At 41.1% G+C, this 288358-nt stretch overlaps 9 protein-coding genes, 2 long non-coding RNA genes and 1 pseudogene across 19 annotated transcripts; 5 read left to right on the top strand and 7 right to left on the bottom strand.

The window, feature by feature from the left end:
- Window positions 1-42753: 42753 nt before the first annotated feature.
- LOC144033248 (uncharacterized) lies at window positions 42754-44621 on the bottom strand. The gene is made up of 3 exons (XR_013287912.1): window positions 44155-44621; window positions 43208-43451; window positions 42754-43107 (listed from the first exon to the last, which is right to left on the bottom strand). It is a non-coding gene; the product is annotated as an uncharacterized LOC144033248 (long non-coding RNA).
- A 5490-nt stretch (window positions 44622-50111) lies between these two features.
- tob1a (transducer of ERBB2, 1a) lies at window positions 50112-53534 on the bottom strand. Its single transcript, XM_077541243.1, has 2 exons — window positions 53270-53534; window positions 50112-52295 (listed from the first exon to the last, which is right to left on the bottom strand). Exon 2 carries the CDS (start codon window positions 52096-52098, stop codon window positions 51085-51087), a length of 1014 nt encoding a protein of 337 aa, XP_077397369.1. The 5' UTR covers window positions 52099-52295; window positions 53270-53534; the 3' UTR covers window positions 50112-51084.
- Window positions 52173-124539, bottom strand: LOC144003094 (uncharacterized). The gene is made up of 5 exons (XM_077499355.1): window positions 124403-124539; window positions 71292-71399; window positions 71161-71217; window positions 70941-71027; window positions 52173-52295 (listed from the first exon to the last, which is right to left on the bottom strand). Exons 1-5 carry the CDS (start codon window positions 124409-124411, stop codon window positions 52173-52175), a joined length of 384 nt encoding a protein of 127 aa, XP_077355481.1. The 5' UTR covers window positions 124412-124539.
- LOC144001163 (uncharacterized) lies at window positions 114125-116461 on the bottom strand. The gene is made up of 5 exons (XM_077495278.1): window positions 115515-116461; window positions 115328-115374; window positions 115199-115240; window positions 115090-115123; window positions 114125-114458 (listed from the first exon to the last, which is right to left on the bottom strand). The coding sequence occupies exons 1-5, from the start codon at window positions 115639-115641 to the stop codon at window positions 114163-114165; spliced, it is 546 nt and encodes a 181-aa protein (XP_077351404.1). The 5' UTR covers window positions 115642-116461; the 3' UTR covers window positions 114125-114162.
- A 1995-nt stretch (window positions 124540-126534) lies between the features above and the next one.
- On the bottom strand, window positions 126535-157785 carry spag9a (sperm associated antigen 9a). 7 transcript variants are annotated; one of them, XM_077541256.1, is made up of 32 exons: window positions 157178-157785; window positions 152896-153016; window positions 150072-150142; window positions 149868-149956; window positions 149615-149765; window positions 147705-147794; window positions 145543-145678; window positions 145348-145441; window positions 145151-145272; window positions 142636-142647; window positions 142110-142124; window positions 141792-141849; window positions 141506-141658; window positions 141363-141414; window positions 141145-141275; window positions 140973-141029; window positions 139953-140117; window positions 138742-138871; window positions 138493-138582; window positions 138296-138412; window positions 138015-138192; window positions 137599-137814; window positions 137322-137526; window positions 136110-136205; window positions 135919-135999; window positions 135728-135795; window positions 135435-135583; window positions 135160-135331; window positions 133668-133781; window positions 132952-133128; window positions 131705-131842; window positions 126535-129637 (listed from the first exon to the last, which is right to left on the bottom strand). In XM_077541256.1, exons 1-32 carry the CDS (start codon window positions 157475-157477, stop codon window positions 129519-129521), a joined length of 3867 nt encoding a protein of 1288 aa, XP_077397382.1. In that variant the 5' UTR covers window positions 157478-157785; the 3' UTR covers window positions 126535-129518. The 7 variants fall into 7 exon arrangements, with proteins under 7 accessions (XP_077397382.1, XP_077397390.1, XP_077397399.1 ...); XM_077541264.1 differs by having other exon boundaries at window positions 147705-147791; window positions 157178-157784; XM_077541273.1 differs by lacking the exon at window positions 142636-142647 and having other exon boundaries at window positions 157178-157784.
- Window positions 157786-158508: 723 nt separating this feature from the next.
- LOC144033291 (LITAF domain-containing protein-like) lies at window positions 158509-163694 on the bottom strand. 2 transcript variants are annotated; one of them, XM_077541319.1, is made up of 5 exons: window positions 163478-163693; window positions 161890-162035; window positions 161133-161147; window positions 159008-159152; window positions 158509-158899 (listed from the first exon to the last, which is right to left on the bottom strand). In XM_077541319.1, the coding sequence occupies exons 2-5, from the start codon at window positions 162023-162025 to the stop codon at window positions 158794-158796; spliced, it is 402 nt and encodes a 133-aa protein (XP_077397445.1). In that variant the 5' UTR covers window positions 162026-162035; window positions 163478-163693; the 3' UTR covers window positions 158509-158793. The 2 variants fall into 2 exon arrangements, with proteins under 2 accessions (XP_077397445.1, XP_077397455.1); XM_077541329.1 differs by lacking the exon at window positions 161133-161147 and having other exon boundaries at window positions 163478-163694.
- A 33070-nt stretch (window positions 163695-196764) lies between these two features.
- Window positions 196765-221100, top strand: LOC144003687 (myeloid-associated differentiation marker-like; annotated as a pseudogene).
- Window positions 221101-224117: 3017 nt separating this feature from the next.
- Window positions 224118-228006, top strand: LOC144001227 (myeloid-associated differentiation marker-like). Its single transcript, XM_077495407.1, has 3 exons — window positions 224118-224259; window positions 224967-225250; window positions 226869-228006. The coding sequence occupies exons 1-3, from the start codon at window positions 224253-224255 to the stop codon at window positions 227460-227462; spliced, it is 885 nt and encodes a 294-aa protein (XP_077351533.1). The 5' UTR covers window positions 224118-224252; the 3' UTR covers window positions 227463-228006.
- Window positions 228007-232750: 4744 nt separating this feature from the next.
- On the top strand, window positions 232751-233602 carry LOC144001285 (myeloid-associated differentiation marker-like). The gene has a single exon (XM_077495526.1). It carries the CDS (start codon window positions 232751-232753, stop codon window positions 233600-233602), a length of 852 nt encoding a protein of 283 aa, XP_077351652.1.
- A 2990-nt stretch (window positions 233603-236592) lies between these two features.
- Window positions 236593-242336, bottom strand: LOC144033329 (uncharacterized). Its single transcript, XR_013287938.1, has 4 exons — window positions 242254-242336; window positions 239907-240029; window positions 239732-239780; window positions 236593-237283 (listed from the first exon to the last, which is right to left on the bottom strand). It is a non-coding gene; the product is annotated as an uncharacterized LOC144033329 (long non-coding RNA).
- LOC144033316 (somatostatin receptor type 5-like) lies at window positions 239752-247681 on the top strand. Of its 2 annotated transcripts, XM_077541371.1 has the most exons (5): window positions 239752-239997; window positions 242400-242899; window positions 242981-243121; window positions 243198-243611; window positions 246002-247681. In XM_077541371.1, exons 2-5 carry the CDS (start codon window positions 242441-242443, stop codon window positions 246074-246076), a joined length of 1089 nt encoding a protein of 362 aa, XP_077397497.1. In that variant the 5' UTR covers window positions 239752-239997; window positions 242400-242440; the 3' UTR covers window positions 246077-247681. The 2 variants fall into 2 exon arrangements, with proteins under 2 accessions (XP_077397497.1, XP_077397488.1); XM_077541362.1 differs by having other exon boundaries at window positions 242400-243121.
- Window positions 247682-248788: 1107 nt separating this feature from the next.
- LOC144033307 (Na(+)/H(+) exchange regulatory cofactor NHE-RF2) lies at window positions 248789-278958 on the top strand. The gene is made up of 6 exons (XM_077541352.1): window positions 248789-249956; window positions 251103-251417; window positions 269980-270207; window positions 275583-275736; window positions 276312-276430; window positions 276519-278958. The coding sequence occupies exons 1-6, from the start codon at window positions 249750-249752 to the stop codon at window positions 276675-276677; spliced, it is 1182 nt and encodes a 393-aa protein (XP_077397478.1). The 5' UTR covers window positions 248789-249749; the 3' UTR covers window positions 276678-278958.
- The last annotated feature ends 9400 nt before the right edge of the window (window positions 278959-288358 follow it).

Consider the following 288358-nt stretch of genomic DNA (forward strand, 5'->3'; position numbering starts at 1 on the left):
GTTTCATTCTTGTATATTACACAAACCTGCTCTCTGAACAGAGTGTGCAGACTTTTATTTTTTATTTTTTAAATCACTGTAGCTTACCTTTGTCTCCTTTGTTACCTGGGTCTAATGATTTCCACATTGAAAGCATGGCCTTGCCTTTGGGATGATAGAATTTTAACTAAGAGTGCAAATGTAACCCCTTGAAATATTTTTTTGCTTCTTCTTCTTAAATAGTTTTTCTTCTTCTACTTCAAGTGTGCTTATCCTCAATAGGGTCTTATAGAAACTGGCTTTTAGGCAAAAGGCACACCTTCGATTGGTTGCAGAGCAAATTTTAGGAACCACATCAGATGTGGCCATAAAAGTAGCCGCCATCACTAAGCTGGCAATATCGCGAGAATTCATCTTGCGAGACCATCACACTTCTGGTTTGCGTTCATGTAGGAAAAGAAATGTGAGGGGTGTCAAAGTGCTTTTGTCTACCTCTGCTGGTCATGTGCAGTAATGCATTACAATTATTCAACTCAACTCAACTTAACTAAAAAATTGGGCCAACATGCCCGCCAGAAACTCGAGTTTTATGAAAGTTCGATTAGATTCGCTCTGGCTCGGTGGTTATTTCCTAAACATTGCCGTCATTTCCTCAGTCCTGAACTGCATACGACCTGCTGGGTGCGACAGACAATTTGACTGTGTAGGTGAGCAATTTGGTTGATGGAACAAAACGAAGATTTCAATTAAATGCGTAGTATACGTAAAATAGTCCGTTTTAGCGATTAAATAATAATCCATTATCCTTTTTATTTAGAATTAACAACTGACAACTTTTTATTTAGAATGAACAACTAACCCTGTGTAAAATTAGAGGCGGCCTCATTAATCTGGGAAGTTAAAATTTGTTTCTAGAAAGAGAATATTCATTGATATTCTGGCTTCACTTGAGTATCAAAGCAGCATCTGGTCTCAACCAGGCTTTTCCTCATTGAACCAAAGCACGCAGTCCCTCTAAATAGAATTCTTTCTGCTCTGGCCACAATGACCTCACCGGTCCTGTTGCCGTGGCAGCAGCAGCAGGACAGATTGGACCTCCCTCTCTGTGAGGTGCTATTAAGTTGTACTGACACAAGAGGGAGTCCTAACTTAAATGTTGAGCGGAAGACTCCAGACAGGTCTGAAATCTCCAAGGTCAGTTTCTATGAAAAGACTAAAAAAGAACACAATTAACTATTCCATATTGGTATCATGTTGCTTTTAGTGTCCACTATATAAACTGGTATGGAGGTGTGGAAAAAGTTACACATTCTCTACATTGAAAAACAAACAAACATTTACTTTATGATTTTAAAAATTCAGCCCCAGGCCAGTTTAGTACCGGGCTCGGCAGCCATCCCTGGGCGTGATACTTTTGCACAGCACTACACAGTATAGATGTTTAAAATGTCAGTCATGGTTTAAATCCAAGAATTAATTCACCAACTTTTTCGCCCTGCTTCGGCTGGAGCTGCAGTTGTTATGGCAACAGATCAGACGTAGTGATGCCCTCGGGCTAACGTTCATTGTGATTCCCCATTGCAGCAGTCTATTCAAGCAGCCTACTTAATGGTCACCCGGTAGGTGCGGCCCGCTTCTGGACGTCGTTAAGATCCGTTGGCTCCCTCAGGTGTTCCGGAAATATACTTTTCTATTTCTTTTGAATAATATTCCAACCCATTCAGTGCTGTTTTCTTGGGGAGATAGATACATTTGGACAGGGGTTGCTCACTTGGAGCAGGAAACAGAAGAGGTCAGAGGTCAAGTGTCATGTGACGCTGCCTAAGCTGATCAGGATGAATTCACACACACGCGCAAGTCTTCATTAGGCGTGAGCTGCACGTGAGGATTTCAGCCAGTCAGCTTAAGAGGCATTTGCTTTACTGCCCGCTCACATATATGTAAAGTAAACACGTATGTGTGTGTGTGCGGGTCCTCGCAAAAAGCCACCTGTACACTTTGTGATTAATCTTCATTTTTACCTGTTGATCACTCATCACTCACTCACAAACCAAATTGTTACACAATCACCTTCATTTCTCTACATCTCCACAACATAATCCAAACATGAAGCCAACCTCTCTCTATAATGAAAACAAAAGAATAATTTTCATACTCTCTCATGACGCACAAACCTGACTGCAGTCTAAAAATAGGCCTGATTGACTTGTAATGTGGCTGAGAGGTGCAGGCATTCCCTTCCATTTCAAGCAATGAACACTTATGCAATACTCGTTCTGAAAAAGGGTCAGGCAACTAACAAACCTGTTTCCATATCGCTCAATATTCTATTTAGAATGTAAACAAAGAAGGCTGACATCCCCAGAGGACATCTGAGTCATGACATGTTAGACCCAAAGGTCTAACATTTCATGCATCAACAGCGCCCCCATGACAATTTAACGCTGCTGATAATAATGATTATGTTAATGAGGAAATGACATTGAAAATTCAACATGACCCCATGATGGGTGCCGATTAGATCAGTGTGTGCAACAGAGGAGCTTCACTTGTGCTAAACTGGTTTCACAAGACTACAGAGAAACTGCAATAGTTTTCTGCTTCCTCCAAACACAACATTGTGCTAGAGTTAAGTCTATTCTGAAACAGAATAACATGGGAAGTGTAACTGCATACCTCCTTTGACTCCTTCCTGTGCCATCGTCATATTATATAAAAACGTCCATAATGCCTTATAACCTTATAGTTTTTATACAGTTACGGGTTCAGTATTGAAGAAATGGTGGCAAATCTAGCCCGCCACCGAGTCACCGGCTTGTGAGCACACACTTTCACAGTGAAAGCTGACATGTTTTACATTGGGTTAACTTAGTAAAAGTTTGGTTATTGATGACACCGTCTTTTATTTTCATTATTTATTTTGCCAACGGCAGTACTTTTTGCCATCGCACGACGGCAAGAGTTTTGAATGGATGATAAAAATACCGCACAATTTATACACTTTTCTCATCGAGGCATTTACACGTTCTCCCATTTCTCTCTTGTTCAAACATTGATAATGTTCAAAACTTCATAAATTTTATAAAATGGGTATATTACTGTAAAAAAAATATGCAAAATTGCACTTAAAAAAAAATCCGCGATACAGCGAGACCGCGAAAAGTGAACCGTGTTATAGCGAGGGAAGACTGTATATGACTGGGTAGCCGATAGGCCAAGACTTTTGAGGTTGCCAGGCCGCCATATTGCTCCTCCCAAGAAACGTTTCTTGTCATACAATCCTATCCATTTACAGTCTCGAAATTTTAGAACATTTCACAGTACTTTGTAGTGACAGCATGATTTATGGTGTTTTAAATTTATTAAAGGTGGCACGGTGGTCTAGTGGTTAGCACGTCTGCCTCCCAGTTCTGAGGACTTTCTGATCAATTTGGAGCACTTCCTGTTGATTTTGTCGCTGAAAGTCACTGAAAAATTAGGAAAATTACTGTGAAATGGTCTGAGGACTCGGGTTCAAGTCCAGGCTCCGGCCTTCCTGGGTGGAGTTTGCATGTTCTCCCCGTGCCCGCGTGGGTCTTCTCCGGGTACTCCGGTCTCCTCCCACATTCCAAAGACATGCATGGCAGGTTAATTGGGTGCTCCGAATTGTCCCTAGGTGTGCTTGTGAGTGTGGATGGTTGTTCGTCTCTCTGTGCCCTGCGATTGGCTGGCAACCAGTCCAGGGTGTACCCCACCTATTGCCCGAAGCCAGCTGAGATAGGCTCCAGCACCCCCACGACCCCTATGAGGAATAAGCGGTCAAGAAAATGGATGGATGGGGTCTAGCCCTCCACCCCACCTCCGTCCTTATACTAACTGCATATGAGCTGTATATGTCTCATCTGTACATATACCATATATTTTATACAGTAGTCTGCTCGCGAGGTGGGAGGAGCAAGATGGCCGCCTTGCACGGTCGTGTATAGGCTATCGGCTATCCAGTCATATATACAGGTCAGTGAGTCTGCCGACATATAGTACAGCATTTTAATAACGTGACACACTGTAAGTTCAATATGCGAAATCTGTATTGTATCAATTCATGTGAGGAGTCCAAAGTGACAGGTGCATAGTGTTTTTCTGAGCTGATGACTCAGAAAGTTCATTACATATTTGAAGTCAGAAGAGTGGCTGACACGTATCAGTGCACTGAATACTTACACGTCTATCTATCTATCTATCTATCTATCTATCTATCTATCTATCTATCTATCTACCTGTCTGTCTGTCTGTCTGTCTGTCTGTCTGTCTGTCTGTCTGTCCGTCCGTCCGTCCATCCGTCCGTCCAACACACAATACATTACATCAGGGGTGTCCAAACTACGGCCCAGGGGCCATTTGCGGCCCGCCGTCCATTTTTTTAGTGGCCCGCGACACTGAAAATGCTAAAAATGCTAAAAATGGCATTTGACTCAGTTCAAATAAAATAAAAACAAAAAGGTTTGGAGATGGTCAAAGTAAGAAGGGAGGGTGTCGAAAAACACAGGTGCTATTAAAGGTTATTTTAGTTAACTATAACTAACGAAAAAACTAAAATTCAAAAAACAAATTCGTTAATGAAATAAAACAAAAACAAAGATGCTTTTAAAAAAAACATTGTATGTTTACAAAACTAACTAAAATAAAACTATAATTACAGCAAAATGTCCTTCGTTTTAGTCTTTGGTATTTAATTTAATGCATGAGCCTTTGGGGATGATTTTAAATGTGACTTTTAGTAGATTTATTTTGATATAAACTGGAATAATGACGTCGCAACCATGGTGTTTTTTAAATATTGCGCATGAGTAATACACATGAAAAAAAACAACTAAAAAACTAAAATTAATACTGAAATTAACTAAACTAAAACTAAGCATTTATTGAAGAACTAAAACTAACAGAACCACCCTGAAAAATAATTAAAACTAACTAAATTTAAAAAAACAAAACTCAAAACAAAATAAAAACTAAAATTAAAAATTCCAAAACTACATATAATAACCCTACTGCCATATTACAAATAAATTAGTTTATATACTGTAGCATTTTTCTAAATATGCAAAAGCACAAATAACTTATTTGTACAATTTTTAGGACTAAACGCAATTTCTCTTCATAACATTATGTTGCCCTTGCGTCCTTCTGATTTTCTGCATGTGGCCCTCAAATGAAAAAGTTTGGACACCCTTGCATTACATGTAACGTGATTCAGTTTTTGAAGCCCATATAGGGTCCTGTAGAGTAAATACGATCCTAATCGCTCCACTAATACACATTTGTATTGTATACACAGCTGAGTCTGCTGCCCCCTACGTTTTACCTGCACTGTGAACACATTGGGCAGGCATGGCTCAGGTGGTCCAGTGGTTGTCTGTCAATACAATTGTTGTGGCTTAAATCCTGAGCCCCAGTGGCCACGCCCAAGTGTTCTTGATTGAGCAAGTCAATGAACCACCAGTAAATTAAAAGCACTTGTGAGTGCCTTCAAGGTGCAAAAGTGCAATGCAAGTACAAGCCGCAGGCCCCCATAGCCACTCATGTTTTGTCCAAATAATGCATGATTAGTCTTTTGAATATAATACAGTGACAAAGAGTTATAATGGGAGCGTGCATGCAGGGTTAATTGAGTAAATTCCTGAATCCCCTATTAAGCTTTCTTGTTGACACGCACAACACAGGCGCTCACACTCTACTTGCTTTACATCCACTATATACAGTAACAAGAAACAAATGCTCATAGGTGACATAAGCTCCTGCTATAGAAACAAAAGCATGTTATGCAAGTAGCATGTGGTAATAGCAGAAAAGCAGGAGTCAAAGTAGACTTATTTTCATTATTTGTTGATTAGCTGACATACCACATCTGCCTTGTACTTTTCTTGTGATATTTTGTTTTTATTACATTTGTTTGTCTGCAATGTGATCCAATCATAACGGGGCATGATCAAATTGTGCAGTAGAGTCCGAAAGTAGTCTGCTCACACAGAGACACACATAGAAAAACATTATGCAATCCTTTTCCAAGTATTTTCTCTTATTGCCCTTTGAGTTCTAGGGAAAGTGTCCCCTTCCCTCATGCTGAAATCCATAATAGTACAGTCCAGGAAATGTCCCGCTAGCATACAGATGGATCAGCTCGTGGGGGCCTGTGCCCTACCCAGTGTATAGTGCCATTACTATTGTGGTTTTAGATTGCATGCACAACATCACTTCTTGTGTGTCTCAATAATGTAACTAAAAAAAAAAAAAAAACTCTCAGAAAGATGATGTGCAAGCCCAGTCGACTCAGTCATTTCAAGCCATGTTCCATTATGTCCCAAGCCCAGGGATGGCTGGTCTTTTCCTGTTTGCAACAGAAACTGTGGATGGGGTATTAGGTGCAACTCTTTTTGCTCCTAATCAATAGAGGTTGTTAGGGCCTCTCTCTGTCTCCATTCCATTGTAATGAGGCTGCAGCACAGAGCACTGCACACATGGCTTTGACAAAGCCTACTTGTACTCTTGCAAACCTTGAGCTGGAAAGCCTTTGCGGCAAAAGTCTGTGACCTCACTCATTCTGCTTTTATTTGGACCCACAAAACACACACACACATACAAGGGAAATGTCCATTGTAAACATAAAAAATGGACTGAGATATATTAAGGTCATATTTACAGATGTAAGCTCATGTTCTATGGCATAGTCAGTCACAAACCACGACACAGACGCTCCAATTCAGGTTCTCACAATGCTCATGGCCTTGGTATGACGAAAAGCAGCAAGCTATTAAAAGAATGCAAAACACACCACAGATATACTTTCATGCTTCATAGTCCAACAAATGAAAAATTCTCTTTGATCAAAATGGTAAATGGTAAAATGAGTGCGCAAATCGCCTTACAAAGCCTCAATCCTTGACTTATTTGAAGATGTATCAATGTATTGAACCGCTGTGTAAACCGGTTTGTTGAGCAGCCTTAATCAATGGGAACGTTTCATCTTTAGTTTAAAATAGCTTACTTCAACTTCCAGGATCCTTTGCTGTAGCCTAGTCAACGGTGGAATCTAGGTTGTTTTTCTTGCTTTGGCCCAGTAAATCCATTTGCATTGTGTTGTACCAGCTAGCTAGAGCAATGCTAACCAGCTCGTATGCCCCTGTGATGGCGTGAGAGGCCAGCAGTGAAGTTACAAAGACAAAGGCTGGCTGCTCTTTATTGACTAACTGCTTAACATTTGAATTTAATGCTCATTAGCCAGAAAATATGCTAATACACAAATGCAAACATGTGGACGATCGAAGGTGAGGGTAGATACCTGAAGTCCACTGATATATCTAAGTCGCCAGGGGCTAGTACCATTTCATACTGTATTATTATTATTATTATTATTATTATTATTATTATTATTATTATTATTATTATTATTATTATTATTATTATTATTAGGGATGTTCGATACCACTTTTTTTCAGACCGATACCGATACTGATACTCAGACCCTCAGTAGCTACTCACCGATACCAATACCAACTGCCGATACCAGTAGTACATTTTGACAAATAAAAAAAATCACTAAAATATATTTTTAAACAAAAATATTTCCTTTAATTTTGACAAAAAAAAAAAAACAGCACAGTCACTCTTCAATAGTCTTAACACTCAAAATAAAACACAAACATGCTCTTTTAGTTTAAGATTTACAATTTTGAAGTATTTCCAAACCGGTGAAGTTTTGGTGAAAAACTGCTGCAAGCTAGCGCCAGTTACAGGCAAGGAGGACTCACTTAACGTCTTCCCCCTCTGCCATCGGTCACTTGTACTCGTCTGCGTCACGAGTACTCGAGTACTTGAAAAAAGGCTGGTATCGGCCCGATACCGATACTTGGTATCGGTACTCGGCCATCCCTAATTATTATTATTATTATTATTATTATTATTATTATTATTAGGGATGTTCGATACCACTTTTTTTCAGACCGATACCGATACTGATACTCAGACCCTCAGTAGCTACTCACCGATACCAATACCAACTGCCGATACCAGTAGTACATTTTTGACAAATAAAAAAAATCACTAAAATATATTTTTAAACAAAAATATTTCCTTTAATTTTGACAAAAAAAAAAAAAACAGCACAGTCACTCTTCAATAGTCTTAACACTCAAAATAAAACACAAACATGCTCTTTTAGTTTAAGATTTACAATTTTGAAGTATTTCCAAACCGGTGAAGTTTTGGTGAAAAACTGCTGCAAGCTAGCGCCAGTTACAGGCAAGGAGGACTCACTTAACGTCTTCCCCCTCTGCCATCGGTCACTTGTACTCGTCTGCGTCACGAGTACTCGAGTACTTGAAAAAAGGCTGGTATCGGCCCGATACCGATACTTGGTATCGGTACTCGGCCATCCCTAATTATTATTATTATTATTATTATTGAGTGTACCTACTTAAGTTTTTTGTTGCCACACCGGTTAAGAGCAGTAACAATGCTCTTGTCACATGGATGATCGCATACTTTCTCGCTCAGAGATCTCCAAGCGAGATGGGAGTGAGAGCTTTGACTGGCGGCGGATTCAAGTTTCAGGCTATTTGTATGTCCTGTCGATGCAGGTGCATCAACCAAAATGAGCGTAATGGCAATCTGAAGAGACCGTTGGTCATCTGTCGAGTGTGTGCAACCCTTGCTTCAATGTGATGGGCTATTATCGCATATAGGTCTATAACACCAAAAATCACATCATTATAATACATGTTGTCAAGTGCAATTATACAATACAATCATAAAATCAACTTTTAGATTCTCGTTGAGTGCGAGATGGTCTTCATGTTTGTAAACTGTTGCAGACTTTGCTCGCCGTTGGAGGAATGGGCTTCCAAATGAGTGGACTGCATTTGGTGCTGTGCACTTGCCGCTGCAGAGACCAAAGCGAAGACCAGAACAGAACTGGGCTTTAGCAATAATGCCTCCGTATGCGTGTGCGTTCATATGAGTGTGTCTGCCTGTGTGTGTTTGTGTTTGTATGTATGAGCCTGCTGAGCCAGGCCTCTCATTATGTGCAATGTAATCTGAGCTTTTGGGGCCCGGGCAAGCCCACCGATTGAACTACACGGCGGCCGAGCACTGGTGCCATCCCCCCTGTGCCCCCACACTGTCTTTCCTGTGCTTTCACTCTGCTTAGCTCGGCAACTCTGATTATACAGCCAAGAGGGTGTGGCGGACGCTTGTTGTCGAAGGTGTGGTGGAGGTTTGTCTGGATCAGAGGTGATGTCGTCGAGAGTTTAGTAAGCTTTAGTGTTCTTACCGCCACATAACGATTAATATTATCAATCTCTGTTAAGTATCATTTAACAGATTTATGAGCTTTATATAACTTGTTCCTGTCTATTGACACTTGAATGTAATTCGATGTATTTCATAATGACCTTCTGAATTATAGTAAAATGCATTACACTACGTAGTTTTGACTGAAATTCAATTGTCAACTTTCATATATGAATGGCTTTTGATAAGACAACAATGGCAAAACATCCATCCATTCATTTTCTATAGTGCTTGTCCTCGTTAGCGTTGGTTGTCTTTGGCAAAAATGCCAAAACAACTTATTGCAAAAAAATATATATACTTTCCATTGACCTTCAACCGTTTTTTATAAAATCCACCTAATGGATTACTATAGCCATAGATCGTAAAATTAAAATGTCACAATTTCCTCATGTATGTTGTTAACCACTCATCCACCGTGCCGCCCCGTAACAAAGTTACATTAGAAGTAATTTTGGATGCAGCAGCTGCATCAAGCCTATTAGCCAGAATCCATACACGATATCAAGCTCAACTTAAGTTAAAGGTGGACACAGAAACGCAGTATGAGTGAGCACGACTGGCTGTGTCCTAATGTGCACATCATTTTCTATAGTGTGTGCTGTCTAGGGGTCACGCCGTTTAGTAGGGGTGTCCGAATGTCCAAAAAGAAAAAAGTGCAGTGCATTCAAAATTACCCACAATGCACTTGGAAAAAGAGTGAACATTCAACAGGTCAATATAGACTACAATGCATTGCGAGGAGGAAAACAAAATGGCACAAGTGAGCGACAGCACAAACACAAACCAGAAATATGATTAACTTTAAGTGAAACTATGAGCAAAAAAGGAAATAAAATACATTTTATACCCTTTTTTTTTTTTATTCACAATGTCATGACAGCTACAGTGGTCATGTGATATGCAACGAAGAGCAAATCAGCTTAGCTGGCTGTGTGAACTGCCAATGGTACTTCATTTATGGTGCGTTTCCACCTTTGAAGGCCCTCAAAGTGCTTTACACTTGACTACCCATTCACCTACTGATGACACGGCATCAGAAGCAACTGGGGATTCTGTATCTTGCTCAAGGATACTTCGATGTGGTCACTATGGCATGGGATCGGACCCACAACCTCTGGGTTGCATGATGACCACTCCACCACTGAGCCACGCCGCCACCAAACAGAATGAGGGAACTATATTATATAGGGTACCATAAAATGCGGGACGGGATAAATTCCGATCCAGCCATACATTTTAACCAAACAGCTCAGCTAACGTAGCACAGAACTTGGCATTACATGCTAGCATAACAGGTACTTTTGGCATGTGGATTAATAACATCACCTTCTGCGCATTAGAAATATGCAGCAGTATCATACAAGTTTTAATCTTTCAGAGCATCTGACGCCAATTTTCATATAATCTGAAGCTACAGCAAACGTGAAAGGTGACCTTGTTTCTCTTCAGCAGAACTGGGTCTGTCTTCCACAGAACTGAGCGTTTGCATGCATATTATTGTGCAACATGTCACGTGGATGTGTGTCTCCAAGAGGAGGGGGCCTGCTTGTTGTACCCCAGGGGAACTCTCCACCTCTTTTCACATGCTCCCGTGTTCACTTTCTTTGTACAGCGTGTAATTGCACGAGTGATTCAATGTGGCGCTCTCTGGGGAGCACATTATTAATTTGTTGCCACTTCTGCCCCACTGCAGTTTCACTTCAAAACAGGATGCATGAAAGACTTTAGCAAGTTTTGGTTGTTGTATATTTTCATAAATCCTTTGGCCGAGTTTATATGGAGCAATCGTTGAAGTAGAATCAGGACTTGTGGTGGTATTTCATATTGTCTTGCTTTCTTCCTCACCGCACCTTGGTACTGTCGTGTGTCTATGTGTTGGTGTGAGGGCGGCAGTTGGCAAAGCGCACTGTTTGTGAGTCAGCTGAATCTCTTCCACTTGGCACAGCATGACATTTGAGGGAGCGAGAGAGGCAGCAGCCAGACTCATGACAGGGGCTAAACAGACGATGCCCAGCGGTCAAAGTCGCAAGTCAAAGTCTTGAGGGCTGCTGAAGCCATCAGTGTTGAAGCATGCGTCGTATTGTGTCACAAACGAGACATCAATAATCAATATGTGGTGACACCTCGACTTGTGAGTGACCCAACTTATAGTTTGCTAGTTTGTTTTTTAAGTTATACCTTTGAGCCATTCACAACAGGAAGCAGTTTGGCAGATCAATTGAACAATTCTTCACTTAAAGCGAAAAGCCCCCCCCCCCCAAAAAATTAAGAAATAACAGGAAGCCAAGTGCTCTGTTGCCAGTCCCATTTGTAGGAGCACAAGTGACTTAAAAAACAACAACAACAACAACAACAACAAAAAACAATGACTAGAAAAACATAAAGGGGTTTATCTGTGGCGTTAATCTGTGGAACAATTATGAAACTGAATTGAAAAAATGTGAATCAGTTACTGTATTTAAAGAGTACCAAAAAGATAATGTCACAAAAATATGTAAATCAGGTAAATATATTTGTGTGGGCATGTATTTGTATGCTTGTATGTATATGTGTGTACTCATGTGCATGTATGGGCATGTGCATGTGTGCCCACATATGTTCAACAACTTATGTTTGGGAATTTATTATATTATATTTGTAGGGCATTATTTTGTCTTTCTTTTTTACGTATATGCAATGGATAAGGGGTTATAACCCATACCAAATATTAACTGTGCATTTATGATAAGCATGTTTTGTTTTATTTTCAATTGTTTAATTTTATCCTATGTTATATTATTAAAGAAAATCAGCTTATTAGTATATTAACATGATCGAAGTAACAGGGAGTAGGACTAGATAAATGTTGTTGTACTTCTTCCTACTCCTTTTGAACATGTATATTATGACACTAATGATGAATTATTTTCTTTCTCCCTTCAAACTTTTTCTCTATTTTTATTTCAACATGTATTTTATACTTGGAATGTGTTTTTGTTTATACTGTATGTGCAATTCACTTCGAAACACACCTGTTTTCTGAAGTGAGCCACGATTGGTCATTACCTGATTCCTGACCAACTGTGATGCCATTTTTGCCGACATAATGAGATGGATACAAAAATGGGTCTGATTTTGCTGCTTTACTCATAATCCACAAACACAATATTATTCAGAATGTCGTGCTTAGACTAGTGGGGCTGCATAAAACATATTATTATGAAGAACATTTTTGGGTTGATTTCCGTTTTAAGCACCATTAAATACACCTCAACCATAAAAATGTAAGTGTGCGTGTTTGGGTGGCTTCCATATGCTGGAAACACGCATGCAGATGAATCATGAGCTACCAATCGTCTCCCATCTCACTGTTTAGGTGCTTGCATCAGTCTGTCCATCTGTCCACCGCCCCACACTGAGCCTGAGAGAAAACCGAAGCTGTCTGCCTGCATTTATTCACCTACAATTGTAGATTTCTCCCAGGCACCAAACCGCAATACATCCCGACCACAAGAAAAGTGAACATGCACACACACGATGTGACTGAAACCTTCAAAATGCCATTTGTGTTTCCTTTCTTTGGCTGTTCATCACTCTGAGGAATCAAGCGAAAGCCAAACCACATGCACCACATTTTCATTCTCTGGGTTCTTTTCTCCATCCTCCCTGACAATAGGGTAGCTGATGATTTGCACGCTACTATTTTTAGTAGCACATACAGGCTCATCTAACCTTACTGCAGCTGGAAGGGAATTTGAGAGGAGCTGAGGAGAGGCGGGTGTGGTGGGGCTCCAGTGTGTGTCCTCAGGGTAGATCATGTCAGATGGGTTTGACCTGCTTCTTCATTTGGGGGTGTGTGTGTGTGTGTGTGTGTGTGTAAATGTTGTGCAATGTCTTGTGAAATGTTCCAGACGCAGAGGTTTGCTCTCTTAATATCAGCAGAAACCCCAAGTGAAGTTGTCAATATGGCCTTTTGTTTAGAGGATCTAGCATACTGTACTGAACTGTTTAGAATGACAAAGGCACTCTGAGTATAAGAATTAAAAATAATAAATACATAAATGAAAGAAACTAGCATTGTTTACTGTTGATCAACTAATAGTAAAGAATTAAATTGAGGAATTTGGTCATGTTTGCAGTGGATCTAAAAAGTTTACACCCCCTGTTTAAATTCCCCTTTTAAATTGAGACCAAGATAAATGTGCTAATACTGACTGTTATTTGGAACTCTCCATAATTCAAACTGGAAATTGAAACATGGAAAGGTCATTTGAACTGTAACACTTTTTTCTTCTTCTTTTTTTTCTATTATGGCTATTTTTTAAACACTCATCCCTAGTAAATTGGCATGCTGAGGAGCCCGTTACCCTAGAAAACTGTGCTCTTGACCTGTTGTCCCCATCCTTCCTTGACTGCTTTCAATGTCCTGTCACAGTGGTTGGCCTGAAGCTATATCAGTATTTCTCCAGGGACAAGTACTCTTAATGGAAGGTGGTTAAAAGGTGAGGGAGAGGGAGCTTCGATTGATTTTTGCCTTGCATGAAAAAAATAAAAAATGCAGGTCACTCACTAGGCTGAATGAAACAGGTCAACTGTCGTTTAAATCAGTGCATTACAATGAATCAGCAGAAGCCAAAGTTGGGATAAATCTTGCAACAAGATGGCAAAGAGATTTTCATAGCAGATATTGGAGAGGTTGGTTGATTGAAAATCTTTCAAAAAGAATTTCAGTACTGTTTTTTTTAACACTCATGTAACAATGATGGGATACAGTCCTTTTTAAACATGAAATCTGAATACAAATTGGACATATTGTCTGAATTGTGTAAAAAGACAGTTTGCCTTATCGTTTCTTTTGGCTCTTTTTGTGGGATCTCTCTCTCCAAATCCTGGATGCTGCCCTGTTGAATTATGGAGCACATAGTCAGCATACTTGAATTACTATCCATGACTGAAAGTCAGGCAGTCTGCCCCATGCTGCTTTCTATAAATTATTTTCTTCCCCCTCCACTCAGCTTTACAAGTTCATTCTTATAATAGACATTTTGTTAAATTAGGACCAATACTTGTTAATTATTAGGTTATAGATTGAAAAACGCAGCCATCCATTTTGTCTAATGACACCCAGGACACACATCAAAGAAGAAGAAAAAAGGCTATAATCATTGTGTGTGGTTTCCTATGCATCGAAGGGATGCCGCGAAATGATGATGGTTGTGCTCTGGTTCACTGAGAATCTTGTGGTCTCAAGGCGACTTTGCATGTGTTTCTATTTTTCAATGTGTCTGTGTCAGTCTCAACCCAACCATTAGCATGTCTCGTGTGTGGCTGTCGAGTGGATACGATTGCAGCATCAATTGCAGGGTGGGACGAAGCCAGCAGCTCCAGCATTATATTTTCATCAACTGGCGTTTACAAGCTCACGTCAAATCATTGTCATTTTATGTCGAGTCAATGCACGAAAAAGCAACATGGTTGTTCTCATAGGCAGCAGTGTCGATACTGGTGGTGCAATCATAAAACAATACATTTTGTAATCATTCTTTCCGTTCGATCATTTAATTTCCTCAACACTGTGATCATTGTTTGTTTGTTTGTGTTTTGCAACGTCACATTTACATAGGAACAGTGGTGGGAACATTACTTTAAAAAAAGTAATTAGTTATAGTTACTCATTACTTGCTTAAAAAAGTAACTGAGTTAGTAATCGAATTACTTCATAATAAAAGTAACTCGTTACCAGGCAAAGTAACTATTTTCACTACTTTAAAAATGTATTAGATCAAATAATTTGGATTTTTATTTTTTATATGATGATGATGATGATGATGATGATTATTATTATTATAATACACGGAATTTAAAATATGTACAGGGTGTTTTCATTTATTTTTGTAACTATTTATGTCACACAAATGCCGCTCTCCATAATGACATATATCATATAATAATAATAATAATAATAAGTCATTCAATTTGGAATTCAGTTTTTTCATGCTACTTGGTGCACAAGCTGGCTGTGGAGACCTCAGATATTAGCTACGGCAAGTCTTGGCTGCTTGATGACACACATATGGCCACCATCTTGGGTGTGTTTGGCAGCAAGGTCATTATAACGAAGTGAATTCTTTAGCAATTTTGACAAGGATTGTGTTGTGTTACAACTTGCAGCTATGATACAAGCCACGTGTCATTTTATAATCGAAGCTCTCATAATAGAGAATCGGATCATCAGTCCAGGACCAGTCCCATATATACTTATAAGCTTAACCTCTTGTTTGTAGTCTTTATGATCATCATCATCATTTTTTAGGTGAACCTATGGTCTTCTCTCATCAGCATTGCAAGCTAACCCCTTCACCATCATCATGCCAGCAGTCTATTTTTTATTTCTTATCCTCCTCCAACTTCTCATCGTTCTCTCTCTCCCGCCATCTGCTTTATTCACGCCGGCACTCGTCCTCCATCCCATCCTTCTTAGCGAGCTGCTGACGTCTGCAGTAGAGCTGGAGCATGGCCAAGAACCACACTAAATCAAACCCGTTTCTAATATGCTCACACACGCAGATTGATATGAGTGCACATGCATTATACATATGAAACTGACATGCTTACACATAATGCTGGATCAGATAATTATTACAGTGTCAGGTAAATGTTACTCATACACAGTCCTAAATGACTGCAAATAATACATTGATTTGTAGTTTTTAGTAAAGGTACATTTTCGTAGACAGCTCTTATCGATGATCCCATTCAAATGTGCAGATGAAGTGTACGTAATATTTTGGAAGGTGGTTGTATAAAGCATACCATGTCAAAATGATCAGGAAAAGGAACCCCGTCAAGTAGGAAATGATTGCAATCTGGTACATTTGATGTCATCTGAAACCTGTCCACTTGGCCTGCTCTTCTGTACTGTTTACATAAAAGACATCCATCTGCTCTTTTCATTATTTTTATCCACACATGTCCTGCTGTGTGGTGAGAATCTGATCCGCCCTTAAAAGCACAATCAGCAGCCTACCTGTAAACAAGTAAAACAAACGTCTTTAAATCTCCCGTTCGTAATAACACAAAACATTTTCCAGGTGTGCTTTATTAGGCCGCTTTTTCGAGCAGTGTAATGCTGGGTTCTCACCAAATCCAAAAAGGAGAATGGAACAATTCCTTCGCGAGCGTTTTGCCGCGTAGTTTTTTTTTTTTTTTTTTTTGAACGATTGCCACTCATTCGCGCCCCAGGGCGGAGGAGACGTGTCCCTTGGTGAACAAGGAAGTGGAGCACTTTAGCGAGTCAACCAAAAGTGGGCACCGCCAACTACTTCCACTTCTTTCCTGGGACTAAACAGCTAAACACACCTTCAAATTCAAACAGGAGTAATTTTTTACTCTGTCCGGCGTGTCCGCATCCATCTCACGGAAGTTTGCAACATACGCTGCGCGGCGGCATAAATAGCCTGTGTGAAACATGGACGGCGACGGTGCAAACATGGTTCCGGGCAGAGAGTCGACTTAAATTTTTCCAGTCGATTTTTAACGTTGACCTAGTCGACTTGGTCGACTTTTTTCCCAGCCCTAATAAACACAAATCCACTATGTATTTTTATGTACCTGTACTAGCAGCACAAACACCATAACAAGAGTAACAATTAACACTTTAATATGGTGAGGTCACTATGGTAATGCTTATGAATGATACAAGCAACACAAAAACGTGGGTATTTTGTAGATATAATAATGTGAAGCCCCATTTTTATGGGCAGAACTACATTAGCAGCGCTCTCCTTAAATGCACCAACTTAACAAGGCACCACAGAACAAATCTAAAGTCCACGAGTAACTCACCATAACGCTAGATTAAGCTGCTCGCCGCAGAGCGGACCATCATGCGTGGGAATCACCTGTAGCTGTGTAAGTCCATGTATGTTACTTTTTCTTCTTCGTCATAGTCTCCTGTGTTGTCTCATCACTGAACTTTTTCTCTGTTGTAAAGAAACTTTCCAAATATGTCTGTTTTTTTTTAACTAATTTTGCTAACTTGTCTATTAGCATCAGCGCTACGCAACTGAGATAATTAGCATCTTGATGTGCGTCAACAGTCCGTCGTAAACAGAGAATCCAGTCACTTTTCAGAATAAGATATTTTTAAACCTCAGCTAATCAGTTAACCAGAATTACAGTACGTTTTTTTAATTCTTTCAACTGTGACGCCCGCCACGGCCCGGTCCAAAGTGGCCCATGGCCCGCTGGTTGGGGACCACTGAGGTATGTGAATTCATCATTTTCCATTTTTGTGATGGCAGAACTTCTTCACTTACTCTTCCTCCGCCTTACTTGGCTACAAGTACCGCCAATATTTTTCTGACAGCTCAGTGGGTCCTCGATCACACCACAGGATGGCTATTTTATGCACCCACCGTGAACTGCAAGCGGCCCAGTGAAGGAAGAAGCGTGAACAAGTGGTGAAATAGAAATGAAATAGTACATGTGTCTGCTGCTGTGTCGCTCCATCGAGATGCATGGAGAAGAAGCTACCTGCAGTTTTTCTGCCTTACCCCACAATCCCTCTCCAGTGGTGTGGGTGTGCGTGAGAGGCATTCAGCACATTGAGCAACAGGATCATTTCTTCTTATCCGCAGATGGTCCACGTAAGTGCTCTGTGGAGGCTGCCAACATGTGCGCCGTCTCAATTTGACATGTGCCACTGCTGTGAAAGCCAAAGCTATGATTGAGGGGAAATCGGCTAATAAATGCATTTGCTTCTTTTAGGTTGTGACACTGTACCACCCTTGCATTATCCCCGAAGAGCTCTGTTTGTATCAGGAGTGCGTCACGGTGAACAGCATGACAATGCAACAATTTGATGACGCGAAGGAGTAGGCCGAAGCAAAAGCTTATAGTCGCCTACCCCATCATGATATAATAATACAAGAGCCCAAACTTTTCCCACTCATCATTAATACTCAACAGAAAAGAAAACATCAATTATATCAAATGAAAATGAGAAAGAATGCAGTACAAAATACTGTATAAAGCAAATACAAATGGAAATTACAATTATTTGTACCTATATTACAGTCACACCACACCTTATTCCAGATGCAATGCCACCCAACATTTAATTCCAAACATCTTCTCTCCATCTAGAGACACCTTGTATCTAATGTAATTCTTTAGCATATTTATTAAAAATAACGATCATGTATAATTTTTTAAATTGGTAGATATTAGTAGCACTCCTTAGGTTATTTCCTAGACCATTCCATAAATTAACCCCTCTTCGACTTATACAATGGCTCTTCAGGGTCGTACGAACACACTGTACCTTAAAATGATGTACTCTCCTAAAAGTATAATTACCCTCTCTATAAGAAAACAATTGTTGTTGTTTTTTTAGGAAGTTGACTGCTATTTGCTTTATATAATATGAATAAAGATCTAAGTTTTACTAGATCTTCAAGCTTTAATAATTTAGATTCCAGGAACAGTGCGTTCGTATGAGCCCTGAATCCGACATTGTGCACAATCCGAACAGCTTTCTTCTGCAGTCTAAATAAATATTCCAAGTTTGTTTTATAAGTGTTTCCCCAGACCTCGATGCAGTAGCTTAAGTATGGAAGAACAAGTGAACAATAAAGTATGTGGAGTGATTTTTTATCAAGTAAATACCTGCATTTACTCATTATTGCAATATTTTTTGCTAATTTGGAACAGATGCTATTTATTTGAGGTCTCCAGCTAATATTGTGACTTAATATCACACCGAGAAACTTGTATTCCTTTACCTTCTCAATTTCAACATTCTCAAATTTAATTTGAATTTGGGTGTCGTCTTTAAATTTACCAAAGAACATGACTTTTGTTTTAAGTATATTTAATGAAAGTTTATTTTTATCAAACCATTCTTTGAGATTATTAAGTTCTGTCGTTATCTCTATTGCAAGCTGTTGAAGGTTTTTGCTTGACGCTAGTATTGTAGTATCGTCAGCAAATAGTATATATTTTAATCTTGATGATGCATCGCAAAGATCATTCATATATAACAAAAATAATATAGGTCCTAGCACAGACCCCTGGGGGACTCCACAAATTATGCTCCCCTATTATTATTATTATTATTATTATTATTATTATTATTATTATTATTATTATTATTATTATTATTATGTCTAAAAATACCAAACACAGAAAATAATTTTAGCAATGTTATATGACAAAGATGGACTCTGTATGTGTGTGTCAGAAATAGGGTTGGAGCAAATGGGTGAGAGTGTAAAATATGAACCCAACTGTGTTTCATTGGTCACGTTCCTAAGCATCACCACCCATTGTGGACCCATCAGAATGTCCCACGCACACACAAAGTGTGCCAGCCTACACACACAGAGTAGCTAGAAGCATCTTTGTTCTGTGTGGGAGAGCAGTGACATCATTTAATCCACCAGCAATCTGTGTGCAAAACAAACATTCGCTGATATACTCTACAGCTTTATTCACTGATGATTCATCTCTGTGGTCCGGTCCAATCACAATCAAACAAACAGATATAAATTCAAAATGCAACTAAAGTGAGAGAAAAATACCTTGAAAGTAAAATTGACTAATTCCCAACATTTCCTGAATAATAAAAGTAATTGTTTCTCTATATTTTCAATACTGTATGTCAGCAAAAGTTTGCTTCATCGCAATTACTACCACAACCCCTCGTTGTGGTTCAGTCTCTTTCTTAAAGGGGAAGTCAGCCCCAGAAAAAAAACTTTTTAAAATATTGACAATAATATGTTCTGTGCACTCCCACTAGTCTAAATACGGTATTGTGGTTAATATTGTGACTATATGAGTTCAGCAGAAAAATCCATCCGTTTTTTTTATCCATCTCAGGGGGCAGCCATTTTGCCACTTGGGGTTGCCTGAAGATAACATCACCGTTGCTCAGGTCTCAGGTAACAACCAATCACAGCTCGGCTTAAAAAAAAAACAGGTGAGCTGTGATTGGTCGTTGCCCGAGCCCTGAGCAAAATTGATGTCACCTTAAGTCAACGGCAAGTGGCAAAATGGCCGTCACCTGAGATGGATAAAAACGGCTGGATTTTGCGTCATAATTCATATTCCACTAATGTAATATAAATTAGAATGTCATGTTCAGACTAGTGATGTCACATATAACATATTATTGTCAAGAAATGTTTAAGGTTGACTCCCCCTTTAAAATCCAAAATACCTCCAAATAATGCGCATGATTTATTTGTTGCCACCAAATCCGTCCACTTATGCTTTACATCAGTGGTGGCCAAGTTGGGTCCTCGAGAGCCCCTGTCCAGCCTGTTTTCCATGTTTCTCTCCACTAACACACCTGATTCATGATCAGGATCGTTATCAGGCTTCTGCAAAGCTTGCTGATTAGATGATCATTAGATTCAGCTGTGCTGAAGGAGGGAGAAATGGAAATCAGGCTGGCAAGGGGCTCTTGAGGACCAAACTTGGCCACCCCTGCTCTACACGTTCCTTAAATCTAGCCATGTAGACAAAAAATAAAAAAAACTAATGTTTTTTAGTTATTAGAGATTTTTTGGGTGGGGTGGGCACCCAACCCACCAAGTTGCTTGTGTACATACCCCCCCTCCTTCTCCCGTTTTTACCCACCTGTGGGGACATGTTTGGGTAAAAGTCTTAAAAGGCAGCACAATCACAAATCGTACTGCTTCTAAATATTATAATAAACTCTGTTGATCATGAGAGTGTATTTTCAGGCAAAATATAACAAATTATGACAACTATATGGCACATGTAGCATCTGTAGGGGTAAAACAGATTTCAAATTAACACTACTATATCATGTATGGACCTGTCATTTAATAGTACATGTTGTTAATCTATACTGAATTGAAACACAACTGTGTCTTTTTTGGGACCTAACATTAAATTTGAATTGACTAGTATCTTTCTTTTTGACCACAGTGTCTAACTTCATTTGAGCCTTGCTGCATCATCACACTGTTGGCTAGCAGGAGTGTGATACATTCCTTAAATCGTTGCACAAACTAGGCCATGATCTAGGGATGTTCAATACCACTTGTCATCAGACCGATACCAGTACGAGTACGAGTGCTCAACTCCTACTCCGGCGCCCTACATTTTCGGTTCACCCTGAAATTTCACATCCACACAAGTATTTACCTCGGTGTCAAAACTGATGAATGGGCTTCAGTGTAAGAGTGATGCCAGATATAGAGGCGTATGTAAACATAATATTGCTGGTATTCATACTATTTGTCATGTTCTCATAAAGTCATTGACGTTTGCTGCTTCAAGCAACTTTGGTAACTCTTTTTTTTTTTTTTTTTTTTGCACCATTACTATGAAGACACTAGCTACAGCTACAGGGCAGTAACTCAGTCAAAAATAGCTACAGTTTTTACAGCCAATGGAAAAAGACTTTGTATACTTGCATATGTAAATTGCCATCTAAACAGCTACTTTCGGTATTTCCTGATGTCCCCCCTCCAACTAACTAAAGTAACAGGCAATAGATAACGTGAATTTTGAACATGTTGTGAAGGTTTCGTCTCGTGTTAGAGAAAGGTCAGTGACTAAAAACTGTGCTCAGGCCTGCACACGAGCATCCTGGGAAACTTTTTTTGTGGAGATAGCTGAAATTCCAGAGCCTCGCATTTGCTGTTCCAGCTGCGGCGACATTCCCTGGACACTTTCACAAAAGAGGTCTAATCACAGGCTCTGCCCCAGGTTGTTGCTTGTGCTCTGATTGTATCGGGGTTTTTTTTCCAATTCAATAACTTTTTCTTCATAACACGTTCTCAAACACACAAAAGCTAACATCCCTGCACATCTTCACTTAGTATCCCGCTGAGCTAAATCAGCATTCTCGTCCAGATTAGAAACACAAGCACTGACACAATTTCATAAGAAGTTGGCCATTTCTCAGCCCAGCCAGTCATCACTTGGCTCTCTCTTCCATAAGATATGTGCAAATATTATTCATGGAGCGTTCAAAGCATTTTGAGCTATGTGTCAGGTAAATCCAACTTGACTCTAAGTAGACAGAGAAAAGGTGTTTCAGAAGCATCAACCAGAGAGAAAAGTTTGCAATGACATATGTGAAAGATCATGTGGATTAAAGAGCTGCAGAGAAAAACTTTCATCAGGCTTGTGTCTTTTTGCTGGGGTCTTGATCAGTGTTTTAAGTGGAAAAAAACAAGTGCCGCTAGTCTCATAATTCATATATATATATATATATATATATATATATATATATATATATATATATATATATATATATATATATATATATTAGGGGTGTTAAAAAAATCGATTCGGCGATATATCGCGATACTACATCGCGCGATTCTCGAATCGATTCAATAAAAAAAAAAAAATCGATTTTTTTTTTTTTTTTTTTTTAAGAGCTCAGAATTGTTCATTCGGTAGTCTTACCGATTCAACGTCTTATCATCATTGCCTTTTTTTTTGTTTTGTTTTTTTGTGTGAATCGATTTTTAAACTTCCATTTTTAATGGAAAAATATTCAACAAAACGTCTGACTTCGGGTTAGGATTCACACCTTGAGCATGGAAGAATGTTATATGAACGGAACATTAAGCCTTAATATTTTATTTTAATGCTGTTCAAACATGAAACAGATTACAACCTCTATAAGACTGAAATTTCAGATAAATAAATAATACATTTTCATATAAATCTTACACTCTACAAGCTTACTGATTAGTATTTTCTAAATTTGAATGAAAAAAAATCGCAACAATCGACTTATAAATTCGTATCGGGATTAATCGGTATCGAATCGAATCGTGACCTGTGAATCGTGATACGAATCAAATCGTCAGGTACTAGACAATTCACACCCCTAATATATATATATATATATATATATAAATATATATATGTATGTATATATATATATAAATATGATGTGAACGCCCGTAAGGGCGCGGCCAGAAAAATTGGGGGGTATTTTTATTGTAAATTTTAATATTAAATATTACTTAATACTACTGTGTAGGTATAAAATTAGAAGGGAGATATTCAGGACTGACATTAATTAATATAACCAGCACCGTGGTGAGTGAAATCACACAATCACATGCCCACAAATTTGCCAATAAGTTGGAATTTACAGTACAATATTATATTGTCCTGTGTTTTCATCAGTATCAGTCACGTGTAATATTCTGGCCACTGATGCTCAGTAATTAGGTTGCTACTAACAAATTCTGTTATTTTTTTCACTGAAGACACTTATCAGGATCCCTGTATGGGATAATGAGAGCCTAGCAACTTCATTGCTTGCATCAACCGTTCAGAGCATATCATCTCAGTATCGTGAATGGTGACTTGCAGAAGTTAGGTTTAGTTGGTGAAAAAGCCAAAGATACTCCCACAAGTGCACAAGTGCTAGCACTAGCTCAGGGCTAAATATCGGACGAGGAGAAAACACTGCGTGCTACATAGCGGACTAGGAGCCAAAATGGCGGACTGGGCCAAAATGGTGTGGACTGGGTGTAACTGTTGTATATGGAGGACCAAAACTGCCAAAATTGGAAATAAATAAATGACTAAATAAATAAATAAATAAATGACAAAAAGTTAAAATAAAACCGGATTAATTTCCATTTATATATATATATTTTTTTTAGATATAATTTTGGAATTATATTTTTTTATATTCATTTTTATTTTCACTTTTAGTCATTTATTTATTTATTTAATCATTTATTTATTTCCAATTTTGGCAGTTTTGGTCCTCCATAGTTGTAAAGTGAAACGCCTTAGGTCGAGTGCGCCTGTAGAAAAGACTATAATGTAATCTATTCCTTGGGTCTGATATGTTCAATGTTGTTAACCTCGTAATGGACACTAATACTAATTTGCATAATGTGTCGTCTCTATTCATTGGAGGGTAAGTTCACGTGACATAGCTTGTCTCTCGCTCGTGCGTGTGGACGTTTACCGCAGTCAGTCTTCGCCAGCAGCGATAGCAGGAAGTCTGGCGCTCGCGTGTGTGCCGTGTCGTGAGTTGGTCCAGTGGTGTGCGTCGATGACTGGTGGGTCTTGTTCTTGTTTCTTGTCCGTGAACTTCTTGTTAGAATTAACCATAGCTTGTTTTCTAAGATGTTTGATATGAGTGCGGGCGGCGTTTCCTCATCCGCGCGTTGCCACGTGGCGTTCGTGAGTTGATGTTACGCTGCTAAGCCCGAGACCGGAAGTGTTACCATTTGTTTCACAATAAGAGCGCATAGCGGAAGTCAGGGTCTAAATGTCGCTAGCTTAACTGCGCTAATTTAATTTGCTTTGTTTAGTGTGAATGCCTTAACCAACGTTTTATACATTTACTTATTGGATTATTTTCTGTCTTTCTTTAGGAAACCACACCCACACACATACTCTCTCACACACACACACACACACATACTCTCTCACACTGCGCACATACACCCATAGAGACAGAAACATATATATGAAGATGGAAGAAATATTGTACCCATTCAACTGAATCGAATCATTCAATTGGAAGTAAATCAAAGAAAGTCAACCCTTGTGTGGAGCCTTATTTGGAACCTTGCTCTGAGTTCCCTCAAGTGGTGTTTGGCCAACACCCCGGTGTGAAGACAGCTCGCTCACCTGAACCAGCAAACCATTAGCATTCCTCCCCTACATTGAAGGTCCTTTGAGCCGGATCAGCTGTGTTTACATCAAGATGGATCAAGACTCAGAGCATGAAGATTATGATGCACGTCCCCGACGACAGATTCGTCCCCCTGCCCGCTATGAGGATTATGAAGTGGATTTTCAGGACTGCAGCATATGGAGGTACAGAGAGGACGAAGAGGTTGACCCCCCTCACCTCAGCGTATGATTTTTTCCGACCAAGCCACATGCAGCGGCAGAACACTAATCTCCAAGAGACGGACAGGTGCTATGGCAAGGAGCAGCACCCCCAAGAGGATCTGCTTGTCTCCCTGCTGACACCAGAACGGAAGATGTCCCCTGTTCACTCTACTCCACTTCATGCGATGCAGCCCCGTCACCCACAAGAGGACATAAGATCTGAATTGGAGGACATCCGTCATGAGAGACACCTCCTACAAGAGACACAGCGGCACTTGGCGTCAGAACTCATAGACATGAGAGCTCTGCGGGCCGATATGAAGCAACTAGTAGATGCTTTTCAGAACTTTACAAGCCGATCTTCTCCTGTCTGCAGACCAGAGATTGTACAGTCCCCACCATTGGCTGCGGCTGACGGCCCCGAAGAAGATGACTGGCCTACTCCACCTGTGTGGTCGAGTTCAGCGATGGACGAGATGGCACTGGCTGACCTTCCACCACCACCACCACCAAGTAACAGTGTTCAGAGAGCAGCTGCACATCCACATGTTAAAGAAGAGGATATCTCAACCCGTCTTTCACCGCCTGTTGGAAGCCGTACATATAAGCAGCCAACCGCATATAGTGCCGCTCCTCTTACAAGACAGTGTTCCACTGCTCATGACCACCATCACTGGTCGCCCCCGCCTGAGTCCAAATATCCGGTAATTTCCGGTTACAAGAGTGAGCCAGGAGATGGTCCCCAGCCGCCTCCTGCCAGGCCAAGGATGCAGCTGCCACCTTCTGGACTGATCCCAGGCAGCATGGTAGCGTCTAATTACTATGGACCACGCCCGACCATAGGCAACTTCACCCGCCGTGATCCAAGGGAGTTTGCACGTCTGAAGCTGTCATTGGAGAACCTCTTACCACCAGACGCCACTGAACGTTTTAAGTATCAAGTGTTGGTCGATCACCTGCAACTAGAAGAGGCTCAGTTGATTGCAGATGCGTACCTCAGCTCACCAACGCCTTTCTCCGATACAATGGCAGCCCTGAATGACAAGTTTGGTCAGCCCCATCAGATAGCATTGAGGCGGATTTCTACTGTGATGGATGCTCCTGATGTCAAGAGAGGAGATATTGCTGCATTTGAGAAGTTTGCACTCGTAGTACAGTCGTTGGTGGGAATGTTAAGAACACTGGGCCCTGAAGGAGAGGCCGAGCTACAGTGTGGTTCTCACGTCGCCCGCCTGTTAAGCAAGTTACCACCAGAGCAAAGAGCTGAATTTTTGACGCTGCATGTTCTACCGAGGCATCCAACTACACACCTTACCCGACTTGGCAGAGTGGCTGAAACACGAGGCATGGTGTCAGGACACTGAAGGACAGTTGGCATTGAGAGAAGCTAAGGGGAAGTCAGCCCCTAAACAAGATGGTCGACAGAGCAGTCGCCCCGTTACCGTCCTCCATGGACAGAACATAACAGAAGTGGAAAGTCTGGGAGGAAGAATTACAAATCCTGCCACAAGTTACCCTGCCTCGACCATACTTGCCCAAGGATGTGGATCCCTGTGGTCTTAACCAAGAAATGCATGTTTTCTGCGACTCCTCTGAAGAAGCTTACGGTTCGGTGGCGTACCTCCGGTCCACTGATAAGTATGGCCAGGTGCATTTGTCATTCCTGATGGCTTGCTCCAGAGTGGCGCCCAAGCGATCTCATTCAATGCCACGTCTGGAACTTTGTGCAGCCCTCACTGGGGCCCAGCTAGTACAGATGATAAAGAGAGAATGTAGCGAGCAGTGACGGGAGTCGGAGGCAGAGTGTTGAAGTCCGGAGCCAAAGACCGGCGGTTTATTGATATCAGCTTCTCATCGTTTAACAGCAACAACAACAACTTACTCTGTGCGAGGCTCACAGACCTACCAACATTTTGTTCTTTTATCCTTTCATCCTTTCATCCTTTCATCCCAACAAACTCCCCCTTCGTCCCAACGTTCCGTGGGTGAATTATGTTCTAATCACTACACAAGCCCCCCCAGAATTCACCCACAATCAAACTCCGGATGACGGGGCGGCAAAACTGCCCGACCCCTGCGGGTACAGGACCCAGGGAGCGAGGGCGGGAGGGACATAGCAGAAACACCAGAACAGTCCCGCGCACCACTTGCGGGGATGCAGGAACAACTGGAAGGGACCCCACACGGTCCACAAGGCGCAGCCCAGGGGGGCGGCCGCGGCGGGGGCGCGGGGCACGTCCAAGGGTCCGGCCAGGTCAACATGAGCCGGTTTAACTTGCAACCCGGTGTCGGAGCCCCGAAGTGACTGGGTGTCACGGTCGGAAGCCTGGTCGGCCGCCATCCGGGAAAAGTCGAGGCCCAGCTGTACCGTGTTGACGGCTGCCCTGGACAGACAAACCGCGATCACGTCGTCCTTGCCAGCGATATGTCGGATGTCCGTGGTGTATCCAGATAGGAATGACAACTGTCGCTGTTGCCGCGCGGACCACGGCTCGGACAACTTCGACATGGAGAAGGCGAGCGGCATGTGATCGACGAAGACCGTGAACTCACGGCCCTCCAGGATGAAGCGGAAGAGGCGGAAGAACCTGTGGTAAAAAGTCACCATCCCGAGGAACTCCCGAAGACCCTGGGCCGTCCGGGGTCGAGGAAAAGCGGCAACAGCTTCCACTTTTGCCGGGAGCGGGGTGGCGCCGTCCTCGTTGATGAGGTGGCCGAGGTATTGGATGGAGGGCACACCAAAGACACATTCTGTCTTAGTGCCGTAGGTCCGGATCGGTGCATCGTTGGCCGCTGACAGGTGCGGGCCGTGAGTGCCCCCGGCAGCATCTTCAGCCGAGGCAGGCAACACGCTTCTGCGGGCGCCGGAGTCACAGAGGAACTTGAGTCTGGAGAGGGTGTCCATGATAAACAGCAGCCGGCACTCTGCGGCCCCACTCACAGCTGCAACTGAGTGGAGGTGTCGCCGTTTCCCGACGCAACAAAGGAGCAAGGGGCGCGGCACCTCTTCGCCTTGGTACCAAAACGTGCGTGAAAATAGCATAAGCCAGGGGCCGATCGGCCATCCACGGCAGCGCGTACCTTATGAGGTGCCGTTGCGGCCGCCGGGACCGGGAAGGCGCGTGCAGAGGCCAAGACCTCGTGGTTGTGACGCTGGGTGGCCAGGAAAAAGCGGTCAGCTTCCTCCGCCAGAGCACGTGGCTCGGAGATGGTAGTGTTCGCTAGCGGCGTAGCTCTGGCCGCCGTGGAGCTCCCGAGCGTGGCCCCGACGTGGTAGTAGCGCGTGGAATCGTCCGTAATTCCCCGGATGGCAAACTGAGCTTCAGCTTGTACAAACCACGTCGCCGCGGCCGACTCCCAAAACTCCGGTAACTTGAGACCAGCGGAGTTCGCCATGTCGCTCAATTCGATCAAATTCTCAGCCTTGGAAACGTCAACGAGGCGGATGTCGGGGTCACCAATGTAGCGAGCAGTGACGGGAGTCGGAGGCAGAGTGTTGAAGTCCGGAGCCAAAGACCGGCGGTTTATTGATATCAGCTTCTCATCGTTTAACAGCAACAACAACAACTCACTCTGTGCGAGGCTCACAGACCTACCAACATTTTGTTCTTTTATCCTTTCATCCTTTCATCCTTTCATCCCAACAAACTCCACCTTCGTCCCAACGTTCCGTGGGTGAATTATGTTCTAATCACTACAAGAACTTACTATTGACATCAAACAGATAATTCTGTGGTCCGATTCCACAACTGTCCTGACCTGGCTGAAGTCCGAAACATGCCGATTCAAAGTCTTCGTCGGCACCCGCGTGGCAGAAATTCAGGAGCTGACCAGTGGGCATGTCTGGAGATATGTCGATTCAGCAAGGAACCCCGCGGATGATGTGACCCGAGGCAAATATTTGAGAGAGCTGGTGGAGCCCAATCGCTGGAGTCAAGGCCCCTCCTTTCTCCTCCAGAGTCCCGATACCTGGCCAGAAGATCCTTCTCTTGACCAAGTGCCAGACATCTCCGAGCTACGTAAGTCGGTCTTCTGTGGAGTCACCACAGTGACCTCATGTCAGCACACCTTGGATTTAGAGCAGTTCAGCTCTTGGAAGGATCTGTTGGAGGCAACAACGCAGGAACTGCACGGGGCGGCCGGCTCCGATGGTCCTCCTGCTGCAGAAGAATACCGCCAGGCTGAGAAGGTGCTTCTCCGGAGAGCTCAAATGGAGAGTTTCCCCCAAGAGTACAGCTTACTGAAAGGGGGCAGGGTGGTCCCGAGAAACAGTCGACTTATCACTATCGCCTGAGCTCGATGATGATGGAGATCTCATCCGAGTCGGAGGAAGACTCCGTCGAGCAGAGGATTTGGAACCTGGAACCCTTCACCCAGTTGTCCTCGACCCGCACCATAGAGTGACCAAACTACTGATCCAGGACTTCGACAACCGACTTCACCACCCAGGCCCTGAACGGGTGTTTGCTGAGCTGCGACGCTCTTTCTGGGTTCTTCGTGGGCGTGAAGCGGTCTGGCGCCACCAGCAGAGTTGCTTTGATTGCCGATGATTGAGCGCTAGGCCAGTTGTCCCACGAATGGCATACCTCCCAGTAGCTCGGCTTCGTTTATTCAAACCTGTTTTCTATTCGACAGGGATGGATTGCTTTGGACCTTTTGAAGTCAAGGTGGGCCGCCGTCGAGAAAAAAGATGGGGAATCAGCTTCAAATGCCTCACCACCCGAGCAGTCCACTTGGACCTGCTGACTGCCATGGACACAGACTCCTTTCTGATGGCCCTTCGTAGGTTCAGTGCTCGCCGGGGGACACCCGCAGAACTGTTGTCTGACCAAGGGACGAATTTCAAGGGAGTAGAAAAGGAACTACAGAAGGCTTTCGCTGAAATCTCACCTGCATTACAAGAGCACCTTGCACCTCAAAAAATTGCCTTCCGATTCAACCCCCCAGCTTCGCCCCACTTTGGAGGAGTGTGGGAGCGCGAGATACGCTCAGTCAAAGTTGCCCTCTCTGCCACAGTTGGTGCACAACCTGTTGCCGAAGAAGTTCTCCACACAGTGCTGACTGATCGAGGTGGAGAATATTCTTAACAGTAAGCCTCTTGGCTATGTTTCTTCTGATGCCTGCGACCCAGATCCAGTGACGCCCGCCCAATGTTCTCCTGATGGGGCGGCCTGATGGCTCACTACCTCAGGTCATCTATCCAGAAACCGAGCTTCTCAGCCGCCGCCGCTGGAAGCATACACAAGTCCTAGCTGATCACTTCTGGGCTTGTTTCATCAAGCTCTACGTGCCAAGTCTTCAGACTCGTCAGAAGTGGCAGACCACATCAACGGACCTCACTCAGGATTGTGTGGTGATGATTGCCGATCCTCAACTTCCCCGAGCCTTGTGGCCCATTGGGACTGTAACTACGACTCATCCAAGTCCTGACGGACGTATCCGGGCCGCCGACGTGAAAGTGAAAGGAAGGGTTTATACCCGGCCTGTTGCTAGGCTGGTGGTCCTCCCTATGCTTCCTGCAGAGAATGAAGAAGACAACGCTACTGCTGCTGTTCCACCATAGACCTTGAGCCTTTTATTGATGTGCAAATGTATTACATACATTTGGGGGCGGCTGTAGAAAATGCTATAATGTAATCTATGCCTTGGGTCTGATATGTTCAATGTTGTTAACCTCGTAATGGACACTCATACTAATTTGCATAATGTGTCGTCTCTATTCATTGGAGGGTAAGTTCACGTGACATAGCTTGTCCTCTCGCTCGTGCGTGTGGACGTTTACCGCAGTCAGTCTTCGCCAGCAGCGATAGCAGGAAGTCTGGCGCTCGCGTGTGTGCCGTGTCGTGAGTTGGTCCAGTGGTGTGCGTCGATGACTGGTGGGTCTTGTTCTTGTTTCTTGTCCGTGAACTTCTTGTTAGAATTAACCATAGCTTGTTTTCAAAGATGTTTGTTATGAGTGCGGGCGGCGTTTCCTCATCCGCGCGTTGCCACGTGGCGTTCGTGAGTTGATGTTACGCTGCTAAGCCCGAGACCGGAAGTGTTACCATTTGTTTCACACTAAGAGCGCATACCGGAAGTCAGGGTCTAAATGTCGCTAGCTTAACTGCGCTAATTTAATTTGCTTTGTTTAGTGTGAATGCCTTAACCAACGTTTTATACATTTACTTATTGGATTATTTTCTGTCTTTCTTTAGGAAACCACACCCACACACATACTCTCTCACGCACACACACACACACACACACACATACTCTCTCACACTGCGCACATACACCCATAGAGACAGAAACATATATATGAAGATGGAAGAAATATTGTACCCATTCAACTGAATCGAATCATTTAATTGGAAGTAAATCAAAGAAAGTCAACCCTTGTGTGGAGCCTTATTTGGAACCTTGCTCTGAGTTCCCTCAAGTGGTGTTTGGCCAACACCCCTGTGTGAAGACGGCTCGCTCACCTGAACCAGCAAACCATTAGCATTCCTCCCCTACAGCGCCCATATCGAGGTCTCCCTGTATTTATTTTACCCTATGGGAAATAATGAAAGTAGAATTCATCTGATGGGGTCAAGATGTCAAAGTAATTATTGTACTCCTCTAATTTTCACTACAGAAAATGAGAATGAAAAATGACACATTGTAAAAGTGTCATGTTGCTGGGCTCTCAGTGTGTTTTCCTTGTCTCACAGTGCCTGATTAATGAGAGGGGCGTGTCCCCTGCAACACACCTGCAGTGCATCACCTATTAGGCTTTCATAAGGACTGGGACTCCTTGCAGCCACTGTCGGGTCGTTGCTCCGTCTGCTCACAGCCATCGTCTAGTGTTTCTACTGTTTTTCGCCTTCGCTAATTATTATAGTTCCAAGATTCTCGATTTTCATCTACGTAAGTTTTGCTGCGTCTCTTTTTGTTCCCACTTTTATGTGCCGTGTTTCATAGCTATAGTAAGTTGTTGCTTTCTTGTGTTTGCGGTTTGTAGCCTTCGGGTCTTTTTGTGTTGTGTTAATTTCCCTCCTTGCAATTTGCAAGCACTTTCTGTTAACCTTTTTCCTGGCTGTGTCCAGCGCTTTATGTTCATATTCACGTGTTTTGGTGAATAAAACCTCTCGCTTACTCCTCTGTGTTCTGTGATTCTGGGAACCACTTTCCGGTCGCACCGGAAAGTTAACAGAACGACCCGACCATGGATCCTACAGAACACAAGGAGGTCCGTCACGCATTGGCCAGCCAAAATCGCCGAGTGAGTCAGCAGGAGTCCACCATCTCTGAGCTCAGGGAGATGGTCACCTTGCTGGCCCTCTGGCTGGAGGAAGTCGGTGCCCAGGTTGGACAGTTGGGGGCTGGCGGCAGAACAGACGCCTCCGCTGCTGTCGACCCCGCCAACCCACCGGTAACACTTAGGGAGCCAAATCTCGCACATCCGTCACGCTATGGGGGGGAGCCTGGGGATTGCGGCACCTTTCTTCATCACTGCTCCCTAATTTTCGAACAACAGCCACTCACCTATCATAGCGACAACTCGCGAGTGGCTTTCGTGATGAGCCTTTTGACTGGCCGAGCGGCAACCTGGGCCATGGCCGTGAGCAACACTCGTTCGGACCTAAAAGCATCTTTTGCTCTGTTTTCTGCCGAGTTACGCCGCGTGTTTGACCATCCTATTCGAGGCAGGGAGGCCGGTAAATCAGCTCGTGGACTGTACTCAGGGCCATCACTCCGTAGCTGACTATGCTATTACGTTCAGCTCGCTGGCCGCTGAGAGCTGCTTTAATGAGCCCTCCATGTGTGTTCTTTTCCGTCGTGGACTCAATTCTCGCGTTAAAGATGAACTGGCCTTACGGGACGAAACTGGAAGTTTGGAGGAGCTCATTGCTCTATCCATTCGCTTGGATAACAGGATCCGGGAGAGACAGCGGGAGAAGGACTTGGAACGTTCGTCGAAATCAGCCAACCCTGCCAGGCATTGACATGTTGGTGACGTCGGCTCTCAGGTTGTTGCTGCAGCCCCAGTGTGGGCACTCCACGAGGCGGGACAGAAACCCATGCAACTGGGAGCTGGCCGGCTTCAGGCTGAGGAGAGGAGACGCCGGCCCGATCTGGAGCATGCTACTACTGCGGATTGCGGGGCCATCTGGTGGCACAGTGTCCTCAGCTGTCGGCTCGTCACTCCACACGACTGGTCAGGATGGGCAGTCAGCAGGCTACAGACGGACCCAAGTCAACCATAGTTTCACACACCACAACACCGTGTGAGTACAACCGTGCTGCCTCAATCACGCATTCCTCTGAGACTAAGAGACTTGAGCTCCCGGGAGAGGTCGCGTTGAATTGTAAAAGAATTAAGGTGGTGGCCCTGGTCGATTCCGGGGCAGACGATAATTTTGTTGATCCAAGTGTAATAGCGGCCCTGGGTTACGAGCCGACAGCCTTACCGAAGGAACGTAGGGTTTACGACCTCAACGGGCGGCTTCTGGGGGTAGTAACTCACACCACTGAGCCTTTGTGTTTACGTCTTTTAGGTAACCATGTCGAGTCTCTCAGTTTTTTGATTATGTCGTCACGATCGGCACCAGTGGTGTTGGGCTTGCCTTGGCTAAAGTTACATAGCCCCGAGATTAATTGGGCTAAACCCTCACTTGAAAACTGGAGTGTTTACTGTCACGCACATTGCCTGCGGGCTGCTGAGGGGGGCAGTTGTCTGCCTGCTATTTCCTCAGAGGAAACTCTTTGTCTAGACAACGTACCACCCGAATACCATGATTTGAGTAAAGTCTTCAGTGAAGAGAGGACACCTCCCCTATGGGAGCTGGGTTCTTCTTTGTTGATAAGAAGGATAAATCACTTCGCCCCTGTGTAGATTATCGTGGCCTAAACGAAATGACTGTAAAGAATAAGTACCCGTTACCGTTGCTGGATTCAGCTTTCGATTCCCTCCAAGCCGCCAAAATATTCTCAAAATTAGATTTGCGCAGTGCCTACTACCTTATCCGCGTCAGGGAGGGGGATGAGTGGAAAACTGCCTTTAAGACTCCCCTGGGTCACTTCGAATATTTGGTGATGCCTTTCGGGCTAACTAATGCTCCAGCAGTCTTTCAATGTTTCGTGAACGATGTCTTGCGCGATATGATTAATGTATTTTGTTTTGTCTATTTGGATGATATCCTAATCTACTCCCGCGATCTTAAGGAACACCAACAACACCTTAGACTGGTTCTCCAACGCTTGCTAGCTAACCGTCTATACGTTAAAGCTGAAAAGTGTGAGTTCCATTCATCCTCCGTACAATTTTTGGGGTTTGTGGTGGAGGATGGCCAAATCCGAGCTGATGCTGGGAAGATTCGCACTGTGCTCGAGTGGCCAAGGCCAACCTCGAGGAAGCAGTTGCAGAGGTTCTTAGGGTTCGCGAACTTCTACCGTCGGTTCATCCGCAATTATAGCCAGAAGGTTAGACCACTTACTAGGTTAACATCTCCTAAGCTTCGCTTTGAGTGGTTAGACTCGGCAGAGGAGGCTTTTAATGATTTGAAGAGGGCATTTACTTGCCCGCCTGTTTTGCGTCACCCTGACCCTCTTCTTCCTTTTGTGCTTGAGGTGGACGCATCGGATTCAGGAGTGGGGGCTGTGCTCTCTCAGCGGTCTCCGGTCGACCAGGTGCTCCACCCCTGTGCCTTTTTCTCCAGACGTTTGACACCAGCCGAGGCAAACTACGATGTGGGAAACCGTGAACTTCTGGCTATTATCGCTGCACTTCAGGAATGGCGTCACCTTTTGGAAGGAGCTAAGGAACCATTCACAGTGTTCACAGACCACCGTAACCTGGAATATCTACGAACTGCCAAGCGTATGAATCCCCGACAGGCCAGGTGGGCGCTTCTTTTCACACGCTTTGACTTTGTTATCACTTACAGACAGGGCACTAAAAACAAGAAACCGGACGCCCTCTCTAGGATGTTTGACTCTAGCCGTGGAGAGGCTACTGAGGATGAGACTATCCTTCCGGTCCACTGCGTGGTGGGGGCGCTGCGCTGGAGGATTGAGGAAAAGGTGGTGGAGGGGCTCTACGAGACTTACCAGTGCCTGCAGAATGCCCAGCAGGTCTACTCTTTGTTCCTGACGTACTACGACGAGAGGTCCTGCAGTGGGGTCACGAGTCGAGGGTGGCCTGTCATCCTGGAGCGACTCGTACGCGAGAGGTTATTTCCCAAAGATTCTGGTGGCCCTCTCTCAGGCAGGATGTTCTGGACTTCGTTAAGGCATGCGCCACCTGCGCATGTGGAAAGGCTTCTCACCAGCCTCCGTCGGGCTTGCTCCATCCCCTGCCAGTGCCGTCTCGACCATGGTCACACATTGCTCTGGATTTTGTGACTGGCCTCCCGGTCTCCCGGGGATCTTCCGTGGTCCTGACTATTGTGGACAGATTCTCTAAGTCTGCTCATTTCGTCGCATTATCCCTGCTGCCATCCGCTTTGGAGACCTCGCGTTTACTGGTGAAGCACGTTTTCCGTCTGCATGGCATACCACAGGATATTGTGTCAGATCGTGGACCACAGTTTGTTTCTCAAGTTTGGAAAAGGTTCTGCAAGTCCCTGGAGGCCACCTACAGCCTGTCATCTGGATACCACCCGCAATCCAATGGACAAACTGAGAGAACCAACCAAGACCTCGAAGCGATGTTGCGGTGCGTATGCCAGTATAATCCCACTACTTGGACAATTCATTTGCCTTGGGTTGAATACGCCTCTGCCACTGGTCAATCACCCTTCTATAGGCGCTTTCACACCGCAGGAACTTATGAAGGAACTTCCCTATGTTCCGGGGGAGTTTGTCCAAAGTTTGCGTTCACACACAAAACCAGTTCCGGGTCTGGGGGGGTCGAAACGGTACTACCTAAGTTCCTAGGCCTGAGGAGGGTATTTGGGTGTACCCTGAACTACACAAGGTGGGGGCGTGTTGTCTAGTGTGTTATGATTGGTTGACTGGGTGAGGAGGTGTGTCGTTTTGGTTAGATTATTATTTTTTTCCCGCGGTAAAGCCGCCATTTCTTCTTTACTATACTCTATCGGGCGCTACGACTTTTTCTTCAAACATTTCGGCAATGGAAGGATTAAAAAACCGAGAGGTGGACGGACGAGGAAGTACAGGCTCTCCTGAGCAAACATGGGACGAGGAGACCCAACGGCACTTCGAAAGTCCAACAAGAAACGATAATAACCGCGAAGCTAGCAGAGTTAACATTACACACACAAAAGCAGGTGAGGGAAAAACTAAAGAAACTCCAACAGGACTAAAGGAAACTCAAGGACCACAACAACCACAGTGGAAATGACCGCAAAATTAATAAATGTATGAAAGACTGGACGACATTCTCGGCCACCGGATGGGTTGTACCACCAATAGTACAAAGGAGGACTCTGCAATCACCATGCTGGAAGCAATGTGCAAGGACACGGCAGTGTGCGAGGATTCATTGCCAACAGCCTTGCTAACACACGAAGGTAAGACAGAATTGCCTCATGCACATCTTTGTATATAAATTTATTTAGGTCGATGCTTGGTCGCAACGTGGCTTTTACACCGCGCTAGCATTAAACTGTTAGCGTAGCATGTTAGCTTAAGCTTGGCAAAGTCACGCATCCAGGGCAACTCCGAGCCCATGTAATGTGAAATCATTCCTAAATCAATTAACCTAGTAAACGAAAAGTATTGTAGGCAGCTAACGCCGAAATAGCCCTGCTTTCAGTGACGAAATTGAAAAGCTTCGTGAAAAGGACGTGTGGAAGCTAGGCATACTATTCACTGTTAAAAGCAAAACAACCACTTCGTTTTTTGTTCTGTTTTTTTTTTTCCTTAATACAAAGCTCTGCATTCAACGTAACTAAAACGTTTTAACTTGTTAGCCTCATCACCTAACAACTCATAAAAAAAACAAAAACAACAACAACTCATAAACAGTTCTAGGGAAACTGAAAAATAATGTTATGTACTGTGACTTACAGCTGGACCTTCTCTCTGCTCTCCTTTACGTTATGATGCCTCCCTGAACAGTCCTGGTATGTTTCATTTCATTTTATATAACTTCAAAAGCTTCATTTAAAACTTTTAAAGCAACACCCCACTCACAATTAATTTTGCTTCGTTGAATAAGGCAGTGTGTTTGTTTGTTTATTGGACATTATAAACAAATGAGTAGCAGTTAACATTTTAAAGGAAAAAGAAGAAACTTATTGCAATCATTCATAATAGTTTACATGTTCAAAGGAGTAGAAAGAAGTTAAAAACTTGTCTAGTCCTACCCATTCTTTATATCTACTGACTCATTTCATTAAAAAAAAAAAAAAAAAAAAAAAAAAAAAAAAGTACATTACTGGAATGTATTAATTTACTACACATTTTCTTTTACTGGAATGTACTAAAAGAAAATGTGTAATCCTGCTTGTGTAAACAATTGCACCTTAACACATGCGTGCATTTGTCATTAACGTATGTACATGAAATTCATAGGCATACACAATAATAAATCCTCATACTCACATATACAATTTTCATTTCACTCATAATGGTGCATTGAGAAAGGGAAAAAAAAAAAAAATTACATTCCTGCAATTTTACTAGTGTGTATTGCCTAAAAAAGCTTCAAGTGCATGCCGCCATATTTGGCAATGTAGTGTGGCATATTCTGTTCTGTAACTATGAAAAATGAAAGTACATTAACGTGAGTGCCGTGTTTTACCCCTACCTAAATCATTGTACTGTACTCTTACTCATTGCACGAATCTGTTGAAACCGTTTAAGTCGATGCGTTAGGAAGGTACAAGCGAGGATGGTCCGTCCACAAGCAGAAACTGCGCCACTCGAAGAGTTTCCTGCCCCTTTGTCAAGTTCCAATAAGTTCAAAGTCATGTAACTGGAAGCTCATCAAAAGTATTTACTGTCACTCATTGTACATTTACATCCCTATAGGTTAGCGGACACGGGACCGAGACCACCTATTTTTGGAATACCTGCACCAATTTGATGAAAAGAAGGGGGAGTCCACGAGTGCAACGTTCTTAGAAGAAATGCAGTTGCACAAGGAGGACCTTGAACTCAGACGCGAGCAGCACAAGGAGGAAGTTGACCTCAGAAGCGTGGAGCGCAAGGAAGATCAACACGTGGCACATGAGCTGGTTGAACAAAGGCACGACAGAGAGTTCCAAATGGGCTTCCTGGCAGTCCTAAACAGACTTGTGGACACAAATAAGCCAAATGCATAAGTAATAAATGCTTTTGTTTTCATATCACTTCATATCACTCATATCACTTGTGGTTCTGGGTTTTTTTCCACACGAATAAAAACTTATGCTCAATGAATTCTTTTTAATGTTTTTATTTTTGACAAACAGTAATGCAAACATAATTACAGCGTCCCACCATTCAGAGGTTCTGATGTTCTTCCACTCCCTGCGCGGAACACACCCAGATTGGTAGAAGTGGCAAATCTGAAACAGAAACACAACAAATTAATAAATGTTAATATCTACATTAATTACTTTTGTGCAACAGCCTTGTGATTTACATGACAGAATACCTTAAAATAGCGGAATATGCACCAATTTATGGCCCTATGATAAACCACTGGCTTGAGGTGGCAATCTGACACTTCCAAAATCAGCACTTTTCCCAAAATCCCGGCACCTTTGTTCTAACATTCGTGCATCGTCAAAGAAAGCAAGCCATTTCAACACTTTGGATCGGTCAATCATGTGTTTAACAGAAAAAAAACAAGAAAAAAAACATGCGGACAGACTAACAATACGTCCAGGTCCAACGGTATTATGAAATACGCAGCGTACATGTAGCGTGAACAGCAAATCGCCATCAAGCCCTATTTTGCCGTGAATTGCACGAGAACTAGGCAGGAAACACCAGTTTCCAGCGATTGCCCTTTTCATGGCAGAAAGTACGACAAAATATCCACAAACAACCGACGCGCGGGGACACACGCAAGTAGACGTGCAACTGAACGCGCCAGTCATACGTTGTGTTTAAGGCACTAATACACTCTGTAACTTCATTTTTTTTTTTCGTGTTCTCCACCTTGCAAGGGGAGCTCCGTTACATGTTACAGCTTAATTCCGATGTGAAATAAATTTCGTATAATTGTGTTTAAACCTTACCAGTGCACGTCTTCGTGCTTGCAGGTTTGACTGTCTTTCCAAGTGAGCAAGTCCTGCCCATTTCTCATCTTGATGTGGTAATACGGCGGGTCCCAATGGTTCTCATCAACCTTTCCCGTGAAGTTCTAATTGCTGCAAACACAACTCTGTACAACATGACAAGGAAAACGAAAAGATGATATGCCTTGTATTATAACAAATGGCGATGGAGGGTCAAAGGTCGCGTTTTTCAACGTCACACTGGTTGTTTGTCATTCAGTTTTACCGGTACCGCCACTTGCTGGACAGGCGGGGTAGTGCTGTTTTTTTTCCTCCCCTGACATACGTCATCAGTCTCATTTGAATAAACTACCCTGCCTGCTTTCATGCCGTGTGAACGCAAACTCGTGGGCCGCTCACAAGTTCTTCGGACCCGGAACTGACTCTACCATGAACTCAAAGTTCCTGGGCTTTTTGGTGTGAAAGCGCCTAAAGTTGCCCATGGCTATCAGCCTCTGCTATTCCCTTCCCAAGAAGGGCAGGTGGTCCTCCCCTCAATTCAATTACACCTGAAGCGAGCCCATCGGGTCTGGCGGGAGGCCCGTGCGGCTCTCTCTCGCACTGCTCAGCGCAACCGCCAGGTGGCGGATCGTTGCCGTCGACCGGCCCCTGTCTACAGGCCGGGTGACATGGTCTGGCTGTCGTCACGGGATCTCAGGCTGGCCGGTGGGGCCAAGAAGTTAGGACCGAGGTTCGTGGGTCCGTTCGAGGTGGAGGCCATCGTGAACCCAGTCTCTGTGAAGCTGCGACTTCCACCGACCCTAAAGGTACACCCTGTCTTTCACGTGTCTCTGCTCAAACCGGTATCCTCCAGTGCCTTGAACCCCCCGGCGGCTCCACCTCCCGCTCCACGTACTCTGGATGGTGACCCGATCTACACCGTGAAGGAGATTTTGGACTCTAGAGCTCGGGGCAGGGGGTTCCAGTACCTGGTCGACTGGGAAGGCTATGGTCCTGAGGAGCGGCAGTGGATTCCCCGCTCCTGGATCCTGGATCCGTCCCTCCTGCGTGTCTTCCATGCGGCACATCCGGAAAAACCAGGTGGTCCGCCAAGAGGCGTCCGTTGAGGGGGGGGGTACTGTCATGTTGCTGGGCTCTCAGTGTGTTTTCCTTGTCTCACAGTGCCTAATTAATGAGAGGGGCGTGTCCCCTGCACCACACCTGCAGTGCATCACCTATTAGGCCTTCATAAGGACTGGGACTCCTTGCAGCCACTGTCGGGTTGCTGCTCCGTCTGCTCACAGCCATCGTCTAGTGTTTCTACTGTTTTTCGCCTTCGCTAATTATTATAGTTCCAAGATTCTCGATTTTCATCTACGTAAGTTTTGCTACGTCTCTTTTTGTTCCCACTTTTATGTGGCGTGTTTCATAGCTATAGTAAGTTGTTGCTTTCTTGTGTTTGCGGTTTGTAGCCTTCGGGTCTTTTTGTGTTGTGTTAATTTCCCTCCTTGCAATTTGCAAGCACTTTCTGTTAACCTTTTTCCTGGCTGTGTCCAGCGCTTTCTGTTCATATTCACGTGTTTTGGTGAATAAAACCTCTCGCTTACTCCTCTGTATTCTGTGATTCTGGGATCCACTTTCCGGTCGCACCGGAACCTTAACAAAAAATAACAAGAGCATAATTAAATTAGAACATACTACATGGGGCATAGAAAATCACAAGTGTATAGGAATTTTTAAAGTAACTAATTTTAAAGCCCCAGTGTGTAGCTCACGACCGCCATCTATCGGTCAAACAAGATAATGCAATGATTTTAAGCACACGAACTACGGCGTCCCAGAGAGACCCTACTTCAACAGCCTACCACCAATTTCACCGGAACAGAACGCAAACAACTTCTGGTATTCCCTCGAGTGATGACGTAAGTGAATTGCATTTGTTAGACATACTGTACAGATCCCTAATAATTGTGATTTAGTCATTTAATTTCAGAATTAATATTTTTGTCGGCATTGTTTGGAAATACTGTACGTCAGCTAATGATAATGGCTATCTATGTTCATATTTGTTAGTGTAACTAAACCATGCAACAGAGAACACACAGTTATGTTATACGTTTTATAGACATGTGGACCATCTCAAAGGGGGCGAGAGAGACGACGAGGAAGAGAACGCGGTGCCTCGTAACGTACAATTATGTCATCATGGAAAAATAATTCCATTCGAGCATGCATGTGAATGGCTCAAAACATACCTTTGCTTGGAATATGTGGTATTTAGATTACATAGTTTGCTGATATGTTTAGTATATCGTGCAAAAATAATGGTGTTAACTGAACGACACATCTGCAACTCAGACTCGTAACCCCCCCGTGTCTTGTTGCTACTAACCACTCAGAAAAGTGCTGCTTACAAAAACATTTGAAACCCTTTACTCAGATATCGATTTGTCACCATGTTGAACAATTTTACCTAATAAATATCACTAAGCAACTTAATTAGTTTTGATTGAAGATACAACAGCTTCCTTGTACTTCGATGTGCAGGAATTTACATGGCTTTCACAAATAGTCTTGCTCATGTAATAATGTACTTCATTGGCTCAGTGACTTTCAGTTCATTGTTTGGTACCTCATCTGACATACAATTGTTACCTTCTTGCAGAGACTCGTACAGGAAATGACCATGGAGGAACATGAAGATATCCAAGTCCAGCTGATAGACTGACACCAAGAAATACTTTTTGACACATCAGCACCACCATGATTTCCTGTACCTGGATCCCACATCAGCACCACCATGATTTCCTGTACCTGGATCCCACATCAGCACCACCATGATTTCCTGTACCTGGATCCCAGACTGCAGCACCTTGGTGGACTTGTAGCAAATAAGTGACACTTTCCCAGATCCTTGAGGACAATACAAAGGTTTTTTACCTGGCATATAATTAGTCCATGTCTGACACTTGTTGTTGTAGTTTGTATAACTTGTATATTGTTGTTGTGTGTTAATTTGTACATTTTGAATAACTAAAAAAATACTATTTCCTTTGGCGTCAACATGCAGTGTTCATTCGACACCTAACCTAACACTATTTTACATGACCAGAAATGTAAAACATCAAAAGCCTGGAGAATTATTATAAATGCTTGCAATGACAAGGAATTCTTCATTGGCCAATGAATGTAAGGTACAGTACATGAAAATGAATGAATAAAATAAAGTAAAATAAAAGTCTACATGAAATGAACATATTAACTAAAAAAAAAAAAAAATGCTGTTAGAATATAATGAGCTACATGAATTGCAGTTGTTCCAGAATTTTACCAATACGCTGTGCATTTCAAAATATGGAAAATAGACATACAGGTTTGGGCCAAAAGTAGTGTTACAGAGCAGGTATGTGTTGTACACAGCTAAAATATCTGATTAACTCAATACCATGATGGTTTTTTGTGTGTGTGTGTGTGTGTGTGTGTGTGTGTGTGCTGACATTGCCCCCCATTAACATTGCAACATTCCTCAAACTCTCCCGAACACAGTATGATCTGTAACACTACTTTTCGCCTACTCTATGATGTTATTGGGGCAAAATTAAGGAAGGCTTGTCCATTGATTGTGTGAACAGACTGCAGTAAAAATGAAGTCACTTCAATGTTTGCTGGTTTTATTAAGTTTGACATGCTCCTTGACTGCACAAGTACATGTTATGGAGTGAGGGCATGTTCCCACCAACGATGATATCATATTCTTCAAAGGCTTGCTGAGGAAAGTGAGGGAGGAGTCACTCCATGGCTTCAGACACCTGGTCAGCAGGTCCTGTGTAAAACAAGTGGTGCTTGTACATGTGACCATTCCGTATTGCTTCACACAAAAAGTTCATGTAGTGTGCAATGCCGTCCATATGTAAATGACATACCAAGACGTCGGCTGACTTCAGTTTGTTGCAGCTCAGATATGGTAGGTGGAGATACTGGTGGTACAACACCGAAGCCTTCTGGGGTCCTCCATTCAAGTGTCCTCATTCGGGGCATTCCAATATGGCTGCTGACTCTCCCCTTGATATTTTTTTTTCTTGCAGGTCGGTGATGTATTTAAACGGTGCATGAATGCTTGTATACATCAGAATATGGTTCTGGAACCCCTCAAGTTTGGCTGTTGATCTAGTGTGACACAAACAAAAACACAATTATAAAATAAAATAGAATAATTGATGATACTACTATATGTCACCAACTTTCCAACAAAGCCCCCAAAATAGAGGTAAGATCTTTAGTTTTTGGGCCCAAAACATTGTATTAGCTAGATAAAAGTAACTTGACTGCATACTGCATAGAATATGCAAAGGCTGCTTGCTTGTCGAATTTCCGTGGAAAACGTGGCAGCCTGTAAATTCTTGTGCACCCAATTACACAATGGACCAGTACACACTTGAGTGAGAGAGTTCAGACTCTAGCAGTGCTTACGGTACAGCCAGCATTTAAGTCCAGAAAGTTATTCCCTGCCGAAAATTAATTTCGAGAACCCTATTTTCACCAACCACAACGAAAATAATTTTCAACTCCTCCACTAATACAGTATGCTTTAGATTCTCTATTGAAGTTATGGGCAAATATACCTCCGAAATCACAGTTACATTACATTACACAATAACTTGCGCATTTACTCTAAATATAACGTGCCAGCGGGAATCTTTTTTTTTTTTCAAAGCAAGTAGCTACATAACGAAATCGTTCGAGTGGTGCGGAGTTGCTAATCAACAGATACAGTGATCGTAAAACAAAGGTACGAACATCGTATTAATTAGTACGGAGTATACTTTTTCTCTCGCTCTCAAAACGTAAACACAAATGTACTCTTACTTACCGGTCAAGTAGAAAGCAGTCGAAGGCACCGGCACGTCCCAAACCTAGTCTGTTCCTCATTTCTCTCCATCTGGCAAATGCGGCTACAATATAAACTCTTGTTTTGTCGCGCTGAAATAAAATAAATTCCCAAAGTAAGTGTGATGCTTGATAATGCTCTCTTCGGGGACCGGAAACTCTTCTTCTTCGTGGACATGCGGTCGCCATACAAACCGGAAGTGCGTTCCAAAAACGCGTTAAGAAATGGAGCGCTGAAATTTGTCTTTGACGGCACCCGTAGCAGAAAGATGGCGGCGAAACATGGCAGACACTAGCAGGCGAGGCGCGGACATGTAAGATAATTTGCGATTTCTAGACTAACCGTTATATTTTAAAAAAGTACGTTTATGCGATACAACATATCTTTTTACATACTACTAACACAAACAATTGTTTTTTTTTTCCGAATGACTTATTATTTCACCACTAGATGCCACTGTATAATACTGAGTGTACCTTTAACAATATTTCTAACAGCCATGGAAGTGTACAAATAGGCAAACCTTTTTACTGTCGTAAGAATAAGTTAATCATCAATGTAATGGAAAAACAATTAAAGACTATGACATCATGCTAGCAGCTATATATAGCCGAATGAGCTAGCAGCTAGTGTTAGTGACATTCTAACATTCTTCTTGTACCACTCCTTGTTGATGTACAACATGCTTTGTCAGAAAAGCAAAACACACATGCTGTCAGTACTTTGATGCAGGCTGAGTTGGGCTGCGCTACGGTTCATCCAAGTTTCTCCCCATCAACAACACCAAAAAAGGTGAATTTCAAGGCATTAATGTGTTGTACTATTAGTTTGGGGGTTAAGTCAGGTTACAATAAAATTTTGCTAGTGACTTTTAACAATGCACCCAAAGTATTTTCCAAATTATGCACTTTTAGTTTAATTTTACTTAAGGACAGAAGTTGACAGTACCTTTTACACAAGTACTTCCACTTAAGTTTGAGTACTTTTGCCACCTCTCAATTTCCCTCATCTTCAACAAAAGTGTACACGCACTCCTGCTCCATCATGCATGCTGTGCATACATTAGTGTGTGCACAATTTACCACTGCACTCTATCATGGCTGCAAATCAGCCTCTTGTCGGCATGAAGCTTGTGAGGGACAACAAAAGACTCCTTTGTTGCTAGTCTGTCCTATCTCCTTCTTTCTCTGAACACACACACACTTAGAAGTGATGGATAGCAGGTGTCCACCCCCTCCCCCCTCACCTTCTTCCCCTGCTGTCGCTCCCCCACCAGCAGCACCGGTGCCACTGATCTGCAGATTGCACAGCACTGATTAATTCCCGCATGGCAAGCGGTGTTTCATGTCACTTGGACACTACTGAAAGTATCTCCTTTCCCCCACGAGTACCCAGGGAAGTTAATGGTGGAGGGGTGGGAACAGAGTGGTCTTTGTAGACTGCTGAGAAGTTTAAAAATATGTTTTTTAATCCAGAAATAGAGGTGCAAAAACCACACTATAGTCAGATAATGTTGTCAAGTATCTTAATGACTAGAGCGCTATTTCTGAGTTCATGCATGGTGCAAGTTTGAAAGGTATCTTCTCAAACTCTGAGATGAACTCAATTTGGTTGAGATCATGGAAAATTTCTTTAATAATAATAATAACAACAATAATAATAATAAAACTATTGGGATATAGGTGTGAAAATGGAAGACAGTAATGGAGTTGGTACGCAAGTTTGATGGTGTTTAGGTCATGGGTTGGGCAGGTTCTCCCATGTCAAAGACCTTGATCGGGAAAGGGGCCTGTTACCACAGGTGGATGCTTTAAATCAAGAGTGCCCAAGTCCGGTCGTCAAAAGCCTTTATCCAGCTTATATTGGACGTTTCACTCTTCCAACACACCTGAATCAAAGGATCAGCTTTTTGCATTTTTGTGGAATATGAATTAAGCATGTAGAAAATTACCTATTTTTATCCATCTCAGGTGGCGGCCATTGTGGGCTCAGCTTGTGAAAGTCACATGACCAAACCCAGAAAACAGGTGAGCCGTGATTGGTCGCTACCTCATACTCATTGGAATGTAATTTTCAATTAACAGCAAGTGGCAGTACAAGACAAAATGGCCGCCCCCGGAGAACTATAAAAAAAAAAAAGGTGGATTTCGCTGCTTCATTCATATTCCACGAATTGAATATTGATCAGAATGCAGTGTTTAGACTAATGGGGAGGGTGAGGCTTAGAACATATTATTGTAAAGAAAATGTTTGTCTTCTGGTGACGTTACAGCTCTGTGTGAATGAGAAGTCTGTACAGACAACTTATCAAAACAACAAGGACACAAAAACTGCCCTTTTCCTTGATTATTCTCATATACTACTACTCATGTCTTTTGAGATCTAGCCAAGCCCCTGGATGTTTTTAATTCCATGTTACCAAATACTTTTGCCCTTGTAGTGTTTCATGGGACCTCAGCAGCAGGTATGGGAGTGGCGTGCTAGCTTTGGAGCACTGGAAGCCATAATGCTTCAATTGTCAAGGTAACAGTTAGGGTGGGGGAGGCCGCAAAGTCTGTACTGTATTTGTTTTTAGTTTCCCTCTGCAGATAAGATCATCTGCAGTTTAAAGGGCTGGGCACACACATACACACACAGTGTCTGCTGGGGATATACTGAGTGTACAAAGCAAACCAGACAACTCCCACAATGCCTCATAAATGTTAAATAGAGAAAGTACAAGGAGATCAAACAGACGTGCAATGCATTTCAAATAAGCAGCAAAATGCTATCCAAGACTTCACTGTTTTTAATATCACACACCAATCTGCATACAAATATGCCAGTTTGCAGCTGCAGGGGTAATTAAAATGGCCTATTTGACGGGATGCAAAAGTGTTCCTGCCTACCAGCCAAAACATATGTGTTCCAAATGGGTGTGAGCAACTGTTTGAAACTGTGTCAACACCCTAAGCTCCCACACCGAGACAAGTCAGGCAATGTTATCTTTGTCGTTCGCGCTGGCTAGAAGAGAGAAAATAAGAGGTCTAATTTCCCAAGCTAAGTTATACAGAAGCAAATAGATCCTCCTATAGTTTCCCCTGTGAGATACAGATAAGGTGTGGCGAAGTCATGTTAATAGCAAAGCAACATTCCCTCCAGCTTATCATTGCTCAATCAGCTCCAGCATGCTTCCAGAAATAGATGGGCTGAGAGGCGAATGAAAAGCCATTAAGTGCTTTTTGCTGAGGAGGGTAACATTACCATAAAGTCTTGTCCGCTGGCACACACCAGCAGCGCCATTGAGCTGCACCGTCTTTTTATGGGAGGCGAAGGGCAGGCTGGCAGCCTGGCGCAAGATGAGCATCAGTAGTGATGCCGGACTCACCTTCTCCTCATTGCTATTCTTGGTACAATGGATTTCTGTCATTGACATGCCAAAATGCATGGGGTTAAAAAAAGAAAAAAAAAAAAAAAAGTCATTTCCGGAGCGCCAGCTATGCAAATGTGAAATAAACACATCTAATTGTCTTTCAGCCTGTAGGCAAAGGGTCATCAGGGCCTTTGTGCACGCAATCAGTCAGGTTGAGTAACTCCTGACTGTTGTCTCAAATGATTTAAAGGTCCAAAAGAACTTTGTGAAGAAAAGTACATGTAGCGCCGCAGCAGCATTTCCACACAAGAGTTTAGCATAATTCATATGAAAGAATTCAATGAAGGCTCCCACAGAGAAGTTTCCTTGTGCTATTTACGACTGCTTTGGAAGTAATACTCCAGGATCTTAATCGTCTTCGAAATAATGGACACATATAACGCTTTATGACAAAATAAGCATTGTCTTTCAAGCATATTAGTCAAATGTGTTGAGGCGTGCCTTGAGAGCGCTTTTATAGCATCACATCGGTACTCATTCTTTTGGAGAATACTGCAGTCAGGAACTCAATACAGTTCTTGCCTTTTTATTCGATCTCCAACTAAAGTCTCCTGAGAATGCTGTGGAGGACATGACCTGCTTATTAAATGGAGAGTAATGTGTTTTTACTCCTCTTGTACTTATCTAAGGGCTTTTCAGGGAGCAGTCACAGTGAAGGAAAAATTTTTAACGGCGTTACATAACACCGCTCGACTGACGTACACGCTTGAGTCACTATCTTTGGGCAAAGGACACAGCCTCTGAAGTCAATAACTATAATCAGGTTACATTAGTATGATAGCGTACTATATCAATCATATAATTGACATATATTAGAGTTCACAAGACGAGTAAAGGCCTTGGCTCGAGAGATAACGTACAGTAAAAACGAGTGAAGCATTGAAGGCATTTTAAGGACGACCTTCCACTGAGACATTCACCCCGATGATGATAAACAAACACACTCCTACCACCACACTCTGTTGTGCACACAGTATCAGCGCAAAAACGCACACGGTGAACTTTACAGAGCACTATCAGCCACCCCTATCAGGGGACATGCAGACAGTCAAGTGACGATGAGGCGGCCCCCGGAGGGATCATGATACACCACAAGGGTTATTTTAGTCTCGGACATTTCGAGATATGCAGCAGCAGCAGCACAAACTCGATGCTGACGCTCGCAAAGGTTGCGGCTTTATTATTGAAATTGGCCACAGTGTTTCTTTGGATGCAAAAACAGTGACTTTCATTAACATGTCCTCAAACCTCTGTACCCTTTGGCGCCAGTTATCCATTTACAAGCTGCCCTGTTAGAAAACACTGGCTGAAGTGTAACGAGCTGCTTGTGAAGAACATTTTAATTCTGTTTTCCTACTTTGGCGTGATGCAGTTCATTAGTTAATATGTGACTGTGCTGTTGACCCGCAGGGGAGTAATTCCTCCTGGTCTGAGGCGCTGGCAGCGATTCAATTCAGGATCTACTTTTCTGGATGTAGGAACTTACCAAAGCTACTTTTTTGCCCACCAAAATGAAAACTAGAGGAACTCTCCCACAAGGCCATCCATCCATTTTCTATGGTGCTTATTGTCACTAGGGTCGCAGGAGAACATGCAGAGTCCACACAGGAAGGCCAGAGATCGAATTCAAACCGTCAACCTCAGTTATGCTAACACTACCCAACCGTGTCGCCCTGACTACGCCAAACAGTCCTTTTCTCGTATCAGCATTGAAATATGTTTACTTTGTGTGCATTGCAATAAAACATTGAATCATTTCCCTCACCAAAAATTGATGGGCTCTTCCTTAGCACAAGCTTCAATTAGGTTTAATATCAATAAACAAATATTATGAAATTTTTTATGTTGGTCTATACGGGTTTGTTTGTTATCCACGGTCGCACAAGGCCACAGTTGAGGTTATCACATGACACAACATGCCCAGAGACCATGTGCCCCGCGACATGACCCGAGGACAACTTGCATGTGCATTGATGCCTTGTGAGGTACTCATAAACAGATAAAGAAATGTTTGTATGTGACCATTTGTAAACTTCGCCTCTCACTAAAACTGCAATCATATTCATATTTCATGTCAAAGGGGAATTCAAACTACAATTGTTTACAATATGTTGTATTCTGATCATTATTGTGCTTGTGGAATATGAATTGAGCAGCAAAATCGACCTGTTTTTATCCATGTCAAGGGGCAGCCATTTTGCTGCTTGCTGTCGACTGAAAATGGCCTCACAGTTGCTCGGGTAACGACCAATCACGGCTCAACTTCAGAAAACAGATGATTGGTCGTTACCTGAGCAAGTTGACAGCAAGTGGTAAAATGGCCGCCCCGTGGTGGATAAAAATAAGTGGATTTTCAACACATCAATCAGAATACTGTGTTTTGGCCAGTGGGGCTTCATCAAACTATTATTGAAAAGAAAATGTTTGAGTTGACTTCCCCTTTAAGTGATGCCCAAAGGCTCCGAAATAAATACTGAACCGAAAATGTCACTTTGACATCCCCACAAAGACCCAAATGAACAAGCCATTATTTTCAAGCCTTTTAATACAAACTTAATAAACTATCAGTCCCTGTTAACATGTAAGACACTGACTCCGAATACTTTGTTATACCGTTTTGTTTTTATCAAGTATTGCACAATGTAGGTACAAAATTAATATACGATTACATTTTGTCCATAATATAGCAAAAATCTTTTTTTACTCTTAACAGAAAATACAACTCTATGTTTTTTTTTTTCCCAAAAGAAAAGCAAATATCCTTAAATCCCACCACTACGGAATATTCTGTACACAGTCTTTAGAATAGTCAATGTCTTTTTTTGAAAGATGGATTCATTTTTTATAATTTCAATAAAAAAGAAAACAAAGTTGCTGCAGCCATCACAGATCACTGGAGTAGTAAAAAGATATAAATGCAATACCGTGTCGTAGAAACAATAGATACTCTGATATTTTACAAACTCTGTACTAAATTAAATTATACAATTAGAAAAAAGAGCAGAAAATCCCACTTAGCTGTGCCAATGTCTTGAAAGATTGGCAACGTCCAGTTCTGTCAAAAATACTGAAAGAGGCCATGACTCGTGGTGGTGTTTTTTTTTTCTTTTTTTTCTCCATTTTTCAATTAAATATATCTTAAACATTAACATAAAAAAATATTTTGTGCTTGGTTGGCAAATGAAATAACAATAATGCAAGTAGAAGTTTGGATAACCAAGCTCGGACATCTCGTACAACAAGCGTCACCACTGAGGGTAAAAAAGAAACTCAAGGGGGCAAAGTAGTTCACCCTCGGGCTCGTATTCTTAAGACTTGTGACTGAGATCTTATAGCTGACGTCACTTTTCCTTTAACCTTGACATTCTGTTGTTTTTTTTTTCCTGTTTTTATTTTCTTTTTCCTTCTGAATGTGCATTTGAGTTTGAGACCTCCTTCTACCACCACCACTAGCGGTCACATTATCTGGTCGTTGCTGTGTGAAGTAATCGCTCGGTGTACTAGTTGGCCATGACTGGCTGGAATTGCTGGTTAGAATACTGCATGTTGCTCAAGCTGAAATTCAAGCCATCCATCAGGGACTTGTCGTTAAGGCCGCCGTAGGCCGCAAATACGTCGAAGGCGTTGCCGTATGGGAGCGGGCCCAGGCCCAGCGAGCTGTCCCCCGGGAAGAGGGCGCTCTGGGTGCTCAGACTGGGGAACACAAACTCCTTGGCGTTGGGGGACAGGGCCGAGGGCTTGGCCTGCTGCTGCGTTCCCAGGCCCAGCCCGTAGAGCGAGTGCATGGAGGTGGAGATGGCTTTCTGCTTCAGGAGCGTGTTCACATTCAGGCCCAGGTTGGTGGGGGAGGTGCGCGCTGCCTTGTTGGCGGCGTTGGTGCCGTTGCCGTTGTTGCCGCTGCGCCCGCCGCTCTTCATCTTGGTGGAGCCGAACTTGGTGGCGGCGAAGGTGGCGGTGGTGAAGGTTAAAGGCTGCGTGGAGCGGGGCATGAACGTGGGGCTGACCGCCGCCGAGTGGCCGAAAGGAGGCGAGGGCGAGCTGGAGCCCGGGGAGGCGCCGCCCATGGGCTCGTTGATGGGCATGAAGACCTGCGCGTCCGGGTTGAAACTGTTCTTGATCTCCTTGTCCAGATCCGGCCCGCCGCTGCTCGCCGTGCTCTCGTTGCTGTCGTCCACATACAGCACTTTGACGGGGCCCTTCTCCCCGATCTGGTAGGACACCTCGTAGGGGTCAATCCACACGCTCAGGTCCTGGGGAAGGTTGTTGCGGACGTCGTTGATGTCCAGTCCGCTCTCTTTGGCTGCCTTCTCCACCACGGGGTCCACCTTCTCCCCCACGTGGATGCACCTGAAGCCCGAGCCCTTGTACGGCTTGTCCGGGTACCAGTGCCCTTCGTATTTCTGCTTCAGCTGCCGCTCCAGCTCCTCGCCGAAGATGTTGACCCGCCGTCTGGGCAGCTTGTTGTACAGGTATGAGATGATGAAGTTGAGAGCTACTTGGATTTCAAGCTGCATAGCTGACTGCTGACGTTCACCAGGTGAGTGGAGATGGGGCGTGCCTGAGAATGGGTCGACTGGGTCCGCTTGGTTTAGCCGTGGTTGACAACACGGGTGCACTTCGGGGCAGAATGGCCTAAGGGACCGAAATGTGTACCGAGGGCAAAAGTGCGGTACTTGCAGAAGAGCTTCCTTTCCACACAGTGTGAAACTTTCTGGAAACAGAACACAGAGACAGACAACATTTTTAGAGACAGATTAAAGTTAAAAAAGTTTATCTGCTCAAAACCTTCCTCACCTGTGGAAAACTATTCATTAGTCCTAAAAACAACAGGTTACGATATGTGCATGCATTTGATATTTTTAATATACAAAACTCATTCTTGGTCTCTTTATAAACATCTAAAGATCTTTCTACATTAGACTACTACTAAACAGGAATCCAGTTACATAACCTAGCCTCAATAAAAAGCAGATAGCATTGGTTGAAAACAGAAAACAGAGTCAATAATGTGCATTGAATAAATTTGAGCATCAAGTGACTGTGCTGCTGCATGAAACACCCGAAACAATAGTTAGGCTACACCCATTTATCTTAACAGCAAAAAGCCAATGCTCTCATTTAACAAATTGTGCCTTCAATATAAACGTAAAGGTACATGAATTGGTTTTAATCGACATAAATAGGCTTGGGTAATAAAGGCACATTGACCTTTTTGTTCCTCTACCCAAATTGATCTACTTAAAAGGGGGAGGGGGGCGGGGGACGATGTCATGTAAGCAACCCCATCTGTGGTAAATGTACAACAAAGTATTGCGAAATAACACATTTAACCTTATCAGCTTGGCAAAGTTAGAGCAATAAGCTTACAATAGTAGAGAGCTGCTGGCAAAAACAGAGATAATTTACGAGCTGACACCGGGGAGGAAAAGAGAGAAAATAGACCCGACTACAATGTCAATTCACCAACGCGTCATTAGAAAGCTATCATAAAGAAAGATATCAATTTGGAGAAGAAAACGGGAGCCGCACCATCGAACCCCACGCCCATACACAAGAGCCTTAACTTTCGCAGACTGACGCAGCAAATCGGCTTAGTAAGAGTTAACAGAGCTTTCCGTACGTCAAGCCAAAATAAAGCCACAAGAGCTCACGTATCACATTTCCAAAAAGGATGAAAATACTCACTTTTTAGGGGCAGGAAAAATAAGAATTCTCAGTAGTTGCCAAGTACTATTAGTGCAAATAGTGACAAAAAAGTATGAATATTTTTTTCACGTTTAATATATTAAGAATTTAAAAAAGGTATTCCAGTAGATGAAAAACGTCTGAGGATTGCCGATTGCTTGAGTTTCTGGGTTTGAAGGTGATTTCGAGTGTTTTTCAGCAGGCTAAAGCGGAGTAGCTCCCTCCTTCTCGGGAGTTCTGCGACTTCGACTCCTCCTGGCCGAGGACCGCCCTTATTTATAGATTTCCTCCGCCATGGGCACGTGGTAGGCGGTGATGCGGTTACAGAGGTCAAAACAATATGGGTGGTTTCGATTGGATGGAAATGCAAGCCCCGCCTTTAGAGTAGCGCCCGTCTCGTGTGCTCATTGGTCGTTGCGAGCTATCACTCGTGAGACATATGATTCCCCGAAATGGGAGGGACGCATGTGACGAACGTTTACGTCAAAGATAATACAATACAGCCAGTGCTGACAGCAAATGGTTGAAATACTGAAGCGATAGAGACAAAGGCGTTACTTACCACTACCACCACAATATAGAGTATATTACATTATGAGAACACAAACATTGAGGGAAAAAAAGGGAGCGCTTACTTCCGCAAAATCTTTTATTTTTCTTCTCTTTTTTTTTTATCTTTAAAGGGACAGTACCCTCTTTCCTCTCCATGTGACTGTGCCACAGTTGCTTGTGAAGGGATTGTGCTTGAGAGGAGATTCCCTGCCCGCTGAACAATCGGCTCAAAGCGAGCAGCAGCAGTGTGGGTGGGTGGTGTCGAACGCTATGTGGGAAACACAGCCGTGATTGGTGCAAAACGGGGCAGGATCCCTATGGTGAGTGGCGAGCCCGTATCCAAGGTGCTGATGTAGCCTGCTGACGTCACGCCTGGGCTCCACGCACGTCTCTGCTGCCAAATTTAAAGAGCTCGAACACACGCAGGGCAGCCCCCCCTATACACTATATATGTGACGTGAAGTCATCACTTCACAATGTCACTAAGGTTACTCTGTTTAAGTGAAGCAACAATTCAATTTCCATATGACAAGATGTGAACCTTATTTTGTTTGTGTTTTATCGCACTGGAATTGTGTTATTGTCTTGTACTGTGGTTTTATGTGCTCTTTAGTATCTTTTCGATTAAGGTTTTTCAAAATGTTGAATATGAAATTGGCAACACACAAGTTAAGAGTTGTGATCTTCACCACTTAAGTAGATTAAATGCATCATTCCTAGTTACTATGAAAGAAAAGATAAGCATCTGTGATTTCCAAATTGCTCATATTACATATTTGGATACAAAACGGGGGTCAAATACATTTTGAGCCTCCTCACAGCAAATTCAAAGTATGACATTAAAAATGAGGCAGCATGGTGCATGAGTGGATAGCATGTCTGTTCCTCAGGTCCGAGTTTCTGGATTTAAATCCGATCCTATCATGTTGCATGGTTGTTTGTCTATATGCAACTTGCTAATGATTAGAAAAAGTGCTAAAGCAAATGGATAGTGTTATTGTTGTGTGCCATTAATCACCTTGAAGTGCAGTATAGAGTATGTCAACATGGGTGTCCAGTCAATAGTGATCTTGTTTCCACTCACCGTAAAGGATCCTACTTTTGTAGACTTGAACCTTGAACCCGAACTCAGGGCTGGATTAATGTACAGACGTGCACGGGCTGAAGCCTGGGGCCCAGTCACGCTGCGGGGCCTCCAAGTGGCCAGTGAAAACAACATGTGTACTGTACTGTATATTGGTTGGGGAAAATAGACCTATAAAGCTGATTGGATACAGTTGGAAAGTTAATGTTGTCAATTAAATTCATTATGGTGGCAATTTTGAGGTGGCCGCCTACATACAGTAATTCCTAGTGGTCTTGACTGTTATTACTAGTCCAGAACAATAATCAGACTGTTCTTACGGGACTGAAAATGATCTTTTCCACAGAATTGTATGGTCGGCACAACAGTAACTTAAATGTAAACCATGTTTTCAACAAGCTCCCTTTGTATCTATTTATTAATCATTCATATTCCTAATTCAGAACAGCCTGTTGTGTCTGCTTGCCGATGGACAAGGTGGACTTTCAGACATTCTTCAAGCACTTAGTTGTGCCGAGCACAGTCATGTGCTAGTTGTAAAGCTGCAAATACATTTGAAAAGTCTCCAATGGAAAGCACAGCGGGACTCAGCGATGACAGATCAGGCAATAGCTTGGTTACCGAGATTAGTAGCTTCGGCGAAGCCTCATGCATTCAAATTAGAGTGGAAGTTGGTAGCACTCGTGCGGCACTGCGGCTTGTTTTGACTGTAAACAGCCAAACTAATATATGGAGTGTCCTCTAGCGCCAAAGTCATTGTCACTTTACATTCTGTGCGGCATTCTTGTGCATGCCTGTGGTATTTACAGTTATAAGAGACAGACATCACCTGACAGAGAAAGGTCAGCAACCATAACGAGGCATGCTAAGACTGCTATATTGTCTTAGGGCGTAATCCCTAAACGTATCCCCTAGTCCAGTGCCATTTCTGTCACTTATGCTTACCAAGGGGTGAAAAGAGCCTCACAATGCTTTCTTTAAAAATAGATTTGGTCATAATGATTACTGGCCCCGCTAAAGAGAGAAAAAAAACATGATGACGTTAAAGAGAATGTTACATAAGCAGGACGTTAGCGCTGAACAAACGCGCCTCCACTTATAGGCGGAGAAAACTGTGAGCTGCCAAGAAGAAAATGAATGCGAGCTGATTGACAGTGTGTTTTTCAAACACTATTTAAAGACTTGTTTGTCTGCAGGGCGTTATCAAGCAAACAGACGAGGAGCAGCTGACACACATGCAGATTCTCACACACTGCCCTTGCTGCCGCTTGCAATGTTTGCCTCCACTCCTCCCTTCCCTCCAATCGCTTCTTTTGCGCCGCCTCGCCCTCCCTCTCTCAGCTCAGACGGAGAGCCTCTGACGTCACGCCGTGTTATTACTTAACACAAGTCAGCACAGCGCCCCGGGCACCGCGTAACACACAGATGCTTGGCTTCCCCTTTGAAGACTAAATGAGGTATCGAGGCCGGAATGAGGAAAGGGAGAGGGAATGCTGTTTGTATATGACAGCCGCTGTGACGCAAACACGAAGGCATTGACACTAAGTGAGAAACATATATATAGTGCTACTAATATTAAACATGGTGGCAGGAATGTGTTTCTATTTGTCAACAACCGGTGGACAAGCCAAACGGAATGAAAATAAAAGTATAGTCATACTGTATAAGCACTTAAAATATCTTTGCATCATAGGACAGCTTTTCCCAAACCTTTATTGCTCCAAATCACATGTTTTACATGGGCAAATTATATTACCTCAAATAATGAAAACATCACATTTCTCCAATAAACAGGCAACATTACAGCGAAGAGTCATTTATGCACTCGGCTGCAGAACGAACTGGGATTGGCTCCAGCACCAGTGGTGTAGTTCAAGGTATATGCGGGTATTAGGGGTGTTAAAAAAAATCGATTCGGCGATATATCGCGATACTACATCGCGCGATTCTCGAATCGATTCAAAAAGGGCAGAATCGATTTTTTTTTTTTTTTTTTTTTTTTTTAGGATTCACACCTTGAGCATGGAAGAATGTTATATGAACGGAACATTAAGCCTTAATATTTTATTTTAATGCTGTTCAAACATGAAACAGATTACAACCTCTATAAGACTGAAATTTCAGATAAATAAATAATACATTTTCATATAAATCTTACACTCTACAAGCTTACTGATTAGTATAAATTTGAATGAAAAAAAATCGCAACAATCGACTTATAAATTCGTATCGGGATTAATCGGTATCGAATCGTGACCATTCGTATCGGGATTAATCGGTATCGAATCGAATCGTGACCTGTGAATCGTGATACGAATCGAATCGTCAGGTACTAGGCAATTCACACCCCACATTCTTTTTCAGTCAGCATTGAGTATACCCAATTCTAAATCCAACCTGATGCACAGTGTTCAGCCATGGCCTATCCTCCTCTGCCTCTAATTGGCTGGTATCCCCTGCCTACACTGATTAGATTGGCTAACCTTTGGCATGAGGACTGATGGGCCAATCAGAGGCAGAGTAGGGCGGGTTATGCCCGGAAAAAGAATCCTTCAAATGCTCCCCCGAGCCACTATTGGTGACCCAGAAATTTGGCTCAGGTGAACTGATTTGCCCTCATACACTGGATACTTGATCGTGACGTCGGTCCGATTCCGATACGTACTAACTATATGCTCTAGTTAAGTTTTATAGTAGCTATAGGCTGGTACCTGATTTTCAAGTACTGGTACCGGTAAATTAAAAACACAAGAATGGGAACAAATATTTTAAGATTCAGCACAAAACAACACTGAGGTCTAACCAGACTGTTTTTCACGATTTTTGTTCATTGTTCACTTAATATTGTAATTTGTTTTATTACATACTACCCCTAGCAAAAGGTATGGAATGACCAGTCTTGGACGAGCACTCACTCAGACGTTTTATTCTGTAGATCAAACTCAGATAAAAAGCATGAAACAGTCATAAGGTCATTCCAATGTGCAACATCTTGGCTTTCAGAAACACTAAAAGAAATAAAGAAAAAACATTGTACTGGTCAGTAAATGTTACTTTTATAGATCAAGTGCAGGGAAACAAATATGGAATCACTCCATTTCGAGCAGAAAATAAGGACACACCCGGTCAATTTCCTTCCTTAATTGGGCACCTGCCTCAAATGACATCTGCTTGTTAGTCAGCAGTTAAAAACAGTGCAGTTATCACACTTTGGAGGGCTGCTGGACCAAGTGGATTGGCAAGAATCATGGCTCCAACAATGGAAATGTCCCCTGAGACCAAAGACAGGATTATCAAACTTCTTGAAGAAGGAAACTACACATATGGTTGCCAAAGATGTGGGCTGTCCACAGTCAGCTGTATCGAAGATCGGGACCAAGTACAAACAGCATGGGAAGGTTGTTCAAGTCAAGCGTACTGGTAGACCAAGGAAGACATCTAAGCGTCAAGACAAACAACTAAAGGCCATATGTCTCGAAAACAGAAGATGCACAACAAGACAAATGAAGAAGAAATGGGAGGAAGCTGGAGTCAATGTATGTGACAGAACTCTGAAAAATCGCTTCAAGGAAATGGAATTTACATACAGGAAAGCTAGAACAAAAACCATCATTGAAACTTAAGCAAAACAGAACAAGACTGCAGTAGGCTAAGGAGAGCCAATCATGGACTGTGGATGAAGGTTATCTTCAGTGATGAGTCACAAATCTGCATTGGACAATGTGATAACGCTGGAACTTTTGTTTGGTGCCGTTCCAGTGAGATTTATAAAGAGCACTGCCTTAAGAAAACATCAAAATTCCCACAGTCCTTGATGATATGAGGCTGCATGTCAGGCAAAGGCGCTGGGGAGATGGCTGAGGTTAAATCTTCAATAATTGCACAAGTTTACATTGACATTTTGGACAGCTCTCTTATCCCTTCAATTGAAAAAATGTTTGGGGATGATGACATCATTTTCCAAGATGCCACAGAGCAAAAACTGTGAAAGCATTCCTTGGAGAAAGACACATCCAGTCAATGTTATGGCCTGTAAATAGCCCAGATCTCAACCCAATTGAAAACCTGTGGTGGAAATTGAAAAAAAAAAAATGGTCCGACCTGCAAAGATGATCTGACAACTGCAATCAAAGAGAGTTGATGAAGAATACTGTTTGTCACTCATCAAGTCCATTCCTTCAGAGACTGCAAGCTGTAATAAAAGCCACAGGTGGTGCAACTAAAAACTAGTCATGTGTTTTGATTGCTTTTTTCTTTTTCTGTTTTTCATGATTCCATATTTGTTTCCTCAGAATGGAGTGATTCCATATTTATTTTACTACGCTTGCTCTACAAAAATAACATTTACTGACCAGCACAATGTTTTTTCTTCATTTCTTTTAGTGTTTCTGAAAGCCAAGATGTTGCATTACGATTGTTTCATGTTTTTTTTATCTGAGTTTGGTCTACAGAATAAAACGTCTGAGTGAGTGCTCGTCCAAGACTGGTGATTCCATACTTTTTGCTAGGGCTTGTATACTTTATGTCTGCCTCATGTCTGTTACATTATTTCAGGCTGCTTGTGTTACCAAACTGCTCTCAATAAGTCATGATCATTTTATTGTTGTGAGCAAGTACAAATGGCAGATTTTTAATTCTTACAAGCCACTGTTTCTAAAAGAGGACATTTTTCCTGGACTACTTAAAAAAACAAAAGTGAAAATTGAGAGTATACCCTCTTTTCCAGGGACCACTACACCACTGCCTGCAACCCTTGTGAGGAATAAACGGTTAAGAAAATGGATGGAGGGATTTTAGTTCCCAATAAATTCCTGTAAAATAGAATACAAAAACAGTTGTAAGCTATATTACATTGAATATAAAAAAGTAAATATATTAGGTAACTAATTTCTATACAGTAAATACTTGTTAAAAAAAAAGAGATAAAAATAGATTTTTTTAAAAGCAATTAAATGAGATTTTACAAGAATTAGCTGGCAACTTTTTTGCCAGTTATTTCTTGTAAATTCTACAGTCAATTTGTGACAGTGTACTTAAAATAATCACTTAAAAAACAAAACAAAACAAAAAACAGACTGTGGAGCATTTTCCTGTAAAAGTACAATGGAGATGTGTTCCAGGTTCTACACAAACAAACCCACATGACTGAGCAGGATAGGCCAAGTGGGCTGCATGCTGACACCCTTCAGCACTGTATGTTCCCATTAGTGGCCTCGTCACATGTGCGCTTCAATCTACACTTGACTTGATCGTATTGCTCCCCTATTAGTCCCAGTCAAACCCACTACGCTGTGTGACTATGATTTTTCAAAGGCCAAAGAGGCACAGAGGTTGTCAATTGCAGAGGCATGCATGTGCACGCAAACACGCACGCAAATACACACAAACCTTCTCCACCACTGGCCTCTTTCCACATAAACTGTCTCCAGTGACAAAGCGCTTTCTTCTTGTGCCTCAAGGACATAGAGAATCAATTTGGTAATGAGACGTAGATGGTCTGCGGAAAGACGAGAGAAGTATATTTGATGATCTGTGCATGACAATGACTGGCCTCATCACAATGCTGAACGCCCTTTGTCATCACACCATAAAAACGGCAAGCCACGTCACACATGGTTTAAATACAAGCGTAATTAGTCCCACAAGTGGGAAATGTTTATTTCTACTCGGGATGAGTCTTGAAATCTCAAATTTGCGATCTAAATAGGAAACAGGCCCAAGGCTTTGCTGGAGCACACTATCTCATCAATTATTCTCTGCAGTTTACTTCAGCTCAGGCAACACGGGGTGGCAAATAGTGTTGATCTTTGCAAAACAAAAAGTATTGCTGCTTTAAATCAATGCATTTAAAATATCAATATTAAAAATCAACAACAGCAGCACACAGATAAGGATTGAGGACATTATGAGAGGAGACTGGCAAGAGACTCGCATTGAAGGGAAACTCACTTAAACGGCTGTGCCTGTTTCCTTATTTCTTTCTTTTCGGGTTGTTTGTTTTTACTCTGTGATATGGATCCCACTGGGTCTGAAATAAAGAATGAAGTCATTGTTTGGGGTACTTACATTAAATTGTAACTGTCCTCGTCTCAACACGTGCATGCTTTTATGATTGCAACAATAAAATGTTACTCTAGCCATCCATTTTCTTAACTGCTTGCTCCTCACAAGGGTCGCGGGGGGTGCTGGAGCCTATCCCAGCTGGCTTTGGGCAGTAGGTGGGGGACACCCTGGACTGGTTGCCAACCAATTGCAGGGCACACAGAGACGAACAACCACTCACACTCACGAAAAACACCTAGGGACAATTCAGAGCGCCCAATTAACCTGCCATGCATGTCTTTGGAATGTGGGAGGAGACCGGAGTACCCGGAGAAGACCCACGCGGGCACGGGGAGAACATGCAAACTCCACCCAGGAAGGTCCGAGCCTGGACCTGATCTTGCGTCCTTTATTCTTGTATTTATTCTAAATACAGTTAGAATATTCTTGTACATTTATGACTTACTTTCTTGAAAAGTATCACAATCATGATGGTTTTAAAACAACTTTTTGTATGATTGACTTCATTTGAAAAAATACTGCATAACTTAATTGTCTTAAGAGATGAAGAATTCTTGTAAAATCATGGCTTTCTTCTTGTTATGTAATGGCTTTTATGCTTTAAAAATACAAACATTTTCTTCTAATATTGGCGAATTTTTTCTCTTTACAATGCAAAATCATAACATTATTATGGCGGTATTTGTATTTTCCATTAATTTTTTAAGGGTGGCCCTAAGACATCTTGGTAGAAACTAGTACCTAACTATATAACTTAACCCATTGAACACCTTTTAATAACTATATCTTGCACGTTCTCCTCATGCCTGCGTGGGTCTTCTCCGGGTACTCCGGTCTCCTCCCACATTCCAAAGACATACATGGCAGGTTAATTGGGTGCTCTGAATTGTTCCTAGGTGTGCTTGTGACTGTGAGTTGTTGTTCGTCTCTACGTGTCCTGCAATTGGCTGGCAACCAGTTCCGGGTGTACCCCGCCTACTGCCCGAAGCTGGCTGGGATAGGCTCCAGCACCCCTCACAACCCTTGTGAGGAATAAGCGGTTAAAAAAATGGATGGATGAACCAGAATTCAGAACAGTCAACTATTTGAGAATGGTCAGCCAAGTGGACCAGATGGACAAAAGGATGTGGCAAATGTGGCGTGAGGGAATCTACACCTGCACATCCCAACCGGTGCGCAAGTTCACACCTGTATGCGGAACTGACTGTTTGTCGTTGCATCAAAGACGCCAGAGGTGTCTGGGAAGCAATAGTGTGTTCATTGAAAGGGAGTAAAGGTGTAAGAACAGAAATGACGTGTAAAAAGGGGAAGCACAGCGGGTATGAAGGACAGCTGTGTGTAAATGAAGAGGGGAAAACAGAGTAAGGACACGTTTACCCTGTGGATGAGAGTTGACCTCTATAGGCTTGAAAAGACAGGGTTGGGGGGGGGTAACTAAGAATTTTGTTCATCAGTAGTGAGCAAATTGTGCTTTATTGAGATGGCCACAGAGAGATGGTAAGTGATGTCCCCCAATATAGAAAAATAAATAACTGAGCACAAGAAATGGGTGAATCTCACATGTGTACAGTGAATTCTATACAGTATATATTACAGAACATCTAACTTTCATTTCATGAACTAAAACCAAAACTTCATTATTGATATTACTCGAGTTCAATTCCACCAAAACAAGCGCAGTTAACTACTGTTACTGCATATCAAAATGCTGGTATTATAAGCAGTGGCACTGGCTAGTCCTTATTATGACTGAGATAACAGCTCACAAGGTTGTGAAATTATCCTGAAAATAGCTTGAAGTTCACAGAGAGAAAAAAAATCAAAAATAGCTGAGCCAGCAACATGGAGAGCACTTAGTGACATCAGTAGAAACGTGTTTTAGGTGTTTTAGTAGGGCTGGCTACAAAGTTTGACCCGCTCATCATAATTCAGATTAGAAGTGAGCCAGAGGAGACACAATTAAGATTCACAGAGAGAAATGAAAAGCAAACAGCAGCCGAATCGGCCGGATAACAAATGAGAGGACAGATAGATGGAGACAGCAGAGGAGGAGGATGGAGGAAAGAAACAGAACAAAAATAACCTGCTGTGTTGAACAGAAGGTAGCAGCACATTTCTATGTCAGTGCCTGTGGACGAAAGATGGCGAGAATTGGCTTTTCCAAACACAGATATGCGCACATTCAGGCATCTCTATACACCTCCTGATATGTAATTGCAGCCAGCATGTGTACTGGGCGCCTAATTTAAAACGGAATGAAACACCATTCAGTAGATAATCTCGCCCTTATCCAAATGAAACTCCTGCTCTCTAAACAACAAATGAAATATCTTCTTTTAAATGTTGTGGTTTTGCCTACACCTTCTGATTGTCGTAGGAAACCAGCTGCATCTCACCCTTAAAGGGATAGTTCGGATTTTTTGACATGAATCTCTATTTCATCCTCGCCTCCATTGTGTGCAATCATCACTGACTTACGCCTGACAGCGTTCTGTGACACGAGTTCTGGTCCGGTGTTGAACGAGAGGAAAAAAGTCCAGCAAGTTGACTGGGGTCACCTAAATAAAGCGTTTTTCTTCTAAAAACAATTTGTGTTCAAAAGAGTGATACATTTCCATACAAAACTCCCTTCAGAAAAAAGTTTGACGCCATTACAGTTGGGTACTATTTTTCTGTTTGTTCGTATCACTGCGCGGCTCCCCGCATGCAGCTGACAGACGCGCACTAATCTACAAGTTGTTTGTCTTTTCAAAGGCGGAAGGCTGTCTGCAGCGCGACTATCAGCTGTCTACAGGACGGCACGCAGTGATACGAACAAACAGAAAAGTAGTGCCTGGCGGTAATGGCGTCTGACTTTTTTCAGAAAGGAGTTTAGTGATGCAAATGTATCACTCTTTTGAACACAAATTGTTTTTAGAAGAAAAACGCTTTTATTTCCGTGACCCCAGCCAGCTTGCTGGACTATTTTCCTCTCGTCCAACACCGGACCAGAACTCGTGTCACAGAACGCTGTCAGGGGTAAGTCAGTGCTGATCGCACACACTGGAGGTGAGGATCAAATTGAGATTCATGTCAAAAAATCCGAACTATCCCTTTAACTTTGATCACTTATACATTGCATATACAATATGCTTGTGCGCATGGCGGTAAACATATTAATTACTGGCTGAAAGACAGAATACATGAAGGATGAAGGATTGATTGAATGATAAATGAAAGGAAGGAGTAGAAGAATTGATAGACTGATATGTGATTGGATGAAAGCAAGAATACGAAGGATGATGGATGGATGAATGAGTGAGTGGACCAGTCAATGCCTGTCTGACAGCTCAATCTGGAAGGGTGGATGGATGAAAGGAAGGAATTGTAGAGGATACATGGATGGATGTTGCCCGAAGGAAGGGCGGAAGCAACAAATGAAGGAAGGGCTGCTTGTGGTTTGCCTGAAGGAAGAAACAATGAATGAAGGCAATAAAGAAACAATAAATAATGGATTTTGTGAAGAAATGACAAATAGAAGGAATGGATGATGTCTGAAGGTTATAAACCATGATGAGAAGGAAGGAAAGATGATGGATTGCAGAAGAGACGAGGATGCATGGATCAATGGAAGAAACATGGATGCATATTGAGTGGGCGTGTGTGGATGGCAAGCTGCATAACATCCATGCTATAAACAACACCATATAAATTAGCATCCAGTGAATAGAAGGACATGGAAAGACTGCAGGGTCATAAAACATTTACATGAATGCACACGTCCAACCAACATGTCCGCTCATCAACAAGCTGCTCACACAGATAAGGTCTGTTCCGCTGGTTCATATTCCACGTCCACATCATCAGCACAGTGACTGAAAACTTCCTCTGTTCCTCCTGCACATGACCTGCATCGGAATCACGTAGCCTTACACAGAGATAAGAATATGAAAACAGCTGACCTTTGCCTGGCCTGCACTGATTCTCATTTACTGAAATATGAGACGTCCTGACAAAAGAACCAAAAGCAACTAAGAGTAACAGTTTACGTATTTTAAGAGAAGACAACATCAGTAGATGTTAAAAGTCAGCTTGTGAACTATAACTCCAGTAAAAGTCTGAAAGTATCTAACATTTACTGTACTAATCAAGTAGGAAGGTAATTGTTGAAAACATATACAAAAACTGCCAACTACTGAATTGTGGCGATATAGCGTCAATATGTTCTTCACCATTTGTTTCCTCCTGACTTGTTGGCAATTGGCTAAAACTAAAACGTCCGGCATCAGCTGTCCCTCCCTCACCACATAAGAAATGGAGCTGACCACTAACATAGTTGGACGGCCGGTTGGCAGTCACACTATGTCCTCACCAACGAGTCCAAGTTGGCTCATGTGCTTATTTTATGATTATAGTTCACGGTTGTAGGAGCCAATTGTGTATTAGTTAATTTGTAGTGTGTTTTACATATTGTATATTGTCGCCTGAGTCATATTTACAACATTGCATATTGGATAATTTAGTTAAAATTAAGGGTGAATATTATTTCATGCATATATTGTTTTATTAAATAGTAAAAATCAAGACGTGGTCCTGTCGTTTGCGTTCAAGACAAATCGTTATTCTGGCTTCAAGGGTGTTCGTTTTGTGGAATAACACCTACAACGGTAATTCATTTTTGAAGGTGAACCCCTTAATGTGACTTTACATTCTATAAGCTACCATCATTTTCATCATACACGTACACTGTTATCTACTGTATAGATGTAGTAAGTCATTAACAGTACAGCACCTAATTTCCATGACCTCCCCTTTGGAGTAAAAGTTTTTTTGGTTTCTTTTTTTTGTTTGTTTGTTTTAGATAACCAAGCCAAATTAAATACATATGCAAGAAAATGAACATGAAAGTACTTGTACTCTATTACACTTACAAATTCTTGAGAACATATTTTTTTCCACATAACATCCACATGAATATACTGTTCCAATGTTCAGTGACCCTGTTGGAGTATGTGTAACTCATTCCAGCAGTGACAAAATCCAATGTTTGTGCAATGAATCATATCTACTTTATGAATTGTATCAGGGTCAGTTTTTGGAATATATATATATATATATATATATATATATATATATATATATATATATATATATATATATATATATATATATATATATATATATATATATAAAACATTTAAATTATTCATAGATGTTTTTCCTGGAGAGATTGTGCAAGGACGGCAATCCTAAGTGAGATGCACTTCCATATCTCATAGTATACAAATCTTTACACAAGGCTTTATCAGAACTACTAACATTTCGCCCCACAGTGCATCTCCCCGAATCAGACACCATGTACCACCTTCACAGTCCATAAACCGGCCCGCTCTGATGTCGGGCTTCCAGACATCATGTCTCAGTACAGTTGGTGTGAATATTAGTGTTTGTGTGTTGCACCGCTCCGCAGACCTCCTGCTGCCTTATCGGCGAGTCATGGGCAAACATAGTAACACACGCTCATACACGCACACCCCCACACACATACTGGTAACAGCTAACTGCTCCATACCTGTTTTGGAAACAGATATGGTATCATGGAGGACTTGATGCATAGCTAAAATGAGTTCAGCACAGCACATTATCCTTCTCTTTATTTAGAGTCTGCCCTGCAGAGCGTGCGAGGTGAGCCAATATCACATTGCCGTGGTCAACTGGTCACGTTTGACAATCAGGCTCCAAGATTGGGATAGACAGCAGCTTGCTTCGCTGTTCTTGTAAGTGACGTGATCATATTGTTTTGCAGGTGTTATTATCTTTAAACCAGAGAATGCAATTACTGGAGAAATTGCTGAATTAAAAATTGTGGAATGATTTTTATATTTTATATTAAATGATGTGGAATGATATACACTACAATGACCTGGAATGAGTTGAGCTTGTTGAAACTGGAATGGTTTGAATTGATCAAACACTGTGGAAACTCGAGGTGAATTTGTAGAAATTTTGAGTTTGGGCCTTTGAAAATTATTTGGAAATAATGGAAATGGAAATAATAATAAGTGGGAAGTGGAATGTTTGTCTCAGTCAATAAATGCAGAGTAGGAGGGAATAATGTACAATGTGTCATAATACGGAAATCTTATGGGTAAAAAAATAGGAATTGTTGGAATGTGAACATTTTTGGCATAGCAGATCACTTCCTGATTATTTTGGGGCACTTTTGAGTCACTTCCTGTTCAACATCGGACACTTCCTGTTGATTTTGGGGCACTCCTGGGTCACTTGCTGTTGATTTTAGGGCTCTTCTAGGATATGTCTTGTTGGTTTTGGAACACTTTAGGTTCACTTTGTGATCAATTTGGAGCACTTCCTGTTGATTTTGTCGCTGAAAGTCACTGAAAAATTAGGAATATTACTGTGAAATGGTCTGAGGACTCGGGTTCGAATCCAGGCTCGGACCTTCCTGGGTGGAGTTTGCATGTTCTACCCGTGCCTGCGTGGGTCTTCTCCGGGTACTCCGGTCTCCTCCCACATTCCAAAGACATGCATGGCAGGTTGATTGGTCACTCCAAATTGTCCCTTAGGCGTGATTGTGAGTGTGGATGGTTGTTCGTCTCTGTGTGCCCTGCGATTGGCTGGCAACCAGTTCAGCGTGTACCTCACCTACTGCTCGAAGCCGGTTGAGATAGGCTCCAGCACCCCCCGCTGTCCCTCACCCATCGCGCATGCGCTAAAAAAAAAAGAAAAAAAAAGAAAAGAAATTCAACAAAGGATTCTCCTATAGCAAAAGAAAGAAAGAAAGAAAGAAAGAAAGAAAGAAAGAAAGAAAGAAAGAAAGAAAGAAAGAAAGAAAGAAAGAAAGAAAGAAAGAATAGGGCCCATGAAGTACAAATCTATTCAAAATTCTGCTCACTGGAATTGTTTTTCTCTTCAAAACAACTCCTGTGGGCTCAAATTTAATGTGTTTGGCACAAATGAATATCACTTGCTGGATACTAGTTATGAATGTAATGTGCTGCTCATCCATCTTAACTGTTAAATTCTTGTTTTTTTTGTTGTTGTTTTTTTTTGTGGGGGGGGGGGGGGGGGCTGTATGTTTGGTGGGTCGGGGGATGTCCCTGTTTCAAGGAGGACCACAAATAGACAGTTTCAATGCGGTTTTCATTAAAAGTTTTTTTCAGTTTTTTTTTTCAGTGGCTTACTTCCTTTAATAGGAACATCCATATTTGACTGATTAAAGATTGCAGTTGCCATTTTGAAGGTTCTGCCTGCATTTTTCATCAGTTTCAGGTGACAAGGAATGAATACCACCCATCCATCATCCGACTATCTTGTCCTCATTAGGTTCATGGGTGAGCTGAAGCCAGACTTTCGGTAAGAAGCGGTGTACACCTGGCCTGGTTGCAATAATTTATTGACACTCACATTCACACCTTTGGAGTCTTCAATGAGCCTAACATTTGTATTTGGAATGAAAGACAACTGTGGGACAGATGTGATGTTTTGACTGTGCTGCCACACATTTATACATTTCATTAAAACTAAAATGTGAAAATAAATTCCTGTATTCCTTCCTCCATGGTATCATGCGTGCTTACTTGTCCCATTTAAAAAATAAATAAATAAATAAATAAATATATATATATATATATATATATATATATATATATATATATATATATATATATATATATATATATATATATATATATATTAGGGGTGTTTAAAAAAAATCGATTCGGCGATATATCGCGATACTACATCGCGCGATTCTCCAATCGATTCAATAAAAAAAAATCGATTTTTTTTTTTTTTTTTAAGAGCTCAGAATTGTTCATTCGGTAGTCTTACCGATTCAACGTCTTATCATCATTGCCTTTTTTTTTTTTTGTGTGTGTGTGTGTGAATCGATTTTTAAACTTCCATTTTTAATGGAAAAATATTCAACAAAACGTCTGACTTCGGGTTAGGATTCACACCTTGAGCATGGAAGAATGTTATATGAACGGAACATTAAGCCTTAATATTTTATTTTAATGCTGTTCAAACATGAAACAGATTACAACCTCTATAAGACTGAAATTTCAGATAAATAAATAATACATTTTCATATAAATCTTACACTCTACAAGCTTACTGATTAGTATTTTCTAAATTTGAATGAAAAAAAATCGCAACAATCGAGTTATAAATTCGTATCGGGATTAATCGGTATCGAATCGAATCGTGACCTGTGAATCGTGATACGAATCGAATCGTGATACGAATCGAATCGTCAGGTACTAGGCAATTCACACCCCTAATATATATATATATATATATATATATATATATATATATATATATATATATATATATATAAACAAAGTTGCATTGAAATCACTTTTATAATTATTTATTTGATGGAGATCACTGAAACATGGTCTTACGGCTGTTATTGATGTCCATGCAAACTTAGCAAATAACTGCAGGCCGAAAACAGATCAAGCCTCTCACGCAACTCATGAAATCATCATCAGTCTCACTTTGTTGACTTCACTTTAATACTTCAAGTGTCTCCCAAACCGAAGCAATCCTCTTTTCCTCAACACGCTGTTTCATCTTTTGAAGAGGAAGCACCCAGCTGCTGCTCTCTCTTCACACTCACGTATTTGAAGCCGGTGTCAACATTTCACTTCAAGACACCTTGAAAAGCGCTGCTAACCTCGCCCACCTAATGTTCTTTGATTCTAAGTGAAACGTAAACGACATCCCCCAAATATCTACAGTGCCACTGGGACAGCCGAGTCCCGTCTATTCTACCCTGACCTTTGACTCACTGCACTTATCTACTCTCACATACACAAATCATCATTTGACATAATGGTGTCAGGGATTGTATATTTGGACCGGTGATGATTGGCGCAGGGAGGTCTATAAGAGTGTGACAGGATCTTGAAGAATTCAGAGAAATTGAAGGAGAGTCTCACGGACACACACACACCTATTTGAAGGGTAATAAACAGTGGATGTTTGGAAAAATTGACACACTCTCACCACCGATAATGGAGAGCATCATATTCCGTTCGTTGGGGTTGTTGACAGGGTGCTGACGATCATTACAGCACGCCTAAATATATTATGCTAAAAAAAAATGTACAAAGTGGTGGTTGCAGACCAATGATATAATATCCGGTTCATGATAACTGCTGCTGCCAGTAATTAATGAGAACCAGCACATTGAGCAATAAACTCACAGCATATGTAAGTTGGCTGGAGCCCACCTGAATGCTTATGGAGGAGTGTAGGCACAGGTTAGCTGAGGATAGGAAAAGAAGGGGAAAGTGTCGCCAAAACCTGGAATATATATATATATATATATATATATATATATATATATATATATATATATATATATATATATATATATATATATATATATATATATATAATAATTGCATGTTGTAATATTTTTGTCCCGGACTAACCTTTCTTCACTGCAATTGGCTGGCAACCCGCCTACTGCCCAAAGCCAGCTGGGATAGGCTCCAGCACCCCCACCCCCCACCCACCCACGCGACCCTTGTGAGGAGCAAGCGGTTACGAAAATGGATGGATGTATAACCTTTCTTCAAATAGACTGAGGCCTAGAAATGACCTAAAATTCCTATCATGGTATAAACTGAATCCCTTCACAGTAATGACACCTGTCGTGATGAAGTCGTTTCCTGTTAAAAGAGGCAGAAAGAATCAGATTTATTCATGTCTTTTTTTCTATGGGTTAGGATTAGGGTTACCTCATCCTAGCTGATGTTACTGATTCATTGATGATGCATCGAACGTAATGTTGATCCGCTGCTTTCTCGGGAGCAAGCTGGTTTTCGATGCGGGAAATCAACCGTAGATCAAGTTACTCTCCTGACAGCTTCGCGGCCAAGAAAAAGGCAGGTGAGGTGTTGTGTTTGTTGATCGAGCAGCAGCTTATGATACTGTATGACATTGTGGCCTTACCTGCAAGCTCTCACACCTGCTGTCTGACAGGCACATGGTCTCCTTGATCATGGAGCTTGTTGGAAACCGTAGTTTCACCCCTGAGAACTGGCGTCCCACAGGGATCAGTCCTGGCACCTCTCTTATTTAACACTTTTATACATAACTTTCCAGCATATGCTGATGATTTGGCAATTGTGCACTCAGCAAAAGACTGGAAGTAACTAGAGGGGTGCCTTACCTCCAGAATTGGAAGCTGAAGCTCAGTGTAATCAAAGCGACGACAGCTGCCTTCCACCTTTATAACAAGGAGGCAAAACGTGAGCTCAAAATAACTGGTGATGGACGCTCTCGTGCTTTCATTTCTCTCACCAGCACCTCGCCACCAAGCATGTGTCTTCCCACGTCCGCCTGGGTCAAGCTGGCGTTGGGCTTTTTCCTGTCAACCATGCACGGATGCGGAACGGCTCCCACTGCAACCTGTGAGTGTGGTGCAGAGGAGCAATCTGCAGATTATGTGATAAGATCTTGCCCCATGTACCGTCATCCAGATGGGGTTCATGGTCTGACAGCTATTGATGAGAATCTGGTCAATTGGCTAAATAATAAATGACCATCAATATGAGTCTTGGTGTACATCTGAAAAATACACTCCAAATGAAGAAGATTCATTTCCAGTTTTGGGGTGTGTGTGTGTGCATACTGTGCTGTTTGCTGTACTATTATGCTCCTACTTATTGACCTGCTAATTTTCTGTTCATAGCTAGTTAGTCATCACTTTAATGTGGTTCAATCCAGACTTCTGTGAACAGTGAACTGCAAACCGAAGAAAGCACTTTTTTTTTTATGGTGTTTGGCGACACAACATTAGCTTAGTGATTAGCATTTGCTTCGTCTGTTCTCGTTTGCTGTGTTACATACTTCGCTACTCCTCATCTGCCTTTAATGATAGTGTTACTTATTCAAAGTGTAGCTTATTTAGCACAATGTAAATATGTTAAAAAGGTCTAAATCGTAAAAATGTATATACAGGAATTTCATCATAGAGCAACAAACACTCTTAATTATAAGAACCTATTTCTATTTATGACATTTGCATCCTGGTAATTAAATTCCATGAAATATATTTTCTTTTGCGTGGGTTTCTCTCTTTAACCTAATAAGTCCATCCAAATGAGCGAGGTGCCTGGAACACACATTTCACAAGCACTCTCTGATATTTGACGTAACTGCGACGCCCACCACAGACATCCGAGTGATGAACAAGAAAAGGGTGCTACGACTGACAACAGCCTCCCTCGCTGCTACATCCACATATCTGTCACACTGCAATTGTTGTTTGCCTTCACATTCACAAAAGCTAAAGTTCCAGTGAGTACACAGGCCTACAGTTCACACGTCATGGTCACCATGGGAACAACAAAAATAAAGTTGAGGACGATGAGCAAACAAGTAGAGATTTTTATTTATATATATATATATATATATATATATATATATATATATATATATATATATATATATATATATATATATATATATAAATCCGGTTTGGTCACTTCTCAATGGAAAACTATACTTTGAAATGTCAGTTAATGTTATGCTAAAAAAAATCTAAATCATCCAGTTAATCAGTGATATTGAACTAGTGCGACGTCACACTATTTATGTAATTGACGCAGCCAGCTATCGTCCTCCGCACCAGCGCTCGAAATACACGCCATGTTGTGAAATGAACTGCACAGCTAGGCAAACGTTTCCTAAAGTGAAGCACAGCTGTTTGCTGTGTTGTAAAAGAACATCAAGCACACAGAGTCGATCATGGTGATTGATGAGGAGGATGGTGGTGACCACTGCATTAAAATCTATGAGTGATGGGTGTGTATGTGGTGGGGTTATAAATAAAATAGCATTGCAAAAAGCAAAGGACCAGCATTACAGGAAACTTCATCCATAAATGCTTCACACTCACAGCAACCTTGTAGTATGGATTGATTGCTCTAGGATTGATGTTGATAACTGGTGAGCTTTACTTAAATCCACTCAACCCCTCCGGGAGACACTCCTTACCCTTCTTTCCCAGATCCGCACAAGGTTCCTTGAATTGTACTTTGCTCTGAGTCCAACAGATGAAGGCCAAACTTCGTCTCAAATTGCAAATATATGACCACGAGAGAAACCCTGCACAGTAGCCAACATCCCCAATCCAAATCTGATGAACATAGATGGAAGGTTACATCTAAAATATGATTCTTTTTTTGTGTTTAGATCTCAACTCCAATCATTTTTTTTTTTTTTATAAAAAGGTTACATAACTATCTCTATAGAATTACAAGGGTTGATGGAATGGATAAATTCAAATCTCACTTATGACTGTCAACCAGAGGTCCAAAAGTGCTTGCTCATCATATCACATGCCCATGTGGACCTGCTGGCATTGATCAACCTCTCTCTCACACACACACGTTGGCTTATTACATAAGGGCAAAGGTTTATTTTTAAATAAGACACGCCCCGCTCCACCCCAAGCCTTTCACTCGATGAACTGGATCCATAATGTGTGAGAATGACAACATCTGGATGACGGCGAGTTCACCATTGGTGCCAGGAAAAAGTCAGAAATATGTTCCACGAGTATCTTCTACTTGCAGGGACACCTTGACGCATTGTCATGAGAGCTTTAGCAATTCAACCTTTCCCAAGTACTTTGTAGATTGTGATAAGTGATTACTCTATAACATATTGCGTATATTGTCTATGTATGTTTTTTGTTTTGTTTGCTCATTCAGCCGGACCTGAAGCCCAACTATTGATTTTTAAAAAATAATTGATTAATGGTTTAGACATGTTTAATTGAACATTGAGGATTTCAGCCTCTCAACAGCAAATATTCTCATATTTCTGTAGTCTTACATTTAGAGCAGACCGATTATATTCATGTTTTTTTCAAAACAAGACATTTGAAAACCTCCGCTTTTACGTTGGAAAACAGTGATCAATATTTTTTTTTCCAATTTCCTGATATGTTACAGACCAAACAAGGAACTGAATCATAAATGTTTGTGCATGTTGTCGACTGTCAATTTGACATACAGTAGTGTCTTGTTTTCGAATAAAGGGATGGGATCTGATTCATCAATTAATCAACACAATAACGACAGAAATTCTGAAATGATCCCACCCCCATTCCAATAGAACAAACCCAGGTCACTATTTGCATTGCCGAAAATCAGACAAATTCACTAAAGCAACATCAGCAACGTAAGGAGTTCACATCCTCATTTTTTTTTTTTTTGTTTCCTTTGTTGTTATGCAAAGCCAAGCGCTACTGGTCATTGAGAGTGCAGGTCACAGTGACTGCACAAATGTGTTATGTCACTGCGACAAACACTAACCGGGTTACCAATATTTTTGCCACAACACTCTGTAACTCGACGAACAGGCCAGGAGAAAAGCAAACTGGTGAAAGTTATTGAGCTGGAAAAGGGCTCAAGCAACAGCAATCGATAATTGTTAGTGGTGCGGTGTAATTTACTTTCAAGTCATTGGAATTTTGTTGAGCAACAGCAAAATAGTCATGTCATTCATCTGCATTAAAACATCAAGTAAACTGGTGTGGCAGTAGCTTATTTGGAACAAGGGCAGCTTGTTGACAGCAGCAATATTCCTCTTATTAGAATCTATGCAATACAATCTACTTTAAATAAGTGTTGTTTTCGGCCTGAAGAGGAATTAGAGACAAGCAACGCATGAGGGAGCCGATATGAACAATCACAGGGGCAGAAAATTGAGGTGATGCACAGCCAAGGGTCATGTGAACACAATCCAGTAATTAAAAACTTTTGGATTACAACTACAGTATGTATGAACTCTTCAACCTAATTGCTTTTTCTGTCTCGATGTTTTGTGCTCAGGTATAACAAACGGCTTAAAAAATCGATTCGGTCAAGATACAATGAAGATGAAAGAAAAAGTGAAGAAAATAGTTTTTGTGTCCATGCTGTGTCGTTCTGACCTTCCACCCCTCCAATGTGGTTCAGTCCCACCCCTTTGTCGAATGGCAGCCTGAATGCCAGGCCTGCCCCTCCCGCCCCTTACTGCACCGCTCAATAGCCTCCTTGTTCCCAGCTAGTGTCCTAGAAGTGAGGCTTTTCGGAGACGGCATTTTCAAAAGTGCTCCTTTGTGCATAAGCATGCCGAGATGCGTGTGGAAGGCAACACATCCGGAACTGAAAACAGAGCCAAAAGCCTATGGAGGAGGAGAGGTCACTGGATGATAGAAGGCATGTGAACATCAAGCATTCATACAAACATGGAAAAGCACTAGCAGCAGCAAAGATAGGACGAGGAACACGAGAGGGGGAGCCAGTGGAAAAATCATTAGGTGAGCTCAGAGGGTTGTTTCAGACCAGATTGTTACTGGCAAAGAAGACAGGGGATACAGTTCAAAGACAAATGGAGGTCTGAACAATACTCTTGAGGGTTATGCCAACAATTTTGGGGAAGCCAGCAACTGCACAATGGCCATGTTTTGTTATTTTGTTTGATTTAACTCACCTGCAGTGTGAAAAAGTGCTCTGGGAGAGGCCAAAAAACAAATATTGTCACAGCTAACATGACCCAGAAGCAAGAAAGTGCAGCGTTGAAAAGAATTTTGCCCTTGTTGAGATGGCATGACTCCTTCTTGCGATTGACTCTAAGTCAGCCCTTAGAACAGGGGTGTCAAACATATGACCCACGGGCCAGATCAGGCCCGCAAAGGGGTTTAATCCGGCCCGCGAGATGCTCTCGTAAAGTAAAAACATGGGTAATCCTCAGATGAGCAATGCAACTTGTACACGGAATTGACCTGGAGGTCATTATTGTACACACAACCTTAAGTTACGGTTTGTTGGAAAAAGAAATGTAGAATAAAAATATAGACCAACATAAATCAAACATAAACGTGCTGAATGTGACAAACATTCAGCTATTGCTAACACAAACACATATGACATGGAATAACAGCCTATTCCTTGGTTAACAGCACCACACAATGTATTCTGGGAACAATATATATGCAAAAACACACCCGGAAGTCATACGGGCAAAGTGTTGCCGCGTTCCATTTGCATTCATGTTATTTTTTAAAACAATATATTTACAGTCGAGCCCCGCAATTTAGGGCTGGCCTGCAAATAGCGAAGATGCGTGTTTAACTGACGGCAATTGATTTGAAGTTAGGCTATATACCATGATTTTAACGTTCCGGCCCACTTGGTTACATATTTTCTTCCATGTGGCCCCTCAGCTAATATTAGTTTGACACCCAACATTCAGCTCCAAAATGTTACTGCTGATTAGATGATGTGTTGCGATAATTTTTGTTTCTGGCATTCCAAAAATGTTTACTCAAGGAGAAAAGATCTGTTCTCCCCGCTGCAACTCACTTTGCTTGCAGCTGCCTTCACACTGCGGATGCTAAATTCATCGACTACATATATTACTACTGGAATACGCAAAATTAACTGGCCGGCAATTTTGCACCTTTGGCAGACGCAATGCTGGGTGCACCCAGTTAGTAGCTCAGTTTCCATGTCTGCTTGTGTAGGCAATGCCGTTTAAAACATTGAGTAAATCAGGCCCTAAGCCCAGAAATAGCTTTTTTTTTTTTTTTTTTTTTTTTAATTAAAAAAGAAAAAGAAAAAAAAAACACACGCATCACAATAAATGTATGCCATTATCAGTAATTTAGTGGAAAAAGTTTTGGGAATGCCAATTTCGGTTCCAGGACAAATACTGTTAGTGTGTCCATAAAGGCATGTCTGGATGAGGTTAGTGTGGAACACCCCTGAAGAAAGAAAACCAAAGAAATCATGTTTGCTCGTGCCCTCTCATGTGAGAACATTACTGATCTTGTTCACGAATGCTCTGGATGAACTATATTTTTTTTCTCCCTTTTTTTCTTTTCTCTCCAGTACTTGTAGCATTCAACATTATAAAATACTTGAGCTCATGTGGGATCCAAACAAAATGATGTACACCCTGCAGATAAGCATGTCTAATAAAGTGAGTGTCACAGCATTATTTGTATTAAATTATATGCGCTGCCAGACTGGATGACCAGTTCAGAGAATGCCTCAAACTGCAACATGAGGAGCTCGGTAATGACATTGCACCCTCAAGGACGATGTACGGCTGCAGGAAAGTGGCTCACTTCCAACTTGTCTCACACACAAAAAAGAATAGATACAATCAATAGAAAACTGAGCTTTACTGCTAAAAATATGTGAGGAGAGGCAGCAGCTGAGAGGTGACTTATGAGGGCTGGAAATGGGGAAGAAAGGGGGTCAACGATAACGGTAGCGATTACTGAACTGACAGCACAATCTCGCATTTCCAATGGACCGCAGATGATTTTACATCTCAGTACACACAGGCAACACATGGGAGCATTGATGCACCGCTGAAATATGAAACTCGAATATCCTTGTGGCAGTGTCAGATAAACTGTTAGCCTCACTACTGGTTTACAGTGTCATTGAATCACTGACTATTTCTGGAGAAAACAGACACACATGCAGTGTAGATATGGATCTGAGTCAAACGGTAGACTAAGGTGAAAAGACCAGTTATGTTTTCAAGAAACATGCTAAAAGTCTATCTATCTATCTATCTTGACCTCCTAGCTTTAGCTAGCTAGCTACAGATAGCATGTTGTTGTCCATGTAAACAACTGCTAGCTAGGTAGCTAGCTACCTACCTAGCTTGGTAGCTAGCTACCTACCTAGTTTGTTATTGTTTGGGTGGCCAATATTCCATCAGGTCAAAAATGAGGACATATTTTTTTTAAATTAATACATCAGACTTGCGATGTATTTTCATCAATAAAATTTTGTGTGCTTTATAGATCATGTTTTTGTAAATAAATTGTAAAAAAATATCAAAAATTCTAAATTATTTTTGACAATTTATTTAGTTTACACGATCAGGCTACCTTAAAACACTAAGCAGTGACATGCTTCTGTAACAGTGCAAGGCGCCACAAAACATAATTTTTTTGAAAGAGAAATAAGGGAAAAAAATGTCTTCAAGTGTGTCAACATTTGCTGCCTTCTTCTTGCTTTTATGCTTCTCCATCTCCTTGTGACGTTTTATGTCTGCTTTGCCCTGACTGTTCACGTCCACATCACACCGGCAAAGCGTGCAGAAACCGTGAAACGAGTTTCGACTGCTTTTGGACAGGAAATTGTGCTCTTTTGTCCATTCAATATTAGAAGATGTCCGGCGTTTTGGAATTTTTGCTCGCGCTGACTTGTTGTTGTTGCTTTTTGCTTGCTACTGCTGCTGTCAAAGAAGGCGACGAGGAAATTATGTAGTCAGATAGCCACACGTGGAGCTTTGTTTACATTTATTGAACCAATAATACACGAAATTTTTAACCGAAGCCACTCTTGGCCAATCATCGACCAGTTGTGACATACCTGGGGTGGGGCTGAGGTTGGGTCACATGAACTCAAACACGGCTCATTTTCTTTAAAAAGGAGGACAAACCAGTGTCCTGCCTAGGGTTGCGCAAGATGTAGGACACATCACTGAAAATTAGGACTGTCCTGCCTAAATCAGGACGCCTGGCCACCCTAGTTGTTGTCCGTGTTGCCAACATAATCATATAGTCCTCACTTTCAGTCTTCGTTGAGTCACATAAAGAATTAAAAGTGTGGTCTGAGGTGTTTTTTATTTATTTATTTATTTATTTATTTATTTATTTATTTAAGTTTTAAAAAATCCCAAATATCACTTGGCCATTTATAATCAATGTAGTGTGAACTTCAGAGCAGCCATCATTGTTGTCCCTTCATAGTATTCCCACATAGTGCTGCATAAGTGGATGGGGACTAAAGTAGAAAGGGAGATGGTGTGAAAACAACCAAAGGATGGAAGAGTTGGAAAAGTGTTGAGTCATGACTGCCCTCCAGGAATTCTGAACACATAATCGATATACCCGAGCTAGGCTTCAGGCAGCAAATTACAACCAGGACCAGAGTCTGCTGTAGAAGTGTTCTAAATAACCACGCACATCATGCAGGTTGATAGTAGAGTAGAGAATGGAAAGTGTTTATTGTTGCATTCACATTATTTTTGGCGCATTTTTCCCCTGCCAAGCTAATATTTGTTAAATGCATGAAAAACGATTTACAAAATATGAAAGACTGTGTAAATTACATGGAGGCAACACAACATGAATAGAAATCATGCTTGCATGCAAAATTATTGTTTCCTTGTGCGAGGATTTAGGCTTTCACAATCTTTGAGACATTCCTTCTGTTCGTGAATCGCTGCTTTCCATGGTTCCAATTTGACACAAAGGCAATATGTAATGGCTCACAATGAAAATGTGTGAAGTCTGTGTTGTAAATTGGACACTTCTGTCCAACAAATTGACTTTTTTTTTTTTTTTTTTTTTACCTTTTACTTAAGCAGTCAAATCAGTAGGCCTACTGGTACGTACTTTTAGCAAAGCCTTTTTTTTCCTTTCGTACACAACTATTAGTAATTTTGTCACCGCTAGCTGTAATATCGGGATTGTTTGACTTATTTGAGCACTCATGCACGGGCGGGTTCACTTCCTTGACTGAAGAATTGGGCTTGACCACAGTACACTTGTTTGTGCACAACCCTGTATGTGTCATAATGTTACTATAGTACTATATCTGCTTTCTGCCAATATAAGATATTAATATTAAAAGCATAGCATGTAGTAGAACAACTCAAAACAATGCACAAAGTCAAAACACATGATACACTTACTAATGTACCATACAAGCGCATCTGGGCACGCAATGTAAACACGGCTAACGCTAACCACCAACTAAACTCTCAAAAAGTAGATGTTTGTACATTTTGCTGATCTAAATTAAGATTGTTGGCCATTCGTGTTTGCAGTATGAAACTGTTACAAACGTGTAGGCCTGTGTCACATAGTGCACTTTTCACTCACTTCCTCCAGTCATGTTGCAGCTCCCTTCGTTTCTGACCCATAATGTCAAACTGTATGCGGGCTGGCTTGAGGACAACATGAAGTGCCAGCTCGAGTGTTTACGATGCAAATAACAGGCCTGTGTGCATGCTGCTCCTCAGGGCTTCAGAGGCGGACTGTGAGCGCACGAGAGTACAACGTGGGAAAGCTAATATGCCACAGAGTGGAACAGTCTGAAATGAAATGAAATGAAATGAGAGTTAAGAAAGCAGCCGAGGCACATCAAGTAAGGACATTGAGTCATCTATTGAATTAACATAGGCAAAAATAAGGACACGTTTGTGTCTGAGTTGAGCCACCCTGCACCCCACATCCTGTCTACTGAAATATTCCGTGTGTGTGTGAAAGGTGCCAATATGTTGTGTTTGGATAAGAAGTCAAACCGGCTTCTGCATTCACACTGTAGAGAATTCCTATTACTGTAGAGCTGGATTATAGATAGCTTCCTCACATTTTGATTAGGAGCCCAGTGCTGGCAACTTGAGGAGGTAAAGCAAATGTTTGGCAAAGAATCACTTTGGAGACTTTTGGACTTTATAATTAATTCCTAACTCTGCTGCTGCTGAAAACTCACAGCCCTGAGGGGTTCATCTGCATCTGCCTATCTCCTCGTTTTCCTGCCTACGTGTGCTGTCTGTGCCGAATTATAAGTGCTCCAACAGGTTTTTCTTCTCATAGAAATGTGCGTATTTGATTGATTAAATATTGCAGTTGTCATTTTGAGGGTTCTGGCTGTATTTCTCTCAATTTAGGGTGATTCGTTCCAACTAACTAACTAACTAACCCTACCTTCTTAAATATTATCCATCCATCCATTTTATTGTGCTTATCCTCATTAGGGTTAAGTGCAAGCTGGAGCCTATCTCAGCTGCCTTTGGGCGAGATGCTGGACTGGTTGCCAGTTGCAGGGTATTTCAAACTCCCCCCCATAAGTCAGGGAGTTTCAACAGTTCGAAAAGGTTTTCAGCTAAGAAATAGGCCTACTGTACATCAATTGAATATAATTCTCACAGACAGTAGTAGCTCCTGTGAAAAGTAGTTTAAGCATTTATTTGACTAGTCCTCACAAGTAAGACTGTTCGGCACACTAGAAGAACGACTAGAGCACACATAGAACAAATACATGTTACGAGTGACGCCAAACTGTGTACTAGTTGACAAATGCATGTTACCTGTTCAAGTGACATCATAAAGCTATAATAGTTCATGTCGTGCTTCAATAGTAGGACTAGTAGTGCACACGTCAGTAGTGGAAGGCAATCGTAGAGAAGTTGCGAATAATGCTACGTTCAGGCCAACAGTGGGGGATGCGTTTCTGGGGGCGCAATTGCATTGTAGTCAATGGATTTTATGCAGGGGGGCGCGATGGCGTTGCGGGCGGTGCGTTTGGGACGTTTCCGGTGCGCATTTCGCTACTTCGCCCATTTCGTCGGCGTTGGCTAAACTGAACTTTTGGTGCCATTGCGTCAGCGACAGTCAATCGGTGTCGAGATAGTTCACGTCACCAAATACGTCACACGGCAGACAAAACACAGGATGTGGTTGTGTGCAGAAAGTGTAGCATAGCAATGGAGGATAGCTTGATCGTCGCAGTTTGCGGGCACCCGGAGCTGTACGACTCGGCGACCGGTTGCTTGGAGGAAGAAGCGTGGAGGTCGGCTTATCTGGTGAGTTTGTTTGTTTGTCGAAGTGTGAAGTAAGCTAGCAATGCTACAATAAAGTTAGCACCACCTACCGAAGCGGAAATCCCTCTTCTTCCTCCGATGCGGAGCGAAGCGAAACAAATCCATTGAGAACCCTGTGAACAAACACGCGAGAGACTAGCGTAGTGTCACGATATTTTCGGTTCGCTCTGAACGTAGCACAAGGCATCGCTGAATTGTCGTAACTAATGAGGACAAAGAACGTACTAACACATGGAAATATAATAGTAGTAAGTTGGGTTCTGAGGTCTGCAGACTTGGGTCAATTACTGTAGTGGAGTCCCGAGTTCAAAGCAAACATGATGAAGCAGCATTTAGCTGTTATGCTGCACCCAAATGGAAAAAGCTGACAGCAGTAAAGAGTAAAGTTAGCCCTAAGTGTGAGTGCATTTAAGTCCAGATTAAAAACTGTTACTTTTTTTTTTTTCATGCTTATGAGTGAGCTCTTAAAGCATTTTAAAAATGTATACTGTACATATATTTTTTTCTTGTACTGTACATTCTTTTAGTAATTTTAGCATCTTTCATCTCTCTTTGTTTTTAAAGTCTAGTTATTATATTTTTAAATGCTTTTAAATGTACTTTTAAGCACATTGAGTTACCTTTTGTATGAAAGTTACTATATAAATAAAGCTACCTAGCAGCAGTATTAGTGTTGTAGATTTGTTTTAACTAATTGTATTTATGAAAAACGTGATTGCAGTGGTGCTTTTATTTCCTTCTTGTTTATGCATAAGACCTATAATTGTGATTATTTTAACTTTTATAGTTGCCTGAACAGACAGAAGGTAAAACAAAATATGTCATATGTATCTTGTGTAGATCGCAATTTCCTCCTTGCGCGCGTGTGCTCAGCAGTTGCTGTTATTGCCTGAACTATTAACATCCACGTTTACTTAATGAATGATTTACAGTGTGAGCATGAGAGAGGTGTCAACACCCATAGCAGATGTTCTGGGAAATGACGATGTGTGTTCAACATCCCAGTAATATTTTCAAGGACAAAGTGTTCACTCTGCATTACAAGCCCTTTTAATGTGAGAATCTATTAAAAAGTGACATGTAGTATGCGAAACCCCCCAGCAGAGCCTGCCAAAAAGGGCAGCGTGTCGCTGTAACTCGAGAAAAGAGGACGTGAAGGGTGAGCTGGTGTGAGGGCGAACAGAGTGCTGGTTGTTTCTTGGTTTCTGATCTTCATTTGCGTGTTTGCCTGCAGTCAAATATACACACTGACAGAACCCATGCCCCTAAAAAAGGGTGCATGGTATTAATGTTTTGGTCACCATGCTGGTTTGCCTGCCAAATTTCTATAAATAAGTAAACTGTCTAGCCTCAGTGCTTACACAAACATCCTGTTTTTACCTTTTTTTAGGGACAATTGCTCAATCCAGTCACGGGACATTTTAATAGGTTCAGCTGCACATCCAACAAGATACAATAAAAAGTGTAATCAGGAGTGGATATGATATTTCAGTGTTGTAGCAAACGCTGCAACAAGCCCAGCACTGAGATCTACTGGAAGAGATGCCGCAATTAACAGCAAGAAGATGCTTTAATTTCTTTTTTGTAATACAGCACCACAGTTTTAATAGTCTTTGTTCACAGAGCAGAATGTATGCCACTGCGTATTGTTGTATGCTCTCTTTGTATGTGTTGCTGCTCTGTGTGTGCCAACATAGCATTTTATTGTAAGGTTTGTAATTATCATGCTAATTTCCATTAACGAGTCTGTAGCGTTACGCAAGCTAACTTTCTTTCGATGAAATTTTGTTTTGGTTTAACAGAATTTGCTGTAATATATAATGTTTAATTGTATTTTGTTTTATGTGCCAGTATTACAGTTAACTTCCTTGACAGAGATAAAGTGGAAACAAGATCTAATGAATACTGAATTCATACTTTAAAGTTTAGCTAGTTTAAAAAAAAATGTTTTTTTCATATGGTCTCTCATATCACATAAAACAGGGTATCACTGTATACCTCTTGAAACACCAGACAGTGTCAAGCAAAACTTAGCATTATTAGGTGTTTTGATACCAAATGTGTACCTCATGACCAGAGGGCGCATTAATCTCAACGTGTCAACATAGCTACTGCAATCCGACTGAAACCATTCACAGTGTGTGTATGATGACCAGTGGAATGTGGTGAGAGGGTGTCACCCTTCAATAAGTGACTAAAGTCTTTGGTCCAGGCTGTTCTCTGTTAGCCCACCTGTGTACAGCATACTGTAACTGTTTGTGGAGGAACCACTCAAGGTCTGTTGCCGGGTAGAAGTAATCTCCACCCCACATTGTGATTGGCTGAAGCCCCTTGAAGGCTTTGTGGAGCCATCTGTCACAAATAGGCTTGAAGAACAGGCAGGCAAAAAGGCTAACTGACCAGATGTGTGTGATTTGTTGGTGGCGAAAACAATAGAACAGGAGTTGTCATACAAGTTTTGTGGAAGTTTTCAAAGTCATAGTAGTTTTTCTCTCTGTGCTCGCTCCATCTTTGTAAAAGTTGGCTGATCCATTAAAGACTTTTCCCTGAGGACAGACACTTGTTCTCAACAGTAAGGATGGCTAGACGGATTATGTGATCCAATAAAAAAAGCACCTGGAAATTGCAATTCCCTCAGAAATTGAATATGCTGAGCGATGCTGGAGCCAAACAGAAGAACTAATGCATGGGTGCTGGCGGGGGGCACATGGGGGTGCTTTAGTTACCTATGGAATATCAATAGCAACTTGTTACAACCCCAAGAAATGTGATTTATTCATTATTTGTATCTTCTATTCTTATTGGGAATGCTAATAATTGTCAACAACATGCCATCAATCAAAATAAACTGTGAATATGTCAAAGATAGTTGAGAACAATGGTTTAGACAGTAGTAGGTAAAGTCTGTGTGACAAAGTCATTTCATCTGTACCTGAGGGTTCTATTGGTACCAAAGGAGTCCAGTCTTTGTCTGAGGTCACTACTTAACATTCTGGTCTTGCAAACATAAATAAAAAGACTGAAGTACCAAGTCTCAAAAGACATAGAGCACCAATCGAATGGATCTATCTGGAATACCAAAGACTTTTAGGGACTCCATTACGCTCCATTCTCAGCTCAGATGTCTGTTGACATTATGAGCACAGTCACCAGACGTGTGGATGCCCCTGCCAAAGTAAGTGAACTTGACCATAAAGTCATTGAATGTGTGGAATCTCTGGATTTTTGGTCTTTAACCAAGGCACATGCAGTCCGAGATACACAGATACCCGAGATGGTTATCCAGTGTAACAACAAGGACATCCGTGGCCTCCGCAAATCAAATAAATAACTTTGCATCATCAGCAAAGTTAACCTTTGAGATTTTTGGAAGTACACACCACTGTTGGAATAAATCACAGTGCATTCATGTGAGTACTTTTACGTAGAGCACGTCTCTGTTACAGCCTGCCCAAACAAACTGGACAAGTATATTCAAAAATAAAAATAAATTTAAAAAAAATCAATAAAGCACAGTCATTCCATTTAGTCTGCTGATCTGTGCCAAAATATACACATGAGCTGAATTTACACTAGTCCAAGTGCTCAGTTCCTCTTCAATAAATCAGATTGTTTTGAAAAGTCTCCTTCGATGTACATTTCAAGTCACACATCAACTCACATATGCTTAGCATATAAGCAGAAAATTAAAAAAAAAAAGTGTACAGTCTTCCCTCGCTATAACGCGGTTCACTTTTCGCGGTCTCGCTGTATCGCAGATTTTTTTTTAAGTGCAATTTTGCATATTTTTTTGCAGTAATATACCCATTTTTATAAAATTTATGAAGTTTTGAACATTATCAATGTTTGAACAAGAGAGAAATGTGAGAACATGTAAATGCCTCAATGAAAAAAGTGTCTAAATTGTGTGGTAGGGGATTTTAGAGCCTTAAAACATTTATAAGAATTGTGAAAGATAAAGCTAACTACTTCGTGGATTTCATTTATTGCGGGTATTTTTTGGAACCTAACCCCAGCGGAAAACGAGGGAACACTGTACATAAATAACTACACAAGTGCCAACAGTAAGAACATGAAAGTAAACAATGTTAACGATTCATTACATAATGTTTTGACAGCCTGGACTGACGCTTTCACCATTGATTTAAATGAAGGTAACCGCTGCATTATTCAACTGACTGCTGTAGGCAATTATTTTCCTTATTTAATGATTGACACACATGTAATGTAGAGGATATTTGACAATATTTACTATGTGCTTTGGATTAATAGTTGTTTTTCCCTTGCTCATTTGTGTTTGTGTTTGGACGTGTAACTTGCTTTAAGGACATCAAGCTAGCATCGACTATTTGATCTGTCCATTTATGCTGCAGTCGCATTGGTATCCCACACTTATATTTATCATTTTTAACCACATTTTGAAGAGGCCAAACTTCATAGCATGATTTTATCTTCATCCACTTAGCAGAGATGTGGAAAAAGGATCAGAGTTTGGAAAATCTAGTCAATAGTCAGTGTTGTCTTGGCTGACCGAATTTACAATGCATCAGATGGCTCCATGGTGGTGGTAAAATCCTCTTGGGTCATCTCGCCCTTGAGACCACCTTTTCTAACTCTCTGTTGAGTGCCAGGTGAAATTCACTGCGGCAAAGATGGAACTCCTCACCTTTAAATAAAACTGTTCTCAGCAGATGTTGTGACCCGCGTTACCAGGAAAAGTGCAGGTTGAACATATTCAAAAGTTCCTTTGAGCTGTGTCACGAACCAGCACAGCTAGCTGGAATAGAGACATTAAAGCTGGTGTTAGTTACACCAGCGCTTGACATATCCAAATGTTCCGTGACAGGTGTAAAATGTGAAATGTGGGCAGTCATTCAGAGGGCGTGGAGCGAGCACTATCAGCTTCAGCACCAACAGCCCGGGTCGGCAAGAACTGGAGCGCACCCAGTTGTGGGATTGCATAACGTAACCTTCCCTTAAAGTGCACGGCTCGATGTACAGGGCCTTCTGCTTTGCACCCTCCGCCTTGTGCCATCTGCCTCTCCATCACGATACCCTACCTCCCATACAGCCTCCAGTGAGCTCGCTTTCATCCTAATCCCCACATCTCTGTTTGTAATTAGTTGGCATGGATGTCTGTGTTGGATCGCAGACTGGAGGCTGTTTGTTGATGCCGTCCCAAATTCTGATCCCTCAAAATCAGGACATTTTTGATTCAAAGAGCTGATAATCCTGTTACATCATGCCATAAACTGCAGCTCGTCTTTCTATTTCGAAGAGGTGGTTTAACTACACATCTTTCATGAACTCAACAACCCAGCTGTCATGGTTTGGGTTGGGTTTAGGGTTAGTTTTGTTGCTGTATTGTCATGGCTTGATTTTGGTTTGGGTTCTGTTTGATTTTGTCATCAGGGGTGTATTTCACAAAGCAGGTTCAACAAACTGTGAGATTAACCCTGAACAACGAATTGACATACCCTCAGAGAGTAAACTCTACGTTTTCGGTTCGAGCACAGCTGATTCCAGTGAGTTATATAAACACTGAGCAGTTGCACCTGGAGTTAACACCAGACTCAAAAGACCGCCTTTTTGCCCCTATCAACAGAAAATCTTAATATTTTATATATATATATATATATATATATATATATATATATATATATATATATATATATAAATAACGTGTAACACCTAAGCGGCTCCTCATAGAAGAAAGCGGCATGGGAGAACATTGCTGCACGGGTCAATGCGTAAATTTAAATGTTGTCACAACACTTAGATGAAATCTAAAAACATTATTGAAACGGTTATAAGAAAAAAACGGAACGCAACACATATATGCTGCAATGTGAGCGCATATGACTACGTCTGGTAATGTTGCAAATGTAAGGACGGATTAAGCTGTGCATGTAGATGATGGACTGTGATGTGAAACACGGTACCGCTCAAAAAGATAACTATGCGGAAATGCCAGCATATCTATGCGCGGTCCAATAACGTTCTTGCTACGAATATTTAATTCCCTGTGCAATAAAGCGGCACCTTCAATAATAGGGTCATTGTCAAAAGGACATGCCATGTTCGTGACAAAATTGGACTAAAAGGCTATAGACTACAGGCTTATTTATGCAAAAACTTTCCGCAGGGAACTTTATGAATGAGCGTGTGTCTGAAAGGGGGCGGAGATGGAGTAAACCTCGAGGTTCATTGTGGAAAACCTGCTACCGACCAGTTTAGGTTCATGCTATTCTGGTAACTGACCGAGAGCTTAAAGGGACACTTTACTTATTGATCCATTTTTAGCAGCAAAAAGTTGCTACTTTTTCAATAATTAATTTGGTGACGTGATTATTTTTTTATGTACATTTAATAACTTTTAAACCATTGTTAAAATGAATCGAACGCCGGCATGTTTGTTACACGTGACTAAATAACCCGGATGTTTACGTCACTAGTGTGTAAACGCTACACTATGGAAGCACTATGCAACGCAGCCGTGCATCTAGCGTCAAAAGGATTAAACCTTATCGCTTCGAGCCAACACGACAAAATAACACTACCGAAGGAAAGTCTGCCTTGGATGTGAAAGTTGTGGCGCCAGATGGTCTTTTCGGGCACAAAATAAACTTTGACGAACGAGTGAATCAGGCGGGGGGTGAGTGGTGCTCGTGCGGGAGCTGCAGGAATGGACAATCCGCTAATGAATGTGTGCTGTCTGGAAATGAAAGAACTCGAGGATCGGTTCCTTGCGGACAATCTCAACTGCATCCTGGAACATCAGACATTCAACATGGCAATACTAAATAGACATTCTCAGGATAGCTTTGGTTGCGATGAAAGATGTGAAGAAGAAAAGTCTTGGAGGAGCAAATATCCAACAGGTAAAGTGACACACAGTACGAGCAATGCAAAACGTGTGGAACTGACGAAATATTTCAGGAAAAAGAAAAAATAGTAAAATTAAATGTATCGTCGTTACAGCACCCAACCTCCCCTAGCTGTTTTTTTTTTCTTTTTTGCGTAGCGTCCCACTGCGGTCAGGCCAGCCGCCACTCGAAAAGACGAAGTCAAGCCAGCCGCCCCAACGATTGTTAATACTGTGCATTACGGTAACGTGCCGACGTGCCCCTGCGTTGGCCACCTTCAAATGAATTATGAAATAAAACAGTCCGTGCAGTATAATAACCAATGCCCCCCCACCCCCGAAACATGCCTACCTTTCGCTTTAAATTTGCTTCGCTTCTCCGAGATCTTTCAGTGGCCGTAGTAAGACCTCGATGTGTGCCGACTGTTGTGAGAGTGAAGGCTCCGTGTTGCTAGCAGTTGCGGCTCCTCCATCGGCTTGATTATTTCCCACGTCTGGTTCTTTAAAGATACTCGGTACTGCGTTGGGCTTTAGTATTAGGCGTGTGGCGTACCCCATCTCAAATTGTAACATATATTCGAAGTCCTCATGCCTGAAATGTTCGCTGCGCGCACGCCTGCTTGTCCTTCGGGAGGTTGACAGCACTTAGCAAACAAACCATTGTCTACTCAAGTAGCTTTTTTTTTTTTTTTTTTTTTTTTTTTTGGGGGGGGGGGGGGTCTCGCGGGTTTTTCCTTGCCGACGCCTTGCAAAATTTTGCAATACAGTAAGGCATAACTGACGTTTGTGTCTTCCTCGTTGTTATGTCTGCGTGAACTACTGTTCCCCAAGCGAGTATACACACTAGTGACGTCACCACTTAAGGGGCGTTGCAACACGGAAGTACTTCTATGTTGAAAAAAGTTAAATAAATCAATATAGGAGTGTATTCTTCAGCTCTTATGCATGTTTCGTAGCTATACTAACTATTTACTGCCAATCAAGCCATACATGTAAAATTAAAGGAGCCTTCCTTTAAATGACCTCTTTTGATGAAACAGGCTAGAGTTACCTCTTACCCCGGGTTTTCACTGGATGCTGTTGCGGTGCGGTTGCGGTGCGGTGCGTCTTGACTGCGTGCTCCGGACGGGTCAATTTTTTTGTCAATCCACACCGGCTCCGCACAGCTGCGGTCCGGCAGCTCCGTCGCCGCCCACTTCCCAACGTGTCTCGCGGGACCGCGCGCGCGCGATCATGTGGCATTTCACAACGACAAACATACAGAAAGTCTGCTCAACAGAGAAGCAGAAAGATATGAGATTCCATGCAGCATCCTTTTTTTGGTTGTCCTTGTAAAGTATATTAATAACGAGAGTCGGGTCAGTGCGGGTCCACTCTTTATTTCTGTCTTCCGGGTCCGGCTGCCGCTCAGTACGGCAAGCGAGACGGGCACAACAAGCAATCGCGAACATCAAACTCACAATACATTACAGTCCTTATAAAAAGGATGTGCCGTGTCATATATTATTTTGTGGTTTTCCACCTCCAATATAAACCTCTCCTCGTCCATGTTCGCTGGTGTCTAAACCGTGAATGAGCACATGGCCCGGCGACGCCCACGTCACGTTTTGCTGAAAAACTTGCGAAATAGGAGCTGGCGAGTATTTTATTCTGAAAGGTAACCGGAAATTTATTTTGAAACTGCCTCGGTCTTCCTGTCCCGCTCGATGTGTTTTGTGCTAGCTTGCCATTTGCCGGAGGCCTACCGCTGCGGCGTCCGGCAAAAATAGAAAATAGGTCTATCCTTGCGGAAGGCTTGCGGCACGCCGCAGGCCTTCCGCAGTCGACACGCAACGCACCCGCAAGCGGTGTAGACTGCACCATTCGAATGAATGGAATCTAATTGCTTGCGTCGCCGGACCGCACCGCAACCGCACCGCAACCGCATCCAGTGAAAACCCGGGGTTATCCTTACCTCCCTTTCTGGAACGGAAGATGCAGAGTTTCCCACATTTCACGGTTTCTTGACCCAGGGTTCTCACTAAACCTGCTTTGTGAAATACACCCCAGGTTACTTTAGTTTCTTTCATGATGTGTTTTGTTCTGTTTACTTGTGTGTCTCCCTTGTCTCGTCAAGCATTGTCATGTCCACCTGTTTGCCTGCACCTTCCTCGTGTGTCAACCAATCAGTGCTCTTAGCCTCTTGTCTCTTGCTATGTCAATCAGTGTTGTATATTTAGCCTCCTGTTTTCTGTTAGTTTTTGTCGGTCCATTGTCTTATGAACGCCGTTGCCATGTCATGCTGTTTCTCCTCGCCTTGCCCCGGTTTGCTTTGTTTTTGATTATGGATGTTGTTTTCTTATTGTTTGTTTGTTTTGCTTTTTATTTGTTTATTTTTCGTTTCGGACAATTGTGACAAATGTCAACATTTCAACATACATTTACCTCTTGTTTCTGGATCACCTCCCCGTTTTGATTTAATTAAACGTTTTGGACTTCATTCCTCTGCCTCGTCACTCTGTTTAACCGCATCTGGGTCCACGTTCTGCGTTCCACCTTACAAAGTAACCCTGACACCAGCAAGTTTTTTAATTTGAAAATCTGGTGCGCAATTCATACTGCCCAAAAGAGAGGCTTGGGAACCAAATTGCATTTCATGAAAAAAATAAAATTTCCAAAAACTATGCAACTAATCAGCAAATAGTCAATTACAATGCCAAACATTTGTGAGCAATACATGTGCTAAATTATAAACAACATACTAATAAAGTTAGATCGTAATATGCTATTTATTAAATAGAGATGCCAGCACCTGTTTTTGGTCACTTGGTGTACTTCACTGTCTCGTCTTCACTTCATCATGATCAGGCTACAAACTTCATTTTACCACATTTTTGCTGCTAGCTTCTACATGGATAAACATGCTAATCCTCATTTTTCTGTTCGGGAAATCTCAGCAAGCAGCCGGTTTGCCAAACAAGCCTGTGGAAATGAAAATTGCTCCCTGCTGATGCATCTTCTGTCTCTCTCTCTCCCTAATGGCTGACGGCCAAAGTGCTCAGTAATCCCACCTCTCCGACACACATGTACACGCACACACCTTAAATGACACACACTCACAGGATGCAATATAAATAACTTCACCTGAAGAGCGACCTTCTGGTTGTCATCTCGGCAACAAAACCATAATGTAAAAGTGTCTAAGGCATCATGGATGACATGCAATCCCTCCAAATGAAGACAGAGGCAGGAAGCTTGCAGCTCTACCCAAATGCATCACCTTTATCAGTGTAATGCCGAGTGAAGCATGCGATGAGGATGCACAGATAACACTGCAGTCACGGCCAGAAAAGAAATTGCAGACGACAGTGCGTTGTCGCCCCGAGATGCCGTCGCTGTTTGGCAGTCAGAAAAATCAGCTGAAGGCTCAAAACTAGTACAGAACAGACACGCATCCAGATGAACTTTCACCTCTGCTACCTCAGGCGTCTTGTAGTGGATAGCATCCGTATAGCGGACAGTCCCTGTGACAAATAATCCCAAAACTGTTGGCTGGACATGAGTTACAATTTTTAACTGATGGAAAGTTAAGAAGGTTTTGAAGCGATTGCCAGGATTTGTGAAGCTAATGATGGCTATAGATGTTACAGATCCATTTTAACTGGGCTGGCAGTGAATGAGTTAAGAGTTTTGTGCCTTCAGTATTGAAAAGGAGGGGAGAGTGAAGGGAGAAGAGAAGAAGTTGAGCGGGTCTCTCAGGCCCACTTGTGTTCTTCCCCATCCCTTGCCCAAAGTCAGCCACAGTAAGATAGGCTTCATATCACCCCAGTGAGATAAGCAGTAGAACATAAAATACAAACATGCAATGCTGCCATAAGCAAGTCCATGTGAGCTTCTCCTCGTGTATTATGTTGAAAACAGCTGAGGAAAACATCAGGGGAATTCTCAGCCGTCCACTACGAGCCAGGTCAAAGATGTGGAAAAATCCACATTGTTACAAGGGCAGCTAAGGGAAGAGTCACTGCTGTCTGATCAGAGGTCAGAGCAGGCTGTCCGGGTTCCGTGACCGCACAAGTACACTTTGGCTCCCCCCCTCCCCATGAGTACCTGGCAGCAGGCAGCACATCCACCCCCTCTGCCCTCCATCTGCTGCCATTCTCAAAGCGAAGAAACGCTGAGAACGCACGAAGACGGGTGCCGGGATCGGAAAAATAACTCGAGTGGGGGAAAATAAACAGAGCTGCTGCTTTAGATCAACAGAAAAAACAACAGGGCAAATGATAAAAAAAGATTTGTAGGAAAAACAATCATTTGAGCTTCAAGTTTGCCGTTGGGGCTACCTGAGCTGCCCTCTTCATGTCCAAACACAACTGACCTGAATCAACATTATCAGCAAACTCTTTCCTCATGCGTGAAAATGTGAGGGGAAAGATACACATTCAGGCCAGAAGTCACAGACTGTCAGAATATTGATTGGCTTTGCCGTTTTTCTATTGATTCAGATTAAAGCGCCTTCTTTATCTGAAGGCAATCTGTCATTTGTTATGATTCAATCTGAGGAAGTGGCTCTTTCCATTTTGTTTGGATCCTGATCATCGTGTGTGCACCTGCTGTAATTAAAAACATACATATATGTGTGTAGTTTATAGGGTTCATTACCTGGCATGCTAGTAACGATTGACTAATGCACATGAGTCCGATGTGACAAAACGTTCAACGGAAGCACATGTGCGCATATTTGTTAGCCATAGTTCATTGGTGGATGTCAACAGCAAATTGTGCATGAGTTGTGAGTGTACATTGGGGAATGTTTGTGTGAATCAGTGGCACAGGAAACTTCAGCATCGTTACAAACTCACAAAGAGGAAAGCATACTCAAATAAGGAGCATTTTTCAAGTACTTGTTTGTCATGTTACAAATGCATTAAGTGCAAATCCATGAAGTTGAAGTCCATACTTGGCAGTTAACTTTCAAGTTAAAGAACAATAAATATTAGTTTTTCACTTTAAAACTTGGCACCAACAGACAGCAAGAAATGGTTGATTTCGGCATATTTGCAATGAAAACCGTCAGTGTAACAATGTTTCTTGGGATGCTTTCGGAACATTGAGCATAGCCACGCTCAAACGGACCCATTTGAAGTTGAAGAACTACAAATTAGAATTTTTTTGTTTTTTTTTTAAACGAAAATTCTCATCAATTGAAACGGTTTACATTGACATATTTTCAATTAAAATGGTTACTAATGTTTATTGGAATGCTTTTGAGGCGTTAAAATTATGTGGGTCAAATTGACCCATTTTAAAGTTGAAGAATCACACTTTTTTGTTTTTTTTTGCTATGAAACTTCTCATCAATTAAAATTGTCTATTATCACATATTTTCAGTTAAAATTGTTAAAATGTTTATTGGAATGTTTTCAGAACAGTAATTGTAGCCGGGTCAAACTGACCCATTTCAAAGATAAATAAATACAAATGGTTGCATTTCTTGATGAGACCTGTCAAAAACTCTTAATTTGAAATATTGGCAACAAAAGTGGGTAATAATGTTTATTGGGATGTGTTTTTCTCATTACAGTTTTTCACGATTGTCAACACACGTTTCTCAATACAATAACAGATTTCTCAATACTGCACACACAAAATGCTAAATCTGACACTCCCTTTGCAAGAAGACTCTTACCATCAAATCTCTACGTCAGAGGTGCCCAAGTCCGGTCCTTGAGAGCCCCTATCCAGTCTGTTTACCATGTCTCTCTCCTCCAACGCAGCTGAATAAAATCAAGCTCATCAGCTCAAGCTTTGCAGAAGCCTGATAACGACCCTGACCATGAATCAGGTGTGTTGGTGGAGAGAAACATGGAAAACAGGCTGGATAGGAGCTCTCGAGGACCGGACTTGGGCACCCCTGCTCCACGTTGTGTTCACAAAATGGAACTCATGTTTTCATTTACTATACACAGTCGTATTTTCCAATGACACATTGCATTCATTGAGCACACACAACTAAGCTTTTGCTGCACACTACCAAATATTTACAGCACATTGTAGTGCAAAATTGAAAACACAAGTGTAAAATGGAACACACCATATGAATGACAATAATTCTGGAAAATAAGATATTTCTCTAGCCTACTTTTTTTTCATCAAACAAACTTAAAACAGCACACAAATATGCAGCCAAAAATGTTGTATTTTTGTACATGCATGAGATATAATCATGATCAAGCATCATGATGCCTTCGGTTTCTGTCAGGCTAGAGGGCCTCGTCCACATCACAGGCGATGTTCTCCCTATCTAGACATCTCTGGAAGAAGCGCCTTGAGTGGCGTATGAATCCCTGAATGGACTCGAGGCTGACGTCACCACAGGCTTCTTCCATGGCCTGGACAAGTGGGACCTGGGTCTGGGGCTTTCGCTCATGCACCTTCCACCTCCAAGCAGAAAAGAACTCCTCTATGGGGTTGAGGAATGGAGAGTATGCCAGGAGGAATCGCACTCTAAAATGTGGGTGGTCCTGGAACCACTGACGTACAAGCAGAGCCCGGTGGAAACTCACAGTGTCCCAGATGACAACATCATTTCAGTAAATCTTTATGGATCATCAATGTGATCTGCTGGAAAAAGTTGTTTGTGGAAGTCATCAAGGAAGGCCAGCAGCAAGACCCTCAAACCAGCCAACCCGGGCTGATCGGCAATGGCGGGGAGGCATTATACGATCATTCTTATGTGCCAGATGCATACTGTACGCCCACGCCAACCTCTGAGAATATATTTTTAAAAAACGATCGCACCAATAATTTGTACTTTATGAATGAATGACGTCGTTGTCGTCCTCTCTGCTTAATGGCGCTATAAATGCTTACTCTCGGTCCAACCTCGCTTCCTGATAATGTCATCTTTCTCGCAACTGTTACTATAACAACCATGTTGTTGGCGCAAATCCATTGCCATGTGTGGTAAATCAGGTGCAAATTTGCTCCAAGCTGTCAGTTTTGTGGGCGTGTTTGCGCCGGTATATCATTAGAGCAATATCCTTAGTGAATAGGTGGGTAACTGGGCGCAGACTGCGGGTGCACTTGTGGTGCAATATTTCGCGATATTACCGGACACATAGTGAATATGCCCCTCAGAGTCTAAGGGAGTCATAAGGGAGTGTGAAGTAGTGACAATTCGGGTTGAGCGATTGCTACATGAAGTTAAGGTTGCGCAAATTGTGCCAAAGTTTAGATTTCTGTGTGTGAACAATCGTGAAAAACTGTAAGCATAGCCTGGGTCAAATTGACGCAGGAATATTATTTTTGTTGCCGAGAAACCAACCAAACAGGAGTGTTAACCCACGTCCTCTGTTAATTAGGGAAGAATGTTCGCTCCTTGATAGCCTGGTAAACGTGTACTTGTGTGTGCCCCTTACTTATTGCTGCAGTGTTCACTTTACTACAAATACTACAGTGATGGGTTATTAAAAGCAGAGGTCTTCCTCTGTCAGGGACACAATATGGACATTTTATGTCTCAATTAACATGTCTGACTCAAATGATGTCCACTGCAGCCCCACACAAACACATCCACATTTTCATATTGTGCAGGTGCCACACACATGTTAACGCCATTGTGAATGCATACACAAATACATACAACACTTCAAAGAATTTAGAACGTTGTCAGTCTCAAGACACAAAAAGAAAATCTCGTCTGCATACTGAATTCATTATTTCAATCAACTGCAGAGATTGAGGTTTGTGAACATGCATGTGAGAATGTGAATTCTTGACAAAAAATAATAATCTTGTTATAGTTCATCTTAGGTCAGTGACACTGACGAGTACAAATAGTCACACATTATGATATTGTTTGTTAAAGGTGAAAGCTTGGGTTCATTTAAGATCAACAAAACTGGAGAAACTACTGATGAAAAAATAAGCTCATTGTTTTTTCTTTAGCAATTAACGTGATGAGGAACATCCATCCATCCATTATTATTGAAAATTGACTTTTTAATTGCTTGTATACAAACAATCTTTGGAGTGTCAGCACACACATTAAGTGTGAAATTAAACAACCAAATAAATATTTTGTTATCTGCCTATCTTTGAAATGGTGCCAGTGAGCTGCACTTCCACTCCACTGTTTATGAGGCTGGATTTGAGTTTTTTTCACCCATGACATGCTAGGCTAAGCTGGGCAAACATCCAGCGCTACCTTCAAGTGACGGCAACCGACGACGAGAATACATTGGCTGAAACAGTACCATGTCAGAGATTAAATAAACATAGCCGCGTATTTATTTATTTTTTAATTGTCACCGGATACAATTATTCAGATTGTACCTTTTTCACAGCAATAAGACACACAAACCTATCAGTTGTTATTCAGCCATTGTACTATAACACAAAACTGATCTTAGCTGTCCAAATAACACAAGGTGCAGAAAATCCGCCAGACTGTAGATGTGGTCACCCCATCCATGTTGAGAAGCCGCTAATTTCATCCCCTATAACACACTGTGAGCTCCAGTGGGCACCGGCAGGGAAGCAGAGTGATGGAGTAGCTGGATGTGAACCGCTGTGGACATAGATCACATCCCATGCTGTCTGCACTCCAACTCTGATTCATATTCCAGCCATAAAGCAGCCGAGGGCATTTTCAGACAGCGGCGGTATAAATCCCACTGCCACTGCGCTCATGGAAATAAAAAGTGCCGCGTACTCAAACACAATTCATCAAAAGCTCCTGAACAATCTTTTTACTTGTCTGTTTCTATTTGGAATTGAAGTACTCACCAAAAGTTTCATGGGCTACGTATGTAACGTGTAATGTTTTTACATTGATATGGAGTTGGGGTGGCGTTTGGCGCTTGCTCCACCATGACGACGAGCCAACATGATGACCTTCATGTTCTTAGGGTGCGTCCATGCAATCTTTTACCCTCGCAGGAGAGCATCGTAAAGCATACACTGGCCTGACACCGCCGGTGCGAGAGTTATGAGGCGCCGTAAAAACGAGTAAAAAAAAAAAAAGATCAAAACACGAGCTAGGGTGCACTGAAAGTACGTGGATGTGCTGTTTTTGATGCTGGCTTCACCTTCCAACTATTGCCTGCACAAACACATTATTCTACTGACAGTCAGAACTGAAAGATCATTTAACACGGGTCATTCTATAACGCTGATCTCCAATTGTCAATATTTTGAAATGTTTAGAAATAATTCATGTTGAATTCATTAGTTGCACAGGTTATGTCTCATCAAGCTGTTAATAACTGTAAATCTAATATATTAGCCAACATTTTTTAAGTGTTGAAATGAACTAACCACTGCCAATATTCACAGTTTTGGCAACGAGACTCCAGCTAGCCCATGACCAGGGTTGGGGAATCCAGGTCCAGAAAGCAAAAACCCTGCCACAGATTGACAGGTGCTTCTACTTAACTGGCAGGTAAACGAGCTCAAACAAGCACATGTTGAGTAGAAGCACCTGTGGCTAAAATCAAACTGTTTCAGGATCAGGATTCCCCATCCCTGCCCATGACAAGGACTGCCATGTATTATAAAATGATTGCATGGATGAAAGTAACCAGTAATATGTAATGCATTGCATTTTGCAGTCAACTGACACTGACTATTTTGTTGTTAACTCATTCACTGCCTTTGACAAGTATACTTGTCAATTGTATTTTTTAGAGCGGTGCTAAATGGGGGCGAATCTGAGCATGCTCCACTGTAAATATCAAACTTGGAAACAACTTTACTGATGCCCAACCACCGGTAGATGACATCATAGCCCCATTTTATAGGAAATAAACACAGTTTCAGAGTCCATGGGAGAAATGGCTGTATTTTGGCAAACCTACATTTTTCTGCTGTCAATTATAAAAGAACGGGACGGGACAAAAAGTAGGGAGTCTATTCTGTTATTTGGTAGATTCGGTTTATATATAATTATTGAATGTAATATCACGTGAGTATTGGAAATGTAAAAATTTTCTATAATGACTGGCAGTGAATGAGTTGGTTGTTTTAAAGTGCTTCTCTTTAAACACTATTAAAGTTTTGACCAAGAAAACGTCTCATACAAATTATTGCCATCAACATTTCAGTATAGTAGGCTGTATGAGTGCATTTCAGTCCACAAGTGTACTGTATTTTATTAGGATGTATGAGAGGATTTTGGTAGTGTGTGTGTTGGTCAGGCATTTCAGTAGTGCACGTGAGAGCATTTCAATCATGTGAATGGGTGTTTCACTAGTGAGAGAGTGTTTCAGTAGTGTGTGTGTGAGTGTTTCTGTAGTATGAATGAGAGTGTGTCAGTAGTCCATGCTTCAGAAGCCATTGTGAGAGCATTTCAGAAGAATGTGCAAGTGTTTGTGTAGTATGTATGAGAGCGTTTCAATAATGTGAAAGAACATTTCAGTAGAATGTGAGTGTTTGCATTTCACTAATGTGCAAATGATTTCAAAAGTGTGTGAGAGCATTTCAGTATAAAGTGTGAGAGTATGTGTGGTATTATTAGAGTGCTTGAATGGTGTTTAGGTAGAATTCAGTGTGTGAACATTTCAGTTGTTTGAGCTAGCATTTCAGTAGTGTGTGAGAATGTTTCAGGAGTATGTTTAAGAGCATTTCAGTAGAACACGTGAGAGTGTTTCTATAGTGTGTATGAGATTGTTTCAGTGGTCGTAGTGTTTCAATGGTTATGACAACATTTCATTAGTATGAGATGTGCTTCTGTAGAGTACATGAGACCATTTCAGCTGTATGTGTGAGAACATTCCAGTGTGGATTTAAGCAGGGAAAATCAGAACTGTGCGTGAGGGCATTTCAGTAGTGTGTTAAATGTTTCTGAGATATGTATGAGAGGAATTTAGTTGTAAGGCTCAGAGTGTTCCACTGTGAAAAAAAAAATCAGTTAGTGTGAGTGCTTCAGTAGTGTCTATGAGGTGAAAAACATCAATGATGTGAGTGAAAGAACATGTCATGTATATGAAAGAGATCAAGTTGTGTGTGAGAGAGGATTTCAGTATTGTGTGAGAGAGTATTTCAGAAGTATGTGTGTTTGACTTCATCCTGATTTGTGTCTAACGGCCCCTCACATTGTCTGTTGCAAGTGTGTCACTCGCCTCTGAGAAACTCTGAAGGATTTTTTCCAAAGCTGTTGCATTTCAAATGCAGCCTCATCCTCACACAAAAGTTGCTTCACCCTACGAACAAAATCCCTCGAAGCAACTCAGCAGTGTATAGTGCCGTGAAGAGTGCACTGACCTCTACCTTGTCCACGCAAGTCGTACCCGTACACAAACATAGGAGAACAGCCTATCGGAATCCAGAGTCAGCAGTTGATTTGCATGTCATAATGAAGGGATATTCTTTGAGGACAACAGCGTCCAATTTCTGGACAGAGAGGCTGGTTTGAAATCATCCATGTCAAATTAGAATAGCTCTCAACCACTTTGTCTGTTTATGACTATGTCCGGACATCTAATTCCTCAGGAAAAGTGGTCATGACTAACCAACACACAGGTTGCTATTCAAGTTGCCTGTAAACAACAGCAATCCTATTGTGACCACTCCCAGGGGACACACCCACCTGAGACATGAATAGGGAGACTTCAAATCAAAAATGTTGAACTGAAGAAGCATTTTGTTTCCAGTTGACTTGTTGCAGTCTTCGCAGATTACTATGACCCGAATGATCCCAGAATCTATTGAGACATGTTCTTTTGACACTGCAAAAAGGCCCCAAAAATCCAAGGTAAAAGCAGAACACACGTGCAAGTCGAGTGAACGTTAATTAAACCACACAATACTCTTACATCAGCCCTGCAAGCGTGTTTCTTCACTGATGAAAACATGTTGTGCTTCCTGTTCTCAGCCACTCGTGTCTTAACCTAGTTACAAGCCTTATACAAGCAGTCCCTACAGCACATCAATTCCCAAATACCTAATATGATTCCAAAACTCTTTAATTCGTGTTTTCATCAGCTATTCCTGGCTGGAAAATGCTCATTACTGAGAGTTTAAGCTTATTTTAGATCACTGCCTGCTTTCTTAAGCAGCACCAAGAAGGTATAATCACACGTAATTGGGCAGAATTAAGAGGGCAACCTGGCCGTGACCCTGTGTGTTTACTTCAGCGCCAGACCTACTTCAAGCAGCGATTCAGTAAACAGGTCCGAGGAAAGTAATGCTCTTTTTGGAGGATAATCGGCATAATAGTTGACTGCAAATGTCAGAGCCTTTTGTGCGGGTCTCAGAATTTCTTTTACAATGACAGTTGTGGCTTTGTGGTGTCCTCCTCGCGTTCCCTCAATTTTCACCCAAGGAAGGCGTACGAAATGACCTCAGAGCAACAATAGCTATGATAAACAGTCCTTTCTCTTCCCATTCCACACTTTCATTTCCACGGCATGACTATTTGCCGTTTTGGCTTCGCCTTAAACAGGTTTATGGAGGGAAAGAAATAGAAAAGAAACTTGGGAAGCAATGAGGCTCAAGAGAGGATCATGATTAGGATTCATGAAGAGTGCAAGTGAAAGAAGAAAGGAAGAGCAAGATCCACCTCTTACTCCGCTGCTGATCACTGCTAATCTGAGGATAGAGCTTAGTTAGCTGCTAATAGCTCTTAATTTTGACACCTCCCGAGGTGGAACGACTCCAACAACTCTCAGGCCAATCTATCAGCCGACAACTCACACTTTTAATAGCGCTGCTCTCCTTACAAATGACCCAAAGAGCTCCGGCAATTATGGTACTGTATAAGCATATTTCAGCAAACATGCATAAACCCGAGTCCTGTGGTTACGCATTAGAAACATCTTTTGAAAAGAAATGAAAGCTCGAGCAATGTGTTCTGTTGATACAGGGCAGAAATCATGTGAGAAATAGTCAAGTCAAGTCATCTTTATTTATATAGCGCTTGTGACCCACACCAGTACCAGTCACAAATTTTTACAGGTCCTTCACTTTTAACTGAAGAAATATTGACAGCGGAGTCTATACTAAAACCAAGTGGAGGTTCCGGGCAGGCGGGTTGCGATAGAATGCCCTTGTTTCACATGATGTGGCAGGATTCAATTACCACCATTTCAGGGGTGAACAGTGAAGGTCACATGCCACTAAGATTTATTCACTCCTGAGTGAATATTTATTTAATTATTTATTTGACTGTGGGAATAAACATTCTGCACTGGCCCATCAAAGAATGAGTGTATGAATACCTGCAACCTTTTTCTGCATATGCCCAAAGTATGGGCATCGCATTTCCAAATATGGTCAGGTTTCTTATATTTTCACACATCTATACTATTGGTCTGTCCCCATGTCGTCTGATTTTTTTTTTTGATTTTTTTTTTACGAAAAAGGAACCTATTTAAAGCATTGAAAGTGGTCTGAGAGCAACCCTGTTACCTCATTTTTTTAAAAGTGTAAAAAGAAGAAGTAGTGTAAAACTGTAGGTTAGAAAAAACATATTCAGGTTACTGGGTGGAGAAGGAAGCACAGCCACAAATGTATAGTCAGCTTAGTGTTTTATTTTTTGCATCATTCATGGCTCTAAGATCTTTGGAAAAGTGTTTGTGAAAAGGATGTTACTACAATTGTTTGCTTTTTGGCTTGATTTTGACTGATTTTGCAAGGCCCACAGAACATTGTGTTCTATTGCTATAAAAACATGGAACCTACTAAAAGAAAAATTAGAGTCGCTTCTCTCATCAGGAAAAAAGTAGATTTGTATGTTTCCGTTTTGCAGCAATTAGCAGTAGAATATAGCTAAGTTTCATCAATATTCACATTCCTGGTGAAAACTGACGAAAAGAGCTTGTTGCAACATGGCCCTGGGTGATTGCCACCTGCTGGCCGTTTTTTGTAATAACTGCCATTGCTTTAAGCCACCTCTTCATGTCAGAAGCTGTATCAAAGCCTTCTGTATGCACTTGCATAAAAAAACATATTTCCATGTTTTTGGGAGTGAAGGGCAAAATATATATTAAAAAAAACGTATTTACACGTTTTTGGGTTTGAATAAGTTAATAAGAAAATAATTATGATTTCCTTCTGATTTTCACGTTATTGAATTAAATGTACTTTATTTTAATTACTATATATATATATATATATATATATATATATATATATATATATATATATATATATATATATATATATATATATATATATATATATATATATATATATATATATATAGGGCGGTTCAAGTCCAGGCTCGGACTTTCCTGGGTGGAGTTTGCATGTTCTCCCCGTGCCAGCGTGGGTCTTCTCCGGGTACTCCGGTCTCCTCCCACATTCCAAAGACATGCATGGCAGGTTAATTGGGTGCTCCGAATTGTCCCTAGGTGTGCTTGTGAGTGTGGATGGTTGTTCGTCTCTGTGTGCCCTGCGATTGGTTGGCAACCAGTCCAGGGTGTCCCCCACCTACTGCCCAGAGCCAGCTGAGATAGGCGCCAGCAGCCCCCGCGACCCTTGTGAGGAATAAGCGGTCAAGAAAATGGATGGATGGATGGATGGATATATATATATATATATATATATATATATATATATATATATATATATATATATATATATATATATATATATATATATATTAGGGGTGTCACGATTCGCCAACTCCACGATTCGATTTAAATTTCGATTTTGGGGTCACGATTCGATTTTTTTTTCGATTTTTTTTTTTTTTTTTTTTTTCCGCTCCCCCACTTTATAACACAGAGGCATATGCTTCTGTAGGCTAAGGCTAGTCTATGATCATTGGTTCTATTCATTGTACAGTAAATCTTATTTCAAAAGATCGGCTACATATAGGTGATGCAATTTCCATATTATTTTTGTGTAAATTTATGTAATATATGATAATTGACATTAGGCAGGAATGATCAAATTCAAAGAATTTATTTACAATATAAAGTTAACCGTCTTGTTCTTACTGAAGTGTAAAATAAAAAATAAAAAAACAAAAACAAAAAGTCACAGTGGGTGCCTGCCATCTATTGACTGTTTTTGGTTACAACAGTGTGCTGTGCGTTCCTCTTAAAATAATGTGCAACAACAACAAAAAATATATTGTATCCAAAGTCATGGAACAAATACAGCCTGAACAAACTATATCCCAACATTTACAGTTGCTGGGCATACTGTAGCGTGGTTCAAGTACACTAATTAAATGTTTGAATCCAGCGTTTTCCAAGGCTGCAGGTCTGCTGCTATAAATAGACCTATGGATCTGGCGTTTCGCGCGAGCTGAAGTGTGTGGAAGTTTCACTGTAAATGAGGATGAAATAGTTGGTTGGACCGTTGTTTTCCCACTTCTAGTTGAATTTGATAAATCTAAATCTTTGTGATGCCTGCGTAAATGTCCCGTCATGTTTGTCGTGTTTCCCGTTGTTACGGCTGGCGGCTCGGGCCCGCCGCCGGCTCCGCTCCCCTAGTATGTATGTGTGTGTTTGTGTCGGCTGGTGCCCGTATAATGGTACTTCAGTTTGAATGCGCCAGCGCGACACTCTGATTGGAGGACTGTGCCAGCGCGACACTCCGATTGGACGACTGTGCCAGCGCGACACTCCGATTGGACGACTGTGCCAGCGCGACGCTATTGTGTATCCGTGTATTATACCCCTATTGGTTATTGTTGTTTCTCCTCCGTTCTGTCAGTTCTGTCAAATGCGGTTATTATTTGTTCACCTTCCACTTTCACTCCCTTGTCAAACCCCTGCCTGAAATTTCAATTAAAACTACTCAGATGTTAAAGTCGACCCGTGTTTATCTACTCTATATTTTCTGTTATTGTGTTACTTCCCTTCCCCTTGACGAGCCGGGCGTAACACCGTGGCCGAGTACAGTACGCGCACATAGCATATCTTGCAACTGTGGTCTTTTTATCGACAACGTGAACGGGGGGGGGGGGTGCATCGAATCGTGTGTCCTCTCTTCTATTTCGATGCTCGAAATCGTGACGTAATTTCGATCGATTTCGATAAAAAATCGAAATCGTGACACCCTTAATATATATATATATATATATATATATATATTAATTATGGGTGTGAATTTGCTAGTACCTGACAATTCGATCCGTATCACGATTCGATTCGATTAATCCCGATATGAATTTACAAGTGGATTGTTCCGATTTTTTTTTACTCAGATTTAGAAAATATCATTCAGTAAACTTCTACATGTACACTGTAAGATTTGTATGAAAATTTATTATTTATTGATCTGAAACTTCAGTCTTATGACTGTATGGAGAGAAATTTGTGTCTTTATTTTCAATCAAACAAAAAAGGGATTTGCAATCAAAAAAAAAATTCAATCAAACAAAAATGGGGATTTGCAACCTCAAATAAATTTGAATCAAACAAAAAACGGATTTCAAATAAAAAAAAAAATTGCAAAAAAAAAAAAAAACATTGACCTGCTCCTCTTACAGTAAACATGCATCTCGCTATGTCTACATTTTCTACCCCTTGGTCTGCTCGCACTCTAAAAGAAAAGAATCTAGTCAGTGTAATTGCAAAAGTACACCTACAACTCAGATTCCCCTTCTGTTTCAATCTGACTCGTACAGTAAACAACCAGGACCAATAAATAATAATCACAGAATTATCACGAATTTAATCTCTACTTCAAACATCCAAAATTAAGGGGAAGCAGCTAGTGTAAATAAATTCGATTCCCAGCCCTGCCTGTATGTGAAACAAATGCAAAGGTTTCTTTATGAGTATAAAAAACAACAACAAAACTTCATCCTAACAGCTATCCCAAATTAGCCGTATATTTGTGTTTTGACTGCCAACAACAGCTTCATGACTGACTCATGTATCGGACCATCAGTTACCTAGCTAGCTAACATGGCTAAGCAATGCTGAGTGAGTGATTACGTTAATTGTAGGGGTGTGAATTGCCTAGTACCTGACGATTCGATTCGTATCACGATTCGATTCGATACCGGTTAATCCCGATACGAATTTATAAGTCGATTGTTGCAATTTTTTTCTTTCAAATTTAGAAAATACTAATCAGTAAACTTGTAGAGTGTAAGATTTGTATGAAAATGTATTATTTATTTATCTGAAACTTCATTCTTATACAGGTTGTAATCTGTTTCATGTTTGAACAGCATTAAAATAAAATATTAAGGCTTAATGTTCCGTTCATATAACATTCTTCCATGCTCAAGGTGTGAATCCTAACCCGAAGTCAGACGTTTTGTTGAATATTTTTCCATTAAAAATGGAAGTTTAAAAATCGATTCAGCCGCCTATTGAATCGATTCGAGAATTGCGCGATGTAGTATCGCGATATATTGCCGAATCGATTTTTTTTAACACCCCTAGTTAATTGTAATGGTTAGAACAAATCACCGGATAAACGATAGATCAAGGGTTGCTTTTAGATAAATGTCAGATAAACAAAACGGAAAACTAGAAGTGAGGGGGGGTGTCATATTTACCTCGATGCTGGCGGCGACTGGACAAAATGAACCAGGAAATAGTCAGACGAACATTGTCACACCCCCATTCCTATCTGACCAATGAAAGTTGTCGCAGCGGCTTCCAAGCTGACCAATGACAAGGCTTCTATCATCGGTTGAACGGAAGACACACAACACAGAAAAAGATTCGCAACCAAAAAACAGGTTTCAATCAAAAAACAGATTCGCAACCAAAAAACAGATTCGCAACCAAAAAACAGATTCGCAAACAAAACGAAAAAAATGTTTGCAAAAGATTTTATTAAAATACAAATCCATGTTTGAAATGTTTTTTTTTGTTTGCAAATTTTTATTTTATATGAAAACCCTTTTTTGTTTGATTAAAATTTATTTGAGGTTGCAAATCCCCTTTTTGTTTGATTGAATTTTTTTTTTGATTGCAAATCCCCTTTTTGTTTGATTGATTTTTTTTTTTGATTGCAAATCCCTTTTTTGTTTGATTGAAAATAAAGACACAAATTTCTCTCCATATAACTGTACGCCACTGTATTTAACAAACAGGCTGTAACATTTTTCATGTTTGAACAGCATTGAAATAAAATATTAAGGCTTAATGTTCCATTAATATAACATTCTTCCATGCTTAAGGTGTGAAAGTTAGACGTTTTGTTGAATATTTTTCCATCAAAAATGGATGTTAAAAAATCGATTCGGCTGCCTATTGAATCGATTCGAGAATTGCGTGCTGTAGTATAGCAATATATTGCAGAATCTATTTTTTTAACACCCCTTATATATATATTATTAGTAATGTTAATCTTGTGTGGTCGATATAAATAGTGGAATGGGCTGCTTGTGGACCAATGACCATACTTTAGTTTTTACAGAACTTTATTTGTTTTTCCCATTGCTTGGTCTACAAAGTCGACCACCACGAAAGTGGTACAATTTCGAGTTCAACCAGTGTTTTCTGGAAACACATGTCTCAAATGTCACCCGTTTGTCTTCAGGGGGTGAATTTACTTTTATTATACACTAGCTCATTTATTTCTCTTTACACCTGTAGAACATCAAGGAATGTTTAAATGTCAATTTAAACCTCACGTGTGCAGTTAAAGTGGTCATCGACTGTGACAGTCTGAGTCTAGAACAATTGAATTCATTTTACATTATGTTGTATGAGAATGACTTTTAAATTTGAATTTGAAGTGAAGAGAAGGTGGCAAATGGGATTCTCAAGAGATTTCCATTAGCCATTGTTTCTGTGAACTGCTCCTCCATCAGACATGCTTTCAATGAAGTTTCAAAAGGTAAGCTGTTCCCTTTCCCTCCTTGGTCCAACAACAAAAATAACTCCTTATTCCTCTTGTATAAGCTGAAACTAACTTTGGTAGCGCCAAACTGACCTCAATCCTCTCCCGCTCTGGGTCACTGTCTCACCCGATGGAGGAGGTCTTCTGAATGCTTACTGTCACACCAAGCAGCAATCCGACATATTCTTAGCCCCGTGGCTAGTTGGGCCCGTGGTGATTATCCTTGCTATTCATACACAACCCAACTCTCCCAAGAGCCACTAAAGCTCCTGTCAAGGATGTGACAGGACAAATTATCTGTACAACAAATGTAGCTTAGTGAAGCAGTGCATCGACAGTCGGACTGACAGTGTTGGGCAAGTCACGTCCAACTTGTCATATGCTGCAGTACATACTAATTTTTACAGCAGGGGTGTCCAAACATTTTCATTTGAGGGCCACATCCAGAAAATCAGAAGGACGTAAGGGCCACATAATGGTATGAAGAGAAATTGTGTTTAGTCCTAAAAATTGTACAAATAATTTATTTGTGCTTTTGCATATTTAGAAAAATGCTACAGCATACAAACCAATTTATTTGTAACATGGCAGTAGGGTTATTATAGTTTTGGCATTTTTCATTTTAGTTAGTTTTTATTAGTTTTCAGGGTGGTTCTGTTAGTTTTTATTAGTTTAATTCTTTAAAAATGCTTAGTTTTAGTTTAGTTTGTTTCAGTAGTAGTATTAGTTAAAAAAAAAAAAACAGTGTATTACTTGTGCGCAATATTTAAAAAAACACCATGGGCGCGACGTCATCCGAGGTGCTTTTCTATTGGCTGCTGTTAGATGACGTTACTTCTGTGTGACATACTTTCAAACGTCATTATTCCGGTTTATATCAAAATAAATCTACTATAAATCACATTTAAAATCATCCCCAAAGGCTCATGTATTAAATTAATTACCAAAAATTAAAACGAAGGACATGTTTGCTGTTATTATAGTTAGTTTTAGTTAGTTTAGTTAGTGTTTGTTAGTTTCCTTTTTCAAAAAGCATTTTCGTTTTTATTTTATTTCGGTAACAATATTGTTCTTTGAATTTTAGTTTTAGTTTTTGCATTAGTTTTATTTCACTAAAATAACCTTTAATGGCACCTGTTTTTCGATACCCTCCCTTCTTACTTTGACCATCTCCAAACATTTTTGTTTTGTTCAAATGCCATTTTTAGCATATGTCGCGGGCCACTTAAAAATGGACGGCGGGCCGCAAATGGCCCCCGGGCCGTAGTTTGGACACCACTGCTTTACAGTCATTTGAAAGCAATTTTTTTTTTTTCATATTGAAATCTTTATATCTGAATTGCCATGCATTACATCACAAAGAGGTTAGCTACGAATGACATATGAGCCATATACTAACCCTAACAGGAAGTCCGCCATTTTGATTCCATCCATCCATCCATTTCCTTGACCGTTTATTCCTCACAAGGGTCGCGGGGGGTGCTGGCGCCTATCTCAGCTGGCTCTGGGCAGCAGGCGGGGGACACCCTGGACTGGTTGCCAGCCAATCGCAGGGCAGCCATTTTGATTTACTTTGGAATTTGTTGCCTTTTTTTTTGGGCTGTTGCATAGGGGTCTTATTTTAAAAAACTCCTCCGACAAAATTTATCTGATCGCCTTCAAACTTGGTGTCTTTCATCTTAAAATATTGAAGATGAAAAGTTATTGAAAACTTTTTATTTCATCGTACGCCGTTGTCGTGGTAGTAAAATAGCTGTCAGTATGGAGTAAGACGTTTGTGTGACATAAATATTCACAAAAATCAATGAAAGCACCCTATATAGCCAGGACATAATTTGAATTATTTGTGGATAAATAAATAAATAAATAAATAAATAGATATTTATTTATTTTTTGAAGTAGTGAAAATAGTTACCTTGCCTGGTAACAAGTTACCCAATTACTAACATTTTGAGCAAGTAACGAGTAAACAAACTAGCCTATAACTAAATGGAATAATAAAAGAGTTTTGGAGACTGATGAGTTCATGTTTCATGTGACAAAGTGAACAGCAGGGAAAAGTTGGACATGTGGGCTGAGGAGTCCAAATCCAAACACTGATATATTCAAAAGATGTAGCAAAACAACAAAGGATCTTGTCATCTCGTCAGAGCCAGCTGGCTTGTGTGAAAGGATCATCTGATGGCTGAAGATGTTCCTTCAATTCCTTTAGAGCTACGAAATTGTAAAGTGTAGAGTGACTGTGGGAAATCAAACCACAGGAATGTGTCCATTTAGACTGCAGACATTCAGGTCATAGTAATCCACAAAGGTTACATCAAAGGCAAATGGGCATTGTGGATTTTGAAGATGAGTTTCAATACCATAAAAAGGAAGCCTTTTGGATTAAAGGTGAAACGTCTTCAACAACCAAGAGGCCCAATTACCGTCTAACCACCTTTTGTGGATAACCAGAGAAGAACACTGATAAAACATTCTTTTAAAAAAGCCCACCAATCTGATGTGTGACCTAAGCCACCTCAAATATCTTACCGCTGACTTTGGCAAATTAATTGGGCTCTTGTTTTTATACAGTACAGCAAGTCGCCTTTGAAGCAATCCTCACAAATTAGGATGAGTAACACTGAAAATACATGAGCATAGACCGCAGCTACTTCAAAAAATGTAATATGAGAATAGTCGGAATCTTAGATGAATAACAACATAATTCCTGTTTGTTAGCATTTTTTATATCGTGATGAAAAAGAAGTAGTCTGAATGCAAGTCATACAATCAAATAAAAGAATCTCATCTCATGCAAGAAATATGACTTTGAACTTGTTCTTTTCAGTGAGCACTAATGCACCTTTGGAAATATTGGCAGTCATTCAAAATGATTAGGATCCTTGATCAATAGTCTGTCTACACTTCAAGAAGATAAATTGAGAAGTGTGTCAAAAATCGACACCCCAATCATCCATCCATCAAATTCTCCTTGATGAAGATGGACTGACAAAAGTGGAGTTGCGTTGGTCTGGCACAGATTCCGACAAAATTCAAGAGAAGAAAAAGGTGGAAAGAGACAAGCGAGCACATATTTGCTTGTCAGGAAGCGCAAGACTTATATCCAACGTCAGGCATCCTTCGGGTATGACTGTACACTTTATACATGCTCTAACTCGGGATGAAACTGAATCCAATTATTCTTCTGATCTGTCATTGTGCTCTATTGATTTCCAGTCCGTCATACATCTTATCTTTCCAATCCTACCTTATGCCCTCGTAAAGACCAAGGCGATACGTCACATAAAACAGGGCGGCTCCTGCTATCAAGCCAGTGAGTGTACACTTCTCAAATGCACTAGTTCCACCTAGAGAATGATGTTCTTGCAAGGAATTCCAGCGGTCAGAGAGCGCCACCACTGAAAGTCAACCTTGGCGAAAGATTAATAAATGGAATTCCTTTCTGTTCTCCCCTGTGCACTTTAATCGGCGAGAGACACCACAGCATGCCAAGAAAGAAAGACAAAGGCATAGTTGAAAAAGACAAAGAACTGTATATATCAGAATCTTCAAGTTGCTAATGCTGATTATGTAAATAACTAGAGACTGGACTGGAGACTTGCCCATAATGCTGCCCAGTATTTTTTATTTTTTTGTTGTAGAAAATATGTTTGCTCGTATACTCAACTAAACAACTTAAAAGTTCATTTTAAAGGCGAAATAAGTAAACAATGTATTAAGGTATAAGCAATGGACTGCACACAAACTCAACTAGCATCACATCATCATGTCGAGTTGAATGTTTTTAAGGTTGCACAAATTTGTGCAAAACTTCGAAGGTTAGAACGTGCAAATTATTAAAACATGCAAAAGGTCATGAAAGGATAAACCCTGAGCCAATGTTTTGCTGCTTTTTCGGCTCTTTTTTTCATTGCTTATGTTACCAGACTTATTGGGGAAACAGTGCCATCTGTTAAGTCTGCAAAAACAGTAAATGAATTGTGCTTTATCCTTTTACAAGGAAAAACATATCAGCAAAAAACTTGGTGAACAAGAGAGTAGTGTTAAGGTCAGAGGTTGGAATCCAGAAATATTCTCACAACACAATAGGTTTTGTGAGGAAAGGCAAGAAATGAGTGGCTGTCATTTTCACACAAGCACACCCACTGACACTTTGCATTACCTTGACATCATAATCACAAGGAACCTGGTAACAGCCAGTCGCTTATCTCACTATGGGGCCTGCAAGGGCACACATCACACAAGGGAAGGCTGAACATAAGATGATGGACTGCACTCTCCTTCACGCTGACATCACCATGAACTTCTTCAAGCACACCACAAGACCGCACGAGGTGCCGACAACACAAGCTATCTGGATTAAAGGACAGTCAAGGATCATCATTGGCCTGGTTTTCACTTGCTAGCGTGAGCTCAAAAACGATGCAATGCATAACATTACCACTTTTGTCCATATGGCGCCGCCATAATCAAAATAAACTGAAAGTTCCTTAGTGTTGCTTTAAAGGAGATAACACTGCAACACGAAGGCTATTTGTTAGTCTGTCAAAATATTTTTGTTCGAAAGTCAGAGCAAAAAAGTCCAGGTAGACACAGCTCTTGAATTGCAAAATGGTGCATGTGTACCTAATGTTGTGGCCGGCTAGTGTATGCCACAAAATGGACGATGGCCACAAAAGGCGACTGGCGTGAATAGAATTCAAGCTGGAGGCCGCGTTCAAGGGCAGACGCTAAATTAGTTGCTCTTATAAAGGAACACATTTGCATTTTAATGAGCCATCGCATGACTGTGACTCAGGGAGGAGATTGTCGATCTTTTCATGTTCCATTTCTTATGTGACCATGCAGCAGAAACATATATGAGCGGTACTTCAATTGGAGGAAAAACGTATGAGAGTAGTGCACTTTAAGTATATATGTTATTACTTTAAGGATGTTGCTATATTGAAATGTAAATAGGGTAGCAGGTTGTTGGCACTGGCTTTTCATGTATTCTAATAGATTAGACAACTGAACCTGCATATAATTTAGTGTTTCTTTGAGATGATCTGCTTAGCAGCTTCGGTCCTCGTCCCCTAAATTGTACAACAGTAGAACAGAAGCGTAAACTGTACAGTGGTGCCCGAACTTAGAAGTTGACAAATGAAGGGAAATGCTTTTAATCTGTTCCAGCCACCCAAAACAACAACAGAATGTTTGTTTCTTATTATTGTACAGTATTGTACTTCATAAAAACACCCATCTATCCATTCCCTTCTGGTTTTCCAAGGTTTGGGCTTGGGATAACAGCTAAAGCAGGAAAGCCCAGACTTCCGTCTCCCTAATTACATTCAGCTCCTGCCTCCTTCGAAAGGATGCTGTGACACTCCCAAGTAGGGATGTGACAATAACAGAAATTTAGTAGTCGATGCCAATACCATTGAAATTCCACGATTCTCCATGCCATTTCAATACCACGGTAAAAATAGAAAATAAATGATAAATCCCATGTACTTCAACATACACTCCTTTATTAGAAGTGAACAAACAACGATACTTGTGTGCTTAAACAGAACAATTGGCATGTGGCTTTAAAGCATTAAAATAAAATACTGCGCATTAAAGTATTAAACAATAGAGTAAACAACAAAATTAAATACTGTGCCGATAACCGATGATTTCCTGCTTTGTATGGTCGATACCGATACCCGATAAATTTGCCTTCATATATTCTGCAATTTATGCATCCAGGAATGGAAAAACTGATGTTTTAGTAGCTCTAATTATCACAGCAAACGTGTTTCAATCAAATGTGTATTTCTTTTCTATATGAAATGGCTAACAGATAATTACACAAAATAAAAAATTAATTTAAAAATTAATACAGAACTACAACTGGTTTATCTGGAAAAACAAAACATTCATGTATGTATGCATTATGCAATAGGAATGCATTTATACAATCCTAAGTGCAATAGTGCATGAGGATGAGGTCGGTGAACGTTTGGTAAAATTATATGCATTGACATTGGTCAACCTTAATTAAAAAAAATTGAAATCAAGTAAATAGACAAAACTGGTATTGCAGCAACCCTTGTGGGTGCGTGTGTGGTTATGTTGTTTCCCGTGGTCTGGACTGGCTGTGTTGCCGTGTAGGCAACACATACTTAAAAAAATAAAAAAATAAATAATAAATAAATAAATAATAATAATAATAATAACAATAAGCTCACATTCGCGTGTTGTGTTGTGGCTCTGTTACAGCCGACAATAACTGGCATTAAATAGTTAGTTCACTGCTTGGCTTGATCAGTTCACAAACACTACACTATTAATTCTTTGGCTGCACTGGGCATAGTAGAGATTTCTCTGAAAATTAAAAAGTTAAAAATGAAATAACATGTGATACACATCCTTGAAAACCGCCACCCCGAACTGCTGTGAGACTTACGTGTAGTGTTAGTCCATTCTTGTCAATCAAGCTGTGGCCACTTGGGAGGATGCAATGTGGCTCCAAATGTGCTCTTAACTCTTTGACTGCCAGCCATTTTCGGAAAAGGTAACCCCTATACTGCCAGCTGATTTACAGAATTTTACCGATCTTTCAAGCTCCACAGAAAATGTTGTGTTAGGACTATGGAAACGCGGATACTACCAAATGAAAGATTCAAATGAAAGTCTCATCTTTCATCTAAAAAAAAAAAAAGTTTGTTTCTACCTTATTCGGATCTTCAGTAATCAACAATAGAAAACAGCTTCGTTTCACCCAAATCCTCTATTTTCTTCCAAAATACGGAGAAATCAAGGTTTTTGTGAAATGATGTTATTTCGTGCACTCTAGTGAATTTGGCACTTTTTTTTTTGCATGAGTGATTCTACAAACACCTAAACTTCTATAAAACACTATCCCAACAATAAAAAATGTTTTTTGATTGCAAAATAACAGTTTATTTACATGCAACAGTAGCAATCCGAACAAACAATTTGGAAAACTCTTTGCAAACTATTTACACGTGCGCAACAGTTTTTGTCAGTCTGCTTCTGCATGGACTGATTTGCGTAGAGGTTGGTATGATGAACGGTGTGCTGGAGAAGTTCATCCGTGATGAAGAGCTCCAGGATGTCAGCTGGCAGGTGGGAATTCAGCTCTGCTGCAGCATCCCTTGGTCCTGGTTTTGCAGCAAAGGGGAAGATGGTTGGCTGCCAGCCGAATTCATCAACTTCAAGCCAGCCAGAATCTTTGGGATCTGCAAATATACATTTCAATATCATATATTATTTTAGAGCACTGTGATGCAATGTGTGTGTGTGTGCATGTTGACACGACGAGGAGAGGTAGGACTCAGACGCAGGATAAAGGTAGGCCACAAAGGCAATAGGTTTATTTCCGGCCAACAGCTGTCTACTCTCAACTTGAGAGGAGAAAGGGGAATCAAAAAGTGGAGAACTAAAAACGCTCCACTGGGGAGGAAAAAAACAGGCAAAAGGTACAGGGGACAACAAAAGGCGCTCCGCAAGGGAGGAAACAAGGCTCAAGGCACAAGGGGGAACTAAGGGCGCTCCGCTGTGGAGGATAAGGCACAAAAACAAGGCAAAACAACAAGGTAACAGGAACAAGGACTCGAGGACTGTGGGACGCTTCCATGCACTGACTGTGACACTTCGGCACTGAGGGGAAAGTGCAGGTGGCTTTTATTGTCTTGGTTGATTGGTGGCAGGTGGACATGATCATGGGCGGGGACCGGTAATTAGTGAACTGCAGGAAGGGCAAGTGACCTGGGGTGAGAGGAGACTCAAAATATCAAAGTAAAACAGGAAACATGACTATGAAAATAAAAGCATGGCCGTCACGCCGGTGGCGGCGTGACACATGTTTACCTTTTTTTCTTGGATGTATTGGTTGATGCACATTCTGTAAATTATAGAAGACGTTTACCATCAAATATTTTATTAGTGCTGTGGAGAATCTTTTTTTTTTTCTTTTTACCTTTGTTCTGCTCAATGTGAGAAGGGTCACTTTGGGTAGGAGCTGAAAGAAACATATACAATTACAATACTATCGAAAGACTTTCCTTTTTTTGTTGCGGTGTATTGAAAACCTTTTTTTTTTTTTTACCTTTCTTTGTCGTAGAACAAGCGGTCGGACGTTGCTGTGAGCACGATCTATAAAATATACATTCACGTTTGTATAGGTAATAGATGTTCTAGTGTATATCAGCACATTTACACACGCTGCTAGCAGATCGCCCGAGAAAGTTAGGAAAGTAATCTTACGAGCAATCTCTTAGCATGTTAGCGCTTACTTTCACGTTCTTTGGAAGACTGTCCAAGACTGTCTTGCATCGGACCCATAGTAGTCGTCATCGTCCGATGAAACGTCATCTGTGCAGACGTGCTCGGTTGTGCACCACTTTTCTCCGGTGTTAGCATCGCTAGCCGGTGGGGCCTTAGGACGTTATTAGCATCGCTAGCCGGTGGGGCCTTAGGACGTGGTCGAAACAGCCGCGTCACCGCTTCAACTATGACTTAACCCCGTCATCACTGTGCTCTTGAGCACTGGTCGATGCTTTTGAGCTTTGAAAATAAGGTTCAAGCGTGAGCTGATTGCCATCTGTAGCCTTTTTTGACTCCCTTAGCCAAGTTAGCCATTCTCTCCCCCTCAACACTCTAGCTCCACCTCTCTTCTTCTACTGTTGTCTCCTACCCGATCTTGTACAAAAGACTCATCACAGCTATCTAGTGGCCAGGAATACCCATTATAGTAACCCGATCGGCTTGATACTTGGAGCACAGCTGCCCAAGGCTTTCCTCCACCCGTTTCCATAAAAAAACATAGTAGACGTCAATTAACGTCTATGGCGGCCAATCCTAGGATTATACTGAACGTTTTTAAACGTTTATGGCGGTCAAAGAGATAACTTGCAAAAAAATGTGTCACCTACAAAAAACGGCTACTTGTCCAGCGCTATGAATGCCATAACTTTGGTGTTAATGGCTTTAGATTTGTTGTTGCTATCTTGTTAGCTTAGCGCCGTTAGCTTAGCAACATTAGCTGCTGCAGCTGTGCCTCCTTCACGTTCGTGAAAAACGGCTTTGACATGATGGATTTCAGGTGAGCAAAAGCCTTCTTTCCCCCTCTTAGAATCCTTGCTGAAAATGTTTTGATCTTCTGCCATGGAGAAAAACCACCACACTGGTGAGGAGGACATGTTGATTGCTACGTGCTAGTCTAGACAGTAGTGCGGGGCGGGCCAAGCTTTGCTAAGTTGGATGTTTTTTTTTCGTTTTTTTTTTTTTTTTTTTTTTTTTTTTTTTTTGCGTCATATTGCGTGACGTCATTAGACGTTGCGTGGGTTGCCAGATAAGCACTCATTTATCCCCCTAAAACAACACAAACGATGCGGCCAGATCTGCCGCCTCGGTACCAACAATACTTCGGGTATTGCAGAAATGGAGGTACCGTCACCGAACGCAGCAGCTGCTCGCTTATGAGCTAGCTTATAAGCAAACTTAGCTTGTAGCAAACGTGTGTGACGTCATGCATGCTGAGATCCCGTCTCTGATCAACTGCTGAAAGGAGGCTGATTCTGTCCTCTTTCATCTAAAAACTGCTTCAAACATCAAACATCAAAGCGTATGTAGGGATGGAAGAATGTTGATTTGTTGTGATTGTATTGTATTGGTGTTAATGTTTTATGTTGTTTGTTTTTTTGTCTTTCTGTAAAATGCTTTGTGACAGTTCAGGCTGTTTGAAAGCGCTATATAAATAAACTTGAGTTGAGTTGAGTCACATTTTCAGAATCTTGGCATCGACTTGGTACCGAAGTATCGGTTCTCGTGACCACCCTACTCCCAAGCCAGTCATGAGACATAAACTCCAAATTTGTAGGATGCGTCTTCAGAAGGAGCATTCACAGGCTAGGCCATTTGAAGGTTACTTCTCTGGTAGCCTCCGGATGCACCACATAAACCGTGGCGAATTTGGACAAGCCCTCAATTTGTCCGCTGGGTGCTCCGAAGCAGCCTTTGGTCAGGGCCCATTTCCACAGAAACAAAGACTAGATTTGAAGACTACATTCAAAGGCCACATGAATTTGGACCACTGTGTGCAGTTGGGTCATTTGATTGACCAATTCAGCCTTTGGGGCACACAGCATATGAATTTGGATTATGTCTTGGGTCGCCCCTGGGCGTTGTCTCCCAGTGGGATGTGCCCAGAATGCCTTACAATGGAGGCATCCAGAAGGCCTCCTTACCAGATACCCGAGCCACCTCATTTGGCTCAGAGCCTCTCCCGGATGACCAAGCTACAGAGAGCCTGGACAACCTGTGGAGGAAACTCATTTCGGTCACGTAGGAACGTAGATCGACCGGTAAATAGAGAGCTTCGCCTTTCTGCTCAGGTTTTTTACCACAACAGACCAATACACAGTCCGTATTGCTGCCGGTGCTGCAATACCATAGGCTCATATTTGGAAGTGCTGATTCTGATCCCAACTGCTTTGCACTCGACTGCAACCACTCCAGTGAGAGTTGGAAATTGTGGCCTGAAGAAACCAACAGTACCACATCATCGGCAAAAAAACAGATGCAATGCTTTAGACAACCAAACTGGACCCTGCTTGACAGGAACAATGTCCAAAAACTTCGTTTTTGCCGACAATCGGTTGAAGTGAGTGAGGCACCTTTCTTTTTATGACTTCTGCAGCAGCAGACGGCGAGGTGAATTTCTTTTGTTTTTGGGCAAAATTGCATGGTAAGGGAGTGAAGATACCTTTCACTAAATAATATTAAAGCCCCTTTGCTTGCTTCGAACACAAATATCGGCGTCCTGAAAATACTTGACTGAGAAATCACAAGGAAGGGGCTCGACACACGGGAGGCGACGTCGCTCGCTCTCCATTCATTTCCTATGGAAGCAAGGCGACAAGGCGAAAATCACCATCCCCCCTCCACCTCGGCGACTTGCGACAGTCATGCATGTGAAAAATTGTGCGCGTACACGTAAACGTGCATGCCTAGGTCCGCGACGCGATACTGGAAAGTTGAAACATATCGCCGAGGCTTCACCCAATCGGCGAAGGTTTCATTGATGAGCCAATGAACGCAGGGCATGCTAGACAGTGCGATACACGGCAAAATGGAAGATCTAATTTTAGCAGTGTCCGACCATCCAGTTTTATATGGCACTTTACGCAACAAATGATTCCCTCCAATTTAATAGCCAATCAAATCTGTTGTCAACAAGCTGCTCTAGAAGGTGACGTCAGACGCTGCCACCGTCGCAACTCCGTGTCGCGTCCCGTGTGTGGAGACCTGGCGACAAGGTACGTATTTCGCTGTCGCTTGTCACCTCCCGTGTGTCGAGCCTCGAAGATTTGACAACTTTGCCATTACTGTGAATGCACTTCAACTCATCTCGACCGGTAAATGTCGGAGGGCGCTGGTGGGCGGAGAGGGGCGTGACATGGTAAGGTTAATTCCGAACCTCGAGGTCCCGAGTCCTGCAGGTTTTAGGTGTTTCCACTCACTAGCACACCTGACTATAATCAGCTCATCAGCATGCCTGATAACGTCCTGATCTTCAGTATCAGGTGTGTTAGTAGGCAGAATCATCTAAAACTTGCAGGACTCTGGACCTCGAGGACCGGAATTGGTGAACCCTGATCTACACTATGGGCTATTTCAGTTAATTATTTTATTTATTTATTTTGTCTTTGTACGTCTGTGAACTTGGAAATAATGACTATTGATAACCCTAGTTTGACACAGTCTTTGGCTTTTATATTGTTAGGTACCAAAATGACCTGTTTGAAACACTCTTGCAAGGACTACTACTAACCACAGAAGATACATGTCTTGGCTCGAGTGCGACACTACTGCTGTCTGTTGATTGGTTGTCAAACAATTCTCACTTTTTTTTTCTTTTTTTTTAACTGAGGGAAACATAAGAGCATCAATACAAATGTATTTCTCTTTTCTTGTACTGTAATTAAAAACCCTATAAAGTGGGGTCACAGATTTGTTTCTAAACGTTTCCACAACATTCAGCAAATGCCCACAAAATTTGAGGGTAAAAAGAACTTGATTTTCTCCATTTTTAAGCTTTTTCTCAATTTTGGAGCCTCATTTTATAAACTTGACATTGTTTTTTTTTGTTTTTGTTTTTAATTATTCAAATTTGGCAGGTTTGTGACCAACGCTCTTCTCTGTGGTATGTCAAGACATTTATTTTAATTTTACAAGGACTTCAGGAGACACATGCTAAGTATTCATTCATTCATGCATTTATTGTGGAATTCATCGGCATCTACTGTATCAGCATAATACCAAACAAAAGCCAGAACATTCTTTAATGTTCCAAACTGTACAAGCTAATATGAGCCTAAGCCTTCAATAAATGATGATCTTGCTTTCAAAGAATGTGGAATCCAACATAGCATTGAGGAATAAAATTTCCACAATTTATCGAGTCAGTGCTCCTATTTACATGGAAGATTATATAAAACCGAGCTGATTCACAGCCGGAGTGACTGAAAGCCAAAAGTGTCCCTTCAGAGAAGAAAAACCGCTGCCAGCCCCATGAATCATAAAAGTGAAAAGCTCATCCAGCTGTCCGTCCACTCCAGCAGTAAAAAAAAAAAGAAAGGACAGGAAGCGAGGGAGATCAACAAGAGCAGAGCGCCTACGTCATGGGCGAAAGAGTAGCGAGACCCCGAGGGAGCGAGGGGATAAATAAAGGAGTGCAGTGAGGTGCGTGGGTAATATTACAGTGCGTCTCTCTTCTGCTTGTGGCCTTGCCGCCTGTCATGCGATGCGCTCCTGGCCAGTGATGTCACCCAGACTGCAGAAACGCTCACTCGCACATCCCATAATAGACACATCCACACAAACAAGCACGCAATAGGCACAGAGGAACACACGCTTGCCTCATACACCAAATCAATAAGAGCGTGTGGATTATTTATATGCAACTCATCAATATGGAACCTGACGGGATTTAAAAGGTCACTTCAATATGAATGACGTCATTCTAATAAGACTCAATACAAGAGCTGTAGCACAAATTTTGCCTGCTCAACTTTCATTGTGACTCCACGAGGATAAGCGATATTGAACTTTGTGTCCTATTCTTGGCACGTATTATTTTTTTGTAATCAAATCCATTTGTTCTATCATACAAAGTGAACATTCCCTGTCAACAACCAATGAACAAACTGCAAACTACAAGCTCAACATTTTTGTTACTCAATCACAATAATTAGTAGCAAAAAAAACAATGCGTAATTTTTTTGGAAATTCGAAAATTAGCTTAGCAAACTGAACCATAAAACATTTGCATTTATTTATTTGTGACTGAATGTCCTTTTTAAACACTTTACAAAAGTGCATAATCATACAGTACTTGAATGAAATGTAATATTTAAACAAGAAAAATGCAGCATTCCCCCTTGGCACAAAAAATGGTTTGTTCCACCCAACCCCACAAATCTCATCCCGGCTGGAATGATCTGCACAGAGCAATATGCTGCTTACGATTGATATACATTTGTGGTACACGTATCTGGCTCAGACCACGGTATGTGGAACATTTGACTTCTACTACTCAATACCAACACATAGTATAGCATTATCATCATCATTCCTCATTTTCCCCACACTTGATCAGGGCTAACTGTTCATGTTGTCAAGTAGAAGTTAGCTAACATTTTTGCTAGCCAAGAACTATTTCAGGTGGTCAGAGAAACATTTCTGTTAATGTGGTTAATTTCCTACAAAAGTAATAAAAAACAAACAAATTAAGTCTAAATTTGTTGCCGGTTATTTGTAGTATTTACTACATTTTTACTCTAGGAAAAAAACGGATACTTTATCTTATCATGTAGCCTACTGTGCTATCATATCCCCCCCAGAAAATGTGTTTATTATATTTCTCTTTTGGAGTGGCTTAATGTCTATGTAACGTTTACCAGGTTTGATGATTTAGTCACAGTTATGCTTCTCTAATAAAGAAATTGCTTTCAAATGTAGAAAACTGTGAAATTGATCTTACCTGGCCCGTAAACTTCGGATCCTAGAACTATCCATTCCAGGGCAAACAATACTGCTTATGTACTTGGACTTGAAGGACAGAATTTGACAAACAGGATGTTGTCAGTCTGATAGAGTGCAGTTGTACACCTCCACAAACTAGAATAATAAACATATTGTTTAATTAGAATGGCGCAGATAGAGGCTAAACCTTCTTAATTGGAATTAGCCACAAATGACGAGCCCTCTTAACACTCACTCAACTCTTGCACATGCCAGGCTTTTATTATTAGGATACATGTGGTATTTACTGAGAAATACTTGTAGAACATGCTGAAAATGGCCTTGCAAAGTTTTAGTTAAAAAAGTGGAAGAAAAAAAATCCATTTGCACCAACAAAATAACAGTGCTGTGTTAGGTTGACCTCTAACTTCCTCTTCAAAGGTTTTGCAATCTTGAAAGCAAAGTGAAAGGCACATTTTACTGGCCATGGAATTTAATGCCGTCACGACAACAAAAAAATTTAACATCACTGTAATGTAAAAATACAGAAAATTTAAAACCGATCTTGTATTGTATCTCATTAACGTGGTCAAGGTTTTGGCTGAAGCCGTTTCAAGAGCAGAAATACACAGAATAATTATCACCTGAAAGACAGGAAGGAGAGGAAGATGATAATTTATATCTAGCTAGCCTGCACATGGTGTCACATTATTTGTCCCTGCTTTCAACCCCAGTTCAGCCTTCTCAGCACTTTCGTCGGCTGCTAAAAATAGACAGACAGACGCACACACACCGCCGCCATGGCACCATATTGTCTCTCCTCCGACCTCTGTTTACTGTGAAGTAACAAAGATTGAAGTTGGTTGTGTGGCTTGGCCTGCAGGCCTTTTTTTTCAAATTGCTCATGGCATGCTGCAAGAATCCCAACATGCTTCGTTGTGCTGGCTCGGAAACTGCTTTAGCCAGCCCGTCACTGTGAAATAGTGCGCACCTCCACGGCAGACCAAGGGCACTCTCACCGAGACTAAAGGAGGCTTTTAAATCACATGTGGTCATGCAGTTTGTGTACATACACGCACACGCACTAAGGGAATAGGAATGCACACACACATATTCACACAATTCATATCTCCTCCTCTTATTCCAAGAGTTATGTCATTAATTCTAAGCTTTAAAAAAGCACCCCCCTCTATCTCCCTTTTGCCAGATGCCTCTCCTGGATTAAAAATTCCTCTGTGTTGGTGCTACAATAGCAGCTGTTGTCTTCCCTATAAACACTCAACAAACAGTGGAGGAAAAATACTGAAAAGACGGTGAAATAACATTTGCGTATGTAAAGCAGATAGAATGGCACTGAGTGGAGGGCAGACATTTACTTGATAGAAACTATGAAATAATTATTCAAGATATCAACCCCCCCAAAAAATGTCATTACATTATGTTCTACGCACCTCTACTAGTCTAAACACAGCATTCTGATTACTATTGTGTTTGTGGAATTTTAAGCAGCAAAATCCACCTGTTTTTATCCATCTCATGGGGCGGCCATTTTGCCACTTGCTGTCGAGTGAAAATGAAATCACAATTATTCATAGCTCGGGTAATAACCAATCACGGCTCAATATCAGAACACAGGTGAGCCGTGATTGGTCCTTACCCGAGCTCTTACCCCGGGTTTTCACTGACTGCGGTTGCGGTGCGGTTGCGGTGCGGTGCGTCTTGACTGCGTGCTCCGGACGGGTCAATTTTTTTGTCAATCCACACCGGCTCCGCACAGCTGCGGTCCGGCAGCTCCGTCGCCGCCCACTTCCCAACGTGTCTCGCGGGACCGTGCGCGCGCGATCATGTGGCATTTCACAACGACAAACATACAGAAAGTCTGTGCTTCTTCTGCTATGAGATTCCATGCAGCATCTTTTTTTTGGTTGTCCTTGTAAAGTATATTAATAACGAGAGTCGGGTCAGTGCGTGCTCAAGGCGAGCGCCACTCTTTATTTCTGTCTTCCGCGTCCGGCTGCCGCTCAGTACGGCAAGCGAGACGGGCACAACAAGCAATCGCGAACATCAAACTCACAATACATTACAGTCCTTATAAAAAGGATGTGTCGTGTCATATATTATTTTGTGGTTTTCCACCTCCAATATAAACCTCTCCTCGTCCATGTTCGCTGGTGTCTAAACCGTGAATGAGCACATGGCCCGGCGACGCCCACGTCACGTTCTGCTGATAAGCTTGCGAAATACGAGCTGGCGAGTGTTTTATTCTGAAAGGTAACCGGAAATTTATTTTGAAACTGCGTCGGTCTTCCTGTCCCGCTCGATGTGTTTTGTGCTAGCTTGCCATTTGCCGGAGGCCTACCGCATGCGGCGTCCGGCAAAAATAGAAAATAGGCTATCCTTGCGGAAGGCTTGCGGCACGCCGCAGGCCTTCCGCAGTCAACACGCAACGCACCCGCAAGCGGTGTAGACTGCACCATTCGAATGAATGGAATCTAATTGCTTGCGGCGCCGCACCGCACCGCAACCGCACCGCAACCGCAGTCAGTGAAAACCCGGGGTAAGCAACTGTGATGTCATTACTTGACAGCAAGTGGCAAAATGGCCGCCCCCTGACATGGATAAAAACAGGTGGATTTTGCTGCTTAATTCATAGTCCACAAACACAATACTGTATTAATCAGAATGCCACGTTTAGACGAGTGAAGGTGCGTAGAACATGTTCTTGCAAAGACTATTTTTGGGTTGACTTCACCAACTTCAGCTCGGGTTTATATCAAAAGTACTAGTGATATCGGTGAATTGTATGAGTGAGTACTCATACTGGTATCGGGCTGAAAAAAGTGATATCGAACAGTTTCCTCATTTCCCTAATAGAAAGAATAAATTCTGCATCTGTTTTCAAATGTAAGCAGTAAAAGTAAACCAGAAAAATTGGCTAAAATACACTAACAAACTATTTGTACGTCATTGATGAAACTGAATAAAAATACTGAATTACCTCTACATGGAAGTAACAGAATATGTGAGGGCCCACCACTCACTATGGTGATGCAGACGTGTGCAAACACACACGCACGCATCCTGTTTAGCAAGACCTTTAGAGCAAGACGGCGTGCAAAGCAAGGCTTGGGAGAACATGAAGCAGATGTCTCCTTACCTCTGCCATATTTTTCACTTTGCTGTCATCTGGCGAGCCTCTCCTCTTAATTCCCTCTCCTTTTGACTTGCTGGGCTCTCCGCATTCACCACCAGGCAAGCAAATAAGCCCAAACAAGAGTAAAAGGAAGCCCCCCCCCGCCCCCCAAATAGAAGCCATATTGATGTAATGGAAAGGCGATGTTGTTGTTGTTGTTGTTGTGAACGGTCCTGCCCTTGACTTCCCTTCCATGAAGGGCATTTGTTTTGTTCATAACAGACAAGTGACGCCTTCCACATAGCACAGGAGAAAGAAATAATCCCGAATAAAGGGACATATAGTGATGAACGCATAAGTATAAAGATTTATGAAGGGCAGACACAGAGGAGGCTGCCTCAAATGTTATATAACAGCGCAACCTGCACATAATGCTGTATTTCCACTCATCATATACACAGTGAGCCGAGTGAACAAAACACAATGCTGATTATAAAATATATTTCTGCTACCAATCTGCACAGGAAGCAGCTTTGGCACAGGAAGTTGAAATCTGTTCATATTTTCCTTATTTTGCAGCATGTTCGCTGTAAAGCATTACAATCCCGGCATGTTGTGTTCTCAGAATCCCCTGTATGGGCGACATCACACGTTGTGACGTCAGTAGCTTCATTGCGAGCGCGCGCGTGGATCAGCCCACGCACGGCTTAAGCAGAGGAGGGTGGGGGAGGAGGGGTTGGAGAAAAAGCGAGGAGGCGGAAGATGGGCTTTATGCTGTGATGTAATTTCATGTTGTTGTTTTTTTTAAATTTTTTATTTGGTGATGTTGCAATTGCATCCAGCAGAAGCCTGAGCCACACTGCCCCCTATCACTGAAAGAAGGCATTGCACGAACACTAATGAACTCCCGGTGACTTGCTGTCTGTCAGGTTCCTCACCAAAGGATAGACTATGAACAAATAACACCAATAACAATAAAGTACTGAATTACATCATACCAGAGGTAGCAAAAGTGCTCACAACCTGATTCTATTTCAAATGGCTTTTTTTTTTTTTTTATACTTTGTTTACCTTTTTCAGTTTTGGCTCCTACTGTACCTTTAAAGCAGGGGTGTCCAGACTTTTCCATTTGAGGGCCACAACCAGAAAATCAGAAGGACGCAAGTGCCATGTAATGTTATGAAGAGAAATTGTGTTTAGTCCTAAAAATTGTACCAATAATTTATTTGTGCTTTTGCATATTTAGAAAAATTCTACAGTATATAAACCATTTTATTTGTAATATGGCAGTAGGGTTATTGTAGTTTTGGAATTTTTCATTTTAGTTAGTTTTTATTAGTTTTCAGGGTGGTTCTGTTAGTTTTTATTAGTTTAATTCTTTAAAAAATGCTTAGTTATAGTTTAGTTTGTAAGTTTCAGTATTAGTATTATTTATTTATTTATTTTTTAATGTGTATTACTCATGCGCAATATTTAAAAAACATGCACCATGGCAGCAACGTCATCTAAAGGTGCTTTTCTATTGGCTGCTGCTACATGACGTCACTTCCGTGTGACATACTTTCAAACGTCGTTATTCCGGTTTATATCAAAATAAATCTACTAAAAATCACATGTAAAATCATCCACAAAGGCTCATGCATTAAATTAATTACCAAAGACTAAAACGAAGGACGTTTGCTGTAATTATAGTTCGTTTTAGTTAGTTTTGTCATTAAAAAAAAAATATATATATATATATATAGTTTCAGTTAGTTTCCATTTTTTAAAAATCATTTTTGTTTTTATTTTATTTCGGTAACAATATTGTTTTTGGAATTTTAGTTTTTTCATTAGTTTTAGTTAACTAAAACTTTAATGGCACCTGTTTTTTGATACCCTCCCTTCTATCTTTGACCATCTCCAAACATTTTTGTTTTCTTTATTTTATTTGAACTTAGTCAAATGCCATTTTTAGCATATGTCGCTGGCCACTGAAAAATGGACGTTGGGCCGCAAATGCCCCCCGGGCCATAGTTTGGACACTGGTGCTTTAAAGCCACCAGTGTTGATGTATCATACAGTTATATGAACATATCGCTACGATCCAACACTTGACACCATTCCATCAAGGTAATGAATGGGGAAAAGCAAAGAGAAGGGCAAAGAGCAGGATGTTGGTGAAACTGAGTTTAATAGATTGTTAAAAATAAGGCTATGATGTTCACTTAGCAAACACTGACTCGGGAAGAGAACTGTTATGGCATCCAGAGATTTTTTTTTTCCTGATGGAAATACACACAAACATTACACAAAGCCACACACGCACACACATTGGGACGGACAAATGTGTTTTGCATCCAAACTCACTCACGCACACACACGGACATTCACCCTACCCAAAATGGTGGCACTAAAGAGCCAATAACATTGCAGTGTTGTCTTAAAAAACATGCATAGCTTAGTACATTGATGTCAAAACCCTTTGTTAATGTTGGCAAAATGTGATCTTGTGGTTTGCAGAAAAAAAATCAAAAATAAAATACTGCTTTAAAATTAACAATCATGTAAACTCATCGCACTGCATTATTCACAATAGTCTGGTTTGATATAAAAAGTTACATTCGGAACCAAGGTAGGCTCTGTTGCAAAGCAAATAAATACTGGAATGGTAAAAACACAAGATAATGTCATCATCTTCAATGCCGGCAAAGGACAGAAGACCGCACTTGGCCTGACCTTTTCAGACATTAAAACAATTCTTGCAAGCATTTTAAAGTCATTAATTACATACTTGAAATTTTCAGAGATGGATTCAAAACAATTCCTAAACGCAAACATGACAATAATTCCCCAACACAGGGAACGATGCTGCACATGTGCAATTTTTTCCAACTATAGAAGGTGCCACATTAAAATACTACATTTGGCCAAAATGTCCTATTCAAGTTGATTTGACACAAACAAGCACACACACCTTTTAGATATTCAAGACAGTCAACACATTATTGAATTCCTTCCCACGTTTCTTCCTTCAGTCATCATTTGGTTATTGGGATGACATCTTGCTACACCTTATTGGCACGCAAATCAGTTTTGTTTGTTTGCCCAAGCTAATAATCTATTCAATCACCATAAAGTGCCCAATGAAACAGGAACGGGAAGCACCAAGATTGTGGCACTTTTCCTCTCGCCCAAATGAAAACATACACTGGTTCAAAAATGAAAGCCCATTACCCAAACATCCCACATGTAAATTCATGATAACACTTTAAAAAAAAAAATCAAAAAAAAAAAAAAAAAAATCAAACAGCCTTACTCGAATATTACAGTGGGAACAAAAAGCTGATTTAATAGAGAATTAAAATTTGATGCACCACTCACAGCTTGCTGCTTTTCTCACTTCCAATCCGACTTAACTGTATATCAATTCTATTTATATCTCAGGATATTTGTGTTTAAAGTATATTCCAACTTGGATGATATACAAATGGTGGTAGGTAGGCCATTTTTTCACCAAGCAGTAGTTTGGTCCTAGCTACTGTCCAAAGCGGTACCAAAATCTGTTACAACACTCCAGTGCAGCGTTACAGGGTGGAACTCAGGGGTTCACAAACTCCCCACCCCCCAAGGACAACACCCATAATCTGAAAGCCAATTATACATATATTAGGAGTGTGACGATATATCGATATTGTGATAAATCGTGATAGATTATCTATACGCCTACGCAAGTATCTTGATATTTGTAGTTAATATACAGCCACTACAACGGCTCCATTGTTCATTACTTATTGAGCAATAGCTTGGCGGGCCACTAGGGGGATCGCCTCCTAAGAGTCACGGGGAAATGTACGGAAGTCTTCAGGCGAAGAAGAATCATACTCTTACTTTTACTTGTGTAAGACATTTATCTGTCAAGCGACGTACTCAGTTTTGCATACGTTTCTGTGAAAAATATGTATTGGATCAGTGGTATGGTGGTTGTCTCCCAACCCAGAGGTTGTGGGTTCGATCCCAGGCCATTGATCGGCCATTGTGGCCACGTCGAAGTGTCCTTGAGCAAGATACTGAACCCCCAATTGCTCCTGATGCTGCGTCATCAGTAGGTGAATGGGTAGTCAAAAATGTAAAGCGCTTTGAGGGCCTTCAAGGTGGAAAAGCGCTATATAAATGAAGTGCCAAGTGCCATATCTTCAATTTGAACATTTTAAAACATATTTTATGTTTTGAATTTTTGAAGCACACAATTTCTGAGGTCTCATTGAAAAAACATCAGTTTATGTCTTGAGTAGTTTTATCGTAGATTATCGTGGTTTCCTGACCAATATATTGATAATCGCGGTACCGTCATATCAGAGATAACCGTTATCGTGTGCCTTGTATCACAAATTATATCGTATCGGGAAGTACTGAGATGTTCCCACCCCTAATACATATACTGTAACTACCATGTACATAAACATGTTTACATGTTTAAAAACGTTTCAACCTAAATATTCTTATTTCTCAAATTAGCCTATAAGGAGGAGTAATGGGTTTAGTTAGTATATTACATCATATTCAAGCACATAGTTTTAAAGAAATGATGCAACATAATTTATTTGAAATGATTTCACGGAGCCCAAGATATGGCTGACGGAGCAGTTTGAGAACCCCTGAGCGAAACACATGACGCCAGTTAACTGGTTGACGGAGAATTGAGAAGCTCGTTCGACAGACACACACTCACACACACGCACACCTGAGCTCTCTCACGGAGACTTGTGGTATACAAATGTCAAAAGTTCTAACATGTATAATATGAAATAATAATTGAGATCAAATCAAAAAGTTCCTTCTCCCTTTCTTCCATGTCTGCAGAAACTCTTTGCACGTCCTCCAGCGTGAAATGGCGACAACAGTTGATCAAAATGTCCGCACCATTCACAGCGTCTTCACCCTGCAGCCCCAACGAAGGGAGCGCTTGGACGTATTGTTTCATTTAGTGAACATCCATCCCATGACCTTGGGAATAAACTGTACAAAAAAATACTGATACAAAATAATTGTTTTGTTTTGTTTGTTTTACAAAGTAGTGAATGACTTAAGAAAACCTATCTAATTAAAAAAATCTTGACGTTGCGCATGCGGGCTGAGGGCGGTGGATGTCGCGACTGGTTCAATCCAGAGAGGTCGCCACCTGCCAGACGATGAGGTGACTGCGCTCCGCCTTGGTGGGCGCCGACTGCTGGCCTGACGTCGGCTCAGACGTGCCGTCCAGCTCGCCGCTCTCGTCACCTGAGATGTCAGACGGCCAGTGAGTCTCAAGAAGGGGTCCACGCACACGCAGCGGGATGGGGGAGGATTCTCAAGAGAGCTTGTCCCCCCAGCGGCCACCGTTTTCCCTAGTATCGCTAAGTCACGACTAGGGATCAACCGATTATTGGCCGGGAGCAATTGGACAAATATCGGCATCGTCATTTTACGAATGTGAAGCCCGACATAGCTGGCATCTCACTGAGTGGTTCATGCTTGCAAACATAGCCGACATTTTTTCATCAAGATTTGTAAGATGTTCACAGACAGTTTTTACTTGTTGAAAAACAATTTTTCTCTGACTGCGAAGATATTTTGAAACTTTTACGAACCCTGACGAAAACCCCAAATTAGTTACATTTGCATGCATTTGTTGCTCAGTGATAAATAAATTTTCATTTATGTATTTATTTAAATTTCCACTTTATAAAAGACGATGCTGACACTAGGAACTCCCGACACTTTTTATTTAAAAAAATGTAAATTAAAAAAATGATGTTGAAATTTTGGAAACCTTTATTTACAGTAGAACACTTTAGGAGCTATTTATTTGCTTAGTTTTTGATTTAGCTTAACACATGCTGATGACTCTGGAAGCTTCCTGCAATTTTTGTTATAATTTTCAAACAAAGTTTATTATTGGCTTATTGTAAGGGATGCAACAGGTGGCGTAAAAAGAGAGCTGGCAAAGGTCAGCTGCTGCTGACCTTTTAATTAAAAGAAAAAGTAATTTTAAAAAATTTTGGACACTAATATTTTCTCTTATTGCAAATGAATGCCAGCTTGAACTAGACTAAGTGCAATTTCTGGAGAAATTGCGTGGGAATGCTGAAAGCTGAATGCCAATAGTTGAATGCTTTTGAAGTAAATTGAAAGATAAATTATGTGAAAATGACAGATTTAATTGATTGAAGTTGAAAAAAAAATGAATAAAAAGAACTGAGCAGTATCACAGAGCTGGTAATGATGATCAGTTGTATGTATGGAAGTGGGCGTGGAAAGTGGGACTTAGAAAAAGTTCAATGTCAATCCCATTGAAAATGAATGGGGGTAAGTTGATATTCAACGTCAAATTGTGCTAGTAGGGTAAGTAACGTGGAATCAGACAATATATACCCTGGAATGCATGAATTTGTGAAGCAAGTTGAAATTTGAACGGTGTATAAATCGAAAGTATTACGTGGGAGTTGTTTTTCGGCAAAAAAGTGAGGAGAATAAAAATCCGAACAACATACGTGGGATGCTTTTAGCATCCCCACAAATTTCGGTTATCAGCCTCCTTGAATACTAATAATCAGTATCGGTCTACAAAAAAAAAGTGTCTATCACTAGTCATGACCTACTTGTATACATATTAATAAATAACATGTTTAGTTTAAAATAAAACTTTTGTGTATCAATATTTTTTAATTTACCCAGACGCAAGGAAATGCAGAGTTGAGAGGAGTTTTGCTCTTGGGGATATAGCATGACTCCTTCTTTTGACTGTCTCCTAGTCAGCCCTGTCAGCATTCAGAAGCACACTTGAATACACGGTATGTTTGATCATTTTTGTTTGTGGCGTTGCAATAATGTTGATACGAGCGGTAAAGATGTGTTCTCCCTGTCGCCTCTCATTTTGCAGGCATCTCCATCCCTTTCAGATGCAGCCTCTTAAAGATGCAAACTCAACCACCACAATTCATCTCAGTTGTAATGAATCACATTGCTGAATTCATCTATTTGCATATTCTCCTCCCACGATGCACAAACGAAACCTAATATTGCCTGTTTTGCAATCCTGGGTGTGTCTTTCCTAAATCAGCCTCCATATTTGTTTTTATGTTGTCTGTGCTTATTTTAGCAGATGTGAACCTTTAGCCTAAGTGTCTTGTCCTGACCTGTGCCAAGTTTGGCTTCAGGTGGATGAATGCTTTGGTCAGCATTTATTGTGTAACATAATAACCAGAGTGATCTTCACCAGAAGTACCTTTGAACCCCAAAGCGGGTTATGCTATTTTACATGCACTTATTGTAAAAACACCACCATGCAGTCGTCATGGTACTTACCCATTCTGAAGTCAATGTAGCCTTCTCCTCCACTCATCACCAAGTACGTTTTGGGCTCCGACGCGGCTGTGTCCGACGATTCAGACGGCGGGTCATCGGAGCCCGAATCAGCGCTTCCAGGAGGTGGCATTGCCTGACCTGTCAAGAAGAAAATGCCAATATTGAAAGGTGAGATGACTATGACAAGAAATGAGGGATGAGCTTTGATCGTAAAAGTGTATCTCCATTTCAAATCCAATGAGTATCAGTAGCAGTATCAATAATTCTGCAGTGAACTCCTGCTATGCTCCGTTTGTATGTATTGCTGCTCCATGTGTTAACACAGAAAAATGAATCTCAAATCGCTACTGCCACCTGTGGTCGAAAAATGGTGCTGCTTTTACCCTTTTTAAAAAAAGTACATTTCTTATTACAGTACAACACGCACATGACGTCACATCCTCAGATAGAGGAAATTCGAACCTGAATCCGTTCTGAAAACTATTGATCCAGGTATGAGCAGCTAATCTCCTGATTAAAAAATGTTTCAATCATAAATGGTAAAAAAAAAAAAAAAGAAGGCTATTTTAAATACATTTTGTGGCAAATTTCTACATTGAGCAGCTTTAAGTAGCAATTGTTTGAAAGTTTAGTTACTGTAACATCAGTGCTAAACTCTAATCTCTATTGACCAAATTATGTGGTTAAATTGAAAATGTTGGCGTCTCCTCTGTTTTATGTGTTAGTTTTACAGTATATTGTTAGATGGAATAAAACTACACTTTTGTTTCAAGTTAAGTCTACTTTATTTCCTCATGCTCCACGACCTCCACGTTCCAACCACCCAACAACTGCTCTTCTACAGAGCTTCCTTGATGTAAAAGAAACAACACTGCCCCCTTTTGGTGTGGCATGTGAAGGTGATTAAACGGAACAACATATATATCAGCTTGAAGCAAGCACAGTGCTAAGGAATACGTACTTTAAAAAGGGTGTTTCTATAAGGTAGTATGTTTTAAGAAGTTTACATGAAAAGCTTGTGGAAACGGGAAAAACATTTTTTTTTTTTTTAACGTTCTTTAGGATGTTTACCTATGATTGCGTTTGAACCAAAATGTATTCTCCACGATAAACAGGGGTTCACTGTATCATGTTTGTAAAGGCAACATTTGTGACGCAGCTTTTGTACTGGATGAGAGTGCGCCACCGACAAGCATCAAATACTGTAATTCATTTTTTGGTCAACCTCCTCAGCACTTGACGCTCACCTGGCACGGTGACAAAGAATTTGACAGCATCTCGATGTCCATGGAAACAGAGCTGGGCGTGCGCCATGGAGCAGTATGGCACGAAGCTAGCTGGCAGTGCGCCCTCTGCGCCGTCGTCACTGTAAACCCGTACGGCGCTGCCAGGCCAATTTGGCACCGTTGCTGATGCCTTGTTGGCTGCCGGATAAGCGAAAACTTGTCAAGCTACTTAGTATCGATCTAGCTTACATGATGCATAGGAAGAATAATCAAGGAGAGCAACAGAAAACCCAAAAGTGATAGAAGGAGACAGCTTAAGACACCTGAACAAACATGTTTCTTTCCTTTGCACAGAGAAAACCTTGCTTGTGTTGTTTTGTTTAGAGACAAACATCCAGAGGATTCGAAATTGGACGGTTGAATGCACAGTGTGGCTTTGCAGCCAGTATCCATGGTAACCCAGTCATCTCATATTCAAGGAGCCTCGGGAGCAACAATTGTTGCATTTAGAGCAGCCCGACACAGGATGTATGCTTAGTGTGCCGCTCCCTTTTGTTTTAAAGCAGAGAAATAAATGAGACGGCGCAAAATGACTCAAGAGTGTCACATGCAGGAACATGGGCGGAATATTACGCAATATGTGTTCAACTGTTACTGTCATTTAAGTCTACAATGTACAGGAGTAGCATGAACATATCAAATGTTTTAGTACAATAAATGAGAAGGCAATTTGTTACCTTCAGACAGCGGGATGGAAATGATGACGCCATTTCCAGTCCCCACCCAGAGTCGGCTGCAGGACACCACCAAAGCTGTGATTCTCACAAATGAGAAACCCAGTTTACCCGTGCCTGCAAAGTGATTAGATAATTTATTTTGATTGTTTCCAATGGGGAGGGCTGTGCAATTAATCAAAATTCAATTACAATTACTACACTCCACCATTACAAAATCAGCATAATCGTAAAAAAAAAAAAGAAAAAGATTATTAAAACTCATTCACTGCCTTTGACAAGTATACTTGTCAATTGTATTTTTTAGAGCGGTGCTAAATGGGGGCGAATCTGAGCATGCTCCACTGTAAATATCAAACTTGGAAACAACTTTACTGATGCCCAACCACCGGTAGATGACATCATTGCCCCATTTTATAGGAAATAAACACAGTTTCAGAGTCCATGGGAGAAATGGCTGTATTTTGGCAAACCTACATTTTTCTGCTGTCAATTATAAAAGAACGGGACGGGACAAAAAGTAGGGAGTCTATTCTGTTATTTGGTAGATTCGGTTTATATATAATTATTGAATGTAATATCACGTGAGTATTGGAAATGTAAAAATTTTCTATAATGACTGGCAGTGAATGAGTTAATACTAATTTTTGAATTGTTTACATTCATACATTTACACGTTTTTTAAATTAAAATTGAATTTAATACATTTTGTTTCATCCAAAAATAACTTGCAGAATTATAGTGTTTGAAATAATTTTGTCTTAACATTTTTTTTTGGGGGGGGCGTTTTACATTTAAACTCATTCACTGCCTTTGACAAGTATACTTGTCAATTGTATTTTTTAGAGCGGAGATAAATGGGGGCTAATCTGACTATGCTCAACAGTAAATATCAAACTTGGAAACAACTTTACTGATGCCCAACCACCGGTAGATGACATCATTGCCCCATTTTATATGAATTTAACACAGTTTCAGAGTCCATGGGAGAAACGGCTGTATTTTGGCAAACCTACATTTTTCTACTGTCAATTATAAAAGAACGGGACGGGACAAAATGTAGGGAGTCTATTCTGTTATTTGGTAGATTCGGTTTATATATAATTATTGAACGTAATATCACATTGGTTTTAAAAATTTGGAAATTTTTTCAAATGGCTGGCAGTGAATGAGTTAAACAGTCAGTGCACATGCTGCACTCCAACTTGAAGTTTTTGCCAACATATATATTACAATTATATATTTTTATCAATTCTGTTTGGCCCAAAAGGAACTTACATAATTATAGTGTTTCTATTTTTTTTTTAATTGGTCTTGCTAAATGCAAAATGCTTAAATAGTTTCTTGTCTTGTACCAAAAAATAATTGTTTTATTAATTGTGATTTTAAATATTGGCAAAATATTTGTGGTGTTTATTTTTTTCCAAAATCCAGCAGCCCAATCAACGTCGGAGGAAACTGGGTCGATAACCCAGGGAAGTTGAGGTGTATGTACCGAGCATTTTGCTGACATAGGGCTCGATGTCCACGTCCTGGAGGTGCTGGAAGGTGTGAGCATGAAACAATCGAAGAGTGGAATCCAGTCGGATGGAAACCCAGATGCCATCTCCAACCCAGGCCAGCTGCCGAACCTGACTCTCTTTTCGTGGGTGTGCGTCAAATGACTTCTACTCACACACAGATGCAAATGTGACATTTTGCAATTATTCATGTGACAAGCTTTTTTTTTTTTTTTATTGTTTTTCCATTGAATATGCAGTATCATGCTACCTCTATCCTCATGGCTTTGGGCTGGATGACATAGATCTTGTTCCTATAGCCGCACCACACCTTATCGTGGACTACAGTCATGCAGCGGATTGAGTGGTGGGGTCGTCCCAGATCCAACAGGTGGTAGTTGGTTAGATCCCACTGACCATCTGCATAGGGCATACAAAATGCAGACTAAAGATCTACTCAATAAGAGCTTTAATAAATGACGTGATTATAATGAACGGTTCTGGAATCAACAGAAAACACGTACATTTATCACATTAAATTACATAACATGAAAACAGGCTCACCAATGCCTCTGTGAAAAATTGCTAATGTTCCATCCGCTAATGCTACCAGGACTCTGCCTTTAACATGCCTGTATGAAGAAGACACCTTTTTTTTAACATATATGTTACAGTAAAAAATAAATAAATAAATAAATAAAATAATACAAAAAAAAAAAAAAAAAGACTTGTTTGTGTGTCTCCTGCATACTCACACTATGCTGAGGATGGAATCTTTAAGCTTGATGGCATGAAGACACTTCCTCCATCGCGCCACAGATGAGTGGACATACAAACTTGAGGAAGACAAGTAGTTCGAATTCTTATTTGGTTCAACATCTTGGGATTTATTTTTGTCAACAGTTGACATTTAGCACCCCCTAGTGGATGTGACGTTTCCACTCACCATCCATTCTGAGCGCCCAGCCACATGGTGGGGAGGGCGCTGCTCATCCTCTTGACATCCAGAGAGGAGGGGTCAGAGTCATCTGGCAAGGAGCCGCTGGATCACAAAGAGCAGATAAGACATTTCAAAGAAAATGGAGGTAGGTTTGTTTCCAGGATAAGGCACTACTGTATTACAATCTCATCCATTTCGAATAAAATGAAAAACGTTGCCACCATCTTTTTATTTTATTTTATTTTATTTTATTTTTTAGACAAAAGGCCATTCTGGATGGACCTGGTTGTATGAATTTGAAATAAGTGAGACTTGAGTGAGACTTGAGTGTAGGATCCTTATTGTGCATGTTTAGGTGGTGTGTATTTGGTAAAATAAATAAATAAATAAAACTTAAAGGATTGTTCTGTTTCCATTCTGACACCACAGCTGCAGGAAAAGTGGCTCAAAACAGTGACTACATTTACACGCAGGCAATAACCCCTTTAAAACCTGAATATTGCCAATATTCGGGTTTTGTAAGGCCATGTAAACACGTGCAATAACCCAAATAAAAACCCTGGGTTACCCCTTTTATAATCCACATTCATCCACAATACCTTGATTGAACAGCACATTGTTTTTCGCTGTATGCATGCTCTCTATTTTCTTCTTCGTCAATTCTTCTTCAATTATTTGAAGTTGCAACGAATCTTGGTCTTTGTCGTAACGACTTGTATACGCAGCTCCATCGCACACGCTAAAAAGGGCGTCGCTTGAGTACATTGATTTCTCTGTGACATTTTTATGTTATTTTGTGTCTATACGGCGAAAACGCCACAGTTTGTGCCTATTATATATAAGTCTATGCTTCTGGCGTGTAACCCACCGGAAATACTCAAGCCGATGCCAACAAACATGAAACTCTCACCAAAGAACCACACTTCTGGAGTGAGGAGGAAACCGACTACTTTATTTAGCATGGTGAGTGACGTAAATATAATGTCTTTAATTAAACAAAGTTAAAAGCGGAAATGACGTTATTGACGTAATTAGGTTGTCCGCGCACCGCGTTCCGAACAGGATATTCCAATCAATGACAAATGACATGTAAACGCGAGTACTGTACTGCTTCCGCCACGCATGTAAACGTGTTACCTTGATTGTTTCACAAACCGGAATTCTGACCTTAACCCGAATACTGACTGCATGTAAACATATTCACAGTATATCAGTCACCTTTGTATGCAGGCAGGGGAGGACTCATTAGGTCCCACCCCCAGAGGGTCCGTGAAAACATGCTCGGTGTAGATTCCGTGCTGATTTTGCTCGGGTCCCTGCTCCTCCTCTCCCTCTTCGCTGCCGCCAGCATTTGCCTCTGTTGCTTCTGTCGCCTCTTCAGCAGTGGGAACCTCCACCGGGCTTGTCTGCCTGGACAGCTCAGCTGTGGAAATTATGGAAATTCTTAGTTGTGTATTTATGACCCTAATTTTTGGGTCATGAATCCTGTAATTACCTGAGCCAGGGATAGCGCTGTGCTCGGCTGGTTGCTCAAGGCCACCTGTGCTGGCTGTCTGGGGGATGGCGGTGGTCCCCTCAGCTGCCAGGGTACCGTCGCTGCCTGTTGAGCCCACACTGGCCACACTGCCGGCCAGGGAGACCACGTCGCCCTGATTTGCATCCGCGTCTTGAGGCACTTCCTCACCTGCTGGATAATCGGACTCCGACACACCTGAAAGAATGTCACAAAAACACTCAAAATGCACATGTACAAGTCAAGTAGCATAATAAAGGAATTTATTGTCTAATGTTTGTTGGCATCTCCAATACTGACCAAGTACTACTTTGCAATTTATATCAGAATCCAGTAAAGGATCATTAAAAAAAAAACAAAAAAAACCCAGCAATATGAATTATGAAAGCAAGATGTACCTGGCACACTGGCAATGCACACGACGTGAGTGTTGCAGGCGTAGAAGCTGTCAACAAGGTCAGACGGTTGAGCAGCATCCACCACTAAGACTTTGGTGGAGGAGTGGGTGCTGGTGCACACCCACACCCGACTGGACAATTCATCCTGCTGGATCAGCTCCTCAAATTTCTCTTGATCCTGACAGGGCAGACAAAAACTTGTTTTAGGGAATTATTGGACCTACCAGGCGGGAAACGCAAACACAGTAGAGACCAGCTAATCTTTAAATCCTCACTCTGACCTTGTTTTCTTGCTCCAAATGGTCCAGGCTACTCTGAGATCCCTTCATCTGCTTTGTGAGCTCAGACGGGTGTGACGCCCTCCCCCCGGAGAGGTTGACGCCAGCCGCACACCACAACTGGGAAGCCCAAGAAGAAACATGCACGCTCATAATTCAGCAGTGTTACATATTTCAGAGTGGCTGTTCCGATGAATTACCTTCAAAGAAGCATCTTTCTGTTCCAAAGGTCTCAAATAGACGGGCACAGGCAGGTTAATTTTGGTCTCTGTTTGTCCACCATTCGTCCCCTGTCACAGTGTAACAAAAATGTTGCTGGATACACAAACGTAAAATTACACGTGACCCACTTTCCCTACACAATCATGCAAAACATTACCTGCAGATCTGATTTGCAATTAGATTACACCTTCATGCTGAGTTCCGTTTCATCCCTGTTGACCTCTTACCTTGAACTTGCTTGGCAGACTCCAACCGTGTGCTGTGACGCGACCATCCTCCTTCTGCATGTGAGCTTTCACCTGTCTGTACTGGGCTCGCTTCTGCTCTTTGCGAGACGGGGAACTGCACTGGTCTTTTCTATATTATTGGGAAACGGATCAGATGCCTCTCAGTATTCATCAAAGTTGAAAATATTTCAAGAGAAAGTCAACCTCCAAAAATTTCTTGACAATAATGTGTTCTATGCAGCCCCACAAGTCTAAATACGATATTCTGGTTAATATTGCATTAGAGGAATATGTGTTAAGCAGCAAAAGCCAGCATTTTTTATCAAATCAGAAGGCGGCCATTTTGCCACTTGCTGTCGAGTGAAAGTTACATCACAGTTGCTCAAGTCTCAAGCAAAAACCAATCGCAGCTCAGCTTCAGAAAACAGGTGGCTATGATTGGTCGTTGGCTGAGCCCTGAGCAACTGTGATGTTATCTTCAGTTGACAGCAATTGGAAAAATGGCCGCCCCCTCAGATGGATAAAAACGTCTGGATTTTGCTTCATAACTCATATTTCCCAAATGTAATATTAGTCAGAGTGTCATGTTTAGACTAGTGAGGTCACTATATAACATATTATTGTCAAGGTTTTTTTTAAGGCTGACTTCCCCTTTAAATGGATACTTGACTCAATGAGCCATTTTCAGTAGTAAAAAGTTAGTTTTCTCCAGAATTAATTTCATAATGTCATTATTTTTCATGAACAATTAATACCTTCAAAAACACATTTTTCCACTTGCTGTCAACTAAAGATGACTCACCTGTACTGAGGAAATAGGTAAGGACCAATCACAGCTCACCTGTCTTCTGGGTTTGGTCATCAAACTGAGCCATGATTGGTCATTACCTGTTTCCTAAACACGGGTGATGTCACCATCAGTCAACAGCAAGTGGGAAAAAAATGACTTTTTCAAGCTATTTTTTGTTCATGAAAAATAATGAAGTTATCCCATTAATTATTGACAAAATATGATCTTCTTACTGTTGAAAATGGCTCAATGAGTCAAGTGTCCCTTTAAGATGTGCTTCTAACAAATTGTACAGCTCAGTTTAGCTTGCCATGAAACATATATTTTGGTAAACTTGGAGATTATACCATACTGACATTTTTTATGCAAGAGCGGCTTAAACAATAAGTCCCCCCAAAAATGGCCATAATGCATTACTTACTCTTCATTGAGGAAGTCAAAAGTTTTGGATTTCTCTGTGGGGAACTGGGAGAAAGTGCTACTTCGTTTCACCATGCCGCCCGGAGCGTTGAATTTGACGTTGGACTGGGGCTCCATCTTCTTTATGGCCGGCGTGCTGGAGGACGAGCTAAAAAGTCTGCTGAAGCTGAAGGCGGGGAAGCCACACAGCCAAGACGGAAATGGAGCCACCAAGAGTGAGGAAGAGTGCAGGAAAAAAGTAACCGGGGTGTCACCCAACAACCAAACAACCACCAAAAATCTAGATCAAAGTGTTACATACGGCATGCTGGGAGGATGAGACAACTTTAGATAAACGATATCAAGTGTAAACTTGGATTAACTTGCAACTGAAAGCAATTGTGATTATTTTATTATTATTTATTTTGTGATTATTTTATAATAAAGTGTCCACAAAATATAGTTTTGACTGTCTGCCATAATTTCCCCAATCTGAATGCAAACACAATAGCCATTTTTTCGGTTCAATGTGCATGAGAAATTCATCAAAAAATACCAGTAGAATTCCATTTGTGGCAGAAGAACACCATCCTCTGATATGTGATATTGTCTAATATTTGAACAAAACATGCTGGAGCTCAAATCATTTCTTGCACGCTGCATGTTTAAAGTTCTCTCCTTGAGCAAACAAAGTAGGAAAACACCAAAATGGAAAATAGCAGGCAGGAGATAGGAGAAACCAGGATATAAGGAAAGCAATGTGAGCAGTTTCTCATGGAAAAACTGATGCAATTGCATAATGAGACAATATGGTGGACGATAATAAATCAAAGTTTGTAACAGGGGGCAGTTTTGTTTGAAAAGGTAGGCAAGGGATACTTTACGTTGGACTGGGAGATTATTTACTGAACCACTTTTACCTAATGCTGCCAATTCAAAAGCAAATCCCGAAGAAGATAAGAGAAAAATGTAGTCTAGTAATTGCATAGAAAAAAGCCTAAGAAATGGAAGAAAATACAGTAAATTGTATGTAAGGACTCACAACTGCCAGATGCTGGACTTCTTCTTCTCTGTAAGAGCTGGATTTTCCCTGGAGGCCCTGAAGACGACATCATCTTTGAGTATGAGCATATTCAGAAGCATCTCGAATAGTTCATGAATGTACTGTGGAATCGGACTCCTTTGTTTTGTCTTAAGACCACTCATCACCCTACCGGATCATCTCCGTCCACCGCACAGCTTCCTGCAGCTCCATCAGTCTCTCTTTGTACTGGTTCCTTTCCATCAACACTCGAGCCATTTCCACCCTGGTGAAGCGTTTCCTCTGAGCTGTAGGCACGTCGCTCTGTGGCAGCAATTACAAACCGCAGAAAAACATTAACTCCAAGTTAAGATCCACAAAGGTCCAACAAATGTCTCCACGTAGACTCACATCTTCTTCTTCTTTTGCTTTCTGTAGCACCTCCTCCATCTCAAGTCGCACTCTGTAAAGCAACATGAAGATTTGAGAAGGATAAACTATTTGGAAAGCAAATGTTGATGTTTGATTGTTGTCTTGCTGCCTACGGGACTTACTTTTTGAGTTCCTCCTCCAGCTCTCGGTTTTTGTCTTCCATTTTTGCCTTGGCCTGCTGCACGGCCTCCAGCTCGCCCTGGAGCATCTCCTTCTCACACGTCAACTCATCCACTTTCAATATCAAGTCTTTATTCACCACATTCAGGGCATTCCTGCAGCGCAGAGTTTGAGGCAAGAAATGCTATCAGCGCAGCACAAGGATGAATTACTAAGCGGGCATCAAACACAATCAGAAGGCGCGGGATTAGCATATAACATTTTAGAATGCTTTTACTAAGAACTTACTTTCTCTCAAGCAGTTGTGAGTTCTCTTGAATGAGATTTTCCACCTCCCGGCCCATACCTGACAAAAAAAAAAGGAGCATGGTAGAATGTTATTATTTTTTGTATATATAATTTCGCAGCAAATTGATGTACGACTTTAGCACTACACATTCAAAGAAAACACATAAAAACAGAACTAAATGTATGACTAGTCAAATAACTGCCATTTTTTACTCTACGCTTTTCCAAAACTAGAAGCAGCAAACACAGAAGCTCGCACACACAGAACGCATCACATGACTGTCAGGCAAAGGATGGATAGAGCGGGTGAGGTCTTACCAATCAAACTAAGGTCTGAGAAAACCATGCAATCCCAGCCAGGTGGAAAGAATAAGGAGGAGAGAGAGAAAAAAAAAGAAATGCAGATATAGTTTGAGACACTGGAATGACTGAAATGATGATGTTTAGCTGCAGACTCCACAAGCAAATATAAATATATATTGCTAGGTCTTTATAAGGCTAGTTTACATTCAGATCAGAACAGCAATCAAGGGGAAGGAACACAAATGAAGTGAAAATATTTTAAAGCTGTAAAAACAAAAGTTAGACCATCTTTACATAATTCATCGCTATAGAAAGAATTTCAAAGTAAACCGAACGCATCCATGCACTGAACTCAAACGTCAGATTGGCTTGAGTAAGTCAATCAAAATTTGACAGCTAAGAAGCGCTAAACCTAAGCCAGCTGCTGTATGAAATCATAATGAGTATGACTTTGTGAGCTGCCGCCGTGGTGCATGTGCAGATGTTTGAGGGACATGAAAAAGAACGGTTGGCTAGGGAAAGGTTTTGAGGTCATACACACCAGAGTACTCCACTGGGATTATGGACAAAAGCGGGAAGATGAGACAAAAGCGGGAAGATGAGACATGGAGGAAAAAGAGAGGTGACGTTAACACAGGCAGATGGCTAAGTGGACTGCTAACTGCTGGACCAAAGTCAGCGGTGGAACACTGCAGAAAACAGGTGTTGCTGTGAATTTACAACTAATAGTACAATTACAATATTAGCTGTGCGAACACACTGCTTGATATCATGTGTAAATATTGGACAATACAATTATTGTAAAATCCCGTGTATGATATTATGCCCCCACAAAATCAAACTTAAAAAAGCCTTTTTTCTCCTCTGTACCGTATATAATACCAGTAGACGATTTGCTGGTGTCCACCATTATTGTCATCTGGTCGCATTTGTGCAAGTGCATGCATAACAGTTTTACTATGCATTTTTTAACATGATGGTCGCACTTTGAGAAAAAAAAATAAGAACATTTGAAGCCAATCTTTCTTGGTGGTTTAAAGTAAAAAATAAAAAAAAATAAAAAATTGTGACGTAACACGCCAAAACAAAGACATTAATATAAGTTAATCCTATTTTAGGTACGGAGGGTAATAAACTTCCATATTACAAACTCACCCATCCATCCATTTTCTTGACCGCTTATTCCTCACAAGGGTCGCGGGGGGTGCTGGCGCCTATCTCAGCTGGCTCTGGGCAGTAGGCAGGGTACACCCTGGACTGGTTGCCAGCCAATCACAGGGCACACAGACGGACAACCATCCACACACACAAGCACACCTAGGGACAATTCGGAGCACCCAATTAACCTGCCATGCATGTCTTTGGAATGTGGGAGGAGACCGGAGTACCCGGAGAAGACCCACGCGGGCACGGGGAGAACATGCAAACTCCACCCAGGAAGGCCGGAGCCTGGACTCGAACCCGAGTCCTCAGAACTGGGAGGTGGATGTGCTAACCAGTCAACCACCGCGCCGCCCTACAAACTCACCCATGAATGCTATTCAGTAATCTAAGACACTCATTAAATTACATTGAACAGGCTGTAGAAACAATGTGCCAAAAAAATGGTATCTCTGCCCCTACAAGTTGAGTTGACCTGGCTGATCTGATTTTGGTGCGGCAAATAAATTCTAAAATGTTTCCACATACCCCATACAATATGCTCACATAATATTCATTGCTGTCTGGTGCAGTGAATGAAGGAAGCCACAAACATATCCATAACAGACATAATACATTATTCACCTTTGTAGCAAAATCCACATAATCAGGAATAAACTTGCTCATGGTCTGTGTTTTGTTTTTGTTTATGGGTCATGTTTTCGTTGTGTGTCTTCCTTTGTCAATGTATCGTCAAATTTTATTATGGTCCCGGTGTTACCCAATCAGCTCCCCAAGCTACGTGTGTCTTGTCCAGGTGTCTCTCATTGTCTCGTTACTGTGTGCATTCACCCTGCCTTCACATGCTATGGGAAAGATGATTGTTACCACTCGGAAACTCCTAATTACGACTGAGTTCTGTTCATGTGATTTTGTTATTATAGCAAAATTGTGTATGCTACGTGGGCGTGTAGATTCTAAAACAGCCTTCTGTGCTAGCAGACGTTAACGCCCTTGTAAGTGTTAATATTTCTTGCCATTCACAAATCCTTGTACGCTCTCCGCCATGTTGAAACTTGTTGAAAGTTCTCTCAACTCGGAAACTCGGGTATCAAAATAAATTCCCAGTTCTTCAGTCGAAAATACGACATGAGTGGGCGTTCACGTGCAATTTTCTACTCGACATGTGGTATTTACCATAATTATGATACCACATGAAGGCCGCATTAGTTCACTGCTTACTTTCAGTCCTTGTCGACTCATTGACGCTATCATACCCATGCCATGTCTTGTTGTCCTCGTGTCCATGTCCTGGCCTTGCCGTGTTGCTGGTTGCTTTAACTCATATTTTTGGACATGGTTGATTTTATTATTTTTGCCAAGTATCTTGTTTGCCTTTTTACTTAATTAAATCCACTTTTTGACTGCATCACAACCTTGGCAGCTGTTGCACCCTGCATTTGGGTCCTCCACCGCACGCCCCAACCTGACAAAACTAACTTGAGAAATGTTAAAACAAAATAAGAACTAACAATAATAAAACAAAAATCCTAAACTATTATAACCCTGATGAGGTACAGTATAATATTGGTGTAGATTTTTTTTATTGTTCTTATTTTTTATATATTCAATTGTAAAATTGTACCCTAATGCAGAGAGTACTTAGCAGCAATACTTAAATTAATTTCAAAATGTTCTATAGACTCCTCCCATAACTTTTTTTTTTTTCATTCTGTTTCCATGATTTAAAAATGAAAACAACAAAATGGGTGGAGAAGGAATTGGCAACACTGCATATTAAATTAGTGTAGATACACAAATTATAGTTCCAAGGAAATATACTAAGCATGGTCTGAGAAGTTTACAGAAACATAGTGTGAAATTTGACTCCCAATTAGCGTTGAGTTGCAACTCACCCAGCAGGTCGGCACCTTCATCCACATCTCCGATGAGCCCCGTGCCTGCAGACGACAGTTCTTCAAACAGAGAGTCTGTGTTGCGGTCAAATGCCATATTCTCAATGCCTTTGGTTGGAGTACTGCGAAAATGATCAAAGCAGGAGAAGAATTTTGGCTGTAGTTTAATGAGTCACATTGAATGTGGTTTGTACTACCTGCATCCCTTGTAGCCAGTCAGGTCCATGTCCAGCTCAGGTGTGGACTCGATTATGTCCTGCACATCTGCACTGTCTTCATTATCAGGCAAACCTAAACGAGCCACAATTTACAAGTGGATACATCTACGTTAATAAATAACTAACTGATGGTGTGTAAAAAACAATTTTGTCACAAATAAAAGTGTCTTTTACCAACGGATACAGATCGGGTCCCTGGTGCAGCTTGTACCTCTGTGCTCTTACTGTTCCCATCTTCCCTCCCAACATCCGAGGCGGTAGTAGACATTGGAGTGGCAGACTTAGAGCCAGAGAAGTCCGACATCTCATCCTGTAATGACCGGCATTTTATTACTGCCAACATTCAGAATTATCTCCAAAGTGCACATTCAAGATGACACGCATCTCAGATGTACAAGTGTGCAAATAAAACACACAAATGGACAAGTCACAAGACACTACGGTGGGAAAGAATATAGTACATGTTATGAATTGTAAAACATGCAAGACAGGACATTTATCTAGTTATGTGATGGAGCAGCATTTACGTCAAAATGACATCTGTGAAAGAGGAGGGCAGTGGTCTCGGAAGAAGTCATATTGTTATATGACACCAGATGATCCAAATCAGGACTGTTTTAAGTATGGTGAAGACCTGCTTGCTACTGGGTGCCATTCTGGTTTTTAATGTAGTTTTGTTTATTATTTGCAACTGGTTGAACTTCACTGCTGACAATGAGAAAGACTGATGTGGAAAATGCTCACTTAAATTTGTAAATGTGAGGTTAAAAACTTGAAATGCAGATTAAGATGTACAGTAACTGTTTGCTGAAAGAAAGACCAACATAACAGTATTATGCTAAATGCCAAAGTGAGTCAATGCGATGGGATGAGCCAACATGGCAGGCTGTGATTGCTGTGGATGGCGGAGTAGATTTTTAAAATTTGCCACCTCAGTTACAATGCAGATGAGAGAATCAGACGTAGTAAAATGAGGCAAAAATGTAACAGTAAGTACGTAAAAGGCTATAATGGGACGGGAAGCAAGTTTTCACCGACATCACTTCATCCAGTTTTGTCATTTTCCTCCGCATTTGGTATGTACTATTGGTGTATATGATAGCTGTTTTGTCACATTATGTAACGACGTGTTTTACTTTTGTTTGACATGGCGAGCACAGGCTACAAAGAAGGTTGGCAAGACCCAGCAGGGGAGCTTTGTGTTTGCTGTAGCCACAAATGTGCCCCAAAGCTTACTGAAATCCACATTTCATCTGTAGAAAACCATAATGAAAAATATATATAAAAAAAAAAATGCAAGACCATTGATCAGAACCTGAGAAGCATGAAATAGCCCATCAGAATGTATTGGGCCAGGAGGGAGAATACTTCATCCGCGGTAGGCCCAACCATACCCCAATGGCCTATCACGGCTACTAAAATAAACGTGAATACGGAGGGAAAAAATGGCCAAAGCTGCTGTGGCCACAGAGAACATAAAATTAAGCATTAGATAACACCACAGAGGACTTCAAATCATTTTGCATTTAAAGAGGAAAGGCTGAGTCATATGAGAGCCGTGGCCCGCAATACTGTAAATGTTTTACAGGATCACAAGCGCGAAATGGCTTACAGCTCGAATACTTAGATTACAACATAAGCCTGAGTATAAAGTCTACTGTTTATGTTGTAAACTTTGGATGTCGAGAAAAACTTTTAGTTTTTGTGTAACTGGAGCTCATAAACGCAAAGGGAAGATATCAAAGACGATACAGACCACAATGGGAAAATGGAGCAAATTTGTACACAGCTTCACAGGTGGCAATCAACTTTACACCACTCAACACAGATGACAAAACAACCATAATGAAAGCTACACTCAGATTAGCACAAATCACACACAAGACACACAACATCCAAAACAACAAGTACTGTATTACTACAAAACAGTGGTAGTTAAATAGTACTATTACACAACATTCCGAAAACAAATGGTGTTCTATTTTCAAGTGAGCGATGTCCGTTAAAGCAAAATGCAGAAAAGTAATAATACATACAATAAACAAACATGCATCTACAATCGAAAACAAGAAATAAAGAGCGCCCAAATGCAACCACGTTGTTGATTTTGACAGATGAATAATTTGCATGTTGCCAACTCCAAATTTCCCTCCCCCACACACACACACACAACGCGTTTGCATGGAGCGCCATCAAGAGCAGGCGATCTGTGAAGCGACGCTGCCTAAAAGCACGCTGAACAACTACGATAGCCAACACGCATACACACAAAGTGATGCCCGCAGCAGATGCGGAGCGTGTCTACACTATCCAACACCCGACATTCATTCAACTACCTTGCAGTCGTCAGCCAGTGAACTCCCCCAAGTAGAGTCTTGCATACTCAAACCCCCCCTTTCCCTTGGGGGGTTGGCAAAGTCCTGCTGCTTGGGGGGGAAGAGTTAAGATTGAAGCTCATGTGTGCGTTCGGCAGAAACGCAAACACTCCAATGCAAGTGTGCATGTTCGTGATGTGAACGGCAAGTGCAAGGCCCAATATCAATACAGTGCCTTGATGTGCGAGTTTAATTTGTTCCGTGACCACACTCGTTATCATTTGTATCTCAAATCAACCTTCCCCATGGAAATCACTGGAAATGTCATTAATCCGTTCCAGTCCCACCCAAAAAACAACACTTGTGTTGTTATTCGGAATGAATGAGTTTGGGAAAAAAAAAGAAAAAAAAAAAAAAAAAAAGTTTACAAGCATTTTTTTTTTCTCAATTGCAACTTAACATGAGATTATTTTTATCAAGTTTGTCTTCCCATGTAGACCAAATGCTAACCTCAACTTGGCCTACATTTTTTGTATATAACTAACTGCTACATGTGTACATTTGGTAATAATACTACAAATTTTAACCATATTATAAGTGTTCATTAAAACTGCAGATTTGTGTACAGTATTATAAGGCCAAATCTTGTCCCTCTTCCCTCCACCATGCCAGGCGGGAACTAAGAATATTGCTAACATTAAACCATTGTTGTCATTTTTGCTCGTCTCTTTATAGAGTTGCTTGAGATCAGAAATGTCTGTAAATATAGCAAAAATGTTGCGAGTTTGGCAGAATTGCAGACAAGTCACAGCACTTGCTTGTTACCTTGCTTGTACTGGTATCCACAGTGTGCAAAGAAAAGCAAAACTTTTAAAATAAAAGCACCACATACAGTATTTGAGTTTTACAAATTTGTACCTCTGTAGGGGCCTGTTAACTCCAAAAACATGTATAGTGTCAATGTGTATGTGGATGAGCTGCTTTACCACAATTAGATGTCTTCCTGCCAAAATTAAGGTTAAAATATGTTTATATTTTAAAATTATAGTCCTTTTCTCATGGTGGTCCATGCTGAGATTGCACTTTGATCAAATTGTGTCGTTTAAGAATGGCATTAAATAAAAAAAATAAAAAATAAAAAGCTTAGTGTGCCAATTTTGTTCAATTACAATGTGATTAAGATCAAATTAAAATGATACCAAATTAGTTTATAAATTTAAATTCAAACAAAATGTCATTTCTGACACGCTCTACATTCAATTGTGTAAGTTGCTTGTAAAGAAGGCCACATATATAGCAAATATAATGATAAACAGGCTTTAAATTAATGAAGAGGTTGTTATGTAACCCGTATTGTTCACCTTAATTAGATCTCAGCTGTCAAGCAGCATAACCTCTTAATATACAACTGGTGAAGTATCAGAAGCTGTCTGCATATCAAAGCTCAGTGGAGTTCAAAAGGCCAGGGCGCACTGCAGCGCTGATTACATAAGGGACAATTATACTCTGGCGATTGTGCCTCTCCATCAGCGGTTGGCTGCCAGCCACACAGACGCATAACTCCCATCATGCACTGCACTGTCCCACTTGTAATGAAAATGCAGAAGAGGGATGAAACCCTTGCCGCTATATTCTTCATATTCATCACACGAACTGAAAATGACATTAGCATATCACTGCCATTTGTTCACTCATGTGATGACTTTGCATATTCATGTGGCGCTTTAAAAGATGTCTGAAAATAGAGAGGCCTTTGTCAGGCGCCTCCTAAAACACGTGAGCGCGCGCACGCCTAATCAAAGGCTCTCTATTTTTTAAGTAGAAGCCAAAACGCCGCAAGAGGAGGAATGTGTCTATCGACTTCAATACAAGGTTTGTTCTTGGAGCACAAATGAGGGAACGTGCGTGTGTGTGTCACCCAGGGCACCCACCTGGAGGCTGGTGTTGGAGCGAGTGTGTGTTGTGTCGCTGAACCTCCACCCCTCCGCGCTTGGCGTCTCTGCACGGGTCTGGCAGTCCGGAATGAGCAGAGGCCCGCCAGCGGATGTTGGAAAGATGCCCAAAGAAAGGGGACGTTCTCGCCTGCAGAGGCGTGGACGACAACACAGGATTTCCTTATCATGCCAAGCGGGGGAATGTTTCAAATAAACACCGTTAAGTGAACATAAAAAAATGATGTCATACCGGACTCGAGCGACGCTGCTTGGTTCAGAGGCTTCACTACTTTGCTGCATTTTGATCCGCTCTACATGCTCCATATAATTATGGATCATCTGCAAGGGTCAAAGCAAACAACCCAGAAGACAAGTTAGGAATGTCATTAAAGATGTTGACTTCACCTTTCATCAATTCTTCTATTCTTCCCATCCTAATTCCTTTCCCGCTTACCTCTGTGTGCCTTTGATGGAGGGAGTTGTATTCCTTCTTGAGGTCCACCTCTCGCTCTTCTAACCTGCCGACTAAACAAAAAAATAAATAAATTACCAGTAAGTGCTAGGGCTGCACAATTAATTAAATCTAACCGACAACGAGGTTTGACCAAGTGCAATAACCTAATCGCAAAACAGTGCGGTTTTAGATAGTATTTCTTTTTTCCCCTTTGGTGTTTGAGTGATAGCTGTATTAGCCAACCACAATTGCGATGCGCGAGTCTTAATGGCGCTGGCCAATCAGCGGTGTTGGCTCATATAAGTTAGTCTGCGCTCCGGTGCCTTCTTTTTTTTTCTTTTTTTTTTGCACACTCCAGTGCCTTCATTCTGTACAGCGCAACCATAACAAGTGCACCTTGACTGCCGTACACCGAAGTGGAGGGGAGAGAGAGCAACTTGTGCCAATGAAGGGCGGTAGGTCTGTTATTTGGACGTATTTTGGATTCGACAAAAATGACGTGGACCAAAAGAAAAGCGCCAGACACAAAATGTGTTATCAGCGAGTAGCCAGATCTAGAGGCATCACAACCAACTTATATCAACACTTAAAAAAACACCACCGACTTCAGTATGAAGCATGTCAAGCAGGTTAAAAAAAGACTGACGAAGGGGAGGCAACAACTAGCGGCCGTGCTAAGCTAACATCGCTAACAGCATCTTTCACGTTAGTCACGTCTTGTGAAAAAAGTGCATAGGCACAAAGAAATGACAAGAAAGGGCTATAACTAATGTTGTTCCGATACCGTTTTTTGGCTCCCGATACCGATACCCAGCTTTGCAGTATCGGCCGATACCGATACCATACCGATACGTAAGGTTGTTTTTTTTACGCAACATGAAAAAGCTGTCCTGCCATTGGTTCAGAGCATTAAAGGACCAATAGGATATCTTAGATCGCCATGCAGTGAACATGTCACATATCAGCCTTTAATCCTTTAGGTGATGTCGGGACCTATGTGATGTCGTTCTTTAGTCCTTTACAATTCACTGTCTGTGGGTGCAGTTTGAGAATTGTGTGTGGTTTGCCGGATTATTGGTCCTACTGTCCTGTGTACAGCGTCTCTGAGTTTCTGCCTCTCGATGTGAATAAAGGGAGAAAATCTTATTTCTGTCTTCATTTGGGATCCAAACCTTTCAGTACACAACACTCTTTGTCTTGTTTGAATTTAATGATGCTACAAAAAAATAATTGGGACGTTATTTTCCATTCTGTTCTGTGATAATATTCTGGATATGTAACTATATTATAATCTCACCATAGCCTGAGCCTCAATGTATTGTTTTTATTGGCAAATTATTTGGTTTAGAAGCATAATGTAGCATATTCACCAGAAGAGGACGTCTCCGCCTCGTACTTTTAATCAAATAGTGACATTATAGTATTGCATTGTTAAAATATTGATCAAATTACTTGTCTGAAACTGAAATGACTCACAATTGTAGTGTTTTCATGCATTTTAATGTTTAAAATACAAAAATCGCAAATCGAATCACAATCGTATTATTGATCTGAAAAATTGCAATTAGGTTTTTTTCCAAAATCGTGCAGCCCTCGTAGTAAGTGCCGTAAATGCGAAACAAAACATACCTAGGCTGTATTAAATAGTGTATTTCTATTTCATGGATTTTCACTTATCTTGTGGCAGTCAGGAGGAACATAAACCCCACAATGGAGGGGTGATTGCTGTACCCTTATTTTTATGCGGATATTCAAAACAAAATCTGGGATTTGTCTGTGTTGATCCACTTCCTAAAGTGACAAAAATTCCCTAATCCAATAAGAGTATGTCGTCTTTATCCAAAGCTTTACAGAGATGGGCTGCAAAAGGAAGCCTGCATATTTATTTCAGCGGCGTATTAGTAGGCCAGCATCAATCATGCTATGTTAATGTTGGGCTGCTATCATGACTCATCGAATTCAAGGAGACCCACCACTGATTGAAAAGCTACGTGCACACGTGAGGGTCAGTATGGAGTCATTTTGTGCGTATGCAAATACACAGTGAAATATTTATGAGAGGAGATAACATCTCGGAGGCACTCGCTTCATCTTGAGCGGTGACTTATCAAGAGGGATGAAGAATAATGAGATTTGGGTGACAGATATGACTCAACAAATACAATTGATAAACTGTTGCTGTATAACAAATAAATGATTCACCACTTTTTACTAGCTGAAGCAAAGGGGCCATTTTGGTTTTATTTCTAAGAACAAACTTTACAGTAAGTTACTGTCTGTTTGTTTAGAAGCACCTCACTTAGCCCAAACTTACCAGTGAAGGATGCTTTTGTTTTCGAGTGATGTGAATCAACAGGATGAGAACACTTTTGATACTATAACATATGCTGTAATCCAGCAACAAGATGAGCGGTGATGCGGTGCCGTATTAAAATGGGAATAACATAAATCCTATAATCCAATTATACTGCCTCCTCGAAATGTAAAAGAAAGCGTGTGTGTGTGTGTGTGTGTGTGTATCTGGGTGCAGACATGTAAAAATGAGGCATACAGATTTTTTTTTTAAATCTACAGTACATTATTTGCTCCTTTTGTGTCAATTATAACAAATAAAGACTTATGTCAGGACTAAAATATCCATCCATCCATCCATTTTCTTGACCGCTTATTCCTCACAAGGGTCGCGGGGGGTGCTGGCGCCTATCTCAGCTGGCTCTGGGCAGTATAGGCGGGGGACACCCTGGACTGGTTGCCAACCAATCGCAGAGGATTAAAATAATAAATAAAAAAAAGGTCATTTATACATCTGAGCACATGTGCTTACTCTGGTCAGCGTGGTTCTTGATCTTGAGTTCAAGTTGCCTCGAGTGGGACTCCATTCGGTCCACATGGTTCTGCAGGTCCTTCTTCTCCTGTTCATGCGTGTCCTCGAACTCAATGAACTTCTACGCACAGACACAGACAGGCAGCAGGATTACTCTCCATGCAACACATCAGGTGACTCATTTTTGACACAAAAGGAAGAAACACAAGGAACTTCTCCGAACCAGTCTCTCTTTGTTAACAAGTGCAACATGTTCCCACAATAATGGGCAATTGTGTGAGAATGTAAGTAAGCACTACGGAATATTCCACTTGAATTGGACTACCGTATTTTCCGCACTATAAGGCGCACCGCATTATTAGGCGCACCTTCAATGATTGACAAGGCGCTACAGTAGAGGCTGGGGTTACGTTATGCATCCATTAGATGGTGCTGCGCTAAAGGGAATGTCAACAAAACAGTCAGATAGGTCAGTCAAACTTTATTAATAGATTACAAACCATCTTTCTGACAACTCCATTCATTCCCAAAATGAATAAACAGCTGTTTTATTATTTTCTCTGAGGTAAAGTATTAGTATTAGCTAGCGATCCAAGATGGCGGGATCTTCTGCGCATGTGCGTCACCGATCGTGTAGGGTCACCGATAGCGTCTTGACAGCGAGGCCTGTTGCGGCTCAATATTGATCCATATATAAGGCGTACCGGATTATAAGGCGTATGGTCAGCTTTTTAAAAAAAATTGAAGGCTTTTAGGTGCGCCTTATAGTGCGGAAAATACGGTACTTATTCTGGAAAAAAAAAAAAGTTACATTGCAGTTTTTTTTTGTTTTTTTTTATTAATCCACCTACTGTTTTTATAAAGTACATTAAACATTCAAGACTGCTCGTAAAAGAAGTGAACTAATCAGCAAACTTGGTCCGAAGTGCAATCACACACAATCCACTGACAGGCGCATGGAGAAATGGAAGTCAGTGAGAAACTGAGACGCAATTATCAAAACAACTGATATTGTATAACTATTTATTCCACTTCCATAAACAATGAGAAATCAAGGCTAATGTTGATATTATCTCTCATCTGTGCCTGCAAAGTGACAGCAGATGGACTTGAATTGACAAATGAAATCCATACTTAGTTTCAGAATAGGATGTTGATGATTTTAAAAAGTCAAAACAAAGCCATAACCTTAAGTGTCCTTCTTAACAGCTAAAATGTGACCATGCACCCCCCCCCCCCCCCTCCCACACACACACACACACACACACACACACATAATTGGTGAGTCCATCACACCACTATTTAAACATTTAACACCAAAAAAAGGGAAATGTGAATTGTGATGAAGGGGATGTTCCCTTTCTGTTACTTCCCTTCAAAGGATCACATGACCTGGAAGTAATATCCACCACCTCCTTCAGCATACAGTTTTAGTCAGTGTAACCCCCACACCCTCCCTCCGCCATGTGTCACACATGCAGAATTATTTTAGAACTGATTGTTCATGTTGCACTATTCAACAACGGCGACAATGTATGGCTGTCACACTGCTACCGTGTCTCTGTCTGTTGCTCCACTCCAAATGCACTGGGTCAAGGAGTTAGCTGTGACAGAAGGTCGGAGTCTCATCATATAATTGGTCACATGGGGGAACTCAGCCAGGAGACTCATATTCTCACAACCCATTTCCCAGCTAGTATCGGCGTAAACACGTGATTTCTATTTCCTGAAGGAGTCTTACTTAATCAACCTTTCCACTTTCTTCAGTTACTAAAATACTAACTTTCAAATTCAAATTCTATTCCGATATCAAACAATATAATAGTATGACTATGTACTGTATATTAATACCAGTCCCACTGTTAGTAGAATTACATTTCTATAGCATATCATACAATTGGTACCATGTTAGACGGCATTGTTCTTATTTGTTGTGCCACCTTTTGGTCTATGTGGCAGGTAAAGTCTTGGTATTGTTTCAGTTTTTTTCCTGTTGGAGGAAGAATAAAAGTTTACTTCCTGTTTGGCTTCCTTGATCTGCTGAGTCTCCTTATTGTAAAGTCATCAAGCTGACATATTACAAATTATAAGTGCCTTGAGACAACCATCATTTGATCCATTTCAAATGGAGACTGGGCGACTAAATAGAATCTATCTAACAATTAATTTGAGATTATTTTTAACAAGGATTTTTATTTTTTTTTAAATCAATTATCGGCTTCGTCTGACGCGTACTGGTTATCAACAATATGGCTGGAGTTGCTAAATTAAGTTACTGTATTGCTAGGGTGACCAGATGTCATGTTTTGGCCGGGATTATTATTAATACTAATTTTGAGTTGTTTAAATGTATATATTTGCACCATTTTTATTTTTAAAATGATTAACTTAATAAATAATGTTTGGTCCAAAAGTAATTTGCAGAATTAAAGTGTTTCAAATTATTTATTTGTCTTAATATTTTTCATGTTGAAACATTTTCTTGTTTTGTACCAAAAAAAAAAAAAAAAAAAAGATTGTTCCAACCGTGATTTCAATTATTACCAAATTAATCGTGATTAATATTTTTCTTCATAATCGAGCAGCCCTAGTCATAGCAATTCATACAAGAAACCCATTGAAAGGGAATTTAAAAGTTAAATTCTTTTCTATTTACTTCCAAATTCGCATCCCTATCTAATCGTCAGAAAGCAATTGGCACTGACTGTCTGTAACAAGAACTAATTCCTGCTTTCCTATCTAAGAATCACCACTCACCAGTCTGACAATGCAAATTGAGTTTTCTAGCGGTATACAGTATTTCCAATGTTACAACAATGCGTGACCGGCACAAGGTAAACGTCAGGCAGTGTCATAGCTGTTGGGACAGAGCAAAAAAGGTTGGACAACAGTAAGTGCATTGATTGTTGAACTGTCAACCAAGATATCATTTAACTACAATTAGCAAAATCTAGAGCTGTCAAAATTAATCCATTAATCAACAAGTAATTGATTATTAAATTAATGTCCAACTATTTTAATAATTGAGTAATCGTTTAGAGCCATTTTTTAATTTAAAATTATCCAAACCTCTGATTTCAGCATATCAACAGTAATTGCTCACCGATTTCTATAGTCCTTCGTGAAAGAGAACTGATTATCTTCTGCGTTTAATAAAAATATGACATTGATTTGCAAACATCTCTTTTACTTTGGAAAAGAATGACGGGACCAGGAACATAGTACAACATAATCACCCCCACCCGCTGCTTTTTTTAGATGTTAAAATGTGGATGATCTTTACAATATTAGATTATAGGTAGAAGGTATTGTAACAACTAATCAATTATCAAAATATCATTGATTAATTTTATTATTGGTTATTGTTTATTCATTAACTATTTGTTGCACCTATACGAATACAAAATACGAAATAATCACCAATCACAGAGGCCTGAGAGGCTGAAATTTGGAGAATTTTGACAATTTTAGATTAACAAGGTATTGTAACAACTAATCAATCATCAAAATATCATTGATTATTTTTTATTTTTGATAATTTGTTGATTCATCAACTATTTGTTGCACCAAAGGGGTTAACTTTGCTTACAAAAAAAAAAAAGAACAGCTGGCAGTGAATTAGTTAAAAACAACACACCTGAAATACATTTGCATTTTAGGAAGATATTTTTTTTTTAAACATTTATTAAAGAACAACATTCATATTGGTGTTAGCGTACAGGTTATCCATAATGATGTTGTTGTACTCTGTAGGAATAAATTCTTCGTTTTGGATTGAACACTTTGGTCTTAGTGTAAAAAGTTGTCGAATCACTGACTGATCTGTCAGCGAAGTGGTGAAAAATTGATTCAAATCATAAATGGCACTAATAATGCCAATAAAACGGAATTAAAGTTGATTTGTCAGCTTGTGTCCCTTGAATCCAGCTCTTCATTCTTCTTCAGTGATGGCCTCAACTGCTGAGTCACACCAGTCCAGGCAGGTCTCACAGCAGGGCTGTGATGCCTTCACTGACTTGGAGAGGTGAGCGATTAACAGGTGCATTGGGAGGCCATGGAGTTCATTTGGGCGCGTGTTAAGGACTGGAGAAGAAAAGCACTGTGCCACGGAACGCACACTTTACAGCGAGCACGTTAGCATCGTAACATTAGCATGACCGTGTTTTGTTTACATCCGCTGCAGAGCTGGACGCTGCCCGGTCAAGTGCATTTTAATTCCCAGGTAAGCTAACAAAGGCTATAGCATAATAAAACGGCTCATGTTCGCAACGAATCGTCTCACCTCCTCGGCGTGTTTCCTGAGCGCCTTCTCCCGCTCGTACTGGGTGATGAGCTGCTCGTTGTCCTCCTTGAGCAGCTCCAGCTCCACTTCGTGCTCCTGGTTCTCCGCGAACACCGAGTCGAGGTTTTCCAGGACGGCCACCACCAGCGGCATGAGCTCCTTCACCACGTCCTCGTCGTATTTCCCGATCAGCCTCTCGAACTCGCGGTAAATGGAGTTAGCCAGGCCCGATACCCGCTCAGACATCATCGCTGATGTCCCCGGGTCGTCCTGGTACACAACTCCGTCTTCCAGCTCCATTATTTTTTTGTAGTCCTCTTCGTGTTATCCAGATAGGAGCGTGTGTGTTTTGTATTGCTGTATTCCCGTTTCCCTGCCACTATGACCACATTTACGCGATTCTTGGATTAAGCAGTCACACCGAGAACATTACTCGACCGGACCGGCCCCGTTACGATGCAGGAGACGACGTGGATGTCTTCCTCCTTTTCCCCTCCTCTCTTGCTCCGTGATGCCTTCAGGAACTACTCCACAAGCTGCGCTCTTCCACAATACAAACGTGCACAAACAAAAAGCCATGCGTTATACGCACTCTTCTCACTCGTGATATATATCAGATCATCTGGCTACACACTTCATCAACAATTCCGCATCCTGCTTAAGTGTTATTTATTAGAAATGTGTATTTGAACGATAGCAAGTTGATAATTGTTAAATCCTCTTCCCCTGTCCTTTGACCTGTTAATAACCGTGGTACAGAGAATAAACAGGCAGGTTCTCTTTTCGTTGCTTCCGCACAAACTTTATTTTAGCTTTTTTTCCACCAACATACAGTGCGCTCAGAGCACGCGCCGCAGCTTCCATTTTCTTTCTTAACCAACACCGCCCCCCTGTGCCAAAGTGCGGCACTGCAAGACTCTCCCACATGATATTACAAAGCCAGTCTTGGCATGTAACAGAGTGGAACATTTTACGTCAGCCGATTTTGAGCTCTATATCCGAACAAAGAGGGATTCTTCTACTTAACATCAATCTATTATTGCTATTTTACAAAAATCGTTTTTACGTCGTACAGTTTAAGTTTACAGTTTATATAATATTTCCAGATGTCCTTGAATGCACCATTGCAACAGCTGAGTTGTTGACGAGATCACGCCATGACGTCATGAGAATGTCATAAATAGTTTAGCCCAGTTATGGATATTTTGCAGTTTAGCAGCTTTGTTTAACACAACTAAACGTTTTGTTAACTACGTTTTCACCACACCCCTTCTTATCTTTTTTTTTTTTGTGTACTGTTTTCAGCTTAATAAATGTGGAAACATATACAGTTTATAATTGCATGTGTGTTTATTCTTGTTTACACAGCATAATAGCACTGTTGAAATGGTCTTCCTGAGAGACAATACACATTTCATTTTCTGAATATTCGTCACTTATGCCTACATGTTTTTCCACTGACTGATTAATAATTTATTCATGTCATCTGCCATGCCACAATGCCACATCCACACATCGCAAATACTCAGACCATAGCATTTGCATTGTTTACTTTGTCAAATACATTCACTTCTGGAAATGTCATGATCAGCATCAAGTTCCCAATCTGGGATCTTTTATAATCGCTTGTAAACGTAGATGAGTTTGTGGCAGTTTGGACAGTGATGCTCCACATCCTTGCAGGAGTCCACACAGAATGGTATAAAGCAGCAGAGAAAACACCTGAGACAGGAAACAAAAAGAAAAAGTTGTTTTCAGTGTGGAAGCAAGATGATAAGCTTATCAATATCTGATGGCATAGTTAGTTTTTGTGTATTTTCTCCTCTTTACCCGAAGAGGGTGAGGCCTCCGCAGATGGCCCAGGTCATCAGGCCAGGGGTGCGCTCTGTCTCGGTGACCACTGTCTGATGACAGTGGGGGCATATGGCTTGTGCGGGGCTGTCTTGCATGGTAGGTGATACCACTACGTGAGTCACTGTAGTTGGGGGAACAAAAAATATCATACAATTATTGCCCGTTTGTTTTTATGTCTATTTTGTTTTTACACAATGCCATGGAAGACAACCAAAGAAAATCATCATTGTTAGTGTGCATATATGTCTGGTCTTTTTACTTTGGACATATAAAGTGAGTTGTCGTTTTACGTCGAGCTTAAAACCGAAATACACTTGAGTTTATTTGCACTGGGATTCTCCAACTGGCATGTGGGGACACTGAGGTACGCAAGAGATAGCTTGTGGGCCCCCTAAATTGCAATAAATTATGTTTGTACAATTTAACCAGCCAATTAAACAATGACAATGAAACTAATTGCTCTTCCCTACCTTAGCTTTTTTGGTCCAACAAAGCTCTCATACGATTGTGACTTTTCTCATAAATCTGACATCCCTGCATGAATGAAGTTAAGAGATTTTAGTACAAAAAAATTCTTATTAGTTTTAGAACTAAAAGTGTATATTCCCCCCAAGACTGAAGTATGTCCCCAACGTATACTTTCCAGTTGCTTTTTTTCTATTTTGTTTCAGGGATCATTCAAACAGATGTAAGACCATCAGCATTTGATAGTCTAAGTTTGAATTTTTGTAAGCACGTCTTCTCCAAGCCCACTGAAATTGAAACAGATATTGCAAATTTACCACCTGGCAAGAATTTACTTTATATGATTGTCATATGGCGAGCCCTGAGCAAATGGATGAATGAATGCTTACAAAGTCTAAGCCATCAAATGCTGATGGTTTCATGTCTGTCCAAATGAAACCTGAAATGAAATAGAAAAAAGGAAGTGTGTGTACACAGTCGTTTTTTAATTATTTTATTTCATTTTTTTTTAATCTTCATCACTGGTTTGATTTTGTCAGGTATAGTGGGGGTTGTTGAGGACCCAAATGCAAGAAGCAGGGAGGCGAGGCTGGCTTACAGATGTTGGGAACAAACAAACAAACAAAAAAAAAGAAAAAAAAAAAAAGCGATTTAATTTCCAAAGACATAAACTAAGAGGTAGGCAAGGCACAAGGAGTAAATTGATAGTAACAAAAGACCAAAACTCATATGCAAAGTAACAAACAAAACATACTAGAAGACCCGAGATGAATGGCAAAGACTGTGACACAAACCAATGATCCGACCAAGAGTGCAGGGAAGGAGGGAACTAAATAGGAGCAGACTAATTAGACAAGAACAAACACCTGCAGAGGGTGCTGATTGGAAGACAAGGGGACTGGGATGATGCGTTCAATGACAAGAAGACAAAACTAAGACCAAACCAAACACAGATGACAAAAACAAAACCTAAACCACAACAGATCTTGGGGGAAAATATGCGTTTTAAGGACATTCTTTACATTTCTAAGGGTGTACAGATTACGTTATTGGAACAGCAAGTCTTTGTACTGTATATTGCAAAGACATAAATTGGCCAGCAGATGGTACCAACTGTATCGCAACGGTCACGTGATATTAGTCACTTAATATCACCTACATGCATTCAGGACAGTATTGACGTCATACAAGCATTTTATGAGCACTTAATTCAGTCTATTTGGTGCTTGAGTTGGTCATTCATTATTGTGAAGGATACTCTATCATGATGTGTACCTAACAATATGCTGTGACAGGAATTTTAATTCCTCAGTGTCAATGAAACACATCCCAAAATGTGATCTACGCTATGACAACGCCAAACAAAGTTTCATTGTGTTGCACACGGGCTGTCACGGGCTGCAGATTAGGTTGGAAACACCCTAAATACCTCAGGCGGTGCCGATGCACTTTAGTTCTTTTTAGTTTAGTTCCGTTTAGTGTACGTAGTTTAATTTAGTTTAGTGTGTCAAAACAATTTGTGGTTAAACAAAACTCTACATTTGAGAAGCTGATTTGTTTGAAGGCAGTACTGCCTTTGATATTTAAAACCTGGGGGGGGCAGTTTTGCTTTTCATGTACTGTACTATCTTCTTACCTGTGGTAGAGGTACCTGGGACCACCGTGAGAGCAGCACATGGCAGATGAAAACACAATCAAACAATACAGTATGTCCATTAATTTGCAGTACTTTGTGTAACTCAACTGCTATTGTATACGATACATGACAGTAGTATCCAAAAAATAGCTGGATTTTGTTATTATCATTCAGCAGTGAGAGGTCAGGGCTAGTAAGTCCTTCTCTGCAGGCTGCAAAACTATCAGAAGTATTGACCCATATTTACAACCTAAATTAAAAAAAATAAATGAATAAATAAATACATAAATAAATACATACACACATACTTACATTTTAAATGCATCCCCAACATTTTATTTGCTTAATTTCAGAGCATTTGTCTTGGCTGCTGTACTACTTTTAGTACATATACTGTAGATGGAGTTTTTTTTTTTTTTTTTTTCATACACCTAACAGACGAATGGACGCTGCAATTGATTATGTTCTCGCAGAATTACAGTTTCCTTGTGTATACTGAACAGTGAGAGGCGTTTCATGCATTTTTATCTGTTAAAGATGTTCATGGGTAATTATTGAGGCTTGATGGAATTAATGCAAAGTGGATGCACACTATTTGGCTATACTGTAAGAAGCCCAACATGACATCAGCTACAAGTTAAGCTATGCCTTCCCGATGATCTACGAAGCAGTATTCTGCTCAATACGACTTCAGATAAAAATGTTCCAAATCACAGTCATAATAAAGTGCCATTTTAAACAGGCGGCATCCACAGACCTCCTTGGTATCCAACAGGTGGGGGTCCTACATTAAGTGCTGGTTGAAACCCAGGTGGAGGCGCTGCACCCCCATAGTTCATGGGCGGGCCAGGGTAGGGCGGAGCTGAGTCTTGTCCCGGGTATGCTTTTTCCATCTTGAGATGTCTTTAAGAGGAAATACAAATATTTTCTTGACAAACTTGAGAAAAAAAACATTCAGATAAATGACAGAGCACTTGGAAGTGTCTTGGAAACGTCACCTTTTCAGTATACATGAATTATGTTGTTTTCCATTTGCTCTGGCCACCTCCCACGGAACAAAAGCATCCAGTACATTGAACACATAAATGGTTGTTTGACTATCTGTATTAGACTTAGTAGGAGTGGTTTAGCTAATACATGTGTAGTCAATATTTGGAGCCGTTTCCCAAAACACACAGAGTAACAATGCAATTTTGGGGGGCATTGTGCGTGTTATTGTTTACATAGTTCAGTGTTGTACTAGCTGCGATTGTTGAACTTAAATAGGCTGGGATGTGCCGAACAGGATCAGCAGCAATGGAACGAGATGGCATGGCAGCCACCCTTTGGCCTTTTCGCTTTTTATTGATATTGTGTGTCCAAGGCGCATGTACAGTGCATCCAACCTCTTAATTTTTCCAGGATACGACTCATAATATATTTCACAACTGTAGTTCTTCCGAATACAGTCAAGGCTTTCCTTGTAAAATGACATTTTGACCCTTTGTGTGATTCCACTGACTTACTTCAATATCAACTATTAATTCACATATGTAACCTGAGAACTTCCCACCATATAAACCTTTTGCATCAATTTAGGAACTAGAGACTTCCGTGTGCAGGACTCCAAATTACAAGTGGACCGTGGAGAAATGACATTTTTCAGTTCCATATTATCATCCTCTGTGCAGCCCAGTAAAGCCTTTTATGACAGTGTCGCCATTTCATGTTTTATGCTGAACCATTCAAAAGTTCTGAGTATCATGCAAGATTTCTTGTGACCTGATAAATGCCACGCTCTGAGTCCATGGTCCAGGAAACGCGGAGCCAGAGCACTTTACTTCAGCTTATCAATTTGATTAGAGGGCGAGGCATGGCTTATGCTTAAAAGCTGCGATCATGTTGCCTGCATGGCACGAGTCCAGATGCCAGCCAGTGGTCGAACCTTGTGCTCACTGTGTATTCCCTGTCAGTCCCTGCCAGCCATCCTAGAGTCTCACCATAAATACATACTAAATCATTTAGAGAAGCGTGAGCCACTCAAGCACTCTTGTTCACCACCAACTTGCTGGAGTGCCTCACCCTATTTTGTACCACACACCACTGAGATGACTTCTTATGTTTTCAACTAACCTTATATAATACACAGATAACAAGGATACAAGTGAACAACTTATTCAAAATAAGACAATTGAACTCTTTGCTAGCTCTGTTTAGGCGCGTGAAGCACACCCAAAAAAAAAGAAAAAGAAAGAAAGAAAGAAGCTAAATCAACATTCAAATTTCACACAAATACAATTGAGTTACATAACAGTAACAGGTGCTCTAAATATCTTTGAATATGTGATCAAATCAGAATGACTTACCTGTGGCTTTTAACACCAACAAAGACAGAGAAGAACCTTCCTGACTGTATCTGCTTGACTCCAAGTGAGTGAAGAGGCGGAAGAAGAGAGAACACAAACTCAAGAGCACTCAGTATGCGCAAGGCGATTACAAAACAAGCACTTCAGTCTAGAGATAAGCCCAATACACCATGTATTATCGCATGTGTTCCAATCTCCCTGTTCTACTCAGAACTTTGTCAAGTGCCCCTCCCATCGCCGCCACCAACCTCCCATGTGACGTCAAAGACTCACTCAAGTTGTACTGTGAATGTGTGTGAATAACGTTTCAATCAATCAGGCACTCTGATTCCCAGTGAGCTGGAAGTGTTTTATATAGTAGAAGTTGGCATAGGGTGATTATACTCATTCCACATTTTTAGTCTAAAATCCTCATGATTTCATCACGCTCACACCATATATTAAATGAGACTGCTTGTCTCCTCTTTCATCTATAACTGCTTCAACATCAAAGCGTATGTAGGAATGGAAACAAATGTTTTGGTTTGTCGTGATTGGTATTACATTGTACTTTTAATGTTGTGTTATGTTTATGTTTCTGTAAAGCGCTCTTCTCCTGACATTCCTCTGACACACGCATTTCTCAACACGTGACAGAAGACCTCATGACAGTCAGTTTGGGAGCAGGGCGAGGTCACAGGAGGGAATCCTGTGAGAACGATTCTCCACCACATCATGAGTGTGAAACAGCATTATGCTGGTTGTCATACATTACAGACAAAAATCCAACTTCAAACATGTAGAAATTCATAGTAATGTCACCATAATGGATCCCAGGCTCAAAGTACATTCCAGGCAGTCCCAACACGGCCACACCGACTTCTCCCCGGGGGGGGTCAGCAGTAACGTTGCTCCGGGCATGTCTTTCATCCAAATCAGCAAGCACAATCAGGATTGTTTACACTTGCGGACAACCTGGTTCTCCGGTCCTTGGCAGGCGCCCGGCAGATGCTCGGAATGTGGAGAAGCAGCCACAATGGCAGTCGGCCATGTTATAAGCGTGTGTGAGGATCCCCAAAACACGGACAAGAAAATCAAGTTTGACAAAGTTTAATCTGTCACACAGCTGCGAAAATACAATAGCACACTTGCAAATGCAAGGACTAACAAACAAAGACGCACACTAACACTTCGCGAGAGTACCAAACAAAAAGAGCTTACAATAGTAAGAATGATAGTCAACAGAAAACGCACATCACCGAACGCGGAAAGGGTCTAACAAAAGGAGCTTGCAAAAGGCAAGAATCAAAGCTACCGAAACTAGAATACTTACTAATAAAACCAAACAGGCACAAGATCAAGGCGAGATACAAGAACGAGGAGCAGGTAAACGGGAGGTCGAGACTGGTTGGGAAAAGGGGACAAGCAAGAGGAATAGTCCGACAAACTGGTGTCTTCTAAGCAGACCATAAAGAAGGAGGCTAATCAGCAAACACAAGGCAGGTGTGTGTGGTTGGCCTAGGCTCCCCCCAGTGGTCACAAGAGCAACTGCAACAGAAAAAAAAGACAGAGCAGGCCAGCCAACACAGAACATAACAGTACCCCCCCCTCAACGGACGCCCCTTGGCGGATTACCTGGCTTGTTGGGGTGAGACGAGTGGAAGTCACGGACCAAGGACGGATCGAGAATCCAAGAGCGGGGAACCCATTGGCGCTCTTCCGGCCCATAGCCTTCCCAGTCGACCAGGTACTGCACACCTCGCCCTCGACGTCGGGAGTCCAAAATCTCCCTCACCGTGTACACGGGATCGCCGTCAATCACTCTAGGTGGAGGAGGAGGAGGAGCTGCTGGAGGACTTAGGGGACTCACAGCCACGGGCTTGATCAGGGAGACATGGAACACTGGATGGATCCTGAGCGTTGGAGGCAACTTCAGCTTCACCGAGACTGGGTTGACCATGGATTCAATTTCAAAAGGGCCAATGTAGCGTGGGTCCAGTTTAGAGATCGACCGATATGCTTTTTTCAGGGCCGATACCGATTCCGATTATCGGTAGTCAAGGAGGCAGATAACCGATATTTGAAGCCGATATTCATTTGCAGTAAAAGTTAAAATGTTGGCACCAAATTTTTGAATAATGCAAACCCTAACCGTTCTTTACAATGGATTCTCACACTACACTTTTCATTTTACATCCTTCTATCTGCAATAAGACGTTGGTGGCGGGGGGAGTTAAATGTGGGGGCCAATGTGACATTACCTTTTATAGCATTTGGGATACTTGTAGTTTTATTCTATAAATGTTATATTTTTATATTTTGAAGTAATAGGAGGAACCCTGTCATTCAAAATGTGCATCAGCTGTGGCATTACTTATTACTACAGCAAAAATAAATAAAAAAATTCCATGAGAAAAACTATTCATCCCTGAACACCATACAGTTCTTGTAGACCTTATTATGATTATTGTTATTGTTACCATATAGACAGTTTTGATAAGCTGAGGATCTTAAATCGAGAACAGCAATATCATGCTACTCCTCTCTACAAGAGAACTGTCAAAAGACACTTCATCATGTAGTTTACTGCCACTTAGGATGCCCCAATCAACGCAGAAAAAGGGTTGAGTAAAATAACTTGGTTATAATAATAGTAAGAATAACTTGGTTAAACAGACATTGTTGCGGTGGACCGCTGCCAGTTTCTGCTGTTTAATGTGTTTTACACTTATAGACACGTGTGTGTATATGGGCACACTATTCTCTCACTACTGTACTGTACTGTATCACTTAATGGCACAGATGTACTTGTCTAAGTAATAACTGGGCTGCAACATTGCTAATTCACATTAACAAGCACTATCTTAGCTGTCCACATGAATAGTTACTAACACACGAGAAAGTTATACAACACACCAAACATGAGCTCATTATTCAAAGTATGATGCACGTAACGAAATTACATCACTGAACATTAATTGCAGCCGTGTACGGCCGTAGATGTTACATATTAGTGGCATCCATTTAGAGGATAATGTCCCAAATGACGGCAGACATGACGTGAAAAGAGAGACAAAACGAGCAAATAAGCACACTATACTTTAGTGCACTTCTCTACTAATGCCAAACATACGGAAGAGGACACGTTCGTGTAGTTAAACGGTGTTTGAGACACTTAATTTGTTACGGAGCGGACTTTAACGAGGTGCACAACGAGCTGTCAATCAAATCGACGTCGAAGCTTAAGGCACACAATGGCAAACCAGTGCGACAAATAAACACAATATAAAGTAACTAAACGCTATTTAGTGTCATTGTGGCATCTCACTGCATAATAACTGCTATGCAACAAGTAATGGACGTGACCCAGAATGCAATGTGTGCGTCACGAGAGGTAAATATAATGACGTTACTCTACTCTTAACATGGAACTAGACAATATAATAATGACAACTGTTAATATTTGGAACCTTTCTAACAAACATTATTTACTTAATTAAGTGAAAATGTGTGTGATTCCCTCCCCGAGTAGTTCAAGTAGCGAATTAGCTACTGGGTGTTAGCCTACATGCTAAGCTGAACACACCACTGTTAGCTAGCGGGGATTCAATGCAAGGCAATGCAGCTCCATTCATATAGTGCATTTAATACACAACATAATTCAATGTGTTTAGCTTATCATGGTGAAACGATCGGCGGAGTCTCTTCTCTTTTAACTTACCTTCGAAGCATGTGTCTGTCGCGTTGTGTACGTGGGTGCGTGTGTGACCGGCTACTGTGATACAGGCATACACTACTGATTGGTTCTGGCTCTTGCACGGCTAACCAATCAAATGCTGCTATGGGCGTTACATTGCTGGAGTTGGACTCCATAACAGACAGAGACGCTCTGGGCTGCATTCGAAGCGAAAAGACGGAGTTTTAAATGGATCGCTCATATCGGCCGTCAGATTAATAAAACAGACCGATACCGATATGTACCAATATGTCAAATATCGGCCCCGATTATCGGCCCGACCGATTATCGGTCGATCTCTAGTCCAGTTTCTTGGACCCTCCCGCTAAATGTAGATCTCGTGACGACAACCACACCCTTTGTCCCGGGCAGTAGTCTGGTGCTGGGAGTCGTCGTCGGTTAGCAATCTCTTGGTTCCGGGCGGCGGTGCGCGAGAGCGCGGCCCTTGTCTCCCGCCACACATGGTGGGCTCGCCGGAGGTGGTGCTGAACAGACGGAATGACTATCTCATGTTCTTGTGAAGGAAATACTGGTGGCTGGTAACCATAGGCTGTCATGAAGGGGGAGTGTCCAGTGGCAGAGGAAGTCAGAGAATTGTGTGCGTATTCCACCCATGGCAAGTGGGAGGACCAAGTTGTTGGATGGTTCTGACAGACGCATCGTAGAGCAGCTTCCAAGTCTTGATTTGCCCGCTCAGTTTGCCCATTGGTCTGCGGGTGGTAGCCTGAGGACAGGCTGGCAGTAGCTCCCATTGAGGCACAAAATTTCTTCCATACTCGTGATACGAATTGTGGTCCACGGTCTGATACAATGTCCTGTGGGATGCCATGGATTCTGAATACGTGTCGGGTTACCAAGTTGGCTGTTCCCAAGGCGGATGGGAGCTTAGGCAGGGCAATGAAATGGGCCATCTTTGAAAAGCGGTCAACAACTGTCAGTACCACCGTGTTTCCTTGAGATGCAGGCAGGCCTGTGATGAAATCCAGTGATATGTGGGACCAAGGTCGGGAAGAAATTGGCAAGGGACGAAGCAGGCCTGCCGGAGGTCGGTGAGATGCTTTATTGCGGGCACAAACGTCACAGGCATTGATGAACTCTGCCACGTCTCGTCTCATTCGGGGCCACCAGAACCTCTGAGCCAAGAGGGAGTGTGTTCGGTCAATGCCGGGATGGCAGGCGATCCGGGAAGCATGTCCCCACTGCAGGACCTCTGGGCGGAGACGGGCTGGGACAAACAGTTTCCCCTCTGGGCAATTGTCCGGGATTTGTGCCTGGGTTTCTTGTACCCTTCTCTCCACCTCCCATTGGAGCGCGCCCACCACTCTGTTGCTGGGAATAATAGTTTCATTCCCTGGTCCTTCCCCCATTGGGTCATAAATTCTAGACAGTGCATCGGGTTTAGTGTTGGCTGATCCACTCCGGTACGTCAGGATAAAATCGAACCTCGTCAAGATGAGTGCCCATCGAGCTTGTCTTGAGTTCAGTCTCTTGGCAGTTCGAATGTAGGCCAGGTTCTTGTGATCAGTGAAGACAGTGAATTGTTCCTTGGCGCCCTCCAGCCAGTGCCTCCACTCCTGAAGGGCCAGAACAATGGCCAGTAATTCTCGGTTGCCCACATCATAATTTGCTTCTGCCGGGCTGAGACGTCGTGAAAAGAAGGCGCAGGGATGGAGCTTCTGGTCGGCTGGGAATCGCTGAGAAAGGACGGCCCCCACTCCGGAGTCCGATGCGTCCACCTCGACAACAAATGGAAGGTTAAGATCAGGGTGGTACAATACAGGAGCCTGAGTAAATAGTTGTTTCAGTCTAGTGAAAGCCAAGTCGGCTTCTGGGGTCCATTTAAACGAAACCTTGTTGGATGTGAGCCGCGTTAGTGCGGCTGCTCTTTGGCTATAATTTCGGATAAAACGCCGATAGAAGTTAGCGAAACCGAGAAATCGTTGAAGTTGTTTCCTGGAGGTTGGAATCGGCCATTCTACCACTGCCTTAATCTTAGCTGGATCGGCTCGAAGGTGGCCTTCCTCTACCACAAAACCCAGAAACTGAACAGAATTGGTGTGGAAGTCAAACTTCTCGGCCTTTACAAAGAGGCGGTTCTCAAGTAAGCGCTGCAAAACCATACGGACATGGCAACGGTGATCTCTAAGATTCTTTGAAAAAATCAAAATATCATCCAGATAAACAAAACAAAAGTGGTTAAGCATGTCTCGCAGGACGTCATTTATTAATCTCTGAAACACAGCAGGGGCGTTTGTTAGCCCAAAAGGCATAACAAGATACTCAAAATGACCTAATGGTGTCTTAAATGCCGTCTTCCACTCATCCCCCTCCTTAATCCGGACTAAATGGTATGCGCTGCGGAGGTCTAATTTTGTAAACACCGTAGCAGACTGCAGTGGCGTGAAGGCTGAATCTAATAACGGAAGTGGGTATTTATCCTTAATTGTAATCTCATTTAACCCCCGGTAATCAACACATGGTCGCAAGGTCTTATCCTTCTTGTCTATGAAGAAAAACCCTGCCCCCACGGGTGAGGACGACGGTCGGATCAGGCCGGCAGCTAATGATTGGGAAATATAGTTGTGGAGGGCTTCTTGTTCGGGTTGAGACACTTGATATAGTCTGGAATTAGGTAGGGGTGCATTGGGAACAAGATTAATTGCACAATCATAGGGCCTATGTGGGGGTAAGGCCTGGGCTTGGTCCTTACTGAAAACCTTTCTCAGGTCGTGATACTCAGCAGGTACTTTGGTTAAATCAATCCTCTCGGGACTCGGTTCAATGAGGGGTTGACCACTAACTTCTGCGGATTTTAAACAGTGTGAGTCACAAAATATACTCCAATTCTCGATTGCAGGAATATCCCAATTTATATCGGGATTATGCATCTTGAGCCAAGGTAGGCCCAAAACGACAGGCGATGAACTAGAGGGCATAACCAAAAAACGTCGGGTCTCGCAATGATTTCCGGACAGTTTAAGGCTAAGAGGAGCTGTAATCTTGGTAACCTTAGCCAGAAGACGCCCGTTGAGGTCCAAGACCTGACGCGGTTTACGGAGGATATAGGTAATATATATGTAAAGGACGGCAAATGTCAAAAAGTGATTGATTGCCCCCCATAAATAGTCCTTTGAAGTAAGCCCCGCCCCCTTCCGGCATCTTAACCAATCAGAAGCCGTTATTTTGAATTAAGCCCTACCCACTTGCCACCTTCTTAACCAATCAGAACCCCAGGACGGCTTCTGTCAAAAATGATTGATGACATTCTGCACCCCCCTCCCCACCCCCCTCATCGTCTTAACCAATCAGAGGTTGGAAGCCACCCCCCTCATCGTCCTAGCCAATCAGAACCCCAGGACGGCTTCTGTCAAAAATGATTGATGACATTCTGTTTCCCACAACATCAAACACATGTTTTCCGGTCCCCCCACCCCCTTTAACAAACATAGGGTTCCGGTCACCCCCCACCGATTGTATACGTACTTCCTTTGAACCCCCCAAACAGTAGCTTTGTTGTTTTCCGGTCCCCCCACCCCCTTTAACAAACAAATGATTCCGGTCACCCCCCACCGATTGTCTACGTACTTCCTTTGAACCCCCAAACAGTAGCTTTGTTGTCGGAGAGGAAGTTTTCGTCCTGATAAAAGTCCCCCCACCCCCTTTAACAAACATAGGATTCCGGTCACCCCCCACCACACATGTTTTCCGGTCCCCCCACCCCCTTTAACAAACATAGGATTCCGGTCACCCCCCACCGATTGTATACGTACTTCCTTTGATTTTTCACACGAATACTGATAAAGCCCCCCACTTTGAAGTAGAACGGGTACCAACCGTAGGAACCCCCGACCCCCCTTATCACCATGTTGGGCGGTAGGAAGCCCCCACCACCCCTCTATCGGGTATGTGCGTGCGTGAATGTAAATTAGTACGAGGCTCACTTATTCTAGTTAATGTGTTGTGAATATTAAAAAAAAAATGTTATCCATTTGTTTCATGTTTTTTTAAATAAATAAAAGAGACTTACCGATGTTTCTGAATACGTAGTCGCGTCTCATTCATGGGGTTTTTCTTTAAAAAAAAATAAATAAAAAAAATAAAAAAAATAAAAAAATAAAATGGCGTCTGTTTCTATCCGCTGTAGTTGGAAATACAGACGAAAAATAGATTATTCGTGCGTATAGGACGGCTATTTAACCCATTTCAGAACCGCGTCCTTCTTTTTTCTTAGACTGAAAAATTGTGACTCTGTAAAAGTCAAAGGGGCCGGCTTGTGAGTTGTGACTCCCGCAAGCCGCGGTAAACGGCGCCATCTAAAGGGCAAAGGATGTTACTGCATATGGTCAAGGGAGGGAGACAAGGAGGAGCTACTCAAACCTCTTAACCATATAATCTACGTTTTCAGTGTAACACGCCATCAGTTCATATCCACCTTGGATTTACTAAGAAGTTTGTCTGTATTTTTAATTTTAAATAGAGTGAGGCGTGAAATTAATTGATTGATGTCTTGTGCGTTGTATTTGATAGCAATGTAATAAAGAAATTTTGGTAGGATGAACACATTAAAGTTAGTCTACAAAAGTAAATTAGGGTATTAAAATGTTGATAATGAATGTAAAACCTAAAATTTGATTCAAAGGTATTCAATTTGTAAAATTATACATTTTGGATGACGGAACAATGTATGGCATTAAAATGCCTTTAAATATTAAGTAGGGTTAATTTTTAATTTTTGACGACAGCAGATCGAAACTAGCATCGTACTAAACCCCCCAGCAGCCATCTTTTTAATGTTACAAAACACTATCCCTATATTAAACCAAAGATAATAATTGTACTAGTTTTTAAAAAAAATACTGATTTCTGGAGAGAATATATAATCACAAACTCAGGCAGGAACTGCATGTGGACATTATTGGTCAGACGTCTGACAGCGTGTGTGCGTGTTTTTTTTTTGTTTTTTTCTGTGTTTTTTCCCATTAGTAAAACAGACTGTTATATCTGATGCTTTAGTCTGAAGTATACTTTGTATTACCATACAAGCGATTCTATACCTTCTATTTAAAACTAAGAGAATTGAAAGTATGAAACTTTGAGTTTCTTGATACGTTAATAGATTTATACTCTACTTAACCCTTAATCTTTAATCTTAAAGCCGATCTTTGCAACAATTTAACCAAAATCAGCTTCTTATCAGTAGATTAACACCTTAGTCTCTTACAAAGGGTATTCCTGTAAGCCCTTGGCTAATAGTTTTTTTTAGATAGGATCCACGGCTTGAATTTATGACACCATAGATGCAATATGTATATGAGGGAGGGTGTGTACACTTTTATTTTAGGGCTGTAGCAATTCAAATTGGAATTTTCCACATTTACCAGATTTAAAGACATACTTAGATGTCATCCTAAATGTTATAAGCGATTCTCTTTGCAACAATTTAACCAAAATCATCTTCTTATCAGTAGATTAACCCCTTTGTCTCTTACAAAGGGTATTCCTGTAAGCCCTTGGCTAATAGTTTTTTTTAGAAAGGATCCACGGCTTGAATTTATGACACCATAGTTGTATTTGTACATGAAGAAGGGTGTGTATTGTTTTATTTTAGGGCTGTAGCAATTCAAATTGGAATTTTCCACATTTACCAGATTTAAAGACACACTTATGTTATCCTAAGTGTGATTCACGGTGCAAAATAATAATACTAATGACACTAAATCACGGCGAGGCGTTGCTCACGTTCTAGTTGTAAACCTGCTTTGGGGATATACATTTTCTACAAATGTACCACTGAGAATATTTACGAGCTTGTAAATAAAATACTAAAGAGGTACCAACATGAAAAATTAAATTTTTGGAGGTTTTAGCTGTGTTAAAATGCTCTTACCTCGCCAAATACATGACCGAATTGGAGTTTTCCTCCATTCTCACCTCTCTGAGAAATTCTGTTCTACAAAACACCAGCCCCACCCAACCTGAGAAAAAAAGCTGTAGGCGGCCTTTGACACCATAAGGTTACCCTCTCTCACGTTTTTGGTGTACGTATAGCTATGTATTTTATGTTTTCGAGCTGTTGTATATAAGATTGTGTTATACATAAGAATTTTACCCCCTCTTACGTTTTTGATGCGTTATAAAACTAATAAATGCGCTGATTTTTTTTTTTTTTAAAGGATTAGATTTAGAGAAGGTGTTGGTGGCACTCTCATGAATAAAGCGCACGAGTTGTTTTAGCCCCTCTGCAGACGCGTACACGTATAAAATGTTATTTTTCTGTTTCTAGTTTTGTTACCGCTAGTGCTATAATTTGTGTCTATACGATTTTTATCGGATGTCTCTATGTATTTTTGTTGTTGTTTAAGTTTATAAGGTTTGTATATACGAATGCGCTGTGTGGAAACGGGTTTTAACATCTATCGTTTTTGTAATATTTAAAAAACTAATAAATATACTGTTTTTTTTTGTTTTTCTTAAACTGATTTATGAAAAGGACTTGTAATCGCAAACTCTTTTTTTAAAAGCAGTAACTGATTTAGGAGGTGGAGGGGCAACGTATTATGGGGATCATACTTTTTGAAATCTTTAAACTGTCGTTTGTAAGAGTCTTCTATCTTGATGTTAGCCTTTTTATCTGAATATGTATGAATGAAATATCTTCTAATTATTAGCTCGGATTCTTTCAATGGATAGCCCTGTAACCCTTAGGTTAGTAGTTTTTTAGAAAGTATCTGGGTATGAAATATGTTATGTTAGGAATATGGCGTGTACGTGAAGAAGGTACCTCTGGCTATGTATTTTATGTTTTTGAGCTGTTGTATATAAGATTGCGTTGTACATAAGAATTTTACCCCCTCTTACGTTTTTGATGTGTTATAAAACTAATAAATGTACTGATTTTTTTTTTTTTTTTTTTAAAAAGGATCAGGCTTAGAGAAGGTGTTGGTGGCACTCTCATGAGCAGGGTGCGCAAGTTGTTTTACCCCCTCTGCAGATGCGTACACGTATAAAATGCTATTTTTCTGTTTCTAGTTTTGTTACCGCTAGTGCTATAATTTGTGTCTATACGATTGTATCGGATGTCTCTATGTATTTTTGTTGTAGTTTAAGTTTATGAGGTTTGTATATACGAAAGCGCTGCGCGGAAATGGGTTTTATCCTCTTAGCGTTTTTGTAATATTTAAAAAAAACTAATAAATATACTGTTTGTTTTTTTTTGTTTTACTTAAACTGATTTATGAAAAGGACTTGTAATCGTAAACTTTTTTTTTTTTTTAAAGCAGTAACTGATTTAGGAGGTGGAGGGGGAGGCTGGTCCAAAGTGTGCATGTGTGCATGCGTGTGTAAGGTGTCAGTGTTTACGCCTAGGGGGCAGTAAAACAGTCTTTGAAAGTGATTGTCATACGATGCTTCGATCTGAAGTATACTACTTTGTAGTCGCGTATAAATAATTTTATACATTCTTTTTAAAAAGAGAGAAATGTAGGTACGAATGTTCGAGCCTGTTAAAATGCAGCGAACTTTATACTTGATTTAGAAATTATTCTTTAATTTACTAGGGCAATGTATTGTGGGGGTCATACTTTTTGAAATCTCTAAGCTGGTGTTTGTAAGAGTCTTCTATCTTGATGTTAACCTTTTTATTTGATGATGTATGAATGAAATATCTTCTAATTATTACCATGGCTTCTATCAATGGATACCCTTGTAAGGCTTAGGATTGTAGTTTTTTAGAAAGTATTCGGGTATGAAATATGTCATGTTCGGGACATGGTGCGTACGCGAAGAAGGTTGATGTAGTTTTATTTTTGTTTTGTTTACAATTTAGTTTTTTTTTTAGGGGGATGTAGGCATCGTTTTAAGGTGCCAGGTGTATTTTGTGTAAATAATATATGGATACTTACTTTTTATTTTTGTTACCGATAGTGCTTTGTTTCGTGAAACCCTTATGTTTTGTTTTGTTTCTTGTTTTTTTTTAACTTACCCTTCGATGATAAATAAAACGTCTTTAGACTTATCGCTAGCGAAGATGTAGCACGTTTAACATTCTAAATAGTTTTATCGCTGCACGACGTATTCGAACTAAGAGATCCCAAGTCTTTGTGAGTTTTTTTTTTCTCTTTTAAATACTTAGAAATTCCAATTGTTAAATTAGCCTATAAGATATTATTGAATATGATAGGCTGTAAGATTAGCTATACTAAATCACCCCTGGATTTAAAACACAAAACTATGAGATTTAATCAGAGCGTAACAATCTACCGCGACGATCTTTTTTAATCTTAAAACCGCTCTTTGCAGCAATTTACCTAAATATATAGTGAACAAACGTGTATCTTGTATGACTAAGAGACATTTAACTTTAACTAACATTTAACTAACTACATTTCCCATCGCGAGATGCTGTGACTATCGCGTGACCGGTAGCGAGACTGGGAAAATCTAACATGGCGTCGCTCTGCTGCTAAAATAGAATTAGCTTTATATTTCTAATTAAACCCGAATTTAATGATTAGATAAATTTGATTTTTTTCTTTTCTAAGAAAGATCGGAAATATTATCCAGTGTGGACGACCTCGAACGTTTTATTGACGATTATTTTTATAGCTGCGCGATGGATGATCTGGCGGCTAGTCGGGATAATCCTTCGAAAAAAAAAAGGAAAAATGACTCGTCAACAGACACGGACGATTTAGCAACCGCCGACGTATCGGTGAGTATGCTGGATTCCATAAATAAAAAACTTGACGTCCTCTGTCTTATCCGCGAGGACGTCAAAGAATTAAAGGCAAGTTTGGAATTCGTTAGCCAACAGGTAAGCGATCTCCAATGCGATAACTCCGAGCTACGCTCCTCTCTCGTCGCTGTCACAGCCGAGTTGGAGACGATTAAAAAGGAAAATAAAATGCTAAAGGAAACGGTCTTAGATGTTCAATCCCGTAGTATGCGGGAAAATCTAATATTCTCAGGTATATCCGAAAATTCTCCAGATAATCCAGAGAGTGAGATAAAAAAATTCATGACATCATCGCTAAAGATCCCACAGGAGACGGTAAATAATATCTCTTTTCACCGTGTACACCGGCTCGGAGCTCGTAAGGGCAATAAGCCCCGTCCTATTATTGCTAAGTTCGAACATTTTAAACATAAAGAATTGGTAAAAAGTAAAGGACGGGAGCTCAAAGGGACATCTTTCGGGATGAATGATCAATTCCCAAGAGAGATAAACGAGCGGCGAAAAGTACTGTTTCCTATAATGAAACAAAATAGACAGGAGGGTAAACGGACTTCGATGGTCGTTGATAAATTATATATCGACGGCCAGCTATTCCGAAACCCAACCTCGACCCCTTGGCTGTTCTAACTGACAATTGGTAGAGCCGAGCATTGTGTGATTATTTGACGTATGTATATGTATATGTATGTGTATGTATATGTGTATATATGTATATATATGTATATGTATGTATATGTATGGATAATGGGTTACGAAATAGAATATGAATTTATATTATGCATAGGCTATATAGTAATAATAATAATAATAATAATAATAATAATATAAAAATATATTCTTAAAAAAATAAATTAATAATAATAATAATAATCTCGCTTAGGTCACCATTTACTGGTGTATTGTTATGTTGAATCCCCCACAGATTTCCTTCACACTCACTTCCCCCCACGTTTCTTCACTATTATACTTATCTACTTGCTATCTCTCTCTTTATATAAATTATATAAATTGCCTAATTACTCTTTTGCTATCCTACAATATGTTAATATTAATAAGCAGCTTATATAGATGTATACATAAGACTGAGTCTATATTGCTTGTATGCAGAAATTAGTTCTGGTCTCCTGGAATGTGTGTGGCGCTCGCTCCCAGGCAAAAAGAATAAAAATTTTAGACCATCTCTCAAAATTTAAGGCAGATATTTGTCTCCTACAAGAAACCCACTTACAAAAATCAGAAGAAAAATTATTTATAGATAAAAATTTTAGTCAAGTTTACTCTGCCTCCTATAATAGTAGACAAAGAGGTGTCTCTATACTTATACATAAGAATTTATTCTTTACTCTAAATAATATAGTAACAGATTTAGAGGGCCGATATATTATTATCCAGGTAACTATATTTAATAAAGTATATACAATTGGTAATTTATATGCCCCAAATAATGATGACCCTGATTTTTTCCATGAATTTTTCTCTCGGTTACTCGATTTAGCAACAAATTCTACTATTATTATTGGAGGTGATTTTAACACGGTCTTGAACCCGTTAATAGATCGTTCTAATAATACGATATATACAAGGCGATTACGATCCGCTAAAGTAATAGATGAATATATGGAGGATTTTGGCCTCAGCGATGGCTGGAGACTTCAAAACCCAACTAAGAAGGAATTTACTTTCTTCTCTGCTGTGCACCGATCATTCTCAAGAATTGATTTTTTCCTTACAAATAATTCTATTGTTGATAAAACTGCTATAAAAATACATTCTATAATTATAAGTGATCATGCACCAGTCTCCCTCACTCTACAAATTGACTCTACCTTTAAACCTCCCCCGATATGGCGTTTTAACATCTCATTACTGAAAGACGTAGAGTTTGATAAAATTATTAGAAGGGAGTGGGCAGATTTTTGGGAAATAAATGACTCTCCAAATATATCTCCATCTCTTCTCTGGGAAGCAGGGAAAGCGGTAATTAGAGGGAAAATTATATCATATTCAACTTATAAAAAGAAACAGGATCAAAAATTAGAAAAATACCTGGAAGATAAAATTAAACAACTAACGGATGAATATGTATTAAACCCAAATAATCAAATATGGATAGAACTACAGAATATAAAAATACAGTTAGATAACATGTTATCTAAAAAGACAGAGTTTATAATACAACAGTTGAGATATAATAATTTTGAACATAATAATAAATCAGGTAAATTCCTGGCAAATCAACTTCAACGGAATCGGGAAAAATCTCTTATAACGGCTATTAAAGATATAAATGGTGAATGCACACAATCACCAGAAGAAATTAACCATATTTTTTATAACTATTATCGAAATCTATACACAGAAATTAATAGACCTAACCCTGAATATATTGAGGAATTCCTAAACAGCTTAAATATACCTCAGTTATCTATCGAACATAAAGATATTCTCGATACCCCGCTTACTATAGATGAGTTGTATCGTGCTTTAGACAGTATGCCTAATGGCAGAGCACCTGGTCCAGACGGCTTTCCGGCTATATTTTTTAAACATTTCTGGTTAATGTTTGCTCCATTATTTCTAAGAGTAGTAACTGAAATTAAAAGTAAAGGTGATATACGTCAAGATATGAATATAGCAGCAATTAAACTTTTATTAAAGCCAGAAAAAGACCCTACCCTCCCGTCAAGTTACCGACCGATATCACTAATTAATACCGATATTAAAATTATCGCTAAGGCCTTGGCATCTCGATTAGAGACGGTAATCTCGACAATTATTCATAGTGATCAAACAGGTTTTATTAAAGGTCGTCATTCTACTAATAATATTAGGAGACTCTTTAACTTGATTAGTATGTCACAGCGGTATGATAAAAAGGCAGTTGTTATTTCGCTGGATGCAGAAAAAGCATTCGATAAAGTTAACTGGTCCTTCCTCTTTGCTGTCTTAAATAAATTCGGCTTCGGGGAGTCATTCATTCAATGGGTCTCAATATTATATGATTCTCCTAAAGCTACAGTTACTACTAATGGGATTACATCACAGAGTTTTACTTTACAAAGGGGAACAAGACAAGGGTGCCCAATTTCTCCTTTATTATTTGCTATATTTATTGAGCCGCTTGCATTAGCTATACGTCAGGATAGACGGATCCAAGGAATCCACTCCGGGACAATAGAACATAAAATTAATCTATATGCCGATGATATACTACTCTATTTAGAAGAACCTGCTATCTCGCTAGGGGAAGCATTTAAATTAATAACTAAATTCTCTCACTTATCAGATTACTCTATTAACTGGACAAAATCAACATTATTACCTATTACAGAAAATTCATGGAATCCTACAAGTCAGGATCCACACTACTCCTTTCCTACAGGTAATTTAAAATACTTAGGTGTTAAAATTTCACCAAAGTTAACTGAATTAACTTCTTTAAATTTTTTACCATTATTGGATAGTATCCGTAGTGATCTGGAGCGCTGGAATAATCTTCCGATCTCTTTAATAGGACGGATAGCTACTATAAAAATGAAAGTTTTACCAAAGATTAATTATTTATTTTCAATGATTCCATTTAAACCTACGTCTAACTGGTTCCAATCGCTGGACTCTGCTATCATAAAATTCTATTGGAATAAAAAAAAAAGCCAAAATTAGTCTATCTACTCTTCAGGAAAGTAAATCTAAAGGAGGTTTAGAGGCACCAAACTTTATGTACTATTATTTAGCTAATCAACTACAATATCTTGTGCTATGGACACAACCCAACAGAGATACTAACTGTTGGTTGGAATTGGAGCAGAAGGATTGTAATAATCTTAGACTGTCAGATTTACTCTTTATTACAAAATCAATAAGACGACATAATTGTTTTAAAAACCCAATGATAGCCGCCACCCTGACTGCCTGGTGGAAGGCATTAGAAATTACAAACTCCCAATTGGCGCCCTGTGGGCTCTCTCCCATTTGGCATAACCCCGACTTTCAACTTAATAATCAGTCGTTCCATTTAAGCCTATGGGAGCAGAAAGGAATTACACACCTTCATCATCTTTTCTCAGATAATAAGTTTATATCGTATACAAACTTGGTCCAGAAATATGAAATAAAAAAGGGAAATTTCTTACATTATCTGCAAGTTAAAAATATGGTTAAGAAACAAATCCCAACACTTCAGGATACGCTCCAACTGCCTGTCTTAGCTAAAGATATTATAAAGCTTTCTCCAACAACAATAAAGAAAATATCAAAAATATATAAGTTATTTTTATACACAAATAAAACGTATTTACCGACTTTAAAATGGGAAAAAGACTTGTCTATAGTTCCGGAACCAGACTTTTGGACCCAAATCTGTGAAAATGTATTTAAAATGACCAAACAGACAAATTTGCAACTTATCCAATATAAGATACTTCATAGAACATATATTACACAATATATGATGAAAAAAATGGGACTCTCTGACTCCGACATTTGTCTCCAGTGCTCACAAAACACTGCCGATACTTATCTTCATGCTTTATGGTCATGTACTCCAGTGCTGCATTTCTGGACTAAAATCTTGGAAAAGCTCGCTGATATATTAAAATGTAGGCTTCCTTTATCTCCAAGATTGTGTTTACTAGGTGACTTAACAATAACTGAGCTACCATGTAAACAATCTCAATCTATATTTATAGCCCTTACTATTGCTAAAAAAATAATCCTTGTCAATTGGAAAAATAAACAATCTCTAAATATCGACCACTGGTTAAACTTACTAATAAATTATATCTCAATGGAAAAAATCTCTGCCTTAAATACAAATCAAGTATCAAGATTTAAACAAATATGGTCTATGTACATAGAATATTTTAATCTCAATTTGGCAACGTAATCCTGCCAAGATTCTGCCTGTTAACGAGAGCCACCACATCGTTACAACTTCTGTTTTCGCTGCTTCTGTATTTGGTATTTTGTATCTGATTGTTTTTATTTTTATATAGTCAGGAACCTAGTTGCTGCTAGTGGGCTCGAGCATACCACACTATACGACACTATACTCAATAACTCCTTAAGATCTATTTCTAGTGAGCACTAAGCATCAACACTTGGTGTTACTGCATGCTAATTAGTCAATTTTCTTGACGCCGTCCCCTGTGGTCGGGCGGGGGTGGTTCTGCACCCCCCCGTTGTCTGCTCGGTGGCGGTTGCGTCTTGGCCGCTCCCTGGGCCCCCTGTGGGGTGCGGTGTTGGGGTGCTTCCCCTGGTGCCCGGGGCGGTGCCGTCCCGGCGCGGTCCGCTGCTCCGTGCCCGGCGGCGCGGTTCGGGGTGGGTGGGCCTCCGGTGTGCCCCGTGGTTCCCTCTCCCCTCCCCCTTCCTCCCCCCCGTCGCCTCTCCCTCCTCGCCTCCTCCCGCCCATCCTCCTCTGCCTCCCGGTCCCCTTTCCCTTGTCGCCCTCCCTCCTCCTCCCCCCCCCCCGCCTCCTGCCCTGCAGCCGCCCTTTCGCCTTCTTGTCGTCTTCTCCCCGCTTCCCCCCCCCCCCCCCTTCCCTGTCTGCCCTGCGGCCCCTCCCCCTCCCTCTCCCTGGGCCTGGGGCTCCCTCCCTGGCCCGGGCGTCGGGCTCCGGGGGCCGGGCGAGGGTTTGGGGCCTGCCCCACTCCGGTATAACTCCTGGCGCCCCGGGCGGGCTCCGGTGGCCAGTGGGCTGTCCGGTAGCCCTGCTGCGCTGGCTGTCCGCCCATTGTGGTGCCGGGTGGATGAGGTGGGGGGTGGGTGGGGGTGGGGGTGCTGGGGGGCGGGCGTGCCACCTACACCCGCCGGGTTGGGTGAGGCCCCGCTGGTCGCTCCTCTTACTCACTTCACTAGCTTGCACTATACACTTTGTAAATATACACATAGGGCACACAACACATTTCTTGGTGGGGTGGGGAAGGGTGGAAACACCGTCTTCACCCTTCAACTCCCCTCCAATTTTAATGCACCTCACGTCCAAGGGGAGGGGTGAGTTGGGGCGGGGAGCCATCAGAGGGGATGGACTGCAGTGCCTGGCAGCGCTGTGGTCCCCCCCATTTGTGTCCCTGCCCCACCACTTTGTCCCTCCATTCCCTTTTTTTAATGCACCACACATATACATATTCATTTTTTTGGGGGGGATACGGGTGTGTCGGAGTAGGGGAAATTTTTTTTCCCTCTGCTCCGACTCACCTGCTCCCAATTTTAATGCACCACACGCACACACTTGTATATACACTGGGTGGGGCCACATTCACGGTGTAAGGGTAGAGCTCGCCAGTCGGCGAGCTGGCGGACTCAGTAACAGGGTTAGGTGTCACTAGTACTCTGGCGTGACGACCGGGGCCTCTCCCCACCGGGCTCGGTGTTCTGGTGTTCCGCCTTCTCCCCTGGTGCTTCCTCCTCTGCTTCCCCCCCTCCCGCCGCTGTGCAAATCTCGCGCGGCTGGAGGTGGGGTGGGCACATCTTCCCTCTCTGCGCTGCTGCCCGGTGCCGGTTTTCGGGGGGGGGGGGTGGGGGGTTCTCGCGGGGGGCCGGGTTCGCGGGGGGGGTGGTGGCCGTCGGGGGGGGGGGGGGGGGGCGGCTTGTTTGGGGGGGGGGGGGGGGGGTGGAGGTATGGGTGGGTGGGGGGTTGGGTGCTGGGGGTCGGGGTGTGTTCGGGGGTTTGGGGGTCGGGGGTGGTGGGGCCTGGGTCGTGGTGGATGGCGGGTTTGGGTGGGGTGCGGGGGGGTCGTGGGGGGATGGGGACTGGGGACCGGTGGGGCGCTGTGGGGGCCCGCTGGGCCTCGTTCTGCGGCCTTGGGCTCGGGGGTGTGGGCCGGGGCTGGGGCGGGGGTGTTCCGGGTGTCTGGGTCGGCTCGCCGACCGGTGTCCGCTCGGGTGGCTTGGGGGTGGCCTTGGTGCTGCCGCGGCCTGGGGATTCCGGGGGGGGAGTGCTCGCTTTGCTGGACCGCGGTTGACGGCGTCTTTCTTTGGTGGTGGTCCTTATGCATGCCAGATCCGTCGCACCAGCATCTACTGAAACTCAACAGAAGTACCCTCTCCCTCCCACAGCCCCTTGAATCAGTTGGTGCTGGTGTCTGTGGTTCTCACTTTGCTTTATCTATCCTTCCCTCCTTCCTCTCTTTAGTTTTTCCTCTGGTCACTTGAGATCTTAATTTATTAGAAGTATGAGGTTTCTGGGGTTGGCATAAGACTCTGGTTTTGTAACCACGCAGGAGGGGTCTTGTTGGTGCTGGACTTCACTTTGATGGATTGGATGTACTGGCTTCTATGGATCTCACTCTGCCTTATCGATCCTTCCCTCCTTCCTCTCTTTAGTTTTTCCTCTGGGCTCTTGAGATCTCGCTAAATTTGCTGGAATTTAGAGGCTTCCGGGGTTGGCGTAAGACTTTGATTTTGTAATCATGGGGAAGGCAGGAAGTGTTTGGTCGGTGCTGGATTTCACTTTGATTTACCTTTCTTTTCTCTTTATTTCTTTTTTTTTCTGACCTTTTCTCTGGTCTCCTGACCATTTAAACCTCACGACTCTGGCAAGATTCTGAAGTACCTGGTTAAGGCGAAGGGTAATGGGATATTTATAAGGTTTTAGGTGAATGAATGAGTATAAATTTATACGTATTTGCACGCACGCACACGCACGCACGCGCACGCACGCAAACGCACGCAAACGCACACACGCAAACGCACGCACGCAAACGCACGCACACATACACACACAAAAAAAAAAAAAAAAAAAAAAAAAAAGAGACATTTAACTTTTGATTGAACGATTTATTTTTTTCCTTACAAATCGCGCTTACTTTCCGATGATACGCGTAGGTAAACAATTTTTTACAAGTATGATTGTGAAATAACAGATACTAAATTACTTAATTTGAATGAATAATATTATTTAAGACGTCTACCCATCTAACGCTTTAAAAATAGCGACATAATTCAGATAAAAATATTATTCGTACTATATTGTTTTTTTTTTTTTACAATAGTTTCCGAGTTCTCACAATAGATGTTCGATGATACTATTTTATGTTTTTCTTACCGGTATGATTAACTTGTATTACATTTATGACTTTTTGCTATTATCTTTGCATCGTTTTAAGGTGGCCGGTGTATTTTGTACAAATAATATATGGATACTTATTGATTTCTGATCAATTTTTACTCGTATATTTACCTACTTTTGCTTTTAGGCGTATGTTAGTTAGTTAGTTACTTGTATATGAGTGCGTATTCTAACTTTCCCATTCACTTCTTGGTTCCATTCCATCACCCCTGTGAGACCGGACTCGTCTACTTAATATCACTAAAGTCTGTTCAAAAATCATTGGACACCCTGTCAGAGCCTTATCTTCCTTTTGTGACCGAATCCTGCTCGATCCGTTTCACTCACTTCATCGAATGTTTGAGTGGCTTCCATCATCTCAGCAGGCTGAGACGCGCACTCTGACGAACACAGCGGCGGAGGAGGAGGACTACATTTGTCCCCAGAACACTAAAATCTCTTGAACAGTGACCCCCCTCCCGGGCCATAGCGACAGACTGGCTGACTGACACGTAGCACTTTAGTGTGAAGCACGGAGCACTTTCTTTTGTTTTTTTTTATTGTTATTTATTATTTTTCGTATTTGTTTTTTTTTAATGTTCATTGATTTCATGTTTTGTTTTTTTTAACTTCCCCTCGAGGACAAATAAAAGCGTTTTTGAATTGAATATTTAATTACTTGTGGTATTTTATTCATTTTTAAGTTATTTTTTGGTCTTAAAAAGAGAAACTAAAGTCTTTATCACTAGAAGTTTAATAGTTTTTTTTTAATTCCTATCCACGCATCCCTCGCCACTTCCTTGCTCCACCGGTGGTCTAAAACTCGATAAGAAAACAAACGACAAACATGATTTTAATCCATACAGATATAATTTTTATTTAGTTACACGGGACGTCAACAAAAAGACATGATACACATTGTAAAGCACATCAAATAAAACATAGGGACGCACCTTGCTTTCAATAACAGTTTGGAAGTTTTTCATTTCATTTTTTAGATTCAAAGACTCGTCGTTGTCGTAATAATATTTAGCACAGTCAATAAACAATGTCATGACGGTCACCAAATATCCCGCTTTAATATCATGGTTACACCAATTATTCAATACATATTCCATCGTGTTAGTCATGTTTACACGGTTCTTCAACAGTTTTGTTCTCAATGGATGTGTGTAAAATGGTTTTCTCTACAATTTCTATCCAATTATGCAAGCTTTCGAAAAAGATTCGCCCATCTCACACGTACCAATCAGCGATCAGATCTAGTTGTTCATGGCTCAGTCCTCCGTCCCAACAGTTATCGAGAACGATCTTAATTCTGTCTAACACCATACGCTCATGAACGTAGTCGTGTAGCACAAATTCTACGATGCGTTGGACTTCCTCGGTAGTCGTCTCACGATGGGTTATGGTTAAGATACGGTGAATCGTCGACAGAAAACGTCCGTTACACAGTAGTTTCATGATACCTTCAAAATTCCGAGCAAGATAATACGGTTCCCGATCATAAAATAAGCAGGGATGTCTTAAGTGACTCGGTAATTTTAAATCACATCCTGAGCAATTCTCTCTGCTATATTTATGGATAGCGCTCATCAACATATAGCTAACAGTCTGCTTAATACAATTATATCTTGCAATTATTACCCACACGTCCGGTGCATAGTTCCAAACCAATTCACCCTCCCTCTTCTTAGGCCCGGCAGAAGTCGTCGGTAGACTGGTTAGCGTGTCGTCGTCGTCCACGGAGGTCTCATGAGAGGAAACGTTACTTTCCGTACCGTCCTCAGTCGGGCGATCATCGCGTTGAGGAGACCCGGGCGGAGGGTTATTCTCCTCTTCCTCAGCGATAGGGTCTATCATCTGTAAATATAAACGTAGGTAACCCTCCTTTTTTAAATTATTATTATTATTATCGATGTTATTAGGCTACATCAATTCGTCAAAAGTAGTTTACCGGGATAAATGCCGTAGACGATGTCGAGGATAAGTTGCAAGCGGTCACGGGGCTGGAACTCCGATAGGGTCCGTCGATAAAGGTTACGTTTGCCTCATCCTCTTCGACGTCCGAACGCTCAGGACTAGATGCTGTAAGATTTGGCGGCTCGCTGAAAATCTGCATACTTCTGGAGAGTCGTGGGGATGTCCAGATCGTTCTAACTCGATCCCCCGGAGGTGGTGGCACTAGTGAATCTCCTCAAAGATTATCAAACGTTCGCAATGTTAGGTTTTTTTTTTCCCGAAGGGGGAGCGGTCTTTATTAGCACGAGACCCCCCACAGGGGCGTGGTTTTTACCTAAAAAAAAAAGGTTGGTGGCGCTAAAACAACAGATTTAAAAAAAAATGAAAGTCAGAGAGTCTCCTTGATTCCTTCGCACATTAAAATCAATATGCGACTAATATAAAAACATTTACCGTAAAATAAAACATCTTTGAATAAGTCCCCCCTGTTTTAATCCGGGGTAAAACATTTAACGATAATATTCGTCAGTAAAGACACAAGGGGTATAAGCCGACGTTTAAAGCGTGTAAAGACGTCGCTAAAGAGTAAACTCTCGGAATAACTTTAAATTATAAAACGTTAGCCTCACGAATAATTAGTCAATACGGGAATCGAGTAGTTAAATATTAATTACAAATTTAACGGTATACGTACGCATTCAATAAAAATACAAGAGGGCGATTAATACTCGGCAAAGTTACGCCTAGAATTTTTAAAATAAAAATGTGTAAACACGTTTTGTTTTACTTTGTTTTGGAGGGACCGAGTATTTTGAAACATTTCATAGTAAAGCGTAAGGAGAACTAAAAAGTTTCATAAAGGTAATAATTTGACTTTATAAAAAAACAAACAAAAAATAACTTAAAAATGAATAAAATACCACAAGTAATTAAATATTCAATTCAAAAACGCTTTTATTTGTCCTCGAGGGGAAGTTAAAAAAAACAAAACATGAAATCAATGAACATTAAAAAAAAACAAATACGAAAAATAATAAATAACAATAAAAAAAAACAAAAGAAAGTGCTCCGTGCTTCACACTAAAGTGCTACGTGTCAGTCAGCCAGTCTGTCGCAATTTGGCCCGGGAGGGGGGTCACTGTTCAAGAGATTTTAGTGTTCTCGGGACAAATGTAGTCCTCCTCCTCCTCCGCCGCTGTGTTCGTCAGAGTGGGCGTCTCAGCCTGCTGAGATGATGGAAGCCACTCAAACATTCGATGAAGTGAGTGAAACGGATCGAGCAGGATTCGGTCACAAAAGGAAGATAAGGCTCTGACAGGGTGTCCAATGATTTTTGAACAGACTTTAGTGATATTAAGTAGACGAGTCCGGTCTCACAGGGGTGATGGAATGGAACCAAGAAGTGAATGGGAAAGTTAGAATACGCACTCATATACAAGTAACTAACTAACTAACGCCTAAAAGCAAAAGTAGGTAAATATACGAGTAAAAATTGTTCAGAAATCAATAAGTATCCATATATTATTTGTACAAAATACACCGGCCACCTTAAAACGATGCAAAGATAATAGCGAAAAGTCATAAATGTAATACAAGTTAATCATACCGGTAAGAAAAACATAAAATAGTATCATCGAACATCTATTGTGAGAACTCGGAAACTATTGTAAAAAAAAAAAAACAATATAGTACGAATAATATTTTTATCTGAATTATGTCGCTATTTTTAAAGCGTTAGATGGGTAGACGTCTTAAATAATATTATTCATTCAAATTAAGTAATTTAGTAGCTGTTATTTCACAATCATACTTGTAAAAAATTGTTTACCTACGCGTATCATCGGAAAGTAAGCGCGATTTGTAAGGAAAAAAATAAATCGTTCAATCAAAAGTTAAATGTCTCTTAGTCATACAAGATACACGTTTGTTCACTATATATTTAGGTAAAATGCTGCAAAGAGCGGTTTTAAGATTAAAAAAGATCGTCGCGGTAGATTGTTACGCTCTGATTAAATCTCATAGTTTTGTGTTTTAAATCCAGGGGTGATTTAGTATAGCTAATCTTACAGCCTATCATATTCAATAATATCTTATAGGCTAATTTAACAATGGGAATTTCTAAGTATTTAAAAGAGAAAAAAAAACTCACAAAGACTTGGGATCTCTTAGTTCGAATACGTCGTGCAGCGATAAAACTATTTAGAATGTTAAACGTGCTACATCTTCGCTAGCGATAAGTCTAAAGACGTTTTATTTATCATCGAAGGGTAAGTTAAAAAAAACAAGAAACAAAACAAAACATAAGGGTTTCACGAAACAAAGCACTATCGGTAACAAAAATAAAAAGTAAGTATCCATATATTATTTACACAAAATACACCTGGCACCTTAAAACGATGCCTACATACCCCTAAAAAAAAAAACTAAATCGTAAACAAAACAAAAATAAAACTACATCAACCTTCTTCGCGTACGCACCATGTCCCGAACATGACATATTTCATACCCGAATACTTTCTAAAAAACTACAATCCTAAGCCTTACAAGGGTATCCATTGATAGAAGCCATGGTAATAATTAGAAGATATTTCATTCATACATCATCAAATAAAAAGGTTAACATCAAGATAGAAGACTCTTACAAACACCAGCTTAGAGATTTCAAAAAGTATGACCCCCACAATACATTGCCCTAGTAAATTAAAGAATAATTTCTAAATCAAGTATAAAGTTCGCTGCATTTTAACAGGCTCGAACATTCGTACCTACATTTCTCTCTTTTTAAAAAGAATGTATAAAATTATTTATACGCGACTACAAAGTAGTATACTTCAGATCGAAGCATCGTATGACAATCACTTTCAAAGACTGTTTTACTGCCCCCTAGGCGTAAACACTGACACCTTACACACGCATGCACACATGCACACTTTGGACCAGCCTCCCCCTCCACCTCCTAAATCAGTTACTGCTTTAAAAAAAAAAAAAAGTTTACGATTACAAGTCCTTTTCATAAATCAGTTTAAGTAAAACAAAAAAAAACAAACAGTATATTTATTAGTTTTTTTTAAATATTACAAAAACGCTAAGAGGATAAAACCCATTTCCGCGCAGCGCTTTCGTATATACAAACCTCATAAACTTAAACTACAACAAAAATACATAGAGACATCCGATACAATCGTATAGACACAAATTATAGCACTAGCGGTAACAAAACTAGAAACAGAAAAATAGCATTTTATACGTGTACGCATCTGCAGAGGGGGTAAAACAACTTGCGCACCCTGCTCATGAGAGTGCCACCAACACCTTCTCTAAGCCTGATCCTTTTTAAAAAAAAAAAAAAAAAAATCAGTACATTTATTAGTTTTATAACACATCAAAAACGTAAGAGGGGGTAAAATTCTTATGTACAACGCAATCTTATATACAACAGCTCAAAAACATAAAATACATAGCCAGAGGTACCTTCTTCACGTACACGCCATATTCCTAACATAACATATTTCATACCCAGATACTTTCTAAAAAAACTACTAACCTAAGGGTTACAGGGCTATCCATTGAAAGAATCCGAGCTAATAATTAGAAGATATTTCATTCATACATATTCAGATAAAAAGGCTAACATCAAGATAGAAGACTCTTACAAACGACAGTTTAAAGATTTCAAAAAGTATGATCCCCATAATACGTTGCCCCTCCACCTCCTAAATCAGTTACTGCTTTTAAAAAAAGAGTTTGCGATTACAAGTCCTTTTCATAAATCAGTTTAAGAAAAACAAAAAAAAACAGTATATTTATTAGTTTTTTAAATATTACAAAAACGATAGATGTTAAAACCCGTTTCCACACAGCGCATTCGTATATACAAACCTTATAAACTTAAACAACAACAAAAATACATAGAGACATCCGATAAAAATCGTATAGACACAAATTATAGCACTAGCGGTAACAAAACTAGAAACAGAAAAATAACATTTTATACGTGTACGCGTCTGCAGAGGGGCTAAAACAACTCGTGCGCTTTATTCATGAGAGTGCCACCAACACCTTCTCTAAGTCTAATCCTTTAAAAAAAAAAAAAATCAGCGCATTTATTAGTTTTATAACGCATCAAAAACGTAAGAGGGGGTAAAATTCTTATGTATAACACAATCTTATATACAACAGCTCGAAAACATAAAATACATAGCTATACGTACACCAAAAACGTGAGAGAGGGTAACCTTATGGTGTCAAAGGCCGCCTACAGCTTTTTTTCTCAGGTTGGGTGGGGCTGGTGTTTTGTAGAACAGAATTTCTCAGAGAGGTGAGAATGGAGGAAAACTCCAATTCGGTCATGTATTTGGCGAGGTAAGAGCATTTTAACACAGCTAAAACCTCCAAAAATTTAATTTTTCATGTTGGTACCTCTTTAGTATTTTATTTACAAGCTCGTAAATATTCTCAGTGGTACATTTGTAGAAAATGTATATCCCCAAAGCAGGTTTACAACTAGAACGTGAGCAACGCCTCGCCGTGATTTAGTGTCATTAGTATTATTATTTTGCACCGTGAATCACACGTAGGATAACATAAGTGTGTCTTTAAATCTGGTAAATGTGGAAAATTCCAATTTGAATTGCTACAGCCCTAAAATAAAACAATACACACCCTTCTTCATGTACAAATACAACTATGGTGTCATAAATTCAAGCCGTGGATCCTTTCTAAAAAAAACTATTAGCCAAGGGCTTACAGGAATACCCTTTGTAAGAGACAAAGGGGTTAATCTACTGATAAGAAGATGATTTTGGTTAAATTGTTGCAAAGAGAATCGCTTATAACATTTAGGATGACATCTAAGTATGTCTTTAAATCTGGTAAATGTGGAAAATTCCAATTTGAATTGCTACAGCCCTAAAATAAAAGTGTACACACCCTCCCTCATATACATATTGCATCTATGGTGTCATAAATTCAAGCCGTGGATCCTATCTAAAAAAAACTATTAGCCAAGGGCTTACAGGAATACCCTTTGTAAGAGACTAAGGTGTTAATCTACTGATAAGAAGCTGATTTTGGTTAAATTGTTGCAAAGATCGGCTTTAAGATTAAAGATTAAGGGTTAAGTAGAGTATAAATCTATTAACGTATCAAGAAACTCAAAGTTTCATACTTTCAATTCTCTTAGTTTTAAATAGAAGGTATAGAATCGCTTGTATGGTAATACAAAGTATACTTCAGACTAAAGCATCAGATATAACAGTCTGTTTTACTAATGGGAAAAAACACAGAAAAAAAAAAACAAAAAAAACACGCACACACGCTGTCAGACGTCTGACCAATAATGTCCACATGCAGTTCCTGCCTGAGTTTGTGATTACATATTCTCTCCAGAAATCAGTATTTTTAAACTAGTACAATTATTATCTTTTTTAAACACACACACACACAAAAAAAAAAGTAAACAAATTTTCGCTACTCTAATGCCATACATTGTTCCGTCATCCAAAATGTATAATTTACAAATTGAATACCTTTGAATCAAATTTTTAGGTTTTACATTCATTATCAACATTTTAATACCCTAGTTTACTTTTGTAGACAAAATTATACTAACTTTATTGTGTTCATCCTACCGAGATTTCTTTATTACATTGCTATCAAATACAGCGCACAAAACATCAACCGATTAATTTCACGCCTCACTCTAATTAAAATTAAAATAAAAGTGTACACACCCTTCTTCATGTATAAATACATCTATGGTGTCATAAATTCAGACCGTGGATCCTTTTATAGAAAACTATTAGCCAAAGGCTTACAGGAATACCCTTTGTAAGAGACTATCGTGTTAATCTACTAATAAGAAGATGATTTTGGTTAAATTGTTGCAAAGATCGGCTTTAAGATTAAAGATTAAGGGTTAAGTAGAGTATAAATCTAATAACGTATCAAGAAACTCAAAGTTTCATACTTTCAATTCTCTTAGTTTTAAAAAGAAGCAGACGTCTGACCAATAATGTCCACATGCAGTTCCTGCCTGAGTTTGTGATTATATATTCTCTCCAGAAATCAGTATTTTTAAAAAAAACTAGTACAATTATTATCTTTGGTTTAATATAGGGATAGTGTTTTGTAACATTAAAAAGATGGCTGCTGGGGGGTTTAGTATGATGCTAGTTTCGATCTGCTGTCGTCAAAAATTTAAAATTAACCCTACTTAATATTTAAAGGCTATTCTAATGCCATACATTGTTCCGTCATCCAAAATGTATAATTTTACAAATTGAATACCTTTGAATCAAATTTTAGGTTTTACATTCATTATCAACATTTTAATACCCTAATTTACTTTTGTAGACTAACTTTAATGTGTTCATCCTACCAAAATTTCTTTATTACATTGCTATCAAATACAACGCACAAGACATCAATCAATTAATTTCACGCCTCACTCTATTTAAAATTAAAAATACAGACAAACTTCTTAGTAAATCCAAGGTGGATATGAACTGATGGCGTGTTACACTGAAAACGTAGATTATATGGTTAAGAGGTTTGAGTAGCTCCTCCTTGTCTCCCTCCCTTGACCATATGCAGTAACATCCTTTGCCCTTTAGATGGCGCCGTTTACCGCGGCTTGCGGGAGTCACAACTCATAAGCCGGCCCCTTTGACTTTTACAGAGTCACAATTTTTCAGTCTAAGAAAAAAGAAGGACGCGGTTCTGAAATGGGTTAAATAGCCGTCCTATATGCACGAATAATCTATTTTTCGTCTGTATTTCCAACTACAGCGGATAGAAACAGACGCCATTTTATTTTTTTATTTTTTTTATTTTTATTTTTTAAAGAAAAACCCCATGAATGAGACGCGACTACGTATTCAGAAACATCGGTAAGTCTCTTTTATTTATTTAAAAAAACATGAAACAAATGGATAACATTTTTTTTTTAATATTCACAACACATTAACTAGAATAAGTGAGCCTCGTACTAATTTACATTCACGCACGCACATACCCGATAGAGGGGTGGTGGGGGCTTCCTACCGCCCAACATGGTGATAAGGGGGGTCGGGGGTTCCTACGGTTGGTACCCGTTCTACTTCAAAGTGGGGGGCTTTATCAGTATTCGTGTGAAAAATCAAAGGAAGTACGTATACAATCGGTGGGGGGTGACCGGAATCCTATGTTTGTTAAAGGGGGTGGGGGGACCGGAAAACATGTGTGGTGGGGGGTGACCGGAATCCTATGTTTGTTAAAGGGGGTGGGGGGACTTTTATCAGGACGAAAACTTCCTCTCCGACAACAAAGCTACTGTTTGGGGGTTCAAAGGAAGTACGTAGACAATCGGTGGGGGGTGACCGGAATCATTTGTTTGTTAAAGGGGGTGGGGGGACCGGAAAACAACAAAGCTACTGTTTGGGGGGTTCAAAGGAAGTACGTATACAATCGGTGGGGGGTGACCGGAACCCTATGTTTGTTAAAGGGGGTGGGGGGACCGGAAAACATGTGTTTGATGTTGTGGGAAACAGAATGTCATCAATCATTTTTGACAGAAGCCGTCCTGGGGTTCTGATTGGCTAGGACGATGAGGGGGGTGGCTTCCAACCTCTGATTGGTTAAGACGATGAGGGGGGTGGGGAGGGGGGTGCAGAATGTCATCAATCATTTTTGACAGAAGCCGTCCTGGGGTTCTGATTGGTTAAGAAGGTGGCAAGTGGGTAGGGCTTAATTCAAAATAACGGCTTCTGATTGGTTAAGATGCCGGAAGGGGGCGGGGCTTACTTCAAAGGACTATTTATGGGGGGCAATCAATCACTTTTTGACATTTGCCGTCCTTTACATATATATTAGGTAGGACATGACAAAAATACTACAATGCTGGGGTCAACAAAACAGTCATCGGACCCGGAATCAATCAAAGCAGTAATGTGCAAAACCCGCCCTTAACCAGAGATCTCCCCTGGCAGTTCTAGTCTCTTTGCCGTTGGGTCTCTAATCAAGTCTACCAGCTCTGAACCGTCCTCGGGGTACTCACACGGGTTGCTGTTGTCGGGGCTGGTAGAGGGTTCCTCCATCTGGCGTTGCCCCCTCAGAGCTGTCGAGGAACCCGAGCAACATGGAGGCCGGATGGGGCAGGAAGAAACCAGGTGTCCAGTCTGTCCGCAGAAACAGGATCCAGTCTGGACGCGCCGCCACCGCTCCGCTGGACTGAGATGTCCATTCCCAGTCTGCATGGGCTCCTCCCTCACCACCTCCATGGGGGGTGTCTGGGTGACTGAAGACTCAGCAGGGTAGCTGGGGCACTCCAACTGTTGTTCCCACCATCGCTCCCTCATCCGATTGTCCAGCCGGATCGCCAATGCTATGAGTCCCTCCAAACTGGTGGTGTCATCCCGAACTGCCAGTTCATCCTTGACATGCGGTTCTAACCCTCTGCGGAATATGCTGCATAGGGCAGTGTCTTCAAACCCACTCTCTGCAGCCAAAAGCCGAAACTGGATTGAATAGTCTGCTACTGTTTCACTGCCCTGAACATAATCCAGTAGTCTACTCCCAGCTTCCTTGCCCTTGACTGGATGATCAAACACACGTCTTAGTTCAGCAAGGAAAACCGGGAGCGAAGTGTGTAATTCAGGTCTAGCGTTGCTTGTCACCATTGCCCAAGTGGCGGCTCTATCAGTAAGCAAACTCATCATAAAAGCCACCCTACTACTATTGCATGTATAAGTAAGCGGTTGCTGGTCAAAAATAAGGCTACATTGATGTATAAATTGGCCGCATAACCCGAGTTCGCCGCCATAGCGGGATGGATGAGGAAGGTTAGGCTCGCGGCAGCTGTGGGCACCGGTCTCCGACGCACGCGAAGCGGCCAGATGAGGTGGGGGAGGGGGACCTCCAACCTCACCTCTCACGCCAACGTGTGCTGACAAAATGTCCAAACGGCTGGCTATGCGCTGTAATGCCTCCCTTAGCTCAGCCAGCGACTGCTCATGGCGCCCCACAAGCTGCCCCTGACTGGCTAAGGCCTGACCTACTTGATTTATGTCCGCGGGATCCATCTGGTCGGACTATTCTGTTATAAGGGGGTGTGAGGATCCCAAAAACACGGACAAGAAAATCAAGTTTGACAAAGTTTAATCTGTCACACAGCTGCGAAAATACAATAGCACACTTGCAAATGCAAGGACTAACAAACAAAGACGCCCACTAACAAGTCGCGAGAGTACCAAACAAAAAGAGCTTACAATAGTAAGAATGATAGTCAACAGAAAACGCACATCACCGAACGCGGAAAGGGTCTAACAAAAGGAGCTTGCAAAAGGCAAGAATCAAAGCTACCGAAACTAGAATACTTACTAATAAAACCAAACAGGCACAAGATCAAGGCGAGATACAAGAACGAGGAGCAGGTAAACGGGAGGTCGAGACTGGTTGGGAAAAGGGGACAAGCAAGAGGAATAGTCCGACAAACTGGTGTCTTCTAAGCAGACCATAAAGAAGGAGGCTAATCAGCAAACACAAGGCAGGTGTGTGTGGTTGGCCTAGGCTCCCCCCAGTGGTCACAAGAGCAACTGCAACAGAAAAAAAAGACAGAGCAGGCCAGCCAACACAGAACATAACAGGCGAGGGGCCAAAATCCTAACGAAGCCCCCACAGAGCACCTTTGACTGCCATTGATCTTCACAGACATCACTGGACAGTTATGACAAACACTTCAGGACACTTTCAGCAGACCATTCAGTCATGTGTATGCTTATAATGGAATGTGCAGAGTCGATCTTGGCTATTGCGTTTTATATTCTATTTGTAAAATACTGCCATTTTTTGTTTTTTTTGTCGTTAGTACATTTCATAACTGTGTACACTGAAGGGATGTTCTGATGAGGATAACAATTTGGTGATCTTGATTCTAAATTGTAAATTACACCTCAATGTATGTGGAAGATTGATTGCAAGAGACTGGGTAAGATTCACATTTCACGTACTGTAATTTGTTGGCATCTCATGGTGATCCAGAAGGGAAATGACAGCGCTGCATAGCACAAAAGACAAAAACTTAATCAAAACAAGTAGAAATGTGAATATGGGACAATTGTTATGTTCTGGGGTTGGATCCCAAAAGCGCAGACACAAATAAGATTTTAACTATTTATTCATACAACATCGAGAGGCGTAGAACAAACTTGACTAGACGAGAAACAATGAGAATGCATCGAGAATCACGAGACGCCAAGCCCCCTTGGGCTGTGGAGATGCACAGAGGAAACGAGGTAATAATCCGACACACACTTCTGGGTTTGGTTTAAATAGACAGTGAATTGATCGGATTGGCTGTGGCTAAACATGTGGGTAACAGGACTGACATGGAATTATCTGATTGGCTGTTGACCAAGTAAAGGGATTAAAGATTCTTGACATCACGTAGCTCCTGACATCACATAGTGTTTTTCCAGTTGAAACGAGATGATACATCAGTTCAAAACAGACACTTGACCTCACATCGCTGACCCAAACATAACCCTTGCATGACCCAAACTTAACCCTGGCATGACCCAGTCATGACACAAATCTCCTTATGGAAAATTGTACATGCATCACTGTAGGAATTACAGTGCAGTCTTCCTACTTCCTTTGGGCCACAAATTTTCATCCACATCACATTTATATCCACTTGCTATGAGCTATTTCAGAAAACTGGTTGATCATTGGTGATCTAATGCTTCAAATTCAATTCTGATGTTTAATCGCAAGACAGTGGGTACGCTATTACTGTCTTTTACTGTCTGTTGCTGACTGAAATGCTGTGGAATTTATGACTCATTTGAGAAATGTGGAAGGAGGCATTTGGGTAAAATGTTTCATTTTTTGACTTTTATTGCGAAATTAGGGGAACTCTGCAAGTGTCTTGATCTTGAAGGTGTGCTCCCTGTTGGTGCCGTCCTCAAACAGAGAAAAAGAGTTGCCAGGGAGGAAGAGGAATGCCAGCCTTGAGTGCCACACTATGTAAAAAATTTCACACGCCAGTATAATTTTGCATGTATTTTTCAGGTGGTACAGCAGTCTGCGGCCTCCTGATCCATCCAAACACTGGCACATTCCACCACTGAAGGTGGTCTATTACCGACAGTACTTCTTGGCTGTGCTTGGCATACCATCAGGGTTTTAGAAGGGGACAAGGTCAAGGAGCCAGGATCTGAGGGGGTAACCACTGCCACCTGCAGGTCATACCAGGAAGAATAATTTTCATGCTTGAATGGTCAGATTTTCTACATGAATTTACGCCAAATGACAAGCCAGCATATATGATTGACAGCTTGTTCATCACGTCTATCAGATCCATCTCAATCAAGCAAGCAAGTGAAACACAAAATCATAAGGCTTATCATCATTAGAAAAACGGAGAGACACACAATAAAGTGAAATCGTACACAAGTGTTATATATAACTACACAATGCAATTTCTGAAGAAACTGCGTGTGAAGGCTGAATGAAAAATTGTGGAATTACAGTATTTGGAAGGAGGGAGAAACCTGGAAAGATCTGAAAATGTTGACAATGGAATGATTTGAATCCACTGAGAATTGTTGAAGTCGTTGCAGGAGGAAAAATTGAATAATAGAAATAAAGTAGCAGGAAAAGAGGAAACAAGGAAAGAAGCAAGCAAGGGAAAAGGCAGCAACTGTTGATCATGCCTCAGACCAAATATTATAATTTTTAAACACAGGATATGGTCAGTACGGTGCCGCTAAGTCTGATAATGCACTGTGAAAACAAAAGCTGCTTTAACTTGACCCTCTCTTCTCAATATCGCACATATTTGATAACAGTACAAGACTGAAGACGTCTATAAACTTATTTTTAACCGTGCTGTGAAATTCTGTTGCCATGGCAATGCATTGTTTGCCCCCGCCCCCCCCAAAAAAACACTTGTATTTTGTATTTTTTTTTTAGTGTCTTTTAACATGAATGAACACTCATGATACTTGGCAAACACATCAGGCCTGGCAAAATAGTCAATATTTTAATAGTTTATTTTTACATAAAAAGAAAGAAAGAAAGAAAGAAAGAAAGAAAGAAAGAAAGAAAGAAAGAAAGAAAGAAAGAAAGAAAGAAAGAAAGAAAGAAAGAAAGAAAGGCTCGGTAATATCTTCTACAAATTTTCAATAAATGAGCCCTGCTTGTACATTTCACTTAGATCTGCAACAAGTTGGAGGCATATGAGACAGTCCAAGACCTACAAAAAAGCCTCTTGGAGCCATATATTTAACCCAACAGGAAGTCCACCAGTTTGGATTTACCTTCAAATGTTGCCCCTTCTTGAGTGTGGATGGTTGTTCGTCTCTGTGTGCCCTGCGATTGGCTGCCAACCAGTCCAGGGTGTCCCCCGCCTCCTGCCCAAAGCCAGGTGAGATCGGCTACGGCACCTCCCGCGACCCTAGTGGGGAATAAGCGGTCAAGAGAATGAATGGATGGATGGATGGATGGACGGACGGACGGACGGACGGATGGACGGACGGGCGGGCGGACGGACGGACGGACAGTACCAAACATGCAAGTACCCCAAAGTGGCCCAAGCTGTGAGGGCCCTTCATAACTACTTGTCAAAATGCTAATTATCTTGGTGGAATACTGCTGATGCTAAATCGAAAAGTTAGCAAAAGGAGTAAAACGCAGGCATATTTGGAAAGTTTCTTTGTAGCAGGGCAAAGGCCCAGTGATGTGACAGCACAAGACAAGCTTATGACCAAGATGAAAAGAAAGGTGCATGGTTATTCCGACTTTATTGTTCTGTGGTGCCTTGTTATGATGGTGCATTTAAGGAGGACGCTGCTAATACAGTTACATAAAAATGTGGCTTCGCGTTAATTGTTATATCTACAAATTACCCCAGTTTTTGTGTTGCTCGTATCATTCATGATAAACGTACCATGATACCATATTAAAGTGTTTTTTGTTACATTTTGGTGCTGTTTGTGCCACTAGAACAACTACATAAAAATAAGACAGTGGATTCGCGCTTGTTGTAGCATTTTATTAATCAAGCTAACTTAAAGCTATTTTTACCCCACGGCCCACAGTCTACCTCGGTGAGAAGGGGGTCGAGAAAAAGTTCCTCTTATGAAGGTTTATGTGTAAATATAATACAAAATGTTCCATAAGGCAGTATATTTGTCAGTTGTCTTGCTGTATGCTGTGCTTAGGAGTTTGAAAAAGGCTAGGAGGTAGTATTGCTGCCTCCATTCAACGGAATGAGTTTAAAATGCAGATACAAAGTGCATGTACAGCTGATCTACAGGTCCTGTAGTTACACATACTCATTCTTCTCTATTACGAAAGTTCACATTTAATTCCCCTTGTAAAACATTTGCAAATATGAGCTACTGAAGTGCCAACACATTTAAATGAACACAAAGATTTGGTGGGGAGAGAAGCCAATGAGCTGTAGGTAGGAAACAATAAAAAAGGTTTTTACTGGCACAACCTTTACTGTGATGATAAGCATGAACAGAAGCCATCACCTCCCACGCAAACATAATGTGGCTTGTGTAGTTCCGTTACACCCCAGAAGCACAGACTTATATACTTGCATTTACTGTATGTATATATAGGCACAAACTGTAGCGTATTCGCTGTACAAACACAAAATAACGTCAAAACATAACAGACAAATCAATGTATTCATGGGCGTTGTCACGCCGCCACCTGCGTGACAGGCCTTTATTGTCATAGTCATGTTTCCTGTTTTATTTTGAATTTCTGATTCCCTTCGCACCCCAGGTCACTTGCCCTTCCTGCAGTTCACTAATTACCGGTCCCCGCCCATGATCATGTCCACCTGCCACCAATCAACCAAGACAATAAAAGCCACCTGCATTCTCCCCTCCGTTGCCGAAGTGTCACACACAGTTAGTGCATGGAAGCGTCCCACAGTCCTCGAGTCCTCGAGTCCTTGTTCCTTGTTCCTTGTTCCTTGTTCCTTGTTCCTTGTTCCTTGTTCCTTGTTCCTTGTTCCTGTTGCCTTGTTCCTGTTGCCTTGTTCCTGTTGCCTTGTTCCTGTTGCCTTGTTGTTTTGCCTTGCTTTTGTGCCTTGTCTTGTTTTTGTGCCTTTTCCTCCAGTGGAGCGCCTTTTGTTACCCCTTTTGCCTTGTGCCTGTTTTTTCCTCCCTAGTGGAGCGCTTTTTTGTTCTCCACCTTTTTGATTCCCCTTTCTCCTCTCAGTGTGAGAGGAGACAGTTGCTGACCGGCAATAAACCTGTTGCCTTTGTGGCCTACCTTTATCCTGCGTCTGGGTCCTACCTCTCCACGTCGTGATAGTACACTTCGACCAGCATGGACCCAGCGGGAGTGTCCAAATTGGAGACCTGGCAGAGGCTTGAAGACATCGCCCGAGTCATTGCAGAGATAAAAGAGTTGATGGCTTTGGACCGTGGCGACTGGGGTGAAGGGTCGGACTGGCCTCAGAACCCCGAACCTCGTCTGCTGCAGCCTCTCGCCCCTGAACCTCGTCTGCTGCAGCCTCTCGCCCCTGAACCTCGTTTGCTGCAGCCTCTCGCTCCGGAACCTTGTCTACTGCCGCCGCAGCCCCTGGCCGCTTCGCCTGTGCCGCTGGCGCCGCAGCCCCTGGCCGCTTCGCCTGTGCCGCTGCCGCCGCAGCCCCTGGCCGCTTCGCCTGTGCCGCTGCCGCCGCAGCCCCTGGCCGCTACGCCTGTGCCGCTGCCGCCGCAGCCCCTGGCCGCTTCGCCTGTGCCGCTGCCGCCGCAGCCCCTGGCCGCTTCGTCTGTGCCGCTGCCGCCGCAGCCCCTGGCCGCTTCGCCTGTGCCGCTGCCGCCGCAGCCCCTGGCCGCTTCGCCTGTGCCGCTGCCGCCGCAGCCCCTGGCCGCTTCGCCTGTGCCGCTGCCGCCGCAGCCCCTGGCCGCTTCGCCTGGGCCGCTGCCGCCGCAGTCCCTGGCCGCTTCGCCTGGGCCGCTGCCGCCGCAGTCCCTGGCCGCTTCGCCTGGGCCGCTGCCGCCGCAGTCCCTGGCCGCTTCGCCTGGGCCGCTACTTCCTGTTCCTCGTCAGGCGGCGCATGGATTGCGGCCGCCACCTCCTGTTCCTCGTCAGGCGGCGCATGGATTGCGGTCGCCACCTCCTGTTCCTCGTCAGGCGGCGCATGGATTGCGGTCGCCACCTCCTGTTCCTCGTCAGGCGGCGCATGGATTGCGGCCGCCACCTCCGGTTCCTCGACCGGCGGCGCCCAGCCAGCGGCCGCCTCCTCTTGCACCAGTTCCGGCGGCGCCCGGCCAGCGGCCGCCATCACCTGCACCAGTTCCGGCGGCGCCCGGCCAGCGGCCGCCTCCTGCTCCTCATCTGGCGGCGAACACCCCGCCGCCACCTCTGCTGCTTGTCGGGCGTCGAGGACGCCCTCCTGACTGGCCCCGCTGGGACTCTCTTGTCGGGCGTCGAGGACGCCCTCCTGAACTGCTTTTTGTCTGTACGGATGGGTGGGCCGTGTTCCCACCTCCGTGCCCCCTTCCGCCCGCCCTTGTTTTTGGACTCTTTGGGTCGGATGGCCGTCAGGAGCCGGCCATTGAGGGGGGGGTACTGTCACGCCGCCACCTGCGTGACAGGCCTTTATTGTCATAGTCATGTTTCCTGTTTTATTTTGAATTTCTGATTCCCTTCGCACCCCAGGTCACTTGCCCTTCCTGCAGTTCACTAATTACCGGTCCCCGCCCATGATCATGTCCACCTGCCACCAATCAACCAAGACAATAAAAGCCACCTGCATTCTCCCCTCCGTTGCCGAAGTGTCACACACAGTTAGTGCATGGAAGCGTCCCACAGTCCTCGAGTCCTTGTTCCTTGTTCCTTGTTCCTGTTGCCTTGTTGTTTTGCCTTGCTTTTGTGCCTTGTCTTGTTTTTGTGCCTTTTCCTCCAGTGGAGCGCCTTTTGTTACCCCTTTTGCCTTGTGCCTGTTTTTTCCTCCCTAGTGGAGCGCTTTTTTGTTCTCCACCTTTTTGATTCCCCTTTCTCCTCTCAGTGTGAGAGGAGACAGTTGCTGACCGGCAATAAACCTGTTGCCTTTGTGGCCTACCTTTATCCTGCGTCTGGGTCCTACCTCTCCACGTCGTGACAGGCGCCTCCTTTAGCGAGTGGGACGGAGCTGCGTAGACAAGTCGTGACTATAGACCAAGATTCCTTGCGAATCAAATAAGCGAAAATGAAAAGAAGACGAAGAAGAAAATAGCAAGCATGCGCACAGCGAAAATCAATGCCCCGATCGATTGACGTGTTCCAAATGCGTTTATATGCACAACAATTCGGGTTATGAAAGGGATAGTAACCCAGGGGTTCTCATTCGGGTTTTTTAAAAACCCGAATAAGAACCCCTGGGTTACCCAAGCTGCAAAAATACAATTGTACACTTGCAAATGAAAGGAAATAGCTTGCAAAAGGCAAGAATCAAAACCACCAAAACTAGAATACCCCCCCCCCCCCCCCCCCCCCAAAAAAAAAAAAAAAAAAAAAATCAAACAAGAACAAGACTGAGGTGAGACTGGAATCAAAGTAGTTGGGCAAAGTCGGTGGATCAGCAAGAGGATTAGTCCTGACAGATAACACGGGCTGAGGGCTGAGCAGATGCCACCAAAAAACAAAATATTGATGATGTCACTAACATGAATGATATGAACCTGTAACGTGTATTAACAAATGAATGCGGCGATGCAATGATTGTTTGAGATAATCGATATGTCACACAGAACTGATATGTCACACAGAACTGATATGTCACACAACACTGGTCTGAAATGTCTTTGGTATAGTGTCAACTTCATTAGCGTTTAACCCTTGTGCCTTGGAATCAGTGATACCCTCGAAGAGTAGATTTTAGCCAAATAAGTAATTCTACTTTGAGGTGTGATAACTAAGTCAATTTTTAACATTTTTTTTTATTTCAACCACTCAAAATGTTCATTGGCATCAGAACTATCCATACATATGAAGTTTTTTTTTTTTTTTTTATGTATTCCCCCCTCTTAGGACAATACAAGCCCAAAGAATGGACTATGAAGAAAACGAACTGTGCTGTATACATGTATAAAAAATAAATAAAAAATTAATACTTCATATGACATAATTAGAGCTTTGAATAAGGCAATAAGTTATAACAACAATTTTTTCAATGCATGCCAAATTTTTTGACAATGGCAATTTAACTCAGAACACCCTCGAAGAGTACATTTTAGCCAAATATGTAATGCTCCTTTGAGGTGTGATAACTAAGTCAATTTTTAATATTTTTTTTTCTTTCAACCACCCAAAATGTTCATTGGCATCAAAACTATGCATAAATATAGTATATTTATTTATTATTATTATTTCCCCCCGCCATAGGACAACAGAAGCCAAATAATAGATTATGAAGAAAATTAACTGTGTTGTATATATGTATAATAAAGAAATAAATTTGAATCTTTCATATGACATAGTTAGAGCATCAGGCAACACGGTAGCTTTGATAGAAAACTTTGGGGAAAAAAGTACTTTTTGTGGGGCTCCGGAGCGGCACCGGGACCCCTCCGTGACTTTAGCCGCAAATTGTGTTTGATTTTCGGATACAGGAAGGCCCGATTTACACCCCCGTATCCGGCGTCGCACTTCAACGAGCCACGTATCTCTTGTGCTCACGGTTCCAGATATGTGTCAGATATGTGTCATTTTCCCCGTAGGACGTACGGTTCCGGAGAAATAACGGAAAGAAAAAGCTCCATTACACCGATCCGTCCGTTTACTTTACCCGGAAATCGTGCGTGTTTTTCGGATAAATTTACACCGCCTGTATCCAATTGTATCCGGCGAACGGAAGTCAACACAGCGACGAGCTACATACCGTTGGGAAGCTGCACGTCCCCCGCGGCATTCCAGGACGTGCTCATATGTTCGTTTATGTTTATTTTGTAGAAGTACTTACTTGCCAACTTGCATTTGCAGCTTTTTGTGTCTCCGATCGCCGTTCTTTTACTTAGATCCAGGAAGCTCATGTCTCTTGCACGTTAGCTCTTGCACGTTGTTGTGAATACAAACTAGCCGAATAAAAATCGAAGCTTAGCACTTTCACACGTAGAAATGCAACGGCCAGATAAGATAACCGACGAGGAATTCATCTCGACAACCGTTACATGTTACACTTCATAAGTTGCAAAAAAAAAAAAACACGTTTTTTTTGTTTTGTCTTATTAAACATGCCCCATAATTGGTTAATAAACTTGTGAACCAGAAGCCAGCATAAAGCACAACACATACACATACATCCATTTACGGTAACACAGTTGCACACTCATTCGTCATAACACACACATACTTAATATGGAGTACGGGAGTGAAGATTTTGGCCTGTCACTATGAGGTGGCAAGAAATGTGGTTTTGACATGTCACCATGAGATTGCAAGAAACGTGGTTTTGACATAACATGTATTTTATTTTGAGTGTGGTTTGGGTTTTATGTTCATATTAATCAGTATTGGTGTGGTGTATTATGAGCAATAAGCTTTGAAGGGATTTTATTCACAAATAGGAAGTACAGTTTATTTTAAAATCATAAATGTTTTGTCAGCATAAAAAATTAGACCTTGTCAAATGTGTTCTGCAAAACTGTTAAGGTCACAGGTTAAAAGGAACTGAAAAGCGGTTGTAATCACTAGACTTTTAGCACTCAGCAGTTCATCATATCACACTAAGACATTTGGAACTCAACAGTTCAACTTTGGACACACTCATCTGTGCTTATGCTATGTACACTCACACTCAATCTGAGCTTAGTCATGCTATGATCAGCATCCCGAGGTCATAAATTAGCTGGGACAAAACGAAACTGGGCGCGCGCAAAAAGAGCAAGGCACCCTCTGACGAGGAGCGCAGTTGGCTCTGTGCCCCATTTATTCCCACATGCTGAATGAGGAAGCAATTCTAACAATCAAAATAAGAGTAATTTGTGGTATTGGGTGGGTGGGCGGTTGGGTGTTGGGGGTCAGGGGGTCAGGGGTCAGGGTGTGTTCGGGGGTTTGGGGGCCGGGGGTGGTGGGGCCTGGGTCGTGGCGGGTGGCGGGTTTGGGTGGGGTGCGGGGGGGTCGTGGGGGGATGGGGGCTGGGGACCGGTGGGGCGCTGTGGGGGCCCGCTGGGCCTCGTTCTGCGGCCTTGGGCTCGGGGGTGTGGGCCGGGGCTGGGGCGGGGGTGTTCCGGGCGTCTGGGTCGGCTCGCCGACCGGTGTCCGCTCGGGTGGCTTGGGGGTGGCCTTGGTGCTGCCGTGGCCTGGGGATTTCGGGGGGGGGGGGCGGTGCTCGCTTTGCTGGACCGCGGTTGACGGCTTCTTTCTTTGGTGGTGGTCCTTATGCATGCCAGATCCGTCGCACCAGCATCTACTGAAACTCAACAGAAGTAGCCTCTCCCTCCCACAGCCCCTTGAATCAGTGGGTGCTGGGTCTGTGGATCTCACTTTGCTTTATCTATCCTTCCCTCCTTCCTCTCTTTAGTTTTTCCTCTGGTCTCTTGAGATCTCGCTAAATTTGCTGGAATTTAGAGGCTTCCGGGGTTGGCGTAAGACTTTGATTTTGTAATCATGGGGAAGGCAGGAAGTGTTTGGTCGGTGCTGGATTTCACTTTGATTTATCTTTCTTTTCTCTTTATTTTTTTCTGACCTTTTCTCTGGTCTCCTGACCATTTAAACTTCACGACTCTGGCAAGATTCTGAAGTACCTGGTTAAGGCGAAGGGTAATGGGATATTTATAAGGCTTTAGGTGAATTAATGAGTATAAATTTATACGTATTTGCACGCGCACGCACGCACGCACGCAAACGCACACACGCAAACGCACGCACACACACACACACACACACACACACACAAAAAAGAGCAATGATGATAAGACGTTGAATCGGTAAGACTACCGAATGAACAATTCTGAGCTCTTGAATAAAAATAAAAAATAAAATAAAAAAATAAAATAAAAAAATTGTTTTGATTGGCTGTTAGAAGATAGTAGTTACTAGGGGTGTGAATTGCCTAGTACCTGACGATTCGATTCGTATCACGATTCACAGGTCACGATTCGATTCGATACCGATTAATCCCGATACGAATGGTCACGATTCGATACCGATTAATCCCGATACGAATTTATAAGTCGATTGTTGCGATTTTTTTTCATTCATATTTAGAAAATACTAATCAGTAAGCTTGTAGAGTGTAAGATTTATATGAAAATGTATTATTTATTTATCTGAAATTTCAGTCTTATAGAATCTGTTTCATGTTTGAACAGCATTAAAATAAAAATATTAAGGCTTAATGTGCCGTTCATATAACATTCTTCCATGCTCAAGGTGTGAATCCTAAAAAAAAAAAAAAAAAAAAAAAAATCGATTCTGCCGATTATTGAATCGATTCGAGAATCGCGCGATGTAGTATCGCGATATATCGCCGAATCGATTTTTTTTAACACCCCTAGTAGTTACCCCTTGTTTTGATCAGTCTTATTAAAATTAAACAGCCGGGATAATAAATGGTTAACTTCCTCAATTACTTCCTTTGAGCTACTAGTTTAGCTTAAAGATAATTAGACCCAGGTGGTTCATCACAGAATAGCTACCTGTCGTGACCACCCAGCAAAGGAATAATTCTCTTTCAAAGCTTTTGCCCTTCTTTTGTTTTTGTTTTTCTTTTTTCTTTTTTATTTCTTCAATTGATGGTCTGGAGTGAGGAGCAACAAATTGTGAGTACATGTGATTTTGTTTGGTTTGAATTTATGGTGTAAATCATTACCTCTTGTCATTAATCGACATATATTCCTCATTGCACAAATTTTGCTTTGCTATTGGTTTGAACACTGATCAAATATTAAATCAAGAAAGACAAGATGTGGTTTAGAGTTTTTGACACGACGAGGAGAGGTAGGACTCAGACGCAGGATAAAGGTAGGCCACAAAGGCAATAGGTTTATTTCCGGCCAACAGCTGTCTACTCTCAACTTGAGAGGAGAAAGGGGAATCAAAAAGTGGAGAACTAAAAACGCTCCACTGGGGAGGAAAAAACAGGCAAAAGGTACAGGGGACAACAAAAGGCGCTCCGCAAGGGAGGAAACAAGGCTCAAGGCACAAGGGGGAACTAAGGGCGCTCCGCTGTGGAGGATAAGGCACAAAAACAAGGCAAAACAACAAGGTAACAGGAACAAGGACTCGAGGACTGTGGGACGCTTCCATGCACTGACTGTGACACTTCGGCAACGGAGGGGAGAATGCAGGTGGTTTTTATTGCTGTAGGTGATTGGTGGCAGGTGGTGATAATCAAGGGCGGGGACCGGTAATTATGGAGCGGCAGGAAAGGAAAGTGACCTGGGGTGAGAGGAGACTCAAAATATCAAAGTAAAACAGGAAACATGACTATGAAAATAAAAGCATGGCCATCACGCCGGTGGCGGCGTGACAGTACCCCCCCCCCCCCCTCAATGGCCGGCTCTTGACGGCCTTTCAACAAGGAGTCCAAAAACAAGGGTGGGCGGAAGGGGGCACGGAGGTGGGAAACACGACCCACCCATCCGTCCCAGACAAAAAGGCAGTTCAGGAGGGTGTCCATGACGCCAGACGAGAGTCCCGTCGGAACCGTTCCGAAGACCTTTTCTTAGCGCAGGATCAGGTTCGGAAAGTACCAAGGGAATCCCGTGGATCGTTTTGACTTGGTAGGCCTGGCAGACTTGGCAGACTTGGCGAGGCGTGGCAGACGTGGCAGACTTGGCGTGGCAGGCTTGGCAGACTTGGCGTGGGAGGCTTGGCAGACTTGACGAGGCGTGGCAGGCTTGGCAGACTTGGTGTGGCAGGCTTGGCAGACTTGACGAGGCATGGCAGGCTTGGCGTGGCAGGCTTGGCGAGGCGTGGCAGGCTTGGCAAGACGTGGCAGGCTTGGCCGACCTGGCGTGGTGTGGTAGGCTTTGGCGTGGACGATTTTGGCGTGGACGGCTTTGGCGTGGACGGCTTTGGCGTGGTCGGCTTTGGCTTGGTCGGCTTTGGCTTGGTCGGCTTTGGCTTGGTCGGCTTTGGCTTGGTCGGCGTGATGCAGAGACTTGGCGTGACTTGATGCAGAGACTTGGTTTGGCTCAGGGTCTTGGAGATGCGCCCGGCGAGACTCGGGGTCTTGAGGCAGTGACTGGCGAGGTTCAGGATCGAAAGGCTCAAGAGTCACCTGGTTGACTGCGGCTGAGGATGCACTGGTAGCTAATTGGTCCAAGACGTGATCCAAACAGTCTTTTCCCCATTCCAGTACGTTTCCGGAGTTCCAGTCGATTCTGGGGTTGTGTAGACGTAGCCAAGGGTGTCCCAGAACCAAAGTGGGTGACGAAGCTTGGATTACGTGGAAACGGAGATTCTCGATGTGTTGTCCAATTTGAACCTTCAGGGGTTCGGTGATGTGAGTGATACAAAAGAGTTCCTTGCCATTCAGAGCTCTAGCCTGAACGGTCCGGGGAAGGGGTTTGGTGGTGGCTCGTACTCGCTTTACGAGGCCCCAGTCCATGAGGCTCTCGTCGGAATCGGAGTCGATGAGGGCTGGCAGGTCTATGGTTATATCATGGTGGCTGATCTGGGCTTGCGTGATCTTTTGGGTCTTGGCAGGTCGAGGTGACGGGAAATTCACCGGTGAACCTCTCTTCACGGTGCAAGTTCCAACCAGATGACCAAGTTCACCACAGTAGAAGCAGCGGCCTTCTTGGCGGAGACGCTGTCGCTCCTCGGTGGTTAACTGGGCCCGACCAAGCTGCATGGGTTCCTCCTCGACGTTCTGCACTTCCCTTAGCGCTGGTCGGGGAGGCAAGATGAGCTGTGGCATTTCGACTTCCATTGGCGATGACAAGGGGGTTGGTTCCACCCTTCTATGGTGCCCGCTGGACTTGGTCAACTCCCGTCGGCGATGATCAGCACGAATCGCTAGGGAGATCAGAGCATCCAGGTCGGTAGGAAGGTCCACGGGTATCAGGAGTTCTTGGATGGCGGGTGAGAGTCCTTTCAGAAAGTGGTCCTGTAATGCTGTGGAGTTCCAGCCACTGTTTGTGGCCAAGGTGCGAAAGCGGATTGCGTAATCGTTGACGGGTTCTTTGCCTTGTTGGAGCCGGCTCAATGCTCGTGCCTTCTCTCGGTCATTGTTGTCGGGATCAAAGACCTGGCGCAAGGCGGCTTGAAAATCCTGTACATTTTGGCAGACCAAGGAGCCCCTGGCCCATTCCGCGGTTGCCCAGGTCTTGGCTCGTCCAGTCAGGTGGGACACCATGAAGGCTACCCGGGACCGAGCTGTGGAAAATGCCTGTGGTGAGTGTTCAAAATGGATGTCACACTCCGTGAGAAAAGTCTGACATTGTCCAGGTTCACCGGAGTATCGTTCTGGGGAGGCCAGTCTCAATCCTACCCCGGTGAATGACGTGGTCGGGACGGAGAGTTCGGGGAGGGGTAGCTGTCCGGTGGGGGTTGGAGCTCGACGCCGCGTTTGGCTCACCAGTTCGTGGACCTGGCTCGACAGCTCCTCCAGCTGCGAAATCACGGCTTGCTGAACCTTTTCCTGGTTGGCAAGCCGGACCTCAAGGCCCTGCAGCGCAGCCTCGACCTTTCCTGCTGGGTCCATGCTGGCCGAAGTGTACTGACACGACGAGGAGAGGTAGGACTCAGACGCAGGATAAAGGTAGGCCACAAAGGCAATAGGTTTATTTCCGGCCAACAGCTGTCTACTCTCAACTTGAGAGGAGAAAGGGGAATCAAAAAGTGGAGAACTAAAAACGCTCCACTGGGGAGGAAAAAACAGGCAAAAGGTACAGGGGACAACAAAAGGCGCTCCGCAAGGGAGGAAACAAGGCTCAAGGCACAAGGGGGAACTAAGGGCGCTCCGCTGTGGAGGATAAGGCACAAAAACAAGGCAAAACAACAAGGTAACAGGAACAAGGACTCGAGGACTGTGGGACGCTTCCATGCACTGACTGTGACACTTCGGCAACGGAGGGGAGAATGCAGGTGGTTTTTATTGCTGTAGGTGATTGGTGGCAGGTGGTGATAATCAAGGGCGGGGACCGGTAATTATGGAGCGGCAGGAAGGGAAAGTGACCTGGGGTGAGAGGAGACTCAAAATATCAAAGTAAAACAGGAAACATGACTATGAAAATAAAAGCATGGCCGTCACGCCGGTGGCGGCGTGACAGTTTTTATGTGTGTTGTCACTTTAATCATTGATTTCTTAAACCCTACTTTCACTTTCCTGCTTTAACACTTTTCTCTCACTATTTGAGTCATACTTAGAGCTACCTTAAAGATCGGATATCGAGTAGATAATAGTTCCAAATATATGTTGGCTGTGTTCCAAAAATCCTGAAAGGTTATTTCGGCTTACATAAACAAATGAAACAAGCCCTCGCGGTCCTAACAAGGACAGCTAAACTTATTTAGGTCTTTCTAAGTGCAACCGATCATAGGGAAAGGAGCCGCTGTAAAAAGAGTGTGATTAGATTTATATCCTTAAATCATTAAAGGTTACTCTTTAAGGGTGTTATTCTAATGGAAGCCGGGGCTGACATTCTAAAACTAGGGCGGTGAGAACCTAAACGAATCCTTTTCGACGCCAGCTTGAAGTGCCCCCGTCAACCCTGTAAATCCCGTGTTACTACGGTTTGGGATAAAGGGGGGCCTTAACCCTTTGTAACGGAGAGTTGGCCAGGTAAGCGAGATCAGACAGTCCAACAAACTGGTGTACTCAGCTGCCAAAGGCAGCCTAATCAACACAAAACAGGTGTGTGGGAAGAAAGAAGAAAAAACATGATGCTCCTCCGCTCTCATTCGTTCCTTGAAGTACGAAATGCATCGTGGGATATATTCACAGCCAAGCCTTCACCAAGCAACAACCGACGCATCCTTGGTTTAAGCAAGCAATAAAGAACGACATTCGGGAATTCCATGTGGTCTTGGCTTCTGCATACTTTCGATTGGAACAGTACTTGGGCCGCCATTGATGACGTCTCGCCAAATCACAAGGATGTAAGTAAAGTTTTTAACCGATGTATGTTGTACAAACACATTTTGAAACATCCAAATAGTAGTATAAATCCATTGAAAGCAAGTCACATGATATAACTGCGATGAATTACATAAATACGACAGCGAGATATGCGTGCTTGGGAAGTACGTTCTTGAGACCGGGCTTACCAAGACCCTGCTTGTTGCGTCACAAGAACGTACCCTGTGTTCTTGATATTTTTTATTTTTTAATTTTTTTTTTTTGAAGAGCTCAGAATTGTTCATTCGGTAGTCTTACCGATTCAACGTCTTGTCATCATTGCTCTTTTTTTTTTTTTTTTTTTTTTTTTTTTTTGTGTGTATGTGTGCGTGCGTTTGCGTGCGTTTGCGTGCGTGCGTGCGTTTGCGTGCGTGCGTGCGTTTGCGTGTGTGCGTTTGCGTGCGTTTGCGTGCGTGCGCGTGCGTGCAAATACGTATAAATTTATACTCATTCATTCACCTAAAACCTTATAAATATCCCATTACCCTTCGCCTTAACCAGGTACTTCAGAATCTTGCCAGAGTCGTGAGATTTAAATGGTCAGGAGACCAGAGAAAAGGTCAGAAAAAAAAGAAATAAAGAGAAAAGAAAGGTAAATCAAAGTGACATCCAGCACCGACCAAACACTTCCTGCCTTCCCCATGATTACAAAATCAAAGTCTTACGCCAACCCCGGAAGCCTCTAAATTCCAGCAAATTTAGCGAGATCTCAAGAGCCCAGAGGAAAAACTAAAGAGAGGAAGGAGGGAAGGATCGATAAGGCAGAGTGAGATCAATAGAAGCCAGTACATCCAATCCATCAAAGTGAAGTCCAGCACCAACAAGACCCCTCCTGCGTGGTTACAAAACCAGAGTCTTATGCCAACCCCAGAAACCTCATACTTCTAATAAATTAAGATCTCAAGTGACCAGAGGAAAAACTAAAGAGAGGAAGGAGGGAAGGATAGATAAAGAAAAGTGAGAACCACAGACACCAGCACCAACTGATTCAAGGGGCTGTGGGAGGGAGAGGGTACTTCTGTTGAGTTTCAGTAGATGCTGGTGCGACGGATCTGGCATGCATAAGGACCACCACCGAAGAAAGAAGCCGTCAACCGCGGTCCAGCAAAGCGAGCACCCCCCCCCCCCCCCCCCCCGGAATCCCCAGGCCGCGGCAGCACCAAGGCCACCCCCAAGCCACCCGAGCGGACACCGGTCGGCGAGCCGACCCAGACACCCGGAACACCCCCGCCCCAGCCCCGGCCCACACCCCCGAGCCCAAGGCCGCAGAACGAGGCCCAGCGGGCCCCCACAGCGCCCCACCGGTCCCCAGCCCCCATCCCCCCACGACCCCCCCGCACCCCACCCAAACCCGCCATCCACCACGACCCAGGCCCCACCACCCCCGACCCCCAAACCCCCGAACACACCCCGACCCCCAGCACCCAACCCCCCACCCACCCATACCTCCACCCCCCCCCCAAACAAGCCGCCCCCCCCCCCGACGGCCGCCACCCCCCCCCGCGAACCCGGCCCCCCGCGAGAACCCCCCCCCCGGAAACCGGCACCGGGCAGCAGCGCAGAGAGGGAAGATGTGCCCACCCCACCTCCAGCCGCGCGAGATTTGCACAGCGGCGGGAGGGGGGAAGCAGAGGAGGAAGCACCAGGGGAGAAGGCGGAACACCAGAACACCGAGCTCGGTGGGGAGAGGCCCCGGTCGTCACGCCAGAGTACTAGTGACACCTAACCCTGTTACTGAGTCCGCCAGCTCGCCGACTGGCGAGCTCTACCCTTACACCGTGAATGTGGCCCCACCCAGTGTATATACAAGTGTGTGCGTGTGGTGCATTAAAATTGGGAGCAGGTGAGTCGGAGCAGAGGGAAAAAATTTCCCCTACTCCGATACACCCGCATCCCCCCAAAAAAATGAATATGTATATGTGTGGTGCATTAAAAAAGGGAATGGAGGGACAAAGTGGTGGGGCAGGGACACAAATGGGGGGGACCACAGCGCTGCCAGGCACTGCAGTCCATCCCCTCTGATGGCTCCCCGCCCCAACTCACCCCTCCCCTTGGATGTGAGGTGCATTAAAATTGGAGGGGAGTTGAAGGGTGAAGACGGTGTTTCCACCCTTCCCCACCCCACCAAGAAATGTGTTGTGTGCCCTATGTGTATATTTACAAAGTGTATAGTGCAAGCTAGTGAAGTGAGTAAGAGGAGCGACCAGCGGGGCCTCACCCAACCCGGCGGGTGTAGGTGGCACGCCCGCCCCCCAGCACCCCCACCCCCACCCGCCCCCCACCTCATCCACCCGGCACCACAATGGGCGGACAGCCAGCGCAGCAGGGCTACCGGACAGCCCACCGGCCACCGGAGCCCGCCCGGGGCGCCAGGAGTTATACCGGAGTGGGGCAGGCCCCAAACCCTCGCCCGGCCCCCGGAGCCCGACGCCCGGAGCCCCAGGCCCAGGGAGAGGGAGGGGGAGGGGCCGCAGGGCAGACAGGGAAGGGGGGGGGGGGCGGGGGAAGCGGGGAGAAGACGACAAGAAGGCGAAAGGGCGGCTGCAGGGCAGGAGGCGGGGGGGGAGAGGAGGAGGGAGGGCGACAAGGGAAAAGGGACCGGGAGGCAGAGGAGGATGGGCGGGAGGAGGCGAGGAGGGAGAGGCGACGGGGGGAAGGAAGGGGGAGGGGAGAGGGAACCACGGGGCACACCGGAGGCCCACCCACCCCGAACCGCGCCGCCGGGCACGGAGCAGCGGACCGCGCCGGGACGGCACCGCCCCGGGCACCAGGGGAAGCACCCCAACACCGCACCCCACAGGGGGCCCAGGGAGCGGCCAAGACGCAACCGCCACCGAGCAGACGGGGGGGGGCAGAACCACCCCCGCCCGACCACAGGGGACGGCGTCAAGAAAATTGACTAATTAGCATACAGTAACACCAAGTGTTGATGCTTAGTGCCCACTAGAAATAACTCTTAAGGAGTTAGTGAGTATAGTGTCGTATAGTGTGGTATGCTCGAGCCCACTAGCAGCAACTAGGTTCCTGACTATATAAAAATAAAAACAATCAGATACAAAATACCAAATACAGGAGCAGCGAAAACAGAAGTTGTAACGATGTGGTGGCTCTCGTTAACAGGCAGAATCTTGGCAGGATTAAGTTGCCAAATTGAGATTAAAATATTCTATGTACATAGACCATATTTGTTTAAATCTTGATACTTGATTTTTATTTAAGGCAGAGATTTTTTCCATTGAGATATAATTTATTAGTAAGTTTAACCAGTGGTCGATATTTAGAGACTGTTTATTTTTCCAATTGACAAGGATTATTTTTTTAGCAATAGTAAGGGCTATAAATATAGATTGAGATTGTTTACATGGTAGCTCAGTTATTGTTAAGTCACCTAGTAAACACAATCTTGGAGATAAAGGAAGCCTACAGTTTAATATATCAGCGAGCTTTCCCAAGATTTTAGTCCAGAAATGCAGCACTGGAGTACATGACCATAAAGCATGAAGATAAGTATCGGCAGTGTTTTGTGAGCACTGGAGACAAATGTCGGAGTCAGAGAGTCCCATTTTTTTCATCATATATTGTGTAATATATGTTCTATGAAGTATCTTATATTGGATAAGTTGCAAATTTGTCTGTTTGGTCATTTTAAATACATTTTCACAGATTTGGGTCCAAAAGTCTGGTTCCGGAACTATAGACAAGTCTTTTTCCCATTTTAAAGTCGGTAAATACGTTTTATTTGTGTATAAAAATAACTTATATATTTTTGATATTTTCTTTATTGTTGTTGGAGAAAGCTTTATAATATCTTTAGCTAAGACAGGCAGTTGGAGCGTATCCTGAAGTGTTGGGATTTGTTTCTTAACCATATTTTTAACTTGCAGATAATGTAAGAAATTTCCCTTTTTTATTTCATATTTCTGGACCAAGTTTGTATACGATATAAACTTATTATCTGAGAAAAGATGATGAAGGTGTGTAATTCCTTTCTGCTCCCATAGGCTTAAATGGAACGACTGATTATTAAGTTGAAAGTCGGGGTTATGCCAAATGGGAGAGAGCCCACAGGGCGCCAATTGGGAGTTTGTAATTTCTAATGCCTTCCACCAGGCAGTCAGGGTGGCGGCTATCATTGGGTTTTTAAAACAATTATGTCGTCTTATTGATTTTGTAATAAAGAGTAAATCTGACAGTCTAAGATTATTACAATCCTTCTGCTCCAATTCCAACCAACAGTTAGTATCTCTGTTGGGTTGTGTCCATAGCACAAGATATTGTAGTTGATTAGCTAAATAATAGTACATAAAGTTTGGTGCCTCTAAACCTCCTTTAGATTTACTTTCCTGAAGAGTAGATAGACTAATTTTGGCTTTTTTTTTATTCCAATAGAATTTTATGATAGCAGAGTCCAGCGATTGGAACCAGTTAGACGTAGGTTTAAATGGAATCATTGAAAATAAATAATTAATCTTTGGTAAAACTTTCATTTTTATAGTAGCTATCCGTCCTATTAAAGAGATCGGAAGATTATTCCAGCGCTCCAGGTCACTACGGATACTATCCAATAATGGTGAAAAATTTAAAGAAGTTAATTCAGTTAACTTAGGTGAAATTTTAACACCTAAGTATTTTAAATTACCTGTAGGAAAGGAGTAGTGTGGATCCTGACTTGTAGGATTCCATGAATTTTCTGTAATAGGTAATAATGTTGATTTTGTCCAGTTAATAGAGTAATCTGATAAGTGAGAGAATTTAGTTATTAATTTAAATGCTTCCCCTAGCGAGATAGCAGGTTCTTCTAAATAGAGTAATATATCATCGGCATATAGATTAATTTTATGTTCTATTGTCCCGGAGTGGATTCCTTGGATCCGTCTATCCTGACGTATAGCTAATGCAAGCGGCTCAATAAATATAGCAAATAATAAAGGAGAAATTGGGCACCCTTGTCTTGTTCCCCTTTGTAAAGTAAAACTCTGTGATGTAATCCCATTAGTAGTAACTGTAGCTTTAGGAGAATCATATAATATTGAGACCCATTGAATGAATGACTCCCCGAAGCCGAATTTATTTAAGACAGCAAAGAGGAAGGACCAGTTAACTTTATCGAAGGCTTTTTCTGCATCCAGCGAAATAACAACTGCCTTTTTATCATACCGCTGTGACATACTAATCAAGTTAAAGAGTCTCCTAATATTATTAGTAGAATGACGACCTTTAATAAAACCTGTTTGATCACTATGAATAATTGTCGAGATTACCGTCTCTAATCGAGATGCCAAGGCCTTAGCGACAATTTTAATATCAGTATTAATTAGTGATATCGGTCGGTAACTTGACGGGAGGGTAGGGTCTTTTTCTGGCTTTAATAAAAGTTTAATTGCTGCTATATTCATATCTTGACGTATATCACCTTTACTTTTAATTTCAGTTACTACTCTTAGAAATAATGGAGCAAACATTAACCAGAAATGTTTAAAAAATATAGCCGGAAAGCCGTCTGGACCAGGTGCTCTGCCATTAGGCATACTGTCTAAAGCACGATACAACTCATCTATAGTAAGCGGGGTATCGAGAATATCTTTATGTTCAATAGATAACTGAGGTATATTTAAGCTGTTTAGGAATTCCTCAATATATTCAGGGTTAGGTCTATTAATTTCTGTGTATAGATTTCGATAATAGATAAAAAATATGGTTAATTTCTTCTGGTGATTGTGTGCATTCACCATTTATATCTTTAATAGCCGTTATAAGAGATTTTTCCCGATTCCGTTGAAGTTGATTTGCCAGGAATTTACCTGATTTATTATTATGTTCAAAATTATTATATCTCAACTGTTGTATTATAAACTCTGTCTTTTTAGATAACATGTTATCTAACTGTATTTTTATATTCTGTAGTTCTATCCATATTTGATTATTTGGGTTTAATACATATTCATCCGTTAGTTGTTTAATTTTATCTTCCAGGTATTTTTCTAATTTTTGATCCTGTTTCTTTTTATAAGTTGAATATGATATAATTTTCCCTCCAATTACCGCTTTCCCTGCTTCCCAGAGAAGAGATGGAGATATATTTGGAGAGTCATTTATTTCCAAAAAATCTGCCCACTCCCTTCTAATAATTTTATCAAACTCTACGTCTTTCAGTAATGAGATGTTAAAACGCCATATCGGGGGAGGTTTAAAGGTAGAGTCAATTTGTAGAGTGAGGGAGACTGGTGCATGATCACTTATAATTATAGAATGTATTTTTATAGCAGTTTTATCAACAATATAATTATTTGTAAGGAAAAAATCAATTCTTGAGAATGATCGGTGCACAGCAGAGAAGAAAGTAAATTCCTTCTTAGTTGGGTTTTGAAGTCTCCAGCCATCGCTGAGGCCAAAATCCTCCATATATTCATCTATTACTTTAGCGGATCGTAATCGCCTTGTATATATCGTATTATTAGAACGATCTATTAACGGGTTCAAGACCGTGTTAAAATCACCTCCAATAATAATAGTAGAATTTGTTGCTAAATCGAGTAACCGAGAGAAAAATTCATGGAAAAAATCAGGGTCATCATTATTTGGGGCATATAAATTACCAATTGTATATACTTTATTAAATATAGTTACCTGGATAATAATATATCGGCCCTCTAAATCTGTTACTATATTATTTAGAGTAAAGAATAAATTCTTATGTATAAGTATAGAGACACCTCTTTGTCTACTATTATAGGAGGCAGAGTAAACTTGACTAAAATTTTTATCTATAAATAATTTTTCTTCTGATTTTTGTAAGTGGGTTTCTTGTAGGAGACAAATATCTGCCTTAAATTTTGAGAGATGGTCGAACATTTTTATTCTTTTTGCCTGGGAGCGAGCGCCACACACATTCCAGGAGACCAGAACTAATTTCTGCATACAAGCAATATAGACTCAGTCTTATGTATACATCTATATAAGCTGCTTATTAATATTAACATATTGTAGGATAGCAAAAGAGTAATTAGGCAATTTATATAATTTATATAAAGAGAGAGATAGCAAGTAGATAAGTATAATAGTGAAGAAACGTGGGGGGAAGTGAGTGTGAAGGAAATCTGTGGGGGATTCAACATAACAATACACCAGTAAATGGTGACCTAAGCGAGATTATTATTATTATTATTAATTTATTTTTTTTAAGAATATATTTTTATATTATTATTATTATTATTATTATTATTATTATTACTATATAGCCTATGCATAATATAAATTCATATTCTATTTCGTAACCCATTATCCATACATATACATACATATACATATATATACATATATACACATATACATACACATACATATACATATACATACGTCAAATAATCACACAATGCTCGGCTCTACCAATTGTCAGTTAGAACAGCCAAGGGGTCGAGGTTGGGTTTCGGAATAGCTGGCCGTCGATATATAATTTATCAACGACCATCGAAGTCCGTTTACCCTCCTGTCTATTTTGTTTCATTATAGGAAACAGTACTTTTCGCCGCTCGTTTATCTCTCTTGGGAATTGATCATTCATCCCGAAAGATGTCCCTTTGAGCTCCCGTCCTTTACTTTTTACCAATTCTTTATGTTTAAAATGTTCGAACTTAGCAATAATAGGACGGGGCTTATTGCCCTTACGAGCTCCGAGCCGGTGTACACGGTGAAAAGAGATATTATTTACCGTCTCCTGTGGGATCTTTAGCGATGATGTCATGAATTTTTTTATCTCACCCTCTGGATTATCTGGAGAATTTTCGGATATACCTGAGAATATTAGATTTTCCCGCATACTACGGGATTGAACATCTAAGACCGTTTCCTTTAGCATTTTATTTTCCTTTTTAATCGTCTCCAACTCGGCTGTGACAGCGACGAGAGAGGAGCGTAGCTCGGAGTTATCGCATTGGAGATCGCTTACCTGTTGGCTAACGAATTCCAAACTTGCCTTTAATTCTTTGACGTCCTCGCGGATAAGACAGAGGACGTCAAGTTTTTTATTTATGGAATCCAGCATACTCACCGATACGTCGGCGGTTGCTAAATCGTCCGTGTCTGTTGACGAGTCATTTTTCCTTTTTTTTTTCGAAGGATTATCCCGACTAGCCGCCGGCTCATCCATCGCGTAGCTATAAAAATAATCGTCAATAAAACGTTCGAGGTCATCCACACTGGATAATATTTCCGATCTTTCTTAGAAAAGAAAAAAATCGAATTTATCTAATCATTAAATTCGGGTTTAATTAGAAATATAAAGCTAATTCTATTTTAGCAGCAGAGCGCCGCCATGTTAGATTTTCCCAGTCTCGCTACCGGTCACGCGATAGTCACAGCATCTCGCGATGGGAAATGTAGTTCCTCTCGCCGATCTGTGTTCTTGATATTGAGAAACGGCCCTTGTCTTGTCTTGTCCAGTGCTAAGCTGCGTTGCTAGTTTCTGTTTGGTCAAGTTTTTCCACGTTTAGTCAAGTTTGTCCACGTCTGATCACGTTCTCCCGACGTCAACTCCAGTCTCCACGTCTTCTCAAGTCTCTCACGCCATGCCCGGTCTGCTCACGTCCCATCCAGTTATTTATCTAGTTATTGGAAATAAAGCGCCATATATTGTCCTGCCAGTTTGTCTTCCTGTCACGTTTCTCCGCTTTTGGTTACACCCATCATACCCCCATCATAACAGGAAGCGCAAAGTATGGAAGTTTTTGCTCCTCCATAAAGTTTCATTCAAGTGGTAAAACTGCACTGATCGGTTTAAGGTATGTTAGATAATGCCTACTAAACATTCATCCATCCATTTACTTGACAGCTTATTCCTCACAAGGGTAGCGGGGGGTGCTGGCGCCTATCTCAGCTGGCTCTGGGCAGTAGGCGGGGGAGACCCTGGACTGGTGGCCAGCCAATCGCAGGGCACAAAGAGACGACCAACCATCCACGCTCACACTCACACTTGGGGACAATTCGGAGCACGCAATTAACCTGCCATGCATGTCTTTGGAATTTGGGAGGAGACCGGAGTACCCGGAGGAGACCCCCGCAGGCATGGGGAGAACATGCAAACTCCACCCAGGAAGGCCGGAGCCTGGACTCGAACCAGAGTCCTCAGAACTGGGAGGCGGACGTGCTCACCAGTTATTCACCGTGCCGCCGCCCATGGCTACTAAACAGTACAAGGAAAAGAAGGTATATTTATTCAAATACTTTGATGACGTGAAGACACTCCCTGCAGTGACACAACCCTTAAGATCACGTAGTAGACTCTCATTCTCCACTAATTGTTGACCAGTGAATTTTGAATATCTAGTAAAGGCGTCAAGCAAATTAACACATCATCATGGTAAAACGCACTAACTCAACATGAAAGGTGGTCAGGCTGCCAATAACACTTGCATGCTGACTACAAACCAAAGTAGCATCAAAATGATTTTAGAGCTGTTATTTTAAGGTAAACTTACATACAGCGTTGACTCATTTTGAAAATGTTGTTGAAATGTTTTCTTTTTTACAGGTGTTTAGTGCATCCATCATCTTCGTCAACTTCTTCTCTTGTGGTACATGTTTCCAACTGATTGCTTCTTCGGCAATTTCCTTTTTCGTCTTCGGCTTGTACGTTGCTGAGATTAGCTACATCCGGGCCAGACCTGGAGACCTTTTCCTTCCACAGTTCCAGGTCTCCTGAAAGTGCTTGAGGCCTACGTGGCCTGCATCATCTTCGTGTGCTTGCGGTACATCCCGTACACGCTATTCCCAAGGCCAAAGTGGTGTGTGGTCATCTACTCCATTTGCTTCAATTTTGCGATCCTCGTCATCATCTTTACCATGTCGACTTTTATCCCTCTTCCCCGCACCGTTTGATAGAGTCCATATTGTGTGCAACGTGTCAGCCGTTTTGTTGTACTTCACTTCATATGGCGCTATTACAGCTTCAAGGATAACCCCGGACCAAGCACCTGTGATAAGTTTTCAAATAGATGTGGTTGGAATTTGCTGGTGGTTGTTACATTTCTGACCTGTTTCAACCGTACTGCTTACATCATTGATACTTTGTATTCCTTCCCGGCTGGTCTTTTTTGTGAGTAGAACCTAAACTCTTTACATGTAAACATGTCATATATAGCCTACTGTCTACCAAATGTGAAACATTACTTTTGAATTTCAAGTGAAATTATATGAAGTTCAAAACTATTTCATTTAGAGTGACGCCCAATTTACACATCGTGACATGTTCTCCACTTTTGAGGCAATGTTAATTGTTGGTGCTTGCATTTTCTTGCAGTATTATCCATTGATTTGGTTTGAATGTGAAGATGTGACATGCAGAATGCATCAAATGAATCAAATGGAAGCTTTTTCTGTCACTGTCAAATTAGTCAACTGTTTAACGATGTCAGCAGACATGAGTGCCATGTTTTGGTTCCGTGTGGTTAGGTTTTGTTTGGTTTTAGGTGTTTGTAGTGTCTTGTCCTGAGTTCTCCCCTAGTCTCGTCATGGTTAACCTCGCCCACCTGCGTGTGTCTTCCCTTCCCACTATATGTGACCAATCAGTGCCCTCAGCCTATTGTGTTTCCAAGGTGTGTCTTGTTAGTGTCTCGTTAGTGTTGGTGTATTTAGTCAGTGATGATTGTTCACGCGGTGGGAGCATTGTCCAGTCCTGCCCTGCCCTGCCCTGTCCTGTCTTATCCTGGTAGCGTTTGCTGTCAAGTCAAGTTTCTCCACGTCTAGTCAAGTCTCTCTCACATCCCAGCCAAGTCGCCCCACGTTCAATCCAGTCATGGCAACGTCCCATCCTGTCTTCTCCTTGGTTATAGTCAATAAAGTTACTCTCCTGTGATTGGCTGGCAACTGGTTCAGGGTGTACCCCGCCTACTGCCCGAAGCCAGCTGGGATAGGCTCCAGCATCCCCGCGACCCTTGTGAGGAGCAAGCAGTTAAGAAAATGGATGGATGGATGTAAAGTTACTCTCATTCTCATTCTGTCTCCCTGCCTTGCTTTTCCGCCACTGGGTCCATCTCCCCTCATCCACTCGCTCCACATATCATGACAATAAGTTATTTGAGTTTCCACATTTTGTAATGATTCACAACACTACAGAGATGTCAAGATTTTGTTTAGTATAAATTCAATTGCAATAAAGTGATAAAAGGAAGGCGGCACGGTAGTAGAGTGGTTAGCACGCCCGCTTCCCAGCTCTGAGGTCTCCGGTTCGAGTCCAGGCTCGGACCTTCCTGGGTGGAGTTTGCATGTTCTCCCCGTGCCCGCGTGGGTCTTCTCCGGGTACTCCGGTCTCCTCTCACATTCCAAAGACATGCATGGCAGGTTAATTGGGCGCTCTGAATTGTCCCTAGGTGTGCGTGTGAGTGTGGATGGTTGTTCGTTTCTGTGTGCCCTGCGATTGGCTGGCAACCAGTCCAGGGTGTCCCCCACCTACTGCCCAGAGCCAGCTGAGATAGGCGCCAGCAGCCCCCGCAACCCTTGTGAGGAATAAGCGGTCAAGAAAATTGATGGATGGATGATAAAAGGAATTAAAAAAAAAATCACCTCATCAACAGAAGTCAAGAGCATTCTGTAGGAAGAAGGTATAATAGGTTTGATAAAGAGTTTAAATTTGTTTTCCTATGATCACTATTTGTTATGGTTGTCATGTTTCTGGGGGTGGAAAGATTGATAAAGTATTTTCTATTTATCAACAAACTGTCCCAATTTAAGAAAGAAAAAAAAAGACCAATGGATGCCAGTTTTAAAAGAGCTAATCAACGGTTAATGTGCTATCAAGTTAGGTTTATTTATATAGCCCTTAATCACAAAACAGTCTCAAATGGCTTCACACACCCACAGTTGAGAAATATTAACGACATCCCCTGATCTTGACCCCACAGGAGGGCAAGGAAAAAGAAAAAAGAAAAAAAAAACATTAGGGGAAAAAGAAGAAACCTATCCAAAAGCATCCATGTAAAGGGAAGCCATATTATACTCAAAACATTTTTGATGGTCTACTGTCCATTTTATGACCTCAAGTTGGGTTCTGTAGTTGTACAACAATCCAAAACACATTAGTGAGTCAATTTTTGAATGGTTAAAAAAAAACAAAAAAAAACAAAAAGAGGAAGGTTTTGAAGTGCAAAAGTCTGAACTTGAATCCAATTGCAATACGCTGGCATGGCCCGAAAAAGGCTATTCATCTTCCGAAGAGTGGGCCAAAATGTGACCAGCTCTGGCAAAGGGTCCACATGTGTAAAAAAAACAAAAACAAAAACAAAAAACAAACAAAAAAAAAAATATCAAAATTGAGATATTGATATATTCATATTCTGCACTTAATTCCATTTAAAATGATATATTATACGTGGATGTAGCTAAAAAAATTGACAAAGTTGCAGCAGTATTGAGAAAAAGGGCTTTAAAGTTTTGGTACTTGCATCTTTCAAATGTCCATAGCAACCAGGACCTTAGCAAAAAGATATGAACCTGAAATTTTCAAGAACTGTTAAAATATCAGTGGAAAGTCAATTCCAATCGCAGGTAAGGCCATCGTCCGAGATTTTAACCCTTTAAACGTTTTGGAAGTCTGACCTCTCAAGTGATGACATCAGCCTCATCAACTTTGAAGATCACATTCAGCTTACAATTTATCTTCTGTGGCATCAGCCAAAGTTTGCTTATTTTATTGTTGCTCCTTGTGGTATTTTCTTACTTAAATTAGGTCATATTACCACAGTGGGAAATTGATGATGATTATTGAAATTCAGTAATTTGATGTCAATTAAAATATTATTTGTCATTTGGTGCGGTCTGTGACAATGAAGTTTACTGATAACATGATGGATTGAGTATTTTCTCAATTAAAAAATAATAACTTAACTTTTGTTTGATGGTTTAGCTACTTTGAGGCACTTCAATGGACCACCATGCTGCCAGATGAATGTTGTTTGCGAAAAGTGTGTGGGTGTGCGCACTCATTGCATTAAAACATGAACGGGATCAAAGGACTCAGCATAAATATTGTGAGCTTTTCTCCAACAGAGGAGAGCATCGTTTTTCTCATTGCACTCTTTTCAGCCCTAACGACTTCCCTGGAGAGGAAACTGAAACCATCATCCTCATCACCCTTATTAGATCAAAACATTACGCCTGCTGCATTTGTATTATTGTATTATTGATCCAACTGTTGCGGCTGCGCCAGTCAGGCAGGGAGATTACAGTGCCGAGTGGAAAGAAAGAGACAGAAGGACTTCCTCCCAAATGTCAGGTGATGCTTGTGGTTGACTTTCTAGTGTGTGCTTTCGTGTTTGCATGCCATATATGGATGGGGGTTTTTTTGCATGAGAGAGGAGGAAATCTTAGTCAAACTAGTGAAACCACCACAAAATGATGGAATTGGAAAAACCAAAAATAGAGGATAAGAATAAATCAGTTTCTTACAGTGATAAAGTGAATTCCAAAGTGATTCATCACATGTAATGGATAAAATATTGTAGTGTGTCTGTGCTCTATTGAGGGTCTGACTAAGATCAGTTAAGCTGTAGATCCAAAGTGCACGTACATCTTATCTACAGATCCTCCCTTCTTCTCTATTACGAAAGCTCCTGTAAAATATTTGCATATATGAGCTACTAATGTGTCAGCACGCCATGATAGATTTGCTGGGGCGAGAAGCCTGTGAGCTGCGTCATACTGGGTGGGAAACCATGAAACCGTTTTTTTTTTTATTAGCTCAACTTATAAGCAAACACAAGTGATCACCTCCCATGCAAACATTCTAAGAAATATGTCACACGCATGCGCATGGATGATCAGCTTGCTGGCCATTGGAGGACGTAAAATGGGTGCAGGCAACGGAAAGGGAGTGGCAGTTTCATGTTGGGGCAGCAGAAGCAGGATGAGAGCTTGCCACTGAGTGCAGTCTGTCAGATCATCTTGTCAATTGGACAGAAGATAATCAAACATCTGTTCCAGAAAGCAGCAGGGTCGTTATGGTGACACTCGACACCAGGGCGCTGACGGCGCCGGTGGGAATCGTGCGGATCCTGGAGGTGGTCTTCACCTGCATCTCCTTCAGCCTGGCGGCGTCATTCGCTAGCTCCACAGACTCCTTCTGGGTTTGGTGCATGTTCACCTGGTGCTTCTGCTTCGTCATCACCATCCTCATACTCCTGCTGGAGTTCCTCAGTCTCGGCTCCAAGCTGCCCATTTCCTGGGATGACTTCACCGCCGCCTTCGCCATGCTCTCCACGCTCATGGTGTGTGTGCTTTTTTTTTTTTTTTGTCGAATTGATCTTTGTCATCAGAGGAGCCTGCTAGTAACTTGTTGCTAGCTGCTAGTGAATGTCAGTTTTACCACATAATTTAATCCAAGTTTAGTCAGATATGCTGTAGCGCAAGCCATTTTCAACACTTTCAGTATTGTGTAAAACTTTGTCACAATATGTCTTGATGTAAAAGTAACACCAACACGTGGATTGACCAATAGTACAGATTTTGGAGAAATGTGAAACTTAAGATGGAGGAGGTTCCGACCCGATGCTAGTGATATGCTTTTCCATTAGCTGGCGGAAGGTACAATAAACTTGTGTATCCACCTGTTGCTACGTATAAACAGAATAACTCCTAGCTTGAAGCTTTCTTATCAAATTAAAAAAGAAAGTCCCATGCAGATTTCACTCAAAGTACATTTGTGAGTAAAATGAGACGACAGCGTCATTATTTCAGTTTTGATCCTGTTGTGACATTTTTGTGTCATGGTTAGGAGTTGGAAAACACTGGTTAATGTCACCTGAAAATAATAATTGATTTTCTTGGGCTCGCTTTAGATGACTGAATCATAATACTCACTTGTACATTACAATTATTTTCATTTATTTTTTATTTTTTTTATTGGGGGGGGGGCTTTATAGTGTCATAAAATAGATAACTTCTAACTCCAACATGACTTTTATGTCTTGATTTTATGTATGACCCTTACACATATGTAAATACTGTAATGACTTAAATTAATTATGCTGGATGGAAAATACAACTTTACTCTCATAGCATTACAGGCTCTATATTTGCTCCCAAATGCATGGCATAAATTTGTGCATGCATGCGCAGGCTAGACTAGTTTTGGTAGACACACACAAATTGCTGTCGTCAGTAATGTGCATTTATTCCGGTGTGGGCGTGAACACACTTGCTTAACTACGAATAGAAGTGACTCTTCCATCATACTGTTGTGTACAAACATAGAGCCCACTGAGTTTTTTGTGCCTTCGTAAAATAAATTTCTTGTGGTGAAACTGCATTTGTTGACAATGGGGTATCTGCCGCAGTTTTTGCACATCAGCTTTGGTTCCGGTTCGGTTTGCGATGTGTGGGCTTCGTCAAAAATACTTGCGCTTCCGACTTTGTGCCCCTGGGTTGCACGTTCTCATCGCGGACCGAACCAAACCCGTGCAAAATCACAGAAGTCGGAAGTCCCGCCTCTTCCGTGGCATCTACTCCATTGGATTAAGGTGACAATAGATAATGGCTACTACAAGAAAAAGAGTCGCTATTGGTTGAAACACTTTGATGACTTGTGGAAAGACCTACAGAGACACAACCCTTAACGTTGGGAGTCAGTAAGTGGACCAGGCGTCAGTATGTGGCCTCTGATTAATGTATAAATCACCTTCGTAACATCGGGCATGTTGGTTGACATCAAATTGTTATATCGTGGCCTTTAATGAAGACGAATTGATTTTTTTTAAAGGCCACACAAAGTACAGTATCGACCACTATGCATGCAACGTACCATCAAAATGATTTTAGAGCTGTTATTTTAAGGTAATCTTACAACCTAAAGTGTTGACTCATTTTGAAATGTTTCCTTTTTTACAGGTGCTTAGCGCATCCATCATCTTCGCCAACTTCTTCACTTGTTCTTCATGTTCCAAACTGATTGCGGCTTGTGTGACTTCCTTTCTGGCCTTCGTCTTGTACGCCGTTGAGGTTGGCTTGACCCGAGCCAGACCTGGAGAGATCAGCGGTTTTCTTTCCACAGTTCCAGGCCTCCTGAAAGTGCTCGAGGCCTACGTGGCCTGCATCATCTTCGTGTGCTTGCGGTACTTCAAGTACACGCAGTTCCCAGGGCTCCAGTGGTGTGTGGCCGTCTACTCCATTTGCTTCATTTTTGCGCTCCTCGTCATCATCTTTACCATATGTCGACTTCTTGCCCTCTTCCCAGCACCGTTTGATAAAGTTCTTATTGTGTGCAACGTGTTGGCCGTTTTGATGTACATCACCGCTGTGGTCATATGGCCCTATTACACCCTCAAGGATAACCCCAGACCAATCTACTGCGACATCTCTCCAAATACATGCGCGTGGAATTTGCTGGTGGTCGTCACTTTTATGACCATTGTCAACCTTATTGCTTACATTGTTGATACATTTTACTCCTTCCGGTTGGTCTTTTTCATGAGTAGAACCTAAAATCTAGTTTTACACGCAAACGTCATATGTAGCCTACCGTGTAACTCCATGTGAAGTATTTACATTGAATTTCAAGTGAAATGATATGAAGTACAAAACTATTTAATTTAGAGTGAAGTCCAATTTCCATTTCTTGCCATATTGTCCACTTTTGATTCAATGTCATGACATTACTTGTTGGCGCTTTCACTCCTTCTTGCAAACTCATTCATTGATGTGCTATGGATGTTAGCATGTGACACATACAGTATGCATCAAATCAATAAAATGTGAGCTTTTTCCGCCAGTGTCAAATTAGTCAACTGTTTAAGCATGTCAGTTTCTAATGAGTTATTTATTAATTCATTAGCCAAACAAAGCAATGCACCTTTTACCTTTCAAAGTCTGCTCCCATGGGTGTGTTGAGCGTACATACCACGAACGGCAGCCATAGGTTTCACCACACACTCTTAGAGAGGCAGAGGTAAGAACAGCATATTTTTGTTTCGTTTCCACTAGGGCTGTCAAGGTAAAAGCGTTAATAGATTAATTAATCACAGGAAAATGTTGCATTAATCACGTATTAACGCATATTAATCGCACTATTTTTTTCCTACGCCTGTTGTTCCAAAATGAGCGGGGTGACTCCAGTTGGTGTGCTCGGTGGTAAATTCGCTTTAAAAAACACCCAGACGGGACTTTAGATAAAACAAAAGTCATCTGCGTTTAATTAATTGCTGAATTGCACCGAATTGTTATGATGCTGTTACGTTTTGAGCAATACACGCATGCATGCAATTGCGTACATGCATTTAATCAATGTTTGCAAATGACATTCAGATAATAAAATGCGTTAATGTCAAAATATTACGGTATTCTGTATTTATTTTATATTACGCGAATACGCAAGTAATTTAGCTGATTAATCGTGATGAATCCAAATTAAAAAGTGTGATTAATCAGATTAAAAATTTTAATCGTTTGACAGCACTAGTTTCCACATTTCATAATGATTTACAACACTTCAGAGATGTAGAGATTGCATTTAGTGTATAGTTAATACAAAAAACAAACAAACAAACAAACAAACAAACAAAACTTCCACCCATGAACAGAAGTCAAGAACATTCTGGAGGAAGAAGGTGTATCATTGTCAAAATATGCACTCAATTGGCGTATTCGTGTACAAAGACACAACAGAAATGTTTTTAGGCCAGTGCAGATTCCGATATTTGGCAGAATGAAATTCCAAAAATTTATTATTTGGCTGATGAATTCAAAACTATATTATGGATAAAATAAGCATATTTTGGTCCTTTAATGATGGCAATAAACATATGAATTACAGGTAGAACATTTGATTGTTTTCTAATACAGTATACAGTCTATAATACAGTCTATTCGCAATTCAGCGAAAAGAAATGGGGGGGATGGAAAGTCCCAGATTTTTTTATTTTTTTATTTTTATTTTTTTTAACTCTGGAAAAAAATCAGTGAGAAAGGAGAAAAAATAATATATATATATATATATATATATATATATATATATATATATATATAAAACAAAAACAAAAAAAAACGTTGAACTGCGAGTATGCATGTGTCAATTACAGTACACACAGGATGCAGGTGCAAAGAATGTGAGATGTTCTGCATCTCATGTGCATGGTTGTGCTAACTGTGTGTCGTGTTTTCAAAATCCTGTTTTCTAATTCGTATTTAAGAAATGGTAAAAAAACAAAAAAAAACAAAAAAACAAAAAACAACTGTAATCCTTTAGGCCCTATTGTGAACAGATCACGTTTAGAATATGGTGCAAGTCACTGGTAACATTCACATACAGGGAAGCCAGATTAGGGTGGTTTAAAAAAAAAATGCTGTAGAGTCTGATTCTTTAAAACAAAATTCATATTGAAATAATTAAAACAAGTATGGAAAATGAAAGGAACAGCTTGTGATCCATATCACATCACCTGCCAAACCCAGTTCGTTCCTCAACCCTTGAGTGACTTTATGCATATATTTTATTTTATTTTTTCTTTCGATTCTTTATTTTACTCTCTCCCAAGTGTAAATATGAGTCTACTCTAAAACTGAGTCTATTTGGTCCCACTCTAAATAGTCAAATTTACTCTATAGAATTTACTGTGTAGTTTTGTCCTTTTTTGTAATATTTGAGTAAATAAAAACAGCTCTTTCTTTCATTTAACACAATTAATTACATTTATCAATAAAATATAGAATCCATCCATTCTCTTGGCAACTTATTCCTCACAAGGGTCGCGGGTAAGATATAGATTGGAAGAAACGTGTACCGGTAAGTTAAAATAAAAAGGATTTCTTCTTTTAATTTTTCTTCGCAAGTCAGTGCCCCGTCACTGGTGAGCTACAACATTTTAGGTGGGCTTAGAACAGACCCCAGTTACTTATACATGCTGGCAGCTACATCGTAGGCCAATGCGTGTGTCTGCAGACCTGGAATCAATTTAGGGTTCTGGGTCTTGCCCAGGCACATTTCAACAGCACTTCACAGCAGGAGCCGGGATTCAAACTGCCAACCTTCCAATGACTCGCTCCAGCAACTGAGCCACAGCTGCCTGATTTTAAGTTCCCGAAAATGATTGCAATTCTTAACATGTAGATGCTATATTTTTTGTTGTGATTTCATTTAATCAGAAAGTCTCTACAGCCATACACACCTTAAGTGTTTTATTTCAAATCCAATGTATTGGTTTAAAAATGTAAAATTATGAAATGTACCCTATCCAAATACTACCTTAATCTTAACTTAAAGGAAATGCTATTTCCAAATTGAAAACTATAACACTGATTAATATAGCATAACATTTCATAGATTCATTGGAGTAATATATTGAAATGTTTAATAAGTGTTAAAAAAAATTCCAGCTAAGCCATGACATCATTTCCACATCCACAATTTGCTTGATCTTTGACTCACTTAAAACTCATTCACTACCAGCCATTTTAGAAAATTTCAAAATGTTCAATACCCATGCGATATTATGTTCAATAATTATATATAAACCGAATCTACCAAATACCAGAATAGACTCCCTACTTTTTGCCCCGTCCCGTTCTTTTATAATTGACAGTAGAAAAATGTAGGTTTGCCAAAATACAGCCATTTCTGCCATGGACTCTGAAACTGTGATTATTTCGTATAAAATGGGGCAATGATGTCATCTACCGGTGGTTGGGCATCAGTAAAATTGTTTCCAAGTTTGACATTTACAGTGGAGCATAATCAGATTCCCCCCCCCCCCCCCCCCCCCCTTTATCCCCGCTCTAAAAAATACAATTGACAAGTATACTTGTCAAAGGCATCATATATTAGTTGGGTTCACACACTTTTTTTTTTTTTTTTTTTGGTTTTTGAATGAGTGTCAATATTGACAAATCAATTACACTCTTATCTATGTCCATTTGGCCTTAATGATACTACATCAACACCACTCCATCAATAATTAATATTTGATCCTTTTGTATAATTCATTAGTAACTACATTTATGCTATCATAAGGTTGTAAGCAGAATATTATAATACAAACATATTTTACATTTTTTCACCTTTGGGTTATAATAATTGTGGATGTTTCATTACAGTTATAGTTGTTTTATTTTACTTTGGCTTTTATTTGTTAATGGCTTCCATCCATCCATCCATCCATCCATTTTCTTGACTGCTTATTCCTCACAAGGGTCGCGGGGGTGCTGGAGCCTATCTCAGGTGGCTTTGGGCAGTAGGCAGGGTACACCCTGAACTGGTTGTCAGCCAATCGCAGGGCACACAGAGACTAACAACCATCCACACTCACAAGCATACCTAGCTACAATTCGGAGCGCCCAATTAACCTGCCATGCATGTCTTTGGAATGTGGGAGGAGACCGGAGTACCCGGAGAAGACCCACGCGACACGGGGAGAACATGCAAACTGTTATATGGCAGTTATTTTAATTAGTTTTTAGGGCGGTTTTGTATTAGTTTTTATTATTTTAAAAATATATTTTGTAGTTGCAGCTCTTGGGTGCTTGGAATCCCGCCGGTGGAGCTGGTTGAAGTGGCTGGGGAGAGGGAAGTCTGGGTTTCCCTCCTAAAGCTGCTGCCCCCGCGACCCGACCTCGGACAAGCGGAAGAAGATGAATGGATGGAGTTGCAGCTCTTACTAGTTTGAGCATTTGTTTTCTTATTTTTATACTGTACATCAGGGGTGTCAAACATAAGGCCCGCAAATGGGTTTAATCCGGCCCGCGAGATGATTTTGTAAAGTTAAAAACAAAAAAAAATGTAATGTCGGCCTAATTAATCAGCCGGCCACAATCAAAATATATAAAATTTGTAACTTCACAAGCAGTCCACAGATGAGCAATGCAACTTGTACGGGGGACTTATCCTGGATGTCATTTTACACACAAATTAAAGTTACAGTGTGTTTAATAATAATAATAATAATAATAATTATTATTATTATTATTATTATTATTATTATTTTAAAAATAGACCAACAAACATGTTAAATACGACACAAATTCAATTACTAGTGGAAACATAAATACATATGACAAGGATTAGCGTCCTTATAACGTCATTAACTGCGCCACGCAATGCATTCTAGGAACAATATAGTGAAAATCTGCCGATAATTGAGGGCAATCGTTTGTAAGTTGTATACCTTTATTTTACCGATGCGGCCCACTTGGTAATATATTTTCCTCCGTGCAGCCCCTGATCTAACATGAGTTTGACACTCCTGCTGTATATGGAATATTTGCGGGGTCAAGACTAAAAAAAGGATGTTCTCTTTTATAGTTTGTTTTAGTTTTACAAACACAAAATGTAATTTCAGTTAATGATTGCTTCTGATTGTTATTTTGCATGTTCATGAAAATTCTCATTTCATTTTTGCTTTAGTAATTTGGTTAGTTTTTTGGAGAATCTTCTTTAGCACAGATCGCTTTAGTATGAAACAATCTTTTGGTCTAAGAGTGCCAAGATAAGCCTCCGAATGAGGCTACAAGGGCAAAGTCCAGCATAGTGTGTCTTGATGTGGCCTTGATAACAAGCAGAGCAGGTCCAATCAGCAATGACAGCTCGAGGCCATAAAGTGCACAGTTATAGCAAGGATGCTGTGTTTGAGTTTCGTTTTTTAAAGAACAATGCATCATGTGCGTCTTGCTTCCATGGATTTCTTCGAGTGGATCAGTTTCACAAACCTTTTTTGCTGGCAATTCCAGAGCAAAGAAATGGAATGAGTAGCGAAGATTTGTGATATTTGTATTATTGAGCTATCATGATCCACGTGGACGTCCGCTCTCTCACCCAGCCGGTGGGCATCCTGCGCTTGATGGCCGCCGTCCTCGCGTGTATGTCGTTCAGCCTGGTGGCATCCGTGGGCTACGTCCCCTCTCCTTACTGGGCCTGGTGCATGTTCACTTGGTGCTTCTGCTTCCTCTTCACCCTCCTCATCGTCATCCTGGAGTTCACCACCTTCAGCGGCAAGTTGCCTTTTGCCTGGGATGACTTCACCACCGCCTTCGCCATGCTGGCGAGCCTCATGTGCTTGTCCGCCTCCATCATCTACCCGATATTTTTCACCTGCAGCGGCTGCCACCGGCAAATCGGCGCTTCGGTGGTGTCGTGGGCGTGTTGCGGTGTGTACGTCGGCGAGGTGACTCTAAATCGATTTCGGCCCAGCGGGCAGATCCGTGGCTTCCTCTCGACGTTGCCCGGAATAATGAAGATGCTGGAAACTTTCCTCGCCTGTCTCATCTTCACATCTCTGGAGAAAAGTCAGTACAGCATCTCTCCTGGGCTGCAGTGGTGCGTGGCCGTGTACTCCTTGTGCTTCATCTTAGCCACGCTCATCATCCTGCTCACTGTCGGACAGCTGACCTCACGAATCCCATTCTTTGACAAGATAGTGATCGTCTATGACATTTTCGCAGCCGTGTTGTACGTGACAGCGATGGTGATCTGGCCACTTTTCAGTTTCCGGAACAATCAGAGACCACCAAACTGTGGCTACTTGTGTTCATGGGATAAGCTGGTCATGGTCACCTTCATGACAATTCTCAACTTCGGTGTTTACACCTTGGACTCCATCTACTCGATACGGCTCGTGTTGTGTGTCAGCACGGAGTGAAGCTGTTGTTAAAAGCACATTTTAGATAACTTGCTTTTTACACAATAGAATGTCCATTGTATTTTTTTTATTATCTTGATGCATGCTTAAAGTACTGGACTGGAGTTGAGTTAATGATTAAAAATGTATCACTGCCATAAAGAGAGAAACACTGTAAATAGCCTTTAGAACTTTGTATCCTGATACAATGAAAAGAATCAAACAGTGTGTCACTTTATTACCGTCATAAACCACTACATTACTATGACTACGACTGTGACATTGTGTCACAAATTAATCAACTGTATCTTATTACATAAAGTTACAGTTCTAAACTAATTCTTGCAGTTTGCCTGTATAAACTCACTTTGCACGCTCTAACTTCATCTCTTGGGGGCCAGCGAGTCAATTTGCTTCCACAGTGATTTTTATGCAAATGAGGGATGTCACTACGGTTGGTCGGAATTCCCCTACATTCCATTCCATAAACCCACACAATGGCGCAAACCTCCTGTTGCACCCAATTCTACCTGTGCAAAGTCTAGAAAAAATACCAGAAGAAAGAAAACTCCACCCATGCGCTCATTAGACTCGCTCTGTGCTAGATTTGCACGAGGCACAAAAATAGGGCCTTTATAGTACTGTACATACAGTAGTACAGTGTTAATTTCGACATGAAATTTGAATTTAGTTTTATAGTCATTTGACTAAAATTAATTACAATTTTAGTCATAATTTAGTCATCTGATCTTATCTTAGTTTTAATAAAATTTTAGTCAACGAAAAAAGAGCAATTTTATTCGACTAAATTGACATTTTAGTCGATGTTTTCCGTCAGCATACATTTCAACTTTTATACAGAAAATTATAACACACCTATTTGTAACTGTTAGTTTAACACGCAAGACACATTTAATACAATGTCTTTATTAATTGTTTCAATGAACCATGTTGAACTAACAATAATATAACTTAGTTTTCACCTATATATATATATACACACACACACACATATTTACAGCTGTACAATGAATGAAAAAAATGTTGCATTAAATCAAAATCAAGCTGGAACAGTCCAGATATGAGGAAATACTCTTATCAGCATTTCTCTGTTCACACCTACAAGTTATTATCCTCAGTAAAACAAATGTTTAAGAGGAAGAGGATGTTGTTTGAGCTCCAGTTGGTTTACTTTTATATGCTAATACAAGCTCCAATATTCTCAAAATGCTCACTATATCACCAAACTATTGCAAATTACAATACGTGACATGCCTGTAAATTGTTACATCTATGAAATTGACTCATGAGTTCTGACTACAGGTGATTAAAAAAATAATAGCCATAAAATTTCTGAGAGAGGAAAATAAACAGTTTGAGGAAGGGCGGTTGAAAATTATGACCCATAGAAAACTGAAAATAAACGCGTACTGATTCGACCGTAGCCACCCCCAGCCATAGTATTCACATAAATGGCGGTGAATTGACCAGTTGGAGACATCTGACGCCAGCAGAGACAGAAGGGCACTTTACAGAAAGATGGTCTTGCGGCCCGAGGAGACAATAACTCCCAAGTGGATGACAAAAAGATTTCAACCAAGGCTTCAACGATGTTCACTCTATTTTGCCATGCATTCTGGTCATTTCCTCTGCCATTCTGTTGTAGGCATAACAAGTTCATTAGTTGTGAAATCAGGTCAGTCATGTGTGACTGCTTCCATCATGATTTGCAAAACAGAAAGAACCAAACATCAAAAACACTATTTTAATTGAACATATTTCAGTCCAACACCTTAAATACATATAAGGAAGTTGATAGATACTACACACAAGTCCACGTAAGAAACAAATTGTCAATGAAATCAAAAGACATCACTCTCATGCTGTTATGTGAAGATTCAGATGACGAGATTAGGCCATGTTTGCTGAAAATATCACCAGTTATCAATACATGTAGTAGGCCTATCACCAAAGATAGCCTCGATCTCTTCTCGAGCCTCTTAATGGCCCTTAACAACCACCATACTGTTAGACAACATGAAATTCAAACAAACAGTTTGTTTTTGTAATTATGACTGCTACAAGGGAACCTCTCCTCTAAAACACTTTCAACATGATTAAATGTACTTTAGGGGGGGGGTCATGACAGAAAATAATTGAGAAGCACTGACTTAGCCTAACATGCATGTGTTTGGAATGTTGCAGTAAGTAAAGTAGGCAGAGAAAACCCCACAAAAGTCCAGTGAGGATGTGAAAACTTCACACAGGAAAGCCGAAAATGTAACCTCGAGCTTCAGAACTGAAAGGCAGATGTGTTACTCACTTGTCCACTATGCTACCACCGCATTTAACCATCATACAGAAAAGACATACAAATGATCTGTTTTGGTAGAAAGCAAATGTATCTTTATGTAACTTCAGATGTAAAATGAAGATGCCCTTTAGGGCTACTAATGTCAACTTCTATCAGTTCTGCTAACCATGGAAACTTGTCTTATGTGTTGTGGTAATTACGGCCTTTTAAAATCAGAACAATGACCTTTACTTGTAGCACATCAACAGGCCAATTAGCACAGATTTCCACACCAGAGCAACCTGCCAAAATACAAATCGTAACACATTTTTGTCAAACAGCAGGTTCACTACCTGGCATGCAACAATGGAGAGCGTGATCAGCCGTCCCCATAGGCACCTTCCCCACCTTCCCGCCACCATATTTTGACACTTGGGTCAGAGCGGGCGTGCAAACGAGATACCGTTTGATACAACTTTACAAGAAATTATAACAAACACATGACCTCACACTGTATTTATTTATTTTGTATTTATTTATTAATTTATTTATTGTTACCTTTTTAGTCATTACTGGTTCCATTGAACTTGTACCGTTTTGAAGGCTGTGATTCAACTGAGTCTGTCTCAACCCCCTGTGGACCTGGCCAGGATGTTGTGAAAGTGTGTGTGTGTGTGTGTGTGGGGTGGGGGGGGGGGGGGGGGGGGGGGGGGGGGGGTCGTCAATAAAAGCGTTGTGGCACTGTGGCTATCATTTCTTTTGAGTGCCCACATGCAAAACAAATCAAGTTGATTAGATGAGGCACTCACTGGATTCTTGTAAAATCCCTTGATAGATTTTGTTGTTGTTGTTGTTGTTGTTGTATTTTTCATCATTAGTTATGGACCTCTGTCCCAGCTGACTGCGTGAGAAGCGAAGTACACACTGGACTAAATACTCTTTCCATCCACAGAACTAACAATAACAAAAAAAATTATCGCTCTGCGTTATTAATTTTTCTTTTTAGGAACTGTGTCTTGCCAAAACAATAATCCTAAACTCAGCAGGCGGCATGGTTAAATACAAAATGACACCATGACCTCCGCAAAGATATATGCTATTTAAATGCATTTAACTAAAAGAGCGTATAAAAAAAATAAACAAGTGTCAAACTGGGTTACTTTGGATCCCAAATTAACTCATCTGATTTGCCTTTCAAGTCACTTCAAAAATTCATTAGAATTGTGAGTCGCTAACCAAAGACATGTATTATTCAGTTATCCATTTGTTTTAGTGTATTCTTTTGTCACCAATATGACCAGGGGTGCATCAGTCCAGAAAATATGACGGCAACTGTTTGGGAATGGACTACATCACATGCAGCGTCCTGTCTGTTGTCAACTGGAGCACAGCATAGCCAGACACTTCCCCTGTAAAAAAAAAAAAAATTGTATCCCCTGCCGCGGCTACAACACATGTTTTTCAATAAATACATGAATAACACGTATGTTCAGGGGATACAATTTTTTACAGCGGTAAGTAGGCTACTTCAGCACAACAGTGGAATGTTTTATTATTTATTTATTTATTTATTTATTTATCTATTTTGGTGTGAACGAAGCACAAAGTGCTTCTGAATTCTTCCAGGGTGCTTGTATAGTGTAGTGTGAGTGTAATCCGTTTCCACCAGTTCTGTACACCAGCTCCGTCTCTGTGTATCTGACGAGTCATGTCGATGTGCGCACGTCAGTGTTTTCGTTAACTGTTATTTTGCACATCATCGAAAAAAGAATATTTTGAATGAAAATCTGTTTCCCATGTATGCCTGGTTGCTATTATGTTACTGTAAGCGTAATTTAACCAAATGCATGTGTAAGACCTGTTCTGTTTGACCCCCCCCACCCCCCCCAACCCCCACCCCCACCCCCCCCCACCCCACCCCCCCAGCCACTTTCACCCCTGAATATGACATGACACATCTCTGTGTGTTGTCAAAAGAAATGTATGTGTGTTTGTCTAAGGCAGTCTAAGTCTATTGCATCAAATTATTTCAGAATTTCCTGATGTTTAGGAAACACACAGGCAAGCACGTTTTTATGGTCGCATCAGGCCCTGGGCATAGGCAAAGTAGGGTGCCATCTAGTGGAGGGAGCGCTAAATTGCAGTGACAAAAAAAAAAGGGAAAAAAAAGTAAAAAATAATTCCCAAAAACATTTACAATGAAATGGCCCAAGCCCTCGGATACTGTATTATTAAGAAAGGAGGAGGAGGAAAAATGGGCTCAGGTTAGAGGCATGTATGACAATCATCATTGCCTATAAAAATAAACATGAAAATAGCATTAGTTTCTTAGCTTGCTGGTAACTTGATTACTCAACCATTACATCTATGCTACCCTGTGCACCAAAGCGAGGCAAAACTTGCGGGCTTTAAAATAAAGCAGTGAGTCCAGTCCAAAAAAATTGCATAAATCATTGTTTCACATAGCCACGTTAATTTATACAAGATAAGAATTGTGTGCTGGTTGAATGTAAACGAATATATAGTAAAGGCATATGTTTTAATGTTATTTTTTATTTGTAGTTGTCTGTGAAATTTGGCTATTTATTGTGCGGTGTGCTATTAATTATTATATATCTATATATTTTATTTATTTATTTATTGCCGGGGGGGGGGGGGGGGGTCAATCTGCCCGTTCGCCTAGGGCACCAAATCACTTAGGTCCGGCCCTGGGTCGCATGTACTGAAATTGATAAAACTGGACAAACGTAAAACTGCATTATTCATGTAGGAAAAAAAAAAAAAAAAAAAAAAAAAAAAAAACACTTTCTGGCAACATTCCAAAAATGTTTTGTGCCAGGAAGGGAGGAGGTTATGAGTTAAAGGCAAAGTGAATTTTGAAAAAAAAATGCATTTGTGCAACAACAAAAAAAGAACTACTTGTGCACTTTTTGTCGACCGGGTAAAGGAGCAGTTCAAAAGCAAATATGTTTATGACACGTGTTTTATATAGGTTTGTAATAAGACTACGTGATTCATACAATTGTCATAAACTGGAATTGTTATTCCTTTTCCGGAGCGGACAAACTTGGGAAATATTTGTAAATGTGTGGTGTAAATAATCGTCAACATTGCAGTCATATATGAACTGATAAAAGAAATATGATATAGGAAAAGGGTTGATATCTATTTTTTTACTTCTTTCTACTACTCCTTTTATTTTTGATTATCTACATCATTATAATACTAAAAAAAAATCATCATTTATTCACTCAATTCTTGGCTTTAAATTGCACTGCTAAAACCTTGTGCTGTGCTGAGTGAACGTGTGTCTTTAAGAGCCTGCAGGCGCCCATTAGCCGAATATATTCTAAATGAGCCATATCATCACCCAGTACGTGCTGTTTGGCTATGCACATCCCTGCAGGGCGAGTTCCTACACACAACTGTGTGTTTACTTACAACCTGGTCCGAGTTGGGACCAGCCTAACAGGTCCTTTCAAAAGACGTCAGCAACTGACCATTGTGAACAAAACACGTTGCACATGTGGAAAATACAGAAACAGTGACCTGATTGCATGCAAATTTCACTTCAAGCAGTCTTTCTAAAGATTTCTAAACACTTTAATTTGCATCCCTTCATCCTAAGCAGGCTCAATGTTAGTCTCCATGACACGAACACATGCTCAAAATTAGTTATTTATAGTATGTTTATTTGGATGCTGTATAAGCTACTCTCTTTAAAATCTGACATAAGAATTGGGGTGAAATGTGCGCTTTTGCACTGTTGAGCTGTGATCATAGATACACCCACCCGTGGGTGGGACTTTCACATCAGAAGGAGGGGTGGGGGGTATTTTCCTCACATAAATACTCACTGTGCATCGATCCACGGTCTCGTATCTGGAGACAAACTTCCAACCCAACCTGCAGAAGGCAAAGTTCACCATCATATTTAGGCCTCCGAAGATGGCTGAAGGTGCGTGCTGATGTTGGCGAAGATGACGCTTCAAAGTGACGAGGAAACCGAGCCGGGAAGTTCTTCTCTCTGACCTTCAAAATTCCAAGACTGCTTTGATGCTGAGAGAGCACGGCGTCACTCCAAGGGATGGCGGCACAGAGAAGATGAGGCGCAGGCAGACAGGTAGGTTGATACATCCTCATCATCACCACTTACTATATAACACAAACAGAAACAGGGCTGCGGTAAGAGTCAAACTCTACAAACTGAAGACAGATGTGTGAGGGAAATTGTGGAATCAAAGCTCTTATGCAGGAATCACAAGCTAAATGCTCACATGTTTATTGGCACAAACATAAAAGTTTCAATATGAATGTTTCTTCATTTAAATTCACATCTGCGCTAAAGTGGACAATTTAACTTAAAAATAACAGTGGGTCATGTTCTGTCTTTTCTAGGGTGTACTCGGCTTTTTAATGAATGGGTTTTTGTAACTTTAAATGGGCTGCATATTATGTAGCTATGTTTTTCCACAGCCAAGCAAAAAAAAAAAAAGTTTTGTGTCAAGGGTATGAAAGACCTACATTTGCAATGTACTACACGTATGAAGTTTTTGGTTTTTGTTTACTGAATTTAATTTGACAAAAAAATGGCCTCTAGCCATATGAAAATGTAGTCATACGGACAATAATGCTGTCAAAATGGCCAACTGGTGGCCCAAGATGTTAAGCAGCACGTAGCCTGAAGCAAACATGGTGTTTGTTTTCTCAACAACGCGCTGCGGGCTGCACGTCACTCCTGTTTTGGAGCGCGGTTCACTGAATCTTTACATCAAACCAGTGACTGTATTTGTGAAACACGTTTCTACAGCCTCAGGTTGTAAATGCTGACAGCTAGCATTTATCAAATGAGTGTAGGTCATTCATGATGAGTACATATCAATGCAATTCAAGTAAGATCATTCCTTAAAGCGGTGGTCCTCAAACACCAGCCCGCTGCCCAGTATCAGTCAGCAGGATATTTGGTACAGGGCCACACAGATTTATTTTTTTTTTCATTTTCATATATACTTGTAGTAAATGTAGTCACAATCAGGGATATACGTCAGCACCTCTGTCGCCCGCATCCCGCCGCCCCACCCACGTCGACGACTAGCATGTCAGAAAATTGTTTGGGGACGCATTAAAGAGTGTGCCTGCTCATATTCACAAAATAATAATGTTGTTACAAATTCGCAGGAGCATCTGATATAGGATAACTTTAAATATTAAAAAAAAAAAAAAATCATTAATGTAACTATTAGAACTTATACATAAACATTACAGGAATGAATTCGTTTAGTACATGAACATATGATCTTAAGGTGAACAAAAAAAAAAGGCCTAATAGAGTTTTGTTAACATTTCAAGAAATGTCGATCCTAATGTTATCACATACAGTTTGCAATACAAATGGAGTATCAATCAGTTATCCGGCACTATTGGCCAAAAGAAATATGAACGAGATTAGGATCGCACATTATGCCATTGTCATGTTGTTAATTAAATTGTAAACCGAGTGCAGATGTGATTCTGGGACTAGCTGTCAAAATGTTATTTATTTATTTATTTATCTTTTTTTAATTTATTTTGTTTTGTTTTGTTTGTTTGTTTTTTTTGTTGCTTTTTAGTGACTTTACCTTGTAAATTAACCTTGGGGAGAAATGGGGCAGATAAAATAAGATTTGTCTTCTTTCTGCTCCTTTTCAGTCAATAATGAAGAACACTGTTTTACATTGTCTTTTTTTCTCTTATAAATGAATGAAATAAATGATTGAAATGGGGAAAAAAAAAAAAAAAAGAATTTCTACCACTACCACATGCTAGCCAGCTATGCCTGCAACTCGAACATGCATTTTACCTGAACGCCACAATTTAAGGAGAAGAATTTTATTTAAATTCCCAAGTGTTGTAATTGTTATTATTATAATGATTATTAGTGTACAATTCAGGCTAATGAAAATGTTTGTTACACAGAGCATTTTGGGTTACATAACTAGGAGAAAGTATGAGCTGAAACATCTGCCATGTAGCGTGATTATATTTCATTACAGGTGCCACCATGTTTAATTAATGAACAGTTGACTTTCCTTGATGTGTCTCTGTTGTATCAAGTCAAGTCATATTTATTTATATAGCGCTTTCAAAAAGCCATAGCTGTCACACACGGTGTGTGAACCCCCACACCGACGCAACAAACACCAAGTGACACCGGACACAAGCAAGCCCTCTGCCCGTCCGTTGGCCAAGAGACCCTGTTAGCTTGCAAGCTAGCTGGTGGCTAGAGGCCCTCATCGTGGAGTGGAAATCATTAATCACTCAAATCTTGACATGGGTTTTAACAACACTCTGTGGTGTGGGGTGTACATTATGCATTTATTTTCACTTTAAAGGGACTTACCCACATGTGAAGACTTCAATATAAAAATCCCTTGTTCTACATTGTTGTTGTTTGTTAGCATGTGACTGATGCGTTCAATGTCGCGGGATTTTGCACATGTTGCACATAATGATTTCAATTTGTGTCTATCTTTTTTCCCCCATAAGCCGTGACCAACTATAATCCATTTGGATAACCCCACCTCAAGATGGTCGAACACAATATCACGTCAGCGTCTGAGGAAGTGGACATGTCTTTCCCTCAGCCCCACCTGATGGGCCATAATGCTAACATGTCCAATGAGACCGAGCCACTGGACTTCCGTATGGTCACGGCAGTCGTATACAGCGTGGTCTTCATCGTGGGTCTCTTGGGCAACTCTCTGGCCATCTTCGTGGTGATCCGCTACACCAAGATGAAGACAGTGACCAACATGTACATCCTCAATTTAGCCGTGGCGGATGAACTCTACATTTTAGGGCTCCCCTTCTTGGCGACCAACAGCGTGCTTTACTACTGGCCCTACGGGGATTTTTTCTGCAAGGTGTGCATGACCGCCGACGCCATGAGCCAGTTCATGTCAACCTTCTGCCTGACGGTGATGAGCATCGATCGCTACTTGGCGGTGGTTCATCCCATCCGCAGCGCCTCGTGGAGGAGGCCGCAGGTGGCCAAGATTTTCAGTGGCGTCCTGTGGATTGTGTCTTTTCTGGTCGTGCTGCCCGTCACCATCTACTCGCATGTACAGGAGGGCCTCAACACCTGCAACCTCACGTGGCCCGAAATGCAGAACTGGTGGGCGGTTGTTTTTATCCTCTACACATCCATCCTAGGCTTCTTTGGACCGCTGTTCGTCATTAGCATCTGCTACTTGCTCATTGTCATCAAGGTACGCTTCTCACTGACTTTTACAACGGCATTTCCTTTAAGGTTTGAGTGAAATAATCTCCTTCATCTCTGTCCAGGTGAGGTCAGCAGGCGTGCGTGCAGGTGTGACCAAGCGGCGTAAATCGGAGCGTAAGGTGACACGCATGGTGGTGATCATTGTCGTGGTCTTTGTACTTTGTTGGATGCCCTTCTTCACGACCAACATTGTCAACCTGGTACACATCATCCCCGAGAACAATGCCACCGCAGCGGTCTACTTCTTCTTAGTCACCCTCACCTACGTCAACTCCTGCGCCAACCCAATCCTGTACGGCTTCCTCTCAGACAATTTCAGACAGAGCTTTCAGAAGGTGCTCTGTTTGCACAAACAAACCTCTGTCAACCAGAGGGAAGAACGACAGGATGCACCCCGGAATGCGCCGACGAACAACCATGAGCCTCTTTTACTAGAAAGGAATCCTCACCACAATGGAAACATACGGAACAGCCAGGTAGGACTTACTTGACAAGGTCTGAAGTAACTAACCCAATTAAGCAGGTTTCCATAACATTTACATATTGGGTACTGGGGTATATCTTGGCCTCAAGCTTCTTATATGGAGTTTACATATTTTCCCCTGTTTGCATGGGGTTTTCTTTGGCTTACTTCCACATTACCAAAACAGGCATGGTTATTTTTATTTCAAGAATTGAAATTGTCCAAGGGTCAAGTCAAGTCATCTTTATTTATATAATGTAAATGGTTGGTTGTCCATATCATAGATGTTCATTATTGCAGTTTTCTTCTGGTATCGCCGGTCCGCTTCAGTCGTGACAGAAAAATGGTAGAATTTAATGTATCTATGTTGAAACAAAAACGAGTAAACCCCTAAATGAAAATGTTTAGAATGGGCCAAAGTGTCAATTATTTTTTTTACCCAGTCGCTTGCCGGGCTTCACAGCAACTGCCAGGTCTTGAGTGATGGCGCTCGCCAAGACGCTCGCTCGCTCACACAAAATAAGAATTGATGGTAGGCTTGCGAAGTGTGGTCTCTCTGAGCCACCGTAATGTACGTGCTGAAAAATTCATGCACTTTGGCTACATTCTATTATACAGCGGCATCGAGTGGTCACCTATTACACACTGTATCTTTAAGGGTGTACCGTATTTTTCGGATTATAAGTCACAGTTTTTTTCATAGTTTGGCCGGGGGTGCGACTTATACTCTGGTGCGACTTATGTGTGAAATTATTAACACATTATTGTATCATTTCACATGTTATTTTCACACTAAACCGCAAGAGGGCGCCCTAGGCCTGTGTTGATAAGTTCAACATTGCCAGTAGAAAAGGAAGCGGCGCATCGTCTACCTCCCGAGTTGGGGGAGTTGTTTAAAAGTGACACCGAGGATGAAGATTTCATTGGATTTAGTGATTTTGAGTGAAACTGATAGTTTGGTAAGCTTGTTAGCATGTTCTTTATGCTAGAGTTATATGAATAACTTGTAGTGATGGGAACATAATTTACCCACGGAACGTTGGGACGAAGGGAAAGTTCCGGGTTGGGAAGGTTTTGTTAATGTGGAAAAGGGGAGTTAGCCTGTTAGCTTCTAGCTGAGTGGGGAGTTGCTGTTAAGACCTCAGAAGTTGATGTCAATAAAACGCCAGCCTTTGGCTCCGTGCTTCAACACTCCGCCTCCGACTCCCGTCACCGACTCACTCTTAATATGTTACGTCGTTACTGACATTACCAGGCATGTCAGTCATGTAACGTTAGTATACCGTATACTTATTCAGCCTGTTGTTCTCTCTTTTAGTTTTATTTTAAATTGCCTTTCAAGATGACGTGTATGTTTTTGGTGTTGGATTTTACCAAATAAATTTCCCCCAAAAATTTGATTTATACTCCAGTCCGACATATATATATATTTTCCTTCTTAATTATGCATTTTTTGGCTGGTTCGATTTATAATCCGGAGCGACGTATAATCCGAAAAATACGGTACTCACTTTTGTTGCCAGCAGTTTAGACATTAACGGCTGTGTGTGATTTCGAGGGGACGGTATATTTTAGGGGTGTTAAAAAAAATCGATTCGGCGATATATCGCGATACTACATCGCGCGATTCTCGAATCGATTCAATAATCGGCAGAATCGATTTTTTTTTTCTTTTTTTTTTTTTTTTCTTTTTTTTTTTAGGATTCACACCTTGAGCATGGAAGAATGTTATATGAACGGCACATTAAGCCTTAATATTTTTATTTTAATGCTGTTCAAACATGAAACAGATTACAACCTCTATAAGACTGAAATTTCAGATAAATAAATAATACATTTTCATATAAATCTTACACTCTACAAGCTTACTGATGAGTATTTTCTAAATATGAATGAAAAAAAATCGCAACAATCGACTTATAAATTCGTATCGGGATTAATCGGTATCGAATCGTGACCATTCGTATCGGGATTAATCGGTATCGAATCGAATCGTGACCTGTGAATCGTGATACGAATCGAATCGTCAGGTACTAGGCAATTCACACCCCTAGTATATTTATAGTTATACAACTGATTACCCAGCAACAAAGGTTTTCATTTTTATCCAATGAAAAGACAAGATAAAATACAAAATTGGGAGGATTGTAGTCACTTTTGTAAGGTAGCCTACTACTACAATATATAATCTTTAACATCCAAAGAAAATGCACATTTGACATCAATACTTTAGAATCTAAACACTCCTCAGCATCTAAAGTTTAGATGCTGAAGAGTGACTTGAAGCCTTGTGAGTTTTTTTTTTTTTTTTTTTTTTAGATCTCATGTGAACTACAGATGTATTTTTCCTGAAAGTTTTGCAATGTAATGTTCAAGGTTCCCTGTGTCTGTATTTGTTAACAGTGCATCCAGATGGAGGCTGCGGGAAAACCTGACATTGACCCTTCAACTACCTTGAATGGACAGTCAATACCGTGAAATGATGTGCCACCATGAACGTGCCAAATAGTGTCACCATTTAGCCCCGGAACTCACACTCTCGATTTTCATAACAATAACTCACACCATGATAGAATTCAACTGTTCTTATCTTTAGAACGTTCAGAGTGGCTGCATAAATTACATTCAATTGTGGAAAAACTCTGCAAAATGCAAAACATGATCATTTTTAAAACTGAATAAATCTTCAAAGATTTAAAGTTTTATGTAATCTCCATCCATTCTCTTTATTGTTTATCCTCACAAGGGTCGCAGGTGAGTTGGAACCTTGAATGGGAGGTTTAAAAAATAATTTAAAAAGTACTAGAGCCTGTTTTTCAAGTCCCATCGCTGCTGTCCTTGCAAGTACTGTAATAAGTTGGGGAAATATATGGCTGTAAATGTTTAAAGTCCATTATGATATGGAAAATGACATTCACAAGTCATTGAACGACGTATAGAAGGCAATTCGATTCTCAATAACTTAAGTAGTAAACATAAGGGGAGCATGTGAAAAACTCCTTTGCTCCAATGTAATGATGAAATGTGATGAAGCAAAATCATGTGACATTGTCCACAGACAATTATTATTAAAGAGGCATTTGGCCTGAAACCATGACACATAACAACTCGCTTTTGTTCTACACATTAGCTTGCTAACATGTCTGCTCAAGGCAAAGCAACAGCTGCTTTTTGGTGATAATTGCACTAGTTGCTATAAATAGTCTTACAAGTGACGTCAATGCACTTTACTCATAGCGTAATGGTGTGCTTTTATGTTTACTGTTGAAAAAAGATGTAAACACAATGTATAACTTTTTATTTTTGCTTCCCTCTTGTGGTCACGATGGGACAAAAATCCATTTGCAACCTCCTAGCTCCACCCCCTGTAGTCAGGGTAACGAAAGCCATACTCAGCATTTGCTTGGATGAAAGTCAAAGATATTTTCTTGAGAAATCTGGCAACTGTTTTAACGTTGCAATATTACAAATAGCAGAGTATAATTTTCTACTTTTGCGTGTAACTTTCCACCATCACTGTCAGTAGCTGATCTAAATATTTAAATGTGAATTAAAACAAACAGATAATTAAAGCTAGTTTAGCTATCACATCTGTTTAAATATTCTATTTTCATTTCCTTTACATTGTTCATGTTTTCCATAAAACAGGCTTGGCCTTATCTTTGCTTTTGATGTACTTGTCATGTAGTATCCGTGTTTAATGGTTCTGTGCTATGATGTATTTTCTGTTGGCCATTCTGGTCTACCTGTAGTCACTTGTAAGGTTTGAATTGTCTACTGCAGTGAAGCCCAACAGTGCATGTGCAGTGATGTGCCATGGGGAATTGTCGAATGCCATTTGATTGGTCTGAAAATTATTTAAGTACAACACGTAATGCATCTTTGTTCATTTCAATTACAGGTACGTGCATCTTTCACGTCAGTACAATTAGCCATAGTTTTGTGATCAACTTTACTAAACAGTCCAAGACATCACACTAAAAGTACATTAGTGAGTAAATTGAGACTAGGTCATCATTATTTAAGTACTCATACTTTTTGTGAAAATAAGGGCCTTGGCTCAAATAAAGGTTGGAAAACACGGGTGTATTGTATGTGCATATTTTTAGTTTGTTTTGTAGTTTATCTCCAGTTTTGTTTTGTTTTTTTGTATTGTGTGCTGTTGGCTGCATTTGATGTATTGGTTTGCTGTGACAAGATAATACGTCTTAAGCACGGTTTATTCTAACACTAGTGGTAACTAAGCAGGATCCCTGTAGTGGCACATGGAAGAAATAATGACTATATACAGTTCAATTGTATTAACTTTTTAGTACATTCGAATCAAAATTTTGTTTTTAACTTTTGTTAAGGTACTAGTTTTAAATTCAACTTTAATGTTCAATACATTTGAATGAAATAATTAATTAAATACATTTTTTTCTAAATTGAAATGCGTTAGCTTCAAACTATAATAATAATAATAATAATAATAATAATAATAATAATAATAATAATAATAATAATAATAATAATAATAATAATAATAATAATAATGATGGGCGGCACGGTAGTTGAGTGGTTAGCACGTCCGCTTCCCAGTTCTGAGGTCTCCGGTTCGAGTCCAGGCTCGGACCTTCCTGGGTGGAGTTTGCATGTTCTCCCCGTGCCCGCGTGGGTCTTCTCCGGGTACTCCGGTCTCCCCCCACATTCCAAAGACATGCATGGCAGGTTAATTGGGCGCTCCGAATTGTCCCGAGGTGTGCGTGTGAGTGTGGATGGTTGTTCGTCTCTGTGTGCCCTGCGATTGGCTGGCAACCAGTCCAGGGTGTCCCCCGCCTACTGCCCAGAGCCAGATGAGATAGGCGCCAGCAGCCCCCGCGACCCTTGTGAGGAATAAGCGGTCAAGAAAATGGATGGATAATAATAATAATACATTTATTTTGTATAGCGCTTTTCAAAGCACTCAAAGACGCTTCACAGAAAGTCCCAAAAAAATGAGGACATGATAAAATCAGTACAAAATTCTTTAAAAAAAAAAAAAAAAAAAAAAAAGTCCAAAACATAAAATCAATACACGTATAAGATCAGTATAAAACTAAGCATTCATAATACTAAACATTAGACATTAAAGGCGACTTTGAACAGATGGGTTTTGAGTTCTTCTTTGAAAGGGGAGAGGTCAGAGCAAGCATGGAGTGGTTGGGACAGTGAGTTCCAGAGAGTGGGGGCGGCAATGGAGAAAGCTGGATGAATTGTAGTTTTACAGTTTTGGATCGTATACCAAAGAATGCTACGGCAGTAATTAATTCTGAATGTAATACTAATGAAAGCATGGATCAAGGTTTCGGCAGAAGAGAAAGTGAGTGAAGAGCGAAGTCGTGCTATATTTTTTAGGTAGAAAAAATGCAGTCCGGCTTATTTGCTTGACGTGAGGTTCAAATGAAAGAGGATGCCAAGATTATGGATGCATGTTACTGTGACTTACAAAAATATCAAAATACACTTTTTTTTTCTTTTTTTTTAAATAATATAATAAAACGTACTTTGTTTTGGAAAAACACTTAGGACGACTATGTTACTGTATTCTAATGGTGGCCATGATGGTGGTACTTACTGAGAGCTGAGGATTTATTTATTTATTTATTTATTTATTATTTTAAGGTAGTATTTGAAAAAAAGAAAAGAAAAAACACTATTGTAAAAGCAAAGTGTACTGAAAACCACTGTGGGTTGACTGGAACATTGTGCTTTGTGCCACTGAGAGGCGGTGTTGCACTATTTTGTGCACAGAATCTATTGCAACATCAGTCCGGGTGAAGCGGGGTGGTGCTGAGGCCCCACTTTGGCTGTGCAAGTGTAGAGCGAGCTGTTGTTACGTTTAGATGTCGAGGGAAAAGTTGGAGCTCACTTGTGCATGATCATCCATCATGCTGCATTGGAACCTCTGAGGATAACATTTTGGAACGGAATACTCCGCCTGGAATGGTCGCTCATGAATGCACGTTTTCTCACACTGGATTTTCTAACTTCTATTGCGCTCTTATTTTTTTCCAATCTGGTGTTGCTGCTGACAGTGGCAAGCGTGCGGAATTAGCAGGTACGCGTTTAGCCCACTAATTTTTTTCCAATCATCTGAACTCTGCGGAGGTAATTATAAGTACAGGAGGACATGGCGAGCGAGAGGAAACCGAGGCTCTGTGTCATGACAAAGGGGGAGGAAGGCTACGGCTTCCACTTGCACGGTGAGAAAGGCAAGACCGGCCAGTTCATCCGCAAAGTGGAGCCCGGCTCATCTGCAGAAGCGGCGGGCTTACGCGCGGGGGACCGTGTGGTTGCGGTCAACGGTGTCAACGTGGAGAGAGAGACGCATCACCAGGTATTCACCATGCATCATAATGGAGTAGTCAACATGTAGCCCCTTTGACCCCCAAAATTCAACTTTTTTTTTTTTTTTTTAAGCCACCCATGGAAATGGAATTATCACCTTTTTACTTCTATGACGAAAGAAATATGGTCTTACATCACACTGACATTAGTGCACAGTATTTCTTTATATTACAATTTTATGTTTTGAGTTATTTCAGTGACTCCATTATATTTATTTTATTGACGTATTAATCAGGTCTATTTTGAACTCCTTTAATGTGATCTACAGTATGCTCCCCTAAAACACTAACTGTTTTAAAATTGCTGTGTACCAAAAGCACTATTTTGGGGTGTACGACCCACACTGAAAGGCCATAGGATTGCTAAAAGTGTCATTTAAAATTTTGAAAGCGCCTTTCCGCCTTACATCCAGGGGTGTTAAACTCAATTTGTTGTTGCAGTTTCACTCAGAGAGCATGTTGTGACTGTGAAAAAAAAACAACACAGACATGTATGACCTCACGTACATTTTCAACAAGACATTTCACCTGCAATATCATTGAAAATAATGTGTAGCAAACAAATATGTTTGTCTACAACCTATGCCTTCAAAATTAAAAGAACAAACGCATTTAGCAACACAAAGTAGAAACTTTATTTGCTTAAAATGCATAAAAAAAACAATGTTGTGGTCCAGAATATGGCACTCAGGCCTTATGTTGACACCCATGTCCTACGCCTACTGGTTCATTCTCTAAACTGCATATTGATACATAATACATTTTATAAGCAGCAGGATCACACTGGTCGCACGTGACACGACAAACTTCCAAGCACATGAATGTTGTCGTTTGCAAACCTGTTGCTCAAGAATGTTGCGTGGAAGTGCCTTGACAGTCATTCCGCGAAGAGGTGTCACTGGGTAATGATGATGGACAGAAATGAGGATGTGACAACAAAGTAGTACAGTTTTACCGCTCGTGGAAGATTGCAACAAGGTACTGTACATATATCCGTACCAAATTCCTGCTGTTTGATCACATCATTGTGGATTTCTGGTCAAGTTAAAGCCCAATCTCTGCAGATCATGTTGCTCACACAGAATACTTAAGTTGTTCATTTGTGCCCACCATTGCACTTTGTCTCCCACCCTCAGGTGGTACAGCGGATCAAAGCCGTGGACAATGAGACCAGATTACTGGTGGTGGACCAGGAGACGCACGAATGTCTGCGTAACTTGCGCCTCACGGCCACAGAGGAGATGGCCATCCCCGGAGAGGAGCCGCCTCCCCCGTTCTCTCCCCCGGATCCCCCCAGCCCTGCGCCGACTTCGCTCCCGTCCTCCCCCAGCAAGGACACGCATGAGGAGGGGGGGAACGGCTCTGCCATGCTACAGTCCATGCTGCAGAGGAGTAAGAGTTGTCAGGTGCCGAAACACACCAGGAGGCTGCCGTCGTTAGCTGTGAAGAAGGTAAACGCCTCACCTCCTTTCATAATCACCGACAGAAATAGAGGGGTTGCTCCATCAGATACCCCAAAAGGTTTAAGTCTAAGTAAACTGTACTACTACTACTACGGAGAACAGTGTAAATCTGCCCGGTGACATCATCGGGGTCAATGTTGAAATGGGAAATGTGTGAAGTTTGAGTGAATAGCTTGCTTAGCTAGCTACATCACGCTATACATTTCACTGTCAAATAAGCACATTTGCGCCATTAATCCAAGCAGGGTTGGGGAATCCAGGTCCAGAAGGTAAAAACCCTGCCACAGTTTGGCTTTAGACACAGATGCTTCCACTCAACTGGCAGGTAAACAAGCTCTTTTCCACCTCTTGAGTAGAAGCACCTGTGGCTAAAGCCAAACTGCTTAAGGGATTTTCCTTTCTGGACCTGGGTTCCCCAACCCTGAATTCAATCAGATTTTAAGTCAACAGACTTTAAGTCAAACAAAAAAACAAACACACAACCAAAAAAAAAACAAAAAAACACTCAATAGTATGCTATGCTAGGCTACAAATTATGCTACTATGCTAGCCTTTAGCTGCATCTATAAGGGAGTTTGTTTTGGTCGCCTAAAGTATACCACAATACGAATATACACATGCTGAGTTTGTTCGTTGTCCTGTGAGGTCTGACACATCTTCAAATTGGTTCAGATATTAAACATTGTGACGTGTGTGCCTCGCTTTAGTTTATCCATATCCAGCTCATGCCTTACTTTATGACCGGCGAGCTTGTCATGTAATGCGTGCAAATCTTCTGAGTGGCCAGGAGGCTTTTTGAAGGTCTCTTCAAGATGTTATGTTGGAAGAGGTCAACAATCCAGGAAGTTAAGACGCTGTGACCTTTGAAAAATGAAGATTTGGCGTAGATTCTGCAAAACAGGAAATCCACAGAAATGCATCCTTGTCACACAGACTCTCATCCTCTTGTAGTTATTTACATCTTGGTCTTAGGTGCAATGCAGCAACATGAAACATTTCAAACTCTCTAAATTCACTCTTAAGATGCGTGTTGACATAAAAAAAAAAAGTAACATGCTTCCTCACGCTGCAGCACTGGAGCTCAAAGATGCTCTTCCACATGTGTTCTCACTTAGATGCACACCATCCATATGTGAGTGGCTCTCTTTCAATGGGAAAAGTGACAAGGCCTATCAGTTATATCCGGAATGTTTGTATGTGGTTGCCTTTTGTGATCTGTGGAGAGGAATCCCAGTGAGTCACCTTGGTGGTATTCTTAACAAATTATTCTTTTGTCTGACTCTCGTGTTATAACTTCTAAGAATGGAAGTAGAGTTTAACCACATCTTAGGTGTTGTCATTGTATCAATTTAGCAGCACAATAGCGGCATTGCTGCTGCTTCAGAAGAAAGCATGTTTTTAATCCTACCGTCTGTTTATGCTGACGCAGCACATTTGTCTCATGTGGCTTACCGATGCATGAGAACTAAAAACTCTACCAGAATTGTTCTGCAATGGGAGCTGCATAGAACCTCTGACATCAGTAGGAATGGGACCCCCTCTGAAAAGGGGCCAAACAAAGCATGTGCAAGGCAGTTGAGTCATGCAATGAGGGGGCTAAATAGTCCATGTATGTACTGATGGAGGGTGTGCGCATTTTTTGTTGCTGCTTTTAAGGATTTTTTTGTGTGTGTGAGACAAAATAGGACAAAAACAACTCAACGAGGACATTCTGTGAATCCGGTTTGCTTCAAATGCTATGGGCTATTTTGTTACAAAAACATTATACAATGGAACTTTAAGTCTAACTTAAACAGTCATTTGGCACCCATTTTGTTTATATTTGGAAAAATAATATATAGTAGTAACAGTAGAGCTAATTGAAATTGAATGAACCTCCAACTGTGGCCATCATAAAAAGTTCTTAGTTTTTTTGTTGTTTTTTTTTTGTTTTTTTCAACAGTAACGTTTTACATTCTTAACTGTCGTTTCGTGTCAAAAGAAGCTGTCCACTGATGGTAAAAACACTCATTGGTGTTGTTTATGGTCCTCATTCAAGTCCCTTGTCACCAATGTTAAACATAACACTTTGACTCTACCTTCATGATAACAAAAGACGACACAAATGTTGACACTCACTTACATTCAGGGTTAATTCTCTGATGCTTGTCTATTTTTATGCGTGATTTCTTAAGTGTATTTTTCTTTAGTTTTTTTTTTTTGTCTTCCATTTTTGAGGTTCTGGCATATTTTATTTCACATTTAACGGCTTTGAATTAAAAAAAAAAAAAAAAAAAAAAAAAAAAAAAAAGCATTGTTAAGTAAACTTTGAACCAAAGCTCTATTAAAGTCTTGTCTATTTGTCAGATCGTTATATTTATTGGACTTGAGCAAAAATTCGAAGTACGTGTACAATAGTGGGAATGTCAGCACTGTTTTCGCAAACTGGCAACAGACGACTGGCCTTACCACAGACATTCTTGTTACTCTTACACACTCTTGGCTTGTGAATAAGACAATTACTCCTTGATTGGCTGCATTGTGTCAATGCCACAAATACTGTTGAGCAATTAAAGGTGGATTCAATGATGTTCTTGAAAAGTGGAAGCCATCATCTGTTTGTGACGTTTAAAAAACTGCACATGCGGAAGACCATCCTACCAGCTCTCCTGCTCGTCTGGGGGAAACGCCTCTCAAATGTCGCTAACGTCCGAGCTCATCTTCATCATCATCTTCATCAGCCTCTGCAGCCGGCCTCGCTTCATACGGATGTCCTCTTGCGGCTCTCAGCTATTTTCAAAGTACGCGGTCAGCTCGGTGGAGCTACAACGATGAATGGCCAAATCCGAAGCTCACTACACGAAGCTAGCTACGTGCTACAAACACTCGAAGTGCGCATGCGCAGCTAGGAACGAGCACGGACAACGTCGTTACGCAGATTGATTGACAGGACCGAGAAACAATCTTTAAGATGATCCACCCGGAAGACGCAGCCACAAAAATATCCTTGAATCCGCTTTTAAGTCGCCTAATATAAACGTCACTCGTATGTGTTTGTACTGTATATTACAGCTTGAACTTAACACCCCAAATCCATGCTCACTATTACTGTTGACATTAATGAACGAGTTCTGAATCAATTCCAATAGAATTTGTACTTTTGCTGAAAAACATGTCGTAGTCCAAAATATGAAAAATCCAATTTGATCATAACGGTAAATGATAAATGAGTGCACTTAGCTTTATCTACACCATGCGTTGTCCAAAGGCCTCATTCTTTTTTTTTTCTTTTTTTTTAACCATATCGGAACGTAAACCCACACACTGAAGCTGCCCCGTCCATCTATCTATGGAAAGGTTTTCCTTTTTAGTTTAAATTAACTTACTTTAACCTCTAGGAGCCTTTGCTGTACTGTGGCCAACAGCAGAGCCCAGCTTCTTGCTAGCACTAAGCTAACCTGGGTTTCATCACCAGGCCAGTGTCCCAAGTTGGCAAACTACTTTCGTTTGTTGCTCGGACGACGTGAGAAGCGACAAAGGCGTCGATACACTGCCTAGCTGGGGTTTATAGTGACTTAATAGTTGAAATGAACGCTAATTAGCCGGCAAAATATTCCCTGCATATACTGTATACAGTTTGCAAACACAGTTGGGTGTCATGTTTGAATTCAGTGCGTTTTCACACGGCACATGCACACTCCCCACTTACATGTACATTTCTCACACATACTGAGAAAAGAGTGTTCCCATTCAAATATTCCTCTGTGACATTTTTTTAAATTAGCAAATAGGTGAAAAATGGTTACTGCTTCATGAAAATTAAACTCCCCCACATTTAGTTGTTTGTTGCATGAACGTATACTTTTGATTTGTGACGCCGCCGGTGATAACGCTGACAGATGCACACACACACAGTCACTATCAGTGTATCCTTTGCACGTGCCAACATACTGCATAGTGCATATATGTGTGTCTCCACCCTCCTTTATCTTGGCGTTTCGTACGTGTCATCTAACCTGAGCACATACCTGAGGTGTCGAAGCTCTCAGCTTTACGTAACCCTCGCGGCACACGCTCACGTATGCGAGGGGGTGGGCCCCTTTGCTGTCGAAGCCCAAGGTGACGTCTCAGGTATCACTTTCTCGGTACTTCTTTTTACCTGTGGATGTGGACGCACGCTTATTACCAACCCTGGAAGCCATGATGAAAAAGAATGCCAAACAGATATCGTGCAATTCTTCTTCCAACAGAATGCATGGTTCATGTTCCTGGCTCTTATATTGAAGGTGTTATATTGTGGGACTTTGACGTTCTCTTGCAAACATCTTGTGGTGGTTTGTTGGGCAGTATTTCTCTCCAGTCTGGTTGCACTCCCGGTCCACTATGCCAGGTTTGTTTAAAGCTAAACCGGATACTTGTTGCTATGGACATATTGTTCCGAATGCCAATTAAACACGTGGAAGGAATGTTGAAACTTCTCAAAAGCCACAAGTTAAGTGGAAAAGCGTGCTTGTGAATGTTGAATTAGGCCTCACGTCTACTTTTGACTATCGCGGAGTGATTGAAGAATTTAGTACAATTTTGTAGTGCTGTAATTTTACCCCCCAAAATTGGGAGGGGGTGGGGCGTAGGGTTAGAGGAAAATGCTTTGGTGAATGAATGTTATGTGTGAACTCAGGGGTGTCCAAATTGCAAACAGAAATGTGATATATAATTACTTTACGGCAATTTAAACACAAACGGTGTACACAAATATTATCAATACTCACAGGGATATACTGTACATATTCTTTATCCTCTGCAAAGTATGACTAAGGAACATACTGAGGAGATCAAAACATTTCCAATTATATCCGTATGTCCGTATTATACTGCCCCCAGGTGGGCAGGGCGCACACATCACCAGAAGCAGCACAATGTCCATTGAATGTAAGATAAAAAGGTGGCAAAAAGAGTTTCATTTGCTTACATTCCATTTAGTGATGGTATTACTCTGTTTGTAACAAGTATCATATGGGGTGTTATTTTTACAATATTATAAAGTCGATTTTTCCTGGTAAAGACATATTCAAACTGTACTAAAAATAGACACAACCCATGTAATTTACCTGCATTTACCGTACATTCTACATTGGTCAGCAAGGCAGGGAAGAGAAGAAGAAATTGATTTTTATCTCCAACTTCCTTGTTTTCAACTAATCACACATCATTTTGTCAGACTTGCCTCAGAATTGCGATTGTTGGCTCCACTTTCTGTTTGGTGTCAAGGTCACCTTAGTACAGATTGCTCTTGTTTTGGTTCGAAATGTGGAGATGTGATTCCGTTGCTACTCGGTATAGAGGTGAACATCGTGAGATACAAGGCTGTTGGCCACCTAAAAATCATGTAAAATCCTTGACTTTTTGCTTTATCAACAAGCTGACTGTTTCGTTCAATAAAATAATTTGTACAAAGTCAACGTGCTGTATCATATCTTCGCCTATCTTTATCTACGCTGGAGAATGTCAATGTGGCCCTTATGTCAGAAAATGTTTGTGCGCGCATGCCCTAAAGGATTTGCTGCTATGAAAATGTCTTTTTTTATGGCTTGTGTTGCAGCTTGTGCCAAATTAAAAATATATTGCCTTTCCATCACTTTGATAATCTTGGCCTCAGGACAAGTGGAAAAGCCAAAGTCTGAAGAAATGGAGGGAATGTTGTGCCTTGAGCTTGCATTGCTGCTTCTGGAATGAGCTTACTATTCATTGTTGATGTAACTCGTGATGGTAGCAGCAAAATGAATTCTGACGTCTCCAGAACCATTTTGTTTGGTAATTGACAGAAAAATGCATCCAAACTACCGTATTTTCCGCACTATAAGGCGCACCTGAAAGCCTTCAATTTTTTCAAAAGCTGACCATGCGCCTTATAATCCAGTGTGCCTTATATATGGAACAATATTGAGCCGCAACAGGTCTCGCTGTCAAGACGCTATTGGTGACCCTGCACGATTGGCAGAAGATCCCGCCATCTTGGATCGCTAGCTAATACGAATACTTTACCTCAGAGAAAATAATAAAACAGCTGTTTATTCATTTTGGGAGTGAATAGAGTTGTCAGAAAGCTGGTTTGTAATCTATTAATAAAGTTTGACTGACCTGACTGTTTTGTTGATGTTCCCTTTAGCGCAGCACCATCTAATGGATGCATAACGTAACCCCAGTCTCTACTGTAGCGCCTTATACTGTATATGGAAAAAGTTCGAAAATATGTCATTCATTGAAGGTGCGCCCTATAATGCGGAAAATACGATAATCGGATGAGGCTTCATCATACAAGCCAATGAATGACCCAAACCATACTGCCAACACAACCAAGGACTACATCAGGCAGAAAAAATGGAAGGTCTTAGGCTACATTCACACTGCAGGCAAATGTGACCCAGATCGGATTTTTTTTGCCCAAATACGACCTGTATCTGACTTTTTCATGTCAATTTAAATGGCTTAATTCTGATTTTGGGTCACTTTCATATGTGGGCCGAGATTGGATACGTATCCGAATTTGTGCAATGTGACATATGTCGCATATATCCGACCTCCAAAAGTCCAATATGCGCTCCGCGCGGGGGAGTCTACTACTCGGGAGGTGTATGTGAATTGGCAAAGTTGTTTCGAGTCACAGGTCTGACTTTATATTTGACTTGAATGTAATCACCCTTGAAACATGAAGCATAAAGTTGACATTTGTGGTGATATAAGTAATTTAGCAATGCAGACGACTCATTTATCACGCACGGCAATGCCGTGATGTCATTTTCTCGAACAGGCTGGCCTCATTTTCACAAAATATTTCTACCTCCTCCCGCATCAATCCGTAGATATGAAATGGTAAAAATAATTGCCCCGACAACGGACTTATAAAAGTTCGTGACCCTGACACGCTGGACCATAAGTATTTACTTTGGTAAACACAAGGTTGTGAGTGACGTATCTTCTTCTGCGCATGTGAGTCACTTTGGGGACTCATACGTTCACACAGCAGACAGGCTGAGGTCGCAATTAATAGGTAATGTGAACGTTTACTCAAAAAATCGGATTTCCCCCCCCAAAAAAAATCAGAATTGAGCATGATGACCTGCAGTGTGAATGCAGCCTTACTCTGGCTAAGTTGATTACTGGACCTTAACCCAATAGAACATGCACTTTACATCCTGAAGAGAGATTGAAGGGAGAAAATCCATGAACAAAAAAAGAACTGAAAGAGACTGCACTAAAGGCCTGGAAAAGTATTTCAAATGAAGAATGTAAGAGTCTGGTGAAGTCACTAAATATTAAATGTTATTCACTTAAAGTTTATTTAAGTGAATAATAATCTAATAATCTAGATGGAAATACTGTGAATACTTGTATTTTGCAGTGCATGCCATGATCGTCTCTAAACGCCGTAATTGATTAATTCTGAGACCAATCCAGTTCATTTGTGGCTGTGGTGTTGGAATGTGAGTGTGATGTATTGATTTTTGACAGTGCATAGAAGCGTTGCAGCTGCAGACGTACTTTTTGACCTCGGTCTCCAGGACGACAGTGAGAGGAGCATAAGATGCAGCAAATAGCAGACAATAATGCAGAAAAACAAGCCTAAAGTGTGATGGATTTCATTATCAGTGCAGCCATGTGCGCATCTCCGTTGGACAATAAACGCATACATCATAAGCCCTATGCCCACTTCAGTTTAATATTAGAAAAAGCTGTGGCCTGTCAACACTCATGTAGCAGCATGGAAGTTATTGGGATGCATCAGCACCTCAGTTCACTCACGTTCAGGAGAGCACATGTGAAGCCATCTTGCCCAAAAACCCGAATAACCATAATACCCATTTTTTTGTCATCAGTTAGTGAAAAACATGCTCTGTCGGGCACAGATCAGGCCACTGACTTTGCCATTGAAGAAAACAGTACTGGATATGTTCGTCTTGACTTGCTTTTGGACTATGTGAGGTCAGTTTAGCATCTGGTTGAACTGGAACAGAGCATATACACCCCACTATTCATCCAGACAGTCTGTCAGCAGTCATCGCATCATCAATAAACATCACGGAGCCCATTCCATTCAAAGACATCCACAGCCATGTCATAGCACGACCTCCATCAAGTTTGAGAGATTAGGTGGTAACCCAAGCTGCTCCTTCCCTTCTTCATACTTCACTTCTCATTCTTCTCATTATGAAAGTTAACCCTGGGTTCTTCTGATTTAATAACAACTCATCAATGCCACAATAATCTGCAGAGTTTAATTTAAATCGAGGCAACTGGATACGGCCCGTTTAATGCAAAAACCTTTTTTATTTCATATCTTTCTAAATTGTCTTTAGCCTACATTGACTACAAAGGATTTTCATCTAACTGGTTGAAATGATGCTTGCATGATGAACATTTAGACACAGCATACAATTTCTGTGAAAAGCTCAAAGTCACAGTTGAGAGTCTGTTTGATTTCAAATCCCATCCAAGAATCCCAACAGCTGTAATGTCCAAATACTTTTGGTATGTGTGCATCCAGCAGTGAAAGCTGTGCTGAGGAGCAAAGAAGTCTTGCACGCTGTAAAGCTTTTTTTGTTTTGTTTATCCATGTTATCCGGTGTATCACATTTACCTTAAAATGCTTGTTAAGTGGCTTACTGAGAGCGAGTGTGTGCATTTCTTCTGACTAACATCTGGAGCTCGTGTTTAGCAACCCCCCTTGTCCAACCCCTTCCTTTTTCGAATACCAACTATGTTACATCAAGATGCAGGAGTCTGGAACATGCATTTGTGTGTATGTTGGCCTTTTAGATGTCAAAGAGTCTCAAGGGGTGAAATGCAAGACTGATATTTAACCCTCAGTTAGGTTTGTAATGCAGGAGAAACAACCGAGTGTGTGCGTGTGAGCACAGCTGTGTGTCATTTAGTGTTGATCATAAACGTAAATGTGTGTTCACCCCGAGGACATGTGCTAGCCACAACATAATTAACCGAGCAACATTTTTTTTTCTGAACACTGAGTCATGAATGGGGTTGTCTCTTTTGAAGTCACATATAATGGCAACTAATGATATGTCCTTCATACATATAATACGTACAGTACACCCCTTAATGTTTACTGTCAGAATGTGGCAAAACAGGCCTGACGTCTTTTTATGTAATGCATAATTGTCGGGACCTTCTATTCAATGTGGTTTCTCTTTTAAAGGGGAAGTCAACACCCCCCCTCCCCCCAAAAAAATCTTGACAAAAACATTTTCTATGCAGACCCCTAGTCTAAATACAGTAAACTGATTCATATTGTGTTTGCAAAATATGAGTTAAGCAGCAAAATCCAGCATTTTTTTCTTTTTATATCCATTTACTGTCGACTGAAAATGGCATCACAGTTATTCACAAGGGTGTTAAAAAAAAATCGATTTGGCAATATATCGCGATATTACATTGCGCAATTCTCGAATCGATTCAATAGGCGGCTGAATCGATTTTTAAACTGAATGGAACATTAAGCCTTAATATTTTATTTCAATGCTGTTCAAACATGAAACGGATTACAACCTGCATAAGACTGAAGTTTCAGATAAATAAATAATACATTTTCATCCAAATCTTACGCTGTACAAGTTTACTTATTTTCTAAATTTGAATTTAAAAAAATCGCAACAATCGACTTATAAATTTGTATCGGGATTAATCGGTATCGAATCGAATCGTGACCTGTGAATCGTGATACAAATCGAATCGTCAGGTACTAGGCAATTCACACCCCTAGTTGCTCAGGTAACCAATCACGGCTCACCTGTTTTCTGAAGCTGAGACATGAATTTTTGGTTGCTATGGCAATGACAGAAATGATGAAGGCAGTGTGCCATTCATACTATTATGAAGCTATTATTGTAATGTAAAAAACAAAAAAACAAAAAAGCATATTATTACCTTAAATATGATTTGTAAAACATATCAATCTGCATATGTGCTGTCCACACAATTTTGCTGGCATCAAATATTATATGTTTGGCTTGATTGTGTACCACAGAATAGTCCAATGTAAGTCTAGCTCTAATGTGTTCTGCCCTTTGACACCTTCACTTTGCTCCTGTGTGTACTCACAGCTGTGAGGAAGTGTACATTCCCACGCGGTGATTATCACTGTGGCCTCACACACTTTCTGATAGACTGCCGGCCTTGTCCATGATTTTGTAGGATATAAAGTAGGGATGGTGCGTGTGCATTTACAAACTTGAATACCCAGGCCAAACAATATTCTATGTTGCATATACATAATGTGGTATGGATTTGATATATGTGTAACTTGTCCATCTACTGCATATGTCTGAATTTGCCAGTAGGAATAATGCTTCATTTCCTTGCAAATTAAAGATGTGTAAAATGTTGCAAAATGCAATGTGAATAAAATAAATGATCCATATCCAAAATGTAGCTTGCAGAAGTAACTGTGATGGTCAAATTTTATTATTGCAGTGAATTGTGGATTCAGATAAGGAGCTGCTGAATTTTGCTATTCGCGTCTATTTGCTAAATGACCTTTATTAGCCCAAAAGAGCACATTTTACAAACTCTGATTTTATCCTACTCAATTAATTGGCTCAGCCTGAACAAGTTCAACAAAGATCACAGTCAATAGACATTAGGGTGGCAAAGCATGTATGCAGTTCAGGGTATACACGGTAAACGGCATCTACCCCCGATGTGCACCATTCACTAATACAGTGGTTCTCAAATAGGGGTACGAGTACACTTGGGGTACATGAGATTTAAAATATATTTAAAAAGTATATGTAAGTATTCCTAAAAAATATATATAAGTTCATAAAATGAATTTTATATTCAGGAGGCAATTGAATTTCAGTGTCCTAAAAACCCAGCATTTCCCCCATACCAGAATGGTTTGACTCAACTTGTCAGATGCCACCTAGAATCACCTGTCAATCACTTGAAAACTTACTATGATCCCAAATGATGACACTTTATGTTGATGATAATCTGTATGTGCACAAATCTTTATTTATAATTAAATGATTAATTATTAAATAGCTTTTTTATTTCCCAATAGTTCAAGAGACATAAATACAAATAGAGTTCCAAAGTGTAATAATAAATCAGACAATGATGGCACAGCACTCTGTTATTTTTTATATTTTATTTCAGTGAAGACATAGTTCTCGTGTAAGTTTTATGGCAGTTTCCAAATGAATGAAATACTGGCAATATGCCCAACCAGTCAGTATGCGGTCTACCAGTCGACCGTGGACTGCTCCCAAGTTGACCGTGAGTGGGTTTAAGGGGGGAAAATAAGCCTGGTTCGTGTGTGTTCTTATTTTTCAAGTCTTTCTGTAATGGCGACCGGAATGTTAGCTCACTGGAAGCTCTCTGCGCTCCCAAACAAAGACGTACTCGCAGCGTGGGTTCCATCCCAGACTTTAATGTTACATGAAATTGTAGTAAATGCCCAGAGATTATCTTATTGCTTGCTGAAGCGTGTTTGTAGCCAAATTACTTAGTTCCAACCAACTTACAGTACATGACCTAGTTTATTTATTTTTTTTAGTAGCTATAGGCAGTTGATTTTATATTTAACACACAGGAATGGGGACAAGTAGTAGTTAATTACAACTGCTCCTAATTAATAAGGATAATTATTGCAAGTAAGTAAATGACTGATGTCACCGTTTCTAAAACATGACGTTTTTATGGACTACTTAAAAGCAGAGGTGAAAACTGAGAGCATACCTTCTTCTCCAAAGACTACTAAACCACCGCATAGATGAAACAACATGCAATTATTTTACCCGAAAATCATCTTATCATAGTATATTAACTGATCCAGTGTGAAAATGCACATATACGTCATGCTGTTAAACGAAAACAAACTTGCTGATGGCCAAAAGAGGCAACATGGAACATCTGCCACCTACTGATAACAAGGGTGTGAACATGTGCATGACATCGCTGATATCAACACATAAGGTATGTGAAAACAGAAACTGAGGGTGGGGACACACTGGCTACAAAGTCAAACATTTCTAAAGAGGGCTGGCGACTAAAAATATTTTTGCAGTTGCATTGGCCGGAGAAAGTCAAGTTAGATCATTTATAATAAAGATTGAAACTTGCCGGAAAGGTGGGACATTTTGATGGAGATTCGGATAAAAGTATCATTAGTTAATTCCTAGTCTCCAAGCCAAACCCAAAGACAACAAATGATCCCTTCAAAATAACAAGAGGTAAATGCTAATAACCATTTAGCTGACTACTAAACCCGTCACATTCTTCCTCTTGTACACTGTGTGACTTGACCGCAGTGCTCCGATCGTGTAAACATCCAAAGGCTGCAGCAGGTCAGCGTGCTCTATGAAGAGATGTCAGGAAGAGCTCGTAAGGCCGAGCTGTTACACAAACAAGCCTTCTCATGTTTTCGCGCTCATGTCTTGTACATTGTCCTCTCCCGAGTCCCTTCTTTACAATTCCCTTTTTCATCTTTATGAATCCCTTTCCACTCTTCTCCATCCATCTGTCATTTCCTCTCTTCAACAGACTGTGAACGACTTCCTTTTTCAAGACTCACAGCAGCTGCATACAAGACAGCTTTGGAGCTAAACGTCTTCATTTAAGAGAGCTTTCGTAAAGAGCCCGTTTAAGCTCTGCATTTAATCTGTATTGTCCTATCTGTCTGTTTTCAAGAGAGGTGAGTCCACAAGTTCCCTTCCTGTCTCCATGCCAACCCGCAGTGACATTTGCCCCTGTGCGCTGACGCTGCTACTGTTTGTTCCTCTCTAGCATCAAGCATGAGCAATGCAATCCTTGCGGTATTTTTAATTAGGGTGAACTTTCAAGTAACTCGCAGCCAGCAGCAGTTTGTTCATAATGATTCGAGGAAATGTCAACACGAGGAAATAGAATGATCCTCCTCCGCTTTATGCTTTTTTAGCCATTTTTTGGTTTTTATAATTAATCATGACACAATCATCTTAATTCATTGTCTATTATTGTATTGTAATATTACTGCAGTTTGTGTTATGTCTAGAGCTGCTTTTAATACAATGCTGCCTTTTAACTTCTGAGTTTTTCCAGATACGAGCCGTCACTGGGACAATTTTTTTTTGCCTTAACTTGCTAGCAAAAAAAATGACACACGAGCAACTCAATTCACTTGAGAGCATACAGCAGTTGGGTTGGTATAGAAAACAACAAAACTGTCTTTGGAAGGTCCACAAGCTTCACGCCAACACGTGTTGCAAAACACCATATAGGCGAATAAAAATAGCACCGATAGCCTTGGTGTTCTAACTTCTAACCCTTGAACCAACTTATATTTAACCACAAATGGTGTTGAAACGTGAAAGACAGCATCAATGCAGTACTTTTATCCAAATAAAACTCCGAAACTCACTTTAGCATAGTTCACCTGCATGAAGATGCCACCAGATGGTGCCAAAGTAAGGCTTTGACTGTTTTGGCCCTGAACAAAAACAGCAACAACAAAAAAAGTAGTTGAGTTTTCAGAGAGTAAGAAGCTACTCCAAAGTAAATCTGCAGATAGGTGAACCAGGAACATACGGACATAAAACATACATTTTCCTAGCAGCCAGGAGAAACTAGTGCATACTGTGTTTTCAGTCCTCCGTGGAAAAACATCAACATTACTGCCACAGAACACCGAAGTATGACAGACTGTAGAAATCTGAATGGCTTGATGTTCCGATTTCTGTTCATCAAGGAGTTGTCTTTCGATTTATTTGGATGTGGGCTATCCCCTGCAGTTTCACAAGATCAGAGTTTACTGATGCTCTTAATTGGCCTGAGGTAACTTGAACTCAACTGGAAAAACTGCCTAATTAGTGTAAAGATTCAGCGTTGCCTTTATGGTAATGCCCAGAGGCTTTACTTGCTGCAGCTAATTACAACAACAGCACAACATGAACACAAGACTCAGCTAACCTGACAGTGAGTTTGCTATTCTGAATTGTGAAACGGTGACATCACGATTAATTATTCAACAAACCCAATATTGACATTCAGTCAGTGTCACAGGGAAAACCCCATTAGAAAAGTGCAAAAATAGTTGAAGTGACAAAGCCACAGATTTGGTAGCAATTACACTGGGCAACAATTTGAACAAAAAAAAAAAAAAATCTGTTGAGTTATATTTTTATGCTGATTAAAATCTTAAATTGGCATGCTGGTTCCAAAATTTGAGTCTTTTTTTTTTTTTCCCTAGCATGTCAATTTTTTTCTCCACATCTTATCCTCCAGATTAGCAAAATGCCACTGATTAGCTGTCGTAAGACTGTAGTAAGAAGAGCTGCTAACGATTGGACTCATCTACAGCTGCATGGCATTTTTGCATACATACACATTTCCTTTTTTTAAGATAACAGAGATTTTATAGCTCAAAAACTTGATGTGATAGAAATAAACTGAGATTTTTTTTAATTAGTTAGAAACAGCTGTCAAAACTAACAAAAATGTTATTCCCCAGCATTATTGTTGTAATCTGATTTATGACTTACTGACTTATGTTGACGCCACACTTGTCTGGAAGAATTTTGAGAAGTTGTCATAAATGCTTCAAAGAGTGCAAGTCAAAGTCGCAAACAACTCTAATTTTAAGTACATTAAAAAAACTCTTTCATATTAATGGCTTATTAGCCTTTATTTTAGTACAGTCATTCATTATAAAACCAAAACATTCATTGTGTGTGATAACAAATCTAACAAGTTTGTACAAGCCCTGTAGAACATGAATGGATGGATGATAGAGGAACTGCTGCTGTAATTGTGCTTTCATCTACTTTTGTGTTGGATGGAATGCGTGAAAACATTGACAGCATGTCCGGTGGGTTACAATGTGGTCTTCTGCAGTTTTCATGTTTTGTTTGTCATCTAAACGGCATGTACACCAGACACAGAGTCAAAAAACAAAATAAACGTCTGACTTGTTTACACAGAAAGGAACAGAGGCTCATTGTGACATGAAGTTAAAGGAATTTGGGAGATGTCTCTTTGAAAACACATCCTGTGTATGCTCGTGTGTGTAAAACAGTGCATGTAACAGTTTTCCATGTGTGCTTGTTTTGAGTCATGCTGCATTCAAAATTGGGTTTTTCCAATCACCTCCAACTGTTCCTCCTGCTCCCATGAGGGACTTTGACACATCATGTCCTAATGCTAACCAGATAACCAGCTGTTTTTTCCAATCTCAAGCCATTTTGCTGACAACGAAGGAAAGCAACATGTGTTTTTTTTCCTCTGGCTCTCCCTATCCAAAACAGTGGCAAGCTGTGCATTTGGTACCTGAGCCTTCAGTGGGGACTTACCTGACTTAATCCACATTGTAATAAGCCTACACCATTATAATGTCACACTGATAGAAACCATCAATACTGTACGTATACGTACCACACAAAAATGCAGTATAACAACATGTAATTGTGCCACTCAAGCAGTTCAAAATCAGTATTTATCTAATAACATGCAAAAAACATACACAATTTAAATAAATTGCATCAAACTCACCAGAGATGATGATTATTAATTATTGTAAACATTAACATGTGCAGATGTTTTTTTTTTTTTTTTTTTAGTAAAATTGTACTATGTGTAGGGTGACCTTGAGTGTCTTGAAAGGTGCATATAAATTAAATTATTATTATTTAATTATAATTATAAAATAATATAATATATAATTATTATTATTATTACTATTATGTTTACATATGTGTTGTGCTAGTCAAAATTAGCTGTAACATGTTCTTCTCTGACCAACCAATCAGAGCATGGAAAAAGATGTCATTAAATCTGATTGGTTAAAGGAGAGAATCCCATTATGCTAATAGAGTTGCAACTGCATTAGCCAGCACTACTGATTCTGAAGACCGTGGACAGATTGCATTACATAGTAAACACATAAAGGCTGAAATCTGATTGGACAAAAATAAATAAATAAATAAGAAGAAGAATCATACACATACTGGAAGCGATGCAACCAAGAGAAATGACATGAAATAAACAGAATGGAATCCTTGGAACAAGTTGGAACTGTAGGTCAGTGCCGCTATCGAACATATTTAGAATCAATTATTCAATTAGTTAAACAATGTACATGTGACGTGCAGGTGTCATTGATGTCCACTTGGGGTGTTATACCCGCCTTCCACACTGTAATATCCGTGACTTTGAATGTTGGCTGTTGTGAGCGCAGGTTAGCGGCTAGCTGTTAGCCTGTCTATGAGTGTTGAGTGCCTGCTTCAAGGCAGAAATTTTATACCTGCATGATTCAAATCAAACATTTCAATCAACAGTCTCTCTGTTTGAGGTCTGTTGCTCTTTTCACCCTGCACTTACTCAGCAAACGCTTGCGTTTACGCGTCCACGATCGAACCTGTGACTGATGAAAGATGGCGACGAAGACGGCAGAGACCTCAGGGGGTGATTGGTGGGGTGCGGCAAGTCATGAGGGGCAGACGGAGGTTACATTGGCTCGCACCCCCCACCCGCGCACTTAATAACTCCCAGCTGTGCAGTGTTTATGCTAGCGGAGTTCCATTGCTTTTCCCTCTCTGGAAAGTTCTGTCATGTTGCCGAATCTCGCAATTTATCTCACATTTCTGTGTGCTGTCTTCAATTGCTCTTTTTCTTCTGGAGCTGTCAATCACAATCCTCCCGCTGCATCTGATGAGCTTTGCCTCCCACCCACGCACGCACTCTCTCTCCCTCCTTTTCCTCGCCGCGCTCCATTTTGTTGCTATTTGCTCTCAATAGGCCAATTCCCAGTTTCCAAAACACAAAAGTCTTTATATTCCCGTTCTCCTGCGGAAGGTCCGCCCCTGCTTCCCAGTCCTGGCAAGGCCGCTTGGAGTCAGGATATGGAGAATGTGAAGGGATTGCTGAGCCTGAAATGGAACCATATGTCGCCATCTGGGTTATTAGGAGAACGACAGGCACTGCTGTTTTGAATTTGTGATAACCCCACAGGAAGTTTTCGGTTTGGGGATATGATGGGAAGCCTTCTCTAAACACATGAGCAACATTTCCACCAAGCGGTATAGTTCAGTATGGTTAGCCCCCCCCTCCTTTTTTTTGTGACGGGTGCCAAAATAACCGATCTCTACTTGTTCAACCGTTTAAAACTAATGAGGAGGGTAACTTGCCAAAATATGTAATTATTGGTCAAGGAAGAACGAAGTCTCATCACACTTCTTTCATGCCGCCACTGTATGTTCATGCCTGGTCATACTACACGCTTTTCTCATAAAATGAACTTAATTCTTGTGATTGTTGTGATATTTTCTCATATTTAGATTTGATTGTCATAGTTACTTTATTTTTGTAAATGAACATTTTATTTCCCAGTAAAATTATATAATAAATTCATACCTTCGTATATAATTCAGATGCAACCTTAAATGCACATCACCAGCCAATCGTAGTAACAGCGGGGCTTTACTAACAACAAAAAACTAAACTGAATTCATTTTGACAGACAGATGTTGTTCTTGTAGAATTACTTTACCCCTTTTTTCTTTTAAAATTAAAACCTATTTTCCAGTAAACTCAACATTATTCTCATATTTCTCCATTTATTTTCTGTTTTCTTGTTATATTGTGACATTCTCATACAATTATCATTTAATTACTATTTATTTAAAAATTATCCCCCCCCCCCCCATTTTATTCTGATATTTCTAACTTACTTTTTCCTCTTAATGATAAAAATGACAGCTGTTTTCTCGTCAACGTTCACGCCATCCATGTATTTACAATGTTGTCCTAATTCTATAATATGATTCTCTTATTAATATGATGTGCATTTCTAGTCAGTGTTAGCCTACTACTCCTTCATGGTGCTGCTATCATTTCACAGTATTCACAAGGGGGATGCAGTTATCCTGCTACAAACGCAAGCCAGACCAGTGTTTACTGCTCCAAACCTAAACCATAGAGTGCAAAATTGAACTGAAGTGTGTGGAGATGTGCTCATATGCTCCATATAACTCCAAGTACAGCTTCATCTTAGAAACAATAAGAATATCCAGTCATATGCTTTACTAATGTAAATGGGTTTGTGGAGGGGGTGATATCAGCTTGCCACTCATCCAGCATGGTGCACTTATTTGCAGAGTGTGTGGGTGGGAGATTAATGTGGTGATGTGATGACAGCTATTAATGTCCTTTTCCATGCTGCAAATGGACACTCACTGTCAACTAGGAAGCTCCTCCAAATAAAAAAGAGAGAGAATAGATTAGGACAAAGACATAATGTAAACACACACACAACAGCATAATTACCGTATTTACTTGTTGCATTATATTGTGATAAGTGTGTCACATTGTTGTGAATACAGCTCATCCATTCACCCATTTTAATTTCAAACTCATCATTCTTATCTGATTCACTGATTAGGAATGTGTTCCGTTTTGGATCCCCCCTTTCCTGAACAGTTTCTCCATTTGGGTCCCTAATATTGGTTGCAATGGCTTCATCGCAACAGTCTGTTTGAATGCAATCCCTGTTTGTCCTTGTCTAACGGCTAATGTCACGTTTCAGGAGGTTTCCGTGCGTGCTGTGGCGCCCACCCAGGCACAGCCCCGATCGCGACTCCACGGCGACCCGTCGGAGCTCGCGCCGCGTCTGTGCCACTTGGTGCGGTCTGAGACGGGCTACGGCTTCAACCTCCACAGTCATCGCTCCAGGCCGGGCCAGTACATCCGCTCGTTGGATACGGGCTCGCCTGCCGACCAGGCTGGGCTCAGACCTCAGGACAGAATCGTCGAGGTAGGACCAACACAGGAGGCTGCTTTTACATGCTTGTTTGTAGGACACCCTCAGTGGGTGTAGATTCGAGGACTGTCACTATTATATCTTTTAGTTACCTTAGTGACTATTTGAACCAAAAATGAAGTTATAGAACGGATTTGTGCCCCATCGCCAAACCGTTGAAACATATTCCCCACAAAGTCCGAGATCCTGGACAGCAACACCTTTCCACATCGGTGCAAATAAGACTTAAGCTTGCTGAAGTTCTTGTAAAGTAACATTATAGTCACTTAACTCATTCACTCCCAGCCATTTTCACTGAGGCAACCCCCGTCACTCCCAGCTGTTTTACGGGAATTTGACTGATTTTGCAAGGCCCCCAGAATTTTGTGTCCTTTTGCTGTAAAAATATGGAACCGACCAAAAGAAAGATTAGTCTCTTCTTTCATCAGGAAAAAAAAAAGTATATTTCTATCTGTTTTTGTTTTGCAACAATTAGCATTAGAACATAGCTAAGTCCATCCATCCATTTTCTTGACCGCTTATTCCTCACTAGGGTCGCAGGGGGTGCTGGAGCTTATCTCAGCTGGCTTTGGGCAGTAGGCGGGGTACACCCTGGACTAGTTGCCAGCCAATCGCAGAATATAGCTAAGTTTAATCATTATTCACAAATCTGTTTAGAACTGTGGGGAAACAGCTTGTTTTCAACATGGTCCTGGTTGATCTCTTATACTCTGCTGCCACCTGCCGGACATTTTTGTAATTACTACCATTGCTTCACCCCATTCCCTGCAGTTGAGAGGCTGCATCAAAGCCTTCTGTATGCTCTAGCATTTAAAAAAAACAAAAAAAAACAAAAAAAAACGTATAAATACGTCTTTGGGACACGAAACATTTAAAATAGAACATATTTATACGTTTTTGGGAGCAAATAAGTTAATAGTAAACATTCATCTATTGTCCGTACCGGCCGATTGCTCAGCAATATGAGCGTCCATCATTGACAGATTGTCAAATTTATTGACGGATTGACGATTACATTGTCAGATGAAAAACCCCTTCCCTCAATGCTTAGTTCGTCAATTTTCAAAGTTTCCCGTCAATCGTCAACAAAATGGCCATCCGTCATTGACGGATCTTCCGCCAATATTGACAGAATGCCCACCTCTGTATTTTTGTATCAACAAGGTTTAATATAGTTACAGTGTTATTGTTTCTATTCATGGATGAAACTTTTGCTACTTTTGGGATTAAATTATTGTAATTTAGTGACACCCTTAGTAATGGAGGCAGTCAGTCAGTGCTATATATAATATAATGGCCGATGTAAGAAGAACCATTGATATTACAGTTGATTGACAACGAGTCATATTAAGATGATATGGACGCTCGTTATTTACGGATTTCAAAACAAACGTATGCGGATTTGAAAAATGATATGCGAGCCGCTGTCTGCACGATTTTGAAACAAACCCGCGGCCCACCAGGAATTGTCCCACCCCTCCAGATGGCCCAGGCCAGGCCTGATTGTCAGCATGATGCTAGTTTGGCAGTGGGCAGCACCGTTGACTCGCAGTTAGCACCTTTGCATCACAGTCGAGACGTTCCGTTGTTTGAATCTTGGCTCAGGCTATCCTGTGACCAGTTTGGATGCTCTCATTGTGCTTATGTGAGTCATTGTCTACCCCACCTCTCCTGTGAGACTACAGCTCACCTATGAGCCTGTTGACTGTAGTAGTATTTTTACATCTTTATATTAATAAGTATGAAATTATTTTTACACTTAAGTGTCATATAATATTGATGGAAAAAAAAGTCAGGTGCTCCATTTTTCATTCATTATTAAAGTGAAGACGAAGATGAAGAAATAATTGCTGACGTAAGTTGTTTAAAACACACAATGTGTAAAAATGCCTGCTTAGTTATGAAAAGAGCTTATCATTATGGGATATCATAACCATTATCATCATTCCAAGCTGCAGGGATCGGACAATAAAAGAAGAACCGCTAAAATTGCAGTGCAGTTTACAAGAGCCCGACCACACGGCTTATTGAAAGCAGATGTGCACACGGACGGCATTTCAACCAATCACAAGTGCTGGGGTCAGGCTTGTGTCTGCCACCAAGACCTGAGATCTGGACTCAGTCTGCACTGTGTCAGTGTGGAGGAAGGCGGGTCAGGTGGTATAGTGTTTTGAAGGGCGGGCTTAGGGGAGTCATAAATCAGCTTCATGGACGGATCTGACAGGAGGAGGAATACGAGGAAAGGACCCACTTTAGGTCACATTTGCTTTCAGGTACAGCAATCATATAAAACTGTGGCTGTCTCACCATTATAAAGGTACTGAGCTGACCTCCATTCAAAATAAATAGGTTATGTGTATGTTCCTTAAAGTTGAATATCTCTCGTCATTTTGTCAGAAATATTAATCCCAATACACATTCAGTTCCACAATGTGTTGTATTTTTAGCAGTCATATCAAAGGTAAAGTTAATAGCTTGTCTTCCTCAAACAGCTCTTTAAACATAAAACATGTCATGTGTTTTGTCGTCGTTGGAACTAGATTCTCTCACAGCATTTAGTCATCGTTCCCATGACCTTTGTCATCTCAGACTCTCAGGCGCCAAACAAGTCTTTTGAATGTGCTTTTTTTTTTTTTTACATCACTTTATACAGGGATGGCTTGGAATTTTTTTCATTTCTAAGTTAAGGGCTTCATTTAAAACACAATTATTTTTGAGCCCAAGTATGAATATTTTGACACAAAATAAGGTGATTTATTTCAATTTTTTCTTCTTCTGCTACGACAAAACTGAATTGTGTATCCCAAACATATTTCAGTCTTTTTCATTGCGACGAAGGAAAATCACTTCAATCTTTTGGCCTTTATAGACCACCGCAATGGTTTTGAAAACAGTCATTGTGAATGAACTAACTTTTGGCATTTTGAGGCTTCATAAAAATATGGAATTTACGATTCACGACTTCCAGCCATTATATGCCAAATGGTTAATTAAAAATAAACAGCGAATCCAGTCAAGGATATATCCGTGCACTGAAAAGATTTTGAGTGAGTTGGATAACAAATAAAATCAAGGCATTGTATTGAAAACAATCATATTAATGCTTCAAAAAAGATCAATCAAGACATTATTACTGTTTCTCTTAAATCTACTTTGCAGTGACAACAATGGACATTCCACACACATGGACGTAAAGACATATTTTCAATGACCAAAATAAAAACAACTGATTAAAAATGTCACTCACAATTAGCTCCACTTCACTGAGCCGTGGCCGTTTGCCATATTCCAACAAATAACACAGTGCAGTGTGATAGCATTTGTGTTTATGATGGATCAATCAATAAATGATGATTTACGATATATTTATGATATACAAGCATATTTTTTTCATATTTGGATGAACATAAAACAAATCGTTTCATTGGAACAATGCTTACATTTATAATTAACCAATTACTGATGTACTAAAATGTCAGTGTCGTTTAAAAAAATCTGAAATTTGACCTCGTAAAAGGTGTATAAACCAATTTTATACTACAGAAGCGAGGCGCTGCTTTAGCTATACTTTTTGTGACTATTCATAATTGTATTTGACAATATAGACACTCACATTAAATCTACATTACAAAGTGGGAGGCCAAATGCAGATGAGTGCGTGGGAACATTACGAGTAGATGGATGTCACCTCGTAATCTCACCATGAAGGGATGCAACGACCACAAATCTCTCGCTTTCGCACACCCACACACACAAATACACAAACGGCTGCTCAGGTGTTTCCAATGGAGTCCCTTGAGAAGCAGCCCTGTTCCTACAGCACATATTAATTATCCCAGAGAACAGAGTGCATTGTCATGTGTGGGATGCAGTGTTGATGAAGGGCTGCAAAACATGACACCTGCTGTTAATCGGACTACAAAGATGTTTGTTTGCTCTGGATGTCTATTACAAGCCCTTCTGGGAAGGAAATTGATGAATTACCATCTTTCTTTTTTACCTTGTTTATCCTGAAAGACCAGTTAAATCTGTCTCAATATAGGCTACTATTGTTTTTTTTTTGGGGGGGGGGGGGGGGGGGTATATTGATCAGCACTAATTTAGGTGCTCCTCGGGACAAAGACATATGAAACCAAGCCCGAAACCAAGGAGCCGCATTAATAATTTATGTACATGCCTAACGGTGCATGTTGTGAAGCTATCTGACACAGGTCTAGACACAGCTTTGCCCTCCACAGGCACATGGAACCCACTTCATACAATGCAGCAGCACATTCAGAGGTCAGTCACATGCACAAATTGCCATCAGTATCAATCAATCAATATTTTATTCACACAGCACCTTTCATACTTGAAAAAGCAACACCAAGTGGTAAGAAACAGGTACGAAAAGACAACAAAAGTCTCACGTCTGCAGTCTGACCCACCACTCATAGGGCCAGGCAAAAAACGATTATGAATAGTATCTGCTGCCACATGGGTGCGTCTTATTAAAAATGCTACCCGATTGTTCAAAATGTCCATGCTTTCCAAAACGCGGTGCAATTATTAATCACTCAAAATGAGAACCCTTGCTTCATTGCATTGAGTAGTTTGAACATGACAATGTGTTGATCAACGACTCCCCCTACTGGGCTAATGAGAAAGTACAACAACAAAAAATGTAACGTGTGTCAATCTGAAGAAGGACGTTTTCTAAAAGAGCGGGACTGTTGCTGAAGTTATTTCAACAATATGGGTATGATAATGTGGTGAGCCACTTTTAAAATTGTGAGATTGAATTTTATTTCTAGATAGTTTAGTTTTAGGGTGACCATATTTTCATTAAAAAAAAAAAAAAAAAAAAAAAAAAAAGAGAACACTGACTCAGCCCGGCCTCGAAATCGTGTTACCAGTCACAGTAACACGGTGCACTCCAGCTCCTATGAGTCACACAATGTTAACTGGACATTTTCATGAATTTATAAACCCCCCGAATGCCCAGACACAGGAAGTAATATATATATATATATATATATATATATATATATATATATATATATATATATATATATATATATATATATATATATATATATATATATATATATATATATATATATATATATATATGTGTGTATATATATATATATATATATATATATATTTATTTTTTAAGTGGTCTGTCCTCCCCAAATGTCCTCCCAAAAGAGGACGTTTGGTGGCCCTAAGCTAGCTAGCTAGATGGATGGCTATAGCTTAGCTAGCTTGGATGGATGGATGGATAGATAGATAGACAGATAGATAGATAGATAGATAGATAGATAGACATTTGATGAGGGCACAGCAATAACTGTCTTTCTTACTTTTTGTAATGTTATGTTTGTTAGGTGAACGGTGTGAATATCGAGGGCATGCGGCACTCCGAGGTGGTGGCCTTCATTAAGAAAGGGGGCAATGAGACCTGGCTGCTGGTTGTGGATCCCGATGCGGACGAGTACTTTAAGATGAAGGGCATCATACCCACTGTCAGCCATGTGAAAGGTAAAAGGTCACCACTTGATATCTGCCTGATCTGCTGTGAAAGTGGCTAGTGCTAATAATGGTAAATATTAAACGTGTTTGGTGTTTATACCGATCAGGTCTGAGCACAGACTCAATGGCTGTGACGTGGAACGTGGCAAAATAGTAAACAATTCGTCCAAAAAGAGGTTTTCAAGTTGTTTAGTGCCACTCAAAGTTAACGTTTATAGTCAAACTAAACACACGCACAATGAAAAGCCCTGTTAGCTTAATAATAATTGCTATTACTTCGTTTTGTTTTGGGGTTACTCTGGGGGGGAGGCTGGAATGGAATAATGGCATTTTTATTCATTTCAATGGGGAATGTTGATCTGAGATATGAATATTTTGGGTTACAAGCATAGTCATGGAAAAAAAATCAACTTGGCCAAAACAACTTGTTTTGATTCACAAGGTCACGCAATGTCATTTACATGATTAAAAATACACTATTTAAAAGCATTTTCAAAATATGCAATACAAAATAAAGTACAGGGGAAAAAATAGCTTACAAAAATGAAAGCACAGACAAACATGCATTCTGATTGTTGTCCCAGATTACGATGGTCCCTCCATCTCCAACGGATCTCACAGCCCACTCGTGAACGGCAGCTCCACCTCACATTCCATCAGGTCGACGACCTCCAACCAGTACTGCCATGGCAATGGCGCACAGGTGGGTGTGGCCTTTGGTCTCGTCCCACCATCTTCATAAACACCGGCAAGTTCATAACCTCCAACTTTGCAATGTGTGTCCTCTCTAGCCGACAAGTGACGAGCGAGGTCGATTTTCGGACCCGTTCGCCGAGATCGGCCTGAGTGCCACGGCGGCCGAGGAAAAGCGGAAGCTCCACGCCAAAGAGAAGAGGCGGGCGCCGCAGATGGACTGGATGAAGAAATACGAGCTCTTTAGTAATTTCTGAGGAGACGCTTTCAAAGACCTTGACATGGGTGTGTGACACCCAAAACTGAAGAATGGATTTTAAGGAGCAACTCCAGACATTTTAGGACGATTCCTCTTACTTTAGCGGGCATATTTTTATATTTAAAGTGTATAAAGTGTTGCATAAGCATCGTCATGGCAACGTGGACTTCATTGTGACGTCACTGAAGGTGGCCCAGAAGATCACTGTGACAGAGTGGACGCCCTCCGCCTCAAATGTGTTTACTGACGAAGATAACTGGCGACTTTTTTTTGTTTTGTGCTGCCTTAAATATTATTTTCGACATGAAGGAAACTAGCTAAATGTGTCCAGCAGGGGGCAGACTTGCGCCACAAATACAACACATGCCCTTGGAGACGAGACTAGAAATGATTCAGGTTATGTAGTCTGGGAATATTTACTCCCAACAGTGGTTTAATGTGAAAAACACATTTACATGGTTGACATTAGATGAGCAATAGAGAGTGTATTTTACTTGGGGGAATTAATAAGGAGCTAAGGCATGCATGTCTGTTGATTATGGTGACCTGCTATTAAGAGACAGTATTACATTACAATTATGTTTTTCAAGACAGACTATTAAACGATGCACAGACAGAAGACAAGTACTCCTCACCATGATATGATGCATACCATAATGATGGTATCACGATGCAGCTATTGAATGATAATCAATATGCAACTACCCTGGCTTTCATTGGACTGCAGCAAAAGCAATATTTGATTATGAAAGATCATGGTACAACACATTGTTATGTTGATATCTGATGCCAGGTTATCTTTAATGTACCATAAGAGGTGATAAAATACATTTTGATGTTGGCATAACAATACTGTATCATATGAGATCTTAAGAGAATGGTGCCACCTCGAGACTTTATCAAAAGAGATGATGCACAATCATCCTGATGTTGGAGTGCAGAGTATTGATACGCTATTTTAAGAGCTGATACAACACACCGTGATATTGATATTGGATGCCAGCAGATCGATAATGTATATCAAGTGGTCATGATCAAGGTTTATATAGTTAATGAAAAGTAACAAAGTAGCTAAAATTGAAAAACATTTTCATGAATGAAAAAATAAACATGAGTTTGTTTGTTTTTTGTTTATTTATTTTTTTAATAAAAATGATCATTAAAATAATGTTTTAACTTTATAAAACTAACTATATAGCAAAAAAGGCCTTCATTTCTGTCCTTGTCAGTTAATATAAAACATGACTTTTGGAATTTATTTTAAATGTATTTAATTTGGTATTACTGCACAGCTGTATAGAAGAAAGAAGGTCAAACGGTCATTTGGTAATTTATTTTATTTTTTTTAAGTTTACTTTATTACACGTTAGTGACCTCTTTATCTTGCACTACAAAATGACACCATATATACAGAAATAAAATCAATAGTAAATCGAATAAAAACTGAACTAAAATGTTTTTTTTTAATAATAAAAACTGATTTAAAAAATGCTCTAAAAACTAATTAAAACTAATTGAATTAAAAAAAAAAAAAAACCCAGCTGAAACAAAATAAAATATTATTTAAAAAAAATCCAAAATTATTATAACCCCGACCATGAAACAATATATTGTGATACTGACATTTGATGGTACCATATTGATAACACTGCGATTGGTTGGCAACCAGTCCAGGGTGTCCCCCGCCTACTGACCAGAGCCAGCTGAGATAGGCTCCAGCAGCCCCCGCAACCCTTGTGAGGAATAAGCGGTCAAGAAAATGGATGGATGGATGTTGATAACATCTTGTAAGAGATGACAATACAGCAAAAGTTCATTGCTATTGTATTGTAACAGCATGAAATTATACAATACGTTATGAAATTTTGTCCCACACATCCCTTCTTATTTTTCTTATTTGTATTTTTAACTATATCGGCCAATTTAAAGTTAATAATAGCCTTAACTATTATCACTGAAATTATAGTGGATTATAGGAAAACTACTCAGATCTTACTTTGTGATAAAATGAGTGGAACCAGGATTATTTCTACTTTCTCAGTTAATAATGTATGGATATTAATGACAAAATATGAACATATGAAGGAAACTAGGGATGGAAGAAGTGTTTGCCTTTTGCTTGGGGTCTTCACTTTGTATATTACATGTTGACCAGTCACCACAATAACTTATTGTTGTACTGCTAGTTAATATTAGTCACCATACAAACACTTAGTCCAGTAAAGTTCACAGTTGTAATAGCAAAACACATGTACATTAATAAAGTCTGATTTCATCCAGTTCCGTATTGAGTAGCGTTGTTAAATACTGTATGTACACCAGGGGCCACCAACGTAGCCCGTAGGCCTGTTTTAAAAATAGACTACCAGTGATGGGGCATTGTGATTTCCTCAGAATGTTGTAGAAGTGGAGTTTTGAAAATAAAAACACTTTCAGAAATTGATAGAAAATAAAAGCTCCTACTTCACAGTTAGCTCAAGTCTAACGCAAAATCCAGTCTAATTGTGGGTGGAGTTTTCTTTCTTTTGCTATTTTTGAAGGACAGCGCAAATGGAATGGGGCGCTTGCGCCGTTGTGGGAGGGAATGCTGTGGAGTGGGTGCTTGGAGACAGCCTTCTACCCCTGATCGTGCCTGTGTGTGAGACAATACCCCCCACCCATGATGCTGTCATAATTGAAATACGATGACATTCAGTGCCTCCATCAAATCCACCAATACCGTGTTGCACCACAAGTTAGACCTGCTTTAGCTGCTCTAACTAATCTAACTAATCTATTTGCTGTCACCAAATTGTAGGGCCCAGAGTGTTGGATATTGATATTTATCTGTTTCCTGATCATTGTGAGAAAGTATTAACATGATCAGTATCTTCACATAAATGAACATAATTATCAATTTTTAACATATATTATTAATTTTTCACATTTGCTGTCAGAAGTGCATATGAAACACATTAATCAGTTCCCAAGAAGTAGCTTCTCAACTTCAAATATTGGTGACCACTGATGTATAACACTGCATAAATCCTCTACGAGGCAAGCACACTTTGTTGAACTGAATCTGCCAGTGAAGTGAACAAAGGGGAGCTTGTGAATTCATTGTCATAAACGGCCCGAGGCATTCTGCACTCAGATGGTCTGGGCACAGCGACGCTCCAGGTTGGGGAAGAAACTGGTGAGGATTTTCTGAAGGATTATTCCATGCACACACACGAGCAGCTGTCATGCACATGCCGGTGTCAGTGTGTCATTTCATGTGTTGATATCACTGCGTTTCAAGTGCATCCGCAGGTTGGAAAAAAATAGAATTCATGAAGACAATGTACATGTTTGTTTTGTTTTGAATTATCCAACAACGGCCGCTTGATTCAGTAGGATTTAGCTCAAAACGCTTAAAGAACAAGCAAACGCTGACGTGCAATTTACCCGTTTACGCATTTTCAATAAAATGTGAAAATGGCCCCACAGTGTTTTCTTATATTATGTGTAAGACTTTATCTCACTTGAATGTTTTTGTTGTCTGTCCTTGCAGTCTTTGTCGCACCAGATGAAGGATACGGTTTCATCCTGTTCTCAGAATTCTCCACCAGACAGCTGCTCAGGCCACACAAAGGTCAAATATGTGCGCCATCGCATGTGTACGGCCATTGTCTGCCTTGCACTACACAAGTTTTGTGGAACAGTCCAAGTTGTCATTATTCTTACAGATTTGGGGGACAAAATCCAAATACGCTCTATTGGTGTTGCACTTGTAATTTCAAATGTGCCGTAAATACCAAAAGTATACCGCCACCACCTGGGAAATCCATTCAGGGTCTGGATGTAATGTAACCTCATTTTCGTTATTGTGCTCCAATAAAAGCACGACAAATTAAAACCTGATCTGATGCGATGTGACAGATGAATAAAAATCTGCAAATGTTAAATGGGATTTTCCAGCCAAATGCACAATCTGGATCTGATCAAGATGAGACTTGGTTTGGCTTTACAGCTTCAGAGCCCGCATGCGCATTACATTTTGAGTCAAACTGCATTTTTTATTTTCTTCACAGAAAAAGATTTTCCTCATCTATACACCTATTGGAAAATTCTTTTTTAGGGCTTTATTCTTACATGTGGAACTTCAAATGAGAAATTGTGTGTGCAATGAAAACCATTATTGTTTCAAATATTTCTGGTAAGTTTGAGGGGCAAAATATCTCCAACAAAACACAATTACTCCACTAGGTGGTGCTTCATTAGCATTTAGTTGTACAGTGTTGTTGTGTGAGACTTTGGGCTCAGCAATACCTGACGTCCTGAACTTGTCAAACTGTTGTGGTGCTGATTGTGCCCCCCCCAAAGGAGGTGACAAGGTCAAACGGTGACGTTTGAAGGCCTCCGTTTAAATTGGGCTGCAATTTTCCAGCAGTAAAAACGTAAAGAGAGAGCACAAAAAGAACCCCGGGCGCTCACTCTTGTGCTTGTCCAAGCAGACAATTCTACTCACTACTAAAGAAAGCTCATTGTCTCCTTCAAAACCACTTTTCGTGTGTTTCTGTGGTTCTTTGTAGCAATCTTTTTTTCTCAGTAGAGGTGGAAAAGGTTTTAAAAAGCTGTAATCACTTAATGCAGAAAAATTAGATACCTGAAGGTTACTTGTAATAGACATAATGAAATGTACTGAAGTACAAAAGTAAAAATGAGTTTTACTGTCAACTGAATGCAGTACCTGTTTTCATTACTAAAATGTATCCACATACAAAATATTTTCCCTCTTTCATTTACTTAAATAGTGCTCGAACTGGGAAGAAGAGAAAAAGAGAAAAATCACATTACATGTCACATTTAGTTTTAATTTGGGGAATTTTCTTCTCAGAGCTAAAGCGAACACTAGCGCAACTCTCCTGCTATCAAAACATGTACCGGTACCCTAAGCTTTGCTAGCTTTGTTTACTTTAAAAAAATAAAATAAAATAAAATAAATAAAAAATCTAAATAACTAACAATAACAATTGGGGTGGGGGCGGAAATGATTTTTGTTGTTTTTCAGATTAGATACTATGTTAGTTTTCAAGATGGCACAAGACCTACATGTGTCCTACATTATCGCAGGCCCCATTACAGTGTCACAATTTTTTTTTAATTATTATTATTAGTCCAGTGCGTAAGCTTGTTTTAAGACAGTTGTCATAGTGACTCATACGATAATCCAATGAAAAAATAATATAATTTTAACATTATTTCCTACTTACTTTTACATTCATGTTTGTGTTCTCATTCTCATCTCCATCAAATTGCTAGCAAGCAGAGCATGTTTTTGTCATACGGGAACTAAATTGTAGAACGACTTCCTGTTTCCATGTCTAAGAATCATGTCCCACTAGCCTAAATGCTACAGTCAATAGCTGCCGGGATGGAGCCAAAAAAAAAAAAAAAAAAGATTGATAACAGTGAGTGCATGGACTTGTTTAGCACCGCTGTTGAACTGTCAACCAAGATAGCATTTAGCATGAACCACTGATTGACTAGCACTTAAATTTGTTCTAAATACTTCCTGGTTAGAATTTATTGTATATTTGATTTTCAGTTGTAGTGTCTCGCTTTAATTTTGAAAATCTGGTCACCCTTCATTTGCTACAAATCATTCGTGTTGCCGACAACATAAAACAATTCCTTTTGGGATTGGCTCAGTGGTAGAGCAGTTATCTCCCAACCCAGAAGTTATGGGTTCAATCCCATGACATTGTGACCAAGTATCCTTGAGCAAGACACTGCACCCCTAGTTGAGGACCTTTTAAGGTGGAAAGGGCTATAAAAATGAAGTAGGCTACCATTTTTACCATACCATTTAAAGAAGGCCATGTCTGTTTTTGCACCTTAAGAAACAAAACATCAATCAATCAAGATCACAACTATTGTTAACTATCTCTCTTTTTAGTGATACCTTTTTTTATGTCATGTCATCACTTCTCCCTTAACATTTCCAAAAAAGGGGCTCTCCATTTACTAAACTGTCCAGAGGTAGTTACAAATTTATATTGAATAGCCACAAATGATTATTTTGTGCACACGTATTTTGCTTACACACACAAAACGTTATGCCCACTTTTCAATTTAAAGCACATGCTCCTCCAAAGGTTTCTGCAAGTGCACGCCCCAGGTTATTGCCCACCACTGCTTCCCAGTATGTGTAAGCCACATGTATAGTCTCACCCCACACAGGGGCGCCACCCATTGAGCAGTGCCAGGGCTGCCCAGGATGCAGCGGCGCCCGCAAAAAAGGAGGCCGACGGGGAGGGGAGGGAAACCGAGAGCGAGCGTCCCCATGGCAACTGTATGTTTTTGTTAGCGCTCGTGAGTCAGACAAGCAGTGACTCACAGTCAGGAGGAAACACACACACACACACACACACACACACACACACACACACACACATACACATACAGCCACATTCATACTCCCACTTCGTCAAAGGGAAGCCAAATAAGGACAGTTGCAACAATGTGCACGGAAAGGGCGAACGTGAGGGCAGAAGGAACCGGTTGAGGTCATTTGTCAAAAGAAAACATATGAAAGAAATTGGAAGTTCCAATGAGTTGATGAGTGAATTTGAAGTAAAAAGCATGGAGGCTGAAGGGCACTTGAGTGGGCTCATGTGTGCCCATCACACACACACAGACACACACACCCACACCCCCACGCACCCACGCAGACGCACAAACACACAGACACGCCCGCTTTGAGCACACCTTGGCTCAACTCACTAAAGCAACCAGCATTTATTGTGTGACGCCCACACAGTCGACAAGCACCTGGTTTTGCTCAGCAAACAATGTGCCTATTTGATTTTGGATATAAATTAAAAAAGAAACAGGAAAAGAGAGTTTTAAAAAATGTTTTACAGTAAGTTGACATGCTTTTACATGGTAAAACCAATGAGTAACTGGGTAATTATTAGCATTAGTCATCTTGATCCCTGCTGGAGTGTGGGAACATTTTTGCGGTGCTGAGTGGCCTTTAGGCTTATGTAAGTATCATTTTGAAAGCATCAAGATGACGACTTGGACATGCACTAATTGGCCACCACGTTAGGCACTCCTGCATCTAAAATTCAGATCCAGTGCAAGAACCTTTGGAAAAATGTGTCCATTCAATTTCTATACTAGTATGAATGCTCGGAATGCTACACAGTGGGCTAGCCAGCTCCAGCAAAACTGATGAGCTCATTTTAACAGTGTCCGACTATCATTTTGTCATTAACTCGTTAATACGTTAATACGTTTTTTAATACTTTGTCCTTCACTCCCAAAAACATATTTATATGTAATTTTTTTATGTATTTATTTTTTTTTATGCTAGAGCATACAGTAGGCTTTGATGCAGCTTCTGACCTGAAGAGGGCGCTTAAGCGCAATGGCAGTTATTGCAAAAAATGGCCAGCAGGTGGCAGCAGAGAAAATAGATCAGCCAAGGAGCATGTTACAACAAGCTCTTTTTGACAGTGCTTTCAACAGGAATTTTGAATAACTATAAAACTTAGCTATTGTCTTAATGCAAATTGCTGGAAAAGGGAAACAGACAGAAATATACTTTTTTTTCCTGATGAAAGAAGATACTCTAATCTTTCTTTTGGTAGGTTCCGTGTTTTTATATCAATAGAATATTCTGTGGGCCTTGCAAAATCAGTCAAAATCCAGTAAAACAGCGGGGAGCGAAGGAGGTTGCTTCAGTGAAAATAGCTGTGAGTGAATGAGTTAATAATAATAATCATCATCATCATCATCATAAATATCATTTTGTATGATATGTCACGCAATGATTTCCATGAAGTTAACAAAAAGGCTGACGCATGGGAGCTTGTTGGTACAGGATTAATTTGTCCGGTAAGTTTTCTTTACCGTTTTTTTAACAGTTGATGATGATAATGATGATGAAAATATATAGGAAATGTATGGATCTTCATACTGTAATTACGTACTGTAGTGAAACTTTTGTGTTTACAATGAAAACGTTTATGTTACGTTTACGAATACGAGGTACATATTTAGTCCTTTAGTCGGAGCCATAGGCTGGAGTGGATAACAAGAGTGGCTAGCGGGAGGAGTTAAATAAAAAAAAAAAAAAAAAAGCCAATAAAAGCTTTGCGAGAGCAAAGCAAAAAGTGACAAGCGACAGGCCCCAATCACGGGAATTAGTGACGACCACCTGCAGGCCACAGCTGTGGAAGGTAAGCTGCGGTCGACACCTGATGCAAACAGGTAGCTACTTTCACAAAGTTGTCGTTGGGCATCCGTAGCAGGAAGATGGCGGCGAAATATGGCTCGTAAGGTGAGACTACAGCCATGTAATCATTAGTGATTACTACGATTATATATTTAAAAAAAAATATATGCTTTTTTTTTGCAGACTATTGACATAAATAGTTTTTTTAAATGAATGAATTAGTTCACCACTAGATGGTGCTAGTGATTACTGAATGTTCCTTTAAAGAAGTGTTTTGAATGTGTGTTTTGGGGAATCTGTTGGGGGGGAAAAGTGATGCACAAGGTGCATATATGATGTGATTCAACTTTGCTTCCTGTTTTATTGTTTCTAATGTGACAATATAGTAGCAGTGGTTAAATGATGTTTGCCTGTACAATTTCTTAACACATTGTACAGATAAATATAAATATAATATATATACATATATATATATATATATAATATAACGCATTATTATATTTGTAAACGTGGCATATTTACTACAATTTAAGTTAGATCTGTCTGAAGGTTTGCAAGTGAAACCATTGTAGCACCCACATGCAGTGTAAATCAGTTATTGTCAACTGGCACAACTTGTGGACAAAATACATTAAAATGTTTAATGAGCATTGAACGTTGAACTGTTGACTATTTTCACAGGCAAGCATCAGAAATATGTACTTCGAGTTTCTTAATAATATTAACTGAAAATATTTACTAATATGTAGTTAAATTGAAAACAATTTCATCTTTTTTTTTTTTTTTTGGGCTTGGCTTCTACTAAAGTAGGTCAAGGAAGCCTACTGACGACAGGTAAATGTGGTTCAGTGGGTGAGACCCGTTGAATCCTCTGTTGTAAATCGTTTCCTTTTTTACTAAAATGGAACTAAAAGGACCCAATCAGAGCCCAGTGTTCAGTATCCATCTTGTGTTGTTATCTAAGCACATATAAACTATCACCTGCCTTCTAACGGCTATCGGCTCAACTGTGACTAGTCAAAGCCACACCTCGTTCCAGTACAAACTCGCTTTGTCGTCTGTCGTGCGGCAGGTGAGGAGCAGGCACGGTGGCGGGTGGGGTGAATTTCACGGCTATAACTTTAAGGGGGTGCGAATGACGAGGGTCAGGGGTCGCCGTTCAAGTGGACAGGCGGCTGGGAAACGGCGTCGACGGCTCATGCCGGAGCCAGGAAGCTGACGAGAAGGGGCAGAATGTGGTGCAGAGTTGTAAAGTGTGTTGGGATTGAGGAGTGTGATTAATGGCGTGGAGGAAGTCACCCGACCGCGTGCCACGCCGAATGATGTCACTGGCCTGAATGGAGGAACAGAAACACCATGTGGCCGCAGATAGACTTCCGCTCTCGCTGCCCAACAAAAACACACTCAAGAATGACTCCACATACAGTACAAGAATGTTAAGCAGGGTACATGCATTTTGACAATCCAAATTTGAGCATGTTTTTCTCTCTTCCTATCAAAGTGCGGCATTACCTGCCATGAGTACACACACACACATCACGCTGGGCAGTGGACACTTTAGAGTGCCTTGCTGTCGACCGTGTGCGTGTATGGCACAGAGAGAATAATGAAATATTACATTTAAAAAATATATTAATTTAAAATACATGCAAATGTAATCGAAAAAAAAAATTGTAAAAATGTAAATTAAATAGCCCGACATGACAGCCAGCGTGGACCAGGCTTTCACACTGGTGTGGCCATTTTAGAGCGCCTCATCGTTGCACTGTGGAAAAGCCCTGGGATGACCTGGTGGAATATTTTCTAGCCACCAGACATTTTAAGTGGATGCATTTTCATGGCAAAAAAATGGATATGTACCATTAGAACGATGCAAGACCAAGTAGCATGATTTTTTTTTCCAGGTCATACACTGTAGTGGTATTTGAGGCTATTATAAAGATTTTTTTTGGGACAAATTACTGCATTGAGAAGCTTTAACAGATAAGATGAAGTTGGCTTACTTTCCTCTAATCCTTACTACTACTACGACTCATGTTTTGCAGTAGTCTGGACGCCCTGTGACACCATGCTGCCACTCACAGGTCAGGCTTGGTACTACAATAGACATCTGGCAAGAGCCAGATTTCAGATTTGCTCCAATGTGACCTGCTTGGCAAAGGCGTGACATTCAGTACAATACTTTGAGCTGATTGAGTGATATGGCAAATTCTTGGCAAAAGAAAGAAAGAAAGAAAGAAAGAAAGAAAAAGCTAGCACAAACATGTTTACCAGCTAAAAATGCACGACGAAAGGAAAATGTGGGTAAATCTGTTGCTTTGTGATTGGCTCGAACGACCACTGGTTTGGCTCAGAGAAAATCACCGAGCTCGGTACAAGATTGATGGATTCTCGGAGGCTTGTGTCCTCACAAATACCGTGAGAATTCAACTTGCAAGCAAGGTAAGGTTTGGAGAGGATTCTCACAAATGTCGGTGGTGATGTCGTTATTTGTGTAGCGTGCTATGTTGGTCACCTCGAGTATACCATGCCCTAGAAGAGCAGTAAGCACACACTTGCATGTTGTTTTCTGTCATATGTGAGGCCTCTGACATTTTAAAATTGCTACTTTTTTTTTTTTTTTAATATGGCAATTTAACTACACCATATGGTGCCCAAAGCGCTTTACAATGCCTCACATTCACCCATTCACACACCAATGGCCAACTGCTGCCACACAGGGCACACTGCCAGGTCCATTGGGAGCAAATCGGGATTCAGTGTCTTGCTCAAGGACAGTTTGACATGGTCACCAGAGGCGAGGTTCGAATCAACAACCTCATGGACGGCCACACACATTTTTTCTATAGTGGATAATGAATCCTCCTTTGCTTGTAACAACACAGCTACTGGTAGTCTGCGTTATCACCCTTGAAAACATGTTTGATGCTGCCACTGCCAGACCAAAGTCTCTCTGAACTTTCTTTTATCTTTAATCCTTCCCTTGCTCTACTTGTTTCATCTCTTGCACTGACGATGAGCTCACCGCAACACAATCCACTTGGGTTTCATTTGGGTTTGTGTATCCTGGGAACTCATCTGTTCTCCGTGTTTCAGCAGTCGCCAGATCCCCGACGGCTGCAACGCTCCTCAGCTGGCCGCACGGGTGGTCGGGCCATCTGACGAACGGATGGACGGACAGGCAGACGGGAGGTTGGACGGACTGACAGAGGAGTGCACAGACCGATGGATGGCAAGCTGGAAGAGTGGATCACTTTTACGACCGTAGAGGATGTCAAGGATGTGCAAAGAATTAAGTAAATGGGAGCAGAAAATGGTTCCTGAGGGGTCTCATGACTGTTCCAGGGGGTTTCCCACAACAATAACAAAGTCATAACAATGGACCCTCACAAATGAAAAGGTCCAACAAGCCAAAACGGAAGAAACAGAAAACTAAACTACAAACATTCACCATTAATTTGAACTATCAAAAG

The sequence above is a fragment of the Festucalex cinctus genome, chromosome 1 (genome assembly GCF_051991245.1).
Source record: "Festucalex cinctus isolate MCC-2025b chromosome 1, RoL_Fcin_1.0, whole genome shotgun sequence".
In the NCBI taxonomy this organism is placed as follows: domain Eukaryota; kingdom Metazoa; phylum Chordata; class Actinopteri; order Syngnathiformes; family Syngnathidae; genus Festucalex; species Festucalex cinctus.

What these genes read in the sequence shown, in the direction of transcription:
- tob1a (XM_077541243.1), bottom strand. Translation starts at nt 52,098, where the DNA reads ATGCAGCTTGAAATCCAAGTAGCTCTCAACTTCATCATCTCATACCTG.
- LOC144001163 (XM_077495278.1), bottom strand. Translation starts at nt 115,641, where the DNA reads ATGCTAACACCGGAGAAAAGTGGTGCACAACCGAGCACGTCTGCACAG. An exon ending in GTCTTCCAAAGAACGTGAAA is followed by an intron (nt 115,375 to 115,514) that starts GTAAGCGCTAAC and finishes TATATTTTATAG; the next exon opens with ATCGTGCTCACAGCAACGTC. An exon ending in TTGTTCTACGACAAAGAAAG is followed by an intron (nt 115,241 to 115,327) that starts GTAAAAAAAAAA and finishes TGTTTCTTTCAG; the next exon opens with CTCCTACCCAAAGTGACCCT.
- LOC144001285 (XM_077495526.1), top strand. Translation starts at nt 232,751, where the DNA reads ATGATCCACGTGGACGTCCGCTCTCTCACCCAGCCGGTGGGCATCCTG.
- LOC144001227 (XM_077495407.1), top strand. An exon ending in CCATGCTCTCCACGCTCATG is followed by an intron (nt 225,251 to 226,868) that starts GTGTGTGTGCTT and finishes CCTTTTTTACAG; the next exon opens with GTGCTTAGCGCATCCATCAT.
- LOC144033291 (XM_077541319.1), bottom strand. Translation starts at nt 162,025, where the DNA reads ATGGAAAAAGCATACCCGGGACAAGACTCAGCTCCGCCCTACCCTGGC. An exon ending in GGAGGCCTCACCCTCTTCGG is followed by an intron (nt 158,900 to 159,007) that starts GTAAAGAGGAGA and finishes TTCCTGTCTCAG; the next exon opens with GTGTTTTCTCTGCTGCTTTA.
- LOC144033316 (XM_077541362.1), top strand. Translation starts at nt 242,441, where the DNA reads ATGGTCGAACACAATATCACGTCAGCGTCTGAGGAAGTGGACATGTCT. An exon ending in ACTTGCTCATTGTCATCAAG is followed by an intron (nt 243,122 to 243,197) that starts GTACGCTTCTCA and finishes ATCTCTGTCCAG; the next exon opens with GTGAGGTCAGCAGGCGTGCG. An exon ending in GAAACATACGGAACAGCCAG is followed by an intron (nt 243,612 to 246,001) that starts GTAGGACTTACT and finishes ATTTGTTAACAG; the next exon opens with TGCATCCAGATGGAGGCTGC.
- LOC144033307 (XM_077541352.1), top strand. Translation starts at nt 249,750, where the DNA reads ATGGCGAGCGAGAGGAAACCGAGGCTCTGTGTCATGACAAAGGGGGAG. An exon ending in AGAGAGAGACGCATCACCAG is followed by an intron (nt 249,957 to 251,102) that starts GTATTCACCATG and finishes TCCCACCCTCAG; the next exon opens with GTGGTACAGCGGATCAAAGC. An exon ending in CTCAGGACAGAATCGTCGAG is followed by an intron (nt 270,208 to 275,582) that starts GTAGGACCAACA and finishes TATGTTTGTTAG; the next exon opens with GTGAACGGTGTGAATATCGA.
- LOC144003094 (XM_077499355.1), bottom strand. An exon ending in TTCAGCTTCCAATTCTGGAG is followed by an intron (nt 71,028 to 71,160) that starts GTAAGGCACCCC and finishes GTGGGACGCCAG; the next exon opens with TTCTCAGGGGTGAAACTACG. An exon ending in GCAGGTGTGAGAGCTTGCAG is followed by an intron (nt 52,296 to 70,940) that starts GTAAGGCCACAA and finishes TTCTGTTTCCAG; the next exon opens with AAAGTTTCACACTGTGTGGA.
- spag9a (XM_077541256.1), bottom strand. Translation starts at nt 157,477, where the DNA reads ATGGAGCTGGAAGACGGAGTTGTGTACCAGGACGACCCGGGGACATCA. An exon ending in GATTCCATCCTCAGCATAGT is followed by an intron (nt 135,796 to 135,918) that starts GTGAGTATGCAG and finishes TTCTTCATACAG; the next exon opens with GCATGTTAAAGGCAGAGTCC. An exon ending in ATTCTTTGTCACCGTGCCAG is followed by an intron (nt 131,843 to 132,951) that starts GTGAGCGTCAAG and finishes TCTTCTTGACAG; the next exon opens with GTCAGGCAATGCCACCTCCT.